General features: G+C 42.3%; 7 protein-coding genes across 14 annotated transcripts; 2 read left to right on the top strand and 5 right to left on the bottom strand.

The window, feature by feature from the left end:
* Window positions 1-3,256: 3,256 nt before the first annotated feature.
* On the bottom strand, window positions 3,257-16,693 carry CCDC126 (coiled-coil domain containing 126). Of its 4 annotated transcripts, none has more exons than XM_032182237.1 (4): window positions 16,657-16,693; window positions 6,996-7,125; window positions 5,756-6,156; window positions 3,257-4,817 (listed from the first exon to the last, which is right to left on the bottom strand). In XM_032182237.1, exons 3-4 carry the CDS (start codon window positions 5,991-5,993, stop codon window positions 4,636-4,638), a joined length of 420 nt encoding a protein of 139 aa, XP_032038128.1. In that variant the 5' UTR covers window positions 5,994-6,156; window positions 6,996-7,125; window positions 16,657-16,693; the 3' UTR covers window positions 3,257-4,635. The 4 variants fall into 4 exon arrangements, with proteins under 4 accessions (XP_032038128.1, XP_032038127.1, XP_032038129.1 ...); XM_032182236.1 differs by having other exon boundaries at window positions 16,613-16,660; XM_032182238.1 differs by lacking the exon at window positions 16,657-16,693 and adding an exon at window positions 16,636-16,655.
* Window positions 16,694-20,936: 4,243 nt separating this feature from the next.
* On the top strand, window positions 20,937-46,194 carry TRA2A (transformer 2 alpha homolog). Of its 2 annotated transcripts, none has more exons than XM_032180615.1 (8): window positions 20,937-21,107; window positions 30,230-30,363; window positions 32,042-32,141; window positions 35,788-35,976; window positions 43,531-43,646; window positions 44,174-44,281; window positions 44,997-45,064; window positions 45,235-46,194. In XM_032180615.1, exons 1-8 carry the CDS (start codon window positions 21,072-21,074, stop codon window positions 45,243-45,245), a joined length of 762 nt encoding a protein of 253 aa, XP_032036506.1. In that variant the 5' UTR covers window positions 20,937-21,071; the 3' UTR covers window positions 45,246-46,194. The 2 variants fall into 2 exon arrangements, with proteins under 2 accessions (XP_032036506.1, XP_032036505.1); XM_032180614.1 differs by having other exon boundaries at window positions 31,970-32,141.
* Window positions 46,195-66,602: 20,408 nt separating this feature from the next.
* IGF2BP3 (insulin like growth factor 2 mRNA binding protein 3) lies at window positions 66,603-176,738 on the top strand. Of its 2 annotated transcripts, XM_032182258.1 has the most exons (16): window positions 66,603-66,681; window positions 67,231-67,452; window positions 68,415-68,475; window positions 90,222-90,270; window positions 132,323-132,374; window positions 132,465-132,528; window positions 141,137-141,421; window positions 143,867-144,001; window positions 144,570-144,692; window positions 147,005-147,140; window positions 148,894-149,025; window positions 164,177-164,296; window positions 168,397-168,471; window positions 171,776-171,907; window positions 173,077-173,190; window positions 174,117-176,738. In XM_032182258.1, the coding sequence occupies exons 2-16, from the start codon at window positions 67,278-67,280 to the stop codon at window positions 174,216-174,218; spliced, it is 1,755 nt and encodes a 584-aa protein (XP_032038149.1). In that variant the 5' UTR covers window positions 66,603-66,681; window positions 67,231-67,277; the 3' UTR covers window positions 174,219-176,738. The 2 variants fall into 2 exon arrangements, with proteins under 2 accessions (XP_032038149.1, XP_032038150.1); XM_032182259.1 differs by lacking the exon at window positions 66,603-66,681 and having other exon boundaries at window positions 67,180-67,452.
* A 2,096-nt stretch (window positions 176,739-178,834) lies between these two features.
* On the bottom strand, window positions 178,835-183,145 carry MALSU1 (mitochondrial assembly of ribosomal large subunit 1; the record flags this gene model as incomplete). Its single annotated transcript, XM_032180652.1, has 4 exons — window positions 178,835-180,347; window positions 180,954-181,035; window positions 182,067-182,239; window positions 183,115-183,145. Coding segments are annotated over 4 exons (474 nt in total), but the record flags the coding sequence as incomplete, so codon positions are not given.
* Window positions 183,146-186,501: 3,356 nt separating this feature from the next.
* Window positions 186,502-198,534, bottom strand: GPNMB (glycoprotein nmb). The gene is made up of 11 exons (XM_032180651.1): window positions 198,493-198,534; window positions 197,548-197,725; window positions 196,702-196,845; window positions 195,207-195,380; window positions 193,940-194,098; window positions 193,169-193,477; window positions 191,984-192,094; window positions 191,166-191,268; window positions 190,076-190,281; window positions 187,558-187,645; window positions 186,502-186,760 (listed from the first exon to the last, which is right to left on the bottom strand). Exons 1-11 carry the CDS (start codon window positions 198,532-198,534, stop codon window positions 186,607-186,609), a joined length of 1,668 nt encoding a protein of 555 aa, XP_032036542.1. The 3' UTR covers window positions 186,502-186,606.
* A 24,187-nt stretch (window positions 198,535-222,721) lies between these two features.
* On the bottom strand, window positions 222,722-227,954 carry NUP42 (nucleoporin 42). Its single transcript, XM_032180597.1, has 7 exons — window positions 227,861-227,954; window positions 227,472-227,730; window positions 226,529-226,623; window positions 226,148-226,224; window positions 225,402-225,488; window positions 223,609-223,693; window positions 222,722-223,495 (listed from the first exon to the last, which is right to left on the bottom strand). Exons 1-7 carry the CDS (start codon window positions 227,952-227,954, stop codon window positions 222,927-222,929), a joined length of 1,266 nt encoding a protein of 421 aa, XP_032036488.1. The 3' UTR covers window positions 222,722-222,926.
* A 1,116-nt stretch (window positions 227,955-229,070) lies between these two features.
* KLHL7 (kelch like family member 7) lies at window positions 229,071-252,221 on the bottom strand. Of its 3 annotated transcripts, none has more exons than XM_032180594.1 (11): window positions 251,968-252,221; window positions 248,924-249,026; window positions 247,903-247,996; window positions 246,613-246,737; window positions 244,204-244,379; window positions 241,428-241,602; window positions 239,843-239,985; window positions 235,170-235,410; window positions 232,355-232,556; window positions 231,981-232,078; window positions 229,071-230,329 (listed from the first exon to the last, which is right to left on the bottom strand). In XM_032180594.1, the coding sequence occupies exons 1-11, from the start codon at window positions 252,085-252,087 to the stop codon at window positions 230,046-230,048; spliced, it is 1,761 nt and encodes a 586-aa protein (XP_032036485.1). In that variant the 5' UTR covers window positions 252,088-252,221; the 3' UTR covers window positions 229,071-230,045. The 3 variants fall into 3 exon arrangements, with proteins under 3 accessions (XP_032036485.1, XP_032036486.1, XP_032036487.1); XM_032180595.1 differs by lacking the exon at window positions 251,968-252,221 and adding an exon at window positions 250,948-251,017; XM_032180596.1 differs by lacking the exon at window positions 251,968-252,221 and having other exon boundaries at window positions 247,903-248,019; window positions 248,924-248,982.
* Between the last annotated feature and the right edge of the window lie 227 nt (window positions 252,222-252,448).

The raw sequence follows: 252,448 nt of genomic DNA, 5'->3' as shown, positions 1-252,448 counted from the left end.
GTAAGAAATTAATTTTTTTGTGGGTCACCTGTCCTATGAACTACCTGCCTTATACCTTAAAAAGCAAGTGTTTATCACTGGGTTTGGTCACAGCAACTGATCTCTGTTTTAAAGAGCCTCTGTTCAGCTCATTAGTAGCCCAGCATCTGCTTGGATCCGAATTTGTGCTCATAGACTTATTTGGGAACAGACATAAAAAGTAAAGGACTCCAGCAAAAAGACCCATTTCTTAATTATGACACAGGCATTTCAAGCACCTGCTGCTTCACTGTCATAGCATATCAGAATACATATTTGATTCAGAAAACCCTAGCCTGTCTCCCATCTATTCTAAGAAACTGTTGGTGGACATTTGAAATAAAGTTCATTAAAGCCTGAGTCAAACGATAATCCATGGTAAACCACCGAATAATTTTGAACAGCAGGGTGAGGGGGAAGAAGGCTTTTCGCCACTGTGGCACTCGCTGTTTACAAGGTAAGTGAACAGAACAGAAATCCAGATGGCAAGTTTTACCTCCTATGTCTGTGATGGAGCATACGGATGCTGCTGGCCCAAGATCTCTGAACATATCAAAGTGGGTTGAACATATGGACGCTCACTTACAGGACAGCTCTGTGAGACCTAAGGTGCCACCTACACATCGAAGGCAACAGCTTAATGCTGCATGGGGTGTTGACAGTCTCCCTCAACACCCTCTGTTAACAATAAAATGTGTGACCCATTAAATCTTTAAAAATTCTTACAAGTTTGACAAGTGCTTTAAAATTCAGTAGAATACCTGTGTAAATAGAAGTTAGCTGCTTTATTAATGCAAGGATAAATGAGTTAGATATAACCATTTTAATGTTTTAGGTGAGTCATCATTTTGAATTAGTACTTATTCTATTTCTATACATTTGCTCATTGACTATCACTAATTAACTATTCTGAAAATGAGTGACAGAAATAACATTCACGTTTATCAATATTCTGATATACTTAAAAACAAATGCAGGCAATATTCACTGTAAGCTTCTAACCACAACCATACAATATGCTATAATTTAAAAAAAATAATCTGTTTTATTCACCCTGCTTCACAAGCATTTAAAAATGTCAAAATTTCTCTTTGGTTTTGCTATCAGAAAAACGGAACGTGATTGGACATCTACTAAATGCCACAGGGAAAGTGCAAGCTCATCTGCAAGTCAAGGGTCAATTAATAATGATAGGTTTTTACTGGAGGTACTAAGAAACATACTTGGGAACTTGCTTGTAAATAATATCATTTACTAATTATTCTGCAGCATACGATGCCACTGGCATTTAGGTGGTGTGATTACGTATATGTATGTCATATGAAATTTTCTTTCACTTTAAGTTGGGCCACAGTTTAATAACCTTCATATTTTTAAACGGATAGAAATGCACGTGTACGTCATCCCAGACAAGCTGAGATTTAGTGAAATACCAGTTCAGTAACAGTCTGTTGTGTATGAGACACGCTACAAAAGTCTGATTCACCTTTTTAGCTGACATCAAAAGAAATCTCCCATTTCACTCCTGCCTCTTAAAAAAAAAAAAAAAAAAAAGAACAACTTATATACTATCAAATATATTAGCTAAACTCCACCAATAGTAGCCTGTGTTGTTTTATGAAGCACAGACCAATGAAAGAACACAAGTCCTGGGTAGGGTGGTCATATTTAATTGTTATAGATGTTGATTGACACTCCACATCACCTTTAGAAAGTACCACACCAATTAAGAGTGGTTTAGAAATTCAGTTTATTCCATTAATTTGAGTATTTGGAGGAAGTATTTTCTAAAGAGATTTAAGAAAACATAATAAACTGGAATGTCAAAGTTATGTAATCATTTTTCCAAATCATCTTCTTATAGAGGTTCCCAAACTTACTCTGCTTCTGCATTCCTGTGGAAAAAGACCTCAACTGTAGTGGTTACTCCCAGAATACATATCTGCACAGGAGGCACTTTAGTCACTTAGGCACCCTGCCCACAACACTAGACCGATAATGCTGTTTGGAAACCTCTGCAATAGCAAATATTTTTGAGTAGAATTTAGTTCTATCTAGCCAGACCCTTTAAATGACTGCATTAATGAAAAACAAGTGTTGAGCAGTTACTTGTAGAAACAGACAACTGTACAACGCGTTAAGCGTATTACTGGACGTCAAGGATACTGATGTTTTCACCACACTGACTAGAAGGACCTCTACATCCTTGTGCTACATTTCTGTACTTTTTCTTTGAAAATTATTTAGTTAAAAACAGATCAGCAAACCTCTGTGATCCTAACAGTGGAGGAGCAGATTGTTATGAGTGGCCTCACTGGAGTATCTATTATCTATCCATCCAACCCAACGCGTGGGACAACTCTACTGCTTTTCTTTATGCAAAATTTTAAGACAATGCTCAGACATCTTAATTACATTAATGTTAATCTACTGAGATCCAGAAATAGTTTTGTTAGACTAGGAAAGCAACAAACAGAAAAATCCTAGAAAATCAAGACAATTTAACCTGCCAGTTATTTGGCTGTGGAACTTGACTCTTGAAACTCATGGTGCTTCTAGCTGCTTAGGTAACAATCAATATAATCTTTTCTTTCAGTTTTTCTTCATTAGAACTTTGAGAAGTGGATCTTGAACACTTTTGCTGCCTATATTAAACAAACATTCAGAGTCACAGAAGTACTAACAACCACTTAGTGAAATCAGGTGGCAAACACTCACGATGCAAATTACAGATGGGGAAATTCAAGTCTCATCATATGCCAAAGGATTTAAAGAACAAAAGCAGAAAATCCAGACATTCCCCCCAATACTACCACCCAATAAGTTGTTTATAAGGAAGGGTATGGGGCCCCCTACCCTCCAAAAAAAAAAAAAAAAAAAAAAAATTCAACCTAGACCAAGAACGAACCTACCTTGAGGAGATTCCATGTTTCATAAAACTTGAAGAAAGTCGCTTTGGGAAAATTTGTGGTGTCATTCATAATGTGAAATACAGTTGCATCATAAAAAAAAAAAACACATAATGGAGAAATACTACTGAGATCTTCCTTGAAAAAAAGAAATAAAACAATGTTTGGCAACACAACCAAATGTTGTGATACTCTAATGGTTTTAAACTGAAAGAGGATACACTACTCCTAAACCTCAGAGATGTACAATTTTCCAATCCTGAAACACCTAGAGCTCATGTAGTAAGAATCACAAGATCGTTAAAAGAGAGAACTGGAGCCTTTACAAATACAATTAAAAATTTATTGTTCTCTTTCTGCAAGGAAGTACAAGTTTACGCACAGTGTGACAAGAAGAAAAAATCATCTGGATACTACTGTTCTAAGCGAATCCAGAATACCAGCAGGGAAAAAAGAAAAGAAAACCCACGTAGCTTTGGAAAAAAACAAACACACACACACATCACAGGAAAAAAATACAACGAGCACACTTTTGGCTAAAGTCCCTGAACATACCCTCCCTCCCCACAAAACATTCACTATGTTTTAAAAAACAGGCTCAGTGGCACTTTCTCTTTAATATGACTTCAGTAACATTTTGAAATGCAGTGCATCCACACTGCAATTCACTTTGCTGTAAGGCTAACTTCAACATAAGGCAAATATTACCTTAGCTCTGAAATATTCCATGATAAGACACCCTTAGTACATAGATCTCTGTTAAATGCAGAGATGCCTTGTCTCCCTTCATCACTCTCCCTCCTGCTCAAGAAAGCATTTCAGGGAGATGGTGTGCTATTCTCATCACAAACTGCAAGGTACTAAGAAGTTAAAAAGAAACAGCAGTGAATAAAAATAAACAGTATTCACATATCTCAAACTTATTTCTGTCACTTAAATAGTTTCATCTGCAGTTACAAAATACATACACTTAAATATCTTTTAAGAAATCAACATATAAGATATCTCAGATTATGCTTTGCTTTTGATAATCTAACTGCCCTAATTCCGGCATAAGGACATACCTGGACAGTGTTACTACCTAGAATGTTTTCCTATTATACTGGATTTTCTTAAATATACAGTAAATTCTCTAGCTATTCTGACTGATAGTGCAAATAAAGACATTCTTTGGGTCACAATTCTAAAACATTACCCCCCAATGCTATCCTCATTTTAATAATTTTTCAGTAAATGAGTAACAAAATACTGTAAGTATACACATTTTCTAGCATCTGTTTAACAATATGTTTTCCTCAGTTACCTCTGTTTAAAGCAGATCACAGAAATGAATAAGCTACAATGCTGCTCACCTATCCAAAAGATATGCTATATTTATACTTAAATAAATACATTTATAACCCTACCTATAAGTTCCCCATTCCTTTCCATTTATTGTTATTATCCAATGGCATACGACATCAAATCATGGTATCAAAATATTCTAAAGACAACAAAGATCACTTTAGAAGCACTGCTCAAAGGCAATGAAATAGTGCTTTGAGAACCTTATGCACATAAGTTAGGCCTACATATATCCAGCGCATTCTATAACAGAATAGTGTACGCTTCTTTTAGAGGCAGCTACTACTTTGCCCAAGCCAGAGATAAAAAGCTTGTCTTAATTATGACCTATCATAAACTTAGCAAGACAAAGTGACCCGCTTTGCTATCTAATGTTGCCTGCTGCTTTTGCACGTTTAATTGAATTTACTGGTGCTTGATTGTTAGTTCCATTAGTGGTATTTGTAGCTGAGCCATTCACAATGATGTAATCAACTTTGTTTTCCAATTTCACAAGGCGTTGCAAGATGTCATCCAGAAGAACAGCAATTGTTCTCTTAAGATCAGCTGAAGATAGTGAGAAAAAGAAAATTTTGTTCTATTATTAGCTTGTGTATGGAAAATAACTTCTATTTCAACATATTCACATCTTAAGGCCTGCCATCTTTCCTACTATTAATTCTGGGAAAGCATACAGACCAGGAGGAAAGGGAAATTAAATGACTCCTAGTTTATTTTTATTTAAATACCATTTCCTTGTTATTTTAAGAAAGAAAGATACCACCATTATAGTAAACTGTGAACCCAGCCAAGTAAACATTAGAGCATAAGAACACAACCTCTAGCTAGAGAAGTATAGTGAGTATTTCAAGGCAGTATTTCAGGTTTCATCCTGACAACACCCAGATATGACACCTTTTAGCCTTGGACAGCAATAGAATATAGATAGATACTTTCCAACATAAAAGGGTAGTTCTTAATCACTTTCCTCGAAATAACAGATCTATTCCACAGAAAAATTGTTGTGGAAAGTATCATATTACTTTCTGCACAAACTACAAAGCAGGAAAGAAAAGAGTACTTTTTTTCCTAGTTTAAAGCTTCTATATATTAAGCCTAAATTGAAAAAAACATAAGAAATGAAAATAAAAAATAACCCACATGCTTACGAACAATGACAAAAGGATCTTGAGTGTTGTAAAACTATTTTCTGGAACACAGAAAACAGTATCAGTAACAGAACTTTCTAAAAAATCTAAGTATACTGCTGTCCATGTTCACACCACTATCTTCTCTCATATTTGGAAAAAAAATAATATTTAAACTTACTGGGTGTACTGCATCTTAAATTTCAACTTTGTTTAATAAACTAAAGTCGAATCAATCAATACAGAGTAGTTGTTTTCCTCTGAAAGATTATTATATATTACTTTAAAAAGAATTAAAGTTTTACAGTTTTCACTTAAAAAAATACTAGAATAAATAGAATGTTTTTTTCCTCTTACCATATCCTGCCATAGAGGCTCCACTGCCACCGTTCATTAAATTTTTATTTTCTTCTGCCAGTGCTTTGACATATCTTTTACTTAGGTCTAATATCTGACCACGCAACTCAGCGCTACTTTGACGTCTTGGATACTGAAAAGTGTAGCGTAGCAACATTAAACCCCAAATGATTCCAAAAACCAGTAAAAACATACTCAGTTTCTGGGACATATTTTTTCTTGAAAATGATAGAAACATCTCTGATAAAGGCCACGGGTGTCTTAACTTCAAGAAAAGTAACTGAACTTGACTTAGTCAAATTGTATCACATATTAGAACAAAACCAGGATATCTACAAAGTGAAAACTCTTCTAGCCGGATCATCTTGAGCACATCTTCTCAGTTTAGTTGGTCTTGATTCCTAAAACATGTAAAATATCACTTGGTTATTGAAAGTTGTTACAGTTGTTGAGATCAAGGACAGAACTTTTTCCAAATGTAATATTATTGCATAACCTAAAGAAGAGTTGTAGATGTGTATTTGCTTAGAGGTACAGTCATCTTTCTATCTCACCTGTTGTAACAAGGTTTTTCTTTTTTTTTTTTTTTTTTTTTTTTTTAGGAAAAAAAAACCTTTTGTTCTCCAAAAATCAGAACTGTCTTCTTACAAATCATCTGAACTACCTTAAGTGTCATACTTCAAATGATTAAACCCAAAAGCAGTATCTAGAACAGACTTATAGAATCATAGAATCATAGAATCATAGAATATTCTGAGTTGGAAGGGACCCTTAAGGATCATCAAGTCCAACTCTCGACACCGCACAGGTCTACCCAAAAGTTCAGACCATGTGCCTAAGTTCACAGTCCAATCTCTTCTTAAATTCAGACAGGAAAGTCTGAATTTTATATAGGAAAGTGTTTTACAAGTATTTTCCATTTATACTCAACATCTTGATAAACAATACAGACACATCTATACCAAGAAAATAAAAATAAAAGCTTGTGAAATCATTCACTTGATTCTTGTTCTTCATGTAGAACCATTGGGCAAGTATAAACAGATAAGAGGAAAAGCAAGGTCTCTTAGCTGTTTTGTTAGTTCAAAGTTGGGTGTCATCCTCTTCTGGTTTTGTACAGTATTCATTCTTTGTCCTTTTTGGTGTCTTGACAATAAACAAAGAAATAAGACCAAAACGAAGATGCACACTGCACCCACTTCTAGCACTTTGCTACTACTATAAAAAAAAAAAGTCTTACCATAGCAGCCAATTCTGACACATGGATAGCCAAAGGCTTCGGAAGAACAAATGGTAGGAAAGCTTCAGCAGTTAAACAGTAAACGTCCAGACAGTTTGAAGCAATACAAGCCAGACATCTTCAGGGAGCTCTGTAATGGAAGACAAAATTACTCAAACAAGATGAAATGCAGGACTAAAAAAACCCTTAATTTTCACATGTACCAGCTGAAGTTGATCTCTTCAAGCCACGTGTTTTTGAAACCAAAATACATTTTTTGTTTTGAAGCAACTGTTCGGAAAAAAACACGGAATCCAGTTCCCTTTTTATTATAAATGCACATATGTAAATGCCCTAACATTCATTTTGACAACTTACTTTAGAAAAGAACAACTTAGTAAGAACCTCAGCAAAATATCTCACTATAAGACAGTGAAAACCCGATTCATCACATGCATAAACACATTTACATGTGTCCTTCGTACTCATTTTTTCCCTTCAAATGAATCTATTCTGAAACGGTCTCTTTAAATGCTCATATCTTCTATTTCTCTTTTCTCAGATACCCCTGAAAGTTCTGAGAGGAGATTTCTATTATTTCACATAGTTTGGATAAAACCACTCGTTCGACATAACAGTACTTTTTCACGCTACTCTCCATTTTCTCCCACATATAGTCTGACACAAGTAGTTTTTAGACTGCAGTTATACGTATACTAGAGTTCATGACTGGACTTTCTACACTGATACTTAGGCCTCTGTTTTTAAAATGCAGTGTTAGTTCAAAATACCAACACCATTATTTTTCGTCCTGCTAAGCACTCATCTAAACTTAATCTCCATGGTATTTTTCATCGTCTCTGCTGACCACTTCAACTGGCCTTATACGGACACACCACAGACTACTGTAAATTCTAATGTCAGCAGCAGCAGCACTCAGAGCTGTGCTTCTTGCTTCCTCTTAACCTTCATGCTTCAGATAGTCTATCAACATGCAGATCTAAATTATTCTGGAGATTCTAAACCCAAACGAGGGGCAATAGCAGAACTTGGACAACAAAGTTGCTGTAAAGTGAAAGGTGTTGTGTCTAAAACGCCGACAGGAATTGCCAGTATACAAAATCTTACTTTTAATGTAGGGTGCACTAATATAAGAGGCAAACACAAGTCAGCGAATGAGGAATAGGTTCCTTCTCCTTAACTGTAGGATATGACCGTGCACACAGGCAGATGGCCTACATGTAATAATTTGACATACCACTGTAAATTCAGTGGGATATACTTTGTTCAAAGAGCACGCTAATCACCCCCAAGTCTGCTTTTTCAGACAATTTTTTCTTAAGTATATAAAATAGAGACAACCATAAAAAAAAATTAAAATCTGTGGTATCAGCACAAGTATTTGGAATTGCATGACTACAATTTCCTGAAACAGATCTTCCCTAAACACAAACTAACCAAAATTTCCCCAGGACTTAGCCAAATCCATGGCTCTATACTCACACTTTAAAGCACCAACTGCACCTACGTCATTAGATACGTAATGGACAGTATCAAATACACATGAGGTACTGGTGTAGAGCTCTCAAAGAAAGAAGACCACAAGTTTCAACCACCCTTCCCAAAAGCCTACTCTCTCCCTCTATATACACACACACACACGCTTGTTTGAAGATAACAGACAGTTCTTGCCGAATTTAAATGAAATGCTGCTCTCCACAGAGCTCCACTCAATTCTCATCCCAAACCACTTTAGTAGACAGTATCATTGTAGAGCTCTGGAGTAGCAATAACTCTGCTATCACGCTGTAAATAAGACCACAAGCCAGGACAAGAGTTGTAGCCAAGCTGAACAGATTGAATGAACTCCCACCAAGGAACAGCAGGGACTACAGACTGGGTCACTGCCACATAAATTTGATTCACAGCGCACATGCTGACCACCGAAACTAACAGAAATCAAGGACTTCACCTGCTGGGCAAACAGCGTAACACCCGAACACTCACTCTGCTCAAAGAAATGGGGAGTAAGGTGTACCAAAATGAAGGTAACTATTTGCAGATGGCACTTTTCCTATCCTGCAAAGGCATTTTAAGGGGCCATCCCTCCTTAAATGATTGGTAGTGTAATTTCAAAGTTCTCAAGATCTGGTCTCCTCTTTCTTCCTGAAGCATGCACTTCCAGTGACTCACATCATACTCTTGTAGTGGGTTTACGTGACAAGGCTTTGGTAGCAGGGGGTCACCATACAGGTGACTTCTGTGACAAGAATCTAGAAGCTGCCCCATGTAAGATAAGGGCCCTGTTGCTGGCCAGAGCCAAGCCAGTAAGCAATGTTGTTTGTGCCTCTGAGACTGTATTTAAGAAAGGGAAAAAACAAATGCTGTTACACATCCTTTCAGGATTACACAGTGCTGAGTGGAAAAAAAAAAAAGAAATGCGAGCTTACACCCAAGTATTTTCTAGCAGGAAAAAAAGGGCAGCAGAGTAGCAGGTATACATACTAGGAGGAAAACAGCACAATAAATAAGATGGATGGACGGGAATAACCTTTTACTTCTTGTTGCCCTGAAGGGTCAGTATTTCTGTACACGAACGTTACGGTTTAAACAAAATTTGTCTTCAGAATGGCCCTTGGTTTTCAATAATGCAGACAGGCAATGCAGCATGAGATAAAAGTACACTTGTAAGAAGGAACTAACAGTTTTGTGATCTTTTCTTCCCTCCTCACCTACTACCTGCGGATCAGGGAAATAAAGAAAAAGAGAGAGAAACTTCCTTCTTCACACTGACTTAGTCCATGCGGAAATCCAGGCTTACCAATCTCCCAGCCTCAGCTGAAGTGCTTTTATGGCCAAGGAAGTAATTGCAAAGAGCAACAACAAAAAAAAGGATGCATGAGAGCTACAGATTGTTACAGTTCCTATTATCCCAAATCTAAGACAAAAGGAAAAAGACCATGAAGATAGTGGAGTACAGACAAGACAAAACCTGAAAATCTGAGGAAAAAGGACAAAACAAACAATAGGCAACTGTGCAGGCAAAATGGCAATTCCAGAATCCATGAAGAAGTGAGTATCTTTCAGATAACCCTTTAAATAAGCAGGCAAGGTGAGTGATTCAAGTGGCGATTTACCAAAGCTCTCTGAATCCAACATGCACGCCTAAATTATTCTGAAAATTATAAACCCAAGACAGGGGCAACATTAGAACTTGGAACTAAAGGCAATTTCCAGAACAGAGGATATGAGGCTAGGTTTGTCTTTCACAGACACTGAAAGAGTTTGCTTTTGTTTATTGTTGCCACTGCTTGTCGTGTAAGAAATGTATTGCCAGAGCCTGCCAATGTGGCTTTGACACTGTCCAGGGATACCACAACAAACAGTGACACATCTGGCAATGAAAGCAACAAGCGACGGAACTCAGCCTCTCCAAAATAAAATCACATCTGTCCTCTCAGCTGCCTTCCAACGCTGAAGTCATATATAAATTGCATCATAAGCATATGAAACAAAAGAAACAAGGACCAAAGAAAAAGCAACAGAAAATCCATTTCATGTTCTGTAATAAAGCAAAGTTCCAGTCTCTCTGGTGCTACTGTTAATAGCATCAGACCTAGGCTTGAATACTGACTCTACTCCATGGAAACCAAGCCATACATAAAAACACGCTAGCTGAATCGTGCTGCAAAGCTTCCCTTAGATTCAGCTTTCCTTATTCCTAGCAAAACCCAGAGATTACATTCATATACTTCACCGAAAGCGTGACAGTTTGTTAGGCAAAAGAATGCCTCGTGCATCCTCTGAAACAACATAGGGGTATCATGAAAACAAGGCATACTCAATCCTTCAAAGGTCACAGCGCACCTTAACAGCGCTGTCAGTTCTGCTAGTCAGCCAGCTAACAAAAGACGAGTACAAATTCATGATCAATTTTCTAGTCTGTCCAAGAGATTTCACCCTTCCTAAACTGCTAGAAGTAGTTCATGGCATCAGGACAGCAAATTCAAAGTTGTGCTGCAGAGGTGGTATGTACCTCCTAGCTTTGAAAAATGTACAGGACAGATAAAGATGACTATTTATAAGAGCAAAATAAAGCAGCAGGCAACCACCAGGTAGCTGTGGTAGCTATTAATAACCAACTTTAGCAAAAATGTGAACAAAGTGTCAACTACAGGGGAAAAATAGAGAAAACTGAAGTTTAAGAACCCATTCCATTCCAGGATTCAAAACAGTTTAAGGATGAAGCTAAGAAAAATAAAGTCACCTCTTGGTTACGTATTTTGGCTGATAGCATGCCAAACACTGAGGCAGCAGTTCCTCAGTGATACCATAGAGACTTATAGAGGTAGGTCTGTAACAAACTAATATATTAAGAAAGTAACCTTGGTAAATGCAAATTTTACTCCACGTATTACTTACTACCATAATACTTACCAGTTTCTCACTGCCAAATTATGACCAACACCAGGACGACTGAGTAAATTCAAAAGCAAGTCTGGCTTTGTGATTAATTATCATTCTTAACTGTATAAACACAGAGAGTGATTTACCAAGACAGAGATAAAAAAAAGAAATGCCAAATACAGCCATAGGACAGTGAATCCAGCTACAGACATACGAAGGGGGAAAAACACTGAAAAAGAACAGACAGCAGACAAAAACTAGGGCAGTACAAATAAAAGCTGTCACTAATAATTACTATAAAATAATTGTACAGGACAAAATTAGGATTTACTACAATATCAGTAAAGTGTCATAAGCTTATGAAACATAAGCGATTTTAAAATCAGCATATTAAAATCGTCTGTAGTAGACATTTCCTTAGCTCTATGGCAGCATGTTTCTCAGCTTAGTGGGGATATTATATCAACAGACAATGAGCTGTAAACAGACATGACAATAATCATGTTGCAACAGCCAACGTACCTCCCAGGAAAGCAAAATCACAGGGTATTACAGAACACCTGGAAACGTTTCCACAGCCCTATCGGCAATATATTATTTGTTTTGTTTTACACGTGTATTTGGAGTCCACCCCTTCCATTTACTTCTGTGACCTCCAAAATCTTTTGTTTGGCCAGTTTTCCAACAGAAAACTTCCAAAATCGCAGTCCCTCAACTGACAGACATCATGCTGATCTGTGCAGATAGGGACAATGAAGTAAGCATGCAGAAGGCCAGGAGCTACATGCTGAGTCTTTCCCAGAACAGGACGACCAAAAATGATGTTTGCATTCTGGTCATTTGCAGTCTTCGCTGGCTGGCTGCTTGGCAGTAGGAGAAAGATCTGCACAGAGTGCAGCTGACAAACAGGTGCCCAAAGAAATTAAGTATATTCAGTTACACAGGACCATGACTCCTGGCAAGATACAGAAGAAAAAAAAAAAGCTATTTCCCCATCTGTTATTTAATTCATGTAGTTTTCTATTATCCCATCCTACTTGAAAGGACATCTTCTAATTCCCTCCCTTTAAGAGTGCCTTCCTACACGCACCAAAAGCTCCCTTAACAAATCATCCTGCATGCACCATTCACATTTAAAGCTGGTGCCCAAGAAAAAAAAAAATCACGTTCCTCATATTTTAAAAAGAGGATATAAGCTCTTGAAAAACAGAGTAAAACCACATTCCTATACTGGACCAGTTGCACCAGTGACTTTTGCAGACCACCACTGCCCCTTGGCTCCCAGGTTCACGCCGACAGCTGCACAGCTCTATGGGAGAGCTCAATATTCTACCAAGCAGCAAACAATTAACAGCTAAGTGTGTCCCTAGACAAACAAAGCCATATTTGAGTAGTTTTTACGATTAGACCAACTCTCAGCACGTTAAGTATTCCTATTATTGGTGGTGTAAACTCTGGTCAACAGAAAAACATCACCAGTAAGGAAGGAAAAGAGACAGTCAAAAATCTCAGTCATGCTGACCCCACAGAGCCCCTCGAAATGCTATGTATGTGTGCGGCTAAGGCTTGCAGGTCTGTTTCAGACTGCATCATAGATCAGTCAATAGAAAAGAGTATTAATTCCAATGACTGCTTTTACTTTTGGTTTCTTAAAGTATCCTGGCATGCTTTCCTCCCCCCCTTCCCTCCCCCCACTTTGTTCTGCTTGCTACTGTCAGTGAATGCTTCTAAAAATCCACCAACAGAAATTCATTGTTCCTCGCCTGCAGGCAGTCAGCCAAGACTTTGAGTGGGGAAATGACTTGCCAAGTGTTGTGAAGAAAGTTAAAGCGAGTGAGTATCAATGGGAACAGTATACTATACTTGCTGATCTTCCCTTTCACCCCCCTAGGTCCATCTGGACTTTGAAACATTCCTACAACTCCGTATCTTCACATAAAAAAAAAAAAATCTCAGCTTCAATCCATCTGGGACACTTTTCCCTATCACTGATGTTTAGGCCATTCTGGTAGGAGCCCTGCTCAGTTATGGCAGGGCATGAGCTACCTCCTTAGCTTCTTATCTCCCCATAGCATTGATACAATTTTTTCATGGCAATTAACACTGGGATATGACAAATCCACATTTGCAACACTTTTTCAAAGCCTCTGGCATTCCAAAATTTCTTTCTGAAACAGTAACATTCAGCTAATTTTAGCTACTTTTACAAGAAGCCATACTTGCAAAGCCATTAGTGTAGGCTACAGAGAGGAAAGGGATTTTCACTGAACATTTTAAAAAGACCTAAAACAAGAGGGTTTGGAGAGATTAAAAACCAGCTAGCAAAGTGATTGCTGCGATGGCGGAAAGACTGCCGCTGTAGAACTGGTTATACACGCACATAGAATCCACACAAATGCTGTTCCTGTAGAAAAGCAACACAAGAGCGCTTATGCCACTGGGAAAGGGTGGAAAAATTTAACTTGCCTGGTTTTATTTCAAGAAACCTGCAGGACTCTGAGTATGGGCATGTGCAAGACTCATCCACCAAAAGCATGTTTCAGTGGCAGAGCTCCAATATAGACCGCCTCAGACTGATGCTCCCTCCAAGGAGGCTGATCCATTTGAAGACTTCAGAAAAATAAAAATGCAGGAAGTGATAAAGTTAAACAGTTTATTTCCTTCTTTTTATTATTTCTAGATTGGCCTGTCATTTTATCTTAGCATCGCTAACAGTTGTGACAGGCAGTAGATAACCACAGTACCAGAGTGGTGGGCATGGCAAAACATGTCATTGTTCAAATGAAGGAGAAGACGCCCAGAAACATTACTTGGGTATTTATATCAAGGTAGCCTCTTTTTTCTTTGTTATCACCGCATAAAAAAAATGATTTTAGTGGATTAAGTTTGAAGTCCTCGAGTCTAGTATTAGCCTAGACCCTCTTTTAAATAGAGGAACTACTCATTTAGTTCAAAAGTCATCTTGTAAACGACATAGGCAAATGGTAAAAGAAATAATTTCTGTAAATCTGACAGTCATGCAAGAAAAGTTAGGAGACTGTTAATAATGCTCAGTTGAGGAAACGCAGCCCACCTAACGGTGCAAGATTTCAGTCACAGTTGAAAGAGCTTTTCAAATAACCAATACCATGTAAAGTACGTTTTAGCAATAAACATGTACCAGGACAAAACACATTCATCTGAATGACTGAGCTCCACAGCAGATTTTTGACAGCTACTGGAAACAACTTAATGGGTATTTTTGACACTGACTAGTCTGTAGATGATGTTGTCTACACAGATGACAATTTAAGCTGACAGCATGCATTTATCCTACTCACAGTGTGGGCAAGATGCAAAAACTAGTGCCCTTAACTATTCTCAGAAAAGCGGTCATGAACTCCACAGGAAATATTTTACTTGTAGCTGTTAAGTGACATCCAATCCTCAAGCTGAACAACATGGGATTAGCAATACCAATGCCTCCTGCAAAAAGCTAAAAGCCACAAGAGGCCTCTAAAAGAAGACCAAAAGAAATCTAGAAGAAGCAGTTTTATTTTTACCTGTGAAAGCTTTAGAAACGAGACCTATTTACTAGACCAAATGTATTCCATCATAATTACTCAAACCTCTGGAGCTCTCAAGTACCTGAAATGAATTATTAAACACATATAACACACAAAATAACAAAAAGAGGCCACAATAATTTAAGCTTTATACACATGGGTATTTCCAGCCCTCAAAATGGGAACAAAGGTAGCAATAAATTTTCATGTGACCAGAAACTGCAATCTCTCCACTTGTAACACTAAAGCAATATGCTGCTTACTGCATAGTTATCTGCATTTTGTCTTTGATATTCTTGTGAAACAGCAATTCATGACACCTGCACCAAAATAACACCACATCCCAATTAGTTAGAACAAATCACACGCGTGCTCACGTTTGATGTGCCCATATCCTGAAGGCTCCATGAAAAAAATAAGTCACAACTCCTACAAAGCTCATTTTTTGAAGTGAAAAACTGCCCCCCTCTTCATAATCTATCCACGTTGGGTATCAAAACCCCAAACATTTGTTACCCTGTTCTAGACTGCACTGAAGAAACTCTGCATCACATCACAAGAAACAACAGGAATTCCTCTCTGCATTGCTTTGTGGCACACAAACCCAGAAAATACGCTGCGCTCAAGCTGTCAGTATCTTTCAGATGACAAGATACATAAAAGAGAATTTATGGGATACTAGCACGGGGGGGTAGGAAACTGAAAAGAAAGCTTATTAATAATAAATGATTAATGAGACTACAGAAGTAAGTGAGAGACATACTAATGCATTACAAATGTTTATAGAAATAAAAAACTACCATTCCTAACAAATCTGGTTTTGCTTGAATATGGATTAAGCAAGCTATTTTTCTTCCATGTTCCATCACATCATTGTAAGTACGCTTAGCCTCTTTGAAAGTTAGGTCCTTACCATACAAGAAAGACATAAATCTTGCAGCGTCACTGCAGTCACAGGTTATGACAAAAGAGCCACTGGAAAGAGGAAGGAAACCACAAAATATTTTTGGAAGTCCTGAGCGAGTTCTAGATTTGTTTAAGTTATATTAGGTCGACATGTTTCAATTCCTCCTTTGGTATTTCAAAACAGATCACTTGGAAAATAAAAAATAAGATTCAATAGACGTTGTCAGAAATTAGCATCACTAGTTACATCTACCCAAGCAACGGCAACGACACATTTCTACCTTACTGAATGTTGTATGCTGGTACATAAGAATACGTTAAAGGTTACAAACCTCTGCCGTACCACAGTCAAAACGATTAAGAGCTTAAAAATCATCTTCGTAAAACAAAGTGGTCTTTAGAGAAGAATTTAATCACGTGCGTGCATTTACCGGTGCACAACACCCGAGAAACCCCCTTTTGCTTTCGCTGCTCCTTCCCCACCCAAGGGCACCGTGCAGCGGGGCTGCCCAGCGCACGGCAGCGCTCAGCCGGCTGCCAGCAGAGCCCCCCGCACCGAGGCACCTGCACGAACCAAGAACGAAGCGAGGGGGCCGAGGCGCGGTGACAGCCGGGGCTCCGCTGCCCGCCGCAGCCCGGCTGCAGCCCCCCGGCCTCCCACCTCCCCAGAGCGAGCGGGACGAGGCCTCCCCGCGCCCCCTTCCCCGAGCACAGGGCCCCGCCGCTTCACTGTGGCGGCGACAAGCCCCCCCTCAGCCCCAACGGCCGCCCAACGGTCACCTAACGGCCGCCGCGCGCGCTACCTCCGCTCCCCCCGCGCCCACCTGACGGCTTCCGCCCGCCCAGCGACGCGTTGCGTCACGGCGCACAGCCCCGCCCCCCCTCACCCCCCCGACTGCCCCGCAGCCCCCGTCCTGCCCCGCCCCAGGGCGGCGCATGCGCAGGGAGGGGGCTGTGCCCCTGCACGCCGCCGCCATGTTGGGGCGGGGGGCTTCGTGCCAGGACCAGGGGGGTGGAGGGGGCGCTGCTGGGGCCGGGGCGCCTCTGCAGCTGGGGCTGGGACTGGATGATCTTAAGGGCCCCTTCCAGCCCAAGCCTTTCTCTGAGGTCTCGTAGTTATTCCCGAAAACATTTGTTATCAGACCCCAAATGGGAAGCCCATTGTGTATTTCAAAAACTATGTGGCTGCGACTATAAATTCCCGTTGACATCGACAAGTAAAAATTATCCCCGGAGGTTACAGAGCCTATAAAAAAAAAGGGAAAGGTGTCACTTCTGCCCTCTAATGGTGTACGTTAATGTTGTCAGTAGTCTCAAGTGAGCCTCGTCCCTCTGGTTAGATAGATGGATGGTCGGTCGGTCGTTACCTGCAGTCCAGTTCTTGTAATCAGCTGCAGGAGCTGTTGACGGCTTTGATAGTACTTAAATCTCCACCATAATATTCACATAAATCAACTGTGGGCACAGAACTGTGCTAGCGAGTTACGTTATGCTCTTCCTACAACGTGGTATGTGAGAAGTTGGTATCAATTTACCAGTGGAGGTTGGTGAAGATGCTAAACAAGCTGACATACCAGTTACTAATAAAGTGGTGCAAGTATTCGAAGGTTTTGCTTGCAACATGGTTCTGTCTGCATTAGTGCCATCACGTGTAACATATACAAGAAGTGGTGTTCTTAGTTTGCTGGTCACACTGCCGCTCCACTCCATCTCCCTATGGGTGCACATTTCTTTCTTTCTCTCCTCTCCAGTGCTTGTCAGAAGCTACCTTCCTCCTCTGTATTTTTCAACTCTTTTTTGTTTGTTTTCGGCATGGATTAGATGCAGAGAAAAAAAATGACATTTAAATCATCTCCTCCATTAGAAAAAGGGATATTAATATATCAGAGAGGTTTGTGGCCTGGACCGAAGAAAAGAGAAAAAACTGCTGGCAGGTAGTATCACAAAAGCCAGTGGATCAGGTGCATATCAAAATATTTGCTTCTGTGACTTCTAATGTTGACGAGTCTACAGTCCCTTATTTTGGAGTTTTTCAGGACATATATTGGTATGGAAATATTGGCATTCACCTGAGAGCTCATTTCAATATGAGAAAATTATGCAATTGTTGAATTGGATGGAGGCTATATTTCCACAGAGACTTAATAAGAAGCTGCATTAAAGGAATGATATATTTTTAACTATACAATCCATCCCATGGAAAGTCTTTTGCTAATATTATACAACACTGAGGGAGGAGAGGCAAAAATTAGAAATTGAAATATTTGATAAGTAAGCTTTTCAGTGAACAGATTGGCTATATATTGTGCAGCACCAATAAATGTGTTGCTAGAATTATTTCCTAAAGCCAAATCATCTCATCAGTTTCTGTATTTTCTCATTAAGATATCCTCTTCTAATATCAAGAAAAGATCAAAAACAGATGGTCTGAAATGGACCTCACATGACAAATGTACTGCAGCTATTTACTGCCATTTATTACTGCACTATTTGCTCAGTGATTAATCCTTTATTTTCACAGACATGCAGTGAACAGCTGTAATATCTTTGCAAATAAATTATATGATATTTAGAGTTTACTAGGGGGAGAAAGGGAAATCTGTCCATGGTGTAATCACAGAAAGATTTGCTGGTGGAGGTCACAGAATTGTATTAAGATATCTATCTCCATTATAAACGTATCCTCTGTTGACAGGAACCCTTGACTCTTTATAACATCCTTAATTCTTACTGCCTGAAGGCCTCATGTATTTGGTCATCTTTCATGAATGTGCATTTCACAATATACTCTTTCTCCTTATCTTTACCACCTTACAGACTGTGAAAGCTGAACCTGAAAATATATGTAACTTCATAAAATTATTGGTTTTATACTCTAGGAAACTGTGGTAAAGTTATTGTAGGGAACAATGAAGACAGAGTCGTTATGGAAAACACAGTAAAGAGCACTTGTAGTTTTCAATTTAAAATGTAAACTTGATCGGACTTTTTACAAACAGGTCTTTCTATCAGTTTCTGCCATCTTTATGTTAGGTTTAAGTGCCAGAACATTTTAGAATAATTTGCTGCTGGAACATGAATGGGTATACTAATAGTGCTTAGGAGATGCAGATACAAGGGCTAGGACTTATACATGTACGTGTTAGAAAAAGTGTCTTCCTGTCCTATGTTCTGCCCTTTCCTCCTGCTCCAGCTCATTTTTCAAGTGTGACTGTTACTTATTTTCAATAGATCCTTGGTTGCGTTTTCTTTCAGTGACCCACCTGGTGGCAGAAGACGAGTAAGCATTTTCGTGCTAGGATTTAAGTATGCGTCCTTTCCCTTTTGTTCCTGTAGTTAGGTTATAGGCAGCATCAGCTCGGATAAGCATCAGATTATGCCAGAACAGTGTGTGATCTTACAGTAGGATAAATGTTTATTAATAAGTTACACTTGAAGGGGAGATGAGAAAAGCTATCTACTGGAGCTGAATGGTGTAGAGCTGGTAAAATAAATAAATAAATAGATAGATAGATAGATAGATAGATATGGATTGAGAATGTCTTTTGGAAAGTAGGACATCAGCTGAGGCTAAAACATAGTCTAGACTTTTAGGAAGGAAAATTTAATTGCAATTAAACAAGAACTGGCTAAGGAGCTGACTAAAACTTTTGAAATAAATGACCTGAAAGAAGCTTTCAGCCAAAATGAAACATTTCACAAAACCTAGAGGAAGATCTTCCTGAAATACTGCCTTCTTATACCATTATGGCATAATTTAATTTTTAAATATTTGCTTCTGATTTACCAGGCAAGATGAGGAAGGGCTAGCACATACCGTTCCAGCCTTTCATTTACAATGGACACAAGGAATAACTAACTTCATTTATGGGTCCGTGCAAACCATTTCCATATAGACGTATATAATGTCAAGGCTTTGTTGGAACCTCTGCACTGAGCTGTGTATGGATGAGCAGCAATATTTTGGCCACTGTGAATTTGCTGGTGTGGCTGTGCTACTACAGACACCACTGGAAATCCTGTCATGGGCTGAGGAAGGAGAAGCAGGTGGAGTGGATGGCGCTCCCATTTGAAGCCCCAGGAGTGTGCTTCACACAGCAAAGGCATTTGGTTTCAAGGGAACCATCCCTTGCCTGCTGATCACCCTCTGAGCTCCCCACTCCTCTTTGGGAATACTCATTTGTATGAGCACTCAGCTAAACTGGTCAGCCTTTGGCTATGGCAATGGTGAGCTGAAGATGTTCATTGTCAGCCAACGTGGACATGACAGCACAACCACAACCAGGCAGCTCTTAGCAGAGGCAAAGCAAGCCTCACTATTTGGTCAACTTTGGCAATTTTCTCACCTAAGCAACTATTTGGCCTTGTTGCTGAGCTTCTAGTGCCTGCAAGGGGTTAGCTGCAATTGTTTGTGTGTGCTGGAGGAAGGAGGTGCCCAAACCACATGGGACAGAGAGGAACAAGGTGATGTGAAAAGAAAGGCTTTTCAGTAATGTTCTGTTTAAAAGAAAATCCTCAAGACTACTAGTTGATGTGTAGGCCTGTCTTTCCTAGAAGCACTCAAGATGGATCTCATGGCTTTATTTCCAAAGTCTTACATTGAAAGCCATCTTCCAGCCCTATGTGCGAAGCAGCCATTTGTCATACCAAAACAACACTGGCAAGGGGGGCCTAAATCAAGGTTTAAAACTGTTCCCAGTGGAATTTGCCAGAAAGGAGCGGGTGTGTGATGGTAACAGGAGATGAGAAGCCAAGTCGGGCTGGGGACAGGAGCCTGGGCAGTTATGGGGTAACCGAGCGCCTCCAGATGCCCCCCGTCGGTGTGCGGGCACGGGGCGGCAGCTTTGGGGAAACGAGATGAAACGAAGAGCCGCGAAGGCGCTGCCTTCACCTCACGGGGAGGAGGACGAGGCGCCCGCCGCCAACCCCCGAGCCCCCCGTCCCACCCGGAGCCGCCACCTCCCCTCACAGCGAGGCCGCGCTCGGCGCCTCCTTTGTGACAGGCGGGCCGCGCCCCGCCCCCCCGCGCCGTGCCGGGCGCAGCCGGAGCGGCGGCGGCGCCATTTTGCGCTGCGGCGGGACTCGGCGCGGGGCGGCCGCGGCGGGAGGGAGGTGGCGGCGGTGGCGGCTGCGGTCGCGGCTCGGCACTGAGCGTCCCCGTTCGCCCTAATCCTTAATCCTAACCCAGCCTAGCCTAACCTCGCCCAGCCCCCAACCCCGTGGCCGGGACCCTGCCGACATGAGCGACGTGGAGGAGAACAACTTCGAGGGGAGGGTGAGTGGCCGGCCCTGGCGGGGCCGTGCTGAGAGGGGGCGCCCTGACGGGGGGGGGGAGGCGCGGGGCTCGCTAAAATGGCTCCTCCGGGAGCCCGAGGCTTGGCCGGGCCGTGAGCCGCTCACGTCCCCCTCCTCGCCCTGTGTCCCCCCACCGCCCCTTTATTTATTTATTAAATTTTATTATTTTATTTGCTTCTAACGACCCGAGGGAACCGGCCCGGCTGGGGGCTGAGCCCGCTGCCCCCCCTCCCCCCCCCCCCCCCCCAATCTTCCTTCCCCCCTCACGCCGCCATCCCCCTTCCCGGGGGGGGTGGGGGTGCCTCCATCCTGCCCCCCCCCCCCCCCCCCCCGGCAGCAGGGCCCGGCTCCCTGCCCAGCCCCGGCCCTCTTCACGCTCCTGCTCCCCGGGCCCAGCCTCGGGTCCCCCCTTTCCCCCTCTCCCCTTGCCCGCGGGCCCCGAGGAGGGACCGGGCCCTTTTGTGAGCGCTCCTGCTGCCCGCTGTGCCCCGAGCCTCGCAAGGCCCCGGGGAGGGGAGGGGAGGGAGGGCAGGGAGGTGCAGCCCCCGCTGTTAAACCCCCGGCACGCAGCGAGCGCGAGGAGCCGAAGACTTTCTCTCCAGGAGCCGCTGCGGTTTGGGATCCCTGTCAGGCCTGTTCCTTCTCTCTGCCCTCCCATGGCTGCGGTTTTTCTCTAGGCCTCCGACTGGTCCCTTCCGTTTTCTTTGTGTTTTTTCTTTTTTCTTTTTTTTTTTTTTTTGTGTTTTCCCCTAGTGATGAGCAGGGCAGGCAGGAATTAGGAGCTGCTTGAAACAGAAATTAAACGCGTGTTGTTCTCACTCCATCACCATTTACTTTTTTTTTTTTTTTTTTTCAATTTTTCAGAGATACATATTTTTTTATGTTCTCTCCTAGAGAGTTGCTTTAGAAGAACACCTGAGCATCCTTTTGGTGACTTTTTCTGACGAACCAGTGATAGCAGCTTTTCAGTAATACGGTTACATAAGGTTGTTGCCTGGAGAACCGAGCAATGAATTTTTAAAGGACCAGAGTCACATTCCAATAATAATTCTTACAGAAATGCTGTAGCCTTTTTGTAACATTAGTCTTCTAAAAAAATATAAAGAAAACCAAAAAAACCCAGTCCCCAGGCTGACTGTGTTGTACCTGGCTGCGCAGTGACTGCTGCTGGTTCCTCAGGTGAGGTAAACAAAATCTGTTCTTGTGTTAGTTGCTGGACAAAGGCGGCTGTCTACCTATGCTCGTTTCAGATAAATGAACTAGTCTCTGAAAGGAAAACCAGCCAACTCAGAGAAGGTTGAGCATAAGTATTCTTCGTTGTTCTTTTTTTTTTTTAAATTTGTTACTTCAGCCTTCCAGTTTATAGCAAAATTTATGTTTTTTTATTATTTTCTTATAACTATTTACATTAGATTCCTCTAGAGAGTGTTTATATTAGCTTCTGTGATGGATCTAATGTTAGTGTTTAAAAAAAAAAGATACAGCTGTTTAGTTTCAGTATTTCTGCATACCTTCTTCTGCCAAATGTAGAAGTAAAATTAATGTTTTGACAGTATTTGAAGTATGAGAGGTCCTGCATAGCCATTTCTCTGACTGTTACTTCTCAGTTAGCTTATGCTATTTTTTTTTTTGAGGTGGAAAATCTACCTGTTGGACAGAACTACTGACCCCATTGAGTTTTCACTTGGAAAACTTGCATTCTTTCCGTGATACTGGAATTTCTGAATCAGTCTAGCAAGTGGCACTCTCTTGCTTAATGCTCTTTTTTAAACATAACTGAACAGCATTCACTTACAACTTTTTTTGTTGTTGTTTTAATTAGGGACATTCCTAAGCGGTTCTTCTTTTCTTTCTCTAACACATTTTTTTTTGATGATGATGCTGTTGAAATATTTGAAATTACAAAATATTGCAGCCTAATATATATATATATATATTTCATAAAATTAAGCATGTAAGTGTTGGGGGTATTCAGTGTTTTAGTCTCCTATTCCCTAATGGACAGAACTGTGCCAAGCTGAATGTCTTCGTGCCTCAGTTATGTGCAGGCACATGGGATGGGGAGAATATGGCAGAAGAGTTCAGTGGGAGAAGGAACCACAAAGAGACCAGGGAGAGGGGTGGAGAACCTGCTTTCCTCCAAATTGACACAAAAGAGATTTCCGAGTACCTAACTTTTAGTCCTCCCCACCTTCCTCAGCATTCAGCTTAGTGACTAACTAGTGTGATGTTCAAGGGGGGGCGGGGTAAGTTTAGTCTAAGTCCCTTTCTGTCCATACAGATGCATATCATCCCCAAAAACACTTCCAGTAAAGTTCTTGAAAGTAGCGAAATAGCGATAAAGTCTGATAAGATGAAGGTGCATATTGAATCAGCAGTAACCAAAAAAATCTAAAAAAATAAACCTTTACATGGAAGATTAGTTAGAAAATCTTTCCCTGTTCTTCTTGTTACTTGCAAAGAAAAAAAATAGTTTTAACAAAAATAAATGATGTCAGGAATTATTCTGTAAAGCACGTTTTAGCAGTGTTAAGATGTCCGTGCATCTTGCCTCCAATTTGCAGTTTTAAAATCATGCTGTCACTTCATGTGAAGAGGAAATTGAGGATAATCTTGGAAATAACTTTGCAGTGAGGTTGCATAATCTGTACTATTCGAAAACTTGCATTTATGAAGTGTTGGTTAAAATTGCAGGGATTTAAACTATTATTCTTGAGCTCACTCACTTCTTTACTGATGATTTTTTTTCCAAAGCAAATGTTAATCAGATATGTTCAGACTAATTAACGTTTGCTTTGTTTTTACATCAATTTTCCTTCAGCAAGTTCTGTATTAAGGATGTGGCTGGTGAAAGAGAAGAAATCCTGCCCCCAAGTATGGTTGGGGGAAAGAAATTGACAGAATAATTAGAAATATAATGGGCATACTAGATGTAAGTTTATGGACTTGAAGAAGGAAACAGATTTTAAGTCATGTTTCTGTCCAATGACGTGAGTTTTGCAGAAGGTACAGGATTTTATCACCTTTAAGTGTTCATTTTGAGCAGGTTAGACAAATGAGACTTTTTATCTCTTATTGTTGATAGATGATAGCTTTGTAATGATTTAGATCTCAGTTCCTTTCATACTTGCCCAGTTATTTGTAACAACAGATTGTTCATCTGGTGCACATTCTGTGATGCAGCTTCATTAAAAGCTTCCCTAGAGCAATGGAAAAGTTGCAGTCTGAACAGACGTGAACGGAAACTCCACTTGCAGTTTTGATCAATTTTTTTGAGCTTCTGATAGCGTTTGACTTCTGTAATCTTAAAAGTTTACTAGTTTTCTGCCAATATTAATGGGCTCTTTGTCTAAATAGATAAAACTTTGTATCAGAGTGAAGGCAGAACTCCATCTTAGAACTCCAGATTGATCATCTTCTGTGGCTGTAATGAGAGGCCTCTTCCTGCTCTCGCCAGAATCTCAGTGATTTCAGTCTAATAAAGCACTTGAACCCTAGATCATTTCACGTGTGAGCCATTCTGTCGAAGGAAGGATGTGTAGTTTGTATGCACGCAGGTGGCTTTTGGGTCAGCTATACTCTGAATGTGTCTTTTTTTTCTTTTTGCATGCAAGCTTCATGAAGAAAATACTTAAATTTATATATGTTCCAACGCTACCTAAACCTGATCAACCTTGAGATGATTTCTTTGGTTCAGACACCTGTATCAGCAACCTGCCAGCTCAGGGGCAAGGAAGGCACGCTGCTTTCCTACCTCTTGAAATACAGGTGTGACAGGCTGCTAACGCTCTGCAGTTCTGCATTAGCTTGGGTAGGCTGTAATCGTGCCATGGTTTCTAATGGCAAACATGGGAAAGGAAACTTTTGTAAAAAGTTTATTTTTTTTTGTTTGTTTGTTTTGTTTAATAAACTTAATAAATTTTAGATTGTTACCTGAACAAAAGAGTGACCACAGAACCCTTCCATGGACAGGTGTATATATTCAAGCCTCACTGAAAAGATAAACTTAGTGTCTCAGGTTTATTGCTGAAGCTACTTTTATTTATTTATTTATATTTATTGGAGCAGTGTCATTTTTAACAATGTATAAAGCTTGCTGATGCTAATAACTTTATTTTTTAAATAGTTAAATATGTATCTAAGTTTCTGTATGAAAAGAAACGTAGGTTTACATATGTATTAAAATATTTATGGAAAAATAGCTAATTAAGAGATTAGTATTATTTTTAGTATGGAGTGACATCACAGTATTAAGCAAAAATGTAACTTTTTTGATGAGTTCAGAGGAAAGTTGGTGAGTTCCTGTCAAAGCAGTGGTTAAAGAGTAATCTGGTGTCATCTCAGGAAGAGATGCTGCTAAATTGACAGTTTAATGCAGCGAATGTAGGCTGCTACCAAATTTCAGTTTCTTTTTTGACTGCTTTCACTTTTCTGTTCCCTTATGAAGTTGGACTTTATTTTTGGAGTTAGGGCAGGATTTTTTTTTTTCTTAGCTCAAGGCTTTACAAAAATCTTGCCATCTTCTGCTAGCTTAATGGTGTTGCTATAATACTTGCTGTCCTGTTCTGCCCCCCCCCATGCAGGTGGTACGCCTTAAGGTGGAGGCCAACTGATACTTCTTGGTGATTACATATTGTGTTTTTTTCTTCCCATTTGACTTCCCATGCTTTGCTATAGGAAGCCTAGTGTAAGCCTAATTGTCTCTTTTTACTTAATCTCTCCTTAAATTTTGATAGCTTTGTAGCAAACCCTTTATGATATGCTCAGAAATGGTGAGGCCTGAGGCATGGTAAAACGTGACAAAAACGAGGACAGAAGAGTCATGTAAAAACTATTTTTGTCTTTTCTTGCTGTCTTTATCATGCCCTCTGATGATGGGTGGAAATCTAAAAATACTTCCTAAAGACTTTTGCAATTCTGCTCCACATAGAACTTTTTGGAATGCGATTTTTTTTTTTTTTAAAGTAACTGTTTTGGAAAGTAGCATTTCTCTTGAAGTATATGAGGAAGATAAATGGCAGCTGTAACTTGAATCGCTTATGGTTGAAACAGTTGTACCGATACGGGTGAAATGCAGTGACGTGACTAGCATCTCGCTTAGCTAAAGCTGTTGATCAGTTATTCAGTGCCTAGGTTTATGTGAGCATGAGGTGATGGTAGGAAGAGGCATCCTGTCCGAATTACTTTTTTCAGTGTTGTTCTTTCTGGTATAAACTAGGTAGGAATGATGGAAAATACTCTTCAGTGCTCTCTATAAATGCTTCTAGCTCTGCGGTTCTTAACCAGAGGATCAGTAGCTGAAGCAGCAGTCTTTAGGTTGTGTTCACCTACAATAATTTGTTTGCCTCCAAGTTTGACTTCCTAGTGAATCATTAATCCCATTTCCCAGTATGTGCTTGAGGAAGTCACCGTATCTTGCTCTGAGGAAGCACAGTGAAGATTTTTTCCATTTTTACCATGGGAAAAGTGTTATTGACAAATACGTGTCTTTTGAATGGGAAGATTGATCTGAAGACTATTAGGTAGCTCGCTGGCTGGCTGGCTGGCTCTTTCCTACCAACTGTACTGAGAGCAAATATAGATGGTTTGAAATGGTCCCAGTGAGCGTCTGTCTGCCTGTAAGGGTGAGAGTGGTGCCTTGAGAGTTGCGTAACAAAGCAGAAGACATGAAGGTGCACACTGTCAAGTGTGAGGCTGTTGTGGGGCGAGGAGCTGACTTTAACAAAATGCAGTCTGATCTGTGGCCCTCAAGTGACTGAGGATCTTTAGAACAGAAAGAATAAGTAAATATTGGGGATACAGAGAGAAACTGTAGTTCATTCTTTCTTAAGTAGTAGTTTAATTAATTTATGGGGTAAACATGGAGCTAAGATCAGGGTATCTAATTACTTGAAGACTAGTACAGAACTTAGGGATTTGAATGCTTTGGATGATAGAGGTGTCTATTTGCTGTTGTTAAAGATGATGTACAGATGACATACACGTTGACTATAATGTTCTTGTTGATATTGCAGAATGGATGTATAAATTGGTTATGAAGAACAGTTGGGTCTGTCTGTGACATAGACTAAGGCAAATCTTGCTAATTACTATCTCATCAGGAAATAGAGGAGGAAAATTCTTTAAAATTGCTCTGTGTGACACCTTGAAGCTCTGACTCTCTTAATCCCTACCTGTAGTCTTGCTGATGTAAATCTTATTAGGTACTTTTCCAGTGTCCTCCTTAAGGCCTTAAACTCTTCCAGGTTATTGCGATTCCCTTAGTGTCTCCTTTTGAAGCACTGTAGGAGATATAACTAGGTGATCTATGTTGCATCAGAAGATGAGATGTAATTGCCTGCCAGTGACAGACACGGTATGCAACTGCTAACAGGTAATCTCTCTTCAGCTGCAGTTTACATCTACAGGTACTTGGTTTGAGGAAGTTTGAAATGTGTAAGAACTCCTGCTGTCACCTCTGTCCCTCTGCTTCTAAAGTTACGTGTTTGTGAGTGCAGCCCTTAAAGGGCTGGAGCAACCAGCTTGGAAAGGACTTGAACTCCATGAAATGCTGCACCGCTTGCTTTTGGCAACTTCATACAGAGCCGTTGTCAGAACTGATACTCTTAGAAAACTGGGGGCAGCATCAGAAGATGCTTCAGTTGAATAGATAAGGATGCTAAGCTAATTTTGTCATTGTATGGGAGTTAACTGGGTTCTTAATATTTTTGGAACCTCCCAACACTTCTAGATTGTGTGGTATCTGATTTGTTTTTTTGTTTGTTCTTGTTTTTTCTTTTTCTTTTTTTTTCCAACCTTATTGTTTAAGAAGTGATCTTTCAAATGTAAAAAGAGAATGGACAGTACAGTGTCCTCATTAAAGAGTGACTGAGGAGAGTGAATTCTTTGTTTTTTTTATTGAAGGATCTATTCTAAATCTGAAGGGTGTCACATTAAGTGCTTTTCTATATTATTGGTCACTTTCACTGAGGAGGGGAGTGGAAATAACTCCAGGAGAAACTGGGAAGTATTGCAGGATATGAAGTATAAATGTAAGAATTAAAGAGGGCTATCAAACGGTAAAGAGTACAAAATTAGAGGAGAGGTAATGAAAAAGCATGTTAGTGGCTCTAAAAGTTTTTTTGTTTTTGTTTTTTTTTTAATAATGAACAGTGAATTTCAAATATGACAGTAAGAACACAGAATAAAATCTGGTATTACTTAAGTGCCCGTTCTTCCTTCTCTTTCTGCGACAGTCTTGTAGCTAGACCAGCAGATAGCTGGCTCAATAGGATAACCTGTAACGTAGACCTGCTGGGGTCCACGTCACAGCCCAGCTTTGAATTTGGCCTTCACTGATCAGTTAAGTGTGCCTGTCAAATTAGAAGGTGGCGCTCTCCACGTATCCTGTGTCCTTTTCATTGAGGTAAAGGGGGAAAGGCAGCATAGCTGTAATACTGCTGTAATAAATAAGGGGTCTCCCATGTTTCATTTTTGGTCGATTTATTGTCTTTGAATATGAGGAAGGAGTCCTTTGGAAAGGACTTCAGAATGCTGAAGAATTCAACTACAAAAGAAAATGCAAATCTGGACTTACACGGAAAAATAGATAAGTTGGGAAAAGTATTTTAAGGACAGGCAAGAGAATATATGATGAAAATGAAATGTAACGCTTGTGGGAGGGGAACTTGCTGTGCGATTTTTCCATTACAAGTTTTGCACGTTTTTTTGTGACATTATAGAGGTATATAGCACACATTTCCACAGCTTTTTTTTTTGTTTTTATATAGCTGAGCTCCCTAGGAATGCTGTACGCTAAAATGTGAGGAAATCCTAACCTGCTCTTTGTTTGCTTGTTTTCCTAGTTTTTCTCTTGTGTGCATTATCATACAAGAAAACAAAAAAAAAAAAAACTCCTGTCTGTTATTGGATTGCTTTGAACTGCAGTATTATACGTCTTGTTTTTTGTGGATTAAGTTGTGTGCAAGGAAAACAGGATAACAATGAGGAAGAGAAAGTAGGAAGAAAAATTTGTCTTGCATATATCTATGTGCATGTATTATGCGAGTAAGTATGTGCATAGATAGATTTTGACTGGAAGTCTTTGGCCGTGCTGTTGAACTGAGTGTCTTAGTAATAATGTGTAGGAGTGGAATTTGGGATATTTAATACTGAGAAGTACATAGTTGTTATTAGGGGGAAAATCAGTTATCTATATCAATATTTTTAATATATATTTGTGCTAATTAGCTTTTTAGTTCATCTATGTATCGTACAGAGAATAAAAATCTGAAAGGGGAGGAGGGTAGCTTTGAAAATACAGTAAAACACTGAGAACTCAGTAAGCTCATTGTTAGACCGTAGACACTTATACAGTTTTAAAGCTTTTTTTAAAAAAAGGTTGTTTTATAAAGTAGTTTCTTGCACTTTACCTGCTGGCTTTTCAATTTGGTAGATAACATCTGAACTCCAGCAGAGTTTTATAATCCCCACGTGCTTAAATATACTAAATGTTCTTTTTCCATTAAGGTTAATGTTCGTGAAGAAATTGAAGAGTTTTTTCCAAGAATGTGGAAGATAAATCAAGATAAAAGAAGGCTAATGAAAAGTATTAAAGATCAGAAAATTAAAATTGAATGGGGGAAAAAATTGAACAGAAGATTGGTCAGATAGAAGCACTTGAATGTTTTTTTTAAGGCTTTAATGAATTGTTTGAATTGGGGAAGAATACACGAAGTATGAAAAATGAAAAACTCAATGAAGAATGAAGAGAAGTAGAAAGCAAGAGTGAAGTAGAATTAAAAGAATCTGGAAGAATGAATGGGTCCTAGGTTAAGTAAATGTATGGTTTATGTTCCAGTGTCTGTATGATCAAGTTGTAGATGAATTTGCATGATTACTTAGTTAATAGAGAATTGGTGATCTGGTTCAAGCAGGGATCTATTTGAGGAAAGCATACAATATTAACAGTGGGCTAGCAAAATGAAAATTTGTTCTGGAGGGTATTGCCTAACCATTTGTTTTTTCAGGAGCAATCAATATAATAGAATTACTGTACTTTAAATGTTAGGAGTTAGGCATTTGTACAACCAATACCATTTGTAATACTATCTTTTTCGTTAGGAGTCTCGCTCCCAGTCAAAATCTCCAGCTGGGAGTCCTGCTCGTGTAAAATCGGAGAGCAGGTCAGGATCTCGCAGTCCATCGAGAGCTTCCAAACATTCTGAATCGCACTCTAGGTCGAGATCAAAATCGAGGTATGTCTGGAAATAAGTTTGAGTTGATATTCACTACTATTGCTTATGCCTGTTCTTTTGATACATTGCTGAGATTTTTCTCCCCTTATAAAAATTATAAACCTTTTGGAAATGTATTAAGAAGACTGTTAATTTGTGTGTTGGTGGATGTATAGTTGAACAAAGCTGGGGGAGGATTCCGTAAGTAATAGTGTGTGTGGATTTATAGAGAGGTAATATAATAGAAGTAGTGGAGTAGAAATCATTACTAAAATGAGAAGATTTAACTACTCCAGAAGAGAGGGAAGAGAGTACAGCTCAGTTCTGTAAAAGCTTATGTCCCCTTCCCCCAAAACCTTTTTCAGGGGAACTCTTTCTTGTGTAGACCCCTCCTTTAGGAAAGAAGGAAAACTGAAGGGAGAACTACAGCAAAAGTAGTCTGGGTTGGATAAAAGAGTAAGCTCCATAGCTATTGGAAATGCTGGAAGACACTACTTGGGCCAGTTCTTAACAGTCCTGCACCAGAATCTTTTTTTTAAAAAAAAAAAAAAAAAAAAAACTGAAAAAAATTTGATTAAAGTTGGGCATGGATAGCTTCATAATTTATGGCAGCTTTAGTATTTAAGCTCATTTTTGGAAGCTGCATATGCCTTCCTCTCACTGCTTGTGCCTGCACAGGCAAAGTTTTACAATTCTCAGTTCTGAGAGAACTACTTGGTGTACAGGAGGAATGTCTGCCTTTTTTTCCTCTAAGTATGTCATAAAATATCCAGCTCATGCCACTTTTCTTCTTCCATCTTGCCGTGCACCTTCATACTGTTGATTCAGTAACTCTACCAGTTTTCCTTTTATCGGTGGAGCGAAAAAACAGAAAACAAAACAAGTGTGCCCCTGGAGAGGGAGGGGGATTCGCACAGTACTACATTTTTCTTCTTTACTAGTTCCTGGGAGAGATCAGTGTCTTCTCTATCTGTTTACTTTACCAGGGAAGTCTAGAAGAGTTATTGTGCTCTGAAATTGCAAAGTTCAGCCCGATGTTACTGCTTCTTCTCTTGCAGTGTATAGTCAGATATCTGCCTGTTAGTAGGATATAACAACTGTATGAAATCATGCAGCTTTGACAGAATTATGCGAGTTCAAAATTGTATTCATCATTGACTGGATATCTGCAGAGAAATGCTTGAGGAGTCTAACAGCTTTTTTGGTCTCAACCGATTTTCAAACTTCATTTGTAGATGCCCTAGCACTGTTGTACTGCTAGATCTTTCAGTTTATCAGCTTAAGACAATATTTTACAGTGTGGTATACTTGGTGCCTGTATCAGTATACAAGTGTAACATGTGGAGCCAAGCTAATACAAGTCTAAGCTCTGAATTGTCTGAAGACTGTTGTGAATATAATCTGTGTTTGATACCAGAAGCACTCTGAGCACATTGAAACTTGTGCTACTGAGCAAATTATTTAAGATCTGCAATCTTAAGATGCACAAAGTAGAAGAAACTTAACTATTTTTATTGTAGTGAGCCTCTGAAAAATGAATTTAAAATTTTTCTCTGGGAAATGTAAGGCTTACATTTCAACACATTGGGTGCATATGACCTAACTAAAAGCTTTTTCTTTGTTGAAGATCCAGGTCCAGAAGACATTCGCACAGACGTTACACTCGCTCCAGATCCCATTCCCATTCTCATTCCCATAGGAGACGTTCTCGAAGCAGATCGTACACGCCAGAATACCGCCGTCGAAGGAGCCGTAGTCACTCTCCAATGTCCAACAGGAGAAGGCACACAGGCAGCAGAGTATGTCATGTTCCCCAAGGCTGAGTATCAACAGAGCAGTCGCTGCTTACATCAGTGTAGTCTAAGATAACTGCAGGCTGAATTTGACTTGCTGTCTTGTTATTGGGAATTGTACAGGAATTGTTTTTGGGTTGGGGGGACAAAGTCTTTCCTTAACAACTAGGCACTGATGTTGTGTGCCAGCCATTGGCAGGGTAGTCATAGAATTTTACCGTAAGCCATACTGTCCCAAGTGAGTATGGGTAGATAGGTTGCATCCGTTTCCCTCTGCTCTAGAAGTTAGACTTCTTCTATTTTTATGCTGTTCCAAGCATACGTACACTACACAAAAAAGGCAACTGTGCATGCCTTTAAAAAAAAAAAAAAAAGTGAAAATAATTCCAAGGTAACTATAGGAGTAAGGGGGAAAAAAAAGGCTCTCTATAACATATAGCGTATTATGTTGCAGATTGCTTGTGATTTCTTTATTTCCAAGTAATGATTTCAATTTAACTTGAAGAAATTAACTCATTTTCAAATCTTAAACTAGAAAAACGGAGAGCTATGAAAAGGATCGGTAGTCTTCTCAGAATTCAAATGAAATAACTTAGTTTCTGTACAGACAGGGATAGAAAGTGTAGGTAAACTAACAAAGACGTAAGATGATACTACTGTGTCATTCAGAGAGATTTCCCCCAGTGTCCTTCCTTGTTCAGTGTCTTAGATTCTGGTTTTGCATTACTTGATGCTGATCTAAGTGAGTGCTGCTACACGCGGGTCTGCCTGTTCCTTGGTGAGGACCATGAATGATCTTTTTAGTATTCGTCTTTTTTAGTTTTTCTTTATTTTTCTTTATTTGTTATTAATCCTGTCAAAAAGAATATATTTTTTTTTGCATGCTTACCTTAGTGAAGCAGCTTACCACAACCAGTTAATACTAATGTGAGGGAGAAGATGATTATGTGGAAGAAGGCAAGACTACAGCAGTGCTAATGTACAGCAGCTTAAGCTGTTGTGAAGCAACATTTGTACTTAAGCTATTTGTGGATTGTTGCCAGTGTGTAGTCATACTGTTGTAAATACGAATCTAATGTCTTAAAAAGTTGGCAGGAATAACAACTTCAAAAGGCTTAGCAGATTTCCTGGTGAAAGACAAATGAATCCACTTTACTACTTTAGGAAGTATTAGAATATTTTGCTGTGAAGTCTTTTTTGCCTTGGAAATGACTCTGTGAAACATGAGAAAGTCCTTCTCAGAGTGAATTCCATGTTCATTCTAAGGAGTAGTTCTAATAGTGTCAAAACAAAAATAAGCCAGATTAGAATTCTCTAAGCTTCAAGGTCTAAGGACACTAGGAAAATTGGTAGCAATTTTGCCACTTCTGCTGACCTTGGCATACTGTGCCAATGGGAGGCAGTACAAAAAATTTAGTATTAAAGCTGTCTTTTAATTCTGCACAGTCAAAATCTTTCCAGTGGTGATGGCTGACACTGAACAATCTTTCCAGTGGTCACTTGTTGCTTAGAGTGCACAGAGTGGTTCTCTGTACTTAGCTTGCCTTAGCATAGGTAATAGGGTTCATTACTTAAAACTGATGTTTGAAATTTGGCAAATGCAGAGAAACAAATACACAGGTATTTTTGGGCATCGTATTTTCACAATGAACTCCTGAAAAAAAGTTATGAGGAAAAAAAAAAAAAAAAAACAGAACAATTTGAAACATACCATTATAAAAATAAGGAACGATAGTATGAGAGCACAGGTGAATCGTGTACTTCATCTTTTCCATGTCTTGGTAAAAGATAGGGTAATTTGTTATATCAGCAAGCTGTAATTTTTTAACTGGAGCTAGGGTAGGTTGCAGATAAGAAACTGATGCTTTCACTGAACCTGCTCAGGCAGAAGCAAGTAAACAAAGCTGTAATGTTTTTAAACATTCTTGTGAAAAGAAGTGCTTATCAAGTCGCTACTTCCTACATGGAAAAATACTATCCAAATATTTTTTTTTTCTTGTGTAGTAAAAAAGATGTCCTTAACTTGGTCGCAGTCACTATCTAATGTTATGGTTCTCCAGAAAACAAGAGTTGAAGTTCTAAACATTTTTCTGCAGATGGAGAACACAGTAGGGTAAACTTAAGACAACTGCACATAGAAATGTTTTTCTTGGTTTATATTTTGCATTCTGATTCTCATGGCTCTCTGTCTGAAAATCTGCATGTTGAAGTTTAAATCCCGGTAACTAACGCGCATGTTCTAATGTTCCGTGCCTGTTACTTGGCTTAATGTAGTTACTTAATTTGTTCAAAGGTGTAGAATTTCAGCTAGAGACCGTGGAATGCTTTTACTCTGCTTTTAGTCTTAGTTTGTTTCATGACTATGTACTTGGAAGTAGAATTTTCCTTTCCTTATGGAAGTAAGCTTTGAAATCCAAGACTATACTTTAAATTGTCATCTAAAAATTGTCACCTTGGTATCCAGGACTACAGAGGGGTTCATAAGAGAACATGACAGGAGATTTCAGTTTGTTCATTCTTCAAGTCAGGATGAAAGGCAATCTCTGAGGCATAAATTACTGGTGCATCAGTACAGTACAGCACTATGCTTTGAAAACCTGAAGCTGAAATACAAATTTCATCTGTGTTGACTTGTAGTTACTATTTCAGCAGAAAAAATGCCTGTTGCCCCAATTTTAAATTCCTGAGTCTAGTATAACAGGTGCCAAGAACTTAGCTAGGAAAAAAAATCACAACAAAACCAAAACAACAACAACTTACCTTGATCAAGGTAATTCTTAAAATGAAATTGGCATTGTATGAATTCTGGGGCGTGTAGAGAAATTTTGAACCTGATAGGAAAATGAATTGCAGTATCTTGAACAATTGTACAATTTCTTATTTGACTTCCTTTAGTTGAAGTAAAGTGTATGAGTATTTCCATTGCCCACATTATTTTAAAGAATTGAGAGTCTTGCTCTAGAAAAGTGAGCGCACGTTTGGGTTACAGTTTCACAGAACCAGCCTTCAGTATGTAGTTGAGAGAAGCTGCTGGTTTTGATCCAGTTTATTGAACAGAAAGAAACTTTCAAATTTAAATATTAACTTTCATTATAGTTGAAAATGAAATGCTGGAGGGAGGATGGGTTGGGAAGAACACACCTTTGATAGAAGGCATGTTATTGTTCAGCTGTCCATGCTTAGGATCTCAGATGCTTTTAGTGTATGAAATTGGAGGCAGCCTGCAGTATTCAGAACCAGTGGTGGTGACCTTTGCGGAATGGCTGAAGATAGGAGTTAAGGCTGGCTGACCAATTTTCAGCACACACTTGGCCATCCTGCCTTCAGCTTGTTGATGATTTGAGTGAGAAATACTAATAAAACAGGTTCTTGTTACCTGTATGTCTTCTGTAACCATAGTGCTTTGTTTCTCTCAAGTGTACAGTCGGAATTTTTCACCAACATGGGAAGTTTACTTTTTTTAAAATACATAAAATAAAAACCAGAAAATGAGCTGTACTTTAAGATTGAAATGTTAATGCTTGAAATATTAAGATTTGTAATAAACTATGCTTAATTTTTTTTCATTTAAAAATAATTGAGAAATTTCAATGTAAGAATGTATAACTTGTGTTTTATTAACTTAATTGAAGTTGAATGCTTGTCTTACCAGGCCAATCCAGATCCTAATACATGTCTCGGAGTGTTTGGTCTCAGTTTGTATACCACTGAGAGAGATTTGCGTGAAGTCTTCTCCCGTTACGGACCTTTGACTGGTGTCAATGTGGTTTATGATCAGCGGACTGGACGATCAAGAGGATTTGCTTTCGTTTATTTTGAGAGGATTGATGATTCTAAAGAGGTAAATTCATGCTTTACTACTTTAAACAGGTGTGCTCTTTGTGTGTTGTCTTTACAAATACCTTTGTAAAAAAACAAAAACAAAACAAAAAAACATTTTTGAGTGCATATTCACTAGAAAGTTCTGAGTGAGATTCATTTAAAATACTTGTTCAAATCATGTGGCACTTTTAGACAGATCAAACACATTAGTTCAATGTTCAGATGTTTGGGCAAATTTTGAGCCTGAGCTGTCCGTATTGAATTACTAAAGAACATAGTACTTTGATTTGTTAATCTGTTACCCCAAAATGAAAATAAATCTTCAGGCAGACATAGACATCTAGGATTTTTCCAAATTTTTCAAAGTTAACTCTTCAAACTTACTCTCTCTATCAAAATTCTGACGGTTCTCTTTACTGTTTTCTTTTAAAGTATGTCACCATGCATTTGAGGGAGAACGTTTTCTGTCCTCAATTAAGCCTCAGTTAGTGACTTGGCTAGTTACACAAACACCTGTTTGCAGCTGGACTAAGTGGTCAGTAGTGTGATTGATGTGTAAGGAAAGAATTAAAGAATCTGAACAGTGGCCTGTATTACGATTCACTGCAGTAAGAAATATTTTAACCTATATGGGTACTGTGAGCTTTACTAAATCTGATAAAATTTGTAGATGCAAAATTGTTGTTAAAAATTGTTGTAGATGTATCTGTTCTTTAAAGAAGAACTATTTCAGTCAGACATGCTTTAAGATGAGTAAAGTACAGTACAAATACTAACTTAGCATGTAAGCTTTCATTGTGGAGATTCCTCCTTCTTCCTTATTTGCAAAATGAGTTACAGACTTCAAGCATCATGTTTATGGATGAGTAGTCATGGGCAGATGTTTCAGATTTGCTGTTTGATTCTGTTTACGTTAGATAAGTATATTCATAACGGTTGGGTCTGACTCTTCTCACCTAGCACTGCAGGAAGGGAGGGTGACAGCTGTGGGCCTAGTATCAGTAACTTAAAAATGAAAATTGCTGATGCTAGGTGATGATAATTTAACAAAAAATGTTTCATGGATGGCTTGCTTGAACTAGACTCAGTTTTGAGCTTTGACTGATTTCTGGTACGATTCTACAAGCAATTGTGATATGGCAAGCAGCTGTAAAAGATGGTGAAGTGTTGCACAGAGAAATGGTTTATAATGAGAATGGAAGTTGCATGTGTGTGGTTGTTGCAGGCTAGAATAGGAGTTCAGAACAGGAGACTTCCTTCAGCTTCACTTTATTTTCCCACTGTTGCTTTGATGGGTTGAGAGAGGTGTTAGAATGGGTAGGATTCACATTTCCTGGCCTTTCTGGTTATGACCTTTTAGCCTAATATTTCTTTGCACTGGGGTTTGTTAGAAACAGCCTGCAGCCAATAACACGGACTCACATGAGGATCTCAGTGAAGTACTATTTTTATTTACAATTGCAGTGGAGGTCATCCTGCAAATGGGAGCATCCAGCAAAAGCATATAATAACCTTTTATTCCCTATTACCCAATGCTTAATTCCTTCTATTTCCTCATTGGCTGAGTACTACAGGTCCACAAACTACTCAACACCTGCTATATACCAGGTATATACAATTTTATTTGACCAACCATTAATTTCTCCTTTTTTTTTTTTTTTTTTTTTTTAACTTCTCTCATGACTAGAGGGCCTGTGATTTTTTTTGTTGTTGTTTTTACTGATTTCGCACTGCTCATCTTGTTTTTCTTAGCTATTCTGCTTATTTTGGGACAGTGGGACCTTGCCCTTATCTGCTTAACATACTTCCCACTGTATGCCTGCACAATCACTTTTGAATATACAAGGTTAGTAGAATTTTCCACTGCAAAAACACAACTTGATTTCTCTCACAGGTGGGATTTTGAAACTGTGACCATTCTGTAGCACAGTTAGTATCTAAAATACCTGCACGGTATCTTGGCACATTCATATACTAGTCTTGTCTGTTTTAAAACTTTATGTCTTTAGAAGTACATTTTTTTTTTCCTAGTTGTCATTGGCAATGGTCATGCATGACACCATGCATTTCTTAAAATGTTCCGTGTAAATACCATAAAGCAATTCGTTTAGTATGAAGCTGCTTTGGCAGAAACTACAAAACTGGAATGCAAAGGGGAAAAAAAAAAGGGATATTACATGCAGCATCAGAAATACAGAAGTAAAGATGAGCACTGTAAGTGGGAACTGAAGTCATTGGGAATGTAAACAAATTTTTCTCCTGTCCTCTTTGCTAAATTATTTCAGTTATATAAATTCCAAGTGTTGCGAGGTTTTACACTCCTCCCTCTTCCCACACCAGCCCATTGCGGGGGAAAAAGAAGACTTTATTTGACTTGATTTCACAGGCTCTGAATACAGATTTGAAGTAGCAATAAGCAGGAAAAGAGAATCTAGCTATAGGTGTGAAAATCTGTGGCAGGCCCTGTAGGAGGACTGAAGGACATAAACTAATTGCTTGTGGAAGATGGATCAAATCTGAAAAGTTGGGTATGGGTGATAGCAATGTTACTTGTGCTACTTTTGTTCCAAGTAAATACATTTTGTCTTAATAGAAAGACAAACAAACAAAAAGCCTCTGAATAATGGGAATGTAAAACTCTAAATGAGATGCTTTAAAAGGCTGCAGTTCAGTTCAGCAGTCATAGATGGACTAAATAGATGTAGAACCCTGTTCCTGGGGAGTACGGGGGAATGGACAACAACGATTTCAAAGCATCTTTACTGTTGTTCTTCCAAGAGGGGTGCACTGGGAAGCCTCTCGGCTGATGCACTCTCAAACACTGTTGATACTCAGTGACACCAAGTGGGTTGTGAGCGTGTTTAAGCTTTTGTACTTGGTTTAAGATAGGTCAGTCCCAGCCCAGTGTGGATTGTGTTGCTGCGCAGATCTTGTTGGGAAGCTTTGTCATCATGAGTAACCATTCTTACAAAATGTGTCAGTTACTGAGCTGGTTAAAAGGTTGTTACGTGTTTTGATTTTTTTTTTTATGAAGCTACATCTTTGTTTACATAAAGTTAGAAGATTAGTATTTGGTACTCCTTTTTGGCCTTGTCTGTTGCAATGGCTTGTCTTACATTGTATCGCTACTCTAAGTCTTCAGAACTCCATGTGAGGAGTACAGTACCCGTATGTGGAGAACGAGATCCATACATTTCTGTTGAAGACCTGTTTCTGAAGATATTTTCTTTTATAGTTCTCAGCATTTGCAACACTGGCACTGAGGTGTCCATTTTGAAATAGTTTAGCTAAGTATTAAAGGATGTTCACCTGCTCATTACATTATTATTAGCATTTCTTCCAGGGTTTACAGAAAAAATACAGACCCATGTAGCAGGATTAAAAAAAAAAAAAAAGTTGGGAGGCAGAATGATTATCTCAGGGTTAGCAGTAAGAGAATCGTGAGTAAAAAGCATTGGGTGTTCTAGGGAGGTGATTCTTACTGTGGCAGGGATTTCATATGCAACTATCCAGCTTTTCAGTAATTCATACTATCAACCGTTAGCTGTTAAAGCTGAGGCTACTGTGAAAGTATTGTGTGTCTGTAGCGAGAACTCATCTGAGAAGCATTAACTACAACAGCTGTTGGCAGTAGGGAATTTTTAGTTCCTAATGCGACTTACATGCTATTTACAGTTTTGACCATCTTTCGGAACAATTTTCTGAAGTAGTTTTTTAGCAATCAAGGCAAACTTTATGCAGACAGACTGAGCTGTTAACTCAGTTGCCAAAGACTAGAATGATTACAGGTGCTTTGGTCTTGTTTTTCATTTTAATTTGCAAGACATTTAATCTGTGGTGCAAGCAGACCAGTTTTAGAAGCATTGTTACTGACTAAAGCTTCTCCTAAAGCTTATTGAAGAAATGTTTAAGTGGTGTTTGTAGTATCAAAAGGACTCTTGATGTACCAGAAAAGAACATCAGAAGGTTTTAGATATTTTGAATTACCAGTTTCAGATTTCTGGAGGCCATGAAATACCATGAAATTGCTCGTACAGAAACATACCCAGTTACTCATTCTGGTTCTCTAAAATCCTGTATTTCTTGACTATATACAACTCCTCAAGGTATGCTTTAAAAAGAATCTAAGTAATCAATAGATATTTAAGCCCAGAAAGAAAAAGAAAATATTTGCTATTATTATATTTAAATAAAAAGCAACCTCAAAGCAGAGAATGTAAACAGCTCTTGCTCGGAGGTGAAATAGACGCTTCAATTCAACTTGGCAGGCTGCAGTAAGTATAGAAAGCTGGGTTTCCTCATTTGTTTCTTCCTCGCATCACTTTTTTTTCCCCAGAACATCCTTTCAGACATCCTCATAAAATTCGGGGTAAAATACTGATACCAGTGTACTGGGGGTGGGGTGGGGAAATAATCGATTCTGTTCATCCCATGTTGTGTCCACAAGGGAAATGATCTTTTTATTGGTGGCCTTAATTATAACTAGGGAAAGACACAGGATTTAAAAGGGGGGAAAAAAAAGTCTCTTAGCCTGAAAATATTTTTAAAAATGAGTCCCACCATAAATTGCTCGTTTGACTCTTTAAGTATAATCAATCTACTATACCTAAACTCTAATATCTTTAGAATACCATATATGCAATTAATTGACATCTGATGAATTTAATGTTTCCTTTCTAACTGTTTTGAGCCACTGGAAGTGATGACCTTGTAGTTTAGGAACTGCTTGTCTTTGTCAAAGTAACACTTAAGATAGTAATTTGAAAGAACTTTCTTGTTATGGATAGACTATTCTAGGTGTAAAACTGTAATCTAAGATTATTATACGTTTTGTTCACAAGTCTTATGTTGTGTCTTCTGACTGCCAACATAGAGATGTATATGCTGGCCTACAAAGTCAGTTTTTCTTCAGAGTTTGCAACCCAAACTAATAGTGTGCGCTTATGGGAATCCTGGTTGCTTGCTTGCTTACTGTCATCTTGCAAAAGCCGTGCCAGTCTTCTGAGAATGCTCAGATATTTGGAAGAAAATCCAGGTTGAAATAAAAATAAACTGACAGTTAGAGGCTCATAAGAAGGTATTACTTGTCTTTTCAACCCCAGTGTAATTTGCTTTTTTCCTTAAACATGTTTTGTTTGATCTGGAAAATATATTTCTATCTTTGAGATAGTGTTGGAAAATGTTTTCTTCATTGTTAAAGCAAGTATGCAACTTCTTTTACCTTTGAAATTTGAATATTCTTAGTGTTCATGTATGCCCAGAGTAGCAGGAGAAGCAAACTGAAATTTGTTTTGAACACAACATGCTACTCTAAAAAAAAAAAAATTGTAAAATCTTAAATTTGAATATCAGATGTTTTTAATTGAAGGAAAAATCTTAAAAGTAAGTAGGGTCATGAATATGTTTTGAGAGTCTTTGTACAACATAAATACTGTGGTATCACTTGTCTGAAGTATGTTTTAAAATAGACTTTTTCATACCAAAGCAATCATTAGTTAATGAAGTCCACTGAAGTACTTTGTTTCAAAGAGTTAAGAATTTTCCATTTGCAAAGGACTGAATGTGAGTGATACCATCAAAATTATTTCTGTATTTATGGTGGTTTATTTTATGTTTTTACTTTATCCGCTGAAATACAAAGCATTTCCTGGTATTTCCAAGACAAACTATCAAGTCTCAATTAATTCATCAGCTACCCTGCTGGTATCCTGCTTTTCTCTGTACTGCTCCCTGCACTGAAGAATTCTTCCTCCTTCCTCTTAAAAGAGGTTCTGGTTCTTTTAACTAAACAAAACAGGTGCCAGGTGTTCTGGAGTTCAGGTGGCTTGTTATCAGCTAAATTTTTGGCTGCAAGTTGTTGATCAGACATAAAAGTGCCATGAAGCGGAAAGTTCCTTTCCTTCCAAGACTCATTGCATATCGCCACTTTTCCAGAAAAATGCTTTTCATCAAGATGCTGATTTTTCAGCCAGCTTTTTAGCAGCATTCAGTTTTATTGTCATGTGCATATACGCTCATAACATGAATGCACAGATTTATTTTTAGCTCCTTCATCCTTGTGGAGCAAGATCTTTCAAGACATTTCAAAGCTAGGAAACTAAAGCTAATGGTCACGTTTAATTCACAAAACATATTTCAGGATATGTTGAGAAACTTGACATGTTCTTGGGCTCAGCCTTGCAGTTAGCCAACTCTAGTTGTTAGATTGCTGTGTGGGAGCAGAGCTCACTAGGTGGCGATATAGTATAGATATAAACAGAATTATTAAAGCACAAACTAAGTGCAGATAAATATGATAGTGATAACTCAGTCACTTCCAGTTTGGAGACAGTTAGATCTTGTGGGTGTCAGGTTTTTGTGTGCTCCTCTATAGCTTATGTGTTCATTCAGTACAATCTTTTTTATAGAACTGCAAAAAAAAAAGGTTACATTTCTAAACAGTTGCTAATTTCATTTTTAAAAAGAAAAAAAAAAAAAAGAAAATGTTCTTCTCTACCATGATTTGAGGCTTGTGCATTGTGCCTCATGGTTAAACTCAAGATTTGTCTTTTTGCTGTTGTTTAACTTGAGATTAAAATAGTATATTTTATCACAAAAAAAAAAAAAAAAAAGAAAAGAAAATACTATGTGTTGGATGAACTGGGTTGTAAAGTAGTATTTAGGAGATCCAAGAGTAGTGGTGAGGAAGGATCAAAAAGAAATTTTGGCTTTGAAAATTTTAATAACTATGAAGTCCAGCATTAATTGTAAAATGTGGTTATTTTTTTATTTTTTAATTGCTATCACCTGAATGTAAATCTCAAAAGTACGCTGTGGTCCTCTGAAAAACTACTTTACTGATTAAGAGTTTGAGAAAGACCACTGTATTGATTGAAAGAGCAAAGAAGCAGGGGCTAGAACACCCAGCGAGCGTGAGCACGAGCTGCGAGCGGGTCTGAAGGCAGAGGCTTCTCAAGCGCAGACCCTCCTGCGTATCGCTTTAGCTGGCTGCTATTGTGAGAGTGAGTGGGGAGGAAGGTTGTAATTAGGTATCCATGTAGGCTGAACCCGCCATTTTACTAAGCTCTGCTGGAGTAGGTCCTTGTAAGGGAGATGGCAGGAGGCTGGGAGAGCATGAAATGGCAGCCGACTAGCAGTAATCCGGCCATATGCACCCTACAGGAAGCCACTGTTTTGCACAGCTTTTGAATCCGCCCATCCCCTCTGGGTCAGGGACGGCGCTAGGAAAGATGCAGTTTTCAGGAAAAGCTGCTTGGACTTTGTTTACCTTTCTGATGGGCTGGTAGGCGAAGTCCCCTACAAAGAAATTGACTGTGTTAGTGGGTAGCCCTGTGCTTTCTTAGAAAGGGATTGCGTGGCACGCTGCTCCCGCGCCCCAGTGCAGCCCTGTAGCACTGCCGGCGGACGGGCCGGGGGACAGAGACCAGCCATTCGCCACAGTGGGGCACTAGTAACCAGGCTAAATAAAACAAGGTCGGGGCTTGTTTCTCTAACAGAAAATAGTGTGTTTTGCACACAGCTTTCCTTAGTGGGTTGTAGGTTTCACGTCCACCGTCCCTTCTCTTTCCTGCAGGCAATGGAGCATGCAAACGGTATGGAGCTGGATGGCAGGAGGATTCGGGTGGATTACTCAATCACCAAGAGAGCACATACACCCACTCCAGGCATCTACATGGGCAGGCCAACACAGTAAGGAGTTTGCTCATTTCCTTCAGTGGGATTAAATTAATTTCAACTGAACGATTGAAGTCTGGTTGAAAAACTGAACTGCAGACTTCTTTTTTAATTTTAGAGTTATGCCAATTGTATCTTCTCACAAAGGTATTAATATAATTGTGTTACTGTGATTCAGTATATACTTAATATACTATTAAGTCCTACTGTAGTTTCCTGTATTTTTATTTATTTAAAAGATTGAATATGTTATAAAAAAAAAAAATCATCTAGCACAACCAGTTAAGGCACCTTTAGCTTACTTAAATATTAGCGTGTCCATTTGCCTTTGATTTTGATGTGAATTAGGCTGAAAACCTTGATGTTGATTTTATCTGTTTTGTTGTGTTACTTTAAATGTTTTTCTTTGAACATTTAATCATTAGATTAATTGCTTCATCTTAAGTGTCTCATTTACAAGAACACTGGAAAAAGTTTCTGAATTATTTAATTTGATGAAGAGTAGAATCTGAAGTACTTCTTGCTCTTTTTTTCCCTAATAGCAGTGGAGGAGGTGGTGGTGGCGGAGCAGGTCGTCGCCGTGACTCTTACTATGATAGAGGGTATGACAGAGGTTATGACAGATACGAAGAATATGACTACAGATACAGGTGCATAACTTTAATTTTATCTCTGGAGGAAAAGTGGGTTTGGGGGGAAATTGAGAAGTTAGGTGGCAAAAAAAAAAAAAAAGTGACTCTGTTTGTACCAAGATTGGATATACATGCTTGCTTTGTTCAAGAGTCTTGTTACGATAGTTTGGGTAAGATTAGTTGTCATCTTCAGTGCCTCTGTAATTCAGCTACATACTAAATAGTTAAGTGAGAGGTTAATTTTGCTACCTGGAGAAGGTAGAGCATATATTCTGCAAACGTAGTGGACAGACAGGAAGAGGACTTTTTCCATACTGGATATAGAATCAGGAACAGCTGACAAACAGTGCTGTTAAAGAAGAGGTTATTTGTAGATGGGGGTTTTTAATGCTTGACATTTCATAGCTATCTGACTGTTTTGAAAGTTATCTAGTTTCAGAGAATGTTGTACAACAAGAATTGTAGGCATCTGTAAAAGCACTTAGGTGTTTGCAGGGATAGTGAAAGTTTATTAAATGTTCTGTAGAAATACCACATAGTTTTAAACCCGTCAGATAGAGAAATGTGAAAGCATTTGTTAAATAGCTATAAGCCACAGCCAAATAAAGCTGAACTCTTTCATGCTGGCCAAATCTGTCAGTGCTAAGGAAATGGTTTTGTTCTGTAGAAGAAATGTGAATGAGGCTTCTTTCATTATGATGATCTTTGTTTTCTTTTTTAATTTTCCTTAAAGGAGACGATCACCATCGCCTTACTATAGCCGGTACCGATCACGATCAAGATCCCGTTCCTATAGTCCAAGTAAGTAAATACACAGGAAAAAATAGAATCAGGCCAGCATAAGACTTGTTACTAGTCTAATAATCAATCAGTGGGAGTTCTGAAAACAAAAAACCTGGGCACTTCCAGTGTTTGTGTTCACGTGTACTGTTTGTTTTCACAGTAATGATGTCTGTTTTTTTTTTTTCCAGGGCGCTATTGAAGATGAGAAGAGTTACAGTTGAGGACACGATTTTTAAATACAAGGTTCAGATCTTAGCTTCCCTACTGCTTCCCTCCCTTCCTTGTTCTCCATCCAGCTATTTTACACAACTTTGGTTCATTTAGAGTATACATATCTTCAGTTGAAGTATTCCTGTTTTCCATCCCTTCTTATTGTAATACTCTTAAATATTGTAATTGTTGTAGTTTTTGTGTAGTAAAACATCTTGAGCAAAATGAAATAGAAAACCCAGAGTGTTGATACATTTTGGAAGTCATTCCTATTTTGTTTTTAAACCAATTGGACTCCTGGCTAATTACAAGACAGCAATGATATTTTTAAAGCTTGCATGTCATATGTAATACACTCAGATACTTTAACATAAACCTGCATTTCCAAGTAACTCGTTAATCTTTCTGTTAAAATGTTTACCTATTACTTTGATAAACAAATAACGACTTTGAGCCTTTCCTGTAATGACAAATTTATTTAGATAGTCATGAACCAGAGGATTTCTTTTTTGTCAGGTAGTTGCTTTGAGTGTAGAATATTTGAGCTAGAGCAAAATTTGGTATTTGGCTGACCAGGAAAATAGATCCTTGTACACTGAAAATTAAGACTGTATTTTATAAATAAGTTTTTGGATTGCTACACAGTGGATAACATCTGCAGTTAAAACCATAAAAATTTTTTTTTTTTTTTTTTGGACTTGGTTGAATATTTCCCCCTAATCAGTGCAGGAGAAAAAATATTTATTGAACATAGCAATTAGTTATATAATTTGCTGTTCATTTAAACAACAACAACAAAAACTTTTTGGTATTGCAATAATGATTTAAGCAAGTTTTGTTTCCAGTCCTTTTTGGAGTTCGAAAGTATGGATGGAAAGACCTGTAACTACATGTAAACCTTTTTTTTCCCCCCTCAATAAAAGTTAATTCCACTGAAATGCGTCTTCTTGTTTTCTGTCCTACATCTCATGTCACCTTGGAATACAGGTTAAGCAGGACATTATATTGCTGTATGAGTAATAAAGTCAGCATTTATCTGTTTCCTTAGGAGCTTTGTCTTCCCTGGGAATTGGCATGCAGTTATATGAGATGGCTAAGCAGAGTGGGTAGTCCAGATTTTTCTTGGACTATCTTTGGCACTTGCTGGAGTCATGGTGAGATGGTTTAAGGAGAAGAAACACTGTTGACTTTGTTTAGATTTCTGGCAAGATTTGCCCTCTGAAATAACTCACCATGTGGCTGGTTGAATGTTGATGTTGGCACAGCAAAAGGAATAAGACTACCAAGCTCTCACAGCAAAAATAATTTCATCCTGACTGTCAAGGAATGCCACCAAAAGTGTTCGTCATAATTTTAACAGAGTAAGCATATGATACAATTTCATTAACTATTTCTGAATGCCAATGCTGGGAACTATTCACAAGTAATTACAAGAAACAAACACGTACCCAACTCTTCTAAAGGTTTGATACAACATACCAGGAGAAACTGGTGACAAAACACGTTCTGTTTTACTGATTCTTGCTCATATTACTCGTCTACTACATTTTATCCATTATTTGTGATTGAATGCTCATAGTAAAATGAAAACAAACTATCTGGAACACTGAGGTTCAATAAATAACCCACGGACTCTGGTTTACTGGTATTTATTGATGAACCAGGTAGTTTCATAAAAGCTAAGGAAATCGTCCTCAGTAAACCAAATTGCCAAAGAGAAAATGTATTTCTTTAATTTCAAAATTACAGGGAGACAGGGAGTACCATGCAGAAATAGTGAGGCAACATGAAGCAAATGCACAGTGAAATGGCCGCAGGGCTGGCTGGGGGAGGCACATTCAAGCTCAGGGTTATTGTGATAATTGGGGGACAGAGAGACAGAGCTGGCTGCTGTGTGCCAGGTTAGTGTTTGTGGTCTCTGACCGAAGGCTTGAGATGTTCAGCTAGCTGGGCAGCAGCCTGTCAGTTCTGCTGGCTGGAAGCTCAAGCCAGATACAGGAGCGTCTGAAAACTTAAGTTTGAAGATGGCTTTTTCCAACAGTTAGACTTAACCTAACGAATCTGTTAGTTAGTGGTCTATACAAAGCTGTAAGTGGAAACAGCATTTTATTTTGTGGTACATGTTGGCTGATGTGATGCAGATCATCTGAAGGACAGGTGGAACAATTCTTACAGTATTGGACATATTTGTATTTAATGTGTGCATAACTGTTGGACTTGAATAGCAGTTTGGAAAACTATGGGTCCTGAAATTGGAAGAACAATTTGTAGCTGCTTCCTCCTTTATTTAATGCTTCCTTGGAACTGAGCAGGGATCTGTGTTAGCAGGTTTCTGTAGCTTGGACAGCCTGCGTTTTCCCAGAGGATGGGAGCAGTTCTTTCAAGTTGGTTTTAAATGTATTTAGGAACATCATTCATATAAGCTGTTGATACTTTAATGCTTTTGATATGTTTATGTTGATATTTGTGTTCATGAAAGAAAACAGCCTGGGTAGTTTGTACATACTGTGTCTCTAATCACAGCTAATTAAACAGGTAAGTACTTCCTCTAGTCATTTGTATTTAGTGCTACGACTCTTAATCAGATACAAAAGTTTTGCAACAAAGTAAAATTAAGTCAACCTTAAGTAACAAAACAGAGAAAAGCTTACCTTGTGCTAGTACACCATAATACTAAGTTTGCAGTTGAATTGCAGAGAATATTTAAATACTGACTTCAGGAAAAAGCCCAACAGTTTGTCTTGTTTTTTCTCTAGCCTTAATTCTAGGCTTAGCATATAGAATGCAAGATAATACGCACGACAGCTGCTATAGCTGCTATGCAGGCTAGCCCAAGACTGTATGTAATGGAAAATTCGCAACTGATAAGAACAGTTAGAGAAATACTGATTTACATGTTCAGTCAAAATAACTTCTGAGTCCGTGTCTGTGTACTTAAGATGATGTGCATAAGCAGAAGGTGAAATACGTTTATTAAGGCTATCGTTTTATGTCATTTGTCCTACATAACTACCCTTCAAGTCTGTGGCAACGTCAAGCATTCTGTCCTGCAGTACTTACTGAAGCATTTGACTGCGTTGAAAGAGCTGTGAACTAGTCAACTGAGTAATGCTTTTTGGAAAAACAAACAAACAAAAACAAGCACATTCTGCATGGCTTCACAAAGAAAGAAGAGTTATGTATACTTACACCCTCTTTTTCTTATTTTTAATTTATTTTTGATAGGTAGGGACAGACAGAATCCAAACGAGCAAAGTACAGCAGTGCATTATGTTCCTGTTGCGGAGGAGGCTTCAGCTCTTACCAAGCTGCCCGCTCTGTTTAGATGCCACAGTCCCCCAGAGCTAACGTGAACTCTCGGGGCTAGAGAAAGGAGCAGTCTGGGATAGTTCTGCTTCCTCTGAAAATAACTTTGGTGGTGGTGTTGGGCAACCGATTGGAACAGACATCCCTTGTGCCCGTAGTCAACCTCCCTGTCTTCTAAACAGAAGTGTGATGGAGAGTGCAAAATTTTCAAGCCACGCCATCTGCGGTAGCTAGGCATTTCTCAGGCTGCGTATGTTGTACTTCTCCATGGAGTGTTTCAGGTGGCACTGCCTCTGCCTACAGCCAGGAAGGGACGGCCAGTTTCAGCAGAGGGGTGCTTTTCTCTGTCTCATACAGAGCCGTAAATACAGCACTCAGATCAAGTTTAGGTGGAAAGTGCAATTTCCCTGCAGTTACATCAGCAGCAGTACGTCTAGGCAGTGCAGAAAAGACCATCATCACGCTTCCTCAATTTGGGTCAAACTTATTAAACTGTAACGGATAAGCCTAATCCTTCTCTGCTTTAGATACGAGATGTGATAAAAGATGTTAAACGTTCATTTTTTTAAAAATTGCATATTTCTAGTATCCTAGAAGAGGCTGTAAGCCACTTAAGCATGTCCATTGTAGAATCTCCTGATGAGAGGTGAACGATCACCTTACACAGCCTGATTTCTTAACCCTTCTGGTATTAACGAGGGGCTACATCTTCTATGTCTAATAGCAGCTATCTTTTCATATTCAAGTTTTGAAAAGGTGTTTGTCTAAACATTAAAGAAGGTAATTAACTAAAATATGTAAACCTTTATTAAAATCATTTCTCGGAAAAAATGGGTGGCTACAGTGGAGGTACGTTTTCCCATGTGAAAAAAAGGCTAGCAATGCTTCCTGTGTAAGATTAGTTTTTAAGGTTAAGGAATTATTTCCTCATTATTCTTCCCTTCCCCCCTTTTTTGTAGTTTTCCTACTGAAGCTGCCTGATAAATTAGGGATAAAAAAAATAGAGAAGACTTGGGGTCATCAAGGATCAACATTGATTACAACTGTTCCTCACATCCAATCCAAGATTGCTATCTCATCCTCCTTTGACCACTGCCTTAGGGCCAAGATTCACACTCTACACATCTCAAATTCAGTAGTTTACGATCTGTCAGAACTTCCAGGCTGAATTTTTCTCTTGCAAACATGGTTCCTTACATGGGATGGGATGTACTATACATGGGATGTACTATTGCCAGTATCACATGGGCTGTTTGGCCCCATCTGTTGCATTGCTCCTCTTTTGTTCATGTTCTCAGCATGATGATGATGAGCCACTCTTGCTGGTTTGGTCTGTAGATCCACGGTGATGAAAAAGATGCTTATTTACTGTACTTTAATAACTGTAAGCCGGCCCTCTCTCTTTCATGGTGAAACCTTATAAACTCACAGAGATAAAAAGGACCTGAAGGACAGTTAAATATTACTGATATTTACACCTTATATGCTCTTAGGATTTAATAATTTGCAAAAGCTCAGCTCTCTTTCATAGGCTCAGTGGAAATAAACACCCAGCTCTCACAGCAGCAATTCACACAGGAAAAAAAAAAGCCACTGCCTGTTGCTCACTGAAGCATGGTTGGAGATATGCGATTCTACTACACTGGCAAGGTGGATCTTTATGAATATTGTGCAGCATCTAATCTCACAACAAATACACAAAATGCCTTCATCAGGGAAAATTCAACTGGTTTGATGGCTATCTCACATGCACTGCTGGAATATGTTGGCACAAAGCAGACTGTAGCAGAATGGCAGCAGAATGGAGTATTTTTTCAGCAGCCACTCTCTCCTGCTTGGTAACTTTCACAGCCTAAAATCTTGAGAACAAAAAGCTGATTTGTATTGCACTGAAAAATCCCAGCTGTGAAATCCCATGGTCACTCTACAGTTGAATTCCTCGTGGCTGAGGATCCTCTCTTCTGTGAGGAGCTGCCAGGTTGGGTTTTCAGGTTGTGGTTTTAACAGCATAGTGTAGTAAATGTTCAGAAGCTGGTCTCTTAAAAACAGATGAAAATAAACACCCCAAGACTATAACTGTCCATCAAATACATCTTCAGTTCTACCGAACTATGCATGTAATTCTAGAGGGCATGCACACCTCTAACAGTTTTTCTTCCTTTGAGCGAGGCATTCACCTTAGCAGAAGGTTAATTACAGGTAACGAACAGGTAATGGAGCTTCCCATTAGCAGCCAGGTCCAAGGTAGCTGCTCTGCCCCCCTGCTCTCACTGTCTTTTTCTTCTACCTCTGCTGCACAAGCACAATGCACTGAATGCTTGCTTGTTGGCCAGAAAAGAGAGAAGGAGAGCAGAGAAAACAGGTTATAATCCACATTTCCACCAAGGCCTTTCCGCCTTGTACGTCTGAACCTCTTCCTGGTGGACTGCATCAGGACAGAGGGGAGGACCTGGCAGGCCTGCGGGCTCTTTAGAGCAGATAGAAAAGAGTTATTGGCTAAGCTAGAGGCAAGATGCCTTGTGTCCTTCACAAGTTTAAGATGAGTATAAGTAATAATTAAAATGGCTGACGCAGACTCTTCTGCGGGAGCAGGGCAGGGGCTGCTGGCCCTGCTGCGTTAGCTGCTGGTGCTCGAGGGAAAAGGGGGTGAGCACAAAGCTTAGCTAAAAACAATCACCCAGCCCTGGTCTCTCACTCAGAGCAGAACATAAAGTGCAGAGATTATCTCCCATTTTAACATAAAACTTTCAAAGTCTGGATTTTCAGTCAGCGTTAAATGCAGTGTGTGTAACTTGAGGCTGGAACAAGCCCGTGCAACAAGCCGGCTGAGGGGTCTTAGAAAGGAGACAAGAAAAACAGGTATTCAAACACAAAAAGACAAAACCTTAGTGGAGCTGACAACTGGACCAGACGCTGATACAGCTGAGAGTATGCCCTGGAGGGGGAAGTTTCTGCTGGGGTAAAGTCGCCTGGTGTGCTGGGATTGTAGGAGCTCTGGGTTCAGTTCCTGCCTCAGCCTCGGTGGGTAAGTGTGGGCAGAGAGTTTCATGTTGGCGTTCTGGGTATAAAGATGGGGATAATTACCCTTCTTCCATCAGTTTTTTATTTGGAAGACAATGGGCAATTTGGGGGAGGATTCATAAAACATAATTTAAAGACAGTATGTACATCTATGAACAAGTTTATAGAGGCTAAAGCAGCCCTGACAGATTCAGAAGGCACAGGAGTGGCTGCACCTTCACGGGGATGTCCTAAAGGACCCGTTTGGTCCCAAGCAGATGTCACAGGACATGCTATGCTTTCAAGGATCTGGCTCTGGAACCACAACACCAACAGGGTTCTTCCTTCCATGGATGCAGGCAATGAAGGAAAACGCAGCTTGCTTCAGTCAGGGTGAGAGGCTGAACCCCATTTCCCAGCCCTCGCCTTCTCCTCACTGAGCACTTTTCCAGCACCTGCCTGCTGCACATTGCAGAGCAATTGGAGATGCACACCAAAACACTCCCTTACCACTGCTTTAACAAAGAAAAAGTATTGCAGAATCCACGTTTATCTGTTAATCTGTCCTTAAGCTTCTGATTTTTAAGGCATCTTTGGTCTCACCACAAGCAGCTGAGCTCTCTGAGGCCAGAGAAACTGGGAACCTCCTCTGCAGGAAGGCAGCTGGCCCTGGCTTCATCCAAAGGCACAGCCCTGGACAAAGTCTTCTCTGACGACGAATATCATTAATCAGTTTAATTAACTGATGGAGGCAGGTAGCTGGAAATTGCCAGGCCTATGAAAGACATGCCTGGGTTGTAAATGAGCTCCGCGCGGCAGGCAGGGCCTTGCCCCACGGCTTTTTCTTGGCCGGGCGATACCCGTCCTTTAAGGGAATGTTCCTGGGGACTCCCTTTCTGCTGCAATATGTGCAGTTTCTGTAAACCCCTGCAGAATCCAGCAGCCTGCTGGGGCAGAGGTGCAGGGAGGGTGGAGAGGAGGAGGCCGAGGACAGGAGCCTGTCCTGCTGCTGTGCCGGGAGGCCCCTGCAGCTTCTCCTGCCCCACCAGAGCGACTGGCTGCGACGTGTGGCAGAACGGGGTGCAGCATTTATTTATTCAAGCTCCTAAACACAACTGGGTGGGTTTGGCCATCATAACCAGAGGGTTTGGGACCCCATAAAGTGCAGTGATGCCCGGCATGGCAGCACATGGGCCCAGCCCCACAGGAATCCTTCCCAGAGCTCCCCTCCCCTCTGCCTGCCCCTTCCCTGCCTTTAGAAACACACACAGCCCTTCCGAGGCGTGGCAGGCACAACTCTCATTAAAAAAGCAATCCCGACTGATGAATATACCCTTCAAGACAGCTCCACTCTCTGTTTCTCCATCCAAATCTTCTGCACTACCCTGAGCAGGGCCAGGCTGGTGGAGGCTGAGCAGAATGGAGCTGGTGGCTGCCCACTGCTGCGCTTCCCTCACCCGCTGAGGTGCTCCTCTGGTCACAGCCACTGCGTTACGGGGAGCGAGGCAAAGTTGCCAAAACCCCGAGCATTTCAGATATCCTCTCTGTAAGGCACGTGTGTTTACAGAAGTGAAAAACTTCCTCTGTGTTGTTTCTGGGGGCAGAAGTGAGAGGGAGGAGGAAAGTTTCCACACAGCGCTCTGCGTGTGTGCTTTTACAAGCCCGGAACCGCGCTTGCCGCTCGCAGGTGATTTCCCCAGGTAACGCCGCGGCACCATCCGCACACCCCTCTGCAGGATCGCTGCGGCTCCCGCGGTGTCCCTGCAGGGCTTTGTGTCCCCTTGTGAAACCCACTCCCTTCCGTGGGCTTTGAAGGAGAAACACAACTCCCAGCTGCTGCCGCTGCTGCTGAGACAGCCTCCGGTCGCAGCGCTTAGCAGGAAAAAGCGAGAGGGCTGCTCTTGTCCCAGCAGCTCCCCCGGCGGGGCCAGGGCAGCTCCAGGCGTCACCGGCCACCCACCCGGGGCCTCTGAGGGGGACACAGGGAGGCTCCCGGCGCCTGAGAGCAGCCCCTGCTTGTCCCCAGCCCGGCGAGCGGCAGGGAGGCTTTCCACTCAAATACCTACCCACATAGCTAGCGCCGTCCTCCGCGGCATGTGGAAATGGAAACCTTCGTTTTTCCCGCCTGCCGAAGCCACCTGCTGCCGTCCCCTCCTGTGTTCCACTTTTAGCTCATTAGTTCCACCAGCGCTGCCCCGCGGCCCCGCTGCCTTTCACGGCGGGCACGTCAGGAGGGGCTGACTGAGCTGCAGCAGCTGTGCCTCCATCCCGTCCCGTCCCGTCCCGTCCCATCCCGTCCCACTCGCTGCACTGCTAACACTGCGTGCATCAGTGCAGGGTGCACTGCGTGGCCACCCCTGGCAAGACGTGGCCCCAAACCTCCTCCAGCTCCACGATGGGGTCCTTTGGTCACAGCCTTCTCCCTGGGTGAGGGAGATGAGCTATCGCCGGCCACAGCGATAATTTTATGAGTTGGCCGCTGGAATATCAGCACGGGCGCTCGCTGAGGGATGCTGCCAGCCTGCTCTCTGGGTGATGATACCCATGGAAGATCTCCTACTAATCACAAGGAATGTGAGGGGAAATGGGAAGAGCTGCCTGAGAAGTTCCCAAATTTTGCCAGGTGCAACAGATCAGAGCTAATGAGAGCTCTGCTCTCATCTCCTTCCCTTGTTGGGGAGACAGTGAGAGGGAGTGCTGCTGAAATTGGCACTGCCTTTGTGCTCAAATCCAGGTCCTCCTTGACAAAGATGAGATAAAATGAGTTATTTACAAGGGGGGATTAGAAAGGCAGGGGTTGCTGGGTGTGTGGCAAAAGCTGAATGTTATCCATCAGCTCCTGTGACCAGGAAAACACTAGCAGAGGAAGGAAGGAGGTGTAAGGGCTTGCTGCCCCTCTGAATGGTGCTGGACCAGCAGGGAGAGGGGAAAACACTGCAAGGCTAAAGGCAGCAGAGAGAGGTGGGAAGCTCAGGGTTAGCTTTGAAGTTATTGGAGAAGCAGTGTGAGGAAACCCCTGGGCACAGCAGGGAACAACCTGCTGAGAGCCCTGCCTGTGGAGGAAGGTGGGTCTGAGCAGGATAAAGGTGCAGAAGGTGCTGTGCCTGGACAAGCAGTGACCTGACTGTGGATTTTCCTGGAGTTTTCTGCTTGATCACAGCACTTCCCACCACCCATCCCGCCAAGCCCTCTCAGAGCCCCTTGGTCTCACTGCCACCTCCTCTCGCCTCCTGACGCAGTGAGGTTTCTCCTCACAGAGAGTTGTTGTGGGATGAGTCCATCTGTATGCTGTTCTGAGAGTACAACCTGGTAAGGTTTGAATTAATACCTGTGGAACCTGTAAAGTTTCAAAAGAGCAGAGATCTGCAGGGAACATAGGGTGATGCTCACAACCCCGAAGTGTTGACAACAGCAAATAAGGAACCAACCTTAAGTTGGGGAGAGCTACAGAAACTGCCTGATTTTTCTCCTTGCAACCAACTCATTGTTTTTCTTCTGGAGTCAGGCAGCTGTTAAGTTTCTGAGTGAACAATATGGATTTTTCACTGCTGCCCTCCTCCTTGTTTCTTCCCTTTATGCCGGCATGAATTCGCTCTTCCTGTCAGACACCAGTTACTGCAAACCCACAAAGATCTCGTCTGCTTTTAACTTCCTCCTTTCAGCCTGGGCTCCGTGCTGTTCTCCCCCAGCACCCAGCCAGCTTCTCGGTGGCGAGCCTGACCCAGGGGTCTCCACCACCACATCCTCCTACAGACCCCCAGTGGCTTCTCTGTCCTCCCCAAAACCCTCCCTGGCGAGGAGACCTGCACCAGGAGAGCCCCTTCCCCGTGGTTTATCACAGTTATATTAGGGCTGGTGGGGACAAGCGTGGCACTGGCTAGTGCAGGGGGAAGCCTGCAGCTGGGGTGCCCCCGAGACGTGGCTGGTTTGTAGGAGCCCTGGTAAAAGGCTTCAGCTCCTGGCTCATGGCACAGCTGGGACAGCAGGAGGTGTAACTGCAGCCATGGGTGTGGATGTGAAGCAGAAGCCAGGTGTGGGGGGCTGAAGGCATTTGGTACAGCTTGATGAAGAGGAGAGGGGAGGAAGGCAGGTGGGGAGCAGGGGCACAGGGTGCTAGAGCTGGAGGAGGGCAAGTGGCAGGGAGCTTAGGGTCAGCAGCTGGACAGGGGAGTGGGGTGGGAAGGAAAAGTGGACGAGACAGGAAAGCAGTGCCTGTGAGCTGGGCAGAGGAGAACAGGGGCTGGGGCTGAAAATTGTCATTGTCAGGGGGCTGTCATGGTGCTTCTGGGCAAGCAGGCAGCAAAGTTCAGGACCAGGCACTGGTGCTGGACAGGGAGGAGGCTGCTGCTCTGAAAACTTGGCTGTGCAGACACTGGGGAGGGCAGAGCTGCATTTCAAGGAAAAAAAGAAAAATCTGGGGGGTAGCAGAAACCTGGGTGTGTCAAATGCAGCCCGTCGGGGGGCACAGCCCATACAGGGTGACTCGCTCTGTTTCAGTGGCTGCTGCCCTTTTCCCTTTGGCTTTTGCTGGAGGAAAAGGAACTGCTCTGAAAATCATTGCCCAGTTTGTCATTCTCTCCAGGATCAGATTCACCTATAGCGCTTGGGAAGGATGTTGTGTTTTACTGATGTGGGGATGTAAAACATACTTTTTTGGGGGGATTCACACATGTGCACACTCTTTCTCTGGCTCTGCTATCTCCCGTGTGAGACCACAGCCAAAGAAAACAAGAGAAGCCAGCACCCCTGCTAGGGGCATATGTCTGAACAGGCACAAGCTTAATGATGTCCCTATTTAAATATGTATAGACCCCATTGCTAATGTAAAGCACGCACACGTTAAAGCCTTTTGGGGTGGTTTGCAGAGAGGTTGGGGCGCCTTCTGTGAGGTCAACACAAAGGAAAATATTGGTGTCTTCCCTTCTGCTGCTGCACTGAACCGATGATGGCTGCTGTTTTTACTCCTGGTCTTCTGCAGCTCCCGTGGAGGAGCTCTGGCCAGAGGGCTCCGGGTGTACCTATGGTGGCTGCCTCATCCCGAGCCCCCCCCGGCCCTGGGGGACGGAGCTGGGGAGTTTTGGGGAAGGGCTGAACCCCAGGGACCGTCCTAGTGCAGGAAAGCCCCACAGAGCAACCACACAAAGTGCTTTTTGGAGGGAAGGGAGCCCAGAGGGGAGGACACGAAGTGCCCAGCAGCTCTGAAACCATCCAGCTGCCCTGGGCACCAGCTTCTGCCCCCCAGCTGCTGCTGCCACCTTCCCCAGGGGTCAGGGACCCCCTGAACCCCACACACCTGCTGGGGTAGCGCTGCTTGCCTCCCTGCCCTTACCAAGACAGAAAGGTGTCTTTCCCCTTGGCTTGGTGATGCTCCAGCAGCCTCCTTCATCAACTGTCACCTGCACCTGCTGCACTCCAAGGCAAAAACCAAGGAGAGGGAAGCATCACCTAACCCTTTTAAAAGCTTCCCCATTATTATTATTTTTTATTATTATTATTTTTGTCTATTTTTTATTTTTTGTAGGATCATTGCAGTAAATGCTCCTCTTACTCAGCTGGAGGTAGATTAACTCCGCCCAAAAAGTTTTCTATTAGTAACCCCAGCTGTGTGGGGACGGGGTGTTTGTCACAGTAAGCTCCTCCGCTGCCCCCACGCTATCGGTTGGCTTGGCCATGTGTCTGTGGGACCCACCCTGCAGGCTTGTAAAGGTCATTAAATCTCCAGGGTTTTGACTGTTAGCACTCATTCCTATCCAACCCCTACTGAGAGACTTCCAAAGTCAAACTGGAATATAAAAAATGTGCATTTTGGAGTTAAGATGGTACCTTGGAAGGCACCTACCACCCACTGTAACAGTGTAGGTTTGCCCCCATGGGTGCACCGTTGGTGCACTTTTATTTATTTTTTATTATTATTATTATTTTTAAAAAACATATGATGAAGAGAAGAAGGATAAATTCCCCATTCCTAAAGAACCTTTCCCTGTGGATTCCACTTTCGGTTGTGTCAGAGGAGAGACAGCATCACCCCTGGCATGCCGGCGAGACACAGTGGCCAGCAAAGCTCCGTGTTTCTGCCAGACCTTGGTGGCTCCGGCCAGATGCAGCCCCTCCACCTCCACCAAGGGCACTTCTGAGAGCACGGCTCTGCTGAGTTTTTCTGAAAGTTGTTGAACTTCTTCAAAAAAGAAATTTCCTGTGTGGGAACCCCTTCTTGTGCTAGGACAACAGCTTGTTGTTGAGAGGGAACGTTGCCCCCAGATGAAATGGGTTTAGGGTTTTGTGTCTGTCTGTTTTCTGCTGGTGTGGTTTTCTCAGTTGAACTGAGTTACTTACAATCCTGAATTTGAGATAGCAACTAAATATGATGTAATTTCTCACTCTAAGGCAAGGCAAGGCTTTAATCTCTCACTTGATCAGTCATTGATGGTGATTTCTAGTACGGTCATAAGGACAGAATTTTGCCATGTCTAAAACTTGTTCCTAATTTGTTGAAGGGATCATATAAAAAGGGTTCTGGAAAAGAATGGTTCCCCCCAAAATATCAACTGCTGTATTTCAATATTTAATTGCAAGAAATGTTTCATCTCTCACACAACAAAACGAAAGAAAACAAAAAACTTTTGTTTTACTCTGTTTTAGTTATTTCTTGGCTTTCAGAGTATTTCTTAATTTTAGAGGTTCTTGTACAAGATTTATGAAAGTTTGTACCCTTAAAGTGTATAAAAAGAACACAAGCAATTAAAAAGGAGGTATAATCGATAAAGTTTGTTTTGAGAAAAATGAATGAAAAAAAACTGATCAGAAAATGTGTTAGCAAAAAATATTATTAAATCAAGGCATTAGGAAAAAAACAAAATAATGCAGGAGAAAGACCCCACGGGCACAACAGGCGGTGCAAACCCAAAAGGAAAGACCAGCGTTATTAATTTAGGGACTCAACAGTTCTGAGCACAGCGCCAGGAGCTAGCACAGGTTCTTGAGTCCTGTGCATGGGTCTTCCATGCTGGATGTTTACAAGCAGCAGCAGTCATTTGATAACTAGATCTCCGAGGTGCTCAGCGCCTTCCCTGCTTGACCTACAGCTGCAGAGCTGCAGTGCAAGCCCTGGCTTGCTGCGCCGCTGCGCTGGGCGCTGCTGGAGCTTGAGGACGAGACAACGCGGGCACCCACACGATTGCTCATGGCAGTGGTTCGCAACGAGGTGTCCAGCATTTAAAACAAAACAAAAGCCCCCTCAAAATACAAATCAAACAAACAAACAAAAAAATCCTACCACCAACACAACAAAACAAGACCCAGCATTTTGTATGAGAATAAAAATAATCAATTGCAACTTTATTTGCAGCAGAGGGAAAGGGGATAGGGTTCTTGTGGGGATTTCAGGTATAAAACCTCCTATCTTTTTCACTCATTTTTCACTCATAATTTATAGAGAAAACAAAATCTTCCCTTAGGCTATAGATTGCCACAATTTTTTTCCTGCTCAGAAGAGTTTCTAAGCTGTCTGAAGGCATGCATGGGGCAGAAATGTAGTTTTCTAGTGGGAAAGAAAGGGTTGCTCCCTCTTTCCTAATTATTGAGACAACTGGACTTTGGCACCCGACGTGCAGCCGCTGCTCGCAGCAGGACACCCCTCAGCGACCCCCTGGCAAGTGGGGAGCCTCCCAGAGCCCCAGCAGGATGTGGGGGAAACCAGATACCAAAATGGGGAGGTTTTCACCCCAAAACACCACCTGGCTTTGCTCTGGCTCTCCCAAAACGAGCATTTCACAGCCCTGCTCGTAGCTCATGGTGCAACCTCTCCGGTAGGCCAGGGGCCAGCTGGTGAAGGAGCCCAGTGGGCACCTGGTGGCCTTTGGCTTGGCAGGGCCAGGAGAGCTTTGGGCCACCAGGCTCTGCCCACACGCTTCTCCCTCCCTGACGAAATAGCCACAGCTCAGCAAAAGCAGCCTCATTTTAAGGACCAGCAGCATCTGGGCAAGTTTTGGCTACTGGAAGCCGAAGGCAGCATTAAGGGCATAATTAAAATGCAAAAGTCAGAGCATAAACATGTTATATTTGATCCCACAATTAAAATATACTACTGCCATGAAATGCCTTCATTTATTCGTAGTCTTCAAAACAGAGATTCGATTATTTTAATTTTATTTTTACTTCGAAAGAAAAGTTCTGTATTTTTACTGTCTTGCCAGTGCTGCAAGAAATTTAACTAAAATTTCCAGAATTTCATGGTTTAATTAAGCAGCTCTAGCACTCATTTCAATTAGGTCTGCGTTTCATTACCATCAAAACTGACGTTTGGATTTTTTTGTTTTGAGAAGAATCTAAGATCAGATTCTGACCGGAACCATGCCTGAGTTCAACATCAGGATTTCAGCGTTGGTAGTATTAGAAACCCAAACAAAGCTGAAGTAAAGGGGTACAAAACACTTCTGAATTTTCTCAGATCCATCATTTAATGCAAAAAAGTAGACTGCTGCAGACAATTAATTCTTTTTTTTTCACCCAAAGAACGAAAATAAACAAATTTTGGCGTTTCGCTGCTAGCATAAATCGACTGTGTTTTTACATTGCTGAGTTATGGCAAGAAAGGTAGATATGAGCCTTGCCTCCAACTGCTGCCTATCAGAAAGTTTCAGTGGATGTTTACATATAGGCTGGGGCTTTATCACAGCTCTGATGCAAGAAAGCTGAATTTTTTCTCTGGCCTCTGTGACCCCATTGTAGCGCTGTGCCTGTGCACACTGCAAGCTCGGTTTTACTCCCACAAAATGACCATACGTTCAGACAATGGACTCACAGCAGACTTACAAAAAGTAGCCTCAGACTAGACCTGCAGACACGGCTCTACCTAAATGTGCAGTTTGTTTCGTGGTTTTCTGCTGGATTTTCAAACTTTGGTTTAAGTAAGACTTGAAAAATATTTAAAAGCTTAGCTGAACTGTTTACTGCTGCAAATACATATATATACATGCAACAAAAAAATCTGCACTGAAACCAAAAATACTTCTTGAAGGAAAACTTGAATCTGAAGTTTGTAGAAACTCCTACTTAGTTTAGGATATATTTATGTCCCCCCAGTTGTATCAGGGATCGCTCAATTGAGATGTAAATTGAGCTTTGAAACAGGAATTAATTAGCATGAGAGCAGGGCTGGATGTGTGTGCTCTTTGATTTTGTCAGACTAAGACTTGTATTTATTTTCACAGGTTACGCCTTACGGGGATGCAGACTATTTTTGTTTTTACAGATCTCTCTTCTCCTACTTAAATAATTATTTTTGGAGAAGTTATTTAACTTCATTACTTTTATTTTATTTTTTTCTTCAGTAACTGGGCTGTAAATAAAAATGTTTTAGAAAAAAAAAAAAGGTCAAACTTCATTGACTAATTAACTGTCAGAAAACCCTAAGTTGGACAAAAAAAAAAAAAGATAGGTATTTCCTTCCATAGTATCTCTGTGCCAGCCATTTTATGCTGACAATACCAATCTGAGCAGATCTCATAATCAAAGTTCCCCACCATTTTATCCCCCAAAATATGAACCCTGCATCAAGCTAACCCATTGCAACGGAAGCAGTTACACGGCGTGGCTTTTGTGAGAAACCCAGGAGGCTGAGCTTAACTTATTCAAAAGCAGATAAAGAATAACTGAAATGACGTAGGGAAATGGTTCGGATATAGGCAGCAATGTCTGCAGGAGGAGCCAATAATGCTGCAGCTCAGCCTTCAGCCTTACAGGTAGCTTAAGCCTGCCATAGGCTCTGTAATTCATGGGCTCAACTGCCTGAGGACCAGAGCAGAAACAAAAACCCAACTGTATTTAGCATTAGGTTGCTTTCTGATCTTGGGAAAAATAGTAAGGGGCAACTGATAAAACACAAACTGAGAAGGGAAAACACATTTTTCGACACAAAGGTTCGTGACCATGCTCTTCAGAGGGCACATGCACTAATGGCTAATTCAAGCAGCTGGTTTCAGGAGTGTTGCCTTGATAGGGGAACACTTCTTCCTGATAGGATTCGTAAAAAGACACAATCAAAATCAAAAATAAACTCTTGCTTGAGCTGGAAGGCATTGAATTCTTATCAACCTCGGGCTAGAGAATAAATATATTTTAAGATATTAAACCAATTTAAAACAAAACAACACAAAAGAAAACTCCATGAAACTTTGGCAGCTAGTAGCGCTAACTGCGCTTTTAATAAAACAAGATAACTAATTTTTACCCCAAATCTATTTTTTTAAATCAAAACCAAAACATTTCAGACTTTTTTCAAAGGCCAGTGTTCTACCAAAATTTGTAGAGAAAGAAATGAAGATTTTTTTTTTAAAGAAAATATTATTAATAAATAGTGGCTGTTTGGAAGAAACTCTGGGCATCAAAATCTAGGCAGTGCTGGCTGTTAAAGACCCAAATGTACCTCTCCCTTCCCACAAGTGCAAGCCACGGAGGGGCTGGGGGAGCTCCCACCAGGTGCCCCTGGCACAGGCTGAGGACATCGCCCCTGCCCCAGCCAGGCACAGCAGCCCCTGGAGAAGAGGCTCGCATTGTTCTCTCCGCAGGGATTTCACGCTTGGGTTGCTGCCCCATTTTGCTCCCTTACTGGGGATTTCTTTCCCCCTTGGCTAAACAAAAAAAAAAAAAAAAAAAAAAAAAAAATATCTCCTTGAGCAAAAAAGGGGAGCAAGCAAGGAAGGCAACCTGATTTCTCCAAAACTCAACCAAAGGAAACAAAACAAAAACAGAACAAAAAACCACCTGGGCTGAGTTAAAACACGTCCAAACAGTGAGCAGCAGCCTTCCTCCTGAAATAACGCCTTCGCTTCCAGCCCTGCGCTCCTCGTGAGAGCCCCACACAGCACTTTGTGGCCAGGGGAAGCCATGTTGGCGATGGCTCCTGTCACTTGATCAAATAAACTTCTGAATCTGCCTGGCCGGCTCGCACATGATGCATTTATATTTTCTCTACCTTCTCCTTCCGCTACCACGGCGAGGATCTCAGATTTCAGGTATCGGGCTGAAATATCACGGCAGCACTATTTTTAAAGCCCCATTTTGAATCCAGCTGCACCAGGCACGGTGAACACTGATTAAAAAGTTTCCTGTCTGGTGTGTTCAAACGAGACTGCGAGTTAAGTTTCGGGCTTTAAATGCGCGTGAAGACGTTTTTTTGGTTCTGCAAGACCAGTTTGCAATTGTTTGGGGGCTGCAAACCAGATAAAGCCAACAACCAGCGCTTGAGTGAGGAGATCCCTGGGCAAAATGAAGAACTGAAGCCTTCACTTCCCAGCCAGAGCGCGCGGATTCATCCCAAGCCCCAGCCGCCACCGGCACGGTTAGGTACAAATATTGGTCGCGTTACATTTCAGTATCACAAATATTACTCGGAAATAAAATAAAATAAATAAAATGAAGAAATCCCGGCGAGCAGAATCACACAGATGGGTAGAGGAGCTCTTTTTTTTTATTATTATTATTATTATTGGGAAAAAGAAAAGGAACCAAACCAAACCGAACCAAACCCCCGAGCTCGCACGGAGCCGGCTGCGAGGCTTCTTCCCTCGAGCCCTCCGGCTGCAGCCACCGCAGCTCCCCGGTCCCCGCGCCCCGAGCTCGGCTCCCGGCGGCTCGGGCAGGGCTCGGGCGGCTCCGTGCGGCTGCAGCGGCGGAGCCGGGGCCCCGCTGCCGGTGCCGGTGCCGGTGCGGAGCCGCGGCGGGCGAAGCCGGTGCCCGAACGCGGTGCGAACGGAGCCGCCGCTTCCCGCGGCCGGTCCCGGTGGCATCCCCGGGCCGGAGGCTGCGGGACCAGCGGGGCCACCGGGACCTGCGGGACCACCGGCACCGCCGCCGCCTCCCCGCCCGGGCCCCGCCGCCCCTTTGTCCGCCGCGCTCCCCGGTGAGCGGCACCGGCGCGGCCCCCACTTACCGCGTGACAAAGGCCCGGCTCTCCCCGCCCTCCCCCTCCGTCCCCATCCCCATCCCATCCCCCTTCCCCTCCCCACCCGCGCCCCCTCCCCTCCCCTCCCGGACCCCCGCCCCTCCTCTCTCCGCGCCGCCGCCGCCGCCGCTTTCGCGCCACAGCGCCGCGGGGGCCGGCGCGGCAGCCAATGGGGCGGCGCGGCGGCGCGGCGCGCGCCCTCCCGCCAGCCAGTGGCGCCCCGCCGGCGGGGAGCAGCCAATGGGAAAGCGGCGGCGGCGGCGGCGCGCCACGCCCCGGCGCGCGCCCGCCACGGGGGGCGATGGCCGCGCGGGAACGGCTCCGCGCCCCCACACCGGGGGGCGAGGGCGGGGGTGGCGGGGACGGGGGGCACCGGCACCGGGCGGAGCTGGGGGGATCGGGGGGAACCGGGGGACCCCCCGCCCCGCGTCCCCGGTCCCCCCCCGCTCCGCCACCCCCGGAGGGAGCCGCCCCCGCCGGCAGCCCCCCCAAAATCCGAGGCGGCGGGGGGTGCGGAGCCCACCGGGGAGCTCCTCCGGGGCTGCTTGGTTGCAGGAGCCGGAGCCTCGCGGGGTGCTCCAAGCTCCGCGCCTCCCGCTGCCCGCCGTGGTTTTCTCCGCGGCTCGGTTTTGGGTGGGCGCTGAGCGGACGCGGTCGGAATTCGAGGGGAAAAAAAAAAAAAAATTAAAAAAAATGAAATGAAACGGAAAATGAAATAAAAAATAATAAAGGACACACCGCCTCTCGGCGCGGCTCTGCCCGCGGAGGTGGCTTGGAAAAGGCGGTAGCTCCAGGAGCATCCCGGTGTGCCGGCTTTGGGGCTGCCGAAGGGAATTACGCCCCAAATTGTAAAAGTGCATGCTGCAAAGGGTGAGGGGCTGGGGGGCCAAGCTGGTCCGGAGCGTGCTCGTGCGCAAAGGGAAGCGGGGATTTATCCAGCAACGTGAGCAAGTTTTTGTTGTTGATTTGCCTTTTTTTTTTTTTTTTTTGGCATTCAAGATTTGGATTTACTCACGAAACCACTAACCAACCCACACTTCTTGACAAACAAAGCTATACATTATTTAGCTTTACAGAAAATATTTCGGCTTATTAGCAGGATGTTTTCAGAGTATCAGAAGAAAGGGATTGCTAATAAGCAGGGTTTTTCCCCCCCAACCATCTGATTGTGAAGCGTTTTGTGATGTTGGCCAAGCGATGCGTCCTGTTATTGTGAATTCCCAAGCTTCGTTTCTGAAAAAAATAAAAAATAAGCCTTGCAGCAAAACAGCTTAGCGAAGTGGAAGAGTAAATGTAACGTGTGCGCCCTGCTTAGCAGCTTCACCAGGAGCCCCCAGCCAAGGCTCTGGAGCAACCACGTCGAGATGAGCGCATGCAGCCTGCCTCGGAAATTCGGTGCAAAATCAGATTTAGCACGAAGGCGGTTCATCTGCGAGGAGAGCGGCTGGTTCCCCTCCCAAGTTTGCCCAGGGAGCCGGCAGCTGGGAGGGGGCTGCTTTCAGCTCCCACGGGGAATCGCCCCTTTCAGGCGGGCTGCTCGGGGTGGGTTACCGAAACGCAAATTCGGCCAGGGGAAAGCGCCACGGCCAGCGCCAGCGGGTTAGTAGGGGAGGGAAATAAAATAAAATAAAATAAAATAGATGGGGAATCTGCTTTTTTTCCCCCCCGAGACAACTATTTGCCGATCTGCTCCAAAATGGAAGTTGCGCCCAGGGGCCGGGAGGTGACAATTCAAAGTTCCCCGGCCCGAGCGAGGAGCCCGCGGGGCGATGTCGCGACGCTGTCGGGCGACAGGGGGGCGGCTCCCGGCGACACGCGGGGGGAACAAAGGCCGGACCCCCCCCCCCCCCCCCACCCACACACCTCGGGGGCAAACCGCGGGGCCCCCCGGAGGAGCCGGAGCGGGGCCACGCGTGGGGGCGGCCGCGTGGGAAGCCCGTCCACGGCCGGCGGGGGTCGGGGCGAAAGAGGGGCAGCCCTCCGGGAAAAGTGCTCCGAAATCCTTCAAGCCAGCCCCCCGAGCTGGCCGTGGGGAGCGCAGCGCTGGCTTTCATTTCCGTCTCCTTTCTTCATCTTTCGGGCAACATTTTGTTTGCGCTGGAAAGGCTCCACACCCCCCCCCCCCAACTCCCCACCCCGGCCCCTCCCCCACAAGCCCACCATTGTATATCCGCACGAATGGGGAGAATTATGAATGGTTCCTTAAACCGGCCCGGGGGGGAGGGAGGGAGGGATGCAGAGAGGGAGGGAGGGGGGCGCCGAGCCCTTTGTGTGCCCCCGCCAGCCCGGGGCAGCGCCCGGCCCCCCCCGCCCCCAAGCAGACGAGCAGCGAGCGGGGACCCCCCCCCCGCACCCCGACCCCCTCCTGGGAGCCGCAGGACCCAGCGCGGCCCCCTCGCCCCGCGGGTCTCCCCTTCCCCATCCTCCCCCCGGCCAACCGTCCTCCACCCCTTTGTCTTTTTTTTTTTTTTTAATATATTTTTTCTAATTTTTTTTTTTTTTTCCTTTCTACCCCTCCCCTTTTCTTCCCTCCTTTCCTCGGCAGAGCCCTGCAGAAACATTACCATATGGGGCTCCGCCGGGGCTGCAGAGACCCCCGCCCCCCCCCCCCTTCCCTCCCACCCACCCACCTACCTTCCCCCACCCCCTCCGCCTTCCCCCACCCTCACCCCTCCTCCTCCTCCTCCTCCTCTTCCTCCCCCCGCCCCATCTCGCCCAGGCGCGACCCCAGTGCACAATCCCCCCAGCCTGGCCCGCCGGGGGGAGGAGCGGCCGGGGGGGGGCGGGCATTGCGGTGCCTTTTCCCCTCCCTCCGTGCCGGGCTCCCCCCAGCTCGCAGGGGGAGGCGCGGCCGCCCCAGCCGTTTTCGGGTAGCGGGGGCGCACGGCGCTGCTCGGGGCCCCCCCGGCGGAAGGGCAGAGGCGGCGCAGGGCCCTCGCCCACCCGGCTCCGGTTTCCCCTTCCCTCCCCCCTCCGGCTCCCGGCCCTCTCTAAACTTGTCCTGTCCTGGGCAGCCTCCCCCCGGCCTTCACCCCTCCTCCTCCTCCTCCTCCTCCTCCTCCTCCTCCGGCTGTGTGCGCGCCCCGGCCGCTCGCTAATTGAAGAGCTGGGATTCCTCACGTGAGAAGTTGATTTGTAGTTTGAACACGTGGCTCATTCAAAAAGCCGGAATATTCAAGTAATTTTTTTTTTTCTTCCCTTCTCTCCTTCCCTCCCCCTCCCCTTCTCTGTGTGTTTTTTTTTTTTTTTTTTTTTTTTTTTTTTTTTATACGGAGAGGCGGCGCCTGCACGCACGTAGTGTGACATTTTCATAGTCCGCCTGCTGCTGCCAAAGGGGCTCGGGGGCAAGACAAAAAAAGTAGTTTTTTTTTTTTTTTTTTTTTTCCTCCTCTTTCCCTCCTCCTTTTCCTCTCCTCAGCCCGCCATCCGCGGCCCCGGCGCTGGGTGTTTCCCCCGCGCCCCCCATGCGCCCGGGTAGCACGGCAGGCACTTAGGGCTCCCATTTGGCCACGTTATTTTTTTTTTTTTTTTTTTTTTTTTTTTTACCCCTTGAGAGAGGGAGGGAGGGACGCGAGCTGCAGATCTGATTTTTTTTTTTTTTTTTTTTTCCTTCCCGTCCTCTCTCTCTCTCTCTCTCTCTCTCTCTCTCTCTCTCTCTCTCTCTCTCCCTCCTTCCTCCATCGCATTTTGTTTTATTTCCCCCTCCCTCCCCACCTCCTCTCGCAAGACGAGGGTTGCAGCCCGCCGTGCGCGCCTCCCCGAGCCGCCAGGAAGATGAACAAGCTCTACATCGGCAACCTCGGCGAGAACGTCAGCCCCCTCGACCTGGAAAGTCTCTTTAAGGACTCCAAGATCCCCTTCTCGGGCCAGTTCCTGGTCAAGACGGGGTACGCCTTCGTCGACTGCCCCGACGAGAGCTGGGCCATGAAGGCCATCGAGGCACTTTCAGGTGAGCGGCCCCATCCTTCGCCCCAACCTCCCGAATTTCCCGGCCCTATTCTTCGCCCCCACCCTCCCAAATTTCCCCGCACCCCCGACGGCTCCGGCTGCCCAGACGGAGGGGCCGGGGGGGGAGGTCCCCGCTGTGCCCCCCACCCCCGGCACCAGCTCAGGCACGGCCGGGGCCGTTCCCCCGTTGCTCCCCGGCCCCCCGGGGGGGCGGTGGTGCTGGGGGGGGAGCGTGTGGGGCCGGCAGTCTTGGGCCCACGGCCCCTCGTTGCGGCGGCCCCATGTTTTTTCCCCACCCCACAGCCTGGGGCTGGGGGGGGGGTGGGTGGGTTGCAGGACCCCCCCCCCCCTCCGCCCCCATCGCTGCGGCTGGGCGCAGGCCGCGGATTTCACTGTAGGGCTGGGGGCGAGCCGCCCACCCGGCCCTAAAGTCTTGGGGCTTTGGGGTGTGTGTGTGGGGGAGCCGCTGGTGCCCTCCCCGCACCGCCCGGGATTTATTTCGGTTTCTTTTCGCTGCTCTCACGCACCCATCACCGCCTCCAGCAGCGCGCCGGCTCCTGGCCCCGACATCCTGTTTTCGGGTGCCTTTTAAAAAATATGCGCTCTAAATAAATAAATAAATAAAACACGCCGATTAAAAATAATAATAACAACAACAATAAAATACGGCCGAAGCGGCTTCACGCATCCCTTGCTGGGCAAGCCAGCTCGGGGGTTGCCGGTGCTGCTTCTTTTTCCCTTTCCTCCTCCCGTGTCCGAGGCCCGGCGGCTCGGCACGGCTCGGCTCGGCTCGGCCCTGCCCGGAGCAGCCCCGGGAGCCGGGCTTTGCCGGGGCCCCGCTCGGCCGGCCCGGAACGTGTTGCGCTCCCGGCTCCTGCCCCGCGCCGCTGCGGAGCCCGGCGAGGAGGCGCGGGGGCCGCGGGGCCGCTCTCCAATCCTTTCCCCTTCTCTTTGGCTCCGCAGGTAAAGTGGAGCTGCATGGGAAACTCATAGAAGTTGAGCATTCGGTCCCGAAAAGACAAAGGTAATTTTTTTTTTTTTTTTTTTTTTCCCCCTCCCTCCTCGGATTACCCCTATTTACCCAGTGAGAAGCAATTTGAAAAATGCTTAGGTTTGTGTTTCTGTTCCCTGTAGATAAATGGGCTGCTTTCTTAAACCCACAGTCGTGCTCTCCCCGCTGTCCTAGAGGCTTTCTAGAATCGCCCCATGTATTTCTAATGGGCTGGATTGGCCAGGCAACACCGTAGCATTTAAAAAAAAAAAAAAAAAAAGCCTTTTTGTGGGAGAGGCAGGTTATCGTGGTCCGAGGGCAGAGGATTGTGAAGATTTTAAATTTTGAAGTTCTTGAGAGGAGTTAAAAAAAAAAAAAAAAAAAAAAAAAAAATCAGCGTGTTAGCAGGAAATTAAATGTGTTGTGGACTGTATAACGGGCAGGCACATGAGCCCTGCTCCAGCAACAAAAGGCATTTTGTAAATATCCCGGTATACATATTTTCTGATCCTGCCATGTTGGAGTCCGCAGCATTTTATAGACACGTAGTGTAGGTCTGCGTTTGAATATCTGTGTTCGGGAGGATTTTTCATCACTCTTTTGAGCTGGTATAGGGAAGCAGCAGGAGAATGATTTCTTCCCAATAAGGACAGGATTTATGCATCCTTAATTTCTAAATATATGTTTAATTCTTGCAAGGTAGTAATTTTGTGGGCCTCATGTAAAGAAGGAATAGTTGCAGTATAGCAGGGTAGTATTTTTATACTGCCTGTAGCAATTCAGCGTGTTTCTTTCACAAATGTTTAGATCAGAGAAAACCTGGCGTGCACTAGATAGTAAATAGCAAAATAGATCAAACTTTCCACGTGCTTGTTCCTGCACTCCATTATTCAATCTGGGAAGTATGTCTGTCTGTGTAACTTTGTTAAAAGGGGCTTCTGCTATTTCAGGGTTGTTTTAAAAAGGGCAGTCTCTTCAACGTAGTTGATTTGAGAAGGTGAATTAGCTGGCTTGCTGGGTATTGTGACTTGGTGTTTGAGAATTAAAAGTTTAATCGCTATTTAGTGTTGGAGGAAATCTTTGCCTGAGGAAGTATGGAGGATTCTTGATCTAGTTAAGGCAGGGGGCGAGCCCCTCTCTGGGCCAATTCATAGCATGGTAATCTTTATGGTTATACTTGATACTTTTCATTGGAAATTAATATGCTATATGTGCTCTTTCTCATTTATAATGCAAGATATATGACTTTGGTTTATAGCAGTCTGTATTTTTGAGCTTTTGTATATAAAAAAATATTGTAGATGGAAAATATTTTTAGTTTTGAGGAGGAAAAGTCCATGCCACATGTAAGAATTGATCACTTCCTATCAGTCTCCATAATAAATGAATTTACTATCATGCTTTATCATCTCAAGCTTGCACAAATAGCATTTTCTTTAAGCTGGTGAAAACAAATTCATTTCACTCATGGTAAAGGTAAATTAAAAATAGCTGTGCCCTTCACCCCCTCCACCCCCCGCCCCCAACTTTTTGAATCATTGTTTAATGTGTTTAAATGTATTTTCCTGTCCTTTTGGTCGTCAGCTGAAACAGTGTAAAAGTCCATTCTTCATATTTGGTAGTGTGTCTTCATATTTGTGAATTAGCAGTTATCAGAAATGTGCATCTGTCTGTAACTTGGGTTGAGAGGAATTGTACACTGAACTTTAGCACTTCTCTAGGCACGCGTTGCCTACGTATAGGCATTATACTGGAGGGGGGAAAAAACAGATACAATTGTATCAGCATACCTTCATTGTTTCTCCCAAAGACCTTATTTGTTAAAACACACACAGTTCAGATTTATACTGCTGTTTAACAGAAAATTAAATTGCATTTCTCATAACTGCACTTCCTTCCCCTTTGTTTCCACTCCCCCTTTTCCAAAATCAAATATAGAAAACCACTTAAAATTCATTCAGTGGCCTCCATACGTAAAAGTAACTTTCTTGTTCCTTTTATAGATGTACAATACTTTTTCTTTTTTTGAGGGGTGGTGTCACGAAGTTGGAGATTTTTTTTCCATGTCTCTAGACGTTGCTTACTGGGTGTGTATTTAGAGTTGCTGGATATGCGTAAAAGCACAACCTTCAAGAGTTGAGTGTTCTGGTGCAAATGGCCACTAATGTGTTTTCAAAGTAACTTATCTGGAGTCCCTGTCTCTTTTTGCATGAGGGGAGGGTGTCAGATACGGCCAGGGTGGGGGGTGCTGCTCACCAGGCCCACCCAGCGTGTTTGCACGCTGCAGGGCCGGAGAGCTTTCCATGGAGCCCTGCACGCTCCACCGTGTCTGAAACGGGCAGGGAAGTGACACCATTTTAAATCTGTCTACACACACTTTTAAATACGTCAAATCTGTCTTAAAGCATGAGTGTACAATTAAGCTGGGTCAAAAGATGTTTCATAGCAGCAAAAATTAGTTTTGTAGTGCTTTGAAATTATTCAGTACATTGTATTGAAATAATTCAGTACGTTGTATTGCCCCCATATTGCTGTGAGGCTGCCTCATGGGGAGTTCTAACTCACTGCCTCACTAATTCCTAAATTGTTGTGTTTTTTCTTCTTTTTGGTGTGTGTGTGTATATATCCTTTTGCTCCCAGAGGTGGTTTGCAGGTATCTCTCCACTGAGGTGGATGGGAGGAAAGGGTAAGAGTTTGGCAATCCATAGCCTTGTCACGTAAAGGGAGGTCAGGAGGTGGTGTCGGTCGGGGCTGCCATGGAGCCGAGCCGAGGCGATGGAGGGTGCCTGGCGGGCTGTTGGGAGTGAGATTCTTGGGCCCCGTAGTCACTGCATTCCAGCCACTGCTGGATCTTCACGTTTGGAGTGGGCACACCCAGGTTTGCAAAATTACCTTTCTACCTGCTGTGCGGAGCCTGTGTGTGGCTCTTGGCCTCCCCTCCCCCTGGAAGTATTTAAAGAGGGAGGGCTGGATATGCTGCCGCTGAAAGAAGGGGCCTGGTCAAGGTTTTCTTGATGGAAGGGTGGGGAATTATTTTGGGGGAGGTGCAAAGTCTTTAATAAGCTCGGAGTAGATTCCTGACTTACTATGGAAATCTCAAGGGAATGCAAAAGGAATGCAGAATTTCTGCATTCGGACCCCTCTGCATGGAGGAAGGCCATGGCAATATTTAAAGGTTTAGGTCACTTTATTTAAAACTCAGCGAAGGCATTGCAATAATTCAGCCTGCTGGTCACGCTCGGCGGAGGAATGGGGGGCACGGTTGGCCACGGCTGTGGCTTGGATTAGCTCTCCTCTTGTGCAGGAGGATGGCCGCAGCCTTGTGTCCGTGCGCCTGCACCTATGAAACTTGTGGTGTGGGCCTTTGGGTGCTACCTCCTGGCCATCCAGGAGCAGCTGGCCCCTCGCAAGGCGATGTGATTATTCAATCTGATTATTCAGATGGCCCTGATGTCGCGGGTGTGTGGTGAGGGGGAAGGGATGGTGCTAACTGGGGGCACCTGGGGCTGTGCCCAGCCCTTTCAGGTGCCTACAGTGCTTGCCACACCTGAACTGCGGTAATGACGAGGCATTTTTCCTGATTGGAAGGCCAATTCTTTCCCCCCCCATGCCTCTGGGGTCCTTTGTTTCTGTTGAGAAAATAAATTCAGTTTGTCTCTCCTGGGGGGGGGGGTTAATTTGGGAGAGGAGAGGGACAGAGGTGTGCCACGCGGGTGGTGTGGCCTCCTGACAGCCTGGCGCAGGTAATGGCTTTCCAGCTCTGCTTCACCTGTAGTGCTCAAGTGCCCGAAGGAAGGCTTATCCGAGGGAAACAGGCCCCAAAGTCCTCACAAAACCCGCCTGTTCCAGGAGAGAGCCTTGCGCTGTGGGGTGGGCGTTGAATTGTGTTGCTAATTTTTCGTATAATTAGGGTTTGTGGCTTGTGTGCGCAAGGCGGTGGGAAGCGGCTTTGCGGGGCTAACCTATGTCTGGTGGCTACAGCAGTCAGCATTATTAAAAAAAAAAAAAAATAATAATTTAGTGGCAGACATTTTTAGTTTTGCTTCTGTAAATATGAAGCAGGGCGAAACATGCTGTATGTAAGGAGACATGATAGAAAATGTCACTCACCAGCTGTATTCGTGCTCTTTTCTGTGGACGGAGGCTGAAGGCCATGCCTGGGTCCAAGTTAGTGTTTTCAAAAGCAAAGGGTAAAAATTTTACGTAGTGAATTTGGGGGGTTTAATCTCTGTTCTCACATTACTTTTGCAGATGTGAGCAGGATTTTTTTTTTTTTTTTTTCTGAGGGGAAAAAAAAAATCTTTGAAAGTCACAGTTAGAGTGGAAAATATAAACCTTGACAGATTTTGAGATTCTTATATAGACAACAAGTTGTTATGGCAAGAACTGAAAATTCTTCATAACAACTCCTCATACTGTCTGGTCACCAAAATCACTTTTTGTTGCATTTTTTTTAATAGACTGAAGTACATGAAACACGTCTCTAAACTTGCATCTTTAAAGTTTGGTCTTGTTCTCTTTTTTTTCTGCCTTCCCTTTGTGGAAGGTACTCTGAGAGCATACTTGTAGTAGACACTACGTTTTGTGTAGATGTGGTAAATTTTGTAGGGATGAATTAAAAAAAAATAACTTTTTTTTTTGAAAGTGTAATTCATGGGTAATAAAGTATAATCAGAAAATGTTTAAGAAATCTCTATTTCTTTTTGTTTTTAAGCATGGGGTATTAAAAACACTTTTCCACCTTTTTGAGCCCTTGAAGGTGGTATTTTTGTAAAATGGAGGCATTCATTTCAGTCACTCTTTTAAGTGCACAGCATAGGACTCTACAGTGCTGGAGTCCTTTAATGGCTTCTGGTTAGCTTTTGGGTGGACTTCAAATGCTTAGTCTTGACCTGAAAAATTCTTGAATAGCTCAGGATTTACCTACCTAACAGAAAATGTGAAGCTTCCCATAATGCCCATGAGCAGGGACCCAGGCAGTATTAAAATACACCTTCTTAACCATGGGCAGGGCTCAAAAAAAAAAACACTTCCCTCCTTAAGCTTCCTCTCCCTGAATTCATCTTAATTTTCAGGGCTTTCTCCTTCTGAGCTCTTGCTAAAGAGAGCACAGTGGTGTGGAGCATGGGCAGGGGCTCAGCTTTTTTTTTTTTTTTTTTTTTTTGGTGACTTTGTCCTTGTGTGAGCCCGATGAGACAGGCACAGTGTGTTATGGGTGTGGAATTTCTGCTCTAGCAGTTTGAGTCGGCTTTGTAACTGGAATTGGCTTATTTTAAATCAGAAAACAGATGGAGAATGGGTGCAAAATTTAAATGTTATAAAACATGAGGGTAACTTTTCAGGTTTTGCAGAGGAGGGGGGAGAGAAATAGGTGGAAAAGTTTAAGTGGAATTGATGCACTAGGTGCAGGATGTGCTTCCGGGGCTCTTCAGAGCAATTCTTCTCGTGGGTGCTCTCTCAACTTGTTTTTGTATGCAAAATGGCTATCTGATGCAGGGTATAGAGGGGTATGTGCACTTAAATGCTAAGGGTGGAAAGCTAAGATAAAACCCGAAGTTTTCCTTATTTTTTCTAGAAATGTGACTCACCATAAATGCTGTGTTCCATTTCTCTATATATTTATTTATTTGCTTTTGCTGTTCAAATAAAGACAATATTGTTGAAAAGCGCCATCTGAAACCTGTGAGGGTCTCTGGGCTTGGGGTGTGCTGTAGAGAAGCAGATTTGGTGCTCCTGGGCTCACTTATCAGTGTGAGCACAGCAGTGGCAGTTTTTTTTTTTTTTTTTTTTTTCTCCTCACCTGCAGTAAGCAATTTGGCTCTGGAAAGTTTCTGTATGGGAGCAAGGGCTTCTATATGCTTGGGCATGTTTCAGGTAATTAAAAAATAACAAATTCTATCTATTTATGTAATCTCCTGTTTTTGCATCTTTCCAAATCTGCAATATCAGTTTGTGTGTAGAAAGATGCATATGTTTAGCCAAGAAGAAAATCTTGATGTTTGTAGTTGAATATTTTTAGTAACACATTTTATTTGCCAAGTATAGGGTCAATATTAGGGTAAATGTTAAAATACTGAATGTGTAACATTTAATAGCAATAAAAAAGGGTGGAAAAAGGTGCTTTTTTTTCTTCTGTGTGTGTAGAAATTTGGAAAGGAAAATTGTATCCAGCTATAATGTGAGTTATTTCACCAAAGTGCATTCTCGCAGCAGCGTGCGCAAGAGACATTCACAGTGTAAAAGCCACCTCCTGTGTAGTGTAACCCCAGCAGCAACGTGCTTCCCCTGTTGCCTGCCTCTTTGTGGTGCACTGGAGCCAGCATCACCTAAAACCGCCCTTTTGCCCATCTGAATGGGAAACTGCCTCTAATGGGCAAAATGAGGCATTTTCTATATCAATCAAGTTGAAATTTGGAGTAGAGCATGGATAAGAAGTGTCAGATGCATTTTGTTAGGTATGGGATTAAGTATTGAAATTAAATAGTCCTGAAACGAAAGATCTTCAGGTGGGAAGGGCCTTATTCCATCTTATATTTTTTAGTGTCCTGATAGCGAAAGAGTGGCTGTAGTTTGAGAAATCTTTCAAACCGCATGTGTGTATCCTTAAAAATGTGTACATAGGAGGACATATTACCATAAAATCAGTTGCAGTTTAAGAAGAGACCTGCTAAAAATATCTGGAGAACTTATAAAAATAGTCCATTTTTTTTTTTTTTGCTGGTGTTGGTACACTTGAACACAATCGGAGCTGAATGTTCACTTTTGAAAGATTAACTTTCATGCTCAGCTGAACTTTAGGAACGCTATTTTAAAATATGTAGCCTACGCTGCGTGTCTAATACATTTTTCCCCTTTGAAAATGGCAGGGTTGTATTGTTTTGGGAAATCGATTTCACAGGACCTGGACTTTTAAAATTTAAAAGTAAGTTTTCCCTCAAAAACGGAGCTCGCTGCACCCTAACGGAGCCTTAAGCGTTGTGGTGCAGGAATTAAAATTCCAGCTGGAGCGAGCCCCGGTCTGCGTGAACAAAACCTCGTGTTGACAAAACCGTATCTTCAATTATTAGATGCGTTCGCAATTACTCATTTTCCTGAAGCTTCGTGTTAAACAGTGGTTAGGGTTGGAATAAAAAGAAAAAAAACAACCCATGCCGTTTGGATTTGGAGTGATCTGTGAAAGATGCAGCCTGTTTGCATCAAAGAGGGGCTCGTTTTTGAGGAAACAGCAGGGCGAGAGGGCTGGCGAAGGGGAGGGGGGTGGAAAACCCACCAAAGGGGAGCTGCGGCACATGGCTACTGCAGGCAGCTCTCATCCCGGGGCCTGATCCCGCGTGCTTGCTGCTCCTGCTCCCCCTGCCCTCGGAGGAAGTCCTCACCCCGCTGCCGAGAGGCTCTCGGGAAACCGAGTTTGCAAAAACTGCCCCAGCCTTGACAGGGAAGCCGCATGCACCAGGCAGCAAAGGCAAAAGCTAGCTCTCGAAAAGAAAGCAGACGTGGGGTGGGGGTGTTGAACACGATGACCAACAGTAGGTTTAAAACTGTTACGGGAGAGATCCTCCAGAAATTTGGTTTTAGTGATAAAGCGGGCTGTTTGGTTTGCATGCTTCTGGGGGGTTCCCTGTGTGATGGCGACCTCCTAGTTATCATAGGGCAGCAGTTCGTTTCTGCCTCCTGCTTCTAGAGAAAGAACTTCAAAACAGTGTGTCTTTATGGCAGCACTCGGAAACAATAATCTATAGGATGTTTGATGAGGAATTTGGGCAGTAGTTTAGTCCAAGATAAGAGAAAAGCCTTGTAGTGTAAACCACCACATCTGTTCTTTTTCCTGTTGCAAATTTTGGTAAAAACTCTTTAAATGACTTTCCAGCGAAAGCTTGACAGCAACCACAGGCAGGTAACAGTTGCGGGGGGGGATTAAATTTAATTGTCTGAGTTTTTTTGGATATAGTTTCCAATTCTGGAATACTTTTTTTTGCTAATTACATCCTGGAAAGTGCAGGTTGCCACGGTGCTGGTTGGTCACAGATGGGAACTGCTTTGCATGGTCCTTCCCACTGAGGCCACCGGGTACCTGAATGAGCCACGTTTTCCTTGGGAAAACTGTTACTGTGGTGCCCAGAGGCATCTGTTCTCTGGGGTCAAGCGAGAACTTCTCAACACTGAAGTGTCTTTTCATGGTGCTGGGCACAGGGCGTCCTGGTGCTGCAAGTCCTCGTGCAGCGAGCCTTGTCGTGGGTTACCTGAGCAGGTCCTGCATGCGAGGGGAGCAGCACGGCTCCGTGACGGAGAGCTAAAAGCTGCCGCTGCTGGTCAGCATATTGCTTCTCCTGACCCTAGCAGGAGAGCTGCCATATCCCGGTGTTTGTTCCTGTCCCGCCTGCTCCAACTTTTCAGCTGCCCCGCAATTAGTCAGGCAGGATGCTTAGAAGAAATGCTTGTCCTGCAGGGATGCTAGCTATTTAAAACTATGGAAATAGGGGTTATCTTTCCGTTTTGAGTGCAGCCTGAGAGGCGCTAAGCGTGTAGGTTAACATGTGCTCTGTGGATTTACTAACGCTCAGTGGAGGAACCGGAGGTTTCCGTGATTCAGCATGCGTATGGGAGCTGGTTCTAATAACCTGTGCAAAATAAACGAGAAACGGACAGCTCTTAAAGCCTGAGCAGAGGTTTTATTTTTTTTTTTTCTTGAGCACTGCACGTTCAGCATTAAATTTCTTCTGAGTTTAATGCCGGTGCTCAGCAGCAGCGGTGTAAAACTCCTCTCGTGCTGCTAATGTTGCTGTCCAAAGATGTGCCAGAAAGCTTCTAGGTACAGCAGTGTTTGCCTTTTAAGATTAAGAAAAAGAGAAAAGATTAATTTATGGTGATCAAAGTAGGTAACCCTTCCTTTTTGTTCATTTACTCGTTAAATGGTAAGTTTGGTGCTCAGTGGTCTGAGTCCTAATAGCAAATGATAAAGTCCCGTTTTAATTATTAGTCCTGGTAACTATTTGGGTGCCTGTTTTATTTGCCTCCACAAAGTGCTCACTTAAGCTAGGTTACATACCTCTTTTTAGGAGACTTCTTTTTCCTCTTATGCTGTTAGGAGGGATTTTTTTATAAATGTGATTTCTACCTCTTCCTTTGCCCTGGCTCTTAAGCAAGAAATAACATTTGGTGGTGGTGTGTAAGCATGCCCCAAATCCTATGTTTAATGTAGAGCTTCAAGCTTTTACCTGAAGCTAAAAGGTGCATGCCCTTTACAAAACTGGACTTGATGACAATTGTTCAATTAAAGACAAGTCACAAGCAAAATCATTCTTTCAGGTATGTAGCACGTGCTTTACCCGTGGAAGGGTGAAGTTACGTGTTGCTCCTTGAAAGCAATCAGAGAACCTCGGAGAAAGATTTAGGAGATAAATTCAGAAGATGGATTTATCATTATAATTCAGAGCCCTTCGAGCTTTAGGGCTGAGTTAAAGATTGCCTTCCCTTTGTGTCGGACTAGCTTCAGTAAAATTACGAAATTGCGTTCATTTGCCGCCCCTTTCTCTGCAGTAAATATTTACGTGTGTGGTTTGTCTTGCTGGCCCTTGTGCTTGCCTCACCTGATCCGTGTGGTTCCCTTAGTACAACTGTTACTGGTTTAGCATAAATTGGCTGAAGCTCAGCACCTTGCATGGCAGTGCTGCTGCTGAGCACACCAACGGCAGCGAGGATCCCGCGTTGCACGTGTGCTCGTGTCAGCCCTCTGTGTGGTGGCTCCTCAAAATGTCTTTCCGAGTAAAACCTATGTTATTATGTTAACTTTTTAGCCACAAAGTGTTGGTGGAAATCCTTTGTGAAGCTCCTCCAGCAAGCTGCTGTGTGTCGGGCTTCTGACTTGTGTCGCTGGGTGGGTCTCTTTGGGTGGTACCCTTGAAGAAAGCAGGGGGAAAAAAGGGAAAATAATAATAATAAAAGCAAGGCATGGAAAAATCTGTCCAGAACTTAGTCATGCTTCAATGTGATAAAGCCCTGAAAGTTCCTGAGGAAGAAGTGGCTTTGGAGCTGGTGGGGTTTTCTGGAGATGCCAGTGTGTGTGTGCTACCTGATGGGGCTGGGTAAGTGCTGCCTTGGGGTAGGGGCAAAGAGGTGCCCTGACCAGCTGCTTCTCCCTCTAGCATCCAGCCCTGAATGTCCCCTGCACCCCGTGAGTGATGTGCACGTGTTTTAAGAGGTATTGAAGCAGCTCTCTGAGGTCTGGGAGGAGGCAGGGCAAGGAGTGTTGACTGTGAGCCCTGTGATAGCCCCAGCTCTGCCAGGTGCCTGGGGCTGTCCCGCTCTTCAGTCCAAGAGCAGATGGGGAACTGGTGGCAGTGGGGTTTGAAATGAGCTGAATTTTGGGGTGATGTTGTGGGAAATCATTGAAGCTGATGTGTAAGTGCTGGTGTTAGCAGAAAGCAAGCAGTGACTCCAAAGGAAGGATGATTTCATTCTGTGGTTGAATCCTTATAACATCATAGCCCTCCTTAGGCTGATTTATTTTTTTTTCTTTTGGTAACGGGGTATTTTTAGCTTCTGCTCTTCATTGCTTTTTAAAATGCTCTGAAATCCTCAGTTGTTGGGCATGCCTAGGTGCAGGTGGAATGGTTGAATATCAAACCTTTGGGAGGGGTATTTCAGCTCTGCTGGGCTGTGCTCCAGGTAAAAGCAACTAACTTAGGTGTCCTTGTCACTTCATCTGTACTGTAGGATTGTAAAAAGGATGCTAATTACCGTCTTGGTGTGACAGTAAGCTTGCAAATCTGTATACAAAGTAAATTTGAAACAATCAACTGCTAAATAATGTACTAAACTTGGTCAAAATTATCATTGCCATTCATATGAACTCTGTTCTTACTCTTGACTTAAATATCTCAAAATGCTGCGTGTTTGAAAACAAGTTACTAGATGCAAGTAACCTTGTTTTAATGACGATACAGGTTCAGAGTTTGTCTCTGAACAAGCTAGTTAGCTATAGCATAGTATAGGCCTTTGCTTTATCCAAATTTACTATGCTCAGTTAAATACAAAGTGAGCTGAAATAGTGTAGCAGACAAACATTTAATCTATATACATACAAAGTGCAGTTTTCGGGGCCGCAGAAGTGTAAACTCTATTTTTTGTTCTCTAATCATGACAGTGTATTTTAAATCTACAGCGTAAAAAAATTGGTGCTTACTGTGATCCTCATCCTCACAGCATGTGCTATTTTCTGTTTTCTGTGAAAAAGGAAATGGAAAATAATGGGGTTATTTAAAAGGTGATGGTGGCTGTCCCTATGAGTGCTTTTTACACTGCTTCCTAAAGTCATGGCAGACTTTTACAGTGTTATAAAAGTAGGGAAAAAAATGTCAAATATAAAGGTTACCAACAAAAATATGGTTACACATCTTGTATACAAGTGCTTTTAAACATAACTGTACCGCTGCAACATTTCACAGTTTTACAATTTATTTAAAAGGTTAAAATTTAACAGCTGCATTTTAATTTTTGGCTTTTTTGGTTGGACAGAATGAAATAGTATTCAGAGGCTTTGGTGGAGGTCTGGTATGAAAGTTCAGGGCTTGTTTTTTGTGTAGTATGCTATATAAATCCGTGTCCTGAACAGAGCTGCTGTGATGGAAGAGCCTAAGATTGCTCTGGTGATCCTTAAAAGTGAGGTTTAATGAAGACATAATTAACAAGATTTTCGATCAAGTATATATAAAATATTACAAGAGACTTTACACACAAGCTGTGATGTTTCAATTATACTGCTATGAAACGTTATGAATATACATTTATTAGTGTAGATCAACTATACTACTATGAAACATTTACCATGATACATGTTTACTAGTGTAGGTGTACTTATGACCAAAGTGAATGAATGCCTTAAAAAAAAAAAAAAAAAAGGAAGGGAGGGAATAAGCCATGTAGACCCATGTTCGTAGGAAACTTAGTATGGATATTACTTAATGTCTTCTGATGTTCAATTTGTCAATCAGAAAGGTGCGTTTTTCAGTAACACGTCTTTGGTCTGAAGCTTAATGCATAAAATTGTGTACACTTGCCAAGCATGTATGCTACTGTGTGCTGCAGCCCAGCTGAAAGGCAGGGTGCTTTACACCTCGGGGGAACAGATCCTACAGGGGAGAGGGCACAGCTCTAAACAGCATGTAGGGCTTGCAACAAAAGTTCAGGTATGAGATAAAATTATTTGGTACTGTTCTGTCCCCACAATTTTTATGTGGTTGAAGGGGATTTTGTCTTTTGGGGTAGAACTCTTCAGAAAATATAACTTGGAAAAAAAAAAAAAAAGCACAATAGAAAACTGTAAGCCTAATTGGTTTGGCTTTTTTATCCTGCAACTGGTGCCATTCAGCATAAAAATGACAGAGCCAAACTGCAGAGTGGTCAGTTTCAATGACTTCTGGGTCTTGACAGGGTGAGCAGAAAGGAAGGCAAAAACCTGGTGATGCCAGTACAAAACCCACACGTTCTGTCGATGCCTTGGAGGTGTTACACCTCCTGGACTTTGTCACTGAATCACGTTAAGGTTCCACAGAATTCCAGTTACTGTCTCTTGTCGGTGTTCAGTTCTTTCAGTGTGTGAGCTAGTAAAATAATTACTAGGGCATCAAAATGAGAGCTGATACCTTTGCCATGCCTTTTGTGCATCGATTTATACTTGAAAAGTTCCTGATTTTTTTTTTAAGACAACTTTTCAGCTGTGTGAATAAGGTTTATTGCACTGAATCCTTTGGGATGGAAGATCTTATTTATATTAAAGCAGTAATAATGGGGAATGTGTGGTGAATTTGACACTTCTGCTGTTTTAAGACTAGCGATGGATAAATTCAACTAAATCTATGCCTGTTAGTTTGGTCTAGGGGATTTAAAAGAAGCTGTTTGTCTTGCCAGTCATCGGTTTTTAAACTTTTATTTGGCTTGACTAGAGATTGAAGGCTGGACAGCAGTAATGAGGAATTAGATTTAAAACTTAAAAAAAAAAATAAAAGACTAAGTAGTTTGTCCTTCCTAACATCCTCTTTATGTCATGGAAGAGACTTGCTTAAAAATCTGCCTTGGCTCTGAATTCTCACCAACTCCAGGTGTAGCAGAAAAGCCTTGTGGACTTCAGTGGTGTTCTCTGCAGCACTAGTGCTTCAGCTTTGTATTTCTTTAGTCCTAGAGGAATCTTAATTTACCGAGATAATTTTTGGGATTGGATGTTGCTTTGTGCCATTTTTCATAGAATAGCCCAAGATAGTCAGGGGATGGGCTTTGCTTTAAAAAGTCTGTGTGTAGGACAAAATGGTGTAACAGCAGAGTTGTTCACCTGGCTGCATCCCTGTGCTCCCCGAATACCTAAAACCTCTCTTAGGTTAAGCTCTGGAGCATATCTGGAAGGTTTAAAACAGATATTTAATAGCAAAAACATAGCTACTAGTTTCCCTGCTTACCAGCTGCATGCTGCCTGGTATAAGAGGAGCACCTCTTGCTATTTTATTTCAAGCCTTCTATAGCGTCCCCAAGCCAGATCTGAACTGGAATGGTTAATCTGGGGCATACGGTGACCTTAACCTGTGTGTAAACACCCTCTGCTCAAACCTGACCTGAAAAAGGCTGAAATGGGTTACTCTCGGTTTGTGCTGGTGATGTAAGGAATCTGGAAGGCATTTCCAATATTCTCCACGAATACTGTCTCATGGTTGAGCAAATTGGTGCTGGCAATAGGACGACCACAGCGTTTGGCTACAAACGCTGCTAATTTAGTTCAGATATTTTAATCTGGGAAGGATGAATCACTGAGCTATTGTTAAGGCGAGATGTAATCTGGTGCCCTACCTCCCATTCCGAAAAAGTTGCCAACGCTTCCACATCATTCATGAAATCTGTGTCACTTACTCCACCGAAACACGTGCCCTTGTTGGACACCTGCAGGAGATGGGTGGAGGAAGGCGTGAGGCTGGAAGCACTGAGGGCTATCCAGCAGCCACTTCGTGGAACAAAACATCTTGTTGGCTTCCCAATTCCCAAGTCTTGCTGCCCCTTTTTCCTTTAGAAATAGCTCTGAAATCCCCTACACTATTTCTTTCTCCCTCCTGGCATTTGAAAAGGAGCTCAACTCATTGAAAATTAAACAACAAGCTCTCTTCCCTGGGCAGAGCTCCCCATCCCTGAGTGTGGCTGTGTATTGCAGTGACGCCACATGCAAACTTCAGGCTTGCAGCTGGGGTAAAACTCTGTAATAAGTCTGGAAATATTGGCTGCTTCAGCTAGCAGCCCTATGGACAGCAGGAAAATAGGTAAGGGTGTAGAGGGAGCCTTTGGCTGCTCTGATGGCTGAGGGAAAAAGGGGGTGGAGGAGAGTGGACGCTGTGTTCAGGCATTAAGGGATTATTAATTCAGTTTGGGTAGGGTAGTTAGTGGCCAATCTTTCACTTGTTTAGGAGCACTACTACATTTAAAGGTATTTTTGGTTCTTCATATTCATCCTGAGTGTTCTCAGTGTTATCCACATCCCAGTTAACTGCAAGCTAGTGGTGGGGTGAGAGAATAAATGGCAGGTGACTGTAGCCCTAAAATGGCTGGTCAGCAAAGTCAGCTCAGTAATACAAGTATTTGAGGGATGTGGACCCCTGCTCTAAGAGGGAAAGAGAAACTCTGGCATTTAAACAAAACAATCCCCCTTACTCCCCACGCCCTTTCAGTTTCTCCAAAGGCTTTGGGGAAGGGAGAGAGAAGGCTCAAAATGTTGGAAGCCACCAAGCTAAGGGTAGATGAAGTCTTTTCCTACTGCAAGGTATTGGAATTTCCTATTAATTTTGGAGCAGTGCTTAATTCTTTAATTAAGTAACAGAAATCTTAACAGCCTTCAGTCATTAACAACACCTGGAAAATGAATTTTTTTCAAACGAGACATTCAGCAGTAACGTGGTAATGGCAGAATCTCCACAGTTCTCTTTTAAAAATGTCTTTATGGACCGCTCGTGGGAATTTACAAATAACGAATGTAAGCTTTTAGTCTAATTAGTGGCGTGAACAATCATAAAAACAAAATTATGAAGCAAATGGTTGTGGGGTGGGTGAAAGCCTACTTATTCTCTGGTTTATCCGTGCAAGTGCACTGGTTGATTTACCTACTGTGTATGTTGTGACGTAGATGTGCTGGTGTTAAACCTTCTGGTTGTGCTTCCTGGGGTATTTCCTGCTCACAAATATCCAGCCTCTTCCACATGTTGGGGTGAGTTACCCTGAAATGGGAGCTGAGCACAGTGTCTGGTCATTTGGCTGGTGGCTTCCGAGCGCCGAGCCGTGCAGGCAGCTCCGGTTGCTCCTTCTGGTGGCAAGCAGTAAGCGAAGGCGATGTTTTGCAGATGCTGGGAGGAAATTTGATCATCAGTGCAGAGGAATCTGTGAGGTAATCCAAGAGGCAGATTTTCGTGTTGAGTGCCTAGATAACACGCCTCCCAAAGCTGCTGCTTCAGTGGGTTGTGTGCGCAAGATGAGATGGGATGGGTGGTCGGATCCAACCATTATGTTTTGCATGAGCTTTGAGGGGAAAAAGTTCAAATACTATTTAAAAAAAAAAAAGGTTTATTTTGAGTGGTAGAACAGTGCTTTTAAATCCAGGTGTGCGGTGAAACAGTGAGGCAACACCAAGTGAAGCGTTGCTGCAGTTTGCCTGTGGCTCAGGGCTCAGCCGAGCTTTGTCTGCTTGGCTTGTGGAGTTGGGTCTGAGATGGAGCAGTAAGTTCTTCTTAACATATTCTACTGTCCTGGTCAGAAAGTTGTTTTGTTTTGTTTTTTTTGTTTTTTTTTTTTTTTTTTAATAAAAAAAAAACAAAACCAAAACAAACAAACAAAACAAACAAAAAAAAACACACAAAGAAAACAAATGAAACAAACCCACAAAAGTTTAAAAAACAAAAAAACAGCACAAAGAGGTGGTTTGTTAACAAGTATGTATCTGAAACCATCTTCCTTCCTTAGACAGGTAAGGTGTTAAGATGGACTTTCTGGTTCCCAAGCTAATGGCTAAATTTGATAAAATACAGTAGGTATCACCGGTGTGCCTTGTAGGATGCACTCGATGTTAATTACGTCTTACCAGAAGTGATATGCAAACCTCCCTTTGTCACTTCACTGAGTATTTTTAACAGAAATTCAGCATACGTTCTTCTTAAGCAAGGATTGTGACCCCTTGCTGCTGTATTTATCAGCACTATTTGTTAGGAATTAAAAAAAAAAAAAAAAAAAGATTATAGAAGTATATTTACATTATACCACGATTATGTATGTAACATCCAGTAGGTATAATATACCCACTTATACTTTTATATGTGTTTAAAATCGGGCTGGGGAGCGTTATTTAGCTGGACTTCTCAGCACGGTAGGTGCTTTCAGCGATCAGACCCGAACAACTTGAAAAGGCTGCCGAGCTTGCCAAAAGCAACGGAGCTTCGCTGGGAAGCCAGGAGCCAGGCGCAGGCTGCAGCACCTCTTACAGGACAAGCTGTTCAGTGCCTTCAGCTGCTGCTCTGCCTGCGTTTGCTATAAGGATATAACGAGCAGAACCCCCCACACCTCTCCCCCATATTGTGACTAAAACAAACTGCTTCTGTTTGTTTTCCCCAGCCACACCAATATGAGTTCGGGACTTTTTTTAATTTGTCCTGTAAACCAGCTTTTCCTTTTGCACTGGTAAGGCACTAAAAGCATTGATTCATTCTGGGATGATCAAGCATTAGCTGCCTGAAGTGACCTGAGGGGGAGAAACTAATCAAGTGTGGCTGGGAGGGTGGATTTCAGTTTGGGGTTTTTCTTGCCTGTTTGTGTTCTGCTGTGTGCGGAGTAAACACTGGGACACCTTTTCCTTTGCCCAGAAATCCAGTTTATTAGCAGCAGTTTTCTATTTGGGCATGGGAGTCCCCAACCTTGTTTCCGTGCCTGTTTGGATGGGGACTTTTTGCCCAGATTTAGCTTTGTGGTGTGGGGGACTGATGGTGCTTGGTGCTGATCGCAGCTGCAGCGTGCACCAGGATCACCCTCGGTGTAATGTGCCAGGGCTTTCCCAGGTAGCTGGTCTGGCAATGCCCACCTGGAAGGGATGAAATGCTGAAATGAAGAAGCTCTCCTTCCCTGCATGTTCCTCAGAGCAGAGAGAGGAGACCATTTACTTTCCATCCCGTAGGTATTGAGTTCAAACAATTGAATGGACTGGAGCTGTCGATGTGCACTTGATCTGTTTTCAGACACGTTTAACTCTTACTCCACGGCAGTGTGTGTCAGAAGGAATTGTGTGTTTTTTTTTTGGTTTTTTTTTTTTTTTTTTTAATTTGAAGGCATTAATGATGCAGGTAGCTCATAGTGCTGCTGAAATGAGATCAGGTATTATGTGGAGTTATTGGTGAGAAATGGGAACTGAGGAAAAGAGAGGAGCAGCTTTTGAGGGGAGGGGGAAGGATGCTGAGACGGGTCTGTGGTGAGCCTGGGCACAGTGACCATGTGGAAACACAGCTGCTTTGATACCTATGCATGTTTCTGTCAGAAAGGGAAGTTTTGGGACCCCTGAAACTTAATAAATAAATAAATGAGGGACTGAGCAAAAATATAATACTTCATTGGTTTTTGCTTTATAGATGTACCTCTTCTATTTTTTAAAGTTATCCCTGAAGGGGAGGAGGGGGTGTTTTTTACACCCTGAGTATGTAAAAGAAAGCCTAATAGGATTTTGATAGGTTGAAGGGAAAAAAAGTGTATAGGCTGAAGGGGACAGAGAGAGAGAAGGGGAGAGTGCATGTAAAAGAATGCTGAAACTGTGGGATTTCCCCCATTTTTCCCCCTAAGAGGTGCTTAGCACGCTCTCAAGTATGTGGAGAGTTTTTTAGGTCATGGGTGTTGATGGGTGACCATGGGCATGCTGTGTGTGCTTACATACAGGAGATTGTGTCCAGGGAGTGCTGAGGTGGCTTCTGGTACCTTCCCCGTTTCGTGTTGCTTCAGCTTTTCTGTCTCTGCACACGAATTCTTGTTCCATGTGTGCTCGAGGTGCTCGTGTCCCCCAGGCTGAGGGCTGTGTGCCTCGACACCCTCAGCCGGTGTCTGTCAGTGTATTTATGGTTGGCAGCTGTGGCTTGAGGTGACTGGACCCAGGTGCCTACACAGCACCTGGAAAGTAAGTTCTTGCCCAGTAGTTGATTATGGACCCCTCAGAAAGCAGGGAAGTCTGTTTGCTTTTCCAATAAAAGGCATTTGGGGCATCTTTGAAAAAGGGAAACAAGTGGGAATATCTGTTCCTATGCTGTGAACTATAGATAGCACTTGAAGGTTTCTGAAAGCTCCAGAGCATAAGCATCATTTGCCAAGACTTTTTTTCGGTTGACAGCTATTTGCAATGCCTAGTTGGGGTGGATGGGATGAAATAAGAAACCTGCTTAAAGTGGGGAAGGTGCAGACACATGTGAGCCACCTAGATGAGAGATGCTGGCAGTGTTTTGCTAAGGCTTTATTAAAACTCCAGGTGATGCATTTATTAAACAGAAATCTTGTAGTAAAATACCTTTGTGAAATTGGAAACGACTGTTTCAGGTCTTGGGTGCCTGGTGTGACTGCAAGTAGTGCTCTAAAGTAACAAAACTGAGAGAATTAAGCACAAAGCACCTTCTGTGGGCTCGTGCTGTCTGGGGTGTGATAGCCAAAGGAGCTTTGCTTGCACCGAGCTGAAGAGAGCAGGTTTAGGAGGAAGATCGGAAGCACCCGGAATCGCTGACGTTGTCGGAGATTAAGGGTATTTCCAGGAAGGTGCCTCCGTGCTTCTCTTTCCTTTCCCTGTTTATCCCATGGAGTTCTGTTCCTGTGCTTTCCGGAGTCAGAGCCCATCCTCCCGGAGCCAGTTGCCTCTCTAATAAATTCAGCGTGATTCCCTTTGTCCCTTGCTCTTCGCTCTCTATGCTCACGTTCAGTTTGGGCTTTTTCTGGAGGAAGCTGGGTGCCGATGCCCCTCGGGTTCCCATGCAGGGAGGAGCACAGCTCAGCTCCCAGGGTGCTTGTGCTGGTCCCGGGAGGGCAGCGTGGGTCGCAGACACACCTCTGCTGCTTTAATCTGCTCCTTCTTCCTGGGGAGAGGGATTACCTAGATGTACACAAAGCTCGGAGTCTTAACCACGTGGATTTGTTCATGGGAGCCGATAGTAACCAAAGCGGAGAAGTCTCAGGGGTGTCTGTGATCTTTTATTTAATGCTGCTGTAACTCCTGTGACCGCGCAGAGCTCTTTCTGTCCCCCCCCCCTCCCCGTTGCTAGCGGTGCTGTAGCAGCAGTGTGGACGCTTTAAACTCGTCACGTGCAGCCACCGCTACGGGGCTGAGATCCCGTGCGCTGGGCAAGGAGCTGAAATCGCTCGCGGTGCGGCCAGGCGTCTGCTTGCGGTGTCCGTAGCGCCAGAGGAAGGGGATCCTGGAGCCACCCTAGTGTTTTCAAAGCGGCCTTTCAGTGTCGTACAATAGGTGTCTCACTATTGCCACGAATCGAGGTGCACGGCAGCGCTGTGCCTGCTCCGCTTCCCCTTCCCTTCCACGCTCTGTGAGCGGGGTAGAGGAGCCAGCAGTTTAACGTGGTGTTTCTTCCCTGCTTCTCCCCCTACCTCCTCCTCCTCCCTCTTGGGATACCCAAGGTATTTCTGTGCCCTAAGTGCTGCTTGGCAGAGCTTTAAACCACACCAGAAGCTTTTGTCCTTCGATGCCATGCGGAAAGCGAGAAAACCCCAAAAGCTGGGTTTAAATTCTTCATAGCTCAGCAGACAGACAGCTTCCCAAGCCTCTGGTCCATCCTTTTGGGTGCTGAGCAGGCAGGTCCAGGCTCCCCTTCCCAAGGGAAATGCAGGATGTGCGGAGCTGGGTCATGTGTAGGATGTGTCCCGTTCCTGTGTCACGGTGCTGCGGCCCTCCCGAATGGCCATGGGCAGTCCGGGGGGGCTGCTGGCGTGACACCATGCGAGGCACCCTGAAGAGCACTTTGACTGCCAGTTCTGTGGTTTGGGATTTTTCGGCATTATGCTTTCCCAGCGTTTGTAAGGTTGAATGAACCGTGTCCCCTCACTCCCCCACCCTTTTTTTTTTTTTTTTTTTTTTTTTTTTGGTGTTCCACTTCGGACCAAACTTTGAAGCTTCAGGTTGCTGCCTGAGATTACTTGGATGTGCCAGAGAAGCGTATCACTGATTTAGGGTGGCTGTTTCACACCAGTTTCTCCAGCTGATATTCCAGTGTAAGGAAGTTTTTTTGCAACTCTTTTCTCCCCTCACCGTGGAGTACCTCCTGCCTCTGTTTTATGGGAAATGACAGCTTAAAAGGGGCTGTGTGATCTGGGTTTGTGCCTATTTATATGATCGTGATCAAGTACTGAAATAAGCTCTTGCCTGAGAGGGGCTGAGAGCAGCCAGCAAGCGCTGCACCAGCGAGACCTGCTTGCCTGCCCTGCAGAAAGCATGTTTCTTGTGGGATCTCGTGGGCACCAGAGCATTTGGGGTAAAATCTACCCAGAAAGGGAAATTTGGGCAAAGCAGCTTTGTGAGCAGGGAGCTGGGGCTGCTCCCTGACGAAGCCTTTGGAGGAGAGCACTTGGAGATGTGAAAACTGCTCCCTGCAGGGCTGCGAGTGTGGGTGGCGGCGCGAAGGGAAGGAAGGAAGGAGTGCATTTTAAAAGGAGCCAAGGGGGAAAATGAAAGCTTTTGGGTTCATTGCTAGACAGGAACGTCTCAAACTTGCTCCGTCACGAGACTCCATTGGCCTGTGCACGACTGACACACTTCTGGCGGAGAAGGCCCTTAAAACGTGCGGGGTTTCCTCTGGGAGGGGTCAGCACTGAGCAACTGAAGCACCAAGGAAAACGTGGCTGAACGAGAGGCCCCTCTTTCTGCTCTTCTAGTGCCCCAAAACGTGTTTGTGGTCCTGGAGTCGATGTTGCCCTGTGCTGTCCCTTCTCCAGGAGCCAGGCAGCAGTACCTGGGCCCGGCTGAAGCCCGGTTAATCCGCACATTCCTGCGAGTCCCGAGGGGTTTGCGGCATCTCCGGCATTTATTTGTTCTCTCCCTTTGGGGGAAGGGAGCAGACAAAGGACTTGGCTGTGAAGGCAGCCAGCACGCTGCCAGGCTCTGCAGTAGCACTTCAAAGTGGGGATTTTGTTTGCTAGATAAGTGAAAACCGATATAAATTTGGGGTGAAAACAATGAATTTGCTGCTTGTTCCCTCCCCCCCTTTGCCCCCCAACCAGAGACAAAGAGTATCAGATGTGTTAAAATATAGCCTGTTGTTAGGCTAATGGGGAGCTTAGCATCAGAGTAAATGTATTTATTAAGCTCCTAATCTCTTCCTTAAAGGCTGTGGAGTCCTGAAGGATCTTCTGGGTGAATTAAAATTAAATAAAAAGTAATAAAAGGACTAGTAGGTGGAGGAGAACCCAGTGTAGATGCAAGGGATTACTTGGTTCTCATGGGGAGAGTTGGGTACTGAAGGCCCTAAAGCTGACACAGAAATAGTCCTCAAAAAAGTGGAGACTCCCTGAAATATAGTGGCTGTCAAACATGGAGCAAGTGCTCCTGTAACAGCTTTTTGGGCTTGTGATAATTTTTACCTGACATTCCCCCTGGCGATCTGTTTTTTGTTGTGTATTTGGTTTTGCTTCTTCTGGTAGAAAATGCTTAAATGTGGACACGGCTGTGTGTAGCCTACCTTGTAATGTTTTCTCTTTTTTTTTTTTTTTTTTTAAACTGTGTTCTTTTGATTTATTTGCAGGAGTCGGAAACTTCAGATCAGAAACATCCCGCCTCACTTGCAGTGGGAGGTAGGAAATTACTTTAAAAATTAAGACGTTTGCGTTTAAAATGGTGCTTCTGTTTCTCTCCTCACCCCCAAGACTCGTCCCCTTCCCCCACCTTTCACTTGCTGTGCACACACCACCCATTCTTTTCTGGGGAAAAATCCTTTGGAAGAGGGAACAATAGAGCCTTCTAAGCAATTCAGATAACTGCCTTCATTTCTGTGCTCCGAGTTAACCATAAAAAATGTTGAAATGGATTCTTTGGTGAACGCTGACTTCCTGATGCAGTCACTCGCTTTGACTGAAAGCTTGTCCATTTCAGACCTTGCTGGTATACGGGCTCGGCAATCTTAAGACTTAAAGATTTAAGTCCTCAGATTTAAATACTTGGCCAAAACCTTTACAAAAGCAGATAATTAATCCAGATCTGTATTTTCTTTGATTCTCCCCCCCCCATCTTTTGCTCCTCTTTAATGAGTGGCATTATGGCAAGTTATTTGCTTGTATTATTACAGTTACGGGCTCTCCCCAGTATATTGTGTACTTGATGTTAATGCTCTGCAAAATGGCATAATTTTTACAGTAAGTGGGCTACTGTGAGAACAGATTATTGTCTTTGCTGTTTTTTATACCTTGTACATGTTTAAAATGTTGTTTCCACATCTTAGTAGTGGTAAGCCATCCTTTCACCTGAGGGAACTTGGTGGGTAGAGGGATTGAGGTTGAAGTGCTGGTAGTGTTCTCTTTTCTGCCTACTTCATCTGACTTTGCCTGCTGCTACTTCATTTACACCATCTGATTGTCTCCTAGCTTAGAAGAAAGATGGAGGCATTCCTTGGCCAGCCTAGGCTGTTAAACCAGACATTTTCAGCAGGGTATCAGCAAACACCACCTCTTGCTGCTGAAGTCTGTCCTTCTGGTGTGTGCTGTCAGTACAAGCACTTTCTCGGCACTTACTGAACCTTTTGCTCCCCTCAGATGAGCCACATCCATTTGATCCATTTTTATTTGAAAGTCATAGCCACTTTTTTTGTCGTGCCCTTGGCACCAGCTATTAACTCCTTGGGAAGAGGAGTAATAGAAATGGTTGAGGGTGACTGGTTTGAGGATTAGTTTATTTTTGATATAAACCTCAAGTAGCCTCTGAGGGCTTGGGGTAGGAGTGAGTATCAGAGCAGGGGCATACGGTTCAGAAAAAGGGGAATAAATGATGTAAGCACAGGGCAAAGAACATCAAAACGTGTTCACCTGTGGGGCCCTTCTTACATGCATGTAGCTACTAGTGCTAGTATGTTACAGGGTTCTGCCCTGTTTTCTCTCTGCTTTCTGATTGTAAATTTTCCCTTTCCTTATCTATTGCTACAGTTTTTGTGGTGACCTCTGGTTCCACCACAGGAATGGTCCCTCTGCTCCACCTATTCAAAACACTGTAACTTGCTAAAGTTACAAAGCAAGAGTTCAGATTATCCATTCTCACACCACCCTGACTGTGCCTGGGTGTCCTGAAGTTGTTTGTGCAGACCTGGGCCTGTGTCTGGGGGCAGGATTTAGAGGGATCAGGCCCCAGGATAAGCTGGACAGTGCTTTTGCATTTCTTAACTACATCAGGGCTGCTTGCCAAGTACAGGTTGTCCACAAACTTCCTGAAGTTTTGCTTTGTAAGTACTGGAGGTCTGTTGTTTCTGCACTGAGCAGGTAAGTTTACAGGTTCTCTAAGAAGTGCTACTGACAAAAAATGGCAACTGGTGATTAAGTTCATCAGAGGATTGTCTTATGTCTAGCTTTCCTTGAGTTCTGGTACCTTTTGGTGCTGAAGGACCTTGCCAAAACTTCTCTTGAGTGCTGCAAGGAAGCTTTGGATGGTTCCTCCTACAAGCAAGTCTTTCTTGCAGCCAGTTACTTGGTGGGGAGTGTAAGTTTGTACCCACAGAAAGGGGCTTACATTGGAGTAACGTTCTTGCCTAATGTTTTCTGAGAGGGTGGGGTGTGTGTGTGGCAGCTGGAGCAATTTCACTTAAATTGTTTCTTATAGTCCCTCTGTGCCAATCTGCTTGCTTCATCACTCCTTCGTTAATTGCTTGAATCAAGACTGACTTCTTCTAATGGGTGTGAACTCCTCAAAGCCAAGCTAGAAACAACTGATGAGAGAGGTCTCTGGGTTAGTTTGGTCTGTCAGCCCTCCTGTATGTTTAAGGGTGAAATACAAAACACTCTCATTACCCTGCAACACCTTTCTTTTTACGGTGACATAGGGATATATGAAGTGGACTGAAGAAAGATTAATGTTCTTGGAAGAATTTGTCCTAGTGTAATCATTGTTGTGAAGATTACCTTGTCATTTGTGCAGAAGCATTGGCTTAAGCTCTACTGAATTATGTCTTGTTTTGCTCTTTATAGAAGACAAACATGGAAACCCCACAGCTGTGGTCCCAGCAGTCATGGTGTGTGCCTTCATTTCAGTGCCTCCTGGCTCTGCTTGCTGCCTGCTTGTCATGCAGTGCTATCTGTGAGTCCTGGGCCTTGTAGGACTGGAACCAGCGAGGCTCTGTGAGCACACAACAGAGGGATACTTGACTTATACAAAAAAATAATAAAATCTTCCACAAAACTACTGATGATAAGGAGGACACCCCTACTGTTCTTAAATGCAGCTCCTTGGGTTCAGAGAAGGCAGGTTCTTACCTGCACTTTGGAGTAGTGGTTGAAGGTGCTGGTGTTGCAAGAGAGGGAGAAAATACTGAACTTTAGTGTTAAAGAAAGCTTGTCTTCCCTTTGGAAGAGAGTGGTTATCCTGAAGTCTCGTGCAACGCTTTATTTGACCCATGAAATTATTCCAAGGAGAAAACAGTGGGTGTAAATGGCCAGGGAGTACCAAGCATTTATTAGTAAGACTTTTCATAAACCAGGTGCACAAATTCCTAGATTAACGATGCATTTTTCTGGTTGCCTTTTTGGAGGAAAAACATGCTAGCTAGTTTTCTCCGATGCATAGGTTGAACAAGTCCTGAATAAAATACTTTTTCAGCCAGGCACAGCAAGTGGATTTGTGTTCACTTCTGTGTAACGTTAGGTTCACTGTGTACTTATCAGACCATTGTGGTGTAAGTAAAAGAGGTAAGATAACCCTTTTAGACCATGTTCAGGGTGAAGTGGCAGAAGAAAGGCAGATAATGACCTGCTGTAATCTGATGAGTTGCTACACTTAAACAAGACCACAACGTTTTACCCTGAAGAGCTTGTTCTTAAAGTGCAGCTATAAAAGATAATATTGTGATGCACTTCAAGGCATTTAAGGTTAAATTTGTATAAAACTTGCCTGGTAATTAATTTGAACTTCAAAAGAGGATTTTTGGCAAGGTCCTGCAAGTTTCTGTACCTGGGGATTGGATACTTTTGTACTCTTTGCCCAGCCAGGAGAGACTGGAGGTGGAGGGAAGGCAGCATATGTGTAAATTAAGTAAATATAAGTGCTTGCTCTGGACTGAGGCTGGAGTCTGGACTGCTAGGGGCTTATTTGTGAGCATGTTCTCTATTCATCCAGGAGGTCACTTACGTTTTCTCCTTCCCTCGCTGGCCTTCCTGGGTTTGAGGACTCTAGGAAAACACCTGTGTTCCATAAAACCCTGATCTTTGCTGGAATGCATCTTCCTTTTATTCTGCTTACACATAAAGTGTACAGAGAAGTTGCTTTACCAGTCGAGTAATCTGAAGGACATGTGCATTAACAGATTTTATTTTTTAAATAAAGCAAAGTTTCACTTCTTGAGATTGTTTGGAGGAGTAAAACCACAATTAGTGCACATCTTTTAGTGACAGTGGGTGGGTATAATTTTTCCCCTTCTCTCTCCTTACTTATCAAATACAAAGTCCAGATTGGATGCGAAGAATTGAGGCAAGAGGAGACATTGCCATAATGTCTCTTCCTGTTCTCCACACATAACCATCTTGTCTCTCTCATTGGAAACATGCACCCTGGCCTTATAGTCTCTGCAGAAAACTTAAAAGCTGTGTTACCCTTTCCTGAGCTGTGTTCTCTTGCACAATAACGTACTGTTTTGTCTCTTAATTCATAACCACAATTTCTATCTTAGCTTGTGAGCGTTCAGTGCTGGAGGTGTATTTATCATTAGGACAATGATAAGCCTTCCAGAAACAGGTCTAAGTGTGGAGACTTAAAACTGAAGTATCCAGACTTTGTTCCCGATGGATTCAACATGATGGGAATCGAAGTAGGGTTCTTTTCCCGAGAAGGAACCATTACGTGAACTCTTTACAGCATTTTAAAATGAGCTTTTTCAGTGTAGAAGCTGCTTCAAGAAATTTACTTTCCAAATATTTTTTTTCCCATGTTTAGTGAATCGAGAGCTAGAGAACAGATTTTCAGAACACAGATGGTGTCAGAAGCAGCACTTGCTGGCTCAGCGGGAAGGTAGCTGTTGAAGAGTTCTCACTTATCTTCTGCAGGCTTATTTCCTTATCGGTTTGTTTGGAGCAGATAAACAGATACAGTGTTGATGAACTCTGTAATAAAAAAAGGTAGACTAAAAGCCCAGCCTGTGGAGTGTGAACCTGTTGAGTGAGCGGAGAAGCAAGGAAAACATTGTGTGTATTTCTGGCTTTGCTGTGAGACTTGCAGGTTGCTTTTGGGGATAGGAATGTGTGGGAAGAGAGGTCTGAGTTAACTCCTCCAAAGGTAAAAGTTTGTTACTAACCAGGGTTTGCTTTTCCTCGCTCTTCCACGGAAATGAAAAAACAGTCTCTGAGCTCTGTTGAGACCTCTGCTTTCGATTCTCTCTGCAGAAGTAGTAACAGGGAAGGATTTCTGGATGGAAGTTGCAGCGTGAGTACACATTCTACATTGAGATTTGGCAGCGCAAGAAGAGTGGAGATGGCACAAACCTGTTTGCATATACTGTAAGACAGCATTCAGCTTCTTTACAAGAAGTGAGACTGATTGTGATTAGGAGGAAAAGTTGGTGAATCTTACAGTGCATATCACTACTCCGGGTGATCTGTAGTAGCTTGTGATATTACTTGGATCAAAACTGCTGAGCTGTGTCAAGCTTTTTGGTTTGCTTTTTTGGTGTGTGGTGTTTTTTTTTTTTTAGTTCTGTTATTTTGTCATAGAAATATAGTGTAAAAATTTTTTTTTGCTGAATGGTACCTGCTCATGATGCAGCTTATTCTAGATTACCAAGGATGTGAAAAAGGGGTAGGTGAGGAGTTTCTGTCTTTTAAGAAAAAAGAAACATGGAACAATTGTAATTAAGAATAAATACGAATTACACAAAGCAGATACTTCTCATAAAGCAAGACGGAAAGGGAAGGTGCAGGAATGAGCTGAGCTACAAGAAGAACCAACAGTAAAGTGGTTTAAAATATACTGAAATATGATCTTTTACCTCAAGCCTTCTCCAAGCATCCAAGCCATAAAAATAATACATAGCTATAAAACTGCTAGTAGAATGCTAAGCACGCACAAATAACTTTTATCTGCTGCTGCTGTCTAGGTGTAGGAATCTCTGGTAGGGATCCTTGTTTTCTGTTCCCTCCTCAGCATGCTCTGTCAAGCACTAAGCTGTGTGTCTCCTGCCTGTTGCTATCAGCCCTGCTCTGTGGGAGAATGGGGAATGCGTTGTTCTGTTCTCTGCAGCAGTCTTTTACATGCTTGGAGCTCCATAATGCGCAGAGAGGGGTGAGGAGAGTTGAAGCTCTTTCAGTCTCTTCTCAGGATTCCTGTCTCTAGGCAATCTCTTGTTCTTGTGACAGTCTTCAGGAGATGTCCTGTGGAGCTTCTCCAGAGTAGCTTCTGTACTTTAGGATCACTTTGAGTTCTTGCTTTGTCCTCTGTTATGTTTGGACTCCATTTCAGCCTTACGTTGTCTTCAGGTTTAATACATGTACACCTGATACAACACTGGATGTGGAAATGAAACAGAGCTTTCTAGTTGCACAGCAGACTGGTAATGAGTATTATCTGATTACAAGGTCAACTTCTCACCTGCTGTTGTGGTGTTGGTGTTTAACCTGGAGACACTGAACTCCATTGCCTGTCACCTCTGTGCTTTGGATGATTCAGCTACATTGCAAAAAGCTTCATCCAAGTGATGGATCTTGCGTTTCTTAGCGGTGGTGTAATCACCACCCTTTGGGACTCTGCATCGAGGAAGTCAATTTAGTCAGGGTTTGCTGTAGCCCTAACTGCAGGGTTCGAGAACATGGGCAGAAGGGGATGGGACCAGTGGTGCCTATTCTTGTATTTGGGAGGGGAGGAGGGGAAAGCTCCCTCCCCAAGATTGATGGGACTTCAAGGCAGGTTGTCCGTGTTGTTTGTAGTAATGGTTGAAGGTTCAACAGGCTCTCCTGGGGTGAGAGCCTGCAGCTGGGCAGGTCTGTGCCCTCCACCAGTAGCCCCTGGGGTGTGATGCACAGCCCCTGGCTGCCTCCTGGTCCTGCCTCTGGACCTCTGCAACGCAGGGGCATTCCTGCTCTCCTGCCAAAAGGAAAAGAGAAAAATCTTTTCCCAGATTTCTGCTATCTGACCAGTGCCCCACAGTTTGCTTTAACCGTTCTGCCTGAGCTGTGCATGTTTCCTATCCTCTAGTGGGGCTCAGCAGCAGGTGAGGCAACCTGATACAGGGAAGTGCCCACCTCTGAGGCAGACCACCCGGCTCAGCACTTAAGTCAACACACAGGCTTACGCTGGTGGCTTTTAATTGCCTGGCTTAATTACGGGGGGTGATATTTACAGGTATATGTGAGGTAATAAACACCTTTTGCAGGTGTTTAAAATGTGGGGTGTGGGAGCGAAGGTCTCTGGGTAAGCACGTAATGAGCATATTTCTCACTTGAAGTGACTTATTCATGCGAGTGTTCACTATGGTGGTGCTGATAATTTGCTTGGAGTTGTAATCAAGAGGAAAGGTATGGGGAAAGTCTTCACCTTTTAGAAGTGGACTCCAGATTTCTGCTCAAAATACCCAACTTATTTGTGTTTTTTTTTTTTTTAAAAAAAAAAAAAAAACCTGATTTTTTTTTTTGAAATAGTTGATAGTGATGCTCATGTCAAACATCTGCCCCTATTTTAGAGTTAATGTTCCAGCTGCCACTACTAGAGATGCATTGCTGTGCTTTTATTACACTTGTAGGGTTAGAAGACCAGTGTTTTTTTTCCAATTTGGTAGTTCTTGTGTAAGAAATAAAGAAGTTCCTGGTGAGGTCAGGGCTCTGCTCTGCAAAAATCTGTTTTCATGCCCAGTTTTGATCTTCTAGGGTACATGAAGGCATAACTTCTGGCAAGTTGAAGGATCAGAAATATTCTAATACTTAGAATGGTTGTTAGTGTGCAAGAATTCTGGCAATGTCACCATAGGATTGCTTGGCAGTGTTAGAACAGTGCATTGTTCCCAAGCCTAGAATAATATGGTTACTTGTGTATTGGGTTTTTTTGGACGCTTATTTCATTATGTTTAGTATATGGAACTAACAGTGATTCCAAAAACTTGAGAAGCCTAAAAATACACACAGCTTGCTTGGCTCAAAGCATTTCTTGTGAAACCAACCATCAGCTTTTACCTTTCTAGAACTGCAAATAAAAAGTATAGAAGCCTAGAATGGTTTGCGTTGGAAAGGACCCTGAAGATCCACCCCTCCTGCCGTGGGCAAGGACACCTTTCACTAGATCAGGTTGTCCCTGTGAAGCTGTTTGTTCAAAGGCTCAGTTGCCAAAGTCTTGCATCTCTCAGCTGTAATTTTCACTAAAGGAGTCACTTTAATCATTGAGCAACCTCTTGATCCAGTGTTGCGATGTGCAATGTGTACTTTCATGGAATTACAAAACCGTTCAGGTTGGAAGGGACCCCCGGAGGTTTGTAGTTCAACTTTCTGCTCAGAGCAAGGCCTGTAGTGAGTTCAAACTATGTTGTGTTTAGGGTTTTATCCAGTCTTGGAAACCTCCAGGAATGGAGTCTGCAAAACCCTTATGAGCAACCGGTTCCAAGGCTCAATGACCCTCTTGGAGTTTTCCTTACACCCAGCAAAGACCTCTCCTGTGTAAATCTGTCTGTTTTTATTCTTGTCCTCCCATCCTGCATCTCTGTGAAGAGCTTGGCTCTGTCTTCTCTGGGGCAGTCCGCTGTGATGTCCCCCTCAAAGCCCTCTCTCTTCTGGGTTGAAGAAGCTCTCTTCCTTGCTGGCCAAGTGCTCCAGCCCTGAGCCATCTTAGAGGCCTTCTACTGATCTTGCTCCAGGTTATCAACGTTCTGTACTAAAGGTCTGAAAACTGGATGCCCTACTCCTGTGTTGTCATCCCTCGTTATTCAGCATTCATTTACTTCCCTCCACCCACTGCCCATACCCTGTTGATACAGCCCAGGTTGCTGTTGATATTTGATGCAATGGGCTCATGTTCAGCTCACTGTCCATCAAAACCCCATGTGCTCTTTCCAGCAGATCTGCTCTCCAGCCAGGCAGTCCAATGCCCAGGGGTTCCTTTCCCCGTGCAGGGCTTTATATTTGTCCTTGTTAAATCCCACCAGACCCCTGCTGTCCCATTTCTCCAGCCTGTATGGGCCCCCTGGGTGGCAGCCTGGTCTTCCAGCATGTTGCCTCTTCCCCTCAACTCCATCCCCTCCCCGAGCCTGAGGAGGACGTGCTATAACACCACCTCCGGGTCAACTAATAAAAGAGTTAAGGGCAAGTTCAGTGACAAACCACTTGGTGTTGGCCTCCAGGCAGAGTACTGTCCCCTGGGCCCGACTGTCCCACCAGTTACCAGCTATAGTGCTACTGCTGGAGGTGAGGTTGGGCCTGGAAATCCGCAAGCCTGTCACCTGTGTGCATGAGAGGGAAATGTCTGTGAATAGAACCAAATCTCTGCAGATACAGCTAAAGTAACATGTCATGGTTGGCTAAATTTCCTTAAGCCTAAGGATAACTTAACCTGTTGTTCAACAAACTGCCCTGAAGTAAGTCCAGAAGTGAAATACGCAGCCCCTGCACACCACTGCTTTCTTACTTTCCCATGTAGCTCTGTGAAATTGGGACTCTAGCAGCATAAAAAGTGAACTGCCAAGGCATCGCTTGGTAAAAATTGCAGCTTTTGAAAGCCATTTCCATTTTAAGCACATCTTCAGTTTAGAAAGCTGTAAGGCAAGTCCCAAAGTATGTTTCCTGACCTTGTGAAGAATACACCTTTTCAAGATGTGTTCTCATCTCTATCAAAGCTATTGACACAGCTTTTCCGTGTCTTTGGCATGTAAGTGTAGTCTCTCCTAATTAATTATTTGTGCTGTCTGCGATGTTAAATCTTGCTCCCTTCAGTTTAAATGTGCAATGAGGAACCAGTAGCTCCTAGCAGCACTGGATTTTCTGAAGAAGTGCTGGTAGGGTGTTGGGAGTGCAGCCCCAAAATTCTCAGTGGAATTTGATGTTGGTATTTTTTTGTTTTGGATGTGCATATACAGCTGCTGAGAGAGCTACGTGCTCTTATAAACAAAGATGCCCTTTGAGTTTGTAAAATTAACATGATTACGAAACTATTGTCCTGCTTTTGGAGAAGTTTCAAGTAATTTCAGGTACCTGCTTTGATGGAAGTCGTAAGTAGCAGGGATCATCTCTTAAGAATTGCCGGTTGTATAATTTGAGAGGAATTGAAGGACTCCCACAAACGACTTGTTCTTCAGGCAATAATAGAAGTGTTATGAGCTCTTGTTGATGGTAGACAAAGAAATAGAAAAATGTTCAAGTGTCCTCAATGATTATTTTTTTTAAATCCACTTAGAGTTTGTGCATAAAGAACATAAAAAGAGTAACACTGGTTTAGATAGGAAAAAAAAAAGTATATGTGTAGTCCTGTATCCAATTTGTTTTGCCTTGGGAGGAGGACAGGAATAAAGGCAAGGATGTGGTGGTGATCCTTTACGTTCTTCCGGCTTTTGGTGTTTTGCAGCCCTGGGACTTACCAAGCCAGAAATAGTGCATTTGGGGTTGCAAAATTCATCTAGAGCTCCTGTGAATGTGTTCTTGAACTAATGCAAATATTCAGCATCCACAGTATACTGCAGTGAAGAGTTGCATGGTTTAAGGGCATGTTGCAGGGAGAACCATCTCCTCTTCTTGCTTTGAGCTTCTGCTGGAAGTGTTGCTGTATTGGAAGGAAGAGTGCATAGTAGTAGATGAATGACTTTTTCTCCCTCTGTACTTATTATTTTAAGGACCTTTATTTCTCAACCATCTCTTTTCCAGGCTGTGAAGAGTGGTAGCCTGTGTAGTTGTCTTAGCATTGAAGCTGGTCCCTATCTTTTGATTATCATCATCCCATCATTGGAAATTCTATTTTGAGTTGAGGGACTGAATCTGCAGCCAGTTTTGTCATTCATTTAAAGTTATTTCGCTCTATGAAGGTATTAGCTTTCAGAGACTACTGTGTATGCCTTGGGTTTTGCTCCTTAAAAAGGAAAAAAAAACCTTGCAGTGGAGCTGGTGGAAAGCTAATCAGTGGAATGGGGATTGCTGCTTTTGTCTCAAGAGATCAACAGGCTTAATTTTCTTTTTATGACAGTCATGGGAAAAATCTACACTATCAGTAGTGCAGATCCTCTTCTGGGCTTGCTGCTGGTTGCCAGGAAATGTTACATTCGAATCATATGTGTACCACATGTTGACCTAACTTTATGCAACTTGCTCTTGTGTAGAGGGAGGGAAACAAAACGTGCTTATTTCCAAGGGGCCGGCCCGTTTCAGCCCTCTGCATTGCGTACGTAATCGTAGCAAGCACATCGCTCCTCACGCATGCACCTAGGGGCATAGGGTTTTCTTTTCTTGATTGGAGAGGTGGAAAGTGGCTCTTGGGCTATTTCGCTGGAGATCAAGTCTGCTGGCACTCTTGCAGAAGCTGTCTGGCTGCTGCCAGCTTTGCAAGCCTACTGCTTCATTGCCTCTGTGTCCCCTTTCTGCTCCCTCCTCAGTGACTTTTAGCTGCAGTCTCTAACTGGACATCTAAGACTGAGCCCCATCCATGTCTCTTACAGCTCCTACGTGCTTTCATCTAGTAGCACTGAATGTCTTGGGTTATTCCTTGGTCATGTGCAGGGGGAAAAAACAACACAAGCTCAGCTGCAGAGCCTCCTGCAGAAAGAGGGAGATGGTCATGATTGAGGCAAGCAATGAGGCTGCTGTACTAAGCAGGGGAAAGTGCTTCGGGCTTATGGAAAGGTGAGAAATGCTGACACAATCTGCCCTGCAGCTGCATAATGCCATCTCGTACAGCAGCTGGTGATCGGGACAAGAGTCTGGATGCCCTGGTGGGCCAGGCACTTGCTGCTGGGTTGAGGATGTGAAGAACAGCTTGGAGGTCTTTAAGACCTAGCTGGATGTCAACTGAGGCAAAGCTTGCTGAGCAGGGGGAAGGGAGATCAAGTTGTGTTAATGTGTTTCCTTTTTTAAGATTTCTTGTTATTTTGAAGCCTGAAGCTCCCTCTGATCCTGTGTCTCAAACTGGTAGCCAAGTGCATGTGGGCAGGGAAGGAAGGGAATGTAACTTGAAATAGCTCCCTTATTTTCAGCTGCTTTGGAAGTCGTGGCAATCAAAGAGGGGGTTGTGACTAAAAGCCATCAAAACCACTTCCAAGCACATGCGTTTTTGTGGAGCAAATGAGCAGAATTTTTAGAATATAATGCAAACAGGAAAACACTATGAAAACTATAGCTCGCCATTAACTTGAGGGGAAGGAAGGTATATTAAAACTATCCTTGTAAACAGCCTTCTTGTTCTAAAGTTCCCTTTTCTCCTAATAAGGGACTGAGCGCATGTGTAAGAAATGGATCCAAATCAACATTTCTTGGGACACCTTTTATTGGGTGTTGGGTTTTTCTTGGTTGCTTTTAGTTAATAGAATCAGGCTGTTATGTGAATAGTAGATAGCTATTCATGCAACACTTTCGCTTATTCACTCGCACTGAACTCACAGTTACTCAGTGTGAGCAGCAACCAGGAGGCCAACCTCAACTATGTACTCTGAAGTGGAGGCTTATAATGTGCCAGTGGCCTCTAGGTTGGTGTTCCCTAGTCCTTTGTTGCATTGGGTGTGTAGTAAGTGTATATTGTGTGTGTATATATATATGTGTGTGATCTTCATCTGTCTGCATAGAGCAGTCACTGACCTTTTAGGATGTGGTCTTAGTTGTGCATCTGTTGTTGATGTTCACATGTGCTAGTGTCTGTACAGATTCAGCAGGCTGTTGGAATGGGAGACAGTCACAACCTACCTTTGCACATCGTTCTTCTCTTTGGCATGTTGTATTCCAGTCATTCCTCCCCTATCCAAATGTGTAGAAATCTACAGGAGCTGTTCATGTGAGCTTGCAAAGAAAGGATGCTTATTACATACTGACTACAAAATTTGTTGGGAAAGATTTTCGCGTTTTGTCAGCTCAGGAGCTGAGACAAAAGCCTGGTGGTGCTACTCAATGTTAGAGAAGTGTCCATGGCTTCCACTGCTGTTCTACGTGATTTAATTCTTGGTCTATGCTGATGTCAAGTGATGCCTTTGTGCTTTGAAGAAATGCATATTCTGGTGACTGTTGTGAAAATAATTTTAGTTTTTGTGAAACAGATCTTTCAAAGTGGTGCCCTTACCTGACTAATGGAATATGTTACCCTGCTTCCATGCTTCCATGTGGGGGTGTGGTTTTATTTACAAAATAGATGAGGGTACTAAAACAAAGCATTACATAGAATATGACAACTGTGGTCTTACAGCTTCCCCTAGTTGTGAGGCACTGACATGCTTGCCCTTTGTGCTTTGGTGTTCAGTGTCAGCAGGCAATTCTCTTCTCAATCACGGTGTAAAGCTGCTGTCTGTTGCAAAAGCCAAGGCAGGAACAGCCGATTTCCTTCTCACAGTAGGAATTCCTGATTTTCTGAGATCAGGTATAACCGAATTTGTGTACCTGCATGTCAGCAGTTCCCATTACCTTGACAAACCCAACCTGCCTAATGGCCACCCCTCAGTTTGATTGTTCACGTTCCCATTGTCAAACCTGCACTAATTTCCCTGCCATTCAGATGATTAGAGCATTAATGCAGCTTCCCAGAGGTGAGCCAAGCATGTGGTCATTGAGTCTGTAACGTGCAAGGGATGTTGGAGCTGCCGTCTCCAGTATCTCTGGGAGGCACTGCCCGTGGTGCATTGTTCCCCATCCTTCCACGTAGTATTTGCTTCGGAGTTTTATGGGATGTAAAAGAATTGCCCTGTTTTGTGTAGCTCCTTGTTGGATATCTGACTTCTGCTTGACAAAGAAGGTACAATGCTATTTCTTTTTTCATTTTTGTTGCAGCAAACATGAATAGACAATAATAGACATGAATGCCACTGGGTCAAACGTATAAATGAACAGGCACAGAGCTGCTGACTTAAAGCAGAATGTGCCTCCTGCTAGAGAAGTGGGTGGTGCGGGTTGTGTGAAATGGTGGGAGAAGTAAAGCTAGACAGCTTTCTGTGCAGATGTGGTCATAAAATAAATTGTTTGGGCAGCGAGTGACTTGTAGACCAGACACAGTCACTGTTGGAGTGACAAATCTTGTAGCTGCAGTGCCATCTGACGCTTTTGCTCTTTGAATTTCCCATTTTGGTGGCAGTAAATGCAACCAGAAGTGATCAACAGCTGCTGCACCATCACTAGAATTACTTTCTAGTGTGTATGTGGTAGAAAATGTTATCTCCAGCCTTCTCATAGCTAACCAACTTCAGGTGGCTGGGTGTGGGACAGAGGGAACTTCCTTTTTTGCAAGTAATATTAAAACTTGCCTGAGTTGCAGTGGGAATTTTTCAATCACTAATGATGCAGCCAGTGCATAAAACGTAGGAGTGGGCACCCTGACTCTTCTGCCAGAGAACTGTGTGTGCATGGGGAAAACCCTTCTGAAACAAACAAAAACCCAACCAACCCCAAAACCTACCAACTCTGTCACATGTTGGCGTTGTTTGCTGTTCCTGCTGGTCAAAAATGTATGTTAGCTGCACAAGGGATGTTTGTGGAAGTGCAGAAAAGGAAATATTTCTGACTTTTGGAAAATCTGTTGTAATCTAAGTGGAGCAGATAAAGGTACCAAGTTACTTCAGGATTTTCTTCTCATTCAGGCGGTAGTAACTTCATAATCAAGTGAAGGATAATTTTAATAATGGGTTTCAGGACAGTGATACCATCAAATTTAAATTGTGTCTAACAAGTTAATTATAGATACTATATTAGTTCTGCTTTTTGTTTTTGACATCTTAAGCTTGGCAAAAGAAAACCGTAGATTATAAAAAGATTGAAAATTCAAGTCTCCAGATGAGTTCCAACATCTCATGCACATTTATTTAATTTTTTTTTTCTCTAAAAAAAGCTTTTAAATAGGCATTCCCAGGCTGTTAGTTTGCCAGCTGAGCAGTTCAGGGGGATTTCTATAAATCAGCAAAAGAAACCTTTATCGTGAGACAAATTCTGAAATTTGTCTGTAAAGAATAATACTTTTTTAAAAAAAAAAAAAAAAAAAAAAGGCAAACCAAAACCCACCCGTGTTTGTCTTTAAGCCTACTAATATGTTTCCATAATGTTATCTGAAACGATTGTCTATGAATTATTCCCTCATCCCAAGCCCCTGCCCTGTTCCTTGTAAAGTATTTGCTATTTACCAGTTCACTTTCTCTTTGAGATGAACAAAGTGCCAGCCAAATAACAAACCTGCATTAGCTTACCTACCTGTTCTCTGACCTTTCCGATGTTGATGCTAGCAGAAAAGCAAGTGCAGGTGACACACGTGGTCCTGTTGAGTGCCTAAGTTTGTTTTCCAACAGGCAATTTGACCTATGGCTTCTAGGCTTTCAAATTTCCGCTGGAACTGCTGGGTGAGATGTCATACTTGAAGGCTTACTGCCCCAAAATAAAACTCTTTCCAGCCTGTGAGCCAAGGTCCTGTCCTCCTTTGCACATAAGTATGCTTTTTAATTGCTGTATTGCTTCCACTGCACCTTGTTGGTCGTGGAAACTACTTTCTTGTCCGTCTTCTAGACACTGCAGTGTTGTGGCAGCATCCTTACGCTGAATCCCCTGGATGTTAGGGAGCACCCTGAGGTTTGTAGCAGATGGTGCGCTCCTGGGGCTCTTGCTGCTATCAGTGGTTGTGGCAGGACTAGGGTCAGAGGGCATCTCTTATCCTCGCTCTCATCACCAGGGACCAGTGGTCATCTCATGGGAGAAGACCGCTTGTTAGCTTGAAGGAAAGAGCTTTGGATTTGTGTGTGGATTTCTTGGCATCAGGATATTGCAAGAACTAGGTGGTCTCCAAATCTGATGGCAGACAGCTGGAGGACACAGACACAGCTACCATACCAACAGAGCTTGGAAATAGGTGCCTGGAGTAGAGAGGGAAATCTTAAACCTACTATTTGTGGGGGAATTTGTATGGGGAATTAGTAGCCCTGACTATATAGTTGGGAGTCCTTATTCCACAAAAATAACTTTTCCATTTTCAGATGGCTTTGGTCTCTTCTCTCTTGTTCTATTAAGAATGTAACTTGAAATGGTTTTAAAAACACCATAGTTGTTGGTGCTGGTGGATTTTTTTTTTTTTTTTTTTTTACGTCTACAGTATTGCAAATATTTCCTTAAGCTTTACTACTACTTCACTATTACTATTCACGGATGCTTTCAATGAATTCAGTATAAAATTCCTGCCTCTATTTCAGGTTAAGAAAAACAATCTGAGGTATTTTAATTGGGCTATATACAAAAAATATTTTCTGTATAACCAGAACTGTGAGGAAACTTTATGTTGTGCTGATCAAAGGAGGTACACTCAATCCGAAGGCTTTCTATTCCATGCTAACCCACAATGGGAGTCTTTGCACATTGATAAATGTCAGCCTGTACACTAGCTGCATGTGAGATCCTTACAGGACAATTTATGGCTTTTTATCTACCAGAATTAATTCTTGGTATGTTGTGGCTGTTCTGTGAGGAAAGCTATGACCCATCCAACATCTAGCCTTCATCAACTGCTTGTGGTGCATTAAGAATGCAAAAAATGTACAAATTTGAAGAAATAAATAACAGAGGAGGGAAGTGATCATTAGGAAGCCTTACATCTGCTAGATCCCTGCCCAGTGCTATGGCTAGCAACTTATAGTGCCCTACGGTTTTAGAAAAATAATTTTCCCTCTAAAATGCAGTGGATACCATCACTACATGTGCTCCCTACAGACCTGCTTGTGGATCACAGCCTTCTGCAAACTGTTTCTGGAATCAAATTCTGGTGGGATTCCTTGCAGTTCTGCAGCTTTCCTCTCCGTACGGAAAAAGCAGGAGCAACACCACCCTTGTTGAGGCTGCTCAAGGTCTGGGTTACCTTGCTGTGCTCGTAAAGCTGCTTCTCTCCCAGCACTGAATAGGGTATGTCTTAACTACCCCTCAGCTGGTCGTAACAGTTAATGATCATTGTGATGCATGATGCTTGTGCTTCAAGGTATGGGGATCTCTCTTGATCTGCTTGAAGAGTGGTGACTTGTGCTAAGCATATTTGCTTTTCCCTGTTATTTTTGCAAGCACTTTAATTCATCTTGTGGCTGCCTCTCGCACGCTTTTGTGGCTTTGGCGTATCTGACAGCATATCTTGCTGGAGTGTTGCTTTTCATTTCCTTCTGAGGGTGATCCAGATGTAGCAGTGCTCTCTAAGGGAATCTTGCTTCAATCCGACTGCAGCCACTGGGAGGTCCTCAAGTGTGGTCTTCACTCTGCTCTGCTGCCCCAAGCTGTTGTCTGCTGTGTTATGTGTACCTTAGGCAGTCTGCCCCATCACAGCTCCTCAGGAAGGAGGGAAGAGAATTTTAGCATGAGAATTTTAATTTCATACATGAATTTTAAATTTGTTCTTAGTGGTTAGTTCATCAAAATGATGACTGAGTACTGCGAACACCTGCTCCATCACCAAAACACCTGACCCACAGAGCTGGCACTCTGGAGGCTGCAGATGCTGCTGTGCGCTTGCACTGAGGTGGTATGATCCACGTTAAGATCCATGTTAATTCTCTCTTAGGATTATTAAAAAATATTTGATCAGGGTCTTTGTTAATGCGCACCCTGTAAAAATGGCAATCAGATATTTTGGTGACTTTAGGGGAATTTGATTGTGTGTGGGTGCAAGGCTCTCCATAAGGCAAGGTGTTTGCCATTGTGGTTTCTACGTTTGGTTCAGGTGAGGATCTCACTCTTTAACTATTCCTGCAGCGCACTGCTCATCCAGAGATCCGTAGCAGTGTCCCCTGTTGCCCATGAGGAGCTCACTTTGTGTTTTGCAGCTCTTCACACCGGAGGATGCCCCCCTTCCTCATGGCACTGCCTGGGACGCTCTGTTACCGGCATCGCCGCCGCTGTTCTGGGGGAGCTCCAGGCAGTCAGCAGGGCTGGCTGGGGTGTAGCTGTGTGGTTTCCATCCTGCAGGAGCCCTGCGGGTGAAGACGGAGGCGTGCAACCCTCGGCGAGGCGGGGAAGGAGGCTCTGGGGCTTCGAGCGAGGCCGGGAGCCGTTCCTCGAGTGCGGACGCCGCGTTCTGTGCGATCTGGGTTGGGCTCCTGCCCACTTGGCCACGCTCCTCCCTCCCTCCGCCGCGGCCCAAAATAAACACTGCAGAAATTGTGCGTCCCTCAAACAAGCAATCAGGGAAAATTGCTGGGCTTCCACGAAGATTAAGAATAGTCCAAGCGGGCAGGAGGCTGGCTGCGCCTGGACTTGGTTCTAATGAAGTCTCTGCTGCCCCATGAAGGCGTGGAAGGAATAAGAAATGACACAACCTACAAAAACTTTACCACTAATTGCTTTTTATGATCTGCTGCTCTGCCACGTTCGCTTGGTCGCTGGCCATTTACGTTGGTAGAAAGCCCCTCTGGTAGAGAAAAAAACCTTCTGTGGGCAAAGTAGAAGGCAGTAAGCTTTTGCTGCGAGGTGGAAAACAAAACCAGCCCTCTATGATAAATGCACTTCAGTGTTTTAATTAGTGAGCAAGTTGAAAATCAAAACGAAATCGGTGGATTTCTGTGTGGCGCTAATTAGGTTAAGGGGGAAAATAGTTTGTATTGGAAATGTGTGGAGTTCCTTTTTATGAAGGCTAGTTTACTGTGTGAATAATCCCTTGTAAAAATAGCCAGTGATTTAAGAGATGACTCATTAATGGTTCAAAAGCAGTTGAGTAAAAAATGATACTTGGTGTGTATGAGCGCTATTTTAGGTCTCTTTTTGAAAGTAGTTTTGGGAGTTGCGTTCAGTGGAGTCCTTATAACCATCCTCTACAGCTTAGCTGGGACTGCCCACCTCATGTTTGCTTTGCTGCTACCTCAAAGGCAGATGGGAATGCTGATATCAGGACCGTGATGCTCTTGCAGGAAGCACAGGCAGGCATGCAGCTTAAAGGCAGTGCTAGAATGAAGCATGTCTTAAGGTTCTGGTACCTCTTTTGTTATTCCTTACAATATTACACCATGTCATTCTGACTTCAGTGCAGTAAGATGATGAGTTGGCTTCTAGCTGATGTCATCTCAGTGAGAGAAGCTGTTGGCTTGGCTGATTTAATGCCTGTAGTTTTCCTTCCCTTTGTTTCAGCATTCCTTGGCTGACCAGCCGTATGCAGGGAAAATTTTATTGAATGCTGGTAGTAACTTTAACAAAAATATAAGATTCATTCAGGTGTCATGAAGAGAAAAAGCATGGAGTTAAAGCTCTGCATCTTCTGCGGTTGCTGTAATACCAGTTATTCAGTGTCAGGCTTCTCTTGTTGATTAGCTATATGAATCACTGCTTCATTTGCCATTTTACTGAGAGTATCGGACTCGCAAGCAGCACGTATTTCTCCTAAAATACATTTTTCATCTTGCATTGATATAGGAACTGAGTTCAGCTGAGTTTTTATCAATGTCTTCAAATTTCAGAGATGTGTCACTACTTGCCCATTCCTCTCCAAAGGCTTGTCTGTGCTTGGAGTTGTAGGAAAAGCAATGGAGGTTGGCTTCTGCACTCAAGCATCGTTTCTCTTAGGAATATTGTTGTCTTTACCTCTTCCTATTAGCAAAATCTTAATTCTAGAGGTGGGTAAGCATTTAGGCTGGGCTTGAAGTAATGGGAATTCCAAATTCAGTGACTCATGGGTGGCTTTAAATCAGTGTGCTTTTCTCAGCCTTGCCTCTTCATGTGTATATAATCAGGTGTTGAGATCCATGCTGCTTTTGCATTTTTTAAAAAATGTGAAACTTGTGTCAACCTCTGCCCGAGTACTCACACATGCAAAACTTTCAGAAGACTGCCAGTGAAGTGTTAGAGCATTAACTAAAGTTTTAGAATTAAATTGATTGTGTAACATCATGTAATATTTTACTGATGGTAGTTTATAAATACAGGGCCATGAATTATAAACAAGATAGTGACTTGTTGGAAACTCCGTAACATTTGCCACACAGCTTTAGCAAATGCCACTGGAAAGCTGATGCATTTTAATTTTAAGGCAGGTGGTCCTTTGAAATAAATATTTTGCTTTCTAGCTAAATTAATCCAGAATTAACAATTTGCTTTTTAAATTCATTTTGAGGCAAAGTAGGAAGGTCATCATCGAGGTTGTTACATTGATTCTTCCAACTTTATGCAACTTCTCACTGTTGTTTTTGTATTTTGCTGCTGCTTCTCCTCCCTGAATCCCAGCTGTTCTCCTGCGACCCCTTCCCAGCAGAGTGCGGCACCGACAGACTTGCTCCTCTGTGCTCTGCCCCTGTGCAAGCCCTGCTGGGGAGGGCAGGCTTTGCTGCTGGGGGGCTGGATCTGAGGGTGAAGGTGGCCTGGGGTGGGGTGGTTTGTGCTTTGTGTGCCCTGGGGGAGGAAAAGATGAGGGTAACCAAAAGCAATGCGAGAGATAAAGGGTGTAGGTTGCCATACAGAAATGCGATGAGGAGCTGCTCGGGCTTGGATGACAGGTTACCTGTGCCCCTCTCCTCTGGGCAGGGTGGTTTTTCAGCAGTAACACATCCAAAAAGTTAACTGCAGCTCTGTGGATGCTCACAAAACAGCCACTCTGGACTTTGTTGAGGTGTAACCTATGATTTTTCCAGGTGACCTGAGTAACAGCACAGGAGAAGAGTTACGTCCAGATGTCTTGGGAGAGGAGCTGTAGTACGAGGATTAAGCCTACATCCCATTTGTTTAAACAGGCACAGAAATATCTTGTAACTTGGAACTGGTTTTTTATTTTCTGTTTTCTGTCATTCTTTTAGTAGCACGTTCTGTGTAATGCATTCTCTACAAGCGAGTGTTGAAACTGAGATGTTGTTTGGCAAACATCTGTTCCTATGGAAAATTAGTGGGATTTATATTGCTCTGCAGCTTATTTATTAATGCAGCCAAAAGGAGATACAAATATCTCCACTTTTTTCCCTCCAGTTGTGCTTGTATGCTTGCTTTGCTGGCAACGGTAATTTCACACACACGTTCCTGTGCTGTTCTTATTTCCCATCCTAAGAAGAGCCCAGTACACAGGGGAGTTGCACCGGACAAGGCCATACAAAGCTGATAAGCAGCACTGTTTGGTAGCTCTCCAGAGCCGTGTCTGTCCACATCTCCTGCTGTCCTAGCTCTGCTTTCCAAGCTGTTTGTGGTTGACAGTCTTTTTCCACGGTTTGTGTGTATGGCACTGGATGTACTCATTGCAGGTGCCTGCTGTTTGGGTCTCAGTTGCCTTGTGACCATGCTGACCACACCACACTTCAATGAATCATTACCTACTAGAGGTCAAAACCAGTAAATGTCAATAGATTCATGGAAGTCAGCGTGGTTGGGAGGACTTCGTACATGTGAGTGAACTGAACAGTGAAGCTTTTCATTCTGGCTTCAGTCCTCAGAATGGCTGAACAGCCTCTTTTATGAGGGCTCTGGGGGATGTGTCACAGCTCCTCTTGATAGCTGGTAACTTGGTCTCTGTTTTCAGAAAGAATCAAGTATACCATGGGCTGCTGCTGACACCAACCTGCTCTGGTGTTCCTGGTACTTGTAATCACACTGAGGTTGCTGTAAGCCCTGTACTGAACAGGTTTCTTGGTGGAAGAGGCACCCATGTAACAGACAACCACATCGCTGTGTTTCAGATGGCTTAGTGCTTTATAGTCTTTTGATTTATCTACATATGGCACATCGTCTTTTGCCAAATTTCTCATCTGACCAGTGAGCACTTGGCTATCACACCTTGGTTCTTGGCCAAAGCATTTCTTTAAGTGCTTGTGGATAGCCTAAGGAGGGCTCATCTGGCACCACTGTGCCCGTGGGATGGAGGAAGAATACATTTATATCCAGTTTCTCACACTTTTGTAGTAGCCTTGTGCATTTCAAGATGTGACCTGGCGGGGTGCTAGCTAATCTCTTCTGGGCAGCTTCTTCTGTGAGAGCCTGGACCAAATGTTCTCTAGAGGTCCCTTCTAACCTGAGCTGTCTTGTCATCTTCTAATTAGTCCTTGTTGGCTCCTCCATTGCCAACTTACTAGCTAAACCATATTTAAAGATAGTCTTAGTGTTGCTCATTTAAAAAAAAAAAAAAAAAAAAAAAAAAGTAGCTTAAAAGCTTTCAGATTATATTTCAAATAAGGGAGAGTTGCTAATGAAAATGGAGGGAACTTTCCTGGGACTGTGATTAGCAGTGGCAGCAGGTGTACAGATACTACTTGAAAGTAGCAGGGTAAGCATACATGTAGTGGTGAAACTTGTTTTGCTTGGTAACTGTTTTTATTAACGAATGAGACCCACCAGATAACATATTACAGTATTATGTACAGGTACATTATGGTGTTGTGCACTGTGGGCTAGGCTTGGAGACACTGAACAGTCTGAGAAAGATCCAGGATAAGCTAAGAGGATCAGGCTTCTTGCCTCCTTTAAGCGACTCTGCAGATTTCCATCCACACACGCACAGATGAAATATTTGCTTGGCTGTTCTGAACAGCTGATGCTAGAGCTACTGAGCAGTTTGGAAAATTATCATAGGTGGAACCTAAAATAGGAAACAACTGGGAACACGAAGCTTTTTATAGTGATTCCTTTTTTTTTTTTCTTGCAGACACCCTGTTGCCTACCCATAATACTCAATTTTCACGAGAAAGAATGTAATTGAGTCCATTTGCTTTCAGCCTGTGCTGCCCCAGCCCTCCTGTGCCGCTATGGGACCGAGCGCCACGCGCCTGCTCCCGTCCCGTGTCACCCGAGCAGTGCTGGGGCTGCGTCAGGCTGGCACCGCTCCCGGGAGTCACCTGGAAGGGCCGAAGCGGCCCCATGTGATTATTCCCACACGGGACTCGGGCTCATCTGTCCCTACATACGCATGTGCTCGTCTGCCTCGTTTTTCCTGTAAACTGCTGAAGCAGTGAAAGCGCTTTCTAGGCATGTGCCCTTGACACATGCTTCTAAAAATAGGGCTGCTTGACATCGCTACGGGCTCGCTGGCTTCCTATTTGTCTAAAAAGATGCTTTGCTGCTTAAGCAATCATATGAATGGTCACATTTTTTTCCTGAAAGCGAGCAGATACTCTGAAATACTCGGACGTCTTGGTTATTTTTATGCATTCAACACCGGTACGTGGAACTCCCGACTTATTTCTTTACTGCATGACCAAAGCGAGGTGCATGGCATGTCTGTTCATAATGCTCAGTAACTTTTTATAATCTCAGTGGGAGAGAACAGAGGGGGTTTTCAGCCTTTTAGAAGCATCGGAGCTCTTCCTGGATGGTGTTGCTGTTTTTGTGAGCACTTTAAACGCTGCTACTCTGCTCGTGAAGTCACTGTTGTTGCCCTTCGCACTGGTTATTGTCGCTATTACTGAGAGCACTTCAGATGTGGCCATGACGTGGTGGGCAGGCTGATCGGTTGTATTAGCCAAAACTGTCTGGTTTTGACTGTGCTTCTGTCACACCTTTTTTAAAAAAAAAAAAAAAAAAATCCAAATGAGTTAAGCCAACGAAAGCATTTCACACCGCCTCTTTATTTTACCTAGTGCGATGTGCCCCATGTGACGGTTGCTCTCAGATATATTCCCCAAAACTTACACTTCTGCCCCATGCGGTTTGCGGTGTCACCAAACAGTGTTTTGCATGATGGTACAGGAAAAGAGCCCTCAGAGAAGAACCGAAGATTGAAGTACTAAGCTTGAGTTTGAGTCTGATTCTGTTGTGCTTCCAGAGATGGAAATACAGGGAGCTGGGTGTACAGGGCAGGAAGGGGATGAGGGTCCCTGTGAAATGCGTGGTGGTGGGCTGATCCTGTGCAAGCACTCTGCGTTTACCCCTGCTGCCTCCCAGTCCTGGGAAACTTCTTTCCTCCATCTCAGTTCCTCCCTCAGGCTTCTTCTCTGTAGATGACATGATTGCAGGTCTTCTGGTTGTTTCTTGGAGGCCCTGTTTTGAAGGCGTTGGAGGGCTCTTGCTGCTGTGCTGCAGGGGATTTCACGGCAGTTTGTGTGTCTCTGAGTGGTGGCACGTGGCAGCATGCTGGGCTCCAGGGAAAGACCTGGAGGGACTGGCTGGGAAGAGGTGTTGCTCATGAGGGAAAAAGCCTTTCTAGGATCAGTGCTGGGAAAAGTCTTGTCTTTCCAAACCTACTTTGGCTTATTCCAAACCAATCGCCCTTGCAAACAAATTAACTGCACTGCATTCGGCCTTACGTCAACTTTTAACTTTCCACGGGATTCTCAGACACCTTTATCCATTGAATTCTTGGGTGAATTTCACTTTAATCCTTGCAAAGATGAATGGTTAGAGCCTGCACTTCATCATTCTCGATTGCTTTAGAAGTACAACTGCAGGGTTTGCAAGCTGCGCTTAGTTTCCTTCCCAGCTTGAGCAGATATAAAGAGCAAGTTACGCAGCATTAAAAGCCAGGCTGGGATGTAAAGCAGCCCAAATTAATCTGTGCATTTCTAAATCATGAATAACTCCGAAAATCCTATTGTGTGAGAGAGACGTGCATCCCCGGCGTGGCATTTTGAGCTTGTTGCAGAAGCTGCGCGTGGCTGGGACAAAGAAAAGAGAAAGAAGGTGACTCGTGGTGCATGGAAATCCCTGTTTCAGCCTGCCCACCACAGCCACCGCTCCCAGGACATCCCTGTGGGAAGCAGCAAGGTCCGATGCCATGCTGGGAGCGCAGCCTTCCTGGCACCTCTGGGAGCAGTGGGGCATGAGCTCGTGTTCGTGGCACCTCTCCCAGCTGTGCCCAGCTTAACTGCTGCCTCCTGACGCCGGCCCTGTGGTCTTTCTCGCTTCGCTGGGGAGGTTATTGCTGTGAGCAGGCGTTTGCTTCACATATAGGGCTTTGCGCTGGTGTTTTTAATGAGGGCAGAGTATCGCATGCTGCAACAGTGATGTTGCAGTCATCACACAGATGGCTGTACCCTCATGTGGTCTGCTTCGTTCCCGGATTTACGGTCGCATGTTGGGTATCAGACTCAGAGCTGTGTGCGAGCAGCATCCCTGTAGCTGCCCGTCTATTTAAGTTACCCAGATGCAATTCTTGTTGGGTAGTCGAAACAAATACCATGTACTTGTGAGGGCTTTTTTTTTTTTTTTCTCTCTAGCCAAAACAGTTAGATTGGACTCGCTTTTGAAGGCCTGGAATACTTGCCCCTTCTGCCAAAAAGGGCAGGGGTGCCGAGCTCTTTTGCTGACTTGTTCTGGATTAAGGAATTTAACTTGTGACATTCAAGTTGGAAAATTATGCCTTTTTTTGATCTGATAGTTTGGTGGTTTGTAACCACTGTTACAGCACAATTTATGCTTGCATGTGGTAGTCAAGAAGTATACACAATGGAGCATTTATTCAGTTTTTGTTGTTGTTGGCCAGTGTGAAGAGGTGATTGTATTTGAGATGAGAAAACATAATATTTCATCCTCTCCATGCACAATTTACTGGTTGGAATTTAGTAATTATGGTTCTAGTTGGGCTTGCAGTTGGGAACTCCAGAACTTGAACCATTTATCCTCTCCCTAATGGTTAGAAAATGAGCGTTTAATTGAATGGTTTGTAGTGACCAGTGTCTGCTCTTTCCTCGTGGTGTAACAAATGAAGTACAAACACAGCGAGCTTCCTGCCCAGTGTGCTCACAGCGCTGCCTGGGAGGTGATGGGCTCATAAATTGCAGCTGAAGCTTTTTGGAGCTTTAAAGCTGGAATTTCAGATTTTTCCTGTAAGTTTCGTTTCTTTTTTTTTTTTTTTTTCCAAAGCCAGTCAAAGTCAAACATATATTGTAGTCCCTATTAGCGCATCTTGGTGCATCTCTGCTACAAACCGAGGTTGTCTTCTGTTGCTTTTGTGGCATTTGCACGGGTGGCTTTGGTGTTCTTGTGTTGTCACTTGCTGTTCTACTGCATTCCGCATGCTAAGCTTTTTACAGTTTATTTCCTTTGCCATATTAATTGGCTTTAAAAATCAATGGCGAAACATAATGCAAAACCAAAAAACTTTACTTAAAAAAACAAAACAAACAAACAAAAAAAAAACCACAGCCAAACCTTCGTTATTCTTTACTATTTACAGCTGCAATAAGCTCTTGGTAGTATTCACCAGACCTAGAGCTTTTTTCACACTTTCCTCTCACCACTGCATGCCTCCCAGATACTTCTTTTAAGATGCTTTTCAACTCCATTTATGAGCACAGTAGAGAAACAGATTTTTGTGAAGCTAAATGGAAGGAAAATGTAAAACTTCTTGGAGTGTTGCTTTCTTTCCTTACATGTTTTGTATCTTAACTGCAAGTGTGTTTACACAGCTGTCTGCATTCATATAAGTCTGCTCCCCCAGTATGTGAACTGGGTAATAGATGGATGATAACGCTTTGTCTACATGCTCACATAGATTTATATTAACAAATCATATTTGCTTTATACCCCAGTTTGTCTCTTAATGCTGTATAACATGCACTTTATACTTGGCTCAAACTGGGAATGAAACTAAAGAGCTTACAAGCGCCTTAGTCCTGTTTCTAAAGCAATACAGAATGATGAAGTGCAGAGTCTGAACATTCACTTTCTGAAGCATCTTGGGTGATTTTAAAGTGAAATTTATTCAAGGATTTGACGGATATAGGCTTACTCTAAACCAGTTACTGATGCCTCAAATTATATTTGTAGAGACGACTTCTAGCAGATGATATTTTGCTGGTGCTGAGGGAAGTGGCTCTAGGTCATTCCCGTCTTTTTGCACTGCCACCTCCTCTGAGACAAACATTCTCTTCTCATCCGGTCCTGTCACCTTAGTCTCTTTAGCGGAGTCTTTCTCTGGAGACCTTGTTTTGATCTTTCTTCCATTGTAAGAAGCATGTGGACTGCTTTTTTGGGTATCTTAGCAAGGGTGAGTAAAAACCCAACCAAATCAAGACCTCCAAGGACTTGGGGTCATTAAGTCTTTTGACTGTCCATTGTGAAGATGGACGTCTTCGAGCAGCACATGAAACGTCATAGTATCTGCTATAGACAAGTGAAGTGGTAAAGGGCCTTAATTAGGAAATCTGCAGTGATATGGAAAGGGTATTTCTGAGTCTGTCTGAAATTCATACATATGTAGATGTTTGTATTGCTACCTCTGAAGATATTCTTAGTTACTGAGTTGTAGCTGTGATTGTAGCTTCTGCTAGGTTAAATGACTTGTGGAGGTATCTTACAGCTCTGGTGGTGGTGTCTTATATAGCTGTCTGCTTTTAGAATTTGGGACAAACACCAGAAGTCAAAACCAATTTTAGTCAAGGCTCTGGTTCATCAGACCAACCCTGCTTCTAAAATCATGGGACAAGTTCTAGACCTTGTCTTGCAACTGCAATCTGACTGTGATATGAACACTGGTGGTTAGCTTGACTGGACTTCGGAGGACACAAAGGCATAAAAAGCACCTGAATTTTAAATTGATGTTCTTTGCTGCAATGTTGAGTGTGTCCTTATTGACATTGTCCTCTTTAAAGTAAGAAGAAACCCACTGCAGGCATCTCCTTATTTTAGGTTAAGGGAACACCTGTGGATGGCTTCAAAGTACAGAGTTCATCTCCGTAGAAAGCATAAGATGAATGAAGTCTGGGTGCATGAGGATAGTTGACTTCTATTTTCAAACTAGTTGTTGGTGTTCCTATCTAGTATTTAGTCGCTGTGTAGAGAATGAGGGGACAAAGCAGTCTCTGACTTAAAACTGTTCTGAACTGTTAGGTTGTGTTGCAAAACGTTTGCTGGTTGACTTGCTATCAACTGCTGATGCAAGTTCTGGTCACGATTTTTCCACTCTGGCTGAGAAGTGTTTTCATTCTGGGTATCATTAAGAGGCCAGCTTGAGCTGTATTTATCAAGTAGTTTAAGCCTATGATAGGATGCTAAATCCGTAAAGTCTGATAGTACATATGGAATGTTGTTTGAGATGACACCTTTTAAGTGAGCCAATCGTGTAAGTGAGATGAGCATATTATTCATCTGATGCTCTCACTAATTCTTTAAGAAGTGTGTGCTCTGCATGCATCCCACAGCCTATATTTTTACTTGTGATGCAACTTCCATGCTCATGCCAGATTGCTCTTCCATGCTGGAGCCCTGCTATCCTGCATGTGGGTGGGATATGAATGAATATGTATAATATGTTGTGTGCCCATGTACACAAATATAAGTAACATAAAAGTATCTAAATATTAAAAAAAATAATAATAAAATAATGCGGCAGTCAGCTGCATGTGTTCAAGTGCAAGCAGCTGTAATCCACATCTATAGCAGCTGTAGTGAACAATGCAGGATTGCGGAGAGAAATAGGAGGCAGGACCATCTTTGTGAATATATATATATTTTTTAATAATCCTGAGGCTGGACTTTCTGGGACTTATGTCTGTCAACCGGTTCGAATGTTTCTGTGAGAAGCTTCCAGGAGAAGGTAGTAACGTGGTTAATGTGACAGCTATATTTGTACTTGTGAAGTATTCCTGTTTGCATTCTCACACAGTGCAGCTCGAGGTGAGCATACTGCTATCTACATATTGTTCTTGTTAAAGCCTGCTTCAGCATTTCTCTTGTGATGAAAATCCAGCTGAAGACATCGGTACCCGTACCTTAACAAGAAGCAGATGAGAGGAAGTCATAGTACTTGTTTGGCTTTTTTTTTTTTTTTTTTAATTAAGGACTGATAATATATGCAACATACAGTTATGGATATAGTCAAAGTACAGATAAATCAGGCTGCCTTTTTCAAGAATTTGTATAGATCTCTTGAATTGTTTTGTGGTTTCTTGTCTGGAGGTATTAAAATACCACAAGCACAAGCTTTTAATGGCAGCTTTGATGTAGCTAAAACAGTGAGGAATATAACTTTACACAAGTATCACTGTTCAGAGACCCAAGTAGTATCCTGTATTCTTGTAAATGTATTGAGGAAAAGGGTTTTGTCTTAAAGTTTTAGGCAAAACTAGCAGAAGGAAGAAGATGGTGGTAGGGGAAAGAAAAGCACTACAAATAGTATTGAGGTGTGTTCAGGGGTGTGCTGGTCATGGTGGAGCAGCCTGGCCAAAGAGTAGCCCAGAGGCTGGGCTTCTCCCCAGCTTGGAGGTAGTTTGTTGCCATTTTGGTTGTGTGTGTGTCCTGTTCTCCCCCCGATTCTTCTGCAAGGGGCAAGAAACAAACCGAAATAGAAATCTTTGTCTATGGGCACCCAGAAATTAATATAAAAGGACCACTTGCTGAGTGTTTTACCTCAGAAAATCCCAGGTTGCTGCAATTGGATATCAAAACCTGCATATCCAAATGGCTGCTCAAATAAAGGGACCAGGCTCAACTTAAAAGTTAATTTTAACTGTGACAATGCCTGGTGTGCACTTCAGGAGCTGCTCCGTGATGGCTACCACCAACTCAGGTTAAGAGGAGCTCTGTGTTGTATTTGGTGGGAGACAAAATAAGGAATGAAAGCGATAGGTTTCCCTGTCACCACTCGTGCTTTCGGGGCGTTAACCCTGGGGGGATTCCTTTATCAAATTGGAAAGCATACGAGCCTTTATTTAGTACAAAAAGGACACACCCTGCACATGTTGTAGTGTGTACAGGCAAAGTGTCTGCCTTAACTGAGCTTTTGTTCTCGAACCTCACCAAGCCCGGGCTGGAACATGACAGAACTTTTCCCCTCATTTCTAGGAAAAGCTAATATAGTCACTGGAGAAAGCAAAACAAACACACGTAGATGAAAAATATGCATCCTAACCATCATCTGCTTCCTTGTGAAAGCTTGCCGTTTCAGATAACGCTACGTGCAGCAGTCCTCCCGCGTGCCAGTGGGGAGCAAGGCGGGGACCGCAGGGCCTGCGGCGGAGATGAGCCCGGGGTGTCTGTTTACAAACCAAACAGCGGCCTGGCACGGCCTGCCCTGGCAGCGGGGCTGCCTGCATGCTGAAATTAAAGAGGAGGCTGGAAAGGGAGGCATTCCTCCTGTTCTGGGCAGGTCTCATGGGTTTGGCAGCATGCACCACCACGGAGCTGCTGGTGTGGCAGCCAGCACACAGCCGGCACGGCTACAGCACCACGTTGTGTGCTGGTGGGTAGGGGCTTGACAGTAAGGGACCGGTAAAGGCTGTGCTCTGTAGAGAGGTTTTGAGAAGGCCGAACCTTACAAAAATAATTTCTCCAAGCTATATAATCTGAAAAGCAACTGAAGCAACTGCCCTTGATCTGCTGCCAGACCTGGTCAGGGTATTGCCTTCCCCAGGCTGCTGCAGCACACGCTGCCATGTTACCCCATCCTGTACAAGGTTTCTCTGCCGTGGCCGAGCTTACTATTTATTACTATTTAAAAGTAATTTTACAGTTGCTGTGTGGAAGAGCGGCCAAATGTTTCCATGTATTTTGGGGCAGTACAGCGTGGGGTTTGAGCTCTAGCAAAGGGTGTTCAGGCTCCTGAGCTGGCTTCTGGGGCTGTCACCCCTGCTGCTGGGCAGAGGTGGCTGGCACGTGTTGTGATGTCCTGGGGGGAGCAGTATGGTAACCTTCTAGCCTGGCTTTCTCAAATCCATTTTCTGTCGAAGGCCTTTAATGTTGGTAAAAGGTCCCCAAAACACTATGGCTCTTTATAAAGTGTTTAAAAAAAAAAAAGAAGCCAAAAGCGGGGTGTCCTCAACTTACCTCCTCCTGAGCAGCAAGTCTGCTGAAAATGTGCTGCTGCTGGTGCTTCCAGGAGCTGGGCTGGCACAAACACTTATTCATGTTCAGCATCTCTATTTTCTTTAGAGCTACTGACAAATTCTGGCTGCTTATTGTGAAGTTTGTTTCTAGCTTCACAAGGGAAGAGGGTGTTTTGAGTTTTCTTGTTTGTTTTCTTGGCATTTTAAATATTTCTCATCTCCTCTGGGATGCTGTGCTGTTTGCATCTTGTGTCCATTATTCATAATTTAAGAACCTGTCTTCATGCACAACATGTGCAGCGGGCCCATCTTTATTCAGTCAGCTCTTGCCTGAAGAGCATCTTGGAGCATCTCTACAGAGCGTAGCTCTGTTACACTTTGTTAGAGGGTCTCGTCTGTCATGCTTCTGATTTTTTTCCTCCATTTGAGTACCTGGGTGATGAAAATCATGTCATCAGTGCTTTGTCTTATGTTTTTCAGCCTTAAAGCTTTTGTATGTGGCTGTTTCTCTATGCTGAGCTGTTTCTATTGCTCTGAAACTGAGGACTGTTGGGGAGGAGGGGAAAGGGTTTATAGCAATATGTGATGAGGAGAGAATGTGAATTAATTGCTGATGCTTTGGCTGCTGTGTTTGCCTCCATTTCTTCCCTCCCATTCTCCCTGTGTTACTTACCCCCAGAAGCTGCTCTTGCAGGTTCACTGGCTGGGTACTGGGCTGGGATCCCCGTCTCCATGTCCATTCTGCTTAGGTTGCAGCGCAGCTCCTCTCCAAATGCTGTTGGAGGGCTTCCTTGTATGTTGCCCCTCACACTTTGGAAGCACCTCTGGTACTTCCACAGCAGGTGTTCCCTTTGCCAATATCCTCTCCTACCCAGCATAGACCCAGTTCTCAGTGAGATCCCTTCTGTGTGCTCCTAGCCTGAGAAGTCCTGGTAGCAGCTGGGCTGCTGTGACCTTGCAGCTGGGCTTCCTTCAGTGTTCGGGCTGCTTGTTTCTCACTTCTACTGCCAGGCAGTAAAGCGATCCAGGCTTCAGTTGCAGCCCACGCTGGCTGAGGACAACCTTGAACTTGAACCAGAAGACCTTGTGAATGTTCCCATTTTTTTCTCTTAATACTTCCCCATTTGGTGGTTGCACATGTTAGCTGTGCTTTGTAAGCTCTTTGAGGCAGGGGTTGCCTCTCGATTTTATGTGTAGCTGCTATTTAATGCAAGAGGTGTGCACTGCTGAGGGCTTGAAATCAATTTCTCCACTGCTCCAGCAGCCCTCTAGTACTACTTGCTGTGTTAAACTCTGAACATCATGTATTTCATTCTTATCCGGATGCCATGAACAGGGATTTCAGAGCTGTGGCTTCCTAAATATTCAGTAGGCGAATGACCAAGATTTCTTAGTTCCTCTTACACCGCCTCCTCTTTCTTCTCATGTCAATAGCAAAGCACTGAAGTGCTCTTTTCTGCCTCAAAATCTAGTTCCCCTTCTGCTGGGCTGAGGATTTCACTATGAATCAGTAAAAAATCAGAATGAAGCGTACATTCAAACAGGCATATACTGGGGATTTACACTCCCACTTCCTTATTTTAAACAGTGCTGGCTTCTTAAATGTCAGAAATTTAAATTGTAAGCATTTTAAGGAGGACGAGTTGTTTTGACAAGAGGAGGTAATTTATTCCATAGTAAATGTAAAACTGGTAAATGGCATGCAACTTCTTGGTGCCCTTCAGTATTGTTCTCCTTTGCTCTTCATTTGTTGCTACTGTAAGACTCTTTTGATTTGTGTTTAAGGGAATATTGCTGTAGAGAGCTGGGGGACAGAGCTACTTTCCGCAGAGCAGGAGTGAAATAGGACCAGAGCCTTTTATCTGAATATTCAGAGTGCCCATGTCAGAGCATAAGGAAAGTTGCACAGAAATTGGGTGCCCAGCTTTCTGGGAATGATGCTTGTTTAAAGCAAAGCGTGTTGGTCTCACACCTTGTGCTACCAAAGTGCTTAGATGTTGGCATAAGAGTGATTTTTTGAAGTACAGCTCTAATGGCTTTTTTACCTGGTAAAACCAGAAGTGTTGGGCAGAGCAGATTGAGTTCAATTGAACGCTTGGCTACAAAATGTACGGCTGAAGCTTATGTCTAAACTTTTCCCCTGGGGCCACCGGAGCCAACAGGAGCAGAGAAGACCTTGTGCTTGATTCCTTTGGCTCTTCCTATGTAGACCTGAGTAGCTGTAGCGATTTAATTATCTTCCAAGCAAGCGATCAATTCCCTTTTAAATTAGAAAACAATAAAAAACAAACCAACAACAACAACAACAACAAAAACAGAACCATCTTGCACCCTTGTTGGATTATAGTTCCTCTTTCCTCAATGATTTCCAGTGCTTGTGAGGAATTTCAGTTTTCCAGTCTATGCAACCATTGAGTACTAATTAATGCAGAGCAGGCGGAGCGGTGTAAGCTTGCCTCCTTTACGTTTGCTATGGTCTAGTTTTCTAGAAAACATCCTAATTATATTAATAATGAAGCTGTGCAATAAATTTAGAGAGCTTTTTGGTGACTGAATATACCCAGTGAGGCCCTGAATGGAAATAGCTCTTTGTAGGAGGCTCTGAATTCAAGATGGATGCAGAGATTGCTCCTGAAGCATGGCTAATGCAAGCCATGGGCAACTCATTCAGCTGTGGCTGTTCTCCTTGAGTTGTCCCAGTCATCTCGCTTGTCAATCAATTGCTCATTTGCAATTGACACTTAAAAGTAATTTATAGTCTGTAAGCTGTTAGCTAGCACTCAGTATTCAAACCGAATTGTTTTGTTTGGAGATATATAGGTCAGATGGTATTAGTGTAGAGCATGTCTTGCAGTCTTAATCTCTAGGTTAGTTAATTGCATTCAAAAGTTGGTGGGTTTTTTGATCTTAAACCTCTCTAACTAATGCATGAATTGACCACAATGCAGGGGTACTTCAAGGTAGACTTTGAAATTTTGTGGATCTTGTGAAATTGTGTTAAACACATTTACCAATAATCTTTTAACTCTTGGTAGTCTTCTGAATAACTTTTTTTTGTTAGTAATTAACTTCTTAGTATTTTAGATGCATTCAGATAATCTTAAAAACAAAGTCATATCTATGACTACCTGAATTTGTTTATCTGCTAGACTGTGGTTTGTGTTTTTTTTAACCATAGAAACTTTCTATGCTCAAAAATCCTGTGATTCCTATTTGCTCTGAGGTTCATGTTTCCCCAGCTGGAAGGCTTTGACAATACTTATTGGTGGTTTGCAAAGCTCTCATCTCTTCTTTAGTACTGTAGAGAGGTTTACTATAAATTTTATTTTGACCTGATTCTGTGGCTCAAAGGAATTCCAATACTTAAAGGTGGCAGTCTCATTCTTCTTGCTGAAATGTGGATGGAATTTGTATTTTTGTCTGACCCTGGGCTTCAGTTTGAGACCTACGTGACCTCCTGTACCTTTTTCAGTGCCCAGACCCACAGCAGGGACAAGACCACTTCCCCCCCCCCCCCCCCCCCCCCCCCCCCCTTGCACTAAGATATAGGTGTTTTCTGTGCCAGCAAAATAATGATGTAGGTGAGGTAGGTTATAGTACCTTTCATGCACTGACAGCTTGATGGGAAAGTTTTATGCGAAAATATCCAGCAATCCGGGCCTGTAAAATGCAGATAACCATTCCTTCCCTTCAGTGGTCCCTTATGTTTTGGAGACTAGTTGTTCAGAGGCCAAACCTCCTCCTAAATGTTTGTCTGGACCACAGCAGTGCTCTCACTTGGACCGCTGGTAAGCCAGAGGCGTGGTATGCATCTTATGGATGGCTACTGGGAAAAAAAGCGGGGGGTGGATCTCGTAAATATAACTCATGTGAAATGCTTCAGTCTTTTTATAGTTTTTTTCCCAAGTTATAAAGAGATCTAAGGTATTTATAAAGTGGCTGTTAAGGGCTTATCTTTTTTTCTGAAAACTTGTCACCCTGAGTCTTGTACACAATGGAGGGAATGCCTTGGATGTGATCTCCATCTGAGTTCTAACGTACTTTATTTTTATCTGCACTAATCTGAGAACTAAATCCATTTTGTGGGATTTTTCTCTGATTCCATCTATCATTTTTTTAGATAGCTATAAGCAGATTCCAGAGCAAATACTTACTGTTAGAATATGGGGCAAACTTCCCAGGAAGGTTGTCCCTAGTATTGAACACTGACCTGGCTCTGTTACTGCAAAGCACCAGCACAGCTGTACCAGGAGAAATATTTTTCACACGTGTGACCTCTGTGAAATTATTCCTGTGTTGTTGGGAGACTTCTTGGGACTTGTAATTGTTGATTGGTTTCAAAAGATGATTCAGAAATTGATTTTTATTTTTTTCAACAGCTTTCTGTTACAGTTGCAGGTTTCCAACTTCACAGAAGGCAATTCTTTTTAAACGAATCAACTATTATGTTGAAACTAAAAATATCAGACTAGCACCAGCCCTGTAGAGTGATAATGAAATGGCATCAAGACTTTTTAATAGCTCCAGGAAAATAGCTTTTAAAAGTGCCTTTTTCACGTGTGTGCACACAAGAAAAGAGTAAAGTGTACAGGAGGTGTAGTTCTCCCTGATGCATCTTCCCGTTAAAAAGACCACGCTTTCCAGTATAATACAGAGCCAACAAAACTGGGAAGAATGAAAGGTTGAAGGGGGGAAAGGGAAGATGCCCCAATTCTTTTATGCAGAGTGGGACATGGAAACCTGCCCTGCTGTAGCAGGCACTCCGATAGCCCTGCTGGGTGCCTGTGGGGCAAGGTTTCGAGCCTATCAGGGAAGCACTGGCTGTATTAAACAAAGTGCTGTGAATAAAGCAGAAAACTCATGCTTTATTCCAGTCTGTTTTCGAAACATGCTTTTAAAATTTGCTGGCTCCCATGCTTTTGTGCAGTCTATCATTTAATCACAGTTGGGCAACAGATATTCACTGGCTAGTAATGCTTTCATAGTGGGTTGTAATTTTTTTCCCCACCCCCTTATTCTTTGTCAAGCTACAAGTGAGCCTGTAGAAGCAGTGCTGAGCATTGCCACTGAAGCCATCTGCCTCGGTGCAGGAGATCTGTGGGATCTGTGCCCCGAGGAGCCTTCCTTGAGTGGTCGGGATGGGTGGGGAATGCTGGGTGTCCGTGGTAGTGCTCACCTGGTTTATAAACTCTGATGTTATCTGCCGCTGCTCCCGCAGTTTTAAGGCGAGGGGAGATTAATATTGTGGCAGATATTGTGCAGCGCTTAATTGCATTCAGATAATATTGCTTAAATGGTTATTTCTCTGTTTTCAAACTTGTTTTCATTTAATTTAGATGAAGGGTGAATAGAAGCTGCCAATTTGGCCATCTCTACATGATTCGTTATTTCATAATACCTGTATCATATTCCCTCTCGTTCCTTTCCAAACTGAATTATCCTGCTCTCTTTAATCTCTTTATGAAGGAGGCCACCCATGCATCTAATAAGTTTTTTGCCTTTCTCTAAGCATTTCTCATGCACTTTTTTTAACCTTGGAGACCATTTAATACCATTCGTCAGCATTGATACCGTGATCCTCTTTTTTATTTTTATTTTTTTGGCATCCCATACCTCCTTACTGTAATGCACACTAATCTTCCCTCCCCATCGCACGTACTAGAAGCTCTTTCCAGCTCAGGGTGTAATGTGGGAACACAAAAGCACACAGAACCCTTAGCCTGCCAAATTCAGTACCTGGCCTAATTTCCATCTCCAGTGTGGTGTCCCTAAGATTTCTTTCACTATTTCTTCTGCTTTCAGGGCTTTCTTAGAAGAATTCTCTGACAGTATTCAATTATATGAATTCATATATTTTAAAAAAAAAGGGAAGGCGTTTCTGATGCTGATCTTCATCTGTAATGGTTTTACCCTGGTGCTTACGTTTGTTGGATTCCTCGTAAATTTTTCTTTGGAAGCTAACCTTCCATCTGTAAATCATGCTAACCATATTTTATGCGATTTTTTAACTTAACAGATTTAAGGCAGGTCCTTCAAATGTTGTTCCTGAATACTAGCTTTTTTAAAGCACGTTGTTCTGATCTTTTGATTTTTATGTATGCATGTGTATAAATTTAAATGGTTAAGCAGCATTATCTGGAATTAGTTATAAACACATGTGGTACGTGGAGTTGGTTACAATCATTGCAGACATGATTGCCTGTGATGCTCTACCTGAGATCTATTTGGAGTTGTGTGTATACATATATATATAGTTTAATTTGAAACACTGAAGTTGAAATAGCCCACATCACCTCTTAACAAAATTTTTCATGTTTTAGATGAAACACTTCAGATGTTCAGTAATGAGTGAGATAAATAGGGACCTAGTGCTTGCTCTTGGTGCTGTAGGGAGGGATGTTGGCTTGGGGTAGGAGGATGGCTCTTCTGTCATGCAGTTATAATAAAGTTAAAGTGTGTGGTAACCTGAGGATTTTCAGGAAGACAAACCCCTTTGATTAGGGGAGTTGAATGCTGCCGCAGAAAACTGAATTCCACATCTAGCCTCAGCTACCTGGCGCTGGGCAAACAGTGTAAGCAGGAGCTGCTTGTGGTGTGGGCTGTGCTCGGTTTGTCTCACGTGAAGAGCCTCTGGCCTCTCGTGCAGAAGTGTAGCGTTCCCCTTGCTGCTGAAGTGGCTTTGAAGCTGCACTTTGGATGCCCAGAAGTGCTGAGCACTGTGGAAAATCAAGCCCTCGGTGTCCAAATTGGTCACTCAATTAGTAGTTCCTTCTGACAATTTTGGTTTTGTTCTCTGTGGTTCAGTTTTACATTCTTAAAACCCTGGTAATGCCACCTAAACACAGTTGTATTATAGGGTAAACTTATTAATAGTTTTGAACATTTGGATACAACTGTAAGTTCCCAGGAGAAGAATTCACTCCAGGGTTTGTATGGGATGTGGTAAATACGCCAGAGTTATTGTTTTCAGGCGCTGCCTTTCTGGTGTGTGCAAACAATGACTTCAGCAGCTTCCAGACTTATTTTTCTGATTCTTCCAGACTATGGTCATGGTTTCATGAGACAGTAAACTGGGTATTGGAGGGCCTACGAGATGAAAAACACCATCACCACATGTTGCAATGTGCCGAGCCATTGCAAGCTGGCTTTGCCTATTCAAATGCCTTCACGACATTTTGAAGCAACTTTATCCCGGCAGACCACATGTTGGTTTGGATACTCCATGTCCACACTGCTCTGGTCTCACCTTAGATTTGGTAAAAACGGGCAAAGCTGCTGTGTTTGTGCTGTGACTTGTGGCAGTGCCCAGGCCAGCCTAGCACCAGCTCTGGGGCCTGTGGTGGCTTCCACACAGGTGGCGCCGCTTTGTTTGGTTGCACCTCGCAGAGATGACGGCTTCCTCAGGGAATCATTACGTGCTTCTTCATGTTTAATTTTCCTTGTAAGCTATGCTGGACGGGCCCCCTAGTGGGGATACAAGTTTTACCAATCAAAAGATTACTGCAGCCGAAAGGAAGCCGCTCTGAAGACCTTCTGTTGCTGTAAGTCGTGGGGCTGGGCGAGTGCTGGTTCCTCTGCTGAGACGAGGTCTTGCTTCATGCACCTGTGTCGCAAGTGCATAAGGGCCTGGTGGGGATTACGTCAGGCTGTTGTGTTGCATTAGTGGAATTTAAATATTTTTTTTTTGTGGGCTTAAATATGCCAACAGAGCACGTAAGGTGTACAGATGGCATCAGTGGTTCAAACAGGCTTGATATCTGGAGTGCTACCAGCACCGCCTCCCCCCCATACTCACCTGGCTCTTTCCTTTTCTTTCACCTTGCCTCTCCTTTCTAAAAAGAGATGCCACTTGTGCCAGCAACTTCTTTCCAATGTTGTTGCCGGTCCCTCCCCCCCTTTTTTGTTAAATCACCTGGAACACTCACAGAGTGTTTGCAGCCAAAAGCTTCCACATGGCCTTTTACTGAATGACCCTAATCCTCCTGTCTCAGTTTCTGCTTCTGCTGCTTGTGATTTCAGTTGTGTTGGCTAATTTTAACTCCTGATCAATGTTCTAGGAGTTGTGGAAGTAAGGGTGGTGGTTCAAAGCACTTGCTTTATGAATGAAGAAAACAATTTTAGGTTGCGCAGTAACACTGAAGTTCCTGCATTTTGTGTGAGAAACAATAAGGGAAACTGTTCTTGTATACCCGATGCCTTGAGACTAATTTTTTTTTTTCTGGTGTAGGGCAGGAATCATACAGTCCCAGTAAGAAGAGATGCACAAAATAGTGCAGAAAATGACTGTTCTGGCTTTTTCAAAGGTTCCACTTCTAAACTCGGGAAATCTGCATGAAAACCGGAATATTTCAACGTGGGCTTTGAGCTCTCAGCACTGCTGAAGGGTAGTGTTTGCTTGTGAGGCAGCCCTTGTAGAGCAGTTGCGATTTGTGGGGCTTGGTGTAGGGTAACGCTGTTTATAATGAAGTCAGAACTGGCTTTTAGAGCCTGATGAATGAAAGTCCACAGCATAAGACTGCGGCTTTTTGTGAGAGAGACATCTGTGCTATAACAAGAGCAGGAGACCCAATTTAGACAACTGCTAGAACAAGAGCTCAAGAAAAGGAAAGACTTTTTTTTAGCTTAGATGAAAAGTTTATACAAATAAACTTTTCAGCTGCTCATCAGAATTGCTGCTGCACCACCAACTTGGCTTTGAATTTTGTTCTGATTGCCCAACAAGGCTGTACACGAAGAGTGTTACGGAAGAGCAGCTTAAACAAAACATGTTTGTTTTTCTGCAGAATTAGAGGCTTTGGGCTAGAGAGAAAAATTTGGGGAGAGGAAAAGACAGTATGAAGAGAAATATGAAAAAATGGAAGGATATGAATAGAAACTGGCTGTTGCAGTAAATACATGTGAGGCAAGAAACACATGCAAGAGTGGAGCTCAGTGTTTTGACAGTGAGTTACAATAGAGGATCTGGTTTTGAGTACACACAACTCTTCCCAACTGGATCAGCTGCTTCTATTAAAAGTATCCATCTCCCTACAAAGCTCACTGGAAAATAGATGCACGCACACATCTGCCCCAACCACTGCTGATATATATTTTTACTAGTATATTTTTAAATACAGTCTGGTTAAATGGCTGCCCCTGTGGTGTTGCTCACACTTCCAACCTTGCTGCATGAGCAAGGTGATGAAAACATAAGCGTATAATGAGTACTGTGCTGCAAAGAGCAGGTTTCCTTGACACAACAGGGATTGTGTTCTGTTTTTGTTCAAGTTCCAGTCTTTGGAGGAAACTTCTTGCAAATCTGTTTGGTTTGATTAAAGTCCTTTAAGAAAATAGGAACTCAATCATGTGGATTAATACCTGGATGGACACAGTCTCTGAGACAGCTCAGAGGGTTAAGGAGCAGTGTAAGTGGAAAACTTGTGATGAAGAGGAGTGGGATGCTGAATCCCACTATTCAGCATAGTGGGTCCTGGGCTATTCCTCAGTTTTAGTGGCAAAAGAGCCTTTGCTTCATAGGCTTCTTGGAGGAGATGCAAGTCTAGCATGCTGAGAGGTGTATGATAGCTGACAGACATGTTCGAAGCAGTAGTTCTGAGAGCATCATGTCTTGGGAAGGTTACTTAGTTTCAGCTTTAAAGTGTTCCCTTTGTTAGTGAAGCAGGTGGCTTTACCTTTTAATGAAAAAATCACACTTCATTCTTAGCTCAGAACACAAATTTAATATGGAAATAGCTTATAAAATGCTGTTTAATTTTTATTCCACTATTGTCTTCTCTATTGTTGAAAATTACGTGATTTTTGAAGTGATACAGCTTTGGGCCAGGGTGGGCTGCAGAGTTCAAGTGTAATCAAAATTTGTCATAAATAACTAAAGACATTAGCTCATACTTGTAGTACAGTGCTGTGTAATGCAGCGCTGGTGTTGACATGCTGTGGGGACAAAAATCGCTTTTTTGCGACTAATGAGCTCTTCAGTATCCTGTTTGGAATAAACATCTCAAACTGGGTCTTTAAGCCAGGGACTTGCTTTGCTTTTCCTTGTTTTAAAACCCTCAAACCACCTGAGGTCCTGTTCATCTGCTGACTTCAGCTGAGGCAAAATTATCCTTTGGGGCGTCCGCAGCAGAAGACTTTTTGCTGGTCACACGTGTGGTGACTCTTCTGGCTTGTGCTGATGCACAACCTCCGAGCTGCAAGACCTCAGTGCTCCCGCATGTCTCTGAATGCTTAAATGGTCTTGAAAGGATTTTCCCCAGACTCTTCATTTGCTCTAATCCCCTGGAACATCTCTGTTTCGGTTAATATTTAGGGAATTTCAGAGTCAACTTTTTTCTTAAGCAGCTTCCAATTGTAGTATCTGAGGAGTGGCAGAAAGACTATTTTAGGGGATCGCAAGGAGTAGGCTAATGCCTAGTTGTAGGAGGAGAGGACAATTAGCAACTTGTCTGTGAAACCTGTTGCCAAGAAAACTTACTGAACCCTGCGCAATAAGGATGGGGAAATTCTGCACTTAGAGGTAGTAAATGCGTTGCTCAGACTTGGCAAGTAGCGCGCTGCCTTTTAAATACCTAGTGTGGAATATTACCTTTGAAATGTCTGCATGCAATTTCAGGTTTAATAGGAGGTGAAGATTAAGATTTGAAATTATACTGATGTAAGCTGTCATTAAGTTTGGGCATACACATTCATTTTATTTTAAAAGCGCCTTTTATATTGTAGTAAAAGTATACAGTAGGTTAATAAACTATCATTTTGAATAGTTAATTTCCCAGGGATGTGGGCTCCAAGCCTTTATGTTTTTAGGGGCTGTTCTTTTGTGTGCGCTTGGATGCTGGTTGCAGCAAGAGGAACCTGGCTGCAGTGGCAAGCTGCACAGATGTGTGGCGTGCCTCTCACTTCTGTCGGTGCTTCCTTCTTTCCTTCCTTTCCCAAAAGGGATTTCTCCCTTTTTGTTATGACAGTTAGCCTGAAGAGAATAACTGAGATGAGCAATGGCACTTCTACCGTGGAATAAATTGCAAGTTGACTTTTTCACTTCTTGATGTAAATCAGAAACTTTTTCAGCAACCTTTTGATGATGGACACAAAACATGAGGATGCAACAGAGCACAACAATATACCTGTGTTCTCTGCTAGCTACTGGTGTAGCCAACTGTTTTCTGCAACATGATTTCTTAGTGGGAAGAAAGTGAAGTGTGAACCACCTGGATTTTGGAGGCGTTACAACAGCGGGTATTTTGATGTTTTCATTGGAATACTCTGACACCCTGATTTTCCTCAAGATTTAAGTATTTCTTGCCCCTTCATTTTTGATTTGACCAGAACAAAATTATGCCAGATGAAACTGCTTTATTCAGACTTTACCTGTTCTTCCTTGTCTTTCTACCAATGGACAAACGAGCTGTGATTTTTGAATTGTGAGGATGCTCTTGCTAGTGATTCCTCTGGGACAGAGAATAATACTTATCTGGGGAAAACAAAAGCAGAATTGTGAACATGCTTGGGATTCTGTTCCGGAAAGATTTTATTCACAGATATTTTATTCTAGATTTGCTCCTTTTTAATTCTTCTTGCCTCTGTTTTACTCCACACTGTGAACACATGTTTTGGAGGCTTATCTTCGAAGGTTAGGACTCATGGTGCAGTGTGACTTCTTGGAGATGTGGTCTGCGTTTTCACATTCATGAAGTTTCAAGCTTGGATTTACTAACTTGGGAAAGAATACAAGCTCTGCATGCTTGCTTGTCCCATGATTAAAAAATAAGAAGTTATAACTTGTCACAGCAGTTGTCTTGAATATTAAATGTTCTGATAAAATTATTATAAATTTTGGTGTAATTACAGACTTCTTTAAATGTATTTTAAAATTGAAATGTGTCTTTCTTTTTTTCCCCTCGTGATAGGTGCTGGACAGTTTGTTAGCTCAGTATGGAACAGTGGAGAACTGTGAGCAAGGTATACTCTCCAATCTGATTGCTTCTAAATTTGTTGTAGGAAGTGAGTGCACGCTGAATTTACCCTTTTCCATTGCCTCTTTCTCTCCAGTGAACACTGACACGGAGACTGCAGTCGTAAATGTAACATACGGCAATAAGGACCAGGCTAGACAGTAAGTGTCTCGTTTATTTGTTACCGTAGGCTAACTTGCATGTTGGAGTTCACATTGTTTTAAATTTTATATGCATCTTTGCTTCCTATTAATCTACCAACAAAATGATAACATGAGCAATAATATTTTAAGAAAGCCTTTCTGCCTTGCCCCTGCCAAGTCTTGTGTGATTTATCTTAGTATGCTGTTTTGTCGTCAACTATTCCTACACTTTGATTGTATGAGAAAATTGAAAATTTAGGTAAACTTAGTTGACTGGGGAGGGCAGAAGATTAGTGATTTGCCAATGGCAGAGGATGGGAATTGTTTAATGATTTTTTAAATCTATTTTTAAAAAGCTTTGTTCTTTTATAGTGGTGGTTGTTCTGTGTTTGTCTCCTGTGTAACAGAGGTTGTATTCTCTTGTTGGTTTCTGTTCTGTTGAGGTTTTACCTCAAGAATTTTTTTTTTTTTTAAAAACTAGAAAATTTAACACTTTTTCCAAGCAGGTCATTATTGGAATAACTGAAATATTTATTTGGGCTTTTTAACTTTAGGTAGTCAACTTTGCTTGCTTATATATCTTCAGTAGTTGAGGAATTTTCATCTAGATATTGAAACTTAAAAATATAACGTTTTGATTTCGTAGTCAGCAGTTGTGTATCGTTTCCCTTTTAAACATTGTCATTATTTGTTATGCTATAGGTTCAATCTTGCTTTTCCACTGCAGGTAGAAACACAGAAGTCTTTCTTCTTAATTCGTAATCTGGGGACATAAACATATTTTCCTCCTCCTTTATAACCACAGCAGGTTTAAACAAAACCCAACCCAGGGAGTAGCCTGCAATGAATTTCTTTTTTTAACTTTGAAATTTCTGCCACCTTGTGGCTAACTAAAACCAGCAGTTAAGATGCGGGCTATGCTTATGGTTTGCATTAATATACAATTACAAATGAAATAAATTTGTACACATAATTAAGTAATTAGGACTTCTGTGCAACTTGAATGCAACACATGTTTCATCTTTCCAAGTGTTAGGTTACTTGTTAGTGTACTCTAAGCAAATGTGATGGGAAACTTGTGTCAACAGTGTGCCTATTATACATAGTGGAGCTGAAGCAAACAGTATTTTTCTTCAATTCACTATTAAACTTATCTTCTCAAAACCTGAATCATTCAACGTGTTCTTCAGGCTCTTTTTTAATTCTGTTGCACAATAATTAAGAAAGATGTTGAATTTCTCGTTCTGAAGAAGCCTATGGTGCAATGTTAGAAATCCTGCATGTGCTAATTCCCTCTTTGAAAATGTAAGAAGGAAGTACCTAAAATACCATGGAAAGAAGCATGATGCATATTTTTGATCTGTCATCTGTGGTGTGGGTTCTTGGATTTGTGCATTCCATGCTGAAACTGAAGACAACAAAGTACAATTTCTTCCCCCTCAGCCTGTACTTGTTAAATTTTGAGGTTAATACCGAGAAAATGCTGAGATAAGCCAAGCCTGTGAGGAAAAAAACTGAGATAAATTTGTTTTTGCATGAGAAATCACATGAACGTAACTGAAGGTATCTTGAGTTCAAAGCAGGTGAACTAGCATCCAGCGCAAGTGTTGGTAAGAGGACCTGAAGCGGCTGAATGATGACACAGTGTCAGCTGCCTTGGGCAGGTAGGGCAAGTAGAGGAGCCTTGATTTGCTTGGTGAATGCTTTGAGAGGGACTTGAGTTTGCCTAAGGACACAAGCCTGTTTTCCATAAAGTAAATGTTAAATGAGGATGGTTGGCTTTAGGGTGAAGGCCTGCAACCACTTAGCAACCCCCAGGAGAAGTGGGTATTTTTTTAAGGCTATTTTTTAAGGAAAAACAGTAAGGAATTGTAATGTAGAATCACAACAGGGTGCATGCGTGTGTGGCTGATCTGTAGTAGCTGTGGTGATGTTTCAGTTGGATGTTTTGCTAGATGTGACTTAGCTTTCCTTCTTGGAACTGGTTATGGTGGGCAGCAATGGCTTTGGAAGGGGGGCGGTGCACGAGTGCTAACATCTGATAAAAGTCAGTGTTGGTCAGCCTGTGCAGTAGTGGGAGCAACAAGAACTGACTTTGTGGAAGCTGTTTATAGGCTGCTTGGGATTCAGCAGCTGATAATGAGCTCTGCCTTGTGAGACTTAACTGCTGATGGCAAATAATGCCATCACCCATTTGTTGCAAGGACTGAGACCGTCCGTTCCCTGTGGTGCTGCATGCAGTGGGCTCCCAGTCCCGAGCATCTCACCAACTTTTTGCAACGCACTCCCTAACTTCACAGTTAAGTGTTGGCTGACAAACCATGCAGAGCTGGCTGCTTCCCCTCTGGACAGGCTGTACGGCATAGCCCTGCCTGCTGGAGTGTGTGCATGTGGCACTCTGCCGTGGTGGTGCTGGAACAGCCTGGAGATGCTCCTGATAAGCAGTTTTATACAAGTGTGGTATGCTTGGCTTGAAGGGTGGTACTGCGTATAAAGCTCTTGGTTCCACCCAGCTGGGAAACTGAGCGGTCCTCTGTCTTGCAAGCCTAATTGCTGTGGCAGAGGTCTTCCCCCCCCACCTCTTTTCTAGGCTGGTACTATAATTGCAGCATATACAGTATAGCACTGCATCCAAAATCAACTTTGAGACTAAAATTAGTGAAGAACATTGCAGTTCTTTTAAGCAGTAAGTCTGGGACAGAACACACAGCACCCAAAATCTGTGATGTGAGGTGCCCAGTTGCTGGTTTCTAGTTGGAATAGCGGTCTGTGGCTTTGACCTGTCGCCATGCTGTCTCTTTCCTAGCTGAGCAGGTGTGATGCTGGCTGGGCAAGGAAAGCAGGATGCTGCTCCTCATCCTCAAGTGGGCAGACCAGGTGTCTGCAGGAGGCCCAGGAGGTTTGCAAGCACCAAGTCATGCACAGGCCAGGGAGAGCCACTTGTACTCCTTGGGTAGCAAGAAGAAGACTGGGACTGCCTGGGCAGCTCTGTGACCCCAAACCTGCCCTCCTGCAAGCAGCTGCAGGGAGGAAGCCTCATCTTCACCAGAAGTTAAGGAGGGTCTTAAAAAGCACATGCACACTGCTCTTGCACATGCGGTTACTGACGATTGCAGTGGATTCTGGAATGTGTGGGGGAGAGGAGTGGCAGAGCCCGGTGTGTGCAGTTGAGGCTGAACACACAACCAGTGCCATGTAGGTCTTGGGGCCTGCTCACCAAAGGGGACTCCCTCCTTTCCCCTTGTCGATCCAGGACAGGCTGGCCATGTCCTTGTGGCTGTTAGCTTCATAGTCATGCTGTCTCCTCTTTCCCTCCCCAAAACATAGCGTGTAGGCATCTAGTACATGCTACGAGATTCAGCTCTACCCAGGGTTTTGGAAGGATTTTTGTGCAAAGTTGGCTTCATGCCTGTGGAGGTGGTGCCTATTGTTTGAGGATGGGGCTGGATGTCCATTTTTTTCATCTTTTTTTCTAGCTCAGGAGTGAGATATGCCTGTTGGTTGTGTCTCGTAAGTGATGGTGTGTTTTAGCTACTGGCTGCAACATGAGGAGCTTGGGATCTGTTTTCGCAGATGCAGGTAGATATATTACTATAAGATGCTAGTGATCACCTTTTAATTAGAATCTATACAAAAACAGACTTTTTTTTACCCTTTCAACGAGGCACAAAGCTGTGTGCACACCACACGTATCCTTGACAAATGAATGAGAGTTCACATAACTAATACTTTTATATTCCATCATGGGTCAGGACTAATGTTGCCATAGGAACGATAAGACTGAAAATTTGGTGTGGTGTATGATTATAAGCTTAGATTTGTCTTTTGCTTTGTTTTTATTTTCACAAATACTAATGAAAACTATATTTTTACTTAATGTGGAAAAAAAAATCTTTATGCTGAGGAAAAATTACCATGTAAATCTGTCTTCTCGGTATGCAAATGTATCTGTTTAGGGAGGAAAAATGAAAGATGGTGTATGTACAAGCTGCATGTGGGAGTGAAATATGTTCTCCATCTAGTGCTTAGTGTGATCACGCTATCAATGGATGAATGATTTCCTGCACAAGACTTGGTGCTTCTACTGTATTCATTTATTTAGGATATTTAACCTCTGCTAGCATCATAAGGGAGAAGAAGGCTGAGCAAATATCTCCGCATAGGAAGTTTGCAAGAGGACAGCTGTGAGGTGTAATTTTGATGGGGGAATAAACTCAGGTGACTAATTTACAAAATATTTATTTAAAGATATAAATTTTGCAGAGATCTTCCTCTGAATAGATCTTACCTGAACATAAGGCAGGCTGCTGTACAGTTTCACAGAGCACAGGCAGTGGTTGCAGCAGTCTTTGTCTTATTTTACAGAATATTTTCTGAACTACAGTGAGATTCTTGTCTACCAGCTCTTGCTGGCATATGAAATATAAACGTTTTCAGTTTTCCTATAAATATTTAAAAAAAAATTGGGTAATAGGAGGGGTTACCTCTTAATGAGGAAGCTTATGGAAATTTTCTCCATCTCTGCCATCGTGGAGTCACCTGAAGGCTTTTAGGACCCATGTAAAAGACTGGGCACTGATAATGGCAGAGGTAACCTGTGAGACCTTTATGACTGTGGTCATGGAGATGCCCAGCTCTGTTTGGGAAGGCAGAGGTCTCAGAAAAGCAGTGGCTGTGTTGGTGTGGCTTGGATTTGAGTCTCCAAGGTGGTCAGCCTGTCTGAGGATGTGCTTGATGAAAGGAGCTGAATTTAGCATGGTTTTTGGTAGACTGCAAAAATAGTGGTAGGCAGTGTGGTGGGGATCTCCTGTAGCCTTCACTCAAGCAGGTGCCATTGGGGGTGTGAAGAAACCATCCCTTGCTTTCCTCTGAGGCTCCCTCTCCCACAGGGAGTGGGGATTGCTCTCCTGATGGCAAGTTCTAATGTTTTATTTTATTTTTTTTTTTTTCCCATGATGCTGGCACCAGAGTAAGCTTAGGGACCCTGTGGCTTAAATCCATTGAAATTTTTTTTTTCAGGATTTTTTTTCTATTTTTCTTTCTCTCTCCTGAAGCAGTACTTTGCCTCAGAAACTTGGTCGTTCTGGTGCTGAAGGCCTCCTGAAGAGAGTGTAATCTTGCCTGATCATAGCCTCATTTTATGCCACAGAAAACTTCAGCATGGTTAAATAAAGGTGCTATGACAGCATATTAAGGACCTAGTGAAAACTGTCAAATGTTGGAAAACTGAAGGCCAGGCTCAAAGCACCAAGTGACCTCTCAGCAGCTGTGGGCATTGTCTTCTGCCTGCATTACTGACAATCAGTCATCGCTGCACTCGCTTCTGTGGGCATGAACCAGAGCTGAGAACGAGACACCTGCCTGGGAAGCCTCAGTTCCATGCACGGCTGGGAGAGCAGTGTTTTCTGACTCTTCTGGCTTCTTGTCACTTGATCGACTCGGATTACAAAACAAGTCAGCCTGTAAAATAGGGAGAACTGTGACTCAGAGGATGAATTCATTAGTTTAAGGTTTTCTCTATAAATATCTGGGCTAGTTAAACATGTGATATCATAGTATCTCTAGATGCTAACCTCTAATATTAAAGCTAGTGAAGTGAACTTTAAAGCCTGCTTGCTTTCAAATACTTAAAACCAACTTGTTCAATATTTGAATTATTTTTCCCTGTCATCACATGGTTTTGGTAGCCTGGAGTTGCTCGCTGCTAACACGATTGATTTCCTGAAATGGAAAATGACCTTTTTTGAGTTTGCTTTGAATTTAAGGCACTTGTAGTCATACAGAATCATTCAACAATTTAGAAATTGTTTCTAAGTAGAAAAACTGCAACCTTCTTTCCAGGAAAACTTTCCAGGAAAAGCGTGGTATGTCAGTTGTTGCTTTACGATATCTGTTGTGCAACCTACGTATGTGGCTTGGTTGCAAACAAGAAGCCTAGTCTTCTCCTCTCCTGCCACTTCTGAGGAAGAATGAGACATCTCTTGCACTGCTTTAATGTAAGAGTTTGTGTTAGTGCTGGATTCTGGTCTGAGATGTTTTAAAGCCAGGTAAGCTTGAAGCGTTTTGGGAAAGAAGCAGTGTCTGGACTTGTCAAATGAATGCGTGGAAGGGAAGGAGCTGGGATGCATGTCAATCTGGAGCCTACCACCAACGTGTTGGCAAAAAGGCTGGTGCTCATCTCTCCAGCATCTTGGGGTTTGTTTCCAAAAACAAACGGGGCTTGTGCAACTGTGCTGCCTGATGGTGCCATGCTCCTCTCCAGTAGCTCTTCAGCTTCCTGGCTGATTTCAAAAAGACTAATTCCAGTAACACTCAACTGAGAAAGAGGTTTGAAGACGTTTGCAACCAAAAACATTATTTTCAGGTTACGTGAAAGGGAAAACCTTCAGACTACTTCCCCAGAAAATGCCTTTTGGGTACTTCAACTCCGTGCAGCTCGAACCTGAGAGGCAAATCCATGGTATGACAAGATCCACGAGCTGTGCTGCTCAGTCCCTTACTGTTCTTGTAAGCACAGCATTTTGCATAGCAAAATGCTCTCCAAAGTCCATGCAGTAAACATTGAGAAATGTCAGCTTTGAAATAGCCTCAGCAAATTTCAGTGCAGCTCTACGTGTATTTTGCCACGTGCTGTAGAAGATTCTCCCATCGTGGGAACAATTACCCTTCCCTCCTGTCCCAGAAGGACCTGTCTCATTTGGTGAACACGAGTATTTAATGAGCAACGATCAGTTATTCAATACTTGGCTTTCCTTGTTGTTCAGCGGGCTTGCCTTAGGCCTTATTTATTATGAGCCCTTACTAAATGGTGCTCCAAAGACAAGAACTACTTCTATAAGCTCTTTAGTGCCCTGCTGGAGTATTTCACAGACGGGGGGCTATTCCCTGCGAGGTAAAGGGGCAGGTTATCCTCTTTTTTGCTGCTTAGTCTCAGTACCTCTATCCCACTTCTCATGACCAAGGCTACTTCTCACCTCCGGCAGCGGCAGGAGCCCACAAGGCCGGGACACCCAGGAGATGAGTGTCCTGGCTGCCCTTGAAACCATAGGTGGGTGGCGAGCATCTCCCACTACCTCTGCTGCAGGGGTGAAGCTGTTGCAGAGGGCAGCGGATGGCAAACTGGCTGTAACTACATGCAAATGTGCGAGGAGAGAGACAGGATTAGGTTTCGGCATTTCAAAGGCCTTGCTCCAGAGCATACGGTTGTTATGAGCTTTTTTTAAAAAAAAAAGAAAATGTTGGTGGGTTCTTTAATATGAAATGGAAACCTCCTGCCCTCCCCCGAGTGTTTTTAATTTAAATTAAGCCTTTAAACAAAATCCCTCTGTAAACTTTTGTCCCAGATTAAGCCTGGCATTCATAAACTGCCCCAAATCAATGCGTGTTTTGGTGATATTGGTGTATCGGATAGCTGATAATGTGAGTAATATGCCCTCTGTAGTGAAACTCCATGTCCATCAGACGAAAGCATGAATTTGTGCGGAGAGGAGGAGGCAGAGCTGTGAGCCTGGGGCCTCCTTGCTCTGTTGAAATGGCTGCTCTCAGACCATGCCCCTTCTGCCTTTCTCCTGTCAATGCTGTCATTACAACCTCAATGCTTTAATGGTGCAGGGGCTACTTTTCAGGGGGTGCTGCCCAGAAGTTGGGTACCAGAGCGTTGTGTGGAGCTGAAGCCACACTCCCCAACATCGCTCAGTGCGGTGGGATGGCGTGGGGAGGGAGCATCGTGTTTTGTGGGAGCTCAGCAGGTGTGGAGAGGCTGAGGGGAGGAGAGCACCGGGTTGCTCTTCGGCGTGATGGATCACGGTGTGGGCACGTTGTGTGCCTTTGGGTGAAATCCCTCTTTGATATTCAGTGGAGGGGGCCCTGTTTTGCCTCAAAGGGCAGCAGAACTTGAAACACCATGTAAATGTCTCTGAGCGCCTTTGCATCCATTGAGAGCTTAGCTGATGCTTTCATTTACTGGTTAACTTTTAATCCTGCCCGCAACGAGGCTGGTAAGTTGTGAGGTGTTCCAGTGGTCTGCCAAGTGATGTTTCAAGTGCCATGGATTGGCTTTGAGCGCTTTCTTTCCTGCTGAGAATGAAGCAGAAGCTGTCTTTCCTTTCTTTTGTGTCATAGCTGTGTCAGTTATCGAAGGGGGAAGAAAAAAATCCAGCCAAATAGCTGTGCTGGCAGAAACCCTAATGAAGGTGCTGTGATAGCAGCGAAAAGGTTTTCCCTCTGGTGCAGCTTTAATTCTATTTGGGAAACTGATTTAAATTAAATCAGGCAAAAGAATGCTTTTGAGTGTATAAGCTCTGTCTCCTGTGAGGTTTTGCTGATAGGGTTGTACCAGCAAAATGTTTAAAGTGCACAGAAGCCCAGAGCAAGCAAGAACTAACTTGTAGTTCTTAATATGATGACTTTTTTTTTTTTAAAAAGAAAAAAAAAAAGCTGTGTAATCTAAATCTTGACTAAAGAGTCTTGAATGTAACCATTCATCTAGGAAGTAGCTTTTTAGCTTTGTCATGTGATTTAGAAAGTGCAGAAGACTACACCTAGGTGACTTCTCGTTTTATAAGGTCCCACATGTGACTGTTTTCTTTTTTTCCCTTTCTCTCTCCTCCCCTTTGCAAACAAACAGAGCAATAGAAAAACTGAACGGGTTTCAGCTTGAAAACTACTCCTTGAAAGTCGCATATATCCCTGATGAAATGGCAGCCCAGCAACCTCCGCAGCAGCATCCCCAGGGCAGACGCGGATTTGGGCAGCGGGGCCCCCCGCGGCAGGGGTCCCCTGGTGCCACCACGCGGCAGAAGCCCCAGTCGGACGTTCCTCTGCGGATGCTGGTCCCCACGCAGTTCGTAGGAGCCATCATCGGGAAGGAAGGAGCAACCATCAGAAACATCACAAAACAGACGCAGTCCAAGTAGGTTACCCTGTTTAAAAAAAAAAGTCATTCTAAGCTTTAATGTCGTGTCCTTTTCTGCTGTGTAAAGGGAAATGTGAAATTTGTTTCTCTTCTGTGGGGTAAGAATGTGTTTTGTGTGCGTTGCGCTCTGGTTTGTGTCTGTCTTGATACTTCTGAAGAAAGCCTTACGGATAAAACAGCACTGCTTTTTCTAGTTGGAGTAAATTGTGCAAACTTAATTGTGCTAGGAGACACTGGCAGTAATGTTTTTTTTACTTTTTTTAAAAAATGTGGAATATTTGAGCCATAACCCTCTACAAATTTGTGCTAATAAAATGGTCTTGATTACAGGGAGAAATGTCTTCCACTCCTCCCATAATGCTGTTATGTCCTTTGGAAGGCTTCTGTTTCCTCCGAAGTGTCATCTTTGGGGACCAAATTTTGGTGTTCCACCTTGCTTTCCAGCTTGGATGAGCAGTATTGCGTTCTGTGATGGGATGGCAAGGAGTCACTCTAGAAATGTGTAAAATTTCACAACAAATGAAAATCACTGCAACCAGGAAATCTTTTGCAAGACTTAAGAACTGTATTCTGCCCTTGATATGTGTTCAAATACTAGCTCGCTTGCCTGGCTTTGAATGAAAATAGGCAGTGTTAGTGGGATGATACTTGATGCCAGAGTTACCTAATAAATGTACTACTAAGGCTCTGGGCACAAAAGGTGAACGTGAAAGCTGTAATATCTCGGTCTGTGGAACATGCAGTCACTGTGGTGACATGCCTAGTCTGTAAGTGCTTATTCTAGCTGCAGTTTAATTTGGGGGCATTCTTAGGATTTAAATATGTTTTCAATAAAAGAGGGGGAGGCCATAAAAAAAAGAGCCTTCATCTCTCCCTCTCATTGCACCTTACCAGAAATACACAGGAGTGAATAAATTCATTGCTGTTAAACTGCAGACCCCACCAAAATACAGATTAAGGAAATGCACGGAAGGCAAAAAGTGAGCTACTAAGTGACCTAAGAAGCTTAGAGCACTAGGGTCCAGAGACACTGAAGGAGATTGTTTTCAGCGTGCTAAATCCCTACCCACAAGGAAGAAATATGTGCAGATGCAGGGGGAGGCAGGGATTGCATTCAAGGAACTCTTCTAGGATTCCCCTAAGAGTACAGGGTGGAAAACACTGCCTTTAGGAGTAAAACAAAACAAACAGACCCCCCTGCCCACTGAACTCCGGATTATCTTGATGCTGCTTCAAACCTCGCATTAGCATGTTGTATCCCAGGAGACTCTTTGCTGTGTTTAACAACACGGATTTAAGAGATTTGTGCTGTCCTAACAAGACTTGGTTGTAGTTTGCCTACGGGCAACCAATTTTCAGGTGATATCTAAAACTTCCAGTGTTTTTTATAGCACATGAATTAGAAGGTTGGCATAAGGAAAGCTCTTTCCTTATCTCTTAAAAGGGGGGCTGGCTAGAGCAGAAACAATAGCAGATGGCTGACTTGAAGGATATGTGACTTCAAGAAAGATGTTTTTCTTGTTTGGGGGATTAAGAAAAGAAAGGTTGTCTACTTCCAGTTGCAGCAAGGATTGCCATGGGCTCCTCAAAACGCTGCATCATGAAACAAAATGAATTTTCAGTATCAGAACTGGAAAAATGTAGAAGTTTATTGAAGAGCATCATGGTTGTTTCTTAAATTTGGAAACAGCTATGATCTGGGGGGAAAGGGAGGGGAGGAAGCCAAAAAAGAAGAGGTAGAAATAGGACGTGACCTGTAGTTATTGGCAAAGTGCGAACAGCATCCAAGGCATTGTCTTGCTGCAGGTTGTGATGAATTTTTAGTCCTACAGCTATGTAAACTGCTGTGGATTGAGGCTTTTAGTTTTAGGGTGACAGAGAGTGGAGTTGGAGGAGAGGTAATCGCAGGACAAATTTTAGGCTTAGAACACATAGCAAGTAATCTTTATGATGAATGCAAGCACTACGTTGCCACTTTGCTAGCAGAGAAGTGTTAAGAAACCCTACTGTTGAGGTCATGAAAAAACAAGGTGGGACAAAGTTTTGCTGTACTCTAGTTGCACAGTCACTATTAGTGGAGCGATGGGACTGGTGATGAACCTCCAGAGCTTTGGGATATCTTGATGAAATGTTCTCTTCTGTGGTTTGTCACAGATTGTCTATCTAACATATCCTCTGATTGTCTTGCGGTCTGAGGAATGAAAATCCCAGTGTCCATGTAGATGAGGTTTAACTGGTGAAGTCAGGGTAGGGGAGCCTCTTTATAAAACACAGAGAAAATAGTATTTATGGGATGTTCAACTAATTGTATCCTTTTTGAAATGAAGCCACTTAAATATGTAGTCATTGTTAGCTCAAAATTAATTAGTTCAATGAGAGCTGGAAATATGCAAGCTTACCATACAATATGTGGTTACAGTTAGTGTTTTCCTTTCTTTCAAGAATTGATATTCATCGTAAAGAGAATGCAGGTGCTGCTGAGAAACCAATTACCATCCACTCAACTCCTGAAGGCTGCTCAACGGCTTGTAAAATTATTATGGAGATCATGCAAAAGGAAGCTCAAGATACTAAATTGTGAGTAAAAGACATTTCATTTTGAAGGCACTAAAAACTGAATTCTTGTTGACTCCATGTAGAGAAGAGTCTTTGAAATCTATGAAGTAGCAAATCCTCTGTTGCTGTTATCCATACTTAACAAGAAATCATCTACACTTAACTAGAAAAGTAATCTTTTACCTTTCAGGGTCAGTCTGCTTGTTTAATTAGCCCCAATACCTTCCACATCTCTAGCTATTCAGTGGCTGTGATTTTGAGGAGAACTAGAGCAAATACTGAAGTTTCTTGGGGAACTAGTAACTTTTAATCAGAGCAAGCATAATGAGTTATCTCCCTAAAAGTTTTAAGATGTATTGTTTCCTTCCCAAGAGCTCTTGCTGCTTCAGTATGACTTTTATTTAGCAGTTATTTTGCAATGAAACTTTAGATGATATTGCTGAAATAGCATCACACGTGGACTCTTCTGCATCTAGTGTAAATGTGCAAGTGAACGGGATTGGTATGCTTTTCTATGAAAATGCATTTTATGCATAAAAGCTTGCAGTCTTTTCTCCAAAAGTCTCACTGGGTGTAACTTCTATTACAGTACAGAAGAAATTCCCCTGAAGATATTGGCACATAACAACTTTGTTGGCCGACTTATTGGCAAAGAAGGAAGAAACCTGAAGAAAATTGAGCAGGACACAGATACTAAAATCACGATATCTCCGTAAGTTTTCAGTGGTCTAATCTTTTGATGAGGTGTCTCACTGCTGTGATACATTCATGTACAGAGTTCTTACAAAAATGCTCTGTTTTGAAAATTGAGATGACAACCTTCCGGAGCCCCTTCCATGATGTGGATTAAACAGTTGCTTAAGACGAGATACACTGAATGTAAACAGTGATTCCTCATTATAAATTCAGTCAAGAGGAAGGCTAAAAATAACATGGGCTCTTTAGACTGTATTTTAAGTGATTTTTAACATACCATGCTATATGCAAAGAAGAGTGTTTTGTAAACCATAAGCATTGAGTAGTTCTGGGCTGTTTGTGAAATTACTGATGTTTTATCTACTGGTATAGATCAGAATTTTTAGACAAAAGGGAAAGCAAATGAATACTTAAGAGTATTTGCGCTAGTAATTCTGTCCCTCTTTGTGGCTACTAGCAGCTGAATGTTGTATGTTGTGTAGGATGCATCAAAATAATAGATTATGGTCTGCGAGTTTGTGAAGGTAACAGATCTGTTTAAATTTAGCTGAGATAAAACAGGAATTTTCACCTTACCGGGAAAATGTTTGTGTCTGCAAGTCAGTGGGGGGAAATCACTGATTAGATCAACATCTCTGTAGAAGTTTGGCTGCTGATAGTAGTTTTACCCTGAAGTAATATCTTCAGAGAACCTCCTATGCTGAATAATGAATGATCTGGCATGAACTTCCAGGCATTTGAGTATCCTGGACTTGAGCTTTAGCCAGAAAAGAGAGAATAAGGTTTATAGGCTGTAACAAAAAAGATGTGTGAAGAAATGTTGGGGCAGGGGGGCAGGGAGGGAGTTTGCTGCAGGAAATAGCTCAAATGAAAGCAAAGGAGTTAGGAGTGAATGAGATGCATCAAAAAGAGGTAATTCAAAATCAGGTGACAGAACTTGAGGTCTTCCTTGAAGGTATGTTAAACTTTTACAGAATTAATCTATGAAAAAGAGAGCAATCAACTGGAGAAAAAGCACCAAAATGGCAAGTGTTTCTCAAGAACAGGCTTTGTAAGGCCAGCATGCTCACTTAAAATATTTATGCCAACACTTTTGAAAACAGTATGCAGGCTGTTAGTGCTGTTTCCTTAAAGGAAAAATATATATACAGGGTAAACGAGACAATGGTTTTCAGTCCATGAAACAAACTTCTCTTTATAATGATGATGCAAATAATATAGTCCATAATTTGTGAAATTAATAATCTTCCTTAATGCTTTACATGCATTAATATCTTGGACTTTATCTTAATCATTTTGCTAAGCCTACAATATCTCCATGAAGCTGCCTGGGTTTATCAGTACCTAAAAGAGAGCATGTATGCCCATTGGTTCTGTTTCATTTAATTAGTCTTTCTCCTGATCTCTCTTCATTTAGGCTTTGGGTAAGCTTGTCAATAAAGTTAAAGTAAGGCAGCTGGTTTGGGAAAGTTTCCTCTCTTACTTGGGGTGTTGCCCACCACTTTTCCTCCCTGAGGCAGTAACTTGGTGCTCACACTGGAAACTGAAGGATTGCTTCGTGGCTGCATCTTTTGCTTGCTGCTGCTGGATGGAGATGCATAGGTTGCCACACTGTCTGATGTGAAAGAGAGAAAGCCTGGCATGCTACTGTCTCTGCTCTATCATCAGCTTCCTTACTTCTCCTGCATTCTGCTCCAACTCTTTAAATTGCTCACTGTTTCGCAGTACACGGGCTGGGATTTCCCAGCCATCTTCTGTTTTATCAGAACGGGCCAGCTTAAGTTGCTTACCAAAGCACTGGAGCTTAATGCTGTAACCATTCAGTTTCTGTGGGCAGTTACTGGTGTTTCACAGCAAATGGCAACTTGCACACAGCTTTTTGTTCTCCCTTTGTGAGGATTTGGAGGCTCTCCTGCAGTTCTGCTGGGAGATGGGCTTTTTCCCCTTCTTCCTTCAGGAAACCACTGTTGTTCTTAAGGAACAAAAGTTTCTTAGTCTGTTTCTAGGATGTCTAAAGTACCTGAAGCCCTCTGGCAGGGCTGCTCTTCAGCTCATGTTCTACCATCGTCTGCTGTTTTCCATTTCATGTTGCACCTCAGTGCATCACATGCATGTGAAGCCCAACCTTGTTGTGGCGATTTCTGTTCGGTTTGCTGGGAGGGTAGAGTTTCTCCAGATTCTCTGAGAAGTGTCTGAGCCATGTTGTGAGCTGATATTATGCTGTCTGGAGGGCAAACTCAACATGTTTGGATGTCCTCACACGCAGCTGATAAACCTTGATGACCTTCTGCTGTTTGCTAATTAATTGTGCTTCTGTTTCCTCTGTAGGTTGCAGGACTTGACACTCTATAATCCGGAAAGGACCATTACAGTTAAAGGCAGTATCGAAACTTGTGCCAAGGCCGAGGAAGAAATTATGAAGAAAATCAGGGAGTCCTATGAAAATGACATTGCTGCTATGAACGTGAGTTGTCTTGTGTCATGGGCCCTTTTGGAGCTAGAACCACAGATGGTTTAGGTGTGATGGACCTCTGGAGGTCATCTGTCCCAACATGGTTTTTACTCAGTCCAGGGCCTGTTTCAAGGCTAAGTGAGGTGGTGTAGCGCCTTATTACCTTTCGGTAATTACCTTATTACCTCCATGGGTAGAGTCCACAGTCTCTCTAGGGAAAATTTCTAATATCCAATCAGAATTTCTCCCTTGCAGCCACTCTGTTGTGTCTTGCATTTGCTCATTGGGCTTGTGTGTGTTTTCTTTAAATTATTATTAATGAAGGCTTTCTCTGCCGGTTTGTTTTGAGCAGGGAAACTGAGAAATTCATTTAGGTTGAGGAAATGGATGATGATTTCACGTTTTCTTGTTGCAGAAGCCTTAAAAGGAATGTGTTTGCTGATGTGGTTTGTGCTATACTGTATGTTTCTTAAAGTCATGATTCCTAGTCTCTTGATTTTAAAAGGATAACATACAGGAGATGGATCTCTGCTGCTTTTAATTGTTTAACTTAAGAAGGCTATATTAAGATTTTTCTTGATTATATATATGAGAAAATCAATCATCTTTGAATAACTGTCTGTATTAAAAAACAAAAAAAAACAAGTAAACCACACCATGTTAGTTTGCCAAAGCATTACTAATGCATATTGGGAAACAACTGCAATTGTTGGTAAGCCATGAAAAGCTTCTTGTGTGCTAGTGTAACCAAATCTTATGGGCTAGGATCAGGCTGAAAATATTTTTCAACTTTACAGTAGTGTCATTTTCTAGAAATGACTCTTCCTTATGGCTTCACTACTGGGTGGAGAGAATATTCTCCCCACTCTTCTTTTTTCCCATGCTGTGCGAAGTCAGGACTCAAACTACACACGAGTACAAAAAGTTTTTATTGTGCTGCATTTTTGCTTCATTTAGTGAGTTCTGCTCTGCTACTGGGCAAAGGTGTGGTAAGCAGAAAACTACTTCAATTACTGGATGTATTTCAAGTTTAATTAGTTGTGGTTAGTAGGGTAGTTGGTGAAGTGTTGAGGTGTTTTGTTGATGTTTCATGCCTGGGTTATCTTGACATCATGAGATGGTGTCAGTCTCTAGCTGGTCTTTCTAAATCATAGCAGTATTACTGGGCAATAATTTGGCAGAGTCAAAAATGGTACTAAAAAAATTCAAAGCTGATGCTTTCCCAGCAAGCACTGGTGGGATCTTCATCTTATGCAAGCATGGAGGGAAGATTTCCTGTGTGCGGGGAGGAAAGATGAGGTTATAGTGTAGGATATATGATAAAATGGGGCTAGTGCGTAAGATTTCTGACTATAGAGGGCTGTGTGCTTTTTAGAATAAAGCCAAAGTGATTTTCTCTGGTAATTTTTGTTCACTCTGAAAGTAAATGATACTATTGCCTGAATTTCTTGCTACGAAGCTTGTTATATATTTCATTCGATTAAGTTGTAGCAAGTGACTCTCAGCTGCCTCTCCTAGTACAGTTGTGTTTTTTAACATTATTGCTCTGTGCATATGTCTGGGAAGTAAGTTTGAAGCTGAGTCCTTGGGGTAATGGAGATGGAAAACACTTTAAAGAACATACTGACATCTTCTAAAAAGGTCTATGTCAAGTAGCATTTTTATTAAACTTAAAACTTAACTAAGTCAAAAAGTCTGTCAGCTAGCATTTTGATTAAACCTAACGGGAACTGTAAATCTAAAATAAACTCTTCTGCCATTGCAGCTTCAAGCACATTTAATTCCTGGATTAAATCTGAATGCCTTGGGTCTGTTCCCACCTTCTTCTTCAGGAATACCACCTCCCGCAGTGAGCGTTGCCTCCGCTGCTGCTGCTGCTTCGTATCCACCATTTGGGGTAAGGCAAGTCTCTGATTTCGGGTGGGTAGTGATGTTGGTCTGTACAATGCTGTTGTCAAATTACCTTGAAGATCTGGGAACAGTGTATTAGTAGCTACATTCTGTCACTTTCCTAAGTATTTGACTCTCTGCTTGCTTTATACACTGAAAATATTCCGTGTAGCTGATGTTGACAACAGGCATTCATTGGTCATTTAGTGAAATGCTCAGTGAAACCAGAAAACAGTATTTCTGGGAGAAGTATTAGATTCTGTTTTCTAGAGAACTCAAATTATTACACAAAGAAATCAGGTACGAAATGGAATTTTAAGGTTGCTGGAAGTTCGCAAGTAACAAAATGCTAATCTGCAATTGTATTTCTGCTCACCTGGAAGGTAAAAAATGAGTCATGAAGCAGGGATCTGTATGTAGCAAAGATGTTTGATTGTAGTAGGTTTATAAAGGTACAAGCCCTGTTGAAATGAAGTATTCCTAACTATATAGGATTTAATTTACATGGATTAATCTCCAGAAACCTGTGATTTACTTGCCATGTTGTTCTCTAAGAAATAAGTGAAAAGGCCCAGTAGAATCGTATTCAAATCTAGTGCTTCACAGTAGTCATAAATGAGATGTTTTTGCTATGGAGCAGAAGAGAATTTGTTGTATCAAAGTGCCAGAGCCTTTCTGGAAAGAGAAGGTGCTCTGCTTGCAGGTCAAGAAAAGACAACGGACATGGAAGAGGAGGTTTCTTTTTTCAGGTGGTGGTGGTTGTTAGAAACTCGGTGTAAGATGAATTTTCAAACTGAATGCTTAACGAGTGGATGACGAAGCTTTACAAACCCTGATGTGGCTGACTCTGCCCTCCTCTTTGCTCAACAGTAACATCTAGAGAGCTAGGTCTGGGGCTTCATGAACTAGAACCAGTGAAAATGCAGCACAGCACACTGAACTTCATCAAACGACTCAAGTGGGCCTACATAAATTGCACTAAAGGGAAGTTGTTGCCTAAATATTTTTCCCAGAGGAAGAAGCCAAGAAAATGTCACTGAAAGGAACAGGGAAAATTCCACACTTGCAGCATTGTTTGTGGGAATGAACAGCTTGGGCGATATGAATGTATTATAAACTATAGTCAGTATAATAGTGGCTTTATCAGGAAAAGGTTCCAATGAGAACCACAACAGAAATGTGTTTATACCCAGTTAGCTTATTGCTAATAGCAGCGCCTCTGTGTATGACAAACATTTTTTCCCTCCCCACAGTTCCTTTCCAGTTTAATTAGTGGTAGACTAAACTAACTAAAGACCCCAGGTTTTGGCTTCATTGTATTGTGTAAAATGCCATCTGTTGTTGTAATGGCATGCCTCAATTTATTCTATTTTAGAGAAACTAGAGATGATTTGTTAACAGTATATAACTTTCTTTGCTTTGGTGGTCATGAAGACAGTAGTTTTTTCTTGTTTCTTCAAATTTGCAAATTGCTTTACTCTTCTTGAGAGTTTCACAGTGTAAGCCTATGGCTTTGTTCCTCACTTGTTTTGTTTTCATTTTTTCCCCACTTTTTCTCTTGTCATGATTCTTTCTTGCTTTTGCTTTGAATACACACCCAGTGTTGAATTTGGCAATTTCGGTCTTATACATGTCTGTCCCTCTGTTAGTAGGCCACTCTCCCCCACAGATGCACCTTTTTTGGCCTACTGGGATCTCTGGAAGTTTCTGGGTTTTTGGAAATAGGATAGTGGCGGATAGTGGTACCATCTGGAAAAAGGTCACCAAGAAACAAGTGTTACTTTGTAGAAAATGTAGAGACTTTGGAGCTGGATGGACCTTGCTGTCTGAATCTCTCTGGCTCCTGTTCCAGGTAGTCAGTATGTGTGAGAAGCTAATGAGGGACAAGCTCATAAACACGAAGAATGAGTTCTTATGGCTTTTGTGGATCTTGGGTCTGGTACCAGGAAAGACCCTGAACCTGAAGCAAAGAGCTGCTGGAACACAAATGCATGAACAGTTGAAACTCCCACAACTTTATTTACTTGTGTATTACCTTATAGTAGGTCGTTTTGTGAGCTTTGGCAAGCCAGCCCCTCTCATGTGCTTTAGGAGTACCTCTCCATCTCTGGGGTGAGGAAAACAAGGAAAACGATGAGTTTTGTCTTTTTTCTTTTTAATGGATGTTTTTGGAAAACAGAAACTTCATTTTCTATTTTGTGTTCTACAAAAGCTCTTACCTCTTCTGTATGAGGTTAGTTTCTGTTAACTTCTCATTTTTTCTCCTCTAACTTTTTTTCCTTCAGTAATACATTTTATTTTTGAAATACAACTTTTAATACTGTTCAAATACAGTATTGGGGGCATGTAGAAGAAAAAGAACAAGTGGAAAGGGCTGCCTATATTTAGAAGAGAAGTGAAAAAAACTTGAAAGGCTAAAGGTAGCCACAGAGGGGGATCTAGGAGAGCAAATAATAAATTAAAAAAAAAAAAAGTTTAAAAAAGACTTCAGGGAAAGAAGGTCTTAGAAATGTTAATGAAGACATCAGAGGGAGGCTTCATGGCTGTTTGCCTATAAGCTATTTGTTAGCAAGTTCCTTGTTTTAGCAAAGGTGTTTGGGCAACCCAAGACCCCTTGGCTTGCTTTAAGTAATGCCCTCGTATGCGTAGTGCTGGTAAGCTGGCATTGAGGATATCCCTTTCAGGCACTTGAAAATAATTTCTGAAAATACTGCTGGCACCAGGGTGTAGTAAATATATCCCACTGCTGTTTTGCTTATTTTTATCAGTGTAAATTTGCTCAGGAGGTTCCCTCATAACCTAGAGCCTCCTGAGAGCTGTGAAGCTTTTTTCTTAATACGTTCAAATGTATGTAAGGTATTTTCTTCACCTTATCATGGAGATAGAGTTGCAAGTGTCCCTCCCGTAGGTCAGAAGAGGTAGGTGGGTAGGCTTGGGGCATTTACAGAAATGTTTCCATATGCAGTTCATCCTGCAGATGTAGTATATTTCTAGGCACAAGGTGTTGCTGTGAATTTGTGTAGGACTTGACTCCCAAAGAAACTGAGGTGTTGTCTTAATTATCAAAACAAGCATCTGTCATATTCCTGTTGTTGCTTTTTTACACGGGTGGAAAGAGAAAAATCCGCACCATAAACAGGTTTGGGTTTTGTTCCTCTGCCAGAGCTTAGAGTGACAAGTCTGAACTCCTAGCTACACAGCCATAGCCAAGTATTCCTAAATTCAAGTTTTCAAGAGCTTGGAACTGAGTAGTTTGGGATGTCTCATTGTGCTGTTGAGAGCTGTGTGGTGCTTCCTCCTCTCCATCTCTCCACGTGGAACTTCAATACATATTAAATAAGAGTGCGAACACTCTTCTCCACCTGCTTCAGCATCAGCCCAGCATCACAGCCACAGGAGATGTTCATGTTACCTGTGGTGGATTTAGCTCTTTGGCCTGAGCAATGTTCATGAGAGCAATTTTCACCTGACCCAAGAGCCTCATTCTCTAGGGTCAGTTTCCACAGTGATTCATGCTGGTGGAAAGCATCGAAGTCTTATTACAGCCTTATCTAATTTAGGTTACCAGACGTAGCTTCTGTCTCAGAAGCTGCTTGTTGCTTTACCCTCTGTCCTGGCAGTAGAGTGCATGCAGGAAGGCACAGGCTGTCCTTAGGATCTGGCTGGCTGGCTGTAAGCACACGTGTGCAGGCACGTGGCTAATGGGTCTGAGCACCAGGTCTAGTGCCAGATAACCATTAGGTTTGTTTATTTGCTTATCACTAGCAACAGTTCTTTATATTGCAAAGTCCAGGCTCTGTTTGCCTGTTCAAAGCACTCATTTTGTGTAGTCATTTGAAGGGGATGCAACGACATTGCATTTCTATTATTTTGAGTTTTTTGTCTCTTCTTGCAAAAACCCAAGATGTGTGCTTTCTCTGTCCTCCTATAAGACAGGCAAGGAATTGTTGGAACATCTTAAGATTGGAGGAAAATGTAGGAGTTGAGCAATGTATTGGTTGAGAATATTGAGTTAAAAATTCTTGATGCTGGTAAATTCATGTGATTTTACTCTCATGATCCTGATATGATATCACTAATGGCTTTCTTGATGACTGTGTACTCTTGTGTGACTGAACTAAGGACTGGTGGCCTTTCCGTTCCTGTTTGTAGTTGATGTATTGTCCAGCTGCGTGTGGGTCTGAAGAGCCACCACTTGTGTTTACCCTTAAATCTCTCTCCTTAGCTCTGCACATAAATGCTTGTGTGCTACAGTTCGGACACAACTACCAACAGTTCTGTTAGTCTGCCTCCTGTCACTTGTAGACATATCATGAGCTGAGCACACAGAACTGGGTTGTGTATGAGAAGGAAAATAAGGTTCTGTAAAAGTGAGTACGCCCATGCTTACATTTTCCAGGAGTTGCGTTACCAAGAAAAATGTTTGAGAAGTATCCCAGACAAACTGCTTCAGATAGTGTTGTACTGCTCATAGCTGTTGTGATGAACTTTCTGTTTCTGTCTTCTGAACTTTGGGGAGGATATGAATGTGCTTGTCTCACAAGAATAAAGGGTTGTTCTTGTGTGAAGCTGAGGAGCTTAAAACATCAACCAAACAAGAAATCCTTGTCTTGAAGTCCAATGATGTACAGTCATTCAATCAAATATACTTGGCCAATCTACTGGGGTTAAGTGGGTTGCACCCTTTCTCTTATAATTGAATTTTTGTGCTTAATTGTACATCTGATTGCATTTTTTTTTTGGTAGCCTTTGGGTCTGAAAGTTGGCATCCCAAGGGATGGGGGAGGGAATTGGGAATTCATCCTGCCCTTGAATGTCCTGAAACACTGAGGTAGAAGTAATGCTCCTGTTAAAGGATCTCTGACACCTGGTAGATGTACTGAAACACATCAAAAGGTGAGAAGGAGACAGCTTTCCTCCTTGAGAGGAGGTCATGCCAGCTGGTCTCCTGCATCCACAAGTTCCTGTAGGAATCAGCTGAGTGTCTGCTCTGTGAGAATTAGCTGAGGTGAGGAGCTGCTCCTCTGCTCACAGCGCAGCCGCCTTCTGTACTGGCAGTTTTGCACACCGACAGTAGCTGTCAAAATGCATTTTTCTAACCTTTTCTTTAGCCTCACAGTTAATTTTTAGGTTGTGGGATATGCATAGAGACTTCTGGGGGTGGGGGAGAAGAAAAAAGCAGTTTTCTACAGTAAACAGAAATCAAACCACCTTTCTCCAATGATGAAGAATCATCCTTGTGCAGCTGGGCTTAAGAGGTTGCTTTCCTTTTTCGCCATCTTTTAAGGCTTTTTGTTGCAGGTGAGGAACATGCCAATGGGAAACTTTCTTAGAAGATGTTGTGTTCAAGACAGATTCCTTCTTTATTCTCCAGTAATGTTCAGAAATAATAAAGAAGAGTTCTTCTATATCGCATAGATGTGAGAAGAAATAACTGTATTGTGCTTTTGGCAGGAAAGAGCAGTAATTTAAAATGAAAAATTGCTTCATTGAAGGGCCTTCATTTGATGCCCTGAGCATAGATGAGAGAGACAAGGAAGAGGAAAAACTGTCCTATGTTTCCAGGTACTTTGACTCTTTCTTGGTGCAGTTGGGCTCCTTTGGATGTCTGAGTTTGATAGGATTAGCTTGTGCAACTGTTGTCTGAACTACCCAGGGGTAGTAATGTATGTACATCTATAATTTGTGTAGTCTAAGTGGCTTTGCCCTAATTTGGTTAGCTTGTTAAGCAGTAGATGATTTTGTAAGGAGCTGTCCTACAGCCAAAAGAGGATGTGGTTTTGAGGGGGGATGAAGGAGGATTTGGCAGTGTTTTCACAAAATGGTTTTATATCAGTGAAATGAAAACCATACTTGTGCAGCACACACAATCTTGAGGAGGGTACTATAGGTCAACAGCACTGTCTCAAAAATAAAAAAAAGCTACTAGCCCATCAGACTTCTTTTTGAGATTGTAACCTTGGTGCCCTGAATATGGCACCTGCTTAGTTTTCTAAATTTATGAACGAAACTTCTTTGACACCTAAAAAATGTGCTCCAGGTTGCATAATGGTGTGGGATTGTTCAATTGGTAGAGAAAATGGTTGGTCCTCCCACAGCTCCTCCTGTCCTGCCATGCTGTGTTGGCAGGGGCCCATGTCGGGAGTAATCAGAAACTATTCTGCCTCTGGAGATGGAGTGGTCCCCAGTGAGGGGGATGGTGGGGAGCAAAAATGCAGCTGGCACCGTATGATGCACAAAAATCTGTCAGGTTGATGGCAGGCATCTTTTCCAAGGTGTTGAAGTCTTCAGCTATTCTTAATAGCTCTTCATACGGTTCTGAGGCTGTCATAATGCAAAGAGTGTCTCTGTCTAAGCAGGAATGCACTGTTTTTAAAATAAAAATGGTACCTTCCTCCCTGCAGTTTTGGATACTTGTATTTTTCTTTGTAGCTCCCTGGGACTAGAGATGAGAGCTTGTGCTGGTGCCCTGCTCCCATATTCTTGTGGTGGGGAGATTTCGGTGATGCTCGTGAACATCTCAGTCTCCTGAACTCTAACTGAAACTCTAATTAACAGGCTCAGCATCTTCTGAATATTAAGCTAAATTAGAAGTTTAATTCCTTAAGGTACCAAATAATACTTTGTTAGTACAGTGTGCTGAGCTCCTTCAGGCCAAAACCAAAAATAGGTCAAGTCCTCATTCTGGTGTAGCTGGCTCCATCTCTTGTTTGTTAAACGTGATGGAAAAACAAGTGACCTCCCTGTGTTTTCACAACCTGTTTTCCCTGCAGCTTCTGAGAGCACTGCCTTCATAAAGCAGAAATGAAGGATACCTCTGAGGTCTTTCAAAGCCATTGATTTCATGCGTACCTTTGAGGAGTCTGTGGTGTCCAGTGGCTGATGCGTCACAGCCATGAGTTTTGCAGTGCAAGTGCTTTTATACGTAAGCATCACTTTTGTTTTAGTGGCTGTGTGGTGTTAGAGCACTGAATACCTAGGTTTTCTGCTTGTGGATGACCAGCAAAGTTCCCTCTTATGTAGTTGCAGAATCTGTTCCTTGTGCTGCTTTTTGGTCTTAGCTATCTGTTCAGAACAAAAGGGAGCAGATTGCTTTTTTTGGCATAGTGGCCAATCAGATTTTGCAAAAACAGGGTTCATGCCATGTTCAGAAATATGTCAGACCTGTTCCTGCTTGTGAAATGCCTTATAACCAGCCTGCCAGAAAATGTTCCCTCTCTGCCTCTGTGATTGCTATCCTCCCTGTTCCTGGCTAGGTTTCCATATTGGAACCACTTCTGATGAGTGTAGTTGTGGTAGCGACTTCTAGTAGTATGAGGAGATCCCCTTGGCTTGCCAGGTAGAAGATCATGGTGATGAAAAGCACTCAAGTTCAGAGCCAAGAAGTGGAGTGAGTACTACTAAGAGGCTACTCTTAAAATCTTGCTTATTTTAGGGTACGGCTAGTGGGCAATGATCAGCTTGGTCTGCGAAGAAGCAGTAATGGCCCTGGGGGCAAGAGGGAGTCGATTATACCCAGTACAATGTGCTGTATTGATCTGGGTGGTGGAACGAGGTGGTGTCATGAGCTCCTGGCCACACTAGGAGAAAGTTGCAAGTGTGGCAGTGAAGCTGCTGGGGGAGCTCCTTGTTGTAGCTGGAAACCTCTCACACCCCTCCTTGCACTAACTTGGAGCTCATGGGAAGATGCAGCCATGGGTGAGTGGTGGCAGTACTCTGTGTGGATGGGGGAGGTGGGTGATACTTCAGTGTGTCCAAAGCTACGCCAAAAACGTGCATCACTTCTAAATTGTGTTTTGCTAGCTCTTTGCAGACTGAATTCAGCAGTGAGAACTCTCCATTACCTTCTGGGTGGAGGCAAGATGGCAGAAAGCTTGTGCTGCAGGTCTAAAAGCTTAATCTCTTCTAAATAAATGCAGAAAGCTTGGGGAGTAGGGAAGCTTAGGCTTCGGTTTATATTAAACTGGCAGCACCACTTCAACTGATGAACGAAATGGTGACCCAAAAGGTATTTTCAAGGGTGTTATAAAGCTTTGGGTCAGATTAGGCATATCTACCAGTACTTCATGCTTTTCTTAACGAGTCTTTTGTTTCTAACGAAGGCTTAGTTTTAGTGCTAGTATCAAAATGAATACAGTAGGATTTCTTCCACCAGTGTCAAAAGCTAATTTTATGTTAATGCATTGATTCTTACTGGAATGTCTTCAGGGATACTTGGCTTAATGTTGGTTTTCCCCTTTCTGCAAACTTTTATTACTAACTAAATAAGAATGCTTAGTGCAGCTGTAGGCCAGAATAATTCTTCACAGGGCATTGCAAAAACATGGTTTAAGTTTTGGCTTTGTATCTGGTAGGGGATCTGAAGAAAATGGTACATGGCTTCCTGACAAAGCTTAGGGCATTTGAAGACCAAGTGAGTTGCTGGAATCTCGGTCCTGCCTGATCGTGGCAGTTGGGAAAGGGAGATGGGAAATGAGAGCTTCTTAAAGCAGTTATATTCTAGTGTCTCTTCTTTACCGAGTGGATTTGTTTAGCTTTTAACAACAACAACAAAGATCAGCAAAAGCAATAACCCACTCTGCTAGATGGTAGACAAACATTGGCTGAAACTGTTTCATGCGGTCTTAAAATAGTTCTTATTTCCCTCACAGCTAAAAACTGATGCTGGCTAGAAATGGATAACATGACTTTGTGACTTAAAATAAATGCCTCATCCGAAGGTAATTCATTTGCAGCACATTTAGAGTAAATGAAAACATATACTGGGAATGCAGAACAGGCTTAGAAAACAGTGATCTGATTCTGCTCCCACTGACGTCTGGCACAAAATCCTATTTACTTCAGTGGGTGCAATATTTTAAAGATTTACAGCCTTATCCCAAATGTTGCAATGGATTTACCAACCACATACGTTTGATGGAGCAAGGGGTCTGTGGAGACACTTAAAAAGATGACTGGGAAAAAAAATCATGCTGTTGGCAGGCTTGTAGAAAAAGACAGAGATTAGTGCTCAAGTTAACATGAGGGACATAAAATAAAACCCATTTCCCCTCACTAGCCCTTCAAAGGGTGGGAACACACCCATGCTGGCTGAAAGCAGGAGAAAGGTTTATCTTGGGGAAGATCAGAGGAGGCAAAACTCTATTTAAGACAAAAAGACAATGACAAAACCCAAGACCAGTCCCCAGATGTGATGCGCAGTCCCACAGTTTTGTTGTTCTGGGTCCTACTTTTCCCCACCACCATCCATCTGAAGAATCATCTGTTATTTTTGAGTGTTCATTCTTGCTTGGCCACAGGTTGGCTGTTATGCAAGCGTGAAAAGATAAATGCTGCTTCTTCTGATGCAGTAGGTAAGGGAAATGCTTTCCTGTTCATGCACAGTTTGCAGGACTGATGCGCTGGAACTGTGTTAAAATAAGCTTATCCCACAGGAAACCTTTGGGGCTCTACAGATCTTTTTAAGTGTGCAAGCAGTTCAGGTAGGTGCAGGAAGAACCTGCAGATTTGCCTGACTGGAAGTCTTCAGCTTCTAGCTGTGGTGAGTAGCGATGAGACCTTACACTAAGTGTATACCCCAGTGAAGGGAATAACTTCACCTCAGCAGAGGCTCTGGAAACAAAAATAACCATTCCGTGCTGAGCCAGGTTGCTCAGGTGGTAGGGAATGGTAGTGGAAAAATGCTTCTTCTGGAAAAATGCCCTGGAAAAATCTTCTCTAGGGTAGTGGAGTCTGAGTGGAGGGATGGGACCATCCTATGGTGCCTGCAGTGCAGGGGCTCCAGGCAAGCAGCAGGTGTTACAGGGCTTAGGATCAGATTAAGTTAAATCTTGGAAGGATGTGGGAATTTAAAATAGAAGTAATTAAAAAAAAAAAAAAAAAAAGAAAATGGTGTGGGCTGTTACACAAGGGACAGATAGCAGAGGGCTGGGGCTGGTGTTCGTGAACTTGTAGGAGGTCTGGAAGGAAATGCATCCAAGCTGCTAGGGGAAAAAGAGCTGGGCTAGTCTAAAATGTTAGTTACTGTGTGCAGGAGTTGCTTGGCTTCATCCAGCAGTGCAACTAACTTACATCTGTGTGTTAGATTACTGCTTTCAGTCATGATTTAAATGAGCAAGCAGGAAATGTGATTTAAGTCGACTTATTTCATTTTACATCAGTACTTCAGTTACCTTTCTGCAAGTCTTCATGGAGCCTGTAGCACCACAGCTACCTTTTGCTCACATAGTGAATCTTTCTGTTTAAACACATATTCAGGTTAGTTTGCTTTCATTAATGTATTTGCTCTATTTTCTGTGTGTTTTTTAAATGAATGGTGCTTTTCGTATTTGCTTGATTAATTTTTAAGTTCTAATTTTCATCAGGCTACATTTGGATGGAAATTGGAATCCAATTAATGAACAAAAATGGCATTTAAAATTGTTTTCATTAGTTAAACGTGCTGGATATGGATGAAAAATGCTTATTAAGTCTGTTTTTGTTTAAAGCATGCTGATTTTTGTAGCAACAAAGCGAGTATTAGCAGCTGTTTATGAACCAAATTAATTGTTTCTGGTCAGCGTGCTCTTGAAGAATCTGTTTCTTAGAACTAAGAAATCTCAGTTTCCGGAGTTGTTCTTTTTTTATTCTAAGAAACGAAATTCTCCATCTGAGCAAACCTTCTGGCGGAGTCTGTGCGCCCCGCCTATCTGAGACCAAAATCTCTCCCCAGATCTCTCTCAGGTGTGCGCAGGCTTCCTGCCCTGCCACCCAGAAGTATGCAGGTCAAACCCAAAGTAAGCTGTTCGATCAACAGCTGAGCTCCCATCAGGTAGCATTAATGAGCAAAACAAAGACAATCCCCCCTGCTTGTTATATATTATTTGGACCTGGATAAAATTAGGAAGCAACTAGTCCTGAGCCCATCTAACAAATATTGCTGGGGCAAAAGAGTTCAGTGCACCACAGACATCTGAGGTGCTTACTTAGAAGTTCAGGTGGACATATGGACCAGATGTGACTTGAAGAGCTTAGATTCATACTTTTCAAGTTGTTTTTCTATGTGTTTATGTGAAGTCAGTTCCCAGGGCTGGTCTTGAAAAAACTATTTTGTCGTGTGGGTGGAAAATGAAGTTAACTGGGAAGCATAGAGTACAAACAACTCTCCACATGCAGGAGACCTTACTGGTGTCAAAAACTAGTTGATGAGTACTACTACTAATTCCATGATCAATGAACTCTGCAGCTTTGATAAAGAGTGCATGCTACTTTAATCTTTACACTGAAAAACACATACATGTTATAACCATACAGTTAAGGCCTTTCAAAATAAAAAGATGATGAAGACCTATCACAAGCTAACTATCTTTAAGAAGTTTTAAAATTCTGAAAGAAAAAAAAAAAAGATTCATTGTTCTCTAAGGAGGCTATAAACCTGGTAACATGATAAATTCACTGTAAATCTTAGTGAACTTATCTTAGAGTGCTACAGCTCCTGTTAAAGCACAATAAACATGACCTGATAAAGCATCTTTCCCCCTATCCTCATAGCTTGGAAACAGTCTTTTTAGTAGCACTCTAAATTTAGAAAGACAACTATAAGATGAACTGCAGGGTGTTCTCTGGAGTCGAAAAGGATGACTATTCTCCAAAATATAGGCATTTTAGTCCTTAAATTTTAACTATACATTTAAGGAAGCTGCTTTTGGCCTTGTGATGGGAGTGAATGTGAAGCTCAGATTGCACACATTTGGAAAAGAGTTTCCTAAATTTAGTGCCTCTAACATATGTTTAAGATCTAGGAATCTATTTCTGATATAACTCATGCTAGAAGTTCCTGGAAAGCTACATGACTTATGTGGCATGGCATGGAGAAGATTAAATTATAGTTGACTTTTTTCCCCTCCTAAGCTCACCAGAAGCATCTGTGAGATTGATGGGTGGTGCAGTCATTGCATTATGTTTTGATGTGTTTCTTTTGGAAGAAAGTCTTCCAGTAAATATAAAATTATTTTTAAATTATTGTGGGTAAGGACATGAACAGATTATCATAACTCCAAGTTCAATTTATTTGCTCCTGAAGTCTTTGTTATACTTGATTTCTGCCAAAAGAAAAAAGAAAGACCTGTCTTTTTTGATGTTATTGCTTTAAAACAAATCAAACTTTATTTCTGTTGAGTGATTAAAAATTGATGTGGCTGAGGAAATGGACGTAATTTCTCTAAATCCTATATTATACTGGAGATGAATTTGGTTACACACGTGCCAATGTACTTCTGCAAACAAGAATATGAAAAAGGATGATATGCAATCAGCTCAGTATGGACAAATTCTCCTCCCTTCCCTAATAAATATATATCACTATTACACCAAAATGGGATTGTGATATTAAGGATCCTCACTCACAATGCATAAATAAATATTAGCAAGTCAAAATTATAAGGATAGATGGGGAGAGAGCTGCGGGCTGTAGGGTTGGGAAGGCACGTGTATGTCTTCTGTCTCCAGTTGCCTTTGTTTGCCCCTGTTTCATGTTTAAGGGTGAGGCAGCAGAAAGGAATTTCGGTGGTGAATTGAACCTAGCCAAGAGAGCGGCTGGAAATCAAGCTTTGGGAAGAAGAGGGGAAAACTGGGCTGCAGGCAGATGGGCAACAGAGGGGAGGCAGGAAATACCTGCAAACAAAAGTAATGAAGTTTGCTTTGTTTGTACAGGAGAGAGATGTCTGGAGGTGGATCGAGGCAGAAGCTACGCAACTTCTTGACACCCAGCTCAGGCTGCATGTTTGATCTATAGCAGCGTTGTAGGAGTTAGCTTAAAGTGGAGCTGGGACGGGGAGGGCTGGAGCTGCACGTGGGGAGGAAATATTTGGCAGTGGACTCTTGCAGGAGTTGGTGTGGGGATAACTGAAGGTAGCGGTCACTGCAAAGAGCAGCTAAGCTGTCTGTTAAGCTGTTTGTGCTTGGCTGCAAAGAGTCATTGCGTCTACACCCAGTGCAGGTAGCATGGGTCCTCGCAACACAACTGGAACATACAAATGTCTCGCCAATTTGTATCCGTTCAGAAACTTCTCCAACATGATGCCATCAGCCAGGCATCCACGGTAGCGTTTCCAAATTACTGGAAATCTTGCTGGATTCACGATGAAGATGTAAAAGGATTTACTCTGAGTACACTCACAGGATGTTGGTAGCAATAAGAGGAGAAAATGAGTAATCTGCTAGAAAGTGGTTCAACATCTCTACCGAAATGACTGCTATCTTTCATTACAGCTACGTACTTTCAGGGCGTAGTTTTTGAGATCGTTTAAACCTTGCTCTAGGCAGACTAAAAAGGCTGCTCCACCTTTTCCCATGCCCTGACCTAGTTACTCTCGCTTCCTCCCTTGCTCCAGGACTGCCATTTGTGTGGCTCTGTGGTTATTCAGGTCAGGGACCCTCCGCCGGCACCACACATCAGCCGGAGCCGCTGTCCTGCTGGCCCCAAGTCACGAGGAGGAGCCGGGAGGCTGGCTGTGGGGGGCTGGATCCTGGGTCCAGGAGAAAACATGGGCTAAGATCAGCACAAGCTGCCTGTGAACGCTGCTGTGGAAACACGGGGCAAGCTGTGTAAGGGGTGCGATCACCTAAAGCAACTGGCAGAGTGCGTTTCTATCCTAAATGCCCTATTTTGGGGTTTCTTCACCTGGTCCATGGAGCTGTTCCTGGAATTGTTTCCCCTGAGGTTACGGCTGACTTGTGTTTACCGAAAGAAAGCGGTAAAACTTGGAAAGGAGCTTTTCATTCTCATTTGTTTACGGTTAGCATGCTGGGACTTTGAAAGAAGTTCCTGAGACGCTTAAATTAAAGTAGTGATAGCTTCTTGTTGTTGGATTACAACAAAATTAGCAGCTTTTTGTTTTCTGTTGCATAGAGGGTGTCTGTTTCTTAAAGTATAGCAGCAGAGGCTGCTTTGGTGAGGCTCTGCATGTGGGCCTGTCACCTCCCCACGATGCACAGGAGAGCAAAGGGAGCCGGGCTGGTCCCCCTGCTCTGCCAGTGGGTGCTGGGGCTGGGCCCTGGGGCAGGCACTGAGGGTGGAGGTGAAGGTCTTTCCCTTGAAGACCCCTGCAGGAAGAGGGCTCACTGGCCCTCCTGCTAGGGATGAAGGCAACAAATTCAGAAGCTGCACACGAGGGCGACTCAGAGGAAGGAATTTTTTTCAATAGAGGTCTTCAATGCCTTCTAGTTCACAGAAGGGCTTGCGTGAAGTGCTTTTGAGAAGTAATCCTGACGTAAACGGATGGATTAATGGCACTGCAGTGTAGTGGGTACTCGGCGGTGCTCCACTAGCCCAAGACGAGCTCTTCAGAAGCTGCTCCTGAGGCTGGTAAAATAAGTAGGGTTTAGCGGGGCATACGTAGCCCTGCAGCCTGATCAGTGCTATGCAGCATGTAAAGAGGATCTCGAGTGTGAGATGGTGTTCTCCAGCTGGGCTGTCTGCTCAAAAGCCATAGAGAAAACCGCGGTGGTGCCTGGTCTGCAGTGGGCGCAGCGCTCGGGCCCTCTCACTGGTACGAGTGCCTCATCTTGCCTTGAATTTGCCGGCCTGCCTCAGGCCCGCCGCCAGGACCCCGGCTGTTGCATAATGTTACCCAGGAGGAACCACTGGCAGTTTTCACGCTGGCTATCATTCCAGAGTACTCCCACACAAAGGAAATTGTAGCGTATATGTAACTCTGAGGCTTTTTGTGCAGCCCTCAGCACAATCTAAAATTAAAAAAAGAAAAAAAAATAGCTAGGAAAACTAGAAAGAGTTTGGCTGCTCTGACTGCAGCCCGTTCACTTGTGGCAGCCTCGTCTGCAGAGTCTTGCATGTGGAAACGCATCAAGACAGTGACAGGTAAGAACGAATGCCTTGTGAAGAAGCAACGGCTCGATGGTTTTTAGAAGAACTTCTTAGCATGAAAATTGCAATTATTTTCTAAAAGACAGAAGAATCCTCTTTTGGCTCAAACTGTTCTTTCATGTTCTGTGATTTCAATGATTTCCAGAGAAAAGGCAGACCCTTAATATTCAGACTTCAGAGGGCATCATAAGATTGCTCCCTCATTTCCATGCATGCTTGTTCCATACCAGTTTTCCTGTCAGTCTGATTCATAATGTTCAAAAACATTCACTGCATATTTCCTTTTTCCCCACAGCAACAGCCCGAGTCTGAGACTGTTCATCTGTTCATCCCAGCCTTGGCAGTTGGAGCTATTATTGGCAAGCAGGGACAGCACATCAAACAACTTTCTCGTTTTGCAGGCGCATCTATTAAGGTATTATTACACTGACTAACTTTGTCTATTCTCCACGACACTTCCAGCAAGTTTGTACAAGCCATGTTTTTGTGAATGTCCTCCCCCACTCCGTGCTTAGAATGTGATGTGATAAATGGTACATTTGTTTATAAATCATCTTTTAATCTTCCTTGAGACAAGATAATTAGAAGCATGTTTTCAAACGTCTCCTGAGGTGTGAAATATAAGCTGGAAAGAAAGCTACTTTGGTGGTCTTGATTTCTTAGAAACAGACTTAAGTCTTAATGATGCGGTGCTTAAAGGCTTTCTTCTTGCTTTCCGTGAAGTGAAAATTGGTGAGGTAAACTCCCCTCCTAAAAACAACTGCACAGGTGACATCTCCTGCTACTGTGACCACTCTCGCTTTGCTCTGGATGGACCAGGCAGGGCTGTTAGGCTCTGGTGGCTCCGCAGTGAAGCACTTGTGTTTTAAAACCTCTGCTTTAACCTGGGTTCCTGGCTCAGCTTGCATTTCGACAGCGTGATTACCTTAGCGCCCTGCTTTAACATCTGCCCGCTTGTGTTGACCAACTCAGTGAGGGGAGAGCAAGATGGTTTGCAGAGGAAGTCATCGTGGAAGCATAAGTTTGAATTTGAACCAGTTTGGTTAAATCCTTGATTCCTCTGTCTGTAGGGGTGGGGTTAGTAACAGTGGCAGTTGTAGGAGTTGTAGGAAAGCCTTGGGTTTCTGCCAGGAATACCGTTGTAACTACAGGTAGCTTTTCTAGGTGCTGGAGCTTTTTTTTCTTGAAAAATGGCCAGTTCTGCTATTCTGTGCTGCAATGATAATGTCTTAGCCTAAACCATGCAGTTTTCTGCAGTGCTTTGTTATCTGCTGTTAGACTGAAGATTTCCTGAGCAAATGAAACAAGCGCTTTCTCCTTTTTGCTCAGGAGATGTGGCCTGTTCAGTGAGGGCTATGGAGCAGGGATCTGCTGAAGGGGCAGGAGGTGTCTCTGCTGAGTGAAGCTTGGTGGAGCCAGAGAGGCTTGGCTTATCCTGGAAGGTGTTCATCTAAGTGTGCAGGGCAAAATGTTCAGAGAACCCCAGAGGGTGAGCATTGCGTGTGGCTTGCTGAATGCCAACAAATGTATTGGCCAGTCAACGAACCGGCACGCTGCCCAATCTCATCTTTTATTAAGATGGGTACTAAATATCTGTTATACTGCCTGGGTGGTTTACGTTAGTAGAGCACTGATAGTCATACTTTTAGTGGGGAAGATTGGATGGAAGGAGGTGTAAGGTGTTGGTTCTTCATTGAATCTGTCTTGCATGGAGGTGTGATGTATCACATGGATTTCTTCCCTCCCTCTCTGGTTTGTATCTAAAGATGAAGCGGTACATGGAAGGGTACTGCCGGGTGGAGAGAAATGCAGAATAACCTGGACCTCTGAGAGCCAGTCCAAACTAGTTCGTTGGTTGGTCCTTGGAAGACAGTTTAATGGAAAGGGAGTTTCCTGCATTTCTCACACATCTGGCTAACAGTGGCCTCGGGCTGCTTTTACTAGCTGGCACCCCATCTACTCAACGTGCTTAATGTACCTGTATTAGTTGAAATTAAGCTTCTTAAAGCTCTGGTCTTTTGTTCCTTCAATAAACATTAAGGTGAGGAAGATTTCTGTGGAAGTAGGATGAAGCCTTAAAGGAACTGTATGGATATAGGATATGCTTGTTAAATCCGGAAGTTATGGGTTTTGGGTAAGATTATTAACTAGGATAAAAACACAAATTCAACTCTGACCAAACAACATGGAGCAGCAGTCCTGTCTTTGTGGGAAAACAATTGTCAAATGTGACAGCTAGAACAAACTTACTTGAAACTTCTAAACTTCCCTTGTGCTGACAGCCTGCCCTTTATTGCAACTTCTGAGCAAAATAATAAATCACGAAGCCAGGAATCTGTGCTCTTAGTGAAGAGCTTGAGGGAGTGCTGCTGGAGTAACATCTAGCTTTCCAAACTAGTAATCGTGCTTTTGGGAGGAAGTAAGGCTTTGTGCATGATGCTCTGAGCTTGTTTTGAGCAGTGCTGGAGATAGTTACATATGAAAACATTTTACATCCGCATGCATTTTCTTTGTGCTCGTGCTGAGCTTTGTAGATCTGATGAAACTAGTTAGCCACAAAATAAGACTAAATAAACTGCAGATGCACAGGGGCTCTGCATAAGGCTGTGGTCAGCCCAGTGCTTCAGAGGCGCACGCGGCTGCTGATGGCCTTGGGTTGTGTTCCTGTGCCAGAGGCTGCTGCTTGGCGGGGCAGGCTTGGCATGGGCCTTCTGTAGACAGAGTTACTTAGAGCCAGGCAGAGGTTCTCCACCTTGCAGGGGAGTGCTGGGGCCTGTTGGGAACACTAGCATCTCTTAGCTTATAAAATAATTCCCCCAGTTCCCCTTCCTGTCTTTGAAAGAGCTGGGATGGGCACTGCTGATTTTGGGTGTATGAAGGTGTCTGATGGTAACTCAGCATATGGAAGACTCCCCCCAAGTTAGCAATGTAAAGGCATTTCTGTTAGGAATGTGAAGATATTTCCCTCAGAAGTTAAAAATTCACCACTTGAATAATAATTGTACGTGTATATAACTGCTCCTTCCAAAAGCAGGCAGACAGAATTAACACTGAAGGCTCTTAGATTGCCCCTTCAGACTTCGAAATGCTCCAGTTGGTACATGCTTCTCTCATAGCCCTCGGCAAGGTGCTGCTCCAGCTGTGGAGAACAGGCCATCCCAAGATGAGAGCAAAGCAAGAAATGTCCCAGAACACTTGTATCTTTGCATCTTATGCATAGTTAATGAAGACTTGATGGAAAACATTTTTCCTAAAATGTCAATGAAGAAGCAGACTTTGACTAAGAAAAACTGAGGTAACTGAAAGGCAAACTACAACATCCATCTTACCGGAATGGAAATCAGTAGGCGAAGCTCTGTTCAGTCAGCTGATGCCAAATGTGCCTTAAAATTTTACCCCTGTAAAATTACTGCGCTCCAAAGAGTGAATGTATTTATCCTGTGCTTGCCCTTACCACCATGCCCCATCTTGGTGTTTGAGTAAATGCACTGTTGTAAAGTGAATGTGTATTTTTAGCTGTAGCCGATCGGAATGCAGAAATGGTATGAAAAATAAATATGCAAACCAGATAACTAGCATGTAATATATTCTCCATCTCAGGGTACAATATGAATAATTATATAAACTTTGGTTAGCAAAATTCTTTAGTGAAAATGATGCATGGTGACTGGTAATTTGTCTGAAATAAACTACAGCTGTTAAATATGAATAACATCCCCATGCCAACAGCTAAGATGAAATCCTGTAGTGTTTAAAATATTGCCCATTCAACAGCAGCTATGTAATAGTAGACGCAACAATGGAAATGTCAGTTGTGATAAACAAAAGATTCATCCAGAATGTCAGAGGCTAGTTTGAATTATTTAATGTCAATGGAGTCTGAGAACAACACCCACAGAAATCTTACTTTTGTGGTGACATGAACTGCTAAAGACCCTGCAGGCGTCTCTGTCTCAGCTCTGGTGGAGCTTAATTTTTATTTGGGTCACACAAATGTCTGGAGATAGAAAACCCTTGGAAACTGTGAACTCATTGTCCAGTGCGGAGGAATGTTTTGGACCTGATTAGTTACAACAGTAAAGTGATCTTCTGCTCTCAGGGGGACAGATGCGAACTTCTGCTAATGAGCAAAACTCGTTAGACTATTTAAGTTAGCAGGCAAGGATAAGAATCTCAGCCTATTAACCATGCTTTTCTTTTTGAAGGCTACATGTTTTGCATCCTTCGTAGCCACATGAAAATTGCTTGTGGGATTTTGCCATATGTGGATGAGCAGTTATGCCTTTAATTTTCAGAAGTGAGCTTGCTTATGGTTTAGCCAATTTCTCCACATTTCATTACAGCTAATTAATGCACTTTAAAGAGAACAAGCCCGTCGTGACTGAAGTGTAATGCTGCTGCAGTAATGAATAACTTTTCACTCTTGAACAGAATGTGAGACTGAAACGGGGAGGAGGTGGCTTTAAATGATTCCTTCAAAAGACAGCTACCAAAAGCTATGTTTATCCATTCCAGATTGCCCCTGCTGAAGGACCAGATGCCAAGCTGAGAATGGTTATCATCACTGGACCTCCAGAAGCTCAGTTTAAGGTATGCCACATAAAAACTTGTCAATCTGTAGTGGCCTTTGTGCTGCAAGGGGCAATACTGAAATCTAACCGCTCAGTTCAAACTGAAGTGTATTCAGAAATTTAGTAAATAATATCTCTTATTTTTGCTTTCCTTTTGGTGAAAGGTATTTCATGAATATATGAGTACCATCAGGGGCTGTGTTCTGGTCATCTGCAAACTGGCAGCAGTTCCACACAAGTTAGGATCAAGTCTAGCGTGTCAATGTGACCATATTGCATTCCTCATTCTCATTTTTGGGCTATGAGAGCAACAGTTGTCTTTGTAGCCTGCCTTAGTACCTGTAATAGGGTAGTGTGTTTAATTGTTATAACAGTAACAAGATGAGACTGAGTCTCCCCAGGTTACTGTTGCATGCTGACTGGAAAGTGCTGTTTGGGTGGCTCTGCAGATAAAGGCAAGGCTTGTAATTGTATTTACACTACAACTGCACGGAGATACTCCAACACTATTATCCCATTTGTGTTCAAATTGAGTTGTGGAGCGGCCTTCTGCCTTAAGTGCCAAGGGCTAAATCTAGTTACCGCCAAAAGGAGTTGACCACGCTAACAGGGGTGCAGATGGCTCAGTGCAGCAGCTCAATTTCCTCACAGATGAGGCCCCAAGCAGGTAGGAAGTCACCTGAGAGTTCATGTCCTGGCATTGCTCTCTTGCCTGTTCTTGTTTTTGGCTTTGTATTTTTGCTTCAGGGTGTCTTGCAGGGAGAAGGTACACAAACTTCAGGCATATCTAGAATCAGTTTCATGAATGCCTTCAGGAGTTTTGGAGAAATATCAGGGCAGGTATTTTACAGGAGTAACAGTGATCTGGATGCATTTGGGATTGTTGCTCAGTTGCTTACCATATAGATTTGAAAAGCTACTGAGTGCAAAGCATAACTTAGAAGCTCTGCCTCCTGGAGGTTTTCTGTGTACATGTAGGCTTGGTCACACGGCGTTCTCCACATAGGAGGCATTTTCATGACCTGGGATCAGCACAAGGTCGGATTTTTCAGGACCTTTTCTTTGTCAGATACTAGCGAACCCTTGAGTAGCAGGCCCAAGTGGATTTGGGTGCCCCTTGTTTTGACTTTCATGTAGACAAAGGCTTGACCGTAGGTTTCCTCCACAATGCTGGCTTGGAGTACCACAGGGCTCTTCTGCCAAGTTCTTTCCCCAGCCTGGACCCTTTGCAGAAAGTCTTCTTTCTCTGCACCCCCTGCTTTGGCTAAAACCACATCAAATTAAACATCAGCTACTTCTCTACACTTAGGCTTCTGCCTGCAAAGAGGGATCGCTGTATTGTCCAGTGTTCCTGAGAATGCAGGCCTCGAGAAGGAGAGGGACTATCCCTTAGGTCTTCCATCACTGCAGCCCCCATAGCTCTTTATTACTCCTTGAGCAATGCCCTCTTGCTGGGGATGGGCAGAGTTCAGTCCTTTCTTTTATCACCACCGCAGCTCTGTGTAAGTGTCTTCTCCATCTCTGAGCACAGGCTCTCGTTACACAACAAGAATGTAGTCTGGGTGCACAGCAATTCGAAGAGGGACTGGTTGCTGCTCAAATGAGTAACCAGCTCTCAGAGAGGCCGTGTCAGTGCAGAGCCTGTGAGTTTGGCATCCTTTCCCTACTACATTGTGTTCCGTTGTGTGATTCATGTCAGTGGTAGCTGCAGTGGCTGCACCCCTTTCTTCCTCAGCTGCAGTAGCCCGAGGACGTTGCGGTATGCGGGACCATTTATTAGCAAGGGAGCTGGAAGAAGGGTGAGAATATGCTGCTGTTTACAGCCTCTGCTGCAGTGCTCCCTAGAGTTTAGGCATGCCCAGATGCCAGCATTCAGAGGGGATCTCGTAGCTTTGGATGTGGGACATGTGCAGTGGAAGTGGAATCAAGTGTAGACAACATATTTCAGCCACTGTTTTACTGCAAAGAACTTGCCAACCTAGTTGTTTCCTTTCCTTAAAGACTCTTTCAACAAGCGAGAAGACAGTAAATACATTTCTAACACCACAAGTCTTTCTAAAATCAACATCCCACCTTGTTCTGTCATTCAACAGTAATGCATGTGTGCCTTTTTCCCCATAGTGCGTCTCCTACCTAGGCCAAAGCCATACACTACAGGTTTTGTTTTTTTTTCCCCGAACTGTTTATATGGAGTCAGACCTACAAAAATACCAAGTACTTTCAGCTCCAAGGTCACAAAACGTCTTTCATCTTACCTGTTCTGGAATAGAGTGAACTTGACTAGGCTTGAGGACGTGAGATAAGATAAGCTGCCACTATTGAACCTAATTACCCGTTCACACGGTCTTCCTGAACTTTGTATTCTGTTGCATTGGTGGCCTGCCGGGAAGGTGGCTGCACTTAGGGGTGTGCAGTGACAGGACTGGTGGGTCTCATTTAAAGGAGAAGAAAAAGGACCTGAACTGGAAAGGCTTTGACCATAGGTTTCTGCTCTTCACAGAGCATCTCTCTTCAGTACCTCAATAGAATTAATCTTTCAGTGCTTCTAGGATATGCAGAGATGAAACTCCAGTTGTCACTCTCAGGAATTCCCTGACAAATGGCAGGCAATGAGGAAATAAATGTCTTTTAAAGATCAGCGAGATTCAGTGGCTTAGTCTCAGTGGGCATCCTTCTTGCTACCTGGCACTTGCATATTCCCCAGAAAAGGCAACTGTGTGCAGGCTGAAGGGATCATGTTCCCACGGTGCCATTTAGATCTAGACAGCTTTAATTTTCCACTTCAGAAAATGGAGCTAGCTCTGATTTATTTATTTTTTAAGCAATATGTTGTAATTGCGTGTTAAACTAAGCAGCTTGCTGTAAGTGAAGTCTTTGTCCTGTGACTTTTTTTTTTAGTTTAGCATCCCTTAAAGAAAAAAAAAAAGGCTTCTGAGCCAATTAACTGTGTTCTGTGCTTCTGGGTGTAATAAAAAAAAAATGCTTCAGCCAGACGGTTCTTCTCTCTACTACTCTTTACCTCTATAGAGATGTAATAGCTTATTTTAAAAGCAACATTTCTACTGAAAAATGGAGTAATAATGATCTTTTTTAAATAATTCCTTGATTCACTGGTTTGTTGTGCAATCTTTAAAGTTGTACCGCACTGCTTCCTAGTTTGGTACAAAGACATACTTCAGAAAAATAGCTGTTGATAGCTATTGCATTTATTGGGGAAAATGGTTTGTCGGGGTTGTGCGTTGAAAACGCTCCTTTCTGTGGAATTTCTTTGAAGTTAACTAGATTTCAGTAAGCACATTCTTTAACTGGAAACACTTTTGCAGGCTCAAGGGAGAATCTATGGAAAACTTAAAGAAGAAAATTTCTTTGGACCTAAAGAAGAAGTGAAACTTGAGGCTCATATAAAAGTGCCATCCTATGCTGCTGGTAGAGTTATTGGTAAAGGAGGCAAAACAGTAAGTAGCTGGAACAAAACGTGTTATTCAGTTATGTTTCTTCATTGTATGTATACATATAAGACTTAAAGATTTAGCTAACTAATAGCTAATCCGTTGAAGTTAAGTTAAAGCTGGTGTTGTTTTCTTAATTGTATTTGTTAAACTTTCTGTTGTCTCAAGAATCTCACAGAATGATATATTTCAAAAGTTTTTTTTAAAAGATACTTGTAGTCAAAGATACTTGTAGTCAGAGGCTTTGTTAGTAAAAGTGTTGTTCTTCCATTACATTCCCACAGGTGGCATTTCTGTCCTGAATTGAAAGCATAACTAAAAAATGGTAGAAAATTAGGACATGTTCAATATGATAAAAACAAACAAACACAGTGATTTGCTCTGTCTTAACTAATGGCATCCCTTCAGATCAGTTTGTTGCATAAAGTAATAGAACTGAGATCTTCAGCCCTGCAAGCGTGCTGGTACTCTTCTATTTTCCGTACGCTTGTTAATCAGGAGCTAGTTGATATTAGCAAAAAACCAATTCAGTCTTGGGTCCCCATCCTTGAGTACAATGGGGTCTTGAAGTTGTGTGTCAGGAGGCAGCCTTATTACTTGCAGTATTAAGAGATTAAAGGATTAAAATCTTTGAAAAATTGGCCATCTAGAATATTTTTGAATTATATAATGCAATATATAATTTTGTTCTAAAACAAAGGGAGTGTAAATCAGACAATACAGAAGCTGATGGGCTACTGAAAATAGTCTGGATGCTTCTCATTGTTCTGTTTATCATTCTCCATCTTGTGGAAGCTGTTTTTTTATAAATACTTCTACATTCATTTTTCCTTACATTATACGTTGTACGAGTTTTCCGACCTTAGGCTTGTAAACTCAACTGCAAACACTGTGGCATCTATCTGCTTTTTTAGGTGGTGTATTTAACACCTTCTGTGTTGTATTTAGTCTTTAAAGCACTTCTACAAACCTAGAGAACTTGGTGCTAATTTATGTTAGAGAGACGAGGCTCATCTTGCAAAGTACACTGCTGCATGAAGATGCTTTCTGTAGTGGGTTTCTTTTTTTAGCCATAACTTAGAGGATGTTTCTATGGCCAGCAGCATATTTGAGGTTTGCATGTTGTGGGATATTGGATTGTTCAAGATTATCTGACTTTTTCTGTCTATTTATAGGTAAATGAGCTTCAAAACTTGACAAGTGCAGAAGTTGTAGTCCCTCGTGACCAGACACCTGATGAAAATGATCAGGTGGTTGTGAAAATAACTGGTCACTTCTATGCATGCCAGGTAGGACTGGAATGAATTTCTACGTTGCCTTGATGTTTCCATGGTCTGTCTTCTCTGTCTGTGTGCAGAGCCACGGGATGGAAGACACTTGTTTGGGATACAGAAAGCACTGCTTGCCAGGCTTCTCTAATTGCCTTGCTCAACAGATTTTCCCTGTGCCTATGAGAAAAATTTATAGCAATGTTGCACTCTCACGTACCTAAAACAATCTTCTTGTAAGTGTCCCATTGATGTGTTTAGGCTCTGGCACTGTTAAAACTTTCAACACAAAAGAAACCCCAGGTTGGGATTGGACTGAAGGTGCAAATGAAAGGGGTGTAAGCCTGTAGAACCTGGCAAAAAATGCACGTGTGTGTGCAATCTGTCCACATTTCCCAATCTGTTGATTGAATGCCATAAAGAAAAGGATTACAAGATCCCTTCCCTCACCCAACTTTGTAGTTCAGATTGATTCCTTTGTCACGTTGCTGCAGGTGCCTTGTAGTTTAGAAATGAGATGGGGAAGGCTGGTAAGTTCTGTAAAACTTAAAACCTTCTGGAATCTGTGTACGGAAAAATTAGTTCACTCTCCAGTGAAGCAGTGGTTCCTATAAATACAAAATAGTATCTCCAGGGAATAAAATTAAATTAGGCTGGAACTTCAGTTAGTCTTGTTGGTAGTCATCTTCCTATGCTCATGCTTTCTATATTACAGATGGAAAAAATGACTGCGCAGGTAGTTGTGGTAGGTGGAAAAAGCAGAAGTTTAAAATAAGTTGTGCTTGGGGACTACATTATGACTAACCAAAGTGTATTTTATCTAGTGAGTAATCAGTGAGTAGTAGGGACTCAGTTACTCCGTGTTTTCTGTATCCTGGTAGCACCTACAGGGTCTGTTGTAAGCAGCATGGCATCATCATGGGTTGTTTCTTCTTTCTGTCCTTCAGCTTGCTCAGAGAAAAATTCAGGAAATACTGGCTCAGGTAAGAAGGCAGCAGCAACAGCAAAAAACATTGCAAAGCGGACAGCCTCAGCCAAGACGGAAATAAAGGTTTAGGAAATGGCCCATCAGAGACAGATGCCAGACCAAAGACAGACTGTGCAACAGAGAGACGGGTGGTGAGCACCTGTTGAAGTTATATGCAGAAGATCCACCAAGCCAATCACCTGTTCGAGGACCAGGCAACCGTTGAACGCTGTCTCTGAGAATGTATTCTTTAGGCTCTCTCAAACTTTTGAAACCCAGCTTTAAAATAAGGACCCCTTCACTTCCCTTTTGTTCTATTCTCACAATTTAACATAAACTCGTTAGTCTTTTTTATTGTTCTTATTATTCCCCAACAATTTTAGAACTTGGTTTAATGAAGCTTTCTCTTCTGAGTTCACTGGTTAAAAAAAAAAAAAAAGAAAAAAGGAAAAAAAGAAAAGGCATTGCTCTCATAGGTCCAGTTGTAAAAGAAGAAACACATTTGGAGGGTGGGATTGTGGGTGGGCTAGGGTTAGAGCAAGGGTATCGACAAGAGTTTAAGTGTTAGTCCCAATGTTGAAACAAGTGGCATTTTTTAAAAAGAATTTGGTTGCATTTTTACATAACACTGCCATGAATAACCTAAGGGAAGTGTTGAATGGTGTTGGCCAGGGCATAAAAAGATAAATATGCATTTTACTAAACTACCTCAGGCATTTAGTACCTCAATGAGAAATTGTTCCTTTTTTGCTTTTTTTTTTTGGTATTTTGTATACTTTATAAAGCTAATAGTTCTTGAGCATTTTATTTTTTTAAAAAAAATTAAAATTTGATCAGCCACCAGCCAGGAGTACTACAGACTTACCGGGGAAAATATAGTAGAGCACTTCTAGCTGCTGGCTGATGGGAGTAAGGTGGGTAAAAAAAACATAGCCTCAGGTTTTCTGAGGGCTTCAACACCATCATTTGTTTAAAAAAAAATTCAGTGAATGTTCAAAAGATAGTGAATGATGCCAACATTCTGATAGCAGCAATGCCGTTTAGTTTTCTTTTAAGATGGGATGAAAAAGTTTGTGACGGTACTTTTTTGGGAACAGGACAAGGAAGTGATGGCAAGAGGCTGGGGTTGGGGGAAAAATTTAGAAGGCTGCAAGAGGCTGAATTTTTTTTTTGTGCTACTTGATTGAATGCATGAACCCTTTGTGCCTTTGACCATCACTACCTAATAATGCTACATTTAACCATTTGCAGCCCATTTGGACTTTGCCATTTTGTTCAAAGAGCAAGCTTCATCTTCAGTTTGATAGAACACTCGATCTGCTAGAGCGTATGTGAGGCCGCGCGGGTCTCTGCTGTCTGCAGATCACATCATACTGCTTTCAGTTACCACGATGGGGGAAGGTCAAACAGTGTTTGATCACGTTGAAAGATAATGAAAGGCTAAGTTTACATATCCAGCCGCTGTTATGGGCCACACTAAGCCACTTTGAAGGTTTTGAAAACTATTACGAGAAAAAAAAGCAAACAAAAAAACAACAACCTCTCTAGCCTGGCTTATAATAGATGCAGCAGGATTTATGCACGTTCTGCAACCAACCATTAGAGAAGAAAAAAAAATGTCAAAAGGCAGGGATAACAGGAAAGTTACCAAATTTTTTAATTTCCGAATGTAATTTGAATGATGATTGTGGTAATAGTGACACATTCAAGTTTCTACAATAAACTTCAGTCTACCTCAGTTTAAAAAAAAAAAAAATGTGGCAACACATGGTGCATAAAGACTGCTGTGTGTGTGTGTGTGCGCGTGCGCGCCTGTATGTGTGTGGTCGACAGAGCCATGCTATTACCTCTGAACCTTTTTTTGTGATGTTTTTTGTGCATGAGATGATCAGAATCACCATGCTGCACTGATTTGAGGGGCACAACGAGCAAAAACATTTGTTTCATCATTTTGTTATCTACCTCTTAGGTTCATGTTGAAATAGAGGCATTACTACATAGACTAGATAATTTTCCCAAAGATCATTGTTGTACAGATTAGATAATTTTGAAAATGGTCTGAAGTGTTTTTCCTGCATCTCTTCTTTACTAATTGGTTTAAAAACCACAAACTTATGTTGTAGATTTAGCAAAGAAAAATGAATTTCTTTTCCTTTTTTGACAGTGACCTTCATCTAGCCTTTAGGATAATTTTTTTTTTCTTACAATGAATTTAAAATTACTGAAGTATGAAAAGTCATAGCATTTTAATTTTTGTTGAGGCTTAAGTCAGTCTGACATTCCTTTCTTAACATTTGAGAAGGATTTGACTTCATTATTTTCCATAAAAAATGACTTTACAAATAGGCGCTGCATTTACATCTACTGATTTAAATACTGTCATATCTCTTAAATTTCTAGACTTAGTATGGTAAATCATGTTTTTCTTTTCAATGAGACTTGGTAATTTGGAGTATTTGGGAATAGCTAGAAAGTAAATACTGTAAATGATTTCAATATCCACAAAGTATGGATCATTTTTCATCTGTAATGTGCCCCCCAATGCAGCTCCACTTGCCAGATGCCTCTGAATGGAATAAAGAGTTTAACTCCTATCATCAGATAAAGTTGTGTGGTGTTTTCTTAAACTAATGAGGCATAATGACTGACTGCTCCACGTGTCTGTGGTGCTTTGATCAGGTTGGTTTTCTGTCTGTTGTAATAACCGGGTAGGAATGAACGGTCACCCACAGGCATCCAGCAGCCAGGTTACGATGTCTGCGCTTTCCAGTACAAGCAGTGACTTCTGTGGCTTGTAATTCCTCATCTTTTTGTCTACTACCACTGCGCAGTCTGTGGAACAGCCCTTAGCTCACCGTGTGTCTCCTGCAGACAAGCTGGGCTGGGTTGCTCTGGAAGGAACGCGTGCTCAAGTCATGACCAAGGGCAAACGTGAAGGAATCTTTTAACAGGCTTGAAGTGAGATCTGAATCGTAGTTACATTTTTTTGGCTGCATTTTACCCAGTCTTTACTTTGGTGCTCTGTGCGGTGCAGCTGTGTAAGGAACACTGCCCTGGAAGTGTAGATAGGCAGAACCAGCCACAGGGAGCATGTGGAAACTTGCTGCTTGCTCCCCAGCTGCTAGGGGGAGGTGGCACCTCCTCTTGATTTAGGCTAGACCCATAACTGAATGCTTTAGGTTGAGATGGAGGGATTTGGGGAACTGGGGTTGTGTTCACCAATAATTTAACTATCTTTATAGTGGAATGGAAAACCAGGCTTGTTTTCCCAACTCCTGCACCCTCCTACTTGTCCTCACAGCTCGCTCACTGGGACTGACCATTAAAAGGAGGGAGTTGAAGGCACGATGCACATAGATAATGCCTGGTATGGTTCTGCACTTCACAGGGAGCTGCAGCTCATTGTCCCATGCTGATGCTGAGAAACCCTCTCAGAACTGGCATCCCTGCCCTTTGAGCAGCATACCTCGAGCCTTCCTCTGTATTGCTGACACATTTGTGATAGCTCAGCCCCTGACTGTTCTTAAGCATTTGCTTAATCATGATGCTTTATTTGCTTCTAACCTTCCAAAGCTTTTATTCTTAAGCTGCTGTTTCAAAGGCATGCGCTCTTTGTGTTAGCTTCCGTTACCTGAAGCATGTATGCTGTGCAGGACAACACAGGCTCAACGTGGGTGCGGGATTTCTAAATGACTGTAAGAAGTCAGGGAGTAGGCACTCAAGCTGGGCTGTAACAGATGTTAGCTCAATTTATGGATCCAAACACTGCTCAACACCCAAGTTACTCAAATGCAGTATGGGAAATTGTGTGGTATGACAAGTTTCACATTGGGAACTGTTTCTCCTCTTCATCCCATCATCAAGAGATCCTGCATGCACCTCTGCAAGAGGACTGAATGAGGAATCTGTAGTGGACCAACCACTCTAGTTTTTAAAATAATTTTACAAGGCTCAACTTATCCATGGAACTGAAACACTCGCAAATGTTTCTCTTTCCAAAGGGGGTTAGTGTTGCACAGGAGCGAGCAGCCAGACCATCTCTGTTAATTCCAAGGTCCCAGCCCAAAGGCTCAGTGAGTCGGGCTGGTAACCTGGCTGGGGAGTTGCAGTAGAGTGGTACAAAGTACGGGTTTCTTTTAACTGAGGGGTGAGGACGTGCTTTTCCTGAGCTGGAAGTTCTGATTAATAGCAGCTAGCGACTGTTTCAGCCAACTCATTTTCACAATATGCTTTGACAGTAACTTCAGTTACACTCTTCAGTGCTTGTTGTCTCCTCATTTTTATTTTTACAGTTGGAAAGGGATGACACACACACACAAAAACACCTTTTTCTGATCACACAGCTGTTCCCTATCCCTTACTGTTCTTTTCTGGACTCCCCTGTTGTTACCCTTCTCTGGGAGACACAGCATACTGTGTGTAGGTCCAGCTGCTAAACATAATGTACAGCAGGAACATGTAATGGCATCATGTTTGCTGCAGCTGCCTCTACTCATCCAGCAGTGCGCACCTTCAGTAGCAGCAGGAAAAGGTAAATGGTTTCAGGGAACAGTCCACACCTCTCTTGGGCGGTCATGCCAGATGCAGAACCCGTCTCTCTGTAAAAGAGACATTGTTATCTTGCCTCTGGGTTACTCTGCAGTAAGTCTGCAGTAAGCAAAGTATCATGAAGTGTTTTGCAAATCTTTAACAGTCAAGTTTACCACAAACACCTTTATTTTGTGTTCCTTGTATAAACGTTCCTTGTTGAATTTGGAGAACTATCTGGTGCCTTCTAGCAGAAAGCAGGTGAACTCAGAGGCAGTTCTTCCTGAAAGGGGCTAGACACAGGAGGGTAACATAAGCAGCCTGAAATGAGGCAGAGGACGTTCTTTGTTTACAAAGCCCAGTCCACCCCCAACTGCTCCCCCTCCCCCAAAAAAATAAACACACAAAAACCAAACAAACACAAAAAACTTTCTCTGGGCACTGCAACCAGCAGCTGCTATGTAGGGACAAGATGCTGTCAGCACTTAAAGTAGGTTATGGGGTAAAAGGTGGCCACCCTCAGCAGCTACTGCTCCTCCTCCCTGATGCATGGCAGGGCCAGCTTCAAGAAGAGATTCTACTCTACTGCTGACAGCTCTGTCCTGGAGTGGAAAAAATCATCTTTTACCTAGAGACAAGTTTTTTTTTACCAACTTGAAGCTCTTCTAACTACTGCTGACCTGTCTGACAGCAAGTCATGCTGAGTGCTAAGGGCTTCCTGCAGAACTTTTCCCCCACCTCAAAGGGGCTGAAGGTTTAGGCTGCCACAGCACATTGCCTCTGTTCCTTTTGTAGAAACGAGGTGAGAGGAAAGCCCAGAGATGGGCCAGTAGCACACTTAAAGCAAGCCGCATGTTTTAATGTGAAGGCACAGAGCTCAAGCTCTTCAGTTTATTATTGTTATTAAAAACAGATTGGCCTTGGCTGAAGAAGTGACTTACTGCTCTGTTAATTCAAGACACATTTATTTGTCACTGCTGCTCTTTTATGCGCTCAGTAATGCCATTATGTTTTCTCTCCTCCTTCAACTCAGCACATGATTTGCTTCAACATGACCAGAAGCAACTGGCTTAATAAAAACCTCATCTAAACTGCACTGTTTATCTCATGGTTCACCTTGCAGCACTCGGCCTTCTCACAGGACACGTACTTCACATGCACTGCCACTACGGGCAGGCCTTTCAAAGGTACTAGGAAAATGATCAGCGCAGAGGCAATGCCCGCGCTTCAGGGTAAGCTGCAACGGAGCAGGGAAGAGCCTTCTACTTCAAACTCCACTGAGGGAGTGACTCTCCCAGGACGCTCCCTTGTGATATGGTTCCTTCGTTCTCACATTCTGGTAACTCCTTCAGCAATTTACCCAGGCACATCCAATAAATGCATCGTTTTGTGCTGACCAACTGCACTGATGGTTGAGTCACCACTGAAGCCCACTGCCTCTCGTGTCTGTTAAGGCACTCATTTCTCTTGCTACTCGCCACCTCAGCAGCTGGCCTTCAGTTCTTGTCACAAGACGGTGACCCTTCCCACTGCTGTTGGGAAGTCAGCCCAAGAACAAAGTCTTCTGGCAGTGACTGTGGAGTCATCTCCGTTAATTGGTCATCGTAGGAACCCAGAGTCCACAACTTCTCCAGCTCGTAAGTCTCCCGTGCCTCCGGCAGCATGAAGTGCACCACTATGCTACCTGCACGGAACAGAAATCCACAACAACTGAGCAGTAGGGAGTGAACCGTTCTGGGCAATCCATCAGATAAGTCTGAAAATACTCGCATTCACGTTCTCTCTTTCAGAGGGTGAGATTACAGAGACAGTGGTGAAGGTGAAATGCTTTCGAAGGTAAAGTCTTCATGTTTGTGTAGACAGTTTCACACGTGAAGAACAAGGACCTGAACTCGGTTTCTTTTAGACTGTGGTTTTACCCAGCACTACAGAATGACCCAGACAGTGCCGAAGTCTGTTCAACAGCTCATGACTAAGGCAGCGTACAGAGAGCCCCAGCTCGCCCAGGGATCATATAAACATGAGAGAATTTACTGAAGTAGCTTCTTTCTTGCTACTGTTATCTTCAATTTATTAAGACCTGTTTTAGCCACTGATGAGTAGTTTCTACTTTCTTTTCAGTGCCCACGATTTTAGTGAAAATTAATTTAGTAACTCAATAAAAACAACCGGAATTCCAAAACAGCAGAGTATTTTCAACTCTCCACAGCAGCCAGGGCTCACAGTGAGATGTGTCCTTAATAAAGGTCCCATGCAGAACTTCATATAGGTCAGATCCACAAATACTTACCAAAATCAATGCACAGCCAGTCATCTGTCTCCTTCCCTTCGATCTGAGCACGAGGATCACTGTCTTCTTTCTGAAGCTTGTACTGGGAGAGAAGCAACAGCAGGAAGTGAAATACTTCACATTTATTTAAAAGCATTCAAACCTAAGGTATAGGTTCCCCATGACTGCCATTACCATCATGTTTTGCTTCGTTTCAGATGCCTTTAGGTGTTTTGTGCTGGCTAGCTAAGGATGCAGAAACGGAGATGCCCAATGGCAAAGGGGAGGTGGGGAGAAAACAAGTTTGACCTGGTGTCATGAGGAAGGCGTCCAAACAAGCTTCCTGCCCCTTGAGAGCGTGCTCTGAACACTCATTGCAAGATGGAGAACATACAGCTGGCATACAGGTTTACAGGCTATGAGTAACTGTGACAGAGGGGAGAACAAAACTCAAAGCAGGACTGCAAAATCTCAGCTGGGGCAAGGTAGGTAGTTCGCTGTGCAGTTTGCCATTCCTGTGACATTTTAAGTACTGTAACATCAAAGCCAGCCAGCTGCCCCAGCACCTGCCATGCTTCACCTCACTTTTGCCTACAAAACTCTTAACACCAGGCAAGCCAAGCTTCCCAGTTTCTCAGCACACAGGAAGACCCCTTGTCTCTCCCCAGAGGCTCTGCTCTGGGGAGAGACGTTCCTGCAGCCACCAGAGGGAGCACACTGTTGTAGTACACAGGTATTTTTGCAGAGTTGGGGAGTATTCATCTCTCTTTAGAGTGAGTGGTAACAGCTATGAAGTTTGCTGGACAGAAGTCAGACATGGATACAAGTCACCAGCACCATTTCACATCACTGATGGATGCTCTCATTCTAGCCACCAAACTGTGCTACTGCCATCAGCGTTCTAAATACAGAGAGGGCTGTTTTTAAAATATAACCTCCACATACTGAGTACTGTCACTAAGAGTAAAGTACAGTTAGTTGGTAGGTGTATTCGGAACTAAATGGCATAAGGACAAGTAGTTTCATCTTTCCTGGTGTATCTGTACACCCGCAAACCCAGGGAAATTAATTTCAGAGCATCTCCACCTAAAACTAGTCCCAAAAACCTAGAGAGGGCAGTGGGAGCTGTCTTACCATTTTCATCATATAATTTGCCATTGCATGGAGATGCCGTGTTGAAGATCCACTCACAACGATAAAATAGTTACAGTATTTCATTTCTGGAGGCACTTCGATGACGCAGATGTCTTTTGCATTTTCTTGCCTCAGCAGAGCTACAACAAAGTCAATGTTGAACTTTGCAGTATCTGGAACAGAGAAAGAATTAGAGAGTGGTAATTTCTCTTAAATTGCAAGCATCAGCCACTCTGAAAGTTATTAAAAACACAAAACGGCAATGAACTAAATTATAGCCTAAGCTAGTCACTCACTGTGAAGTTTGGTCCGATGCTGACAATCCAATGTGGAAGACTTTTAAAAGCCATTTTTTAAAATCATCAAAGCTGAGTACTAAGCACGCTCCTCGTAAATAATGCCCTGTAACTAGACAGAGCAAATATCCCGGTTTCGTTTAGCTAACTTACTTAGTTCTATTTATTCATACATATTAGAGTCAGTATTATCATCAGACACCTGATGATTAAGATGAATGAAACCTAAGTACTTCAACAGACATTCGTTTCAAGCCCATTAAAAATATTTCAAAACAATGCTTGTCAACAGGCCCCAGCAGGCCTGTGATAATATGTGGTGATGAAAATACTCCAAAATTTCAAGTAGATGGGATCAATGTCAAAAATGGAGCCGATGTGATGCAGTGGACAGCCACTTCTTTTACTTACTTTACTTCTCTAGCCTGCTCTGCCAGAGCCATGCAGGTTGTTAGAGACCTCCGAGCTCACCTGCTCCAACCACCCCCTGCCACCACAGTCACCCACCAAACCCTGTCCCCAAGCCCCACGCCCAACCTCTCCTTCAACACCCCCGGGGCCGGTGACCCCACCACCTCCCCGGGCAGCCCGTCCCGCTGCCTGAGCGCTCTCTCTGCGGAGCAAAGTCTCCTCATTCCCAACCCGGACCCCCCGAGCCGAGCAGCGCGCCCAAGGGCTGCCCCCACCTGCTCCCGAGGGGCCCGAGCACAAAATGGCGGCGGCGACCCCGGCCGCCCCTCACCGCGCCCTACCTGCCGCCCGCCGCTGCTCCGCCGCCGCCCCCAGCGCCCCCAGCACCCCGCTTCCTCCTCCTCCTCCTGCTGCTCCTGCTCCGGACCCCGCCACCGGCCCGAGGAGCGGCCGCGGGCCGCGGGCGGCGGCAGCGGAGCGGGGCCGAGCCCCCAACCGCAGCAGGCGGCACCCCCCGCGCAGCGCCCGCCACATCCCCGCCGGCCGCCCTCTGCCGCCACGGCCCGCCCCCGAACCGCCATTGGTCAGCGCTGCGGCCGCCCTCGCACCTCATTGGCTCGCCCCGCTGTCGGTCCGGCGCAGCCGTTGGGCGCGTGCGCAACGGTCACCTCGAGGCTGAGGGGGCGCCGGGCTTCGAGTTCGGGAGCCTCAGGCTTGGGGCGCCTCAGGCTTGGGGCGCCGGCTGTAGTTTGGTCTAAGAAAGCTGCAGCTGGCTTGAAAATAGATATAAATACACTTATTTTTTACTGGGGATAAAAATAAACTTACCCCACTCCCTGAAGATGTGAGCATTTACACTGATGCATAAAAAAATGACTCTTCTGTTTTTCTCCCCCTCACAAAGTGATGATAATAACAATGGTAATAAGACTTTAAAGTCATAATCTTGTTACTCAAACACTTGTAGTGATAAAAGCTTTAGCTTTGAATAAATTCAACTACACAGCTGAAGGTGTTCTCTAAAGGGCTACAGTATCTGGATGTCTTACAATGTGTAGTTTGGTTCCTTTACGGTTCCTTCAGGAGCTGGTATTTTTTAGCCTTATTTTTATCTCAGAAATGCTTTTAATAAGGATGTTAATATCTGATGAATCTCTTAATTGTGTGCTATAAAATGCATTCAGCAAATAGGGGGAGGACAAACAAAACAAGCTGTTTGAACAGTACTTCATTTTAAAGTAATTTTTAAACAAACATGCTACCCAAGTAGTGTTTCTGTTTCTCTTGGTGGCGTGTTTGAAAATACCATTTTTAAAGATGATATACATTTATGTCTGATGCCATTCTTTGATGTTATTTCTCCAAAGGGAATGCCTGAAACCTATCCATATTAGAATCATAGAACATTGGAGTTGGAAGGGACCCACGAGAATTACCGAGTCCAGCTCCTCTCCCCACACAGGTCTACCCAAAGAATCAGACCATATGACTAAGAACACGTTTGCTGACATTCACAAATCTGTTGTTTGTCAGCTGTTCTTGCCTTTGATGGACACGAAGATCGTTTTTATCCCGATCTCTTCCAAAACTGAGTTTCACAGCCATTGTGTGGTTAACAAGGAAGTTTCCCCACTTCTCAGGTTCGTGGTGCTGTTGTTCTAAGTACACTTGAACAGCAGCAGTAAACACTGCTGGATAAGCAATAATAATAAGTAATACCAGATACGCATAAGTAAACTAAGACTAAGGCAAATCCATATCTGTTTTCTGGCGGTAGGTACTGTTTTGATCAGTAATTAGAAACTCATCAAGTCGCCTATTTGACCGTCTCTTTCTGAGATAAAGGAAAAGTACTCTACAATCATTAGGTGGTTTATTTGTCAAGACAGCAGTTAAACGGTCATTTGTATAAAACAACAGATGTATGGAAGGGAAGTTACAGTTGAAAAGGCAAAATCAAATTATAGAAATTTAATATTCTGACATTATAGCTAAAGGAAGATAGTGTATGCTATACTGTATACATAGGTGAAAGGTGAAAAAAGTTCTGTAAGTATATCTGAGAACTGTTTTCTATACAAAAGCCTAAGATGTCTCTGAGCTCCCAAAATGCAGTGTTCTACAGAAACAAGATGCTTTCTGCATACAGCTTAGGTCAGCCACGTGCATCATCACTAATCCTGAGTGTTGTAACTGTGATAGACATAATTTTTTCATGCTTCATTACAGATTTTCTTAAGCTTTTGACTAAACCCCTGTCCTGCAACAAGTCAAGAGTCAAACATTACAGGGGTCATAACATTCCGACAACAATTTTTGTAGGAACTGTTCTCTGTTTAAGTCAAAGAATCATTTTAGATGCCCAGTTATGGTTAGATAATAGCTTGTTATACATACGGAAGACAGAATAAAACCAAACATGGTGCTTTTAATAAAATGTCAATGTCTGAAATGGCCACAAAAGAATTAAAACAAATGGAGAATATGGAAACAAAGGAAGAAAAGAGGTTGTTGCATTTTATAGCTAAAGAAATAATCTCAGAGGTATGGCACAATCTGTATTTTTTATATCCTCAAGTCGTGTCTATGCACTCTGGGGAAGTGCTAACGAAGACTACATTCAGATTGTAAGTGACAAGCATTTGACAGGTCTACGAAGATACCAGAAAAATCTGTTTATGCTTTTTATTGCTGCAGGAACCGAGAGCAATATGTATCAGAGATGTTCCAAGATACAGTAAATAAGCTAAATATATCGAAATATAGCTCTTCAAAGAACAGGATTGTGCAAAGGCATTTGCCCCTAGCTGAAAGTTAATTTCATTTTGATTAGAAACTTTAATGTTAACAGTAAGGCACTTATGAAAAACAAACTGTTTAAAGCATTTTTTGGTCTGCTTTCTCATCTCAATTAATCTTCTTAGCAACCTTTTGCCTTCCACAAATAAGATGTTCTCCTTTTCATATTATCCAGTGACCCAGGCTTCAGCAGTGTGCTTCCAGTCTTCCACTACGAAACGCCACAAAGCAGACTTAGAAGAACATACAGCTAGAAGACCAACCATGTCACTTGGGAAAGGCTTCCATGTAAGTTTTGTTAATGCAGAATTGCAGCTACAGTGAGCAAGTCAACACGTTTTGATTTTTTTGCAGAACTTTACACTTTCTATGCTTGATCATGCAAAAGCAAGAACTGGAGCACAGTGCGTTATTTACATTTAGGGGTTTTCATTTACTTGAGTAAGTGTTCAAAGAGAAGGGATGGAGGGTCAAGCAGAAATTAGCACTTCTTTAAAAGTAAAATGTTTCAGCAGGAATAGCCAAGCAGATGGGCTTTGTCTGTCATGGCAATGTTTTGTTCCACAGACATAACCCGTACCTGTCCGCCTGTAGCTTGCTTTCCAGCAAAGGCATGGCTCTCACTAAGGTGGTAAACAGCTGTACTGGACTGTGTATTTAAGACCAAATATTTACAATTCTTTATTTTCTTTGTTTAGTAATTTTTTTTTTTTTCCCCCTACAGGCTATGGATCTGATTAGTTTTGCAGGTAGTTAACCGAGAAGTAAGAAAACACAGATGGAGGGGGATTAGTTATTTAGAAAACTATATCCTAGATCACAAACAAGAACAGCAAGTGCTCAAAACTAACTGTTTTATAAGGACTATTTTAATATTTCTAATTGCACCAAGCCCCCCGAAGTTACCCACCAATCTATGTGTGTTTTCCCCTCACCCCTTGTTTTTATAACAAAAACAAACCAAAACCCCAAACCATCAAGGTACAGCTCAGATATGAGTCCTGTACGTAATCTAGTAGTGTCAGACTAAAGGTTTAAACAATGCCTGGTTTGGTTTTCAAGAGAGGATTTCTCTCAGTGCTCCTAGGGAAGAAAAAGGCTTTGAAATTGCTGAAGTAAGCACTTAGTCCCTCCTGGTTCTCTGCTTGTCCTGCACTTCTCTCGATAGGTTTGTACTGTTTGTATCTCCTGCAAGAGAAAGAATGTGTACAGTTAGTTGCTGGAAGACATTTAAACAAAGATCCACATGTAGCGTGCAACCAACACGTAAGAGAGTTAATCGTGTTCATAGCATATATTCTTTTTTCTCCTTCCTTCTTAAATCCCCCCCAAAATAATAAATAATATTAGTTAGCTGTGACTAAGGCCTGGTTAATGAGAAGGCTGTGTTGCACAGAGGAGTACTGGTGCTCCATGGAATTGTTTCTTTCTCACCACTGGCTCTTAGGGCTGAGCACACTCTTGACTCAGGAGTCTCAGTGCAGTCTTAAAGTTTCATGAGAAATGTCCAAGCCAGAAATGCAGTAATACGTGCTTCTTTTAACCACTTTCCTGCAGCCCAGTATCCTTTTCCCAAACAATCTATCAATTTTTTAATGAAGTATTTTGACAATTAATTCTTAATCTGTCAGTCATTCACAAACAGTACTTGTAAGAGTTTTAATGCTAAATTAAATTTCTATTTGTTAGGTTTTAATGCATATGTAAATCACATCATGCAGCTTGAATTTGCCTACTGCTTACATGCAGTTTGCAGGCTGCCTTTTATTAATAATTTTTCTAATATTTACATGTTTTGTGATGATTTTGTGGTTTAAGGCAGTAATCTCATTTTCTTTAATATTTGCTAGAATATTTGAACAGCAATAAAAAAAAAGAAACAAAAATATAGCTAACACAAACTTAAGCTGTAGGTCTTATTAATTTAAAGTAATATTCTTGTCAGTTCCTTGAAATACTTTTAATCTTAGCCACTAGTAACTTACTTGTAAAGGACAAAAGCCCCAACAGAGGCAAACACTGCCAACAACCCAAGGAAGATGAAGACACCTTTTGTTGTTCCTGGGGATGATCCTAGAGTTCAGAAATAGTTTGATTAAATGTTAGCCTTGTTGTTACAGTAAGATAGACTTTCTAAAGAAAATGTCATTTTAATTTGATTGCTGTAAAGATTGAAGCACGCTTAATACTTCTAATATTGGAATGCAAGCTAAGCATTGGAGGTCAGTGACTTTGGCAGGCGGTGGTGTTTTCACAGCCTGATCAGTTTAACTCTCAGTACCAGCAGGCTGTGACTTGGGCTTTGGTTTTGCATGAGCCATGCTCCAAAGACACAGTGGCCCTTCCAGCGTGGGAGGGAACTGAAGTGCTTGCTGGCATCCCACGAGGTGGTGCTAATTTGCTCCTTGCCAATCGCCTTGACCATTTGCACCAATAAGCTGTGATGTGAGAATCAACTTCTGCTTATTCTTAAGGGTGATAGCCAGGGAGAAAGGAAAAGGGAATAAAAAATGAGTTCCTTAAATATTCTGCATCTTTGTTTCAGCCCCACATGCTAAGATAGCAAAGCATGGCTGAGAACCTGATGAACCCAGGTTTGTTTGCCTTATTCAAGAGGTGAGGGCTCTGCTTTTTTAACATTCACAGTTCTGGGAAATTAACTTTGGGCTCTGCCTGTCATTGAGCTCTGCCTTCTGGTTTGTCATTAAGCATTTCACTCATATCTACTCCTAATTCACTGTATATGATGGAAGAAGGTGAATCATTACAAGTATGTTTTTTAAAATTTGCGTTAAATATCTTAATTTTGCAGTTCGCAGACTGTACTTTGACCTATTTATTGAGTTTGCTGAGATGGATACGCATTGTTGGTCCTCACATTATCAACAGTGTTTATACAGTGGAGTAATCTAGAAGTGCTTGTTGGTTTCCCTTTCCAGTGTATTAATTTATAGTTGATATCTATAAAATCAAGATATCAAGATATCTAAGCTGATATCTATAAAATCAAGATATCAAATCAGGATTTACCATTTATTTGTTACATGTGACTCATGCATTTTTCAGTTTGTTGATAAAATATTTGTGAAGGCTTGACCTCATTCCCAGTTTACACAGTATTTTTGCTGAGAGTGCAGAGATTTATTTTATTAATAAGATAGATCTTTGAATTAGTTTGCAAAGGAACACACATTGATGGGCCAGGTCTAAGTCATAGGACTGCAACCCTTTCAGCAGTTTTTGTGCAATGCCTGCATAACCCTGGCACAGTCCTTCTAAACTTCAAAAGACAGGTGTTCAGGTATTCTCAGGCACCAAATTATAGGATTTTCAGAAATTCATAAATACTTGCCTTCCCTTGAAATGAGTAGAAAATCATGGCTCATGGGAAATGGTTGGAAATGCCAGATGGGCTCCTATGGAAGGTGATTCATAACAGCAACCTTTCTTAGATCCTAATTCTGCTATGATTATAGCTGAAGCCCCAAAATACAACTTAGCTTTTCTTTCTAGAGGAAACCTCGGGAGACAGTCTTTTGGGGCTAAATTTAGTCTCTGTGAATAAAGTTTTGAAAAATCCTACTGCATGCTTATTTTCATCTTCAGGAGCCTAAATACATTTAGAGGTCAGGAATTGTGTCTTAGTCACCACGAACTGATTTAGGTACAGCTAATTTTATACCTAGATAAAATAAAAGCAGCCAAAAATACTGTGACAAATGCCTGCAAAGGGTCAGTTTCTTGGCCGATGTTAATTAAAGCATTCAGAAGAATCACTAAGACATTGTAGTGGGAGGTCAGAAGGGGAATGGGGTGGGAGCAGAGAGACAGCATGATCATTTGGGGTTCTACTTGAGACCAAGTTTAATACCTGGTTCTGTCAAAGAGTGCTTGGTTAATTATGAGCAAGACACAGTTACAGTCAGCTGAACAAAAGTAAACCTTCTGTTCTGAAATAGCTGCCCTGGGCACGCTTTGTAGTCAGTGAATGACACAGGCCTTTCCAGAATCTGATTCATCTTATCCCAAAGTAGAAATAGAAACCTGGTCAAGATCAATGGGCTACAGAGAAGGCTCAGGGCAGCTAGCTCAGCTGTAGGCTTTTATTCTAACTTTCAAGTGAACTGAATTCCGCTCTTAGTTTCTCCTGTTCCTCCATGTGCAGAGTAGACTGGCATGTTCCTCACCTACTTTTCTGTCCAATAGAAAAAATAAACTACAGCTTAAGAGCACTATATTTTGTGATGCTGAAGGGTTTGTGCTGTTGCTGTACTCTTTAGATTGTACACATAAATCAAATCAAGTTCTAACATCTAAGGTTTCCATAGGAAAGGAGTTATCTCTTACTGTTGTATGGACTCTCACATAAGATGGCACAACCTCAGCTGAGGCCTCCAGGCATGCTAAAACCCCTACAAGCCCTCCTGTGTTCTCCCCCCAGCAGCAAAATGAACACAAGGAGAAGCTGTTCAGACAACCCACATCAGCTCTGTGCAGACTCACCTCCGTTCACAGAAATCAGCGCGCTGGCAAGGGCTTGACTTGTGTCGTCCCCCAGGGTGATGTTTATGCAGTACGTCCCAGGTTCGTCAAAAGCTCTCCTTATGGTGAGTAAGCATTCATCGGTGATGACGACGGGGTCACATACCACACCCTGAGACACCTGGCACGTGGGGTCAGAAACTGCTGTGCAGACATCTGTGGGGAGACTGGGGTGGGAAGACAGAATGCATCACATCTGTCAAGTCCTATTAGGACAGCTTGGAGACACATTGCACCGATGCCCCAGTATTATGCTGGTGCCTGGTTACTCAAGTCAGTGATACTACAGTGATTTATGAACAAGGTATCAATATATTATCTGTACTTTATACATACCTCTATATTTTATATATACACACGTGGTGTAAAATACGTCTATAAAATTGTCTGCTTGTTTCCATATTTAGCATTTTATCGTGATCACAGAAAAAAATGCCTCAAATCAGCTTATGAAGTTTGTTACCTTTAATGCACATCATTATGAAAGGAATGAGGATTCTTATGTGTAATATCATGTGCTGACAAAGTGAACACTAACTTAAGAGAGGTTAATTGTTTTCTGGTTGTGTTGCCAAGACAATTCTTGTAGTTCTCAGTCCTCTCAACTCAAATGTTCTTCCAGAAGCCAGGGATATTAGTGCAACATTTTCCTCTCCAAGAAATTGCTTGGACACACCCATTTACTCTAAGTGTCAAAAAATCATGGCCAAAAAGAAATGGTTTCCTTCCAATTTCAGTAGACTGCTTCCAATTTCACAGTGAGTGCTGAAATCTCGTCTTTGCCAGGAAAATATAGAATTACTTCTCAGTATCTAGTTCTCTTACTTTTACTTAGGCCGGCCATTTGTTCTGAATCCTAAGAGCCTGGCAATAACCTCTGTTGACATAGTTTACAAATGAGACTTGCATTATCTTTAGTTCCAGTCAAGAAATAGAAACACTGTGGTTCCCAGCTTTAGTTCATTCAGCTGCATCTAAGTGCAGACAGTGTTCCAGCACCTAATTATTTTTAAAGAGGGAAGATGATTGACAATTTCATTTACACACTTACCTCCCTTGACAGGTAACAACAAAGTCAACCAGTGAATTTTCAGCTTGACTTTCTGTCATCTGGATGCTTGTCATCTGAATAATATTTACCTCAAGGATTCCCTCTGGAGAGGAAACAGATGTCAACTGTAGGACACATGACAAGCCTGTGTGTACAGAACCTCAAGTGTTTGGCTGATGCTCAGGTCAAGTCTTGTTTTCCATAACCTTCTCCCTCCCTCAGCACTCATTTTGAAGGGTTTGAAAGCTGTGAAATGTTCCAGTGCTTTCCCTGTGAGGTTGCTCCTTTCTGCTCCACTTTATTTTTCTTTTATAACTGGTTAGTTATTTCTATTACAAAATCACCTCCGCTTCCCATTAACCACAACTTCTGTGTGTGCCAAGGTCTACTCAACCTAATGTGACCCCTCAGGCCTGTATGTTTGGGGTGTGCCAGTTTCAGAAGCTGGTGATACAGAAAAGAATGATAGGTCTCATGTTCCCACCAGCCATTTCCCGGCCCAGGTGCCTGGAAACCCATGTGTAGAATAGGGGCAACCATCAGAAGGCATCGAGATCAAGGCTCAGACTCACATGTCTGAAACCAATGCACTGTAACCTCTGCTACTGACCTGATCTGGCAGAATGTATAGAAACCAAAGAAGGCCTGTTAGCTATGTGCACATTAATCTTTAAAAATGTCAGCTATGTCCAAGAGAAGGATCTTACTGTGGGTCTCACTAATCTGATAAAAGCGTGGCTTCAATAAACACCATCTTTACCATATGTTTAGTACATTATTAGCCCCATTTTGCTCCAAGCATTGACTCGTGTCCTTACCTACAATGGAGAGACCAGCTGTATAGTATCCATTTCTGTAAATATGGCAACCTCCATCAGGATTGTCTTCCATTGTCTCAGCAGCAGCAGAATAGGTTGAATTAGAAGGTGCTTCAGAGATGAAGGAAGAAAAATAGCTTTACAATGAGTTCTGCTTACAAGTATTCTGAACATGGCTATATCCTTCAACTGCATTCATGTCATACGTCATGGATTATCTTGCTTTACAGTTATGCAGTAATATATTTATCTGTATGGGATCATTGTAAGAGAACACATGTGGTGAGCTGTTCTGTAGAACCCTGGAGTGGCCTAGATAGTTTCTGTGCTAGTTGCCTGTCTCTGTGAAGTAAAAGTGAGACTGCAAGGTTTGGTATAATTAAACACTTCTTTAAAACTCCCTCATCAATAGTAGAATAAACCCAAAGGCCAGTAAGAGCTTTAAAATGCTCTCTTTAAAAGTAGGTATTTTTCCATTGCTCTACATTAGAGCTAGTAGGGAAGTAGTGGAAATTCTGTCTTTCATTTTTCATTCTCACTTACCATTTCATTAAAAAAAATAAAATCCTGACATTTGAAAAATATAGTCAGATTTACAATTTAATAGTGGTACTGTTCTAACTACCCAGCCTTAAACTGCAGTCCTTTTGCAAACCTTAATAAAACTTTGAGATAATAAACCAATACTGAATATAATGAAAGTTATTCTGAAATGCAGTAGTGCATAAATGTAAAGTGGAAGAGCCATTCTGGGTTAATGCCATCTGAAAATCCCATATTTTTAAATATGAGTGCATTTTTTCTAGTTCAATTCAATCTTGTTTAATTTGGGTTGGAAGTTAACGCAACCTAGAAAGGAACAGGCTATAAGAGTGTTCTGAAATACCTCTTCCTCACTTAAAATTTGCGTCTTACCTCAGAATATGCCTCTGAGTAGGCAAGAGTGAAACCACTTGATCTGGCAAAGCCAGGGTAAAAAAACAAATGTGTATATGCTGAGTTCATCTGAACACCTATTTGTGCTGTCACCGTGGTGGTATAGCTAGATTTAGTGCAATCGATAATTAGGTTTTTAAATGTGTAAATGATGTCTGTGTTTATTGATTCTGTCTTTAAACCAATTTACAGACTGTTTACAGAGCTACACAGAGCTCCTAATATCACTGCTGATTGACAAGCTCTTACCTGCTGAGGTGGGCAGTGGTGGCGTAGGTGTTACTGGCCTGCAAGGTACAGGTATAATAGCTTGGACAGTTAAATTCAGAGTGAAGTTTCCTTGCAGAGCATAGGTGTGAGGTGTGGTGGCACCGCTTGCTACAAATAAGCCGCTTCCATCTCCAAAGTTCCACTTGTAGGAAATGGCAGAATTATTTAGGTAGTAGCTGGGATCATGGATCTTCACATCAAATATGATTGGCGAGTCTTTGATAAAAATGGAGTCTGAGATGTTGCGGTCATGTTTTTGGTACATACTCACAAATATTGGAATTTTTTCTGCCAGGAAAGAAAAAAAAAGGAAGAAAATAAATAAACCATGTATATCTGGCTGCAAGCAACAAACAGCTCCAAAGCTTCTGAACAGCAAGAGTCAGAATGTGAGACATTAATTTTTTTTATATGGGTTTCCACTTTAGTTTGATTTACCGATCTGACAAGTTAATGTTAGTGGGAAACAGGTACCCAGAAAAGTACAGGAACAAATAAGGAATCACAGGCATCTGTGGAAACCATGTTTCCTCTAGTAAATCATGCTTCATCACAAAGTAGAGTTGTCACAACTGAGACAGGTACAAACATAAATTACATTATTCAAGGCAATTTACCAGATATTTCACATTTGTATTAAGAACCTTTCTCAGCCTTCTTTTCATGCCAGATGATGTTTGTGCTGAATTCTTATAACACCTAACCAACAAATACCCCCAGTATTTTATCAGTTTATTTCAGCACACTCACCTGTTACAACATAAATGGCACTTGCTCTTGCAATTGGAATGTATGTTGAGTGCCCTCTCCTGTAAATGGATACTCCCATTACGTGTTTGCCAAGAGTGATATTTGCTGTGTTGACTGAAAAAATCACTGAAGATCGTCCAATTGTTTCATAGTACTGACCTGAAACAGAACACGAACTTGTAATATGTTTTGTCCTTAAGGCCAGCTACGAAAAATCGTTTCTGAGGACCTATATCTTTGTGAATCTTAGATCGTCTAAATCAAAATGTACAGTTCAGAATTGTCTTTCAGTTATCTGGTAAGTGTTTTTAGAGCACTTTTTCAATGTGTTTACTCCCATTATTTCTCTGTTTTTGTTGTTGTTGTTGTTGTTGTTGTTTGTTTTTTTAAAGGTGTCAGATGTCCCAGATTTCACTGATCTAAGAAAGGACATTTGCCAAGGCATCTTCATCTTTCCAAACAAATTGTGTTATGTTATTAGGATTATGTAGTGGATGGTATTACCTCTTAGGCATTTTAAGTCATCTTGTGTTTGTTAGCCTTCAGTGTAGCAAAAAGATATAATGCCTCTTGCTTTGTACCCCAGAATCCTTTGCATACATTTATTAATTTTTCTTCATGTCAGCAGATTGAGATAGGTATCACCTCTATGTAAAATTAGGGACATTATTACTTACACTGATACTAATGGTATTGCTGATTTTCTCAACCTAAATCGGGATACTAAGATTCAGTATGTAGCCAATGTCAGGAATAGCTCAACTATTACATACTCACAGCTGGAAAATCAGCATCTGTGACCAGAACAGTATGACATGGTCAATGACAATTTTCACCTTCTTGCCAGAGTCAAGATGTGCTGTACCATTAAACTGATCTGAACATATACAGTTCTGTGTTCTCTCTTAAATTTAAGAATCTGAAATGGCAGTGACTGGTCAGTAAGTCATCTGACTGACCTGCCTAGACCCTCTGTTTTCCTAGGAAAGTCTCTTGAGTACTATGGAAAGGAAATTATTTTTCTTCGGTGGTAGTTCTGTGAATGCAGACTTGAAGATCTGGTAATACATGTTTTCCAAATCTAGCAGAAGATAATAGAACAATTGGTGGCCTCCCTGGAAAGTGGGGAATGAATTCAGAGTCTCCACTAAAGAAGTGTGGAATCTTGTTAAGGACTTTTAACGAAAGATACTGGTAAAATGAGTTGATGTACAGAATGAATGTAAGCTTCGCAGCATCAGCCACACAGGTATGTTGCAGTACTAACCAAATGTATGGAACAGGTAGACAAAGTTCCTTCTTCTCCAGCCAGGATTATGAGGGAAAGGTCTCCCATCTGGGAACACATTATGGCTGTGGTTGCCTGTGCAGTTTTCCCAGCCACAGCTGTCAATCCATTCGGTCCAGTTGTAGACATACTGATCCTGGGAAGCTGGGGAATCTAAATGTAGAAACAGGACATGTTCCTGGTCAACTGAGAATTGTGCAGTAAATGAGGAAACAGGAGGCAAACACCCCAGGTTACAGCAAAGTTTCTGCACTTAAGCAGCAGGGTAAGTGGGATATTTTTAGACTGAAATTCAGTTCTTGCAAGATTGTCCTTTGTTTTTGTTTTGTTAGTTTTTGTTTTTAGTGTAAACACCACATTTTTCTTGCTTGGAACTGTTTTGTTTAGAGGATTAAAAAATTAGTATAATAGGCCAGACACAATTTAAGTTGCTTGTCCAAAAATTTCTGTCAACTGCATGCAATTCTAGTGTTTCACTGAAGCTAGTGAATTTGCCCCAGCATTTGGCAAGCAGAATTTTAAATGTTGAGTAGAAATGGCAGCCATGGAAACACTGTGAGGAAGTGACTTATTTTGTTTTGTCAAAATAATTTTCTATGGCACCTTTAAATAACTTAGACATGAATTTCAGTTCCTCTCTGAATAGTGAAAAGACAGTTTCCTTCCTCAAACTGCACAACAGACATTAAGTAGAAAATGGTTATCAACAGTTAACAAAGCATTAGATGGTGATAAAGTAGAACATAGGCTGAAAAAAACGTTGATATGCCTTGAAATGAAAATTACTGGCAGCTTCAAACATTGAAGTCATTATGTTTTTGTTTTTGTTTTTGTTTTTTCCTCATGGAACATATAAATAAGATAAAAAAGGTGATTCTCTGATGAAGAGATTGCTTGTTTTTTAAATTCTTTATTTATTTTTCTTCTTGTTTCCAATTCTTAAAATGGGGGAATGTGAGACTTACACTTTCTTGTGAGTTTTTCAAGATACAAAAGATTGTTAGTAAGTTCTACAGTATGTAATTAAAAACAAAACAAAACAAAAAAAAAAAAACAACAACAGCTCAATTTTATAAATTGACAGTTTTGAAAATTTTGACAAAAACAGTGTGACTGAGAGATCAGTTGAACCTGTACTCTCCCAGGGACTGTTCAACCTTGTGATTGAGATGAAAAGCAGCACCAGTTTTGTTAGGAAGCCAAATTAAAGCCAATTAAAGTATTTTGGGAAGCCATTTTTATACTCAAGACAAATCTCCTTAAATTACTTGGTCATTATATGTAACAGGTGCAGAATGCTAAAAATACTACAGTGATCTTCTGAGGAAGGAAAAAGGTACGACCCAGGCTAGACACTAGTGTAGTTATCAGTTAAAAGCACCGTGACTGTTCACGATTTCAAAGATTTATGGTGCTTTCACACCAGTACAGTAGTGAGACGCATGTACAGTGCATGCAGATTGCCATTACTTACCCGGGGTACAGTTTCTCTGGTAGATAATGTTGCCATCGTTATCTTCCTCCTGGCACTTGGGAAACTGGAGAGTCACAACAAAGGTCACATTGGATCCTACCAGTGCTGGGCTATCAGTGACCAGTTTGGCTGTCACTCTTCCTCCTGTAAAAAACAAAATTGGTCTTCACAGCATTAACAGATGCATCAGAGCAGCAGCTACCTTCAGCTGTGCACCCTTTACCTTAGGAATGCTTTGTTTATTCCTCCTTTATTTCCAAGGGAATTTCTGCTCCTCACTCATTTGTGCTCTCATCAAAGTCCCAATTTAGGACAATGGGGATTCTTCATTTTCGCCCACGTAACTTACTGATCTGTCATTCATTTCCTTCTTAGAGCTAAGAATGAGCTTTTTACCATGGAGTTGATAGATTCCAAAGGAAAATATTTTTATTTCTCCCCAGCTGTTAGACCTCAGCTCAGAGCAGGTGATAATAAACAGGCTCTACACAGAAGTTGTTAACCTGAAGCCCACAGTACCCTACTGAGGTAGAAGTTGAAGCTGCATATCCTGTAGGGCATGCTTCAAAGAAAGGGTTATCCTAGAGCCCTGGCCATCAATACATCTTAATAAGTATTCATGTCTGAGGCTATGAGCTATGGGAAAGCATTTACTGTAACAACTCACTATTCTGCTGCTTCAGACAGCGTTCCGGTAATGGCATCAATCCCAATTGTCTCTACTTTGCTCTTGCTTGCAGCAGCTGTGAACATTGCACTTATGAAAAATGCACTGCAGCACCCGCACTCTTCAGTGGAGTGGATTTTATGGTCAATTTTCTCAGTGAACTGCATATGTGCAATTACCTTTCCAGCAGTCCTTCCACCTGGGATCATCTTCCTCCCAGACAGGATAAAGGTTTTCATTCCAGTTATTTTGATCGCTAGACCAGCCTTGTACCTGCTTGTAGGATGCAACAGGAGGAGTTCTTCCATTGCTCAGCACATCTTGAAACCCTGGATAGAAAAGCAAACATGCAATGGGCTACTATGTTCCCTCCTGCCCTCTAAAGCATTGTGCCCGTGCTGAACAGCTGTCTCATTGTGGCTGTATTTTTGTGCTGCTTAGAAAACTCTTTGCCAGTGGAATGTTACAGAATTTTGTCACTGCAGCTCTGGACATTTAAATCAGCTACAACCAGCACAAAGACAATTCTGCCACTGACAGCCTGACATTTTTCTGCTTGCACTATTGCAGACTCCCCAGAGGAAGAATGCAAAGTTTTACAACATTTTGACCATATCAGAGCAATTGTTCTTATGAATGGAGATAACCATGCAACAGTCAGGCCAGTTGTAAAGAGGCTGCTTGACTGCTGTTGCTGACTGCTTTGTGCTTGACTGGTAATAAATCTGTGACTGAAAGGGTAGCAGGCTAAATTCCCTATGTGTCTGGGTTGTGCTCTACTGGAAGTTATGCTAGGAATGAATTTTGACCCAGTGAGGCTTTTCTGGTGAGCTGGCTCGTGGTTTGGGTGGGAGGGGTGGAACCAATCGTAACAGAAGCTGGCATTTCCAGAAAAGGAAATTCAGAGCTGAGTAGTAAATTCAATGTGTTTGTAATATAACAACAAAAACATATTAGCTCCACGCCTATTACTTTAAAATGGCTCAGATTAAATAACTTTAATAACCTCTTTCTTCTCATATTACTACAAATGATGGACTCAAACTTTTCCCAGGCCTTCGAGGATCCCTCTTTCTCTCACAAAGTACTTGCACAATGGGAAGCAAAATAAATATCCAAGTAACCTGTAGGAACATGTCAGACACTGGAGGATGCCACAGAAGCATGTTCATAAGCCGGCTGACAGGCAGAGTTCCATTAAAGCCTGGAGGCTTTAAACAACCCTGTCATGTTAATCAGGTAACTGCTGGGTGTGCCATTCTGTCACAAGATCAAGGGAGTTAGGATTTCTGCTTCTCGTGGCTTTTAAAGTTACCAGATGCTGGATGCTTCTGAGATTTATACCCAAGTGCAGCGAAGAGCTGGTTGATTTCAAGGAAAATGCAGAGACTTATAAAGAAGGACAGAAATGGCCCTGCGTGGTGTTACAAAACCAAGTGTGTTGGAGTTTCTCCCACTTTTGGAAAAGGTGCAGAGCAGGTGCAGCCAGTCTAAGCACGGTCTTTATGGGCATGTGACTCCTAATTTTACTGCAAGGAAGAGCCAGAGAAACGGCACTGAAGAAGAGGCAGGAGCTGTTTTCTCTTGGCATTTTACCACCCAGAGAAATTTCAGCTGGGCAGGACTTCCCTTGGCCAGTCCCATCTCAGTGGTCACTCTGAAGTGATGCTGGTAGCTTTCTCCCTAGTCTCTTGAGGTTTGAGGACTGATAGATCAGAGGAAAAGGGCAAATTTTAGAGATTTTATGAGACATAATCTCCCATACTGTTTTGCCCTACAGGAACTCCTCACAGCCTCACTTAGACCACTTGGATCAAGACTTTCCTGAAGAGTTAATATATTTTGATGTGAGCAGAGCATAACATCATGACTGGTATTTACTCAGTGGCCTGTATCACATGCTCTATTATTTTCAGTCTTGGTCAGAAGCAGAGTTGGGTAATACTGTCCTTCAGAAACTTTTCTCAGGGGAAAAAAAAAACAACAGATTAGAGACTATAAAATATTTCACAAAGGCTTATCAAGCTTAATTGCATTTTATGTCAAGAAATTAATTTCATCTTATTTGAAAGTAAGTAGTCAGGGATTTTTTTCCTAGTTTTTCCCATTCTCTTTGATTTTATTGAAAAATTATGTAAAGATTATGATGTTTTGATTTTGCCAGTTCAAAACATTTCAATCATTGTTTTTTTCTCCCAAGTATTCATTTCATCAAAAAGAGATGGAACACTTTTAACTTTATAAATGCTTTTAATTTTGAATTTTGAATAACAATTTTTGAATTCAGAAGTCATTTTTTTTGGTCCAGCTTTACTAATAACTGTGGTCACTGCTTCTAAATCACAAGCTCCTTAGGCATTTCTGTGCCTCCCTGATGTGCTTTGTGTATTTCAATCAAATATAAAACATTTCACAAGCTTCAGGACTAGACAAAGGCATTTTTAAGATGAGCAAATACTTTAGCTCTAGGTTTTCTAACACATGGAACTGAAGATTTTCCATTGCTAAATCTAAAGTAATGCATTTATTCTTCAACAACAACAACAAAAAAAAAAAATAAAAAACACACACACACAAAAAAAACAAACACAACCAACCTAAAGAAAATCCAGCCCAAAGCACTCAAGAACAGATGTTGGTCATAATATAAAATTAGAGCGATTCAGTTCAAAATAGACAGTAATAAAACTATCTAAGGAAATGATTTCTATAATAGTTTCGGTGAGGTGATCATAGGAGAAAAGATCTTAACTTCAATAGACTTTCTTCTTTCTCATTCTGGTTTTCATTTTGGTGAAAAATACAGAAAAGTCAAGAAGTTCAGCATTTCCTGTGATAGTGTGTTAGCCATGATAGAGAGAAAGTGAATGTTAGAATAGCAATAAAAAGATGACATAGTTAAAGAGCAGAATGGGAAAAGGCTGATGTTATGGCTAAGCTAAGAACACAGAAAATAATGTAACCTTACCAAAGTTGCATGTAGGAACATAATAAAGCAGGACAGAAGAGATTTTGAGAAACAACTTGCAAAAACATAAAACCTACTAATTAATCTTTTAAAATACAAAAGTAGTAGAAAGCTTGCCAGTGAGTCTGTAGGGCCAATAGATGAAATAGATACAGAAGAAGCATTCAAGGAAGAAAAAGCAATGGCACAAAAATAATATACATTAGTTTACATTTTCATTCACAAAGGAGGAGCCTGAGAGACTTCTGTGCCAGAGTTTTTCTTTACGATGATGGAGAATCTCTCTCAAAATGAAGTGTTGGCACAAAAGAAGAATTATAGAAGAAATTAACAAACAAAAGAGTTGTGTAGCTCAGGTGGCTCAAAAGGTGTGGAAGTTATTCAAGAGTGAAGTAAATGAGCTGCTAACCACAGCATGTAAAGTCTTGCTTAAAACTGCTTCAGTGGCTGTGAAACAAAAGTTGGCAACTGTGATGACAGTTTTTAAAAACATTTCCAGGGAAGATTTAGAGGATTACAGAAAGTGTGATACTCAAATTGGACAAGCTGGTAGAAACAGCAGTGAAGACCAGAATTAGTAGATACAGGGGATTAATATGATTTTCTGTAAAAGGAGTGCGTTCCTCACAAATATATTCAAGTTTTGCTGAGGGAGCCAGAGAGCGCATAACCTCTTGGTTACAGTCTGCCTGAGTTCCAGGCAGCATTGGTGAGGCACTTTGCTAAAGACGCATAAAGGAGCTAAGTTACCATGGGACAAAAAGGATTTCACATGAGTAAATGATTGCTTAGGATGTTTGAAAGCTGTGAGCAAGCGGCTAGTTTCCACCATTGTTGAAATAATTTTAAATGTTAATGATCTGGAAAACAGGTAACCAGTGAAGTTCTGTACTCTGCCAAAGACAGCATGATAAAGTAGTAGAGAGGAGGACTGGATGAGACTCAATGACTCAACAACACAACAACATGAAATTCAGCATGGTTAAATGTAACTTTAGGTAAAGTTAAAGAATGAGAGGCTCTAAACTAGCTATTGCCACTCAGAAATGAGATCTTGTAGCTTTACAGTTTTGAATGCAGTGCTCGGGAATAGTTGAAAACCTAGGAAAAGGTTAGAGAATGGAGATCAAAATGTCTTTACAGCATTGTATAACTCCATGTGTGCTTGTGTCTTGAATACTGTATGCTGCTCTGTTCTCTGCAGCTCAAGCAGGATGTAAAAGAGCTAAAAAAATACAGAGAAAGGTGGCAAGGATGCTGTAAAGGGATGGAATCGTTTCCGTATGAGGAACAGCTAAATAGACGATGTCTTGAGCCTACAAAAGAAGTGACAGAGGAGAATATAAAAACAGAATCAAGAACAGCATGGTGAAAGAAGCAATTTTTCAGTTTCTGAAAGCACAAAAGTTAAGGACAATCAAATGAAACCAGCAGGTTATAGGTTCTAAGCACACACACACTAAAGAAAAAAAAAAGATATTTCTTCATGCAAGGCACAGTTAAGCTGTGAAATTTCTTGTTGGCAGGATGTTGTGTGTGCTCAAAATTTACATGGGCTACCGCCAAAACCCGAGTGCACAAACTGGCAGAAGAGAAGTCCAGTAAAAAACTGTTAAATACAATGGCTCTACATCTGACCGAGGAAGTTCTGGTGCTATAAATCAGTGGAGGCTGGAGAAGTATCCTTGGTAAATGCCATTGTACACTTGTCCAGTTCTACATCTATGACTGTTCCCCACTGGAGGCAGGTGCAAGGCTAGCGGTATGCGCAGCCTCAGCTCTTTCTTCAGTTTCTTTCTCTCAGATGCTGGAACTTGATCCTAAATTCCCATTTCTGGGTTCCTAGCACTAAGCTCAGTGAGCCAGCATAAGACTGTAAACCAAGCTGGAGTCTGGGAAGAAGACCAGGACCAGCCCAGTGCCCGTCCACCGCAGCTGGAAGGTCCAGCTCCTTGACTGGGCTCCTTGAGGTTCAGGATGCAGAGGTTTGGTGGCTTCTTCCAGACACAGCTGAGCAGACTATGAGAAATCCACACTGCCTCTGCCTTTTTGGCCAGGTTTGAACTGGGGAAATATTGTTAGGAATTGAGGAAATGAACCCCAAAGCTCCAGTCAACTGTCTATCTGCCAGGAGACAACCGGACAGCTCTTGGCATCTTCCTACAGCCAGTACAGCTACGGGAACCACCACACCTGCAAGGAGCGGCAGGTTTTACAGCACAGTCTCAGGACAGGAGAGAGGAAAGGGATGAAGGACTCACGCGTGGCAGCAGCACATAGCACCACTTTGGCCAGGAGCAGGAATCCGAGGTGGCAGCAGACCCCGCTCATGGTGTGAGGGATCGTACGTCGGGTCGGCGCGCACGGAGGAGCAGAGGGTGCCCAGCTCCTGCACGCAGCAACTCCGTCGGTCTCCGCTGAGAAGTGAGAATAAAGTTTCTCCGCTGCGCAGCTCTCCAATTAAATGAAGGGCCCCGGGACTCATCATGTGATGGAATTAAGCAGAGATGCATGATTTTGTCTTCAGCTTCTTTCGGCTCATGTGCTTATGACTCACTCCTTTTGCTTTCAGCATTCCCTGGGATTTCTGAGAGACCTGTTTAGAGCCACGCCATTTACCTTGCAGGCATTTTTATACTAGTTTTATAGTATGATCAATTTTGGTGCTTAATTTGTTTTTAAATTAGGAACATTCATTTCCAGAAATCCAAATTAACTCTCACCCTAGCCTGATTTGCTAGTGTTACTGCAACAGCTCATTGCATTTGATGGGCCCACCACTACTTAAACATGTTTCTCTTCCCACATGCTGGGCAACAGACTGCAAACTGAATGGAGACTGGCGGATTCTAGCGCTTCCCTGGATGTGGCTCCTGATTAGAGCTGATCCTTAAGGAAAAAATATTTAAGGGCTTGTTTAGTGGGCACATGCATGTACCACCATGCCCCAGCTGTGTGACATGACATGTCCACAATTAGAGGTATGATCACAGGCTGTGTAGTGATGGCCAGCCAATATCTAGGTCACTAGTTGCCATGACCAAAGCACTGAAAGCACTTCAATGTGGTGTGTGGTGTACAGAGATAAATTAAAAGTAGACTTTACTGTCCACCCTAATAACAAGGTGTTGCCAGTGGCTGAAGAGGAGGAAGGCAATACTTTCAAACACCACACTTATGGTTCAAATTCAGGTTCAACATGCTTCATCAGCATAGACACCTTCCCCAGGTGGTCTTCCATAGGTGGTGCAACCACTGAATTTTATGTTGGTCCTGGCTGCCTCATTAATTTTTTTGCTTTTTTTTTTTTTTTTTTTTCAGCAGAAAACAAGCTTTGATGAGACAAGGCATAGAATCAAATACAGTCCTCAAGATGGGAGTTCAACAATGGTTTCAGTGACCCCAAAAATCACTGGCAAGTGAGGTGTTAGCCAGAAAAGAGCAAGCTGGGCAACACTAAGCCATTTTTATATTGGGCAAGGCAGGTGGAAGTCTGTAGATCCAACATACTGTAAACAAAATGAAGAGATTGCCCAATGAGAGGAGACTTTACAAGTATGACTTCTTTTAATTTATTTTTTTCTTAGTGTCTTTTTTTTTTTTTTTTTCCCCCCTAACATTTTCTATTACCTGGAAGTTATTGTCACTACCTGGAGCACCCCGGCCAGCATTTTTTCTCAGAAACACAGACTCTGATGTCCTGTTCTCTTAAAAGCTCCTGATGGATGCAAGGCAAGACTCCTTCTGGAGGTCTTTCAGAAAGAGTAAGTCATGGCCTTTGTGTGTGAAGCCAGACATGGGTGAGCAGAAAACAGGAGTGTCTTTTTTTCCCCTGTCTTCTCAACAGCACAGAGAGAAGGATCCCAGGCCATGCGAAGAGTGAAGTGTATCTTGCATATGGAGACTCCATGGTTCAGCAGCCTCCTGTCTGTAGCCAGATCTCCCTCCTGCTGCCAAGCCAGGAAAAGAGGTGAAGGCAATAGCCTTAGGGATACCAGGCTTGTTTAAACTAAGCCCTCATTATCTGGCAGAAAGGAGAGGGAGTGTAAATCAAAGTCAAACCTGTGACTGACTATGCAAAAAAAATCATATGACTGTAGCGTCCTCATGTGATTGTTGCTTTCTTGTTGTTATTAAATTAACTACGTTCCCAGTTGAAATGTCAGGATTCAAAGCCATTCACAACTATTTTTTAAACCACATCGGACATTAATTTTAATTGCACTCCTTTGTTTCCAGGTTATTGATCCTAAAAGTGAAAAGTGACCTTCAAATACTGTGTTTCAGCACTGATCCAAAGTCTGCTGGGGAGAAAGGAGGCTTGAGCACTCTTTCCCAACAGGGTTTTTGAGAACCTCCAGAGAAAAACTGCTGACAACAAATGTCTGGTAATTAAAAACAAAAATTTATCAGCCTAAAAACAATAAGGTTGGTTAAGACAGATTTTTTTTTTTTTGCCGTGTTATTTGATACATGAAAATGTTACATAAATATTGAGTGACACTCTCAATAAGAGCCAGCTGGTGGAAATTATTAAACATGTTGTAAATAGACTTCAGGGGCACTGAGGATCAGGCCTGTGGTTACAGGAATCCAAAACCACCAGGGCTGGGGTAATCACTAAAAGGTGTCTGTACTGTGAAGATCTGGTCCTTCACAGTCTCCCTCTTCTGCTCTTGGGCCTTAGACTAAACAGTCCTGAAGGGCTGAAACAGAAAATGTTTGGATCCATTTATGCTGTGGCTGCAGCCAACTGCATTAGCAAGAAAAGAGGAGAGTAGGAAGCCATAGAATAAGGGAAGAAAGAGCTAGGAAGAACAGAAATGTAAAAAGAGTGACCAGAGGAAGAAAAAGTGAAGAAATATTAGAAGTGAAGACTGAAGGGACCCTCTGAAAACAGAGTTGACTTAAAGTTGTACCTATGTCCCAGTGTCAGCTGACTTCTCAGTTTGTATTTGAACATGAGTTCTTCTGAAACACCAAAGAATTGCTTTTAGCTGGCTGATCATCACCAGATCGTAAATGAACTTCACAGATTTTACATCATTATGCTTGGTGTCTGAGAAGTGGCTTCACAATTAAAGCAACTGAACTGAATTGTGTAGCTGCAACAGAGACAAGATTTAAAATATAGCTTAAATATTCTTTTAGCAAAGAAATATGTTCAGAGAGACTTAGGACTTAATCTTACAAAGAAGTGTGTGGGTAGGAAGAGCTTGGTTCTTCACAGCTTTAGCTCCTCAGTTATTAAAACTCATCCAAGAGATACAGATCTCTGCTACCTGAAGGCTTGTCAGATGACAGGGTGTGATCAAATCATGTGTACCTGCATGTCTAGATTGTGACAGAGCTGGCATGTTCTCACTGCTATCATGCTTCCATCTCCTCAACACGAGTACAGGAATTGTTAAACACTTCTCATAGGAACTTTAAAAAAAAAGCAAAAACAAACAGATACGAAGAATGATCTTGATGTTTAGCCAAGCTACCAGATGAAAATGAACCAATCTCATTTTAGCTAACCAGGTACGTGTAGGTGAAAGCTGTCTGCCATTACCAGTGGTCTCTAGGGAATGCTGCTTAAGGCGACACAAATTCCCTTTCTGGGAGGATATCATCCATGTCTTACTTCACGTGGGACAGTGCCTCATCAACTGACTAAACTGAATGTGTGCACAAAGCTGCGTTAGCAGTCTTCAGTCTTTCTGCAGAAAATACATAAAAAACTGCCATGTATCTGTGTGTATATGGCAACACATAAAAAAAAAGGGTCTACTAAAGCTCTTGATCAGTTTGTGGCACCACCGAGCTCAATTTATCACTCGAAAATTAGTTAACCATCACAAGTGGACAAACAGGCTTTCAGTAATTCCAGTGTCTCCTTTTTTTATTTTTTTTATTTTTTTTTTTCTTTTGCAATAGATAAAGCTACAGCTAAGATTGTGCTGATTGTGCTTTTTTTTTTTTTTTTAATGGGAAGGCATTTCCAAGCACTTGTACTCTTCTACAAATTCCTGTATTGGTATTGATGCATTGATGCTTTCCAAACTTTGTACTTAACCACAGTATATAATTCTGGAGGTTTTTTTGTTTGTTTGTTTGTGTTTGTGTGTGTGTGTGTGATAGAAGTCATTTTTGGCTTGATTGCCTGTAGAGCAAAGGCTTGAACGACCATGCCATCTCTCCGCCTTTTCTAGGGATGTCTCTGGTTTTTTCTCTGTAGTAACACTAACCTCACTGATCAGGTGCGTAACAGTGCCCCAAAACTCTTGTGAAAGCAACTCACGGGAAGGCACAGAAACCCAAGATAACATTCAACTCAGGGAAGGGCTGCAGCTCTTTGACATCAGAGAATGCACAGAGCTCAGTCTTGAGATCAAACCCATGCCGCTCCACTCATCTCTCACATGTGGACTTGGCTTCCCAGCTCATGGGAATTAATTCATGTGTATGATCAGCAGTCGGAGATGAAGCATGGTAACAGAGATTGGTCTTCCAGACCTCACCACACTTTTTTTATTCTTTTTTGTTTGTTTGTTTGTTTTTCCTTTTTTTCCTCAAGATGTATAAACAGAGCAAGTGAGCTTCATTCAATGTCTCTAGGCAGATTTTTGTTAGCTACGGTGCCAATGCAAGGAGGAGTTATTCCATTAATCCCAGTGCTCTGCTTCCCTTGCTGGTGGTCCCCTGAAGGCCTCTGTGAGCTTCTTAATGGCCCTGTGCACACCTCAGCTGAGCCACTTGTAGAGCTGCCACGGTTCATTTCCAGTCTGGACATTGGGTTTACTGTACTACATTTTACACGCTGGCTTAATGAACTGTTAGTTACACGGCTTATGTTCACAGTGACTCATCAAGGCACCATCCTCTTCCAGTTGTGAGGGCAGATAATTGCTGTAAAAGTGCATGATTATGACTGCGTGATACCCACATTTTACACATTATTATAATGAAATGTGTTCAGGCCTCTCTGCTGAGCAGGGAGATTTTAAAAGGAAGATATTGTATGAACCAGCTCCAAAGAGAGCAACCAAATTCTTGCTGAAAAGTTGTTTTCCCTGAGGCTCTCATTGATATTTGTCTAGGAAAATTAAAAAAAAGATTTCTTCAAAATAAAAAGTATCCAGCAACAATCAAACAAACAAAACCCAACCAAAAAGGTGATGTTGTTTCAAAAGGAATATACGTAACACAAACATCTGCTTTGTAGTCATTTTGGTGACAGGACACTGAAGGCAAAGTGATCTCAGCCAAAATCTGCTCCTTTTAAGTTTTTCTAAGAAAAAACACAAACTGAGTGTACTAAGTTATATCTCCTTCCCTGTATATGGTATATTTCACTTATTATGGGCTTGGCTTCAAGATTTCAACACAGAAGCTCAGTTGCTTTACAGTTCACTGAAATTGCCTTGACTGCTCAAGAAATAAGCTCAGCACTTCTCTGTAATAGGAGTCTGAAAAAAATGAAAGTGCTGGCAGCTGAACTTTAGCATAACATTCTCTTTAATATGTTAACAACAAGAATGTGGGCAAAAATTTGCATTTTTTGGACTGTATTCCCACTCACTCACGGCAGTAATTCAGACACTCACCACTTCCTTGGAGGCCAGACCCACTTGTGGACATACAGGCAATGGAAAATGAGAAAAAAGAAGAATACATTATGCAGCACCCAGCTTTCTACCTATAAGCCCTGTTTAGATAGTAACATTTGTGGCATAAAAAGAAGGTAAACTCAGCAAATGGAGCTGCTGTGCTCCTAGAGATGTGCTGCTGTCGTGCTAGGAATTACATCCACCTGGACCCTGCTCCTGTAGCTGGCAACAGTGGGGAAAGCTCATTCTGTGGCCTGGAGGGAAAGAGAAGGAAAACGTGCTTTTTGTTGTTGTTAATTTTTGTTTCTTTTGTTTTGTATTGTATTTTGTTTTCCAAATTGATCTGCTGTCGCTTGCACAGAGCTGTCATGTCTTGCTGGAACGCCGGGTTAACTGGCAAGGCGCAGGAGGAGCAGCGTGGCCGTGCCCTGACTTGCCAGTTCCCACATGTACCGACTCAGCACCACATCCACGTGTCTTAGGCAGGAAGAAGGATGGGCTGCCAAGGCAGCTCTGCAGCCCCCCAGGGCTGCAGCACAGGTGGAGGGGTTTGTGCTTGCAAAAACTTTAACAGAAACCGATGGCTTTCTGTCATTATGAGAAAATATCTATATTTTAATGCCCTCCTCCCCAAAACATTGATTAGTAATCTCTAACACTTGTAATCACATATAGGCAGAGAAATACAACATCACATACATTGAGTATATCAGAATTAGTCTTCTGAGTTTGCCTTAAACACTGACATCCTTAATTTATATTTTCTGTGATGCGATTCTGATTCTGTTTTAAATCTGTATTGGGACAAAGCTATTTTCTTTTAGCTTTCTTTGCCAGTGCTGGAAAACTTAACATGACTTTATTGTGTTACAGTGTGAGAACCAAAAAATTGATTTAATGCAGCAGCCTACTCACAATCCCTGGCTTAAGTGAAATACAAAGGCTAAAATCTTTCTATCATGTGTAATGCACTGATCACCAGAGCTATGAGGTCTGCATGGGAAATATTAGATGACTTGAAAAAAATTGTTACAGAAAATGTCTGTGCATCATGTAACAGAAAAATCTGGTTCTTAGATCTATAGTTTAAATTGTCTCCCCTGAAAGAGCAGAAGAGCTTAACAAATCTTCCCCTGGACATGCTTAATTGCAGCTGGTTGCTCTGAGCACTACTGTGTGCCAGGAGCCTGAAAGGGAGGAGGCTCCTGCCTAACACAGGGGGTTACATTTTCACTGCAAATGGTTGGGTTCTGCTGCAGGGGGAAGGAGGTTTAACAGTTATTAAATAACTGGGATGTAATGTAAAATAGCCGCAGTTCTTCTCAGTAAAGGACATTACGCGCAATTTGAGTGGTCTGGATTTAATCCTGTACTGCAAGTGCCTGATGTCAAAGTAGAAAAATTGGAATAGCCCTAAAGAAAAGAAAATAAAGAAATGAGTAGTGTAAGTGAAGAGGAGGAAAACGGATTGTACATTCAGACCCCTATAAATTTACAGTGATTTTTTTATGTGGTAGTCACAGTGAGTAGGGTTTAGATGGAGGCAAAAAGTTGTTTTTATGAAATAAGAACACGATAAAATGAAAATAGAGATAATCTGATCTTTTGTTTGCCAATTGTTCGCTGCATTCCCGAGTACTCAGATCTTCTATTATTGCATGATACAAAAGACCTTTCAGCAAGTGGAACTCGTTATTGAATGGTGCTTTGTAGAATTAAAAATAGAAACACAAGAAAAATCAGCATGTGCTAAGACACATACACCAAGCTATGCTGTTAATCATTTCCACGGAGCAGTTTTCTTAGCAGTTTGACTTTTGTGGGTGTTCTGATAGCAAATAGAAGCTACTTTAGGTGGGTGCTGAGGACAGATGAATTAATTACTAATGCATTCGTATGCATTTAAATTTTATTCAAATCAAGAAGTTTAATCAAGAAATTGACAAATGTAAAGAAACATGGTATACAGCCCAAGCTGCCATGTTTATTTTATTTAGAATATAATATGAAGTCAGAGCTTCTTTACCTTGCAGTGGTATTTGTTGTCAAGGATGAAATTCTGAAGTCCAAAGGCAGGAGCAGCTTTGAAGCCATCTACCTGCTGTGACCACTGTGGCTTTGGGTTTTACACAGCTATGCAGTTATGTTCCCATCCCTTCCCATGCAGCCATGCTTTTAACTGGTGAAACAGTCTGTGTTTATGGATGTTTACATTTTTTTGCAGAAGCAATCTACTGAGTAGTAAAACCCAGCTGGAACTCACCAATAAGTGAAAATGAGCACACAAACCTCATGGTGAGGACGTTAGTTGTGGTGACATTGCCTGCTGGCAGTGGGCAGCGAGGGGCAAGCAGCACCAGGAGGCTCCGTGGGTATGGTCTCCCCCTGTTGCTTCATAGAAAGCCCAGCTCTGTGTTCTGGTAGGTGTATTGAACTGTAAGATGGCTCAAAACTGTCTTGATTAAGCCACAGGTGATCCATCAGAACAGGGAGTGTTTGGTTGTTTTGCTTGTGTCTTCACACAGCACAAAATTGATTAATGATGTCTTCTGTCTAGCTAGAGAGAGAAAAAAGACTTAAAAGTAAATGCATGGGGCTACATAACTGAGGAGGGAATGGAGAGAGATTTCTCAGGAAAGAAAATGTGAAAAACATTGCTATTGTCTGGGGATGTGTAGCAGAGGGTCTGCAAGGCTTCTTCCTTCTCCTCCACCCCAGTGGTCCAAGCAGCCAGAGGTGAGGGGTTTGAAGTACCTCCTTCTGCAGCAGGAAAAAGACTCATGAAGGAGGATACTGCTGGCCCTGCTCTTTGGGTGAATAAGTTACTTCGCTTTCTATAAGTAAGGGAGAAAAATCAAGAGAAGGACGGGTTTAATAATACCTTAAGCAAGCTGATGGTCATAAACATGACAATATATAAAAACACCATGCTGATGTATATGCAATAAAGGATAACCACCGTCAGCACTCTGTTTGGTGCACTGAGGGATGGCAGCATGTTCCTGACCCCATACATCCTCCCAGCACCTCTAATACCCTACTAAGATTGTGTGCTCACAGTGATTGAAAATGGTTAAAGGCAACTGTGATTTCTTTCTTTAATTCATACAAAATGGAAAGGCTGCAAGTGAAAGTGATCAGAGATGACACTTTGGTGGAGGAGCCCATCAAAATGTCCTGAACCAGCTCCCTTCCCTCTGAATAACCAGTTAGATCTTCCCCTGAGCTCATGCACTCTCTCCCTGGGAGGGATACTTACAGTGATGACTGCTTCTCTGCTTAAGCAGTTGAAAATGTTTCTGGCTATCTAGGTTCAGGGAAAAACTCTATTAAAATCACTAGGTCTTTCATTACGGATTTCATGTCATTTCTTCAGGGCTCTTAGAATTAGAGCATCTAGAAATAAAACAAAGAGCAAACAGTGTTATGAAATTTTTGAAGTCGTATGTGGCAGGGCTTAAGGACATTATGTGAATATCTTGAAGGGCACAGGGAGTACTTTTGCACTGTTACATATTCACATGGTTTGGACATCAGGTGACTTTTGCTGGAAAGCTTGAAGACAGTGTGTTCATGTTGACAGGAGGCAAAAGCCCCAGCAAATAATATCTTTTTGAAATTTTTGCTCAAATAACAGAACCCACCTCTCCATCACAACAGCACTGAAAGCAGAGGAATGTGCAAATTATGCCTTTCATTTATCTGTGACATGTTTTATAGTTTTCATTCCCATAGTATTTGAATGCTTTTCATGTGTTTTCAGATTACACAGAACTCCCTCTCATAATGTACTTCTCATAGATATTAATTTAAAATAAATAAATAAAAAACTTCAGATTTACAACTGAAGAAAGGTTATTTCCTGCTGGATGAGGCCCACCAAGTCCAAGGCTTTGAGATGGCTTCTCCTTAAAACAAAGTTTCCCAACACGCAGGAAAAGCTTTGGATCTCAAGAGCTAGGTCTGATTAGAACATAAATGGGAACTACTCACTATTTAAATAGGAGCAAATATAGAATAAGACAAAACAGGCAATTTAAAAGAAACTCTACCCCTGCTCACTGCATTCTCACTGGAGACAAGTCCTTTTCTTCTGCTGTGCTCAGTCTGGGGCCATTTCAATGGCTGTAGGGCTATATATGTCTGTAAAGTCTATTTCCTAGGAGTGGCCTTCCTTTAAGTTCCTTTCTGAATCCCAGTTCCTTCAGTGTTTAAGTCAGTCCACCAATGCTTTTGCAGGACATTGTGTGGGAAAAGAGTTGATGGATACAAGTTTTTTGCTAACAATAATTTACAGAGTTAATGCTGGGAGCAGACAGCTCTGTGCTTCACGGTACATCGCATTATTTTCAGAGAGCTTTTAAATTCAGTTAAGAAATGACTGGCCTGGGGTTTATAATGGAGAGCTTGGGAGAGCAGGAAGGTATTTAATTCTGTTTCTTACATACCTGAAAACATACCGAATAGAAGCAGTTCTGTACCAGTCCATGTAACCTTTCATTTACCTTTAAAGTCTCCAAATAAGCATATACTGATTTAAATCCTAACAGCCTGCAGCAGGTTTCCAAGCTGAATAGGGTGGGGAATTTTAAAATATCATAGGAATAAATAGAAGACTTATCTGGCTAGGGAAAAGGATTCCTTTGATGTGTATATCTTCCCAAGTCTCTCTGTAATTAAGAACCAGCAAAATGAACTTGCTAATGGAATCGCTTAGTGTTAGTATCACAGTGGTATTTAGAGGGCATAATCAGCCATTGCTGCTTTGTGCTGAGCATTTCATGAACATGTAATGATAAGCCGGTGTTGCAGGGCTGTATTCCTGTGCTGTTGTAGTTCTACGGTGTGGCCTCATCTCAGTTGGTCTTCTACCATGGGAACTTTGGTGTCCTGGACAAAGGCAACCCCACCTGCTACTCGCCTATTATCTCCATGATTTACCGGTAGCAAGGGAAGGTTGCTCCTGTATTGCCTCAAGCTCTTGTGGTAGCCATAGGGCCAGCAGGTAATTTTTGGTGGCTTCCGACTTGGCCAACACAGGCAGCCCAATTTGGGAACTCTTGTTTGACTATCTCAGCAAGTTTTATCATGCCTTGTATGATAACCACGTAAGAGGTTGCCACCTGGAGATGACACGGTATGAACAGACAGAAGTTACGTTAGAGATGTGGTTATCAGTTCAGTGATGTTTCCTGGTGGAACCACTCAGGCGGAGAGCCCACCTGAGTGGTTCATGAGCTTCAGTTTGCAGTGAGGCTGAATATTCTCACTTATACCCATGCTTGTCCTGAATGTTTTGGACCCCTTTTTTGCAGGGGCAGTGGCTGACCTGCAAAGTAAAGGAGGATCTATATATGGAGGCCAGGTCAGTTCTCTCCAGTTTGAACTGAAGGAGTTAGTGCTGGCAGAGTGTTTGAGCCTGGCACCTGTGACAGAAAAACATCTCAGATTGTCTGAGTTCACTCACATTCAGCCTGTCCTGTACCTTAAGCCTTATGGAGTAAGTTTTGTTAGGTTTAAGACTAGAAGATGAATGAATATGTTGTAGGATTCAGCTGATATCTGTAGCCAGCACTTTTTCAATTTTCAATTGTTTTGGCAAAAAAAAGGTATTATCTGCCACAGGAAAGACCAAGGAAATGAATATGGTGTTACATGATATGATGAAGGGTTAGTGACTAGCCATGGATAGAAACTGTCCAGTAGGAGGGGGGAATAAAGTTCTAACAATGGTCTTTAGACAGCGAGTTATTTAATTTCATTTACATGAAACATCGTGCACAGTATCTGTTCCATTGCAGAAGCTCATCTGCTCTGAACCTGTTTTCCCCATGAGCTTCAGGGGACAGGAAGGATGCCAGATCCTGTGCCAGTAGGATTCTAGGAATGATGGTGCTTGGGGGTCTATCAGCACAGATCTGGGATTATGGCTATTTTCATTGATTTCAACTAAGTATGGAATGAGCAGCAAGTTAGCAACCCAGCGTGAAGCTGGGAGCCTCCATACCTTGCTCTATCTGGACTTACAAGCACAGGATTTCTGTATTGCTCCTCATTCCTGGATGAACTTCACATTTGGAAGTGAAAGAATTGTACTTTGATATTTAAAACAAGTTGGCTTTGGCCCACAGAATGTGTGTATGAAACTTAATTTCCTTGAGATTGGTGCCCTTTGTCCTCGCTAATACCCCAGTGGGGCGAAAGCTTTGCAAACTGGATTTACATGGGTGCTGGTCAGCCAGCCAGCTGCTGGCAATATTCATAGCAGCTGAGCTGTGCCTGTTTTTCTCTCAGTCGAAGCACTAATTCTGGTCTCCCTCCTCATCCAGCTGCCAATTCTTAGTCCAGCTATGAGAATACAGGCATCTTCGAGGCTTAAGTGCTTGGAAATTGGCCACAGGGTTTTTAAAAAGGGACTGGGACAGAAGGAATGACAGACAGATGATCAGACAGTCTAATCAAAACCACGTTGTTTTCTTAGGAAACCTGCTAAAACAATTGAGTTATTTGACTGTAAAACAGAAAACATCATGAATTGGACCTCAGCAGTTTTCTGGCTCCTGTGCATTATCTCAGAAACTTAAATTGCTGTTTTGAAGTGCTACTTCCATAGAGATTTTTTTTTTAGATAGCTAACAGGCAGTGTGACAGCTCTGTGGCATGGTTTCTAGAGATGGGTCCACGCTGAGGGTCTGCAAGGGCACACCAGACAGTGTCTTCTTGGCATCTTGGCTCCGGGTCCTCCAGCTGCATGAGTCCCCACAGGCCCAGCATCAGAGGTGGGAGAGCTGTAAAAAGCAATTTATTTCCTCTTGCTATATACCACGTACTGCAACATATACAGACTCCTAAGTAAGTGATCTAGGATGCAGAGCTATAAATTACAGCCACACACACACCAACAGATTTTAAAACACACACACACACATTGTTCTCATGTGCTTCTCAGTTATTTTAGAGGACTCCCTCTGTTCATGACTGTTTCTGTTAAGTTATTGTTGGAAGAATAAACCTTCTCAAAGTAAATCATCACAAGGATGGAATGGGTCCAGTGATCACTTAAGTGGGAGAAAATCTCTTTGCTGCCAGAACCAGTTTACAGCAGCTGTGATCATGAAGTGTCTTGTGTGCATTTAATTGTTTGTTCTCCAGCACTGTATTTAATATGGAGGTACTCTGCTGCTCTTTTTAATGTAACCCAATATTTTTTTCCAAACAGAAAGTAGATAAATCAAGAAGAAAAGGTCAGAAAGAGTGCTCTGCTTTCATCAGGACAGATAGGACAGACAGCCTTATATATCGTCAGATGCCCAAGATGACTTTGTTACCTTAATGCAACTTATTATTGGCAACTGGGTGTGTTTCCTGATGCAGGGATCAAAAAGTATTGCTTGTGTTACTTGTATAATGTGTGCTCTTTGATAAGCATTGCTCTTTATTTGCACTGTGAAAAGAAGGGTGGGCTCGTGCTTCAAACATACAGCCAAAATTTTGGATGTCCAGGCTTTTTCCCCTGGCAGTGTCAGGGATTTCCAGTACACCTGCAGCAAAAGTGCTGGAGTACTTTGTGCCATTCCTTCTCCTTTCTCATCCTTTGTGAATCATTGCTCAGAAAGGAAAAACAGGAGAAAGTCAATCAGACTGTCAGCAGGTACAGACAATTAAGCAACTGCTAGCAGAGAGGTCACTATCGTGTGGGGGCCCAGAGCTGCTCCCTCCTTCCCTGAGCTGTACACCGGGTGGAGAACCTGGTAAGAACAGGCTGGAGGAGTTGACTGGTGGATATACAAGATGATTAAAAGCTGAGGGGGATTAGTTTTGCTAGAAAAGTCATATGGTCTGGGGTTTGAACATGTGAATGCAGGGTGCTGGTAGGACACACACTTGAGACAGCACCAGCTGGAAAAACACGTCGTGCTGGAGCTGGGTCACCACCTACCTGTGGCGGGGTACAGCTCTGCGTCTCTTCTCGGCTGGCTTGGTGGTGATTGGAGTAATGCACGAACCCGAGGTCACCAGAGCCATATGCACACGTCAGTTCCCATGCAGGCGTCAGGAAGGGGCACAGAGCTCCAGAGCAGTGTTGTTTCTGGTGGCCGTTTCCCTCAGCAAATCCTGGGTGGGAAGGCTGAGCGGGTCGTGTCCCTCACACTGAGTAAGCCGGGGAATAAGGAGGTTGGTGGGAGTGGGAGACATGCAGGGCAGGGAGTCAGGCAGGTTAGATAGAGACAGAGATGTCTGAAGCAGACTCCAGGAAAGAGGCTCTGCTGTGAAATGTTAGCCTTATCTGAGGGCAGGCAGATCTGCCTGCAGGCCAGGTCCTTCTTTCATGCCGTGCCAAGTTCCTATGGAGAAGTTCAAGCAGCGCCTTGCTTTGTGAGAGCAACGTAGGGCATCCTCACCTGCTGGTGGGCATAGCAGAGCACCTCTTTGTCCCCAGCACCTTAGGAGCTGCTGAGCAAGCTCCAAGGCAGTGGGGGAACGCTGAAGGCCCTGGAAACCTCCCCTTGCCTTGTTGCTTGACCTCCCCAGAGGGTGACCAGTGACACTTGGACAGCCAGAAGGTGCTGGGGGCTGCCAAGGGATGCAGTGCTTACCCTCTGTTCTGGAAGAGTTTCATGACAGAGTGAGCTGCAACCAAAGGTAGAAGACCACAGAAGACTGGTCAGTACAAGGAACTGTTCAAATCCTTTCTCCTCCCCTCCCTGCTAGGACATTTATGTCTGAGGAAAATAGGGTATATAAAGCAACAAGTGCTATCGTGTGACTGACTAGTCATCCAGAGACAGCTTTTGTTCTAAATCTGTAAAGCTTTTATTTATTTATTTATTTATTTTTAATGTAACCCTTTGTTGTAAGTTTGCTGTTTCAGTTTTATATGATTTTGGGCCTATTTCACTATTACATATAATCCAAGAGAAACCCGGCTGTTAAGGAGGAGCCTGTAGGTGTAGGAGTAAGCTACAACATCAAAATCTCATGTGATTTCAGGGAGTGCTTTAACGCTGAAGCGCACCAGGAGCCAGAGTCCTGCAGATACTTGTCAGGCTGAGAAAAATGCAACAGCGCTGGTTGGGCAGAAAAGGTGAGCTATCTGAGATCAGAACTGTACCTCAGCAGTGCCCCTTTTAAAGTGATGTGATGTGATTTGTGCATACACACACACACAAATGTTGCTTCTTCAATTCATACGGGAGGGTGGGTATACTCTGTATAATTAGGACTAATCTAATTACTTAGTACAGCTGGGGCATTTATATTGGGTACCTTTCATGTGATTTACAAAGATAAGGGCATGCTGAAGACTTCCAGAAGCATGTCTGGATGCTGACTAGAAAGCATTTGGTTTGCCAAGAGCGCACTGCCCTAATGAGACAGAAATTCAGGTGGAACAGGATGTAAGTGCTGCAGGTACTTGAAAACCACCAGTTCGCTGTTCTGATGACTACTATGCAATTAGCAATGTAACAGAGCTGCCCGCTGGAAGGCGTAAGATGTAAAACTTGTTTCTCATGCCTCTCACGTGACATGGTAAGGGCAAATCCCACTCACTGCCTGCAGAGAAAAGCACAGAAGACGAAGCAATCCACGTAACATGGGGAAAAAAATGTTGCTCAGCCTGTTGACATTTAAATCTCCTTGTTCTTGCTCCTCTTCCCTATGTTTTAAGAGCCATTTTTGTTACCTTGCAGGAGGGTAAGTCTTAGCAAAGAGCCTGTTGCATGATACCGTGTTGTAAGAACATGCCTAGCCTTATTCTGCAGAATAAACCAAAAGCTTGCAACAGCATCATGGGTTAAATAAGAGTACTGCCTAGGGCTGCCTTGTTAATAAAGGTTTTTTTCTTTTTCTTTTTTTTTTTTTTTTTAATTCTTAACAGAAAAAACAAGTATTTGTGAGTAAGAGTTTCAAGACTGAGAAGCATATTTGCTTCCAGTGCTACAGAGAGCCCTAAATCTTTCCCAGGAGAGCTGGGAGCAGCATACAGCTCCTGCTTCAAATGCTCTGCTTCACACTCTTGTCAGTCTCTTCACAAGTGCTGGTGTGTTCTGGTTCAAAGGCGAGGGATCAGAAGTGCTTATGCTGACTCTCAGGTCTCTGAGGACATGTGCCGTTAGCCCTGACAGCAGGGATTTGTATCCAGTGTTGTCGTTTTGGCCTGGCCAGATCTTAGCAGAGAATTAATAGGACTTTCCCAGCGGGAAAACATGCTGCCTAAGGCATCTCTGAGTAAGCACTTCAATATTCTGGTTACTGGTCAAGGTGTTGTAAAAAAATCCCATTTCCTCCCTCCTGTGAGCAAACCTCCACCAGGACAGTCATCCCATACTACGACCTTCACTTTCACCAAGCAGGCATTTTTCAGCTCCTCTGATTCCACCCAAATCTTTGTTTCCAGCTGTTGATCACTTTGGCTGCTCTCTGAATTTCTATTTGTCAAGCTCCTCTACAGCAACGGTGTGCTCAGAACTGAATGCAGTGTTACTGAATTGCCCAGTGAACAAGATTCCTATGTCTCAAACTACGTTTTCCTGATGGAAACCATTGTGGGTTCACCTACTGTCAGTACCCTGCGACCCTGCAGTTTTCAGTCTCTCTGTACACTCACTGGTAGTACAGATTTATCTTTCAACTGCTGGCTTGTATGAGGTCAAATACAATTAGGTACCTACCGATAATGTCTAAATAGAACCTATGGATTTTCTCCTCAGATATTGACCAGGTAAAAATCAAATTACAGTTTCTCTCTCTATCATCAGCATTAGGATCAGCATTAGTCTGTAGATCACAGACATAAAAGACTCACTCACCCATCAATGCGTGTGACTAATCTCTAACCCTAATCACTTCTGACAGCTTTCGGTGTCTATTCCAAATGCTTTAGTGAAAGTCAAAGTATCAGTCTCTAGAATCCCCCAAATTATTTGTAATCATCAACAAAAGAGGTGCCTCTGATTGCTAAGCTGTAGTATTTCCCCGTTAGCACATCCCTACTGCTTTATTACTTAGCTAAACACTCACCCTACTATGGTAACTCCGTTAGCTGACTCCCTTACTGACCAGTAAAGCCAACTGTCTGGACTCCCGCTGTGCTGCAGTAGAATTACATTCCATAAATATTTTCTCACCTGCCATTTATCAATAACTGCATTACATCCACGATGGTTTCCAACCCCCGCCCCATTTCATGTATTTATTTTACACAGATTGTCACCATCTGTTACCGATCTCACCTCAGTGCACCTACACTAACAGGCTCTTTGTATTTCCTTCCCCTAGATGTTTGTGGAAGCTCCTTTCCTTATCTTTGTCTCTTGCTAAATCATTCTTGTTGATGCCTTTACTCTTTGTGGCTTAAAGCCAGTCAGTTGATTATTCGCAGCGCCTCCCACTCTCAGAGCAAGGCTACCTCACCTCTTTGCAGCCAAACTACAGAGCACATGATTACAATGCTTAACTTGTAAGAGAAAATAGTGTTTTCTGAGACTTGTTTTTCTCTTCTCTGTTAATAGCTCATGTTTTGACATCTCCAACTGCTGCCAGCATCGTCCGGAGGATTGAGGGCAGAGCCGATCCCCTTCGTTACATGCTGGGTTGCTTCCTCTGCTTGGGCAGCGGAGGGCATTTCTCCGGCACACAGCCAGGCTCTAGTGCTGCTGTCTGAGGATTAATCCAGGATCTCTTGGAAACCAAACTTCAACTAATTCTTCAACTTAGTTGTTTGTACCACACTGCAGGAATTTCAGTGACTCATAAATCCTGTTATTTCAAAGTTAGAGAAGCACTTGAAAACATCACATGGAGCTTGAAGGTCCTAGCCTGCTTCCCAGAGCAAGTCCTGCCGATCACGCTGTGTTACACCTCCGTGCTTGGGCTTTCACCTCGTGTTTCCTGTTCCAAAACAAGGCGCAGTAAATAAGATGTGTGACTGCTGCCACCCTATATGTATTTTTGGATGCCAGACCACAATACTATGGCTTTCTGGATGGCAGCCCTCTAGCAGACAAAAAAGCAGATGTGAAAAGGAGAAGTTAAGGCAACGAAAGGATCAAAGCTGAAAGGAAGGTATTATTTAGCCTTCTTTGTACTCATAACCAACTCTGATAGCAAGTGTAACAAACACAGAAAAGGACAAACTGCAAAAAATGAAATAGAGAGCAAATATTGGGAAAGATTGCTTTGATCTACTGACAAATTGTTGCTTATTTTCTGCAGTTTAGTAAGCCCATTAGAGCAAGACTATTTCTTTCTATTCTATCCTTATCTCCACTTCTGCAGCCAAATAGATAGCTTGACTTTTGCTAGCAATGTCATATCTCCAATTCTTGTCTCACACTGTTCTCTGTCATCTTTTTAGACGCTCAGAAGACTGTTTGGGATGAAACATCCAGCCTTTAGTATTTCCTCAATAGGCATTGTTTCATTTTTCTTAGCACGTGAAGAGAGGATCTAAAAAATTAATCGTTCAAAAAACTTGCTCAAACATGATTTTTTATTTATTGTCGTCTAAAGCAGGAATACCTCCCTGAACCTTGCTCTTTTCATTTCTTACAGCAAAGTGAACTAGGACTTCCAAATTCCCTTCTCCCCTTACATCCCTGTAGGCTAGGATGATGTTTGAGAACATCTAGCCAATGTTGTTAATTCGGGTACACGCAACAGGTTAGTCAGATTTTTCATGGTCCTATTATTATTAATTTAAAGCACTTCGACTTAAATAGCCCTTACACATTTCAAGGCCTTGAAACATCTTAGTGCAGCATAGCAGCAGCAACCTGCTGAGATACTATGAGAGTGTGAAGGTTTTAGACGGTTCATCGCTTAAGTTTGGAAGTGGGCTGCTTTAGGGTCTTCCACTGCATGGCAGCAGCACTGAGGTGCAGAAGGTCAACAATCGTTCACTGCCCTTGTGTATGAAGGTATTTTGACTTAGGAAAGATACCTTTAGTATTCATCAGAGTACCCTTAAGTGCTATTTAGTCCCTCTCCCCCTCCTTTTGGTCCATTATTATTATTTTTTTTTTACTAAACCTATTTCAGAGGATAAGCATTAAGGAAAAAATGAAAAACACAGGTGACTTCAAAATCATTGCTGCCTTAAATGTAAGCCAAAATTATCCACAGTCTTCTGAAAGCATGCCAGGGGATCCTTGAGGTTGTCAGTGGAACTTCAGTCTATTACACCTTTACCCCTAAATATGCTCTTGCCATGCTGGAATACTGCTTTAATATGGCAACAGTAAAAAAATGTTGCAGGAACTTAAAAAACAAACGAAACTTGTAGCTTTCTGATACACATGGGTTTAAGAATCACTAAGGCTTCACAAATGAAATACAGGAAAGGGTATAGGATAGACCAAGTTTAGGCAGCTGTGGAATTCATCTAACAAGCCACACTTTGTTGTTGTTGTTGAATACTAAGCTTTTACAAATGTGAGTTTAATAGCTTCTGTAAAGTTGTGGATTTTCTGCAGCTACGTAATGGATTTTGGTTTGTTCCTCAGTTCCTGTATCAAAAGCTGAGTAACTGGCACAAGCGATCCAGTGCTAAGTGAGCCCTAAGAGATGCACATTTCTTAATTTGAACAAGTCTTAGCACTGCTCCAGAGATCCTGCTCAGAAAAACACGTTTCATAAGATTGAAACGGGGCTCCAAGCCAATGTATCAGTATTTTGTTTGTGGGTTGCACAAAGCCTGCACTGGTTCATTAACAACAATAACAAAAACCAGATGCCTTACTTCATCTGCAAAACAATCACCCAAAAAGTTTAATAGCAGCAACTCAGCACTGTAACATAACACATGTAATTTTATGGTTCATGTACACTGAGCACATGGACTGAGGAACTCTGACTTTACTGGAGCAGAACGGCCGCAGAGTGCCCACCCATACCCTGTCATACAAGATCTTAAATCTGTTCACGCTATTTTAGCAAGCCATCTTCCTGCAACAGCCTTTAAGTAGGAAACACATTTACAGTCAAGTTTTAAATAGGACCATGAGTCCATAGCAAGAGCTGAAATGTTACCTTTGACATTAAAGAAACAGCCAATTGATTTATGTGTATCAGAGAGTCATTTTTTGCTTTCCTATTAAATAAGAGGTTAAATGATTTTAAACCGCCAATAGGAGTGCGTGGCCAAGAACTAATATTGTCTGCACCTGACTCTAGAAGCTCCTTTGGAAAATTTCTGACCACTGCTTTTATAGCATCTTGGCAAAATACATACCCTCGTATCATCAGTTCAGTATGGGTATGGCACGTGCACCCATCAAGATTCGAGGCCCAGACAACAAAACTGCATCATGTCATGCAAATGTCATAAGTAGTTTTACAGTTGCTGAAAAGTTTTATCTAAGATGTGCCAAAACAGCAAACAGCAAGTTTCTTATTCCCGATGAATGCTTTCAGGGTGTATGACTTGAACGTGTGTAGCATGACCTCAGGCAGAACAACCAACAAAACCGAAATTGTATCAGCTGGGAAAGGGAAGTGCCTCCGGGGCCACAGAGATCTCCTGTGCGGTCTGCTCCTTCCCTGCCCAGCCACAATTATCAGAGGCTGCACGAAGCCTGTAAGTAAGAGACAAAAGCAAGGTGGTCCAACAAGCAGGCTGGCACTGCGTGTATTTCTTTCTAGCATTCTACTCACAGTAGCTGTGAATGCCACACCAGAGCATTCCTGCCTTTGACAAGAGGTTTTTAAATACACCTTTTGCCCACAAGTTCACAGTACAGAATATAAAAGGGAACTTTTACTAAGAAATTTTATTTTCAGTAGCTTATTTCATGGATATAAAAAGTCAACTCCAAAATAAATACAGAATGAAAAAATTCAATTTTTAAGTGTTTATTACTGCAGAAGACTGAGATGAAATGAAAATTTATCTCAGAGAGAGGCATTTTAATTCATGAGTCGATCACAAAATTGTGTATTTGAGGTGTCATAGACCAGCTACAAAAGGTGTCATTTCAGAATAAATGTACAAATCTTAAATATTTAAAAGTTCTAGTGGTGGTGGCCTAAGAGGTATCTTTCCCATGATAAACCTTTTTGCTTCAAACTGTTTCAACTCCTCTGCTGTTAATTCACTCTTGGATGTAAATAACTTATCCGCTGTACCACCATTTGTGAGCACAGAAGGCACTGGTGTTACGTTATGTCCAGAGGCAGTGGCAGCCTGACCAAACAAAGTACTGCTTGAATGTGAGGGGGACGCTTGTGCTGCTGCATTAAAAGCTCCAAAAGCTGGAAGTGGAGTGCTGCTTGAGGAGTTCACAGTAGAAGAACTGCCAAAGCCTGAAAACCCAGAAGATCCAAAACCGCTGGTTGGTTCAGAAAGCTTAAATGAGAAGGAGGCTGCAGAGGGAGCTGATGGGTTGCCAAAAGCAGGAGGATGGGAAACGCTCGTGGAAGACATCGCACCAAACGCGGGAGGATTGCTGCCTGCAGAAGAGCTCCCAAAAGCAGGGGCATTTCCTGATGAGGCACCGAGGAGACTGGAACTTGTTTTAAAGGAGAAATTGCTGGCACTGGTACTGCTGCTGTTCACAGGAAAACCTGCAATTATAAACGCATTTAGAATGGGTACACCTGTGATCCTAAAACACTGTTCTATTTCAATCCCGCAGAAGAAAACTCAAAAAAAGTTGGTTCTTAATGCAGGAACTTACTTGATGCCCCGAAGCTGGATGTTTGCTGTCCTCCAAATCCAAATGAAGGTAATGGCTGCATGACTGTGTTCTTTAACTCAGAGAGCTTTAAAAATTCAAAATACATAAATGAAAACTACATTCCAAAGCAGGCAGCTATCTTTCAATAATTACATGGAAGAACAGAACAGCTGCACCATTTAATTTAACACAACTTAGACAAAGTTAGACACTGATCATTTTCACTAATTGCATGCAACTGCAGGTATAAAAAAACTGCTTTAAGGCTATTTTCTGTGAAACACCCTAGAAGTACAAATATCTTCACTGACAGAAAAAAAAATCGATAAATTGCAATGACCAAACACCTCTCTGAGTTCTCGTTTTTATCTCATCTTTTCTAGTCTGTTCGATTTGTGCCACTGCTTTGGCCTCTTCTGTTCTCTGACCTTCACACATCTGGTCTTCTGTGCTGAAGTCCAAATCCCACTCCTCACTTTCAGCCCTGGACATATCGAGGGGTCTGTTCTTAAACTTGAACGCACTTCAAGCAGACTTCAGCTTGATCGACTTACTGTCTCCCTGATTATTTAATATTGGCTTTAACTATTCTTGAGCATCCTCTTCTGAAACATTTCGATTCACAACTGTTTGCCAACTTCCCAAGAACAACTAGCCTAACAACTAGTCTTTCCATTTCACCTAAACACAGCCTCTCTTCTGTATCAAATACGTATCAATTTCTCATTCTGGCATTACCAAGATGCTCTATTTATCCTAAAATGGCCTGGAGGACAATTCTGTTCTGGTCTAGTGATTACGCTTCAGAAAAGCCATCATCAGCACAGGGGAAAAAAGGTGGGGCCGGCTGTTTGCACCCTGCTACACATGCATATGACCCAGACCCATCCTTAAGGTACGGTTACTCCCACGTGACTTGCAGTGATAACATTTTCCAACCCTGGCCACTGCTTTGCTAACATCATCCTAACTGGAATCATCCCGATTCACTACTACTTTCCTTAGGTAACTAAACAGTTCTATTTCTAATCCAACTTGCAAGTAACTCACTGATTTCATGATTCCAGAGAAGGGTGGATTTGACACCCCAAACTGTGTTCAAAGACTTCCATGTTCATCTGACTCAGCGCTAGAGCATTCACTCGCACTTCTCTCACCAATAAAAACCACACTGAAGCAAGGATGAGGCAGGTTTCAAGCTCCAATTATTCTCTTATGTAATTCCTCCTTCCAGACTTCGCAGTTTCTCTACCATTTTCAGATTACTGCCAAGATTTTCATGCTGCCAGTCAGCCAAACATTTTCATGCCAGGTGTTCTTCCTCAGAACGATTCACGTATCTACCACTGCAACTGCTGCTAAATCCAGGAACCAAACATTTTCAGGTCTCAGGTACTTACTTAGTTGCAAAAAAGGATGCCCTAGAAGAATCATGTGTATTTGCTTGTACAACAGTATCCTGAGATATTCAAAGCAATACTTATCACCTATTTTTTTTTTAATTTTATTATTATTATTATTTATTTATTTATTTTTTTACAAAGTTGTGCAGTTAAACCCTTTAATAACAGCTGAATTTTCTATGGAATATTTGCAAGATCCTTTTTTCATTAAAAAGAAGGTGGAATATTACAACTATGTCTTAGCAACCATTTAATTAATAGCCTTTTTAACAGAAACTATGTGAATCTTAAAAAAAAAAAAAAAAAGACAAAAAAACACAAAACTTTGCCAAAGATTAAGCAAAAAATGACATCAGAAACAGAAATATTTTACCCTTCATTGACACTCACCAATGCTACTTTCGTTGTTGCATTTAAAGCCTTCAATTGCAGCAGCCTGTCTTTCCAGCCTTTTACTAATTGTTGGACAGAATTTAACTAAAACAAGGGAAAAGACAAGCATATTTTTATTAGACTTGATAAAATGGAACTAGAATGATCTGATAGCAAACTACAAGAAAATATCTAGAATTAAAAAGAAAAACTTAAGCTAAAAGACAGAATTTTTTCTCTCTTAAAATTTCAAGGCGAGGAGCTGAAATTTTTATTAACCGAGAATTCCTTCAATTCTCTTACTATTAGCCTTTATTTTATTTTTTTACACTTTACGCAACAGTAAGATTAAAAAATGTCCTGGAGCTTTCTAAATCTAAGCTCTATCACTATCTGAAATAGGTGCTTGCAAAAAAAATACAAAAGATTCGAGTTTTATGTATAAAAGACTAAGCTTTTCTATCCTTGTTTTTTATCTGTCCCGTTTATTTTGACCTGGTTTATCAACAGAAACACATGCTTTGGATACTTACATATTTTTGAGGACTGTATCATATAATTTTCGGAGAGAAATAAGAAGTTACGGCAGAGCACTCAGACTAGCGGCTATTTTGTGTACTATTTAGTGCACAGCAAGTTAAAAATACTTTGGTATTCTGATAATCTCCTTGAGTCTGGTAATTAAGTGAGTCAAGAGTTGCCACCCGAAGACAAGTAACAAGTCCTATAGTGAAATAAAAAGCCAGTCGTTTTAAAATACTTACATAGGTCTGAGCACTACTGTTTGCTCTGCAGTTATAACACTCCAGACGCAATTCTTCTGGCGAGAAATCTCGAAAGCCTGCAAGGAGACGAATAAACAAAAATCTCAAATAAAATATAACTTCCAGTCACCCTCTCCAGTTAGGAAGAAACGGGCATTGCTACACCATCTGTGATAAGTCAGTTACTGTTTGTGTTGCAAAAAGGATTAATTACAGAAGATGCGAGTATGCAAAATGAATTGGTAATAATCCAACATTCCTTTCTGTTACATCACAATGCAAGTGATCACCTTGCAAACAGTATTATATACGTATAATAGACGTGGATAAGGAACGTTTTAAAAAGTAGCAGTACGCAGTGACACTAAGAATATTACCTACCTGTAATATTAGGCTTGTCTTTCATAGGTGAGTAAGATGAAAACATCCATTGTCCTGAGGATTCCCAAATTTCCATGTCTTTCACTATACATTCACTAGAGAACAAAGCGTAAAAACAAATGAAGGAGAAACTAAGCGGTCAAAAGAAAAACACCACAAGCAGAGTCAAATTCAAGTACCTGAAAACACTAAAATTAAGTTTAACGCTAAGTAGGATGCTACTCTGGATGAACAACAGAACTACACAATTCTCTGTGGAAAAAAACCACACTCATTCTGCAGGATACGTGTGTCCCTTCAAAGCGTTTTACTGTATCATCTAAAGCATAGAGTAAAGCAAGTAAATTAAACCCGGTCTTTAAAAAAAACAAACACGCAATGTATGTTTAATCCCTGGATGGCACGTGCTGTCACTTTAGAACCTTCTCAGTATTAGAAGATATTAGGATGTGAATGAATGCGCACAGTATTAAACAGCAAAATTCAGTAAAGGGGGAGGAAGTAAGAGAAGGGCTCTCGATATGTTTTGGAAAAGAATCAAAAGCTTAAAAAAAGCTTTGGTGGAAGCACAAAAATAGAAGCTACAGCAACAGGCTGAAATCCAAACGTAAACAAACAGTGAAAGGTTAAAAACTGAAGCGGAGAGGCAGATTATTGCACAGTAACAAAACGTTACAGGCGCTCGGATGTTTGTAAGGTAATACACAGCTTAGTTTCTCCTTCCTTATCCTCCTGTCACAGCTGGCTGGCTGCCCTGCCCGGGTTCAATGCAAGGATCCCTCTCTTCCCATGGTACCAGAACTGAAGAGAATTACATGAAGCAGGGCTTTCTGTGCTTCTCCCACATATCCCCGCTGCCCTCCTCGGGATCGCACCCTCTGCATTACCCAGTAAACTTTTAGCTCATCGTAAGTCCTTCCGAGGAGGCAGGCTGATAACTTACAGAAGTCTCTCATCTTCATCCCTGTAGCCATCGCCGAGGCTTTGGCTGCTTAAGGCGGAGAACCTGTTCTGAGAGAAGTCGGCGCTCCTGCCGCCGCCGCCGGCCGAGCCCGGCTCGGGGGAGCCGAAGAAGCCCCTGCCGTGCTCCCGGCTGCCGCCCCACGCGCTGCTCCTGAAGGCTGACGGCTGGATAACGCTGCTGTACCTCTGCGTCGAGGCGCCCCATCCTCCTCCTCCTCCTCCTCCCCCTCTGGCAGCGCCTGCCGACACAAGCACAGCTCCAAACACACCCAAGGCACCCAGGTGAGCCCAGTCCCTGCCGCCGCCGGCTCCGGCCGTGAGAAGCGGCAGCTGTGGCAGCTCCCCCCCCTCCTTCCCCTCCCCCGGTACCTTGCTGGCGGCCCCCTCCGCCGCGGGGGTGCTCGTTCCAGCACTTGTCGCCGAAGCGGCAGCGGCCCTGCAGGAAGAACTGGCAGATGGCCATGGCCGCCACAGCGCGCAACCGCCGCCGCGTCACGGCCGGCGCCAGGCAGCAGCGGGGGTGGAACGGGGCGGGCCCCGCCCTGCGGCCGCCGCCATTATGCGTGTGCGGGGCGGGGCGGTTCGGGGGTGGGCTCAAGGCAGCGGGGCCGGTACGAGTCGAGGAAGCGATGAACAGCGATGCCCTGGTGGTGCACGTAACAGGGAGCATCGTGGCCCTGCACGAAGGAGAAGCAAGCAGGGCTCTGTGGCCCCACTCAGGTGGCGAGGCACGGAGGGACACAGCGCAGGGCCGCCACCACAGCGCCCCTCACGAAATGGCCGTCACGGGGGGTCCCCCGCGGCCCGGTGCGCACCCAGCCTGCTTCTTACAACCTTCTCCTTACACGTTTTTCAGTAACCTAAGAAGTTACCCCTTCAATACAAAGTTAGAAAAAGGCGCTTCGCGTTTTTAAAAGCAGATACGAAAAATCAAAGAGCGTGCGCAGCCTAAAGAGTACAGAAAAATGTTTACAGTATTTTATAAGGATCAAAAAGGGCAGTGACATTTGTTTCTTTCAAAAACAGAAAAGCATGGGGGGAATAAAAAAGCATTGTACATCATTCACTTACTCCTGAATAGAGAACCGAGGCGCATGAACCCCTTTAAGCCCTTGACCGCATCTGTTTTCCATACATGCAGAGTTGTTAAGAGGTACAAGAAAATCGGGAAGAAGTTTATCAGGAAGAAGGTTACAAAAAAGCTTTGAGAACTGAAATTGTACTACTTGCAAGATCTTCAGAAATAAAGTTGACTAAAAAAATCCACACCACCAGTGACGCGTAAGATACAGGTGGGCAAGCATCAACCTTAACTCTGTAGTCCCACAGACCCAGACCTGCAAGAATGGGCAAGTTAGAAAAGTGACAAAACTGGGATGAAGATCTTCCTGAACTAGCATGGCAGGAGGACAGACCTGCATGGAAGTTTGTATAGTTTTTCAGAATAACGTACACAATGTCGACACTGATAGCCTGACAACTTGAACTTTATGCTGGAAGAAAAATTGTGATCACTTTTAGTATCACGTTGGCTGGAAACACTTACAAAACCAGAGATTAATAATCATGTGCAACGTCAGAAGACTTCTGCAAAATAACTTTAATGACTTGGTTCGTGCCATTTTAAAAACAGTCATTTTCAATAAAAATCAATACTTTTCTTTGTATTGACTTTGCTTTCCCATTCTTATTCACTTCTTTGATAACGGTTTGGCATCCACAGTATGTACAGCCTGGTTGCCTAGGAAGATGTACTGAGTTTGATATCTTGAATTTCCAACTCGATCCGATAGTGCACAATTACTGTGGACCTTCCCCTCCCCCCTGCCTTTATAAAATAGGAAAGTCTTTTGTGAGAGCTTCCCAAAATGCCAAAGATGACATTAAGCAAAGTATTTCTCAAATCTATCTATATATATGGCCTGTCTGACTTTAAAATCGCTATGCAGTCATGCAGATGATGGAAGATAATCACCAGAATAAAACACCTATTGTAATCTGGAGAGCTGTATAATCTATCCCCATTCACTATAGGAATCTAAGTACTGCTGTCCTTGGTCTTTCCTGAGCAAAATAATCATTGCATCCCAGTAAGATTTTTGCAGATATGTACGAATGAGAAAAATTTGCTCACATTCCTCATGACCCAAGCTATCTTTACTCACCTTTATCAAAGGAGGAATCTCTGTAACTGTGCTTGGGTGTCATTTAACCAGAAACATTATCTTCATCAAATACCTTGAGTTCTTCTAAATAACTGGTTTGGGTCTATTTTTTGACAAGGCCACACAAAGAGTCCTTTTACAGGAAGATGGCATATGTGTTCAGGTAGGTAAGTGGATTCTTAAAACACATCCCCATCTCAAAACAGACAATAAAATGGGCATCACAAAAATCCATGTTATACAATAAGCTGTATATACAAATTGAAAGACTGCATTTCAGTTTTTCCTATTACTCAGTATAACAAGATTCAGTAAAACATGGAAGCAAAGTACCAATGGCCATCTTTCCCCAAGTCCTTGAAGAATTTCTCAGGATCTCCTACACATCTTCAGGTCTCTAATGTTTCTTCATTTGCACCACAAGTGTCTACAACACAGATTAAACAACTCGTCACTGGGAAAGCACGGACTTTGGAGTTGGCTATCCACTTGTCTGTTTCAGTATTATATTCAAGAATGTGCCCTAAGCGACCAACACCCTGAAAACCAGCCAGGACATAGACTATAGATCCCACAGCAGCACACTTCACTGTTACACCTTTCCATGGCATTGGAGACACCATCTTCCATTCATTCATCTTGATATCGTAATATTCTACATTATCAAGGCCACCTACGAAGCAATGAAACAGATAACTGCTTATTACAACGTACTGTCAAGGCTGAACTTGAGCATACAAACGCTTCATAAAGTTTAGTTATTTGCAAGGTTTACATTGAAAGAGAGATCAAACTAAAAATCCTTGAAAAGGAAGGCCACATGTTTCTTTACTAGCTGCCCTACCCTTTTTAAATAGGGAAAGAAGAGTAGAAAGGAGACTGAAAATGAGAGATATTGTTACAAGTTTCACATTATAAAGATTAACATTTAACTTACTAAAGATTCTAATGTGTTGCTTCATGAACAGAACAAGGCCCAGTACATTACGGATTTGCGGCTAGTAACCAAGAGTTAGGAAACTACCTCCTTGCCCCTAGTGCGACCATGTCATTCTAGAGGAGTCTTCAGCATACTTTTACTTAAATACGTCATATACTGACGGGGGATGTCTCTCCAATAAATTTCAAGGATTTTACTGTCATAATGGCCTAAGTGTCTTTGGAAGGGCCAATAGTTTCAAGTTATTCATTTGATCTATAAGATCAATATAAGATCTCTATAAGATCAAAAATATAAGATCTATGTAAGATTTGTTTCTTTAGGAAATGGGCAGTTATCATGCTTCATATGATCTACAAACAACTTGTTATCCCTATTTAACAATGACTATGAGGCACAGAAAAGTTTTCGCTTCTAGACATGAATTATTGTAGAAATGAATCTCTCAGGTCTAATCTCAAGAGGTATAAATATTTCATCGCATAGTTCTTCACCATTATATTAAGAACAATTTATCAGTATAGTTGCAGAATATAAGTAGCAAAATACTTATTGCCTCAGTACTACACATTCAGAAAATACACTAAAATTTTGCAAAGTGGCAGTTCTAACCATAACTATTAGATAAAGTACAAAGATTTTATCTACTGCTATTTTTAAATTAAGAGTCAATCATGTTGGAATAGTTTCAGTAACTAATTAAAGTAAAAGCTCTATTCTAAAACAGTATTAATGTGAAATTACATATTCTAGTTACCATAAATAATAATTAATAGATCTCCTAGCAGAGAAGTTTTCATTTTCAAAAGCACTTCAGAAACCCTATGTAATTAAAATTAAAATTAAACTGTCCTGGGAGATAAGCTATCACTCTACTTTTACAGATCAGGAGATAGATCATAAAATGACCTGCCTATGACAGTCAGTCATATTTCATTAACTAGGGCAGTCAAGAAAATTCTTACTTTTTCACCACCTGAAAATAGCTCACTTAGATTGAAGTTCCCAAAACAATGGCTACATTTTTACCTGTCTCTTAGGGGAATAACAAAGTTTCTCAAATACATAATAAAGGACTAAAAAAGTTAACTCATCCAAAAGATTACCTTTTCTTAAGCTTAGCCATATTAAACTACTGCAGAACTAGGCTAAAATATGGGTGCATTTCTGAATTTAACTGTATTATCATTAGTAAAACGCTTTGGGAAATGAGATATAGTGATGTATGGAGGAGAAAGGAGGGCAACAATGATGCATCAGCAGCACAACATGTTTTATAGTACTGCTCAAAGTTTTTCAGCTGACTAAAGTAGAATGAATTCTTTGCAAAAGCCCCCCATGAAACCTTGTGAGGCCATGCAGAGGATTACAAGTGCTGGAGTACCTGAGCCATTTTGTCCACCCACAGCAAATATTTTGTCCTTTACAAACACCAGCCCATGATTCTTCCTGGCTTCAATCATCGGACACAGCTCAGTCCACCTAGAAAAAACAACACAATACCACAGGAAAATTGACAATTTAGTTCCTAGAAAATAAATATAAAATACATAAATAAATCCTGGAGTTGGGAATATGAAAGGAAGCTGAAGAAAATTAGCCTTTCAAGTAAAACTACAAGTAACTGATACGTTACTACTTAACTAGGGAAAATACTTTAATGCACACAATTCTTCCTATTCATCTCTATTTCATGCATTCCTTGGCTGAACAAAGCTCAAAGTGACCAAAAACATTCAGAGTTGATACAACACTTACGTTTCGGTGGCTGGATCATAAACTTCACAGGAATTGAGTACTCTTCCAGAAACATTGTTTCCCAAGCTTCCTCCACACACGTAAATGAGGCCATTCGCCTCCACCATCCCATGGCTGCAGCGCTGAGTCAGCATGCTGGGCTTTGTGTGCCAGCTCTCCGTTCTCGTATCGTAGCATTCGAACAAATACAGGGCAGAATTTCCTTCAAAAAATAAGAAACCCACCAAAGTGGTGTTAATTTTGATGGTTGTCCTTCAGGAGGAGAGTAACAGTAATTATCAAATTTGCTTTGTTAGTTGTAAGGGGAAAGGTGCTTTTCCACCACTAAAAATAGGGCCAACCAACTCGAAATTTGGGACTATTCAAAAAGCACATACTTGTAATTCTTTTATTGACTTTTGTTCCAAAATATTTAAGTTTATAAAATTGCTGCTTGTGTTTGAAAATGAGTATATGTTATGCAGGGTTTTTTTTGGAGGGGGGGCAGACTGAATCAAGATGTGCATTATAGTTTGATCAGGTACTGATCAAATCGCCATCAATCCACGCTACTCTCAGTACTTGGAGACATAGGGAACTTTTGGATGGGGAGATGAAACCAGCTTTGTGGAATTAGTACAGATTCATGCGAGTCTCTCTCTAAGCAAAGTGATTTGTACAATTCCCAGCATATTTGCTGCTTCTGAATTAGATAGCTAGATTATGTTAAAGCATAATTCTGAATTATTAGTGACCATAAAGTAGCTAGCCCTCACCATTTTACTTTCTTCCTGGGGCCTAGCAGATACTTAATAGTTTCTGGAAGTGCAAGGTCTGTCTTCCTCCCTCAAGGGCCAATAAAACTATTAATTAAATCAAAAGTAATTTATTTTTTTTTTAAATGTAAATAAATTGGAGCTTAAATACTTGTGCTTGGATGACTAGCCATAACGAAAGCAGAGGCAGCTGGATACAACCTGCTCTGAAAAGAGCCAAGCGTGTACACTAGCAGCACTCACTACCAACTATCATCAAGGTATGTGGAAGTGTTATGTTTCCAGACCCAAAATACAGTAGACTTCTATAAACTGTATATTTATTTACTCCTACCACATAATTCTCATATCATTAAGAACTACAAAACGAGACTTTTTTTTCTTGATGTAACTATACATCGGTATTGCTTTGAAGTTGTACAAATTCTTCTCCATGGGAAGTAGAGAATAACTGTCTTTAATGTCATTGCTAAAAAGTGAAAAGCTGCTGTTTTCAGTCAGTATCATGTTAAGTATTTGTTCTGCACCTGATTATAGTGGAAGAATTCAGGAGGTTTAATGCTCAAACTCTGCTGGGTATTGCAAGGAAAACTGGATTCCATCAGTTCTAAGAGGTGAAACAAACCCTGATGTCTCAGTGGCCTGGCACAGTACTTTGTTTTCCAAGCTCTCCAGTCAATGCAAGCAGCATGCAATTTTTAGATTTCTTTACAATTAAATGCACTACCGCATTTTTCCCAATTAATAGCTTTGCATAATTGCTTGCTCCAATTTAGAAAACACTGTAATGAGGACAGATGGACTTTTCTATACAAGCAGTGTTCACTGGACGCCATAGCAAAAATGCGCTTGCAAAGTAAATGAGTTTGTTTATTTTTATATGTGACTTTTCTGTCTTTCCCGCGGAAGATCTAACAGGTTTTAGTGTTCCAAGTCCTGGTTAAACCAGTTTTAAGTAATGGGAAGTGTTATATCACATTTATCACACTAGGTGGCAGCTATAAACTGTCTTATTGTAAGACGTCTGTTGTAGCAACAGATATTTTAGAAGTCAGATAGCATTACTAAGTCAATTAATGTGAAGTTGCAAAATCTTGATAGTGTTTGGCACTGATTACAACTACTTTTTCCTGCTCTTTCCTCTGCAGTAAGACAGAACTCAATAGGATTTACTAAAAATTTCTCCCTAGATACAGTGTTTTGGTGTGTTTTTTGTTTGTTTGTTTGTTTTAAAAAAACCTTTTTATGGATAATAGCATACCTACATTTCTACTTTAATCTGATGCTTGTTCAGGAAACCAAATTTAGACAAAAATTAGTGACAGTTGCTATTATGCTAGGGTTTATGTCATCCACTAGTGTTTTTTTGTTTGTTTGTTTATTTTTTGTGGGAAGGGGTAAAACCCCCCAGTGGTCTTAGTTTAACTACAAGGACAAGTTTAACTACATCTAAATAAAGTAGTATTTAATCATCTACTGAGGCAAGCCAACAATCACAAATTAACAGAAGATAACTTCTGTCATTTCACAGAAAAATCAGACTAAAAAAAAAAAACCTCAGGTATAACTTCACCACCAAAACCAGTAACTCAAAAGCTTTATTTCACACTTTTTTCTTTGAAAAAAAAAAAAAATAAATCATGAGGCCCAACTTATACAATGTATGCCATTGCCAAAATGCAGGTACTCCGGCCATATGACCGAGAAAATTTTAAACCAGTTCTGTGGATTTATAGAGGTGAACTAATAGCAGAGTGGGATGGCAAATCATGTTTGTTTGTCCCTAGTTAACTCTGAAAAGTACAGTGTGCTTTACATGCCAGTTAATGTGAATATTATCATTTCAATAAGTGAAACCATCTTAAAAACACAACAGAAATAGATTGTTGGGTTGTAGGGAGGAGAAAATTCTCAATATGGGAAAAATAACTCATTAGGCTAACATGGCAACGTGCAGTTTTGTTCCAACAGAATCATGCAAAAACCAGAAAAATCTCCAGGTATCTTTGTTTGTGCTTTTTTTTTTTTTGGGTTTGGTTTAAAGATTTTTAGTGTCTTACCCACTTCTGAACCACCAGATGTATAAATTTTGCCCTCAGCAGCACAGGCTGCAAGGCTATCTCGAGGTGTTGGAGGTCCTAGCTTGGAATACCAGCTATCCTTCACCACATTGTAGCAGTCCATTCGCTTTATAGGGAAGAGCTGGGAACCACCCAAAATATAAACTACGTTGTCCCAGAAGACACAAGCTGCATCCCTGCGCTTTTCAAAGGGACATCGGATGTCTGTCCAGCTGTAATCCTGCATTACAAAGAACAGGTAATGTCTAATAGATTGTAACACTTACCTGCACAGCGAGTGTTTTTCAAACAGAGCTTTTCATAGAGATTTAGATATGGTCAGTTTTAAATTTCCTTTTCAAAACAAACATGAATACTGTTTATTGAAGAATACTCCTCAGGCGTACTCTTGAAAAATTCGCTTAGACACAGACATAGTTAGCTGCAACGAACCATGACATTATCAATTTCTATTTCCTCATTCCCTCTGTACACCCCGTACAGCTTCCCTGAAAAACAATTTTTTTTTCCCCCAACAGAATTGACCTCCTGCTGTTATCAAGTCAGAAACAATGCATGTAATCAATAAAGCAGAATTGCAATTTCTTTTATAGGAATGGAAAAAGACATCTTACATCTAAAGAAAATAAGTACAGAAAGTAAAACCAAACAAAGGCGATGGCAAAAGGGAAAAGATAATATCCAAATTGACAAGCAACTCAGTTAAAAAGCTCTGTGATACATACTTTATTACCGTAACAACTAGAAGCTTATTTACAGAATTTACAAAACACAAATGATCTATAGCTATCCACAGTTGATAGCATGAGAAATAGGGTAATGCTTTATCACAAATACTGACAGTCATGGTGCCTGGAAGCTGATTTTGCATGGATTGGCAAAACCAGCAAGTATCAAATATAGGCATTAAGGCTACCCAAAGCCTTAAGAACACCAAACTCAGCAACTGATGGCAGACCAGGATAGCATACAGAACAAGAAACAGTTCTTGAATAATTGCATCTCACATATTCCATGCCATCGTGAGCACAGCTTGTATCTTATGCTGAACAGGAAAGCTTGGGACCTGAACTTATCTCTGTCACCTCAGATGGTCTAGCTAAACCTGCTGAATGACCTTCATCGTAATGGTTCACACAAGACATTACATTATTACATTTTCTTAGCAAGGACATACTTCAAACACCTTGGTCAATGAGGAGGAACAGCGACTCCTACATGGGGGTTCAAAGAAAGAGGCAGAGCATGTTATAGTCCAAAACATCTTACAATCTTTTCCTGTAGCATCCCCCAAATCAAGAAGAGCTGGCAGGTGCATGTGGCCCTTTATGGTGAGAAACACGTCCTGAGGCATCCTAGAAAGGAAAGCCATACTACAGCATGGCAAAATAAATAGCTGCATAAATCTTAAGAAAAATGTCTTAGTGCTTTCTGCAAGATCATCATATTTTCTGGCTCAAGTTTCTGGCACTTTTACAGAAATCCGTTTTCCCTTACTGTTGTAAGGGCTGCGATCCGACCCACTTTTGTGGCTTCAGTTCCTAGCCACCCTTTCAATCACACCTTTACCAAATGAAAAGCCATAGGCTCTCCCATAACCTCAGCACACTCAGCAGAACCCTCCTCTTCAAGCAGGAGGCAATTAGGTCCTTTTCTTTCAGTGCTCTTCAGTGCATTCGCCTGTACCACACAGTATTCATCTCAACAGGGCTTTTGCGCTTACAAACAGTTGCTTGCCACCACAGCCAAGATCTGCAACTCAGGGCAGTGGGAAGCCTCTTTTTTTTTTTTTTTCAGGGGGTGGAGTGGTGGGGTTAGAAGGAAAGAAAGAACAAGATAAATATATGCTGACACTTCGCCTACTGACCTTGGTTTTCAACAGCTGGTGATGCAGGACGCCAGAGGCAGAAGCTGTATCTTTGTATTTAATTGTTTTTGAAAGGCTTTTTTTTTTTAATTAAAAAAGAAATTTAACTCACTAAAACTATCTGAATTCTTGGCAGCTACAAGGCCCTGCAGTGACAACAATTCCAGATGTTATAATAGGCCATCCTTTTGTTTAATTCTTGTTTCACTTGCTACTTCCTCTTCCAGGGAAGAACAGCAGAGATGTCTAACATGGACAACCTTGCCATTAACAGCATATCACCTATAGCTTCTTATCTCCTCCTAAGAGGCATGCTGGTTCTCTTAATTGTCACAAAACATCAATGCCAGGCATCTGTTAATTTTTAAATTGCCATTGGTGGATTTTTTATTGTTAAAGCCTAAAACTAGGGTTAACAGAATAATTTCAAAGGAGTATTCCTACCTTAAAGTCATGAAGTTATGTATAAATTTTAATCAAGAAATCATAAAAAAAAATTACTTCCAACTTGGGAAAAAAGGTTTTTTTTAGTGCTCTGTGGAAAACTCAACAAGAAAGTATTTCCCACCACCACAAATAGAACACCTAAGATTTTCAGTATAATTCTGAAACCAAACATTTCTGTTCAAAATAGTGCCAGATTGCTCCACAAGAGTTTTATGCCCCAGTCTGCATCTGTTCCATCATTTTGCTCTCTTGAAGTACATGCAACGAAGTATTAAACACAGCACAACAAAGATAGTCAACGTAATTCTGTTAACAGTTTCAACAAACACGGCCTATTCAATAGCGAAATAATTTTTGCAGTATTAGTGAAAGTTACGTCACTCACAACCAATATAATATTGTCAGGAGAAAGATTACCTAAGTTTGTTTTGAACTATTTCTTTCGCTGATTCAATAATTAAATTATTGAATTTAATTAAAATCAAAAATAGAGGCTTAGGTCACTATTCAATCAACCCAGAAGACAACAAAATAAGGAATTTCAATTCCTTCCCAAGGTCCTAAAACCTTGCAGAAGTCCATATATAACCTTGATTTTTGGCACTCTGACACTCCTGTTATTTTTGATAAGACTAATTAAAGCAGGTTAAACATGTCATGGAGATTTGCAGCATTGGAGCCTTACATCCCACACTTATTTCACATGCACGTGATGCTAATCTCACAGGGGTTCTGGATCCTTGGTTTGTGGCATTTAAGCTACAGTCATAGTTAAAGATCAAAGACACACTCTAGGAAAATATCCAGAAAAGGACCTTTAAGTAACTTAAGAGCTAAAAATAAAATAAGTAAAGCTATTGAAGAAGACATGACAGGCTAGCTAAGAACACTTGAGGAAGCATATAAGCACTAGAAAAAAGACATTGAAGGGAGACAATGCTTATTAGAATCAAGTTCTCCAATTGCTTTCTTCTTTCTCCTTCCCTGCCCCTACCCTTCTGCCCACGCCCGGCCCCACAGTTAATCCACATGCAAGACCATACAGCTCTAGCAAGAGGTAATTCTGCAAGATTTCTTCCAAAAAGAAAAAATAAAAGTCACCTACTCTGTTCCTCCCACCCCACTATATGTCTTACTTGAACATACGCGTGAAGAAAGATGAACGTTATTCAAGAATTTGGGATTCTCAATAAAAATACAAATTAAATGTCTCGCTTTAAGTCAGCAAATCTTTTTTTTTTTTTTTTTTTTTTGATCAATGCTCGTAAGAGGTGGCTTCAATTTTATTTTACCTAAGGGAATGCAAATTCATGTTGGATGAGTTCAAAATGCACCCCAAGGCCTTGTTCATTCTGAATTAGATCTGACAGGGATCCTGTTCATTATGCAGTTCAGAGAGATAACACGCAACTGTTCGAAATTCTAACAAGCATTTAATATGCTGAGGTGAAACAACTGGAATCTCTGCAACAAAATATTACAGTTGTGTAACTTCATAATTTATTAGAGAGCATTGATGCTTTGGTAGAAACTTATTTCTGTTTTATTGCATGTGCTTGGCTGGTAAAACAGCGTACGGGTAATCCTCCTGCAAGCAGCCAATGTTCCAACCTCATCTAGTCTGCAGAGCTGTAATAAACATTCCAGTGGCTTGACTTCATTCAGGAAACGTGGAAGAAAATATCAGGCAAAGCTTGATTGCTCTAAATTGGCCATCTCTAAGGGTTTTGTTGTAGAAATTCACTTTTCCCCACACTTCTAGGGTAACTGGCTGCCGATTCTTCTAACATACTCTTAGTTCGTGGAATTGTGAACCACTGGAATTTAGGAAAGGTTACACATTTATACTGAATGAACCAAAACCCCTTGTACTCTAAAACAGGTTCTATACTATCATAAAAGCCAATGTTTCAACTTACACTAAGAAGAAACTGCTCTGAGTTAGTCTCTGGACACATACGCGCATGCACATGCATATGGATTTTTATATATTCCTAACTGCCCACCTGATGTTTCTGTGACCTTTTAGTTATTTCCAGCTGTGGGATGCACACACCAATCAATTCTTGACTCAAAAGTACTTCAGAACTCCCTATCTAATACTGCCAACAAGCAAGCACATAATCATTCTACTCAGAACGAAGTCCTACATCTAGGTACACGGATTTGAAAACGGCTAATTAGCTACACTCTTCCAACTGCATACCCAAGAGGCAGGGAATACATCCTTCCCCACGCCGTTTTGTAGAGCATTATGCCTTAGTTAATATCATCAGCAAATATAAACCGCGGAAGATTACAGACAGTGAATGTTAATGCATTCTGAGGTAACGATTACCTTTGGATTAAAATATCTGCAGGACTGGGGCTGCGAGCCTCCAAACAAAGCAATGCGATAATCATGTTTTTTTCTTCTTGGCCGCGTACCTTCCACTAACTCTTCTCTGTCTTCTGGGGAAAGTAGATGGTATCGCATCCCACCTGGAAGGAACACAACAACTGTTTTAAATCCAACGTAGCTGAGAAAGGGATGTTTCAGAGCCAGGGAGGGAAAAAAAAAAATAGGGGGGGTAGAGGGGGGAGAAATCAAGTTTCCACAGTACATCTGTACAGCTTAGTTTTGTTTTTTAAACGTAACAATGTGCAGTAGCACATAGGAGAATACATCCAGATTTACATCTCATTTCAATCTGCCTACTCCATGTGAAAACAGGACACGGATATGGATGCATTTCACATACCAATCTATCTATTGGCTCAATTTTTGCCAATACTACCAGGCAACTAAGCTTGCCATGCTGAAACTGGCAAAAAGAAGCACAACCAAGGATGACTAGTACTGGCAGAACTGTGAGCCCAAGGAGCACAGCACCAACATTAAAGAAGGAACTTCAAGGCAACAAGGAGTCACCACACCCTGCTCCTTACCCTGTGGTTTCTGATCAATAAGGAATGCATCTATGAAAAACACTTACTGCTGTTCATAACTTGACAATCCAAAGTATTAGCTATATTTTCTATAAGAAAATTAGCATTTTCTTACAAAAACATTCCAAAGAATACAAAAATATTAGTGACGTTACAAACCAATAAAACAAAAAAAAATGTATTCCTTCAACAATCCACCTAATTCCATGCCATGCAAAAAGTATGACTGAAATACTGATGGTTGGCAAATACTTACCAACATATAGGCTAATTTGAACCTTGCTTGTTGACTGAAGGAAAACGGTTGTATGCCAGTTTTAGATTTATACTAAAAGGAAGTTGCCTAAATAACTGCTACTGAAACGCAAAAATTCTTCTGGAATATTTATCAACACCTAGGCTTTTCTTTTTTATGTGATAAAACTTCAAATTTGGTGTCTAAAAACACTAAAAGCTTATTCCCTCATCTCATCTGTACCTTGAGAATGTAACTATCTGTTAGCCTCAACTTCCAGAGTATATTAGAGATGTAAATAGCACAACAGAGGCTTAACATTCTTATTTGCATAGGGAAGCTTCACAATATTAAAAATTTATTTCTTTAAATTTTAATAATTCACATATGAATATTAGACACTGAAGTTACTGTTGTGTCCCAAAGGCACGCTAATGCTTCCAATTACCCTGACAACCCATTGACAGAAACTTCATTACATTACACATCACAGAGTTAACATCATTTGCTTATGGTGTTAACTTCTTTCTGCTGATGATGTTTCACTTCTTTCCTCTTGTTACATAAGAATGTGTGCTATTTACATGACAATTTGCTAATCCAACTTCAAATAAGTGCAACATCCTCAAGGGAACACAGTCAGATGTATTTAATGCAAAAATGTTGTCAGAGCATTTTAAACCAATTTTCAACAATCTACATTCCACAAAAATTTTAAGTTATACAGAACATCAAAGATTTCAACTAGAAGTCAACTTACTGATCACCATTTTAAGGCATTCTGGGTTATCCTGAATAAGTGGTTCAGCCTGAACTGTTTTACTTAAGAAGTTCTTTGATATAAGAGGAAATCGGACTTTAGCAAGAATGTCAACCATGTATGGCTGGCGATTTGGCTCATCATACTTCAGCCATCTGACTGCTGCATCATAAACCTTAAACAAAAGAAAAGGAAAGAAAAGGACAATGTACATCACCACAGACTCAGACAAAAGCTAAATGTCAGTGCTCTGAACAGATTCTTCTACCTATTGAGGGTTAACTTATACCAACATTTCAGTACACGGAGATTTCACAAGTGTATACATCTCCATCTTCCAAAAATGCAAGACAACGCTCAGGCATGAAGTAAAATCCCTGTACAAAACTTTTTTTTTTTTTTTAATAAAAACTTCTACTGCCATTTAACCTTTTCTTCAAGTGGGAAGCATGAATCTGCAATTCATATTTATCTGGGCAACATTAAAACTAGTACGCTTCACATTCAATGTCACAACACAGAAAATACTTCACCAGAAGTGCTGAAATAGCTTGTGCTTTATATAGTGTTGTGAGCTGACAAACTGCTTCTGTTATCGAATCAGTGCTGGGAAGTTCCAAATGCATTGCTATTGTGTCTTGGGGGACCATTTAAAAATATATATATGCTTTTTTAACTGCAGACTGCCATAAGTTTACTGTTCTGAGACTCTCCTCTCTATCTCCTCTTTACAGGAAAAGATAATGGGTTTCCTTGGCAGGGCAGGGAGGACAGGACAAGCAAGGTAACCTGTTTTATTTATGACTGTCCTCTGAGTCAGGAAGGTAATAGTGGACTTCCTTTCCATTCCTACGTACTAAGATATTTCAGTGCTGCTCTCAGACATAGCAAGCTTATCTGCTACGCTGCCATTTCAGAGTCAGCACTCGTTTCATTACAAGTGATTAACACGTTCAATACCTACTCGTTGTAGCTGAAACTGATCACAGTGATCACTTGTGAGTGATTTAGTTCTGCCATTAAATGTCTCTCCATATTATGAGTTATTCAGAAGGATTGCTAAACCTCCTCTGCTGTAATCCTGCAAAATGACCACAGAGCAAGGAAAAGTAGAGAAAGAAAGAAGGATTTAAGGCTCAAGTTCCATCAGCTAAGGAAATTCAGCAGAACGTTGGCATACAGTGTTCCTGTCCCAGTCAACAACAGAAACACTATTAGCATTCAGGAAAAATAGGCCACTTAGTAATCAAAGCTGCCCTTCCTGTTTCTGCTAAATGTAAATATGCTTTACACCATACAAAGACTGGACTATGGCAACTTTCTGTTGGTACTCCTAAGAAAGACGATTTTTTTTTGGTATCACTAACTTTGCAATTTCATACTGTACGTTGCCACTTAACAAGAGGAATTTTTATCATGCCGTGCTGCCTCCCTGAAATTTCTATCACCCCTGCCAAGTTGAAGCATCCCATCTTTATCAGCAAAACTTCAAGAATGTAAATTCTAAAGTGTAATTTCCACTACACACTAATAAAATATAACACTTCTAGCTTTGAGACTGTTACCCTGTGGCCTGAACTCTTCCCAGTCCATGGTAAGAATTTTGAACTGTGACCTAAATCATATTTATACTTATAAACTAGTTAGCTGTCATATTCTTGTCACCTGATATTATTCCTTTACCCATAGTAATTCTTATTTTCATGTAACAGATACATTGAAGCAAATGCATTAACTATGCAAAGACTAAACTTCAGAGTCAGCAGAACACCCATTTCTATTTAAGTGCACGCACATACCATCTTGATTACGAGATCCCTCTGTTGCACTTCAAAGAGGCACACAGACTCATGATGACATAGCTAAATGAACTTAAATTATCTAGTTCAAGCGCCAGAACCAGCTAGAAAGGCAAAACGTCAGTATGGTTTCAACAGATTTGATTGAGAACCTTCAAGAAGTACCCAGCAGCTACAACCATCTTGCAATCACCTCTTTGGGCTGCACTGCAGACACACCTGTACTTTATTTTCTTGCAGTAGGAAGAACATTCTGGCAAATAACCATTCAGGGCTGTGGTATACTGAATCAAGTTTTCCAAATGGGACTGCTGTGAACATACTTTCTACCACAGCTTACAGCTTTTAAATGAATGGAGTTTTAGGCCCTTTCCAGCCACCCAGGCTTTTTTTTTTTTTTTTTTTAATCTATTCCATAAATAAAGGCCTTCCACCAACCTGTCACTGTCAATGCAGCTAGTTCTGAGTGTTTGGTGCACCTTGCTCCTAAGTTCCTGAGTTCTGGAAGATTAGTTTATGTATGCATATTTCCATCAGCAGCAGCTCTTCTCTGAGACAAGCTGAGGCTCAGCCCATACTCAGGTTGAGACACGCAGCCATTAAGGTGCACGTCTCACCCCAGTCTGGGAGCAACTCCTGTAATATAATAAATTTAATTCCATTCATGTTACATGGAATTGAAAGTCCTACAGCTATCACAATATAGAAAGCTGTTTCGCTTACTGCCTTTATTACTTCTCTTTGCAGCTTGCTGAGACTACACACGAAACATCCACACTTCAAGTGTGGATGCTCATTAATACCGGGTTTTGACCAAGCTAGGATACACTTTTAGCAAGCACTGCGTGCATCACACACTGTAGGAACATACGAAGTGAGCTGCCTGAGTCTGTTTCTTGATTAGAAAACCATAGTGAAGTTCAATGCTCTTCGCTGCTAGCGGACAGAGCTCTTTTACAATGAAACAGGGATCTCACCTGGTCTTCTGCCCTCACAGTTAGCGTATCTTGGTTCAAGAGGTGTGTCACACGTTTAACATCAAGCTGAAGAAATTCATCCGTCTTGTAAACTTCAGTGAAGTGTTGATGGATGAAGTCGTCTGCAGTGGCTTTCAGTTCTGGACAGTCTAGGCATTCTGCTAACACACTTATACCTGCAAAGGAAAAATTGAAAAAAGAATTCCCAACTGAACTGCAATTACTACGGAGAAAGGCGGAGAGAGCTGGGGCTGTTCAGCCTGAAGAGAAGGCTCGGGGTGACCTCATTGCAGCTTTTCAATACTTAAAAGGGGCTTATAAAAAAAGATGGAGAGCAACTTTTTGCTCAGTCAGACAATGACAGGACAAGTGGAATGGTTTTAAACTAAAAGAGGGGAGATTTAGATTAGAGGTTAGGAGGAAATTCTTCACTCAGAGGGTGGTGAGGCACTGGAACAGATTGCCCAGAGAGGTTGTGGATGCCCCATCCCTGAGGGTGTTCAAGGCCAGGCTGGACAAGGCCCCAAGCAACCTGATCTGGTGGGTAGCATCCCTGCCTATGGCAGGGGGTTGGAACTGGGTGATCTTTGAGGTCCCTTCCAACCCGAGCCATTTTATAGTTCTACTTTTAATATATTAAACTAGAATAAAAATACCATAACTTCAGTAATAGTTAGAAACCTAGTTAATATTTACTGATATGCTTTTTCTATTTTTTTTTTAACAGAAGAAAAAAGATGCTGTTACAACTCATCTGCAACTCAAGACAAACTAAGATAAGCCCGAACTTGTGACCCCTATCCCTGCAGAACTAACTGGAGAGCCAGGCCTGTAGCACTTGCTGTATTAGCTACTTCCCTACTATTTCCTTCCCCACTGTGAAAGAGCCAACAGCACGTTAACTAGGTCTGAGCCACACTACAACAACCCAGTCTAACCAGCACAGCTTGAGAGACCGCTTCCAGGTTTCATGACCTCCCCTGACCTGGTCACACAGCAGCAGTCACCAGCCCAGCCCAATTTCCTGCAAGGGCCACAACCAACTGGGACTTTTATGTGTCGGTAGCAAACTCTGCTGCAGGCTGACACAAAGAAGTCGAGTTAATACTGCATCAAGAGCAGAAAGTTGGCATAAAGGTACAAAAGGCAACTGCTACTGAGAAGCACCGTTTCCAACCCTCCCTCTAGTAACCTGGTAAGCAGAGGGATACTCAGCAGGAAATCTGCTCAGCATGCTGCAAATCTTCCCTCTCCTCCTTTGGAGGTTGGGGCGGTGGTAGAAGCAACCCACCAGTGAAAGGCAATCCATGGGATGCAACTCTGAGCTTCTCTAAGTAGTAAGATAAAAAATACAATAATGAAATCCAAGCATCTCTCTGATGAGCTGCTGTCCAAGTGAGAAATAACAGTTTTGAGAGATTCCAGATTCACCACGGTTTCTTTCAAGTACACATTTTTTATGAGCCAAGGGCTTGCCTGTGAGTCTGCAGAGAACACATTTCAACTTGTAAAGCATATCTTGAGGAAGATTTGATTTAATCTCGATCTCCCTTTTGATATAAATTAGCAAAGTATGCAAGCGTTAAGAGAATATAATTAGCTTTCTAGTTAACAAAGACCACAGAGGACTGAATGTGCCCCAAAGCAAGCATAAGTGGCATTTTCCTTAGAAAGTAACGTCTTCCTTCCAGCAGTTGTTTTGGAGCCACTGCTGTACTGCACTGAAGCACCAGTTGAATCCTTTAATTCAGAAACTTCACAAAACATTTCTGTTGATATTATAAACATCTATAGCATACTTGAGATGTCACTAGGAGAATAACATAACCAAGGTCAGTAAGAAGCTTTATAAATTTTCTTTAAACAGAGACTAAAGTGCTCCAAATCTTGGAGCACCAATACACACCAAGTTCTGCTTCTTACCTTTTTTGTAACTCAGAGTTTACAGTAAGGTTAAAGGGCATATTAACTACCAAATCTGCCCAGATGACAATCACAGACATCACTCAAAAGAAGCAATTAAAAATAGAGCAACCTAAACTTATCCTCTTTGTATTTTTTAGAAGATAGGCTAATTTTGTATGAACTATGAGCATCAAATTCCACCTCCAAGTACAGTAACAACAACTGAAAGCTCCACCTTATTAAATAGGTAAGGATCTCAAACAAACAAGAAGCTACAGGCTGCTGCTAAACTGGGATGAGACCTAGCAAAGTCAGTGGACCTTGGTATTGAACAAAAACTGCCAGATCACTTTGTTTATGGCAAGGGAAAACAGTTTAGATTGAGCCAAATTATTTTTCCACATATCTGGATTTAGCCAAGCGCTACTGTCTTTTAGATGATGCTATCTATGTTTTGAGAAAAGCAAAGTTAAAAACAAAGTAAAAAGTCTGCATTTCTCTTACCAAGACAATTTGAAGCATCGACTTGTTCTTTCAAGAAATCCACACACATTTTTTTCACAGGTTCAATCTGATATTGGTTTGCTGCATCTAGTAAAGACTGGACGTTATTGCTGTTAACAGAAATTCTGCGGAACAGAAGATGCAAAGTTAGCACCAATACCTACTTTGCTGGAGCCAAAACACCAACTTACACCAATTGAAATAATGGCAAAATTATTCCCCTGCTATTTCCCCAGGCGTCCTTCTCTTACACGCAAAGAAGACACAGCCTCTCCTCATGCTCTTTCCAAATTGCTTTGGTTTGCTGTACTTTGCCGAGGAAGGGCAAACAGTCCCGGATTTTAAAGGCTAAGCCTCTAACACAGGCCATCTGGAATACCATGCTAATTACTTTGACTTGTGTGGTGAACCATTTTTACAAAACAGAAAAGGAACAGAACCTTTTCCTGACAGCCACCTACTCCCAAACAGACATCAGCAAATTTTGTCTAAACTCATTGCGGACACCGCTCTGGTTGATCTGTCTAAAGCGTGTGAGCACAACAACTATTTGGGAGTGCCTGAAGAAAAGGTCCAGAGCCCACAGGCAAGCGTTTGTGCGCCAGCAGAGGCAACGGCATGGCTGGGGCGCTGACACTGTGTCTGACCACGGATGAAGCATACAAGGCTCCTCTGAGAAAACAGAAAAAGCCTTCTTAAGGAGAGTTAATCCCATCAGCACGAAGATGAAGGGCCTGCCATCCATCTGCCATAAGAGCTTGTTGCAAAGTGCTGTTCACAATCCTAGCTGTTTGAGCGAGCTTTGTATAAACACTGCAGTGCCTGCAGTGCTATTTAAAACCAAGCATGGGGGCAGCCTGAGATAGAAGGGAAATGCTGTTCACACAGTTGTTATCCACCCGGCTCGACCAGAGGTGAAGGTGCAGCTCCCAGAAATGGTTATCTGTGATAGCTACTATGGGCATAAAGAGAAACCCCTGCTGTTATCAACAGGGGCCTGGATTTCAGAACAATGGGGAATATCATTTGACTCCAACACTGAAGCCAGAAGCATTCTGAATTGCCTTCTGGAGACAATTACCACCCTCTTTCATCTGTGGGGCTTCCTACCGATTAAATAAAAAGGAAAAGGGGAGGAGAAGAGAAGGTCTAGTCACATCAGACTTTAAATGAGTAAGGGATTATAATAGTAATAAAACTGATGAATCATGAAAGCATTATTTTAACATTTTACCATTTACAATTGGCAGGCTTTCTAGCAGAAATGTCATTTTAAAATACCAAAACTACCTTGCAGTATAAGCAAACTCCACAAGCTGTTCAATAATATCAGGTTCTGCATCTTTTAGCTCCACTTCGAAGGACTTGGATTCAAGCATATTCGCTGCAAATAGATTAAAAGACAAACTACATCAATAAGCCACTCTGGTTATTGTATTTTCCACTGTTTGCAAAATGTAAAGTGATTATACAAAATGGGAACTTGCTAAAACTGCACACAGTTGATTGGTGTGTCCCGGGATTATTCATGCAAGTCATGAAAGAAAGGAGGCAGTGTGACAACCAAGAGAACTCGTGCGCACACGTGCTTGTGTTGTGTCAATTATGCTGTAAGGTGTATTAAATAGAAAGGGTCAGAAATGCTGCTGACTGCAGTGCAGACTGCCAAGCCAGCATTACCAAAGACAGGAAGCACAGACTGCACTACTAAAAGCTATCTCCATATTCACGCTGATAATAGAGCCAGCTCAGAGCTCCCCACGCATTGCAAGTTCACCCGCAGATGGTTACAGGCCAACCACTGGAAGGCACACGCGTTTTACTGCTACTTACCGTGCTATAAAACACGCACTGAAGTCAGTTTAAATTTTGCATGCCTTATTTATGATTTGTAACATAGATGCTACGTGGCTGAATTTGTAAAGTTAGTGCAAACACAAGAACGCCTACGTTCCTGGAAGCCTGTTTTGTAAGCGGCAGTGCCTAATGGTGGGAAGGAACAGGGCAGGCATCCTTTGTGCCACGGGAGTAGCAACTCCCAGTTTTCAGGTTAAGGGAGGGAAAGCAACTGCAAGACAGTGTGTGGGCTCCAGCTGGGCTTTCAGACGAAGTAACACTTGATTTGATCAAAGGAGAGAAAGCGAAAACGAGGGGAATGGTTAACAGAGATGAATGGAAGGATACAAACTGAAATCTTCACTCACACTTATCTCTGAAATTTATCACTTTCATAAAATAAACAGCTTGTCAGCCACGTATCTAACAGCATATTACCATGAAAGCATAAAATCAAACGATTTTGAAGACTTACTAGTGAACATCAAGTTAAAAAAGTGACTTGCTGAAGCGAGCACAACACGGTGAGCTGGGATCTTTCTTTCCTGAACCATAAGAATGACATCACATAGAGTTCTCTGAATCAAAGGAAAAAGACAAACAGGAAAAGATAAGCATTTTTTGAAACACTTTCAAAAATATTTCTCTAACAGCAGCTTAAAGAAATTCACCGGTGTCCTCAATCTGCATAACTCAAAAGAGTATCACGTAACAAAAATATGTTCTGAAAGGCAACCAAGTCAAACCTTTGGTCAGGTTGAAGAAAAAAAGCTCAGTTTTCCCCATGAACTTGTTCCTTGAAGCTGGTCACTGATAAAATATGAACTCTAAAGCTTTTCCTGTGACATTTACATCAACCTCCTATAACAGTCCCTGCAGAATCTAGCGGGGGCTGCATTGACACTGCAGCCTTTTCATCCATCAGGGGCTCTCTCACCTCCTCAGCTGTCAATTTTCATAAATAACTCAGAGGATCCCAATACCTGTAGAATCCCACCACGCTGCCCAGAATGAAAGTGATGAACAAATTCGAAACATTCAGCTGGACATGTTAAATGAAGCATATCCCAAAACCACCACTTATATTGAAGAGTTTGAACGCTCACACCCCATCAGCAACTAACTTTCAGACAAAATACACTTATTTCTCATTGTTTGCTCATTGCATATAAACAGCGCATGACAGTTCATGTAGGAGAAAAACTAGAAGGACAAAGTGACAGAACTTAAAAGTTGTCAGGAGACAAGAGTAAGGGGTGAGGGCAAAAATATGTTATTTGAATAGATTTTAATGTGGTATCCTTGCTAAGAACACATGGACTGAAATGAGGGCACGCCATACTGCAGTTAATTATAACATTTTCTTATTAAGAAAAACTGTTTTTAGGAAGTTAGCTTCTCAGCACTTTCTGTTACTATGTTAGGTTCATGAGACTATTTTGGGTAACACCTACCTACACCCATCCCAATGCTAACCCCAGAAAGCAGCACTTCTACTGTAGGAAGGAAATACACTTGATTAGAACAGTGTTAGAGTTTTCTCCACACATAGACTGTTACCCAGGGTTCAACTCAGGCTGATAATCCACATGGAGACTTGTGAAAAAAATCTCTTTTTTAGTTTCTTAGAGGACACTCATCAGAGAGTGGAGGGGTGTATGACACCCAACTTTCTTTGTGCACCCATGGCTTTAAAACATTTAAGACTGAATCAATAAAAAAGACCATGTGAGAAAAATTTCAAAGGAAATCTTTTAAAGCTGGAATTCCCAGCACATCTGGTTCAAAATAAGCGTTGCACATTAGCACTACAAGATACCATAAAATTCTAGGGGCAAGCTGTGCTAAGGCTTGTAATGCTGCTTGACCTACGTGCTGTGTTTGTGAGGTATGCTTAGTGTCCGCATGTTTACTGCCTCAGCTCAGCATTTGAAGCATCTCAGATATCCTAAAGCCTCTCTGGGCGTGGGAAGAAATATTTGTCAACCAGAAGGGATCATCGCTTTGCTTTCTCCCTCTGTGACGTGCCTGGGTGTAACTGCTCTGTCTCAAACACCATACAGAAATTCCCAGCAAGAACTTCGTTCCAAAAGGGCCCACTTGCATCACTCCACAGCTCCAAGTATTCAATGCAAGACCAGCATTTTGTCAACCATAGGACACACCCAGGCATCAGCCGGCATTGCCGAGCTTTGTGAGCTCAGCGACACCTTGCAAACCTACCCCAACTTCATTCTCAATAGCTTCCCTCTTGGCACATCTCCACTCAGCTACAAAGTGGCAACAGAGGATTTATGCGCGTGCTGTCAAATAGCTCAGTGACATCCACAAAGATATGGGTCACCTCATTCTGGAGATGAGCAACAACTCCTCCGTGCTCCCAACATCTCACCAGAACTAAGCGCAGATGTGTTCACAGTTTGCTCTAAAATCCCATAAACGTAGCAGCTGCTTCCAGATCCCATCTCACACAAAAAACAGTTTAAGTATTAGCCGTACCTTCCACCCAGAGCATTTTCCTACATCATTAAACCAACGCAGTCAAATTGGTGGTGTTGTGCACGCAGGCTGCTATAACCACCACAGGAAAGTTTTCACGCACAGCATACTGAGGTTTTATAAGCACAGCACAATCCTCAAGTTATCGAAACACATAGGAGAGCTTCCTACAGGTCCTATTGAACCACAGCATAATGAGCCAGCTGATCTAGTACGCCTTCCTCTGGCTGCTCCTCCCACAAACAACTAGAAGAAGCAGGCGTGTCATGAGCTACACACAAGTTTCTAGAGGGGTGGACAGACGTGCAAAGCCACCACCTGAGGTCTGAGTTGAAGTTTTTAGGAAACTCTGGCACAATAAAAGACGTCAAAAAACAGGGTCGCATCCCCGCTGGCACCCCAAATTGCAAGACATCCAGAAGTACCCACAGGTGTCACAGCAGCACTTCAGCTTCACTCTCTCACACTGGGGCTCGATTCCCTCTACCCAAGCACAAAGAGCACCAGCACCTGGCGTCCCCCTGCCAGCAAGGACAGCAGTACGAGCCAGATGGCATCCAGCTGAGTTACTGGGCTCAGCCGCACCCTGGAACATGTTTTACCTGATTCAAAGCAGAAAGAAATCCTACAAGAAGTAGGTCATAGGCTCCGAGCGTCAACGTCAGTCCTAGCGCCCCATTACCTGAAGCCACCACAAACCCTCCATCGAAGCCAACTCAGTTCTCCATACACAGGGGCTGAGCTACGCAAAAAGCTTTATGCACACAAGTGCAATTGACAGCATTATTAATAAAAGATGTATAGGATATCTGATGTCGCCTTTCTGGACACAGCCCAGACAGGCGGGCACGTTAATAACCGCCGAGCAGAAAGTTCCCCTCACGTTTAGGGAGCCGCGCAGACCCCGCGCCCACACCACAAGTTCGGGGCTCTCAAGGAGTGGAAAAACGCTCACCGCTCCTCAAATCAGCACAGGCAGATTTGGGGGGGTTTAACGCTTTTTTTTTCAACGCGCGTTACCTGCTTGCGCATGCAGTTCATGACGCCCATGAAGCCGGCCAGCAGCTTGGCCTCCTCGCGGGCCGCCAGCTTCTTCTCTGTCTTCTTCTTGCCGCCCTTCTCCGCCCCGGCGGCGGCCATGGCCCCTCACCGCCGGCACCGGGGGGCCACCACCCCTCGCGGGCCGCATGCGGCGCCGCGGGGAGTCCTCGGAGGCCGCCCCGCAGCCGGGAGCGGACAGACAGACGGCCGGGCGGACACACGGACAGACAGACGGGGGGGATGCCGGAGCGGAGGAGGCGGCCCTGGGGCTGAGGGAGCGAGGCGGGGCTGCGCAGGCGCGGGCGCCATTTGCCGGTGCGCTGCCCCCGGCTGGGGTTAACAAAGGGCTGGGGAGGGCTTGGGGAAGGGGAACTGCTGGGACCTGAGGGGGGCTCCGGGAAGGCTGGGGAGGGACCCTTCGGCACGGGGTGTGGGGATAGGACGAGGGTTGCCCAGAGGA

This window comes from Aythya fuligula, chromosome 2 (assembly GCF_009819795.1).
Source record: "Aythya fuligula isolate bAytFul2 chromosome 2, bAytFul2.pri, whole genome shotgun sequence".
In the NCBI taxonomy this organism is placed as follows: Eukaryota; Metazoa; Chordata; class Aves; order Anseriformes; family Anatidae; genus Aythya; species Aythya fuligula.
The sequence above is the reverse complement of the archived record's forward strand: the minus strand, read 5'-3'. Positions and strand labels throughout refer to the sequence as shown.

Coding starts and splice junctions, on each gene's coding strand:
- CCDC126 (XM_032182237.1), bottom strand. CDS start 5,993: ATGTTTCTATCATTTTCAAGAAAAAATATGTCCCAGAAACTGAGTATG. Junction 4,818..5,755: donor AGCCTCTATGGCAGGATATG/GTAAGAGGAAAA, acceptor CACTATCTTCAG/CTGATCTTAAGAGAACAATT.
- TRA2A (XM_032180614.1), top strand. CDS start 21,072: ATGAGCGACGTGGAGGAGAACAACTTCGAGGGGAGG. Junction 21,108..30,229: donor AGAACAACTTCGAGGGGAGG/GTGAGTGGCCGG, acceptor CTTTTTCGTTAG/GAGTCTCGCTCCCAGTCAAA. Junction 30,364..31,969: donor AGGTCGAGATCAAAATCGAG/GTATGTCTGGAA, acceptor TCTTTGTTGAAG/ATCCAGGTCCAGAAGACATT.
- IGF2BP3 (XM_032182258.1), top strand. CDS start 67,278: ATGAACAAGCTCTACATCGGCAACCTCGGCGAGAACGTCAGCCCCCTC. Junction 90,271..132,322: donor CGCCTCACTTGCAGTGGGAG/GTAGGAAATTAC, acceptor CCCTCGTGATAG/GTGCTGGACAGTTTGTTAGC. Junction 164,297..168,396: donor TTGCAGGCGCATCTATTAAG/GTATTATTACAC, acceptor TATCCATTCCAG/ATTGCCCCTGCTGAAGGACC.
- GPNMB (XM_032180651.1), bottom strand. CDS start 198,534: ATGCTTCTGTGGCATCCTCCAGTGTCTGACATGTTCCTACAG. Junction 192,095..193,168: donor ACCACTGCCCACCTCAGCAG/GTAAGAGCTTGT, acceptor TCATCTCTGAAG/CACCTTCTAATTCAACCTAT. Junction 187,646..190,075: donor GCTGATTTCTGTGAACGGAG/GTGAGTCTGCAC, acceptor TCTGAACTCTAG/GATCATCCCCAGGAACAACA.
- NUP42 (XM_032180597.1), bottom strand. CDS start 227,954: ATGGCCATCTGCCAGTTCTTCCTGCAGGGCCGCTGCCGCTTCGGCGAC. Junction 227,731..227,860: donor CGGAGGGGGCCGCCAGCAAG/GTACCGGGGGAG, acceptor TTGTGTCGGCAG/GCGCTGCCAGAGGGGGAGGA. Junction 223,694..225,401: donor CAACAACGAAAGTAGCATTG/GTGAGTGTCAAT, acceptor GAATTTTTAAAG/CTCTCTGAGTTAAAGAACAC.
- KLHL7 (XM_032180594.1), bottom strand. CDS start 252,087: ATGGCCGCCGCCGGGGCGGAGAAGGGCGGCAAGAAGAAGACAGAGAAG. Junction 239,986..241,427: donor ATGCCTTAAAATGGTGATCA/GTAAGTTGACTT, acceptor TGTTCCTTCCAG/GTGGGATGCGATACCATCTA. Junction 232,079..232,354: donor TATGATCCAGCCACCGAAAC/GTAAGTGTTGTA, acceptor TGTTTTTTCTAG/GTGGACTGAGCTGTGTCCGA.